Source organism: Molothrus ater, chromosome 1 (genome assembly GCF_012460135.2).
Source record: "Molothrus ater isolate BHLD 08-10-18 breed brown headed cowbird chromosome 1, BPBGC_Mater_1.1, whole genome shotgun sequence".
NCBI classification, from domain to species: domain Eukaryota; kingdom Metazoa; phylum Chordata; class Aves; order Passeriformes; family Icteridae; genus Molothrus; species Molothrus ater.
Genome location: NC_050478.2, coordinates 22,009,202 through 22,297,559, shown reverse-complemented (window position 1 = coordinate 22,297,559; position 288,358 = coordinate 22,009,202). Strand labels below are relative to the sequence as shown.

The 288,358-nt window shown below is 38.7% G+C and overlaps 6 protein-coding genes across 18 annotated transcripts; 3 read left to right on the top strand and 3 right to left on the bottom strand.

Annotated features, from left to right (window-relative positions):
• The first annotated feature begins 32,808 nt into the window (after positions 1-32,808).
• STEAP4 (STEAP4 metalloreductase) lies at positions 32,809-37,240 on the top strand. The gene is made up of 4 exons (XM_036407048.1): positions 32,809-33,260; positions 34,610-35,141; positions 35,700-35,864; positions 36,856-37,240. Exons 1-4 carry the CDS (start codon positions 32,809-32,811, stop codon positions 37,123-37,125), a joined length of 1,419 nt encoding a protein of 472 aa, XP_036262941.1. The 3' UTR covers positions 37,126-37,240.
• Positions 37,241-55,657: 18,417 nt separating this feature from the next.
• SRI (sorcin) lies at positions 55,658-64,050 on the top strand. 5 transcript variants are annotated; one of them, XR_004982115.2, is made up of 9 exons: positions 55,858-55,986; positions 56,645-56,728; positions 59,858-59,927; positions 60,614-60,657; positions 61,693-61,840; positions 61,996-62,109; positions 62,524-62,582; positions 63,274-63,368; positions 63,858-64,050. XR_004982115.2 is itself a non-coding variant. In XM_036403861.2 (8 exons), the coding sequence occupies exons 1-8, from the start codon at positions 55,939-55,941 to the stop codon at positions 63,298-63,300; spliced, it is 567 nt and encodes a 188-aa protein (XP_036259754.1). In that variant the 5' UTR covers positions 55,857-55,938; the 3' UTR covers positions 63,301-64,050. The 5 variants fall into 5 exon arrangements, 4 of the variants coding, with proteins under 4 accessions (XP_054371038.1, XP_036259754.1, XP_036259741.1 ...); XM_036403861.2 differs by having other exon boundaries at positions 55,857-55,959; positions 63,274-64,050; XM_036403848.2 differs by having other exon boundaries at positions 63,274-64,050.
• A 2,254-nt stretch (positions 64,051-66,304) lies between these two features.
• Positions 66,305-197,873, bottom strand: ADAM22 (ADAM metallopeptidase domain 22). Of its 8 annotated transcripts, none has more exons than XM_054515060.1 (32): positions 197,770-197,873; positions 197,428-197,594; positions 181,566-181,642; positions 139,652-139,718; positions 126,329-126,411; positions 122,684-122,747; positions 121,967-122,036; positions 116,756-116,826; positions 116,204-116,278; positions 114,035-114,106; positions 112,870-113,036; positions 110,883-110,967; positions 110,364-110,454; positions 108,490-108,541; positions 106,516-106,615; positions 103,678-103,749; positions 103,143-103,235; positions 100,663-100,743; positions 100,389-100,439; positions 100,050-100,113; positions 99,425-99,530; positions 98,240-98,356; positions 97,401-97,569; positions 96,314-96,422; positions 95,378-95,468; positions 94,241-94,258; positions 91,274-91,381; positions 88,273-88,373; positions 87,635-87,701; positions 84,736-84,846; positions 75,014-75,137; positions 66,305-73,747 (listed from the first exon to the last, which is right to left on the bottom strand). In XM_054515060.1, the coding sequence occupies exons 1-32, from the start codon at positions 197,825-197,827 to the stop codon at positions 73,727-73,729; spliced, it is 2,802 nt and encodes a 933-aa protein (XP_054371035.1). In that variant the 5' UTR covers positions 197,828-197,873; the 3' UTR covers positions 66,305-73,726. The 8 variants fall into 8 exon arrangements, with proteins under 8 accessions (XP_054371035.1, XP_036259686.1, XP_036259702.1 ...); XM_036403793.2 differs by lacking the exon at positions 84,736-84,846 and adding an exon at positions 82,569-82,655; XM_036403809.2 differs by lacking the exons at positions 84,736-84,846; positions 91,274-91,381 and adding an exon at positions 82,569-82,655.
• A 7,127-nt stretch (positions 197,874-205,000) lies between these two features.
• On the bottom strand, positions 205,001-219,095 carry DBF4 (DBF4 zinc finger). 2 transcript variants are annotated; one of them, XM_036378841.2, is made up of 12 exons: positions 218,855-219,095; positions 217,583-217,761; positions 215,969-216,163; positions 214,807-214,857; positions 214,196-214,265; positions 213,977-214,053; positions 212,494-212,524; positions 212,178-212,223; positions 210,377-210,505; positions 207,815-207,929; positions 207,384-207,511; positions 205,001-206,235 (listed from the first exon to the last, which is right to left on the bottom strand). In XM_036378841.2, the coding sequence occupies exons 1-12, from the start codon at positions 218,898-218,900 to the stop codon at positions 205,170-205,172; spliced, it is 2,133 nt and encodes a 710-aa protein (XP_036234734.1). In that variant the 5' UTR covers positions 218,901-219,095; the 3' UTR covers positions 205,001-205,169. The 2 variants fall into 2 exon arrangements, with proteins under 2 accessions (XP_036234734.1, XP_036234736.1); XM_036378843.2 differs by having other exon boundaries at positions 212,178-212,220; positions 218,855-219,094.
• Positions 219,096-219,097: 2 nt separating this feature from the next.
• On the top strand, positions 219,098-234,747 carry SLC25A40 (solute carrier family 25 member 40). Its single transcript, XM_036378845.2, has 11 exons — positions 219,098-219,228; positions 220,171-220,289; positions 221,072-221,131; positions 222,305-222,411; positions 224,179-224,246; positions 225,846-225,970; positions 227,811-227,984; positions 231,227-231,336; positions 231,654-231,735; positions 232,844-232,924; positions 234,485-234,747. Exons 2-11 carry the CDS (start codon positions 220,196-220,198, stop codon positions 234,598-234,600), a joined length of 1,017 nt encoding a protein of 338 aa, XP_036234738.1. The 5' UTR covers positions 219,098-219,228; positions 220,171-220,195; the 3' UTR covers positions 234,601-234,747.
• A 1,338-nt stretch (positions 234,748-236,085) lies between these two features.
• On the bottom strand, positions 236,086-287,775 carry RUNDC3B (RUN domain containing 3B). The gene is made up of 11 exons (XM_036378844.2): positions 287,441-287,775; positions 280,666-280,781; positions 272,479-272,612; positions 270,626-270,711; positions 267,482-267,571; positions 264,284-264,364; positions 262,463-262,631; positions 257,567-257,724; positions 239,945-240,091; positions 239,456-239,571; positions 236,086-238,438 (listed from the first exon to the last, which is right to left on the bottom strand). The coding sequence occupies exons 1-11, from the start codon at positions 287,542-287,544 to the stop codon at positions 238,293-238,295; spliced, it is 1,347 nt and encodes a 448-aa protein (XP_036234737.1). The 5' UTR covers positions 287,545-287,775; the 3' UTR covers positions 236,086-238,292.
• Between the last annotated feature and the right edge of the window lie 583 nt (positions 287,776-288,358).

The window sequence follows — 288,358 nt, the reverse complement described above, 5'->3', positions numbered from 1 at the left end:
GGATCTCTTCAAATTGATACATAATTACAACCATCATAAAAACAAAGATAATGTCATAAAAGACTAATAGTGAGAGGGTGCAGTAATATTTGAAGTAATAAAACTAGTTTTCTGACAAAAGCCTAAATAAAGAATGTACTAACACAGAACAAGGGAAAGAATTAGTGGGACTGGTTTTCCTTCTAAGCAATCCCACCCTTTTTTGCTATAATGATGAGCAATCAGTTGAAGGGAAAAAAACAATTACCCTTGCCCTTATGTGGTGCAGCAAAGGTTTTATAAAGAATACTTTGCATTCACAAAACAAGGAGGCTAGTGAGAAACCCAGACTGCTTCCATATGCACCAACAAACTCTCTTTCCAGCCAACGTGTAAGTCTTTTATTCTTGGTGATTCATCCTCCTGTGCATGTCATTCACATTAACCATCACCAAAGACAGCTGTAAGACAGAGGTCCAATGGAAAAACAGCCCAGAAACTCCCAGGCTTGTGACCTCTGTTCCCTGCTGCTTGTCCTGACCTGAGCTGACCTGCTGCCTTGCACAGGAGAGCCCTGCTGCACCATACTGATTACAGGCAAGCTCCTCTGTGTCTCACCAAGCCAACAGAAAGGTCATTAACAAGGCCATTGGTACCTATGAATTTTGCTGAAGTGGCTGCACTGAAGCTCTGCCCTGCAGCACTGGCACCCCCCCTAGTGCAGGCAGCCCCAAGGGTGTCCAGCCTGCCCCCGCCTGCCCTGCCACGCGTCCGGGCACCACGTCCACAGAGCTCACCTGTGCCTAGAGCTGATCTGAGACCTAGCTCATCACAACGTCACCTGTGGAGACGTCAGCATTTTCTTTGACTCTTTCCTCATCTTCTGCATACCACACTCCTCATCCTCATCCTTATCACAGGCTCCATCCTCCAGCAAAGGGAGAGCTGATAGCGTGTGTGAAGTTAACCACTGGCGGCTCTCTCACCAGTACTCGGGCAGGAATCAATATAATTACAGCCTTTGGCTTCCGCATTTATTGCTGATATGGTAGAATGTTAAAGTCCAACTTGTATTCCTGGGGAGGTCTATTTAAGCTTATCTTTATACTGTCTGTTGCTATATATACAAGAAATAAAACCATCAGTGCAAGTAGAGCAGTCCCTGAAAACATCTTGTACTAACTATGGCATTTTTCTCAAAGCACACCTTACTCCTTTCTCCTGTTTCATCTACACTGTAATCCTTTCATCATTGTCTGCAGAATGCTGTCCATAAGAGTTATAGCCATACACATAACAAAACCTCTTTGCAGAGAGTGATATGAGTGAAACAGTAATACCGGGAAACCGAAACTAGGGGAAACGTGCCTGTGTTCATGCCAGGAGCAGCTCAACTCATTTGCTATTCCACCTGTAATGTCAGGTCTACCACTCTGTAAAACTGACCCATGGCTGAGACCCAGAAGGAGAGAAAAGCTATGGGTTATGAGTGTCAACTATGAGGTCTGCATATTTGCAAACAAAGTCAAAAGACAGAACTTTCAGGAAGATACTCCGTATTTCTACAATGGTTTGGTTTTTCCAGACACTTTTATTTTGTCTATTCTGCCTTGGAAACCCATTCCCTGCAAAGAGCAGAGGCTGCCTCTAGTTAACCAAGCTTTTCCACAAACAGCACACAAAGGGCACTGAGCTTCAGATGTGTCCTCTCTTCCTTGCAGATAGTTACCTCTCTGTAACTGCTCTCTCCTGGATTTCCCTTTCACACTGATCATACTGTTGTGACTTCTTCCTCTTTTGGCCTTTGAGTGTAATTCTGAGCACTGATCAGGAATTTATTAACATCTGAGGTTTTTATTTTCTCCGCAATGGCTTGTGGCTTTTCCCTTAAAAGTCCTGCATCTCTTCAAGAACAATTTTTACCTTTTTTTTTTTCTCTTGCCCTCCCCCCCCCCCGCCTAGAAATGCAAGTGAAGGAATTGGAGGAAACTGTTCATATCTGTGAGCTTAAGACCAGAATTTAAATCTTTTTAGGAATTTAAGATATTTCAATTACAATTTTACACCCTGGCGCCAGTGTTCCTTCCAGCCTTACAGGAAAAAGTACAGGAGGGCAAGCATTTCAAAGGGAGTACATCTATTTGTTTTCTCCACAGGAACCTGGAGAATAGAGATGGGATACCAAGATTCTGAGCAAGGGATGGCCATCACTAAGGATTGTGTACTGCTTCCTTCTAGGAAAACTAGTGAAGGTGATAGCTACATACTATACAGACACAAAATTTGTCTTGGCCACTGTGAAGGTCTTCCAAGATGTATGATCAGTGCTGTTTCTGGCTCATATGCCATTAGTGGAGAGTGAAGGACTTCAGAAAAACAGGGTTTCACTGCCCCATGAATGGAGAAGGGGCATTTGTCTGCAGGGGGAAACCCCACAGGACTGACACTGCACTGACCACATCCACAGTGCTGCAGCCATGCATCTCCTGGCTGGGCCACACAGGCACCAGCTCAGGCCCCACAGAACCACAGGAACCTCTTTGGAACCAGCAGCTTCATCCAGGTCCTCCTTGGGGTTCCTGATTTTTAAGGGCTAATTTCCCAATTTTTATCCACTACAAACATCATGCAAAGAACTACTGTGCAGTCAGAAAAGAGGCAATTCTTAACATGGAAGGATGAAAATCCTACATTTTAGTGTGCTAGACTGCTGAAAGAGATATCACATGAGTAGGTGAATTGGCTGGTTTTTCCTTTGATATCACATAAATAATATTAACAAGTAGATTCTTCGTTCTTTCCAAAGACATCTTTTATTTCAGATTTACTACAGTGTCAGTACGGAGACAAATTTTGTTATGATGTTCTCCAGCACAAGGTTGAATAATTGAATTGTCAGGCAAGCAACTAGTTGAGATCTTTAAAAAATATTTATAGCTGTCAAACACAGAAGCATTGTAGAGTTTTCAGTACTCATTTGTTCCCTCTTTAAGGCTTTCAGAGCATTCAAATTGAGTCATACATAATTATATTAAAGATGTTTCTAATATTTTATTAAATTATCTCTACAGAAATTGAACATTCATCAGTCCAGGGAAGGTTGTCAGCTTTTAGAACTACAGATATTTATGTATTATGCATTGATATCAATCACAGCAGAGGTATCAACATTTTTCCTCTCAAAAGAAAACAGGTACATACATGCCCTTTATTATTCTCTTCTCTTTTGATGCTTCCTCATATACAGGAACTGCTACTTCTGTATCTTAACAACTCATAACTGCTTAAATATTAGAAACCACTCTGGGCTGCCTAGGCTAGAAATAGGAGCCAAATTTCCCTCACATTATAAAATAAGGTACTGTAGCAGCTTCCTTAAATAGAGAATTGCAAACACAAATCCAAAGCCAGGTGGAGATGGAGACTGAGAAGTTTACAAAGGGATTTGGCAAAGTACTGCTGAATGCAACAGCGCAGAGGTGCAGGAGATGCTCTCCACTTGTACAGCCATTACATGTATGGTTAAATATCCTGCTGCAATCTCCTCAGGGCTGCCTGCACCCTCGAGGCTGTGCCTCCCCTGCACACGGCTGCTCTGTGCACAAAGGGTGCCGCTGCGGACGTGCCTCTCTGCGAGCAGGAGTGGGGAGAAAACAAAGGCGCGGGGAGAATCAAAGGCAGCCCCGGCCGGCGGGGCCCGGGCGCGCATCCAGCACCGCCCGCGTCCGTGCGGCCGCTCCCGGGCAGCCCTGCTGGCTCTCCACAAACAGCCCTAATTAGCGACAGCAGCGCTGATAATCGATAATGACAGCTCTGGTAGCATCCCGTCATAACAGCGCAATAAGCAGAAATCAAATCTTTCATATTAGGTCAATTAAGCTGTAGGCAATAAGAGTCTCTTAAGCCAGCAGAGTGGCATTTTGAATAGATTACCAAGGCTTTATTAAGTCTTTATTTGATGTGGGCTTTATCTTCTGACCTGGTATATTCTCAAATCCTTGCACCACTTGTAAAAGCACTGCCAGACCTGCTTCCTATCATCAGCGCTACCTCACCCAGCAGTGAACATAAAGTTCAGTAGCAGCATCGAGTACAGCAGGGTGCGGGACCAGGCAAACAGGGGAATGAGCACTAGCCTTGGAGTAAAGAGTTCCAGGAGGGATAATGGAATAGCATGAAGAAAGAAGAAATCAACTACAATTTAAAAATGGGTGAACAATTGGCCCACCTCCTGAAACAAATTGCCAGACGTTTTCTTCTAATTGAATTCGTCATTAGGCTTTCTATTGTGTTTTTTCATGCCAAATCTCTGGTTACACCTAAACACATTATACAAAAAAATATTTTCTATATTGATCACTATTTTTTCCCTAGAAGAGCAGGTTTTATTTCTCATGAGCAGATAAGAGATGTGGTTTCACCCCTAGACAGTGAAACTTGAATATCAGCATAATCCCTCTTAATGCTTTTTTTCTACTTCAGTTGTGTAATTGTTTCCATAAATAACTGTGAGACTAGGGATCCAAGGGAGCTCAACAATGGCTACAATCGATTTCAGTTGTTCACACAGCTGTATGACTTAAGAATATATCCTTTATCCTTATTTGGATTGCTAACAGACTCCTAGCAAAATCCAGTAGGGCTTTATCTGTTGCTGTGAAACTGACTCCTGATTAATATTAACCTGTCAGTTTAAAGCTGGGATAATACAATTACCTAAAACTAGATCTTACATCCCTACTTACACCCATGAACAGAAAAAAATCCAGAAACCTCCCTACTCACAGGGGAAACAAAAAATCCAACCAGTGTGATTAGTGGATACATGAATTAGTGTTTCCAAATTATACAGCTGAAGTCAATAGGAACTTTTATGGGACCCTCTAGACAACCTGCATCCTTGGTCAAAATTAAAAAATAAGTACTCATCTAGCACATTATTAATGTCAATATATCAGACCCATGTAATTAAAATTAAAGACAATTCTTACACCATAGTTTTTTGAATATTAAAAGGCGCAGATGAAGGGGAAAAGGAATTTTGACTGAGAGATTACTGATTAATATAATTTTAACAATACTAAGGTATACCAAATTTTTAAGTACTAGTGACACTATCACTAACTCATCTGAACTAACACCAGGAGCCAAAAGGTTTAGCTTTCTATTTGTCATTGAAAATGGCAACTTTTTTCATTTAGACTCATTCTTGATACTGAAGTGTACATTTTGTTGGATTGCATATCTCACAAGGCCCCTTTCTAAGAAAATTAGATCTTGCCACCCTGTCATGCCAGTGAGAACCATTAGGCTCCCATAGGAATACAAGGCCAGAGAGAAAGTATCTTGCTAAGTTATACTTAAAAACCGGTGACTAAGCACCTCCTATAATAAATTGTATAAATGATGCAAAGAAAAGGTGGCTATTAGGAATACTTTTCTTCAACTATGAAATAAATAGCTGTAAAATACGTATTTATATTATATTTAGCTGTTGGTTTCGTTGAGGTCAAGTCTTTGTCACACCTGGAGTGTATTGGCACAAGTGGCTCTTGGTTTAGATATTTCTATTGCTCTGAGGGTGTCAGCATTCGTTCCTGGGAAAAGAACAAGCTCTTACAAAAGTGTGCTACACTACTTAGACCATAACAGGCTTCTACATCCCCTTCTTTCAACTGTCTTTTCAGTCTATTCATTCTATGATTTTCAAAGCTCTTCAACCTGTTTTGCCAAGTGATCCAGCATTGATGACTCCTTTTCAAAGAGTTTTCTAGCTGTGTTTGATAGCAGATTTTTCTACAACATGAAACCACATATTAGAAGCACAAAACCTCTGTAAGTGAAGAAAATTCTGCTGTGTGATGCATTTTTTTCTGTTTTTACAGAAAATATCACTTCTGACAATGCTTCGTTTTCCTACTGTAAATCTACAGTAGTGTTACTCACACCTCTGCAAACTCTCTCAGAAAGTTTTTCACTGGGTCTGCAGGACCATGTACCAATTTCATGGACCTTCCACATGGCCTCCTTTGTATTTATATTTGCATTTATGTTATGCTTTCTCTTGAGGACGTTGTTGGTACTTCAGTGGCACTGCCATCTCACACACCTCCAGTTCCACTGCTGGCGTGTATTTCCATATTTGCTTTTTACCTGCTCGCAGTAGAACGTTGCTTCTGAGAGTGAGACAATCAATCTGACAGGTGTTCTCCCAGTTTGCAGTGTAATCTGTATGTGTAGTCCCGCTCCAGTTCAGTATGTTTTTAGGACCAATTTATGTGCAAGATTTTTAGGTAAATTATGAAGATTCTTATTCTGTGATCACTAGCTACATATAGCTAAATTATAAAATCATAAAATAGACTTCAGACATCATCATTATAATAAAATGACCAACATGCTCTTTTATGCACCAATTGCAATTATTCAGATACACACTTCTCAGTTTATAATGGATCATTGCAAAATAATTATTTAATAATACATAACAAGATGGGGTTTTTCATCTTCAGTTCAATCACTGTCACTTAAAAGGAATGTCTCTACCACGTCCTACCTCTGAGCACACTTCAAATGAATATTTTTTTGTGATGATCAATGTTAACAACTTTCTGTGATGAGCACACATTCAACAACCATCTCCCTGCTGAACTTTTGCTCCTGTAACTGGATAATTTCTGCTTAGGTTATTTAACTTTCCACTCTTGTTTTTCCCAATTACTGCTAAAATAGGCAGAAAAAATCTTTAGGATAAAAGATCTTTCAACATTATTTCTTAGTGGTATTTGTGAAACAACTCCACATAAAACAATTTTATATCAACGTGACATTTGTGGGCATCAGTTAAGTGTACACCTGATCATAGGACTAAAATGTAACAATAAATCAGATTTTTCTGAAAGCTATTATAAATTTAATTTCAAACAATCACAGATTTGTCAGTATAGCATAGAAATTACACTCTACCAGACAAAACCAGTAATTTTTTTTGTGGCAATCAGAATGTTACAAGTTAAGAGACCACATGACACATAAAGTATTGGAGTACCAAGCCCTTTGTGGTTTTTTAAAGAAGCACTTAATTTTAAACAATCATTTAATTCCTTTTCCTCTGGTAATTTCAAAGCCTTGGATTTTATTAAAAAAGCTTATTTTAGATGAGAAACAGAATGTAGAAATCTACATGGGAACTGCATATTCTACTATTTAAACCAAAAAAGATATATTGAATATATGCAGTTCTGGCAATTCAAGATGGAATTTAAGAAACCGTTTAAATTTAACCTCTCTTCTTGATGTGAGAAGATTACATTAGCCATCAAGGTAGAAGCAATTGAACATTTAATTATTTTCTTCTGTCTTAGAGAGGCTTTGAGAATTATTCCCAATGCCAAACAGAAATAAATCCCGTAAACTGGCTATAATAAATTAACAGGAGTCTCTGCAATGTTAAGCTGGGACAGTTACTTTCCTTACTGGCAGATGCTTTATGATTCGTGTCATTTATTACAGCAGAGTTTTACTGTTCTATTGCATGGGCAGAGTAGACCACAATATGTATCTGGAGAGAAGAAATCCACATGAGGATTCCCTGACAGTGCTCTTAGCTCACAGCTCTGCAGCAAAGAGCAGGGTTTTCACTCCCATGAGGAAAATTTGGAAGTCTTCTCCCCCATGCAACACACATCCTGGCAACCAGGAGAGGCACAAATGTACATCCATATAACACCTCTGCCACTGTCCTGCCTGTCCCTGCTCTCACCCAAACTCTGGAAAGGAAGCTGAATTTAAGACAGTACAAACCCGGGAAGGAACGTGATTTTTTGGAAATAGTTAAAAAAGCTGCACCAATAAACTTAACTCTGCTTACTTTTGTATTTGATTCAAGCAACACTTCTGGGCAGGAGGCAGTGAAAAGTCAGTTTTGACAGAAAAGAATTGTTTGTGGTCCACCAGAAAGTGTTCCTTCTTCCCCATCTGGAACTTGACCTTCTCCCTCCCAGGGCAGGCACTGAACCAGCCTGAGCCAAACTGGAAAAAAAGCTCCAGCCTGGAGGGCGTGTTGTCCCATAAAGCAGGTGGTTTGAAATCCCCCTTTTGCCCTCCTTTCCATGACATCTGCATTCACTTTCATTCTGCCTCAGTCAGACCAAGCTCCTCAGTTGAGATAAGCTGCAGATATCAGTAGCACTTAGGCAAGAAAATGAAGCTACTTTGAAGGAAATACTTTTTCTTTTCTTTCCACATAGCAGCTTTTACACTGAATGGCGCTTGATTGCCTGCAGTTCGCTTTAATTGAGGAACCACAGCTCTCAGTTCTCAGACAGCGCAAACTAACCTGGAACATCAGAATCCATCTCCTCCAGGGTCTTCTCTTTGGGTCTCACCTCGTAAGGATGATGAGCCCCATGGCCAAGACTTCTTTGCCTGCTTCTACGGGGCAGAGCAGCACAGCCTGAAAAGCAGGGCATTGCCATTGTGAGTGGGAACCCAAAAACTTTGTGCTACATCTCCAAAGCCTAGGAGCTGGGACATGTCAGGATGACTTTATATTATCCTGGATTGCCTTTTCCTTCATTTTACCTAGGTGAGTGCTATCAAAAATTATTTACCTGCTAGGTGAATATTACCTAATTTAAGTTTTAGCTTAGCTTAGTAGGTGTGTGTATTTTAATGCCTATTTTTATGAGACTTTTGCTATTTCTGTATGTAATAGCAGAGGAGCTGCTTTGCATAGAGGCCCTTACAATCTGAAATAAAACTGGGGAAGAGGATTATACGAGTAACGGATTATAGGAGGCATTCTCAAAGTCTGGAGATGTGATGAATCCAGACTCTCCTGGGCTATAAACAAATTGCTACTGATTAATTACTGGTCATTAGGCCATTGGGAGGCTGGTAAAACTGGCTTTAGAGATAACAAAGGGAACAAAGAACAAATATTCAATGCAGGTAATTAAAACTTACTATATATAGTATATATAGATACAAAGAGGAATTGCAGACCAATGAGGAAAGAGTAACGTGGAGTACGTGCTAAGAACCATATAAAAGCAGCCCCACACTGATCCTAGAGTAACATGGAAGAAATCCTCAGCAGCATCATACTTCTCCCAGTGAAGAACCCAGGACACTGAGAACTCACCAGAACCCTCTCCCTTGCTTCTTGAGGACCAACAGAAGGGTGAGCATAATTCTGCAAAAGGGGTGTAGATGAGGAAAATGGTTGGAACCACCATCAATTGCACCATGACCGGGAGTGAGCTAAAATAATTGGAAAATTTGAAGTGCTGGTTTTTACAAAATGGGACTAATAAGAATGCTTTGATTAGACTGCTAATACCTTAATACTTGTATTGATATGTAAGATTTTATTTTTCAGCTCATATAAAATTCGTGGTGTGGGAGATTTTCTTGTATATTTGGTACCTATACTGCTTAGCTGTAATTGTGGATACAACACAAACATAGACTAAGAAACTTGTTCTTCCCCAGATCATAAGGTCTACGTGATGCCAAAAAATACCAAGTACATGAAACAAAAGTTAAAGTTTGAGTTAGTACTAAACCAGGATTATTATCTACAGGAGACAAAGATTTCAGAGAGATAGTTCAATTGTGCCTATTACTTGGAATAATAAATAAAGCCTCCTTGGTTTAGAGAAGGTGAACATTTTTATTCTGACAACTCTGCTTTCCCATTAGTAGCTTCCCATGGCATTACCATCCGATTGTTGACAGATATGTGGTTTTGTAAGCATTAATTTCTAGAGGGGGTGACTCTGTCCCTTAGGCCATAATTTTTGTCACAATAGAAGCAGCTTTTCACATTGCTAAAATTAGTCTTTCAGTTGACTTTGCCAGCAGAAATATGACAAATGTTCTGAAAATTCTTATTAAGCAAATTTCATGGAGATATTTATTCTAACTTCTGACATTCTTTAAAAAATTAAAAATACAGACTACTTGCCTGAGGTATATGCACACATTTAAATAACTTCGTACAGAAATAAAAGTATGTAGATGAGAATGGTCAAGATGAACATAGCTTTACTGCAATACACGCTGGTGTTTCCAGTCCCATTATTAGCATCAAATACAATCTACCTGTACCTTCTGACTGTCGATGTTTTGATTTTTCTAAATAACAAAGTGGACTGGGGGAATGGAGGACAGGAACTTTCCTCTTTTCATGTACAGTCTCTCACATACAAGGCTGCTGTCAGCATATTTTTCTCTCCATATTCACCTGTCTGTGAAATGCTTCTTGTGACACCTGAAAGTCTGCATCCTTACTTGTTCTGGGTGACCTCTCATTCCCACTTATTGAGTTGGGTGTAAACACCACCTTCACAAAAATGAATCTTCATGTGGCTGGGACATTGTCTGACAAAGAAACCAGGGAGATCACTGCTAGTAATAAGTGTACTTTAAAGGGAGTTAAAGGACAGGGAGTGGAAAAGAGGAGCAGTCAGTGCTGAGGGGTCAGGGAGAGGAAACTGTGAAGGGAAGAGACTCTGAGGATAGAACATTTGTTGTGCCATGATCAAAAGCAAGACATTTTGGAAGAATTATTTCATTTAATAACAGCTCACTATCATTTCTGAAGAACTCAAACTCAGTTTCCAGTGAAACTCATCTTACTCAGTGTAACCAGCACCTTGTTTTGTTCAAATAACTTCCTCTTCTGTCTTCTGCTTGGTGGCCAAGCAAGTAATGTCATAAGCCCTCAAAAGCCCCAAATAAAACTAGTGAGGACTCTGAGGGACCTGATAGCACTACAGACACTCAAGTCCTCTATGTCATTGTCAGGCTGGCACCAGAAATAGTTTACTCACTTAAGTAGCCTATTCATCTTCATGTCCCCTCCTTATTGCTTCCTTTCATAATGCAGTACAATTTCTTTTTCTCTGATTAATTATAATACCATAAATGTATCACTGGAAAAGAAGTCCTACCCTTCTAAAGGAAGCATAGCTGTAAAAATATCAAAATTATTTCTCCTTGAATAAGTGTTAACTTTTATTTCTGCCTGTGTCATTTGGTTACTGCTTACATGATAATGAGGTCCCCATTTTAAAAAGGAGATCAAAAAAAAAAGGAGGGAAACAAAAATAGACTCTGTATGTCTAAATAGCCTAGAAGAAAAATACTGTTTTTCAAGCTCTTCCTGTGCTGGATGATACAAAGGAATATATATTAAGAAGTCTGTCTGGAAAATTTATTTTTACAAAGTGTCAGGAAGGATTAAAGCAAGACACAAATACCGTGCACATCCAGTCAGACTTGGTCAGATGGGGGACTTAGGCCTCCAGAGCTCAGGGGAAGACATTTAAACTAGTATGGTAGTGTTTACTGGAGCAAGCCAAGAGCATGGACATGAAAGGTAGTACAGCTAAACCTGATGTGCAGTAATTTGTTCAGCTCCTGTGACTCAGTCATATATTTGAGCATTTTGGCAGTAGGGGTGATTTTGTCAGCTACGGAACTCAGTAAAAAGCCTGGCTATGCCAGTAGTGTGTCTTGCTGCTGGAGTGAGCTGCTCAAAATGGATTTGGGGCTTTTGTATTCTCTTTGAGTCCATGAAATTGAACAGTCGATCTCTCTACATTTCTATGCTGCTTCATTAGGGTTTATATTTCTCCTTGCAGCTCATTTTTTAATTAGCTGTACAGTAGTTATAAAGGCATGGCATAAATAGGATACAATGATCTGCTTTGGTTATGGGCAGAAGTTCTACAGCCTATTTTCTCTCTCACAAGCAGTTCTAAATTTTGGAATATTGTTGCATCCCAGTGGTGGGAAAACCATACAGTTTAGGGGGGGAGTAGTAAAGGGAAATTTAAAAAATAGTTCCAGTTGAAAAATCTACAATATCCAAAAGAGATTCGTCTTTCCAGACTACACCAAACATCCCTTGTTAACCTCCTCTCAATATGACAGTTCAGCTTCATGAAGCAATTTCAGATAGAAGTATGAAGCAGGAAGAATCATCACCCCTAACTTATGGATATTTGTAAATTCTTTTACAAAAAATCACTAGATGTACTAGAATGACTTATTGAACATGCATGGCTCGTAGACCATAAAGATTTATTCAATACAGCCTAGGCAGATTTCAGCTCAAAGGCATTACAGTGTAAATAAAAATTTCTTGAATTCACCTTTTCTTCCTAGCCTCATTTTGAAATAGTATTGGACATTAACACACAGCCTAAAATACAGCAACCATTCCCATGAGCTTCCAGCTATGGTGTTTCCAGTTGTTGAGAACACTCTACAGAACTAAAACACTCTCAGTATGACACCATTACTTTTGTGTAGTGTTCATTCCTCCCCCACAGCCTAAGGAAAAATACACCTTTCTAAGTCCAGAATGGATCAGTCAGATCATAATCTAGGCTTTGCTTTGGGCCACTGACTGAAATATTTCAGTGTGCTCCACTTTATGCTTTTCTTTAACTGTACCCAAATGTCCTTCCCAGAATACTTGTAACAAGTATTTTGCCTTCCATCTCACACAAAATCACAGTATGGTTTATCTGTGAAACAGTAAGAAGTTAAAATCCTGCATATTTCTCTACATCAGAGAGTAAGTAACTTAGGGGATATTTTGGCCTCCTGGTAGGCACTGTCATCAGCAGAGTATGTTCCCAGAAACTAAGTGAACAATAGTGTCACATTCTTTGTTATTTTTTAAGGAAAGACTGTTTAGAAATGAAGCAACAAGCTTGAATGCAGCAGGAATCCAGAGCAGCCTTCACAGATGCATGCACAACAGCTATCTCTGGTCACAGCATAACTTTATCTGCTGAAACAGCAAGGAATGCTGATACTGAATGGTTATTATCATCTCAGAAATGAAAGTGTCACTCTGTGAATAGGTGATAAACACCAGCTGAACAAAATTACCTTTATTTAGCATAAAAAACCTGTGATATTTTAGCTGCATGTGTCTTCAGTGCCTTTAATACGCACTTAAAATCAAATGGCAGGTAGCCAAAAAACAGAGAATAACACTAAGAATGTAAAAGCTTAGAGTTACATTTTCCCATCTCCTACTGACAGTATTATAAGAGGTCCCTCCAGGTTCTTCACTGATCTTCACATGTGTGTTGAAAACTAATGAGACACAATAAAAACCTGAGACATCTCACACATATTTGAGTGTAGTTCCTTTGAAAATATTAACTTTAGAGGTAGGATTCTAAGCTAGGATTTGGCTTCAGCCGAGATGAGAACAACAAATGGAAAGATGCTTTAGCCATTATTGACTTTCAGCCTCCCATGGGCATGGGTCAGTCTCACCTCTGACAAAAAAAAATTATACCCCTTCTCATGTCCTTCACTTCTCAAACACTTTCTTAGAAGATGATCAAAACGAAGCATGGACAGGCTGGATGAGGTTAGTGATTTATATAGAAAGAAAGAAGTTAGAATTTACTGTGTCCTCCAAAAACTCACCCATTCCCTAACTTTGAATATCTGGTCACACAGCAGCTCATCTCTGTACGTTTGGTTTTGGCTCGTGTTTTCACTTGCTGAGTACCTTAAAAAATTCTGTTTATCTTGGTCTGCAACTTCAAGTGACCTGTGTTGCTCACTTAATTGCATACCCCATGCTTCCCTCATAGGCTTCATGGATAAAGTACTGCACAAGAAAGAAATCTTAAGCTGTCAAGAATTCTAGAGCTTATGTTCAGAAACGGTCTGGATGTTCCCACGCTGTCAAAATTGACAGCAAACACTACAGTCAACAGCTTCAGTTTGAGCACAAGGATGCAAGTGAACCATCACATGAAACAGGGTCAAACAAAGTTCAAGAAAGAAAATTTGTAGACTATTTGAAAGGGAAATAGGATCCAATTAATCTCCTAACCACCTTTTTTTTTTAATCAAGTTTCACTGAAATTACTCTGAACAGTTTCCAGTCAGACAATGCCATTGTATGGGAAGTCCATGAGTTTAAAAGTGACACCTCTATCTGTGATTTTGTAAAGGGTGATTTTTTTTTCCTGTTTCTGAAAGCTGATGTCAAGTCAGCTACCTCTAAACACTGAGGAATCAGTACTTCACTCTCAAGAAACTAAGCTTTGTGCAGCTTAAATGCCATGATAGGGACAAAGAAGACATAAAGCTTATGTTTAAACCATGCTACTATGTACCCTGTTTTCAAGGAGAAATCCATTTACTCTGGCATGTCTGAGATTTGGGTTAACTAGTGTGCTTGGTGGTATTTCACCATCTCTAATGCATAAATCCTCAAAGACATGCTGACTTCCACCCTGAATACCTGTGTAATCTTGGACCTCAGAATAAAGCCCCAGATAAATGATGTTCCTCTCTCTGTGAAGGCTGCACATAGCAAAGGCAGGCTTTACAAAGCTGTAGCCAGAATTTTTTTTCACATGCTAAAAATTTAATGTATATTCCCAAGGCTATACCTTCCCTTCCAAGGAAAACATAAAACCAAGTATATTTCAAACAGGGATACAACAGAGGGATACAAATGTTTATCAGAAGCCTAGAGGCTGCATTTATCAATAAATTTCCAGCAGCCTTTGAGGGACCCTGTGGTGTCCCTGTGGGCATGCTGGCTCCCCTAGAGCACCAGCACTGCTTCTCTCAGGGGCACCATCCTAGCTGAGTGTCCTGGGTCTCCCTGGTCCCAGGGTGAGTTTGCTGAGTCTGATGGAGATTCTGCAGCACAAAGTGACAGCCTTTGTGCCTCTTTTTCCCTTCTGGGTTTTTTTAGAAGGTTGTCATCTCTTCTTGCACTGTAACTATGAGCCTGGGGAAACAACCTCCTGCAAACAACATGCAGTTTTGTAACACCATTGCTCTTTTTTTCCTTTTCCCTAAAAAAAAAAGAGCACAAGTGATGACAGGACACAACAAATTTTAAAAAACGTTTAAAAAATTTTTAAAAAAACGAAAAAGGAAGAGTGAAGTATGAGAGACGGACACAGAGCAGAGCACGCCCCTCCCATGTCCCCAGCCTTTTCCGTATGCATTTGAATCTTGAAAATTTTGGCACATGTGCTTTGAAGATGTTCCCCAGTAGTGCTTTCAAGTTTACCACTCCCATGTTTTTAGGCTACATTCAATCTTGCATTCAATGATATGGGCTATTTTCTGACACATCTTAGCCTCAGTAACTATTTGCAATAAGAGTGATGAGCAAATATCTCTCTGGACTTGGTTCTATTGTCAAATGCTCTAGAAATCCAGCTTGCAATTTCAAGAATATATTGAAGCTTCAAGTCACACACCATAACTGAAAAATAATGAAAAATGGCCATTGGCCAGGCATTGTTTGGTAATTCCTTATGATTTATAATCAGTTTCAAATGGCACTGGCCTTCAGTAAATAAAAATGTATAGGTTTGTTTATTTCCATGACTAAGATGAAATCATTTTTTTCCCTTATGAGTATACCAAAGTTTTGTTAACTCATGAGCTACTGCAGTCTCTTTTTTTTTTTCATTTTCCACATTGTTTAAAATTACCTCATCAGCATTTGCCCTGAAATCCTCCATGGAAAATTTACTTTAAACTCTGAAATGTCTAATTAATTCCTGCTATTTCTCATTTTCTTCAATAATTACACACGAGATGATCATGACAGTGCTCTCAAGAAGTTACACTAGGTACATATTTCTCTTTACAATTCAGCACCCAAATACTTTTGGAGAACACAAATTGCTGAATATTTTCTGGTGATTTACTTTGGTTTGTGCCAACTTTTTTCAAGTATGTTATTATTTCTGTTACATGGTATTTACATTGTTGTTTGTCCACCTTCAGCCCAGAAGAAGATAGACTTTCCATGTCTACACTGAGGCAGTATTTTTTCATCAAATCTAAATGTCATCTGTATAAATCTTACTAACCTGAAAGGTTGGCAAAATTCATCATGATTTTCCTCAGATGCTAAATGCAGCCTAAATACATATCTGAGAAAAGAGTGCAGCTCACAAATGTTTCAAAAATTTTTTTTAAACCCTCTTTTATTTTTGCTAATATGAACAGCCACCAGAACCTCTGTCACAGACCTCTTTTGTTTCTTCAGGCCCTTCAATGGATGAACAAGGAGTTTCATTCATCTTTCCTATAATTACAAGAATTATTTTGTCTGTTTTTCCAGTCCTTCCAGAGCAATGAGCATATTCAGCTGCTCTTTAAAGCATTGCTTTACAATGTGAAGGGATCATATAGGTGTGTGAAATGTTGGAAAACTCAATGCTTTCCTGGGTTTTTTTAGTATTCACAAGGTATTTATCCACTGGAAAATAGCCTCAAATTATTTTCAGATTTTTTGATCATGTTATTACACAGGAAATCAATGCTTAGATCAACTTGATGCACTGAATTGCATTGCACTTGCCCTTTTCCCCATCTATTATGAATTTGTACATTTATTTCTCATATAACTTCTGTAGGCATAGCCTTGTGCTTTTAAACTCTGCAAGTCAACTATTTTCCTCTCCATTCCCTTTAATTTAAGCGTAAAACACAATTATTGGCAGCATCTTTGTATAGGGGTCACCTGGAAATGAATACTGCACTGGTTACCCCCAGACACATCCACTGCCTCACTGGACATTCTGAGCCAGGTCAAACACTTTGCACATGCCAGGTGCACCTTGTTGAATCTCCCAAGCTCTTTCAAAGGGATATCCCCTTTTTCACTTCCTGGATCTCTTCCAGTAGTTCAGGCATCAAACTGGCTGATGCTTTTTATCACAGTGTACAAATGACACAGGCTATTCCTGTTCTAAATCTCAAACATGACCTGATCTCTTTTCTAGAACTCAAGCTCTCAAATATACTTTCTTCAGCCCCAGTGCAGTGACAGATTGTTCTGAATGAAACTTCTTATTGTCCTTTCTTTCTGATTTTAGAAATTACCTCTGTGTTTTATATATTCTATGACTCTTTCTTCATAGTGTGCTTTTCTAATTAGTTTCCAGTAAATCTCCCAAAGTCAAGATTATGTAAAAATATTTTTCTTTTACTGTCTTCCTCTTTAATGTCAGAAATTGCTTGCAACTCTAGAGGGCTATATTATTTAAATCCCCTTTCAAGTCATTTTTCAGACTTACCAAATTTCAGTGCTAGTGGGACTTTCTTAGCCCCTTGCTCTTATCTGGATTATGATCTAGTTCAATTATGCTCAAGTCATCTGTTTTGAATTATGTCCCATTTCAAACAGATATGTAACATCACAAAATTCTCATCTACACAGTGGCTTATCCCTTAAAGATTCATTTCTCAACACTTATCCATCACAGACTCTGGCACCTCAGGATAGCTGCACTTACCAAGAATATCCAGAGAATTTCAGAGATCAGCTACTTTCAACCACCCCATGCCAAATTCCTTTCATCCCAATGTGGCAATCTTACCGTCCTTACCTACAAGTGGAATGGCACAGAAAAGCCAAGATACAGAAAAGTAGCTTTTCTTCCAGGCAAATATTTGTTGTTGTGCTTCTACAACATTGCTGGTTTACACAATTCTGGTTAGTCTTACAAGAGTGGGGAAAGGCAGCCAAACCTTAGCTCTGGCCAATAGCCAAGGGGCAAGTCAGTGCCAGCACGATAAAAGCAAGCACAGCTTCACCTCAGCTGTAAATACAAGGGCTGGGACTTTCCCTGAGACTTTGATGGGAAGTTCTTTCATCCCACACAGACAGAAAAGGCTTGCAACATCCCCTCACATATTCCTGCTCTGTACACTCACCCTGGCTTCCTCTAGATAAATACCAGCTGGGCTGTCAGGGTTTCTGTGTCTGCTCCAGGCAGCAGGACCTCTCTGCAGCTCCTGAGGTTTCCCTTGGTCCACATACAGTATCTCACCAGCTGGGAAAGCACTGGCTTGCTTAGGGGGACTGCATCAGGTTGAGTGCACAGGTGAGTTTTACACAGACAACACAGGTTTCTCTCATTCCTGCAGGTGAGAATGGGGAGCAAAATGGCTAAACTGTCAACCTGAGAAGTTTAGCTGGGTTTGAAGTTAAATTTTTAAGTCTCTTGATGAAATTTTCGCCCAGCCTTTCTCTCTGCTAGACAAAAAGACCACAAAGCCAGGCTATGTCTCCTGGGTTTTTATTGACATTATACAATCTACTTGTAGCTAAGAGCTGATGTAAGGAAGCATTGAGAAATAAGAAAGTAATTTTATGTATAAAGTCAGGACCAACCAAAACTTCAGATTTGTCAGTTAATATTCAGAGAGCTTACATAGCAGATAACAGGCTTATTTAATCTTCCAGAGGTGTTTGTTATAGCTATTGGCATACAGTGAAGAAAGCTTCTGCAAATAAGGATTGGTCAGTGAGGTTTAAATAATGAAGCTAGAAAGTGGATTTTCTTTCCTATGCCAGAGCCAAAATATTGGTTTGAATTTCAGCAGCAAGGGCAGGGTGTTGTTTTACCCTGAATTATAAGTTATCACTAATAAATTTGGAACTAATGATTATTTTTACTTATGGATTCATATGTGGATTTCAAGTCCTCTCATTCCACTCAAGCAGCATACCAATTTTAATGCTGTTTAATATTTTATAAGCAAGGGGCTTCAATGCTGTAGAGAGAAATGGATTTTTCTTAAATATTGTCTTATACCAGCTCCACATTATTAATTCAGAGAACATTTGCAGCTGTCAGAACTGTTCTTCAGCTTTGATATAGGAAAATTTCATATCCTCTCTAAATCTGTAATGCAAACTGTCACTCAGACTGTAGGCCAATTTTTTCAAGTCTGTTAAGACTCCATGAAATGATGCAATTAGAGGAAGATGAAAATTCTTTTTTAGATGTGGCCTTTCTGAAGCTCCTAGATTTGTTAATAGCAACGATTTAGACTAGCATGAAGTAGCACTGTAACTACATATCAAAATATTGCAATAATCATTGAGAAATCAAGCATCGCTGTTTTCTTCCTCCCTGTTGGACTTTTCTCACAAAAATATATTAGGCACTTTTCATATTTGCACATTTTTAGGCAGATGGTATGTTTTTTAATTACTTCTCCTAGTTACAGGCAGAAATGATAATCAGATGAAGTTCTACTTTGTGTTGAGAAATTATGAACAAAGCGTGTAGCCTACACTAGCAGTTGGTTCCAGAGCAGGAGCTCACTTGGGAATGAATCTGCTGCTCTCTACCATGTATCATTCTGTGTCTCACATTGCAGAGCAGCTGAGGCCATGCAATCTTGGCTGCTCATGGGGGAAACAAAACTATCTCACAGCTAATTGCAGTTAAGCTCACAGGACCAGACCAGAGCTACTCCAAAGTAAAAACCTCATCAGCGTGAGTGCTGGGTGCTCCCTATAAACCCAGTCTCTCAAAACTACAGACAGAAACTGAGACTTTCAGGCAGGGTAATTAAAATCTACATATTTTAAGGTCTCTTTCACTGGTCCCTAGTCTATTTCTTATTTAAAACACTTTATTTGGTAACTTCAAGATTTGAGCCAACATTTCTTCATTTCTCATCTTGGCTGCTGAACTAGTAGAGTAGAACTGCAAGATTTTCAATATCTTATTTTCTGTGGGACTTTTTAGAGGCATTGTCATTTTGACTTTATTTCTATTCTATTCAGATTTTCATGTATATTGACTTTGGGGTTCAAAAGCCAGGTTTTGGGAAGAAAATGTAGAGACAGGTATTTAAACATAACATTTGAATGCTTCTTGCATTTCAGTTGCGGGGAGCTTTTTGTCCCTGTATGCTCTAAAACAAAATACTGGGGATTTTTTTCCTCTTTTGACATCACTGTTTAGAACAAGATACTGTCTTCTTTTTTAAAAGTTTACCAACATGTACTCCCCTTAGTGAGAGCATTGTCAATAAAATACTCACTTGATTCACATACTAGATGTTTGTAGGCAGGGCTGTGAGAAGTAGGGGCACTCCAAAATGTCCTGGTGAGCCCTTCCTTGGGCTCCCAACAGCTTTGTCCTCCCAGCTGAGGAGGTCTGAGCAGGGTTCTGGGACTGTGCTGGGTGGCAGCTCAGGGGAGCACTGGTTATACTGGTGCCTCTTGGAGACAAGGAATAGCTGCCAGCAAAAGCATCCATTAGAGGACTGATAGAGCTTCCTCCCAACTTCATAGTGACTACTGAGTGCAGCCCTGGATGCACCACTGCCAAGGTGACTTTCAGCTCTTGTTTTTACTTTACAAAACTGTTGAGTGCTGTCTGTGCTGGTGGGGTTACCAGAGAAATGCCCTAACTTTGCTGGGGACAGGCTCAGGCTGCCTGGGTTGGGACTGCTCTTCCAATGCTTGGCTGAGCTGCTTTGTTTGTTGCACTGGCAGAGGCTGGATCAGCAGCACAGATCAGCCTGGCTCAGCAGCAAGGCTGCGTCCAACCTTCCACTGGGACATGCAGTTCTCATGACTGTCTTTGAAAAACATGAGGTTAAGATTAAATCAGGAGTGAGGACAGGTTCTTAGCTAAGGATAATTTCCCTACATGAGTTTTTCCCAAGTGGAGCAGCCTTGCCAGGACAAGTAAAAATGTACAGAAAAACCACCTCCATAAACAGCACTATATCCCTACAAAATTAGAATATTAATAAATTTGATTTGAGTTCCAAAACATGAACTGTTCCAGAGTTCATATAACTTGGCACTTCAAAGGTGCTCAATTATAATAATCTGCTACAAACTGCTTGATCAATGTTGAAAAGGCTCAGCCATCCAATTCAGACAAGTTACAGCACCTGAGGACTTGGATCAAAGTGTTTTACTGCTGCCTACCTGCTTTAGTGATGCCAACTATGTGAGCAAGTTTCTGGAGGCCTCTAGATAAACAAGCCTTAAGAGCTAAGAAATTAAGCGAAGAAGTTGATTGCCAAAGAGCAAAACACTTTCTGGCATCATTAAAGAAGAAGATAGTTTGACAAATGATTTCTCTGGGGTGGTCCCATGCTATGATGACTGTGAGAGCAGGAAATATGTAAAAGACATGAGTACTCACAAAAAGCGGATAATTATGCAATAATCATAACAGCATAAAATGGCAATTCAATAAAGACAGTGAGTTTATTCAGAAAATTCAGTTCCTTATTTTGTATGGCATTTCCTTGCTGGATATCAAGAGAGGGTCACCCTGCAGGAGGGAATTATTTTGTCCAATTAGGCAATTACAGAAGCAGCATGACACTTTGTTTCCTACCTCCTGGCACCCTCTTCTTTGCTCTTCAGCTAAGTTTAGTAAAAAGCTTTTCATTTGTCTCTGTTCCAAATATCCACTTTTTCCTTCACTCCTTTTTTTGCTCATTGCATGGTCTTGACATGCAGACCCAAGAGTGACTTCTGCCTCGACCCCACATATTCCACAGGTAGGAAATGAGAGTAGGTCTCAGACCCTGACTGAGACCCAGGAGCGAGCAGAAGACAGAAATCAGGGTGAGTTCTCTCTGAAGGCCACGGCCCCTGTGTAAGGGGGCACAGGCAGCAGGGATTTGTATGAGATGTTTTGTAAGGGTTCCTGTCCCCCATGCAGTGGCACAGGATAACTCTGGCTCCCCATTGCAGCCTGTAAACAACTTGGTGGCAGTGCTGCACCCCAAGAGCAGTGCCCCAAGGCAGAGAGATGTCATTTGTACCAACGTCTGGGCTGGGAGAGGACATAATAACTCACTGGTGTGCACACCCATCCCAGCTTGCCAGGCAGGAATCACCAGCAGCAGCTCGCCCATCTGCAAACCTGGGCTGAACTCAAAGGATGCTTTGGTTCAAAAAAAAAAACAAAAAAAAACCCATAAACCCTCGATCTTTCCTTTTCTCAGCATAGGATGCTGCCCTGAACACCTCTGTCAATTTTTTACTAATCTTGTTGCTGGGTTTTTTTTTTCTATTTTAAGAGCATGTTTCTAAATTCAGGCTCCTCAGCAATTAATTTTCAAAGCCTGTAACTTAATGTTATTGCTTAAAGAGTTTTGAAATCAGCAGCTCAGTAAGAAGGGGAGCTTCTTCCATCTTGACAAGTATTTAAAACATTGTCTGATAAGAATTTTTCTGTGTTCAAATATGCAACAGCATAATATAATATCTATCTCACTCTTTTTTTTCCTTTTGTTTTTGAGATATTTTGGGTTGGTGTGTTTTGGGGGGGGGAGGGTTTTGAGGAAAAATTTCTTCTGAAAATATCAGTGTTCATTTTGTCCTGGAGACGGGCATGTCTCTGGAGATGCCACTCAGATTCAGTGAAATGAGAGAGGAAAATGTTAAAGTCCACATAAAATAAAGAAAGGAAACAAAAAGGAGCAAGTAAATACAATTAGTACACTTCACATCAAGTGAGTAAGGGAACTGATGAAGTTATCCACAGTCTTGGACTGTCCAATCATATGTCTTTAAACCTGGATTAATGAACTTTCTGTAAAATCTGCTTGGCCCCATTCCCAAAATGTTGCAAATCCACATTTATTTGTTTTGGCAAGAAAGTTTCATACTCATGCTTTGTTTCCTTAAATCTTTCATCATATTCTCACTTCTCAGATTTCTAAGAGTGTAAGACAGCCAGGAACATTGCTGCTGCACCATTGCAGCCACCTTGCCCTTTCTTTCATGGAAGGTGGAACAAAACAACTGAGATTCATTCTCCCACTTGTGCAACCTGTTCCAAAAGTAAGAGAACTGCAAATCAAGAATTCATTAGTGTATATGGGAAGAGAGTCAGGCTTTTCATGCTCTCCTAGAGCTCATAATAAATATGTGGCATGAAAACATTTTTAGTGTTCAGAAGGTCTGGTTTTGGTAGGTTGCTGGTTTAATTTCAGCTAATTCCAGTCTCACTGCAAGGCACTGATGGCTGTCAGTAAGAGCTCCCCAAATAACATCCCCTCCTTGTTTTCCAGTACTGTCAAGAGACCACAATGATGTTGGGTAAAAAAAGCTTCACTCCTTTCTCTTTTGGTGGTACAGACATGCATTTGGGTGTGTGTACTTCACAAATTTTTGGGGTGTCCATTACTTTAGCTTGACTTCTGTAAGAATGAGAAATCCTCTTAGTCGTGCAGAGGTATGTGAGTGTCTCACATTTATGTGTGTTCCTCAATCATCTTTTTACTGATGATTTCAAACAAATATTCCAGGAGGGCAGAGTGCTTGCTTCTTCTCATGTTGCAAGAAAGAGGGGCAGCTGAAGACCCCACAGAAGAGTCTTGAAAAATAAGAGACTATTATGTGGCTATATACATTTGAAATACCTAAAATCCACTAGAAGAAATGTTACAGGAGTCATCTCCTGTGATTAGAAACAGTTTCAATCAGTGCCTGTAATCAGCCAAGAAACACAAACCCCTAGGAAGCCAGGCTTTATTATTTCTAGTGTTATTTCTCTGTGAGACACAGCTACTTGTTACCGTCTCTAAATGGCAGATAAAAGATGCTCAAGAAAATCGCTTCACAGTGAGGGAACGCCTCGGCAGGAATCCAAGAGGCGCCTCCCCATGCCTGGTGGATCCTCAAGCATGGCTTTCATGGCCTCAGAACATCTCCTGGGCCAGCTGGGATAAACCCAGCGCCCCTGCACTGCAGGCAGGGATCTCTCTCTCCCCTCACACTTGCTCACCTGCACGTGTTTTAAGAAATATTTTCATTCTTCTTGCAGTTGAATAGACTGAATTAAAGCTTAATACCTACAAACCTCAAAATAAAACAACAGCCCTGAAGAGACTGAGGAAATGACTCAAGTTATAGCTGTGTATTACATATTTATGGGAGCAGCTGGAGGTGGTGAGATTTCCAGCCCTCTCAGTATTTGCTATGATTTAGACAACATTAAGCACATCTATTTAGGACTATATTTCATCTGTTTGAAGAGCCTCCAGACAGTTTTAGTGTCCTCCTGATAAAAGTGAAGATGTGGGAAATGCAGTGTCCTCCATAGGAGGATTTATTGTCTCAAAAAATTATTTTTTATCAGCTTTGTCAAAACTTGGAGTCCAGGATTTTCTGCTGAGAAGAACAGCAGATATTCATTTGCTTGAAAGAAAATTCATGCATAATTTGTTGTAATAGGTTTGCTGGAGCTATTCTGCTGTTTTCTTGATGTGTTTAAATACTGGATTAATCATGGGACAGTAGTTGAGCCACATGCCTTTTAGTTTTAGGTGTATCAAGAAGCAGAAAATGCAATTTGTATTTTAGGGCAGATTTGGTTCCAGAGATGTCATCTTCTAAGAAACATTTTTTGTTATAGAATGTCTTCCTTCTCTCTCTCTGGAAATAGTAAAATTAAATTTTAAGTAAATGGGACCGACTCAGAGTAGTGTACCTGTCTTTCTGAGAACAATTTCTAAATCTCATTTCACCTTTTTTCCACATTACAACAGAATTACTGTATATTAAGCATGTGTGAAATATTTCATAAAGTATTCCAAAGATGCAGTACTACTTATACAAGAAGTAATCATTTTCCTCTTTTTGTACTATATTTAATGGGATACTATATATGATTTTACTGTATTAGGGCTTTTTTATCTAATATGTACCTTTTGATCATAAATTAAGAGACAAAGCAGGAGTCTTATTTAGGAAAAAACCCTGCAGCTAGGGATGACTTCTGCTTGCCAGTACTTGCAATAAACATTTAAGGCAATAATGAGAATTACCTCTATTTGAGAAAGAAAGTTTAACTTTGAAGAACTTGACAGTATGGGAAACTAAGAATTATCAGAGAAAAAAGTATAAAGCCAAATAAACATATGTACCCATTTACTTATTTGTTTCAAGTTCATCATGCTCACCCATGGGTACATAGAATTTAAAGGAAACAATAAGAAACAAAGGCCTAATATTAAAAAAATAAAAAAAATAATCCTGGCCATGTCCACTGCCTCTGGCACCTTTGGTCATAGGCAGTGCTCTTTATTGCCCCCAGCATAAGTACATGCACTGGGATGGTGTCAAAGCACCCTGGCTACCAGGAGTGCTCAACCACAATTAGGATGTATGTTTAGGGAGGGAGGGAGGGATTAGGGGTACACAGAGGCACTGGGGGAGCAAACCTGACTGAACCTGCTTGGTCTTTTCAAAGAGACATGAGGAAAGTCTGCAGAGCATGAGACAAGGGCTTATTTTCACCATTTCAACATTAAATGCCAAGTCAAGATTAGCTCAAAGTAGCCCAGCAAAATTGAAATGGATAATCGTATCAGGTCCAACAGAGTTCAGGGCTTACTCTCTGTAGTGGTGATGGAAACCTCTTCTCAAAATGTTTTGGAAGAGAATGTTCTGAACCTCTGTTATTTAAATGAGCTGTCATGTGCTCAGCCCTGCCTGAGTGGTTCAAACCATGTAAGCAAGTTCCTGAATCCATCTAAAGAACTGCATGCTTCCAGGTGTTTCCTGACTAGAGAGGTACAGAACTTTGACTGAAAAAAGCCTCTAGCAGAGGCTTGAGGACTTATCTATGTGGATGCTGTGTGAGAAAGCTCAGCTGATCTTTGCTGTAATGAAAACAAGAGATACAGAAGCAAAAAACCAAACCAAAACAAACAAACAAACAAAAAAGCCAACAAAAAACAAACCAGAAACAGCTAAACCCTCCATGTTAAAAGAGCAGTGTGGTTATGGCATGATGTAAGAAATCATATTGGTAGCTTAAAATGAGGGCACAGTCTGAACTCAAACCACTTGTCCAGATGCCCTGGGTTCACTCCTGTACAAGCAGAGTTAAACATCGCAGGTTAGTGAACCCGAGCAAAGAATTAACTTCTCCATGGAGCAAGGTACTATTAGAGCTCATCTGTGCAATGGACTCAATTTAATAAGCTCCTATCTGTCAATTCAAGCATCTCTCCATCATTACAGAAAAATAACCCTTTTGAAATATGGAAAAACGAGGTTTTCCTGGACAGGTGAAGTTAGATTTCATATCTAAATTCTACTACTAAGAACCACTGGAATATGCCCTCAATACTGTTGTCATGACTTCTGTATAACCATATACGAATTTACAAATATGAATCTACACTCAGCATGCTATATAATGAGCAAGATGTATTAAATCAGAACTTTTATTTGCCTCCAGAATACTAGAGCAATGGCAAACTGCTCCTGAAAGGCTATTCCCATCCTACACTTCTATTATTTGCACAGAGTAACAGAATCCTTGCTGTTATTTACATGGAAATAGCAGTAAAAATAATTAGTATACATAAAAAGAAGGCCTTTGACCCATCATTTTTACAGTTAAAATCCCATAATATTTGCTGTATGTATAATCCTTATGTCCATCTTTGGGATTAAGATTCTTACAATGAGCTTAAAAAGAAGAAAAAAATAAAGGAGAAACATAAATGGACCAGTGTTGGAAATCCTGGAACTAGTTCCTGCAGTAGACAACACCATGACCTTCCATAACCTACTTATAAACCTTTCTTTTACATGGCAACAGGTCAAATTTCTTTGGCCTTTTCTCTTCTCATAGTCCTTATATCCTGCTTTGTCTTCTAAAATTTTGCCCTGAATCAAGAGATAAAAGAATATAATCCCAGTAAAAGATTGTGGACAAAGAGGGAAAAATACAGAGGTTCTGTCACAGCTTGGAGCCACCACAGGCAACCAAGAAACATCAAGTGCTCAAAAATGGATTTGTTACCCAAGCAGAATAGCAAGCAGAGTACACTAGATCCTGAAGGTGGGAAGGTGGTGTTACATGGGAAATACAATTTGAGAAGAAAGTTAGGTCAGGAGATTGGCAGCTGCTTAAAGAAAATCTGTTAAAAGCAGAGACATAAAGATTGCAATGCAGAGCAAGGACTCCCATAAGAGAGCCATGTGGCTGGAGCTGTCAGTTCTTCAAAACTTCATATTCAAATAACACACATAAACCAAAAGCTATGGACAAGCACAGAATTGTGCCAATATGTTGATATGATTTGAAAAGCCACAGAACAAAAGAAAATATAATTAGTAAGGTACATATAGAATAACAAAAAGTTTCTTGTAAAAACATAAACTGTTAAAGAAAAATCAAGGAGAGAATTGATCCATCATTCAACTGAGGGAAACTATTGACCAGTGACTCCAAGAAAGCCAACTCTGTAATGGCTATTTTGCTTTTGTTCAATGGAAGGGTCAACCCCAACAGAAGGGCTTACATCAGTAGTGAAGAGCTGGAAATACTTGCTAAATGACAGAAGAAAGAGATTAGGCCATGCTTATGTGAGTTAAATGACCTGAGATCAGCAAGGCTGATGGAATTCATCTCACACCATTTAGGTGATAACTGAAGCATTTCCACAGTTGTAAATACTGTCTTTAAGAATTGTGTGGAGGAGGTAAAGTTTTGAAGACTGGAAAGGTAATAACAGCTATTTTTAAATGTAAGATGAAAGAGGTGCAGAATTATGGTCCTTTTAAATAATCCATTTAAAATGAATTCTCAAGCAAATAGAGGAAGCAAATAGAAAATAAGAAAGAAACAGATGATAGGCACGTGGATTAATCAAGAATAAGACATTCCAAACCAACCCTATTATTTCTTATAAAAGGATAACAGGCCTTGTGAATCACAGAAGTGATACAACTTGACACGAGCAAATTTTTTAGTATGGTAAATGTTAGAAAAAATGTCAAAAGCAAACAAAAAAAAATGCAGTTTAGATTAAACTAAACAAGGTAGGGTTCTGTGGAGCTAGCAAAAGAAACATTTTTCAGTCTTTCCATTAACCATTGTCAAAATAGAAGACTGCATTTACTGCAGATATACAGGGGGTTTCTCCTGGCAAAACTCCTATTCTTTCATTAAATGGCATTGATGACAGAATAGACATTCTACTTATTAAAGCTGACAATCTGACAAAGTTGAAAAGGGCTGCAAGCAAGTTAGAGGACAGCCTGGAAATCAGAATAATCTTGACAAATTGAAGCTACAGTTTGAAAAAATATGGTACTATTCAACGGGAACAAGTGCACGATACAACTCTGTAAACAGTACAGAAATCAAGGATGACGTAAGTGGTATGGGAGAGGTACAATTAAAGGACTGGGTGCAAGAGGATGCATTTGCATTGGTATTTCAGTTCTGCCCAGATGTAGAAGCAGATCATCACTTCCAAGCTTTGCTTTACACTACAGGGTTATCTTGGTGGACCCGAATGCATTCAGCTGCTAGTGGGCATGCAGGCTGCAGGGCTAAAGTTAGTCCAAGGTGGAAATCTGACTTGTGGATGGTGTGCAAATCATGAGCTCAGCACCAGGTGTTGCACTCCACATCTTGGTCCCTGTTGCCACGCGCCCCTTGCTAAAGCACTCATCACCTTCACAAGCTGACTGACTGTTGAATCAGCTGTGCTGTGAATGAGACAAATGCGACAGCAGGATTACATATGGACTGTGAGGCAACTAAAGCAATCCTTTTCTGTCTGGTAAGAGCTCTGTGAGAGTACTGCAGTCAGCACCACGCTTCTAATTAACAGTTGGAGCAGTTTAGCCTAGAAACATCAGAAGAAAGCCATGAGAAAGATCACCACTCTCAGAAATACAAGTTACAGGAAAGATGTGGGACTGTTTTATTTCTAGAAGAAAAGGGTGAAATAGTAACAGCTTTCATGTCCAACAAAGGCTGCTGCAAAGAGAAGGGGGATAAACTGACACCTTTGACAGCTGTGTCTACTATGGGGGAGGCAATACAGATTGCTCATACAAAAATTTGCCTAATAAAATGGCTGAGAAAGCAGTGAGCAAGGAGCATCAGCATCCACAACACAGGAAGGTCTCACACAAACAGGTGAGACAAGCATCTGTCAGACCTGGTTAAACACAGTTCATTCTACTGTTAAAGGACCTCTTAAGATCACAACCAGAGCAATTTTTTTGTTCCTTTTTAAAATGTAAAAAGTAAAATAACTATTTCCTGCTCCTTTCATCTTGTCTTTCTAACTTTTGAATCAGTCCACTGATCTTCCATCTGCACTTCATGTTACATCTTTCTGATATTTCCATTATCCATCCCATCTCCACTTTTCCACTTTTGGCATTGTACTTCATCCGTGGTATTCCTTCTGCTAGGATATTCCTCCTTTTTCCCATGTGCAAAGCTATCTGCCTGTCTTAATTCAATTTCCTACATAGTCAAGAATTTGCACATAACTGCTTAACTAAACATTGTACCTTCCCCTTTGTTCACTTCCCCTTCGTGTTTATACAGTGGGGGAAAATGACAGTGTTGCAGGTGACTTCCTTTTTTTTTCAGCATCTCCTTTCATTTTTACTGACCAAGAAAACTCAGAGATTACCACCATTTTCCTTAAAATAGGATAACTCAGTGTAGAAGAATACAACAACAATGCAGAGGAGAAGGGACACAGCTATCATTGCAGAAGTTTACACAGATTATCTTTCGAATAACAAAAGGCATTACTAGTGCTCTAATGTTATGGGGATGGATATAAGGAAAAATATTATGTATGCATACAAATCTCTATGGCTTTTTCTCAGATAATTTACAGCTACATATATAAAAGAACAGATAATGATTACTGCATGTTCCTTTGCTGGTATTTCTGCTTTCTTCTGGTGCTTTGAAAGCACCCAGCACAACCCATGGGCATGGAGCAGAGCTCCACTGCCACCAGCTGCTGACTGACAGCCCAGCATCAGCCTTTGGGCTGAGCTCAGCTCCCAGGTACCAAAAAACCTTGTGTCCCTTGTGATATATTTCTGCTTCCCATCTGTCACACTGATACACCACAATAAAACACCTCATTCTCTAGAAAATTACTGTCTTCTTCGATTCCAGCTACTGCTGCCATGAATCTGGGAGTCCAGTTTCCTTCTTTTGACTTTAAAACCACACTGTGAGATGCTGCATGCTCTTCAAACACAGGCAGCAGTGCTAGGATGTGCCTGTACACTCCCTATATGCTCGTATCCTACTGCCTGAATTAGCCTCCAGACATTCACTGCCAACCCACTGAACCCTTCTTTTGGTTCAGTTAGAGCCAGCTGACACAAAGACATGTCAAAAACAAGAAAAAGCAGGGTTCAATGGAGAACATTAACTTAATTACTATTTTTTAGAAGGCATGCAGAAGACCTGGAATTTAAAAGTAAACTTGCTTTGTCTTACATGTGATTTTCAGAAATAACAGATGCACTATCAGTTTTACAATATAATCCATTTGTTAAAAATTTCATTGGTGACTAGTTTATTTCTAATATATAATTTGTGCTTTCATAACAGCTATGGGCACCCTTATTATCTCTTACAAAGAAAAGGTGAATTCTGCTCAATTTATTCAAGCAAATTGTCTCTCTTGTTAAAAATGGTATTAAGCTATATTAGACCACAAGAACTAAAGAAAACCTTAGCTCTCTTCAGCTTTCTATGCCTTTTACACTCCCTTTACATCTTAGATAGCACTTCAGGAAACCATATTTTGGGGGAAAAAAACCCATTTCTTCCATTATTTTTTTCTTTTCATCTCCCTATTTTTTTCTTCTCTGGCAAAACAAGTTCAGTGTTCACTAGCAAATGAGGTGTTCGGTATAAGTGAACAATGGAAGTATTTTATAGACTTATTTCTCACTGGTGGATCCATTTCTATGTTAAATATGTTTATAAACCCAAACAAAACATAACTCCACTGATCTACCAAATATAATACCTGATGTCATCCATCTGAGTTTTGGTTTTTTCCATCCTTAGTTCAGAGAGGAGAGTGAATTGCACAGTTCACTCAGCAAAAACTTGAGGATTTCTTGAGGACAAATACAGATGCTTTCAACTGGATGACTGCATGTTACAAATAAGTTTTACTTTTTATTTTAGATAGGAGCCTACTTTGTAAAAACTAAAATTAAGGAAAGAGAGTTGAGTCTTACTAGGTACTGAGTTGGACCATTATTAATATTACATAAGCAACCCTTCTGTTCTTTTTGAAATACAGACTATGCCCAGAAAGGAATTCCATAGCTTTAGTCACATTAGAGCCTCGTGGGACATTAATAAAGCCTTCAGAGAATGATTTTCAAATATGTCAAAGGACCTTGCGACTTTATGCATGTGTCAGAGCACACAAATATGCAAGGCACATTCAGATGGCTCCCTTTGAGGATCTATTTTCATGCTCAGTGTACTACTTGTCAAAGTACATGGAGTCCAGCTGCAGAGAGCCAGGGTTAACTCCCTGCTGCACTGCAAAGCCTCCCATGGGACCTGTCTGAGCCACACAGATCCTGCAGCACACAGGTGCTCAGCCCTCCTCTGCCTGAATCCTCTCCTTTCCCAATGACCAGAAGCATCTGCCTTGGCACCTCTCTAAACCAGGGCTCCCACAGCTCAGTGCAAGAGTGCAGCAGGGCAGGCCAGCCGAGGGCTACATAGCTACATACAGAAGTAGTCCAAGAAAAAAATCTTCACATTTGATTCTCAGAATAAGAATTTATGTGTTTCTCTTGCAAGCAAAGCTTGTGCCCTACAGCATAGGTCATAGCTCTTATCCCTAAGTCATGGCAGGTAGGGAGAAGCTGAGGCCTGATTTTGTTCATTCACCAAACAAATGCAAGTTTTGGGTCAAATAATTTAAAATCATGTCAGATTTTTAAAAAGAAAAAACTGTTCTGGCTAGAGAAAATAGAAAAGAAAGTGAAGAACATCATCTCGGTGTTTTAAAAGGCAGTATGTATAAATTGCAGCATTCTGAATGGTGCTTCACAGAAGAATGTAAGCAAAGGGTCATAAACAACAGGAGCAAAGAAGTTGTTTTGGTTCTAGCTAAACACTTCATGCATGTGTTTACAATTTTTCTTTACAATTTCACCTGCAAACTGTAAAACCTGTTGGTCCCACAGCTCTAATTAGGACAGTTAGCTATGAGGCAGTTTAAGAACTGAATTGGGCCTCCTGCAAATTAAATTGCTGCTCTAAGTACCAAACTGATGCACAGTCCAAGAGACGGTCAGACAGGTCTGTCTGATGGACAGACCCTGAGACCAGGGTCTCCTGTTGGATGTCTTAGGTGTTCTGCTCTGAGTCCACCTTTTGTTAAGGGAGAGCAGCATGTGGACCTGCTGCAAGACCTATGGAACAGACCTTTTTGATTCTGTATTTGTATCATGGGTCTCACTGTGCAAGTACAGAGCGAACACGCTGCCATTGCATGGATAATACATTAAAGACTTTGAAGTTGCCAGGTACAGTGATAAAGGTAGAGAGATAAAACCTCAAAGAGAATTTTACTATGAGTAATATATAAATATCAAAAATCTATTTTCAACATGAAATATTCAAGTCCGCTGTCCAAATGCATCATGGAACATTCTTCAGGAAATTGAAGAACAATAATAAAACAAACTGGCACTGACTATTTGAATTAAGGAAATACTGAGAATACAGATAGGTTTATAGCTACCTTTTATAATAACTCTTCATAAAGTATTTTTAAAAAGACCTTCCAGGTTCTAATCTGATAAGAAACAGACTCCTCCCCCTCAATGCTTTTCTATAGCATAAGTAAGCAGCAATTACTCTGAAAAGTATGCTACCTTTGCTCTCTGTGCTTCTGTGCCTCCTATTTTCTCTTTGAGAGAGGAAAACTGAAACAGTTCAGCTGGATGTTAAAATCCATAAAATGGAAAAGAGAGTGCTATGAGACATGGAGGACTGAATATTCAGAACATTGTTTTAAAAAGTGTATATAAATCTTCTGAGTGTGTATTCAGAAGAGTGTGCAAGAATCATATTAAAGGACAAGAAGAGGCTAAGGTGTCTATTTTGTACACCCAGAGTGAATACAAACCTTTTATTTCCAAGAGATTGATGTTTTGCTTAGTTTGTTCCTTGGTTTTGTTAACAGATGAATAAAAAGTCTTCCAACACGATGGCTTTGGCTCCTAACACTTCTAACAAAAGAGAGACTGTGTGCATATTTGGAACTGGAGATTTTGGACGAGCTCTGGGGCATAAGATGATTCAGTCTGGCTACTCAGTGGTGTACGGAAGCCGAAGCACCCAGATATCCAACCTGATTCCCAAGGATGCAGAGGTGTTGGGGCACGCAGAGGCGGCACAGAAAGCTGCCATCATCATTATAGCAATCCAGAGGCAGCACTACAACTTTCTTACACCACTAGCAGAGGTTCTCCATGGAAAAGTCTTGGTGGACATAAGCAACAACTTGAAATTAAAGCAGTATCCAGAATCGAACGCGGAGCACCTGGCGCAGCTGCTGCCCGGCAGTAAGGTTGTGAAGGCCTTTAACACCGTGTCAGCCTGGGCCCTGCAGTCGGGCACGCTGGATGCAAGCCGGCCAGGTAAGGCTGAGCAACGGGGGCTTCCTCTGCCACAGAGTTACACATTATATGGCTTCTTCTCAGCTGCAAAAACACACCCAAGACAGCAGAACTAGGCAGAGTTGAGATGGTGTTTTCACTATAATCTCTCATTTCAAACAAAATGTGAGCTAAAATTTACTTTGGATTTTTCGTATGGTATGACAGTGAATATAAATACCTCGCCTCTGAACTCAGAAAGGTGTTTAGAGACACTAGAGAAGTAAAAGAAGAAAGATAGCAGAGCTACAAGGGAGACAAGAAATCAGGAGTGTTACATCAATTGGTCATCAGAGTTCTAAAGTTAAACAGAAATGAGATAGGAGGAATTTTCACAGCAATAATAAAATGAAGAAAGCAAGGGAGGCAAGGGATGTGATAGTGCAATGAGTATTGGCAAAAAAGTATGCTGAAAGGTGAATAAATCACTAAAGCTTTTTAAATCATGGCCACCTAAGTTTAACACAACATCAGTGCATGCAAACTGTTTCAACCACCTCCTCAACCACAGGCCAGCAGGCACAGAGCTGGTCATAGGAAGTAGATAAATCATTTATTATAGCCCTGTTTTCAGTCACTTCAAAAGACAGTGCTCTTGTACAACACATGAAATCAACCAGCTACTCAAAGCACTACTAACTTTGCTCTCCACTGCCAGATAAATGGTTTTGGCTAGAGACCCAAGGGCTTCCAAGCCTAGGTTCTATAAACCCTCACCATCTCAACAAAAGCAGAAATTGCCCCCTTTCTCCCAGTTCCAAAAGCACTATATTGTCTTACACACTCACAGAAAAGATGATTTCTTCACTATTTTGCTAGACCTGGAAAGAACTAGTATTTACTTTTGTGACAGGCAAATCAAGTTTTAAAGACCTCTGTCCTCACTCCCTGGAGTATTTATGGACCACTATAGCAGCAACTGATAATTTTGCTCTTACTTACAGCTATTGAAAATTTTGCTTCAATTTTGCCCTACAAAATTGTGTGCTTACAAACTACTTGCAGATCTTCAGAAAAGAATGTCAAGTCTTCTACTAAAAGACATATACTAAGGCTGGTATACATCGTTCTTTCCAGATATAAAATTCTACCACTTGAAACAATCTTCCTCCCTAAAGTAAAGAATCATATTCAAAGTTCTTTTACTTGTTTGACAGAAGTACCTATAGGGTACTTTTTTGCCTATGTTAATTAAGGTCAGCAGTAAGCCAAGTAAGCAAAGAAGCAGCCAAGGAAGCTTGTGCTTACTCTCTGTACCCAGGCAGGATGGCAGTAGAGAAAGTCACAAAAACCTGTAAAAAAATAAACTTCTGTTTGTTTTTGTCTGCAGGTGTTTGTCTGTGGAGATGATGTGGAAGCTAAACAAATGGTCATGAATATTGTTCGTGCACTGGGTCTCACTCCAGTAGATAAGGGATCCCTCTTGGCTGCTCAAGAAGTAGAAAATTACCCTCTGCAACTCTTTCCAATGTGGAAGTTTCCCATCTTTTTGTCCCTTGGCCTAACTGCATTCTTCTTCTTCTACTGTGTGGCTCTTGATATAATTTACACTTACATTTATGAAAACAATAACTTTTCATTTTTTATTGCAATTACCATTCCAAATCGGGTCTGCCCTGTAATGGCACTCATCCTTCTTGCCTTGGTGTATCTGCCTGGTATATTTGCTGCAATTATTCAGTTATACAGAGGTACCAAGTACCGCCGTTTCCCAGACTGGCTGGACAAATGGATGCTGTGTAGGAAACAGCTTGGACTAATAGCCTTGGCATTTGCTTCCCTGCATGTTGTGTTCACCCTTGTTACTCCAATGCGCTCCTTTGCAAGCTGGAGAACTGGCAAAGGAATCATCTCCCAGGTAAGTTTTGCTCCCTGCTCTAAGCCTTCCCTTATTCTGGCCCTGTTAAAATACTACCATCTACCTGGAGCTTCAGAAGTCCATGTGGACAGTCCAATGTTCTTTAAAATAGAGTAATATTCCTAGATTTTGTTTCTTTCAGACATTGATATATCTGTATTTTGTTGATATTATGTTGAGCTGAGGGATTTCTGGCCTCAGGCTTCCTCCTTGATAGTTGACATATTAATAAAATAATCAGGGAAAATGTAAACATTACTTCTTCATATACCTTCAAGAATATATTATATTATGACTTTCTGATCTTACTTAACAAAGGATCACATATCTCCCTTCAACAGGTCTACAGAATAGTAAAATATGCACCTCAAATACAGTTACATGGAACCTATATGTAATATAATTCTTCTGCTTTTTGAACAGGCATTCAAAGTAAATCTCTGATAATCAGAGAGTTAATGTATAACATTTATCTCCTACTTACCTGTAAGGAAACTTTTTCTCCTTATTGGTTCTAAAACTGCTATCACTAAAATACATCTGGTCTTCTTTCTTCAGGTACTGAACAATAAAACAGAACCACTCGACCACACTAATGCCTGGCTCAGTGACTCTTATTTGGCTTTGGGAATTTTAGGATTTTTTTTATTTGTTCTTCTGGGAATAACTTCCTTGCCTTCAGTCAGCAACAATGTCAACTGGCGAGAATTTCGATTTGTTCAGGTAAGAAGACCATCTCTAAAAAACCTTCTTTTAAAACACCTCCTTTCCTTATCAACAGTGGCCATGGGCAGGTTTACTAGAGACTTATGGCTTTCCTCCATTATTATCTCCAAATGTGCATTATCCACCATCACACAGTGAAAAAACATCTACATGGCCATACAGCTGTAAAAACTCACAACTGCTCTGATGGCCGCTTATGGTACAACTGGGATTACTGCATTGACAAGAGAAAGCTAGGAAGATATGAGCTCCTAAATGAAAAACAGAAAGCTGACTTTTACATCAAATTCCACAATTGTACTAAGTTACAAAATAATTTAGCCATTTTATTGAGTTAATTTTTTTGGTTCACAAGATAATTCACTTAAAATGGATCTGAAAATTACTTTATAACTCAAATCTTCTCAATGCTAAGCATCTAAAGAGAATCTGCAATTTCTGCAGGCTGTAAAAACTGCTGTGACTGTAAATAGGCTGCCCTTGGTAACACTATAATCTCAGCTCTCCATTTGGAGGAAGTTTGGTGCAAGCTGCCGTGCCTCTGCAGGAGCTGGGCTGGAGGGGAGGGGAGGCAAGAGAAGGGGAAATTACTATCAATGAATGTTTTATCAAGGCAAAAAAATTGCACGGTATGATACTTCTGGATGGATTAGCACTACAGCACAAAAAATATTTAATCTCTCCACTGAAAGTCAGTGTTTTCTCTGCTTTTTCACATATTTGACAGCCACTAGGCAGAATGTGTGAGTTAGGAAAAATTATAAGGCTTCTGATAGAGAAAAAACCAAACTATTTAATCTCCATTTTAATTTATTTTTTTTAAAATAATAAGAGCCTTTATGTTATATAAAGCAGTTTCATTTCACCAGTCCCCAAGTTGGCATATGCCACAAATCTTACTGTGTCCTTAAATTTGCATTTGTTCTGGTTTAATTTACTGTTTTAACCGCCACTTCTTTCCTTCTTTTTTTCCTTCCTTCTACTTTAGTCCAAACTGGGATATCTGGCACTGATTTTGTGCACAGCACACACGCTGGTTTATGGTGGAAAATGGTTCCTGAGCCCATCAGCATACAAGTGGTATCTTCCAAACATCTATATCCTCTCCCTCATTGTTCCATGTGCTGTACTGGTTGTCAAATTTGTGCTGATATTTCCTTGTATAGACAAACCTCTCACACAAATTCGGCAGGGCTGGGAGAGAAATCCCAAATACTCAAAACAGTCAAATCACATTATCAACAAGTCTGCTGTATAATTAGACTACAATGTATTATTAAAAAAATATTATGAGGGCATATCCAGATGAAGTCTCAAGGCTACTCTATCTGTAAAGGGAGAGAAAAAGTGAAAACTTGGCCAGGCTCTACAAAACAAAGCCACCCTAAAGACAAGCTTTACAAATGAGGCCACTGAGTTTCTGCACCTCAGGCACGCTTTCACACAGGTGCAGAGCCCTCTCTTTCACTTTGTTTATTTCCCCTTGCCTATTCACCCTCTATCCTAAGAAGGGTATGTGAGAAGTAGGTGTTGTTCCCTGTCCCTCTTGTGTTGTCCTGAACTCCTCCAGAGCTGAGCAGAACCACAGAAACCTTTGGTGTTAGACAGCGTTTGCTCCTCTTTCTTATCCTGCCCACCAGGACTCAGCTCTACGTGCACCTACACACATCCACAGAGATCCATATGCACACCTGCATGAGTTTCCACACATTTCCCTGTTTCTAAACCCAGGAGCCACTAGCACCAACAGAACAGGGGCATGAGGGATGCTAGCTAAGGAACAAAGCTTTGCCTCCTAGCATTGTTTATCCTCCATTAATATCTGATCCAAGGAGAAAGCTATATCAATGCCTTAGAGATGGTTGAGTAAGATTTGTTTGGTTTGTGTACAGGAACCTTGATGTTCAAAGTGTGTGAGTCAAGGACTGCTGAATCTTTGCTTGTGCTGCTTTACCAGAAATTCAGGGGCAAGGGGAAGGAGTAGAGATCAAAATGGCAGAGATGTGAGAAGTGCTTACAAGCCTCAGCTTTTCAAGTATAGGCAAAAAATGATCTGTGATTTTTTGTGTAAGCAGTGAGTTGCAAGAAAAGAAACTGAAGGAAAATCCTTTTATTTGAGGGGTTATATGTCAAAGTCATATCTCATTAAGATAATACTGTTGATTTTTCAAAAAATAAATCATTGGATGTGATATTACAGAAGTTCTATGAAAATACACATGTTTTAAAGACAATAAAGATTTTTTTTTACACCATTGAGCTCTGTTATCATTTTGGGAACCTGCTCCGCTAAGATGCAACTGCTGGTATGGTCAGTTGCACAAAGGTGTTGGGAAGCCTTGGAACAAATAATAAAATGGGAACAAATAATAAAAAGTCTTCAGCCAGCTGCCTGGACTTGTCTTCCCCATCTTTGTTTGCTTTTTGGATGCTCACATAAGCAGATCTTTGCTTAGTCATCCAAGTAGGCTGAGGGTGTTGGGGAAAAACAGGTTCCAGCTGGGATGGTGACTTCCTGTTAAACTGCAAACAGAAGATCCAACAGTCTCCTTTGGACTGGAGAATAAAGAAAAGAAAAAAAATGTGCTGATTTTATAGGAAGAAAATTGCTTACTATTTTTACCTCTCTGCTGTTCTCCCTGTCCATACAAAGAACACTCACATACATGAAAGTATAAGCATGCTACCTAGCATAGCAAGATGTGCTTTCAAACTAGCACTATCAAGCAGCTTTAAAAATAAAATAAAATATTTTTAACCCCCCCCCAAAAAAAAAATAAACAACTATCTGAACAATATTTCTGAAAACATTTCTCAACAATGGAATCCTTTTTAATTCTGGGCAATACACCCCCTCTTCATGTCATCTTCTGTCCCAGAATCTTTTCTTTATGCCCAAAAGAATGGTAAAGTAATCTGGGCTATCAGCAATTGATGGAGCCAGATTTCTTAGAAAGAATTCTGGCACCAAGTACTCTTACTAACCAGCACTGGTGCATATGTTATACTTGTCCTAAACTGATACGCACATGTTGATGCAAGTCTTTACAGAAGTTTTTCTTGACCTGTGCCATGATGAAGTAGTACTACACTTCAAGCTTCCTTCAATGATTTTCCACAGAATCATTTCTTGCAGAAGGGATCAGGTATAGGCTCAACAGGCCCAAGTGACAACACTGTTGTGAAGATGCCTGTAACACCTCCTTACAGCTCCCTGGAGGAGAGATGGAAGCAGTAGAGAGAGAGGAGGAAAACAAGGCAGAACAACAAAGAGAGAGATTGTGTTTTCATGAGTACAAAAGGGACAGACAAGAGCAGAAAATAAGTAGCAGCATTCTGAGTGAATATCCTCTAGATTTGCCATTTTGGTGGTAGATTCTAGTCTCAGTGACAGGTACTCCAGATTTATGTTATTACCAGTAGCAACAGTTCCAAAGCACTGACACATACTGAGTTTTGATATTACTTTATAAAGGATTTATTCTCAGAGTTTCTGCCTCTCTCCCAGTACAGACTTAAAACCTGCCCTTCCTCTCTCACAGCTGAGTCTCTGAGTTGGAATTTAAACTCCAGCAGCCATGGCAAGTCCCATTTAAAAGCCATGCTTTATGAAATACAAAGAGTGCAAGTGCTCTGCATCTCTTCCTCAGAGCAAACAGGCTCCTTTGTGTTTTCTGAGGGCCTTGTGTCAAAGAGGCCAAACCAAGTCTCCTTTACCCTCACCGGGAACCAGCACAAAGTTACCATGGCTGGACTGAATGCTGCTTTGTACGCTCACTCACAGCTAATCCATAGTCTCAAACACCCACAGGACTGTCCTTCTGCAGGCAAGACAAAGGAACTTCTTTGGGGATGGATATCACGTTGTTTTGTCAAAGGAAAACAGACCAAGATGTACTGGAAATGCAAAGCAGCTGGGTACGATTTGCAATTTACTGTTTACTTGAAGGATCAAGTGCCAATATTGGCTGTGTACAAACCAAGGAGGCAATAAATGCTGTTTGCTTGCAAGGGGGGTGTGGAGAAGCTCTCAGGAGCAGATCCAGAGTCCTTGCATGTGAACTTGGCAGCAGGTGCTTTGTTGACTTCAGTAGGTAACAGGTCAGATCTTCATCACTCACATCTGAGTAAGGGATTTCATGTCCTCTTCATATCCTCTTGTTCTTTCTTGGGCAGCTGAGGAGGATTTGATTTACAAATTTACTTCCCGAACATGGTAGAGAAAACAAATGCAGTAATCATACTGGTAGTGAAAGTATTCAGTGGAAGTATTTTGAAAACAATAGCCAGTGCCAGGAAACTTGTTGGTAGCTTGAATGCATTACTCATGGCTCATTCTATTTTATTTTTTCTTTTATGTACTGATAAAGCCTGGTAAAAAGGAGATCAGAAGGATCATGAATGGAATTTTGGAAGGGGTGTTTTCCATATGGTTTCCAGAAAGCAAGAAAAGCTTTTATGTGTATATGTACATAATGCCATTCAAAGAACTCCTGCAGGAATAAAGCATTCATTCTTAGATCTACTTCAAATCAGAGTCAACACTTAAAAAATACAAATTGCAGCATTTTAAATAAACGTTCACATGGATATTGTCACAGTCAGAACTAAGTTTGGGATTTATTATAGAAGAAAGTTTTATTCTGATGCACTAGCGCAGAGTGGGATAGACAGCATAGCGTGGGTAGACCTCTACATCCTTCATGATAGGGTTAATTTAACACTTTGCTTTTTTGTTATACCTGGGGAATATTTATTTTAACCAAAAAATATACTTAGTAGTGAAAATAAAGTATTTTATTTATTTTTAATTAATTAGGGTTCCTTGAACCAGAATGGGATTTCAGACACACACTGGCCCCAGGGGATGCAGCTGACACCACAGATACTGCTGGATCCTGAACCATGGAGATCTGAGCAATTCCCTTCAGTTCCACCACATGTGCGCTGAAGTCCTGAGATCTTCAACTTATTTTTGCTCTGCAGCACAGCCTTCTGTCAGGCTTCTCTTCTTTCTCTAACAGTCACCTTTCACTCTAAGACATGACACTTTGTGACCCACTCTAAAAAAGACCCTTTATTCCTGTATGTCAGGCTTTTGCAGCTTCACTCTTAACTCCTACCAGAAACAAGATTTTGCAAGAGCATCTTTTGTTTCAAATGCTCTGAGCATGTTGGATTCACTGGCCCAAATCAAGAGCTAGTGAATGTTGTGAATACTCACAGTCGCTATGTAGCCCACGTTTGCCTGTTCGTCCTTATTATGATTAGCATATTTAATAAGCATTCAGTGTACTAATAATGGCCTAAATATGGTCTCTCTCCCGCACAATTTGGAAGATTTTCTCTCCTACAGAGAGTATTTTTTTCATCTGCGTTATACAGATTTTTGTTGTGGATCTCCATTTGTATCACTAATTCCTGAGTAACATGAATGATTTTCTCCCTTGAGGAAGCTGACATTCCTCAAGATATAATTTTTATCTATCCCCGTGGAAAACGACACATCTCTTATTCTTGCACATTGCCTTAACATTCTTGACTCTGGGTACCCAAACAGACATAAATACTAGATCTGACAAGACTAGACCCCCATATATTCCTTTCTTGTAAGCTACCTCTGTGCTACAAGAAAAATACACTACAGAATCTTTACAGGACATGCACAGACCTCCGAGAACTGCATGAAACTTAGCTAACTTAGCTAGCTTATCTCCAAATGCTGCAAGCCAGAAGTGATAAATTTTGTTCATATGTCTTCATAAACATCCTCTATTTCTGTCTCACTTTTTGCTTCCACATCCAGATTTGCTTATTATCTGAGATACAATCCCTTCACTGTGCTTCTCTTTACATGTGCTCAGATTTAAACTAGGAATATCTTAACTGTAGTCTGTAGACTCAAGATAGTAGCAACAGTAGTAGTAACAATGCAGAGGCCTTTTCTAGTTTCCTAGCTATCCATTAAATTTTTGCTCCAGTTTTATGGAAGATGGGAAAATGTCTTTATAAACCTCTCTTCTTAGAGCCTTCAGAAAATATATAAATGAAAATTGAAAAAAATGTAAGTTATTGTAATATGCTAACCATTACAGGACACAAGTGGTTGAACATCACTAGACCAAACTAGAATATCCCCAAAAAAAACATGTTTAGGGCATATTATCTATGACAGAGTGTTGGCATCAAAGGGGGGGAGGTATTTTTAAAGAAACATACTGGAGAAAAGGATATGGAACAAAATTAAAAAGCTATTAGAATGAATGAGAGAGAGAGAAGGAAAGAAGGAGGAGGAAGAAAAGGCTGGTTTTCTTCTTTCCCACTGGCTCCATGGCAGAAAACATCACACATTTTTGAGTGCAATTATAAATCAAATTACCAATTATTTCCGTACTTTGTAAATAATTAAATGAAGAATTTGAGCTTGGCTGCCCTGGAGTTCAAACTACCCTTTAGGATCCCACCATAGCCTTCTTCCCCAGTCCAAAGAGGTATAAATATGCATCTTTTCTCATCCTTTACAACAATCCTTCAAAAGGTAGCTGCCACTCCACACCACACCACTCATGGCTGAGCAGCAGCAGTAGCAAACCCAGCTGTGCATCAAGCACAGGGCTTGCATGTCTTACTATTAAATGTAGTTGGAAGAACTCTTTCCTTGGGGTAAAAAAAAAACCAGAAAAGATGCCATAGCCCAACAACACAGGCTGAGGACAGATTGCTTAATGGACTGCTCTGTTTCAATGCAAGACACTGACACCTTCATTTTATACTTAAAGAAGCAAAATCAAACACAGAATATGAGTTTTTGATTCACTGAATCAAACACTGAAGAAAGAGTAAATCATTCACACAGCATGAAAACTGGAACTAAAAGAAATCCTACTGTACTTGGTGAAGAAGACAAGAGAGCTGGGCAGGGTGAGCAGGACCTGGGAAGGGCAGTCCTTTCCCCTCCCCACTTATCTAGTGATGAAGCAGAGCTCTGGGAGCAGTGGAACAGGACAGATGCAGTGTTGCTGTCATTTAGAACCAGCCCAGGCAATCAGATGCAATGGGTGCAGAAGTAATTGCAGGGAAAGATGTTAAATACATACAGGATTATAGTATGTTTGTTTTTCTAGCAGCTTCTCTTTTCCAATCCCATAAGTAAAAACTAGAAACCAAATCCCATCTTTAATTGGATTGGTCTAAAGGTTAAACCTCAAGTCACACTTCAGAAACTCCAGTCTGTTCTTACTGGCAAGCCTGCTGAGCGTCGTTGAGATAAATAAACCCAAGAACTTACGATACCAAATCTTGCCTGAGGGATGCCTTCTGTCCAGTTACAGAAGTCTGGGAAGGATAAAGGGCCTAACTTGGAACAACACCAAATACCCAAGTATCACTGAATACTACTGAATAACTTCTAGCATCTCTTCTTCAAACACCCATGTTTCCTGGCAAAGCTGTCTTCCCTGTCTTTTACAAAGAAGCTGACACTTAGATTCACACTTACTGTCTTCACAGACATAGCCCGAGTTTCCTTAATGATCCCTGTGTCAGTGACTCATACAACATCACGCAGGAAGTCAGAGGCAAGGAGAGGAATTGGATTTCCTAAAGCTAAGGATAGTTCTCTAATTACGAGGAGCTTTACAGATTAGAAAGCCAGAAGGCAACCTTTTGATTAGCTATTCTCTCTTCCTGCAGAACACATGCTGTAGACACTGCCTAAATTAATTCCTCTCTGAATTATCAGGAGTTGTCATATTTTTTGGTTCACAGACCTGCTACAAATTTTCCAACAGTAATACAGATTGCTGTAAAGTTTAAGCTTCCTGACAACATGTAGTTTTATCCTAGCTACCATTTGTTATTGCTGGCAGGTAATCCATTAAAACAGGCTGCATTAAAGATATTCTGAAGGAACTGCTGAACTTGATTTAAACATTAGAGAGCTCACCACAACTTCTGGCAAATTATTTTGACAGATGATTACCCTCACTTCAATACATAGCCTGGATTTTTTTTAACTGTAGTATTCAGTAAACATAATTTATGATTTCCAAGATTTATCTGAAGTGTCCAGAATGCTGCCTATATATAGACCACATATATTACTCCAGAGAAGAAGCCCAGACATAAGAAGAAAAGTGTGACTTATATATATATATATGGAGAAATATAAATTCTAGTGCTCCTACTGTATATATGGAAATTCAAACACACACTGAAACTTCATGGTGAGGAAAGTGAAAGATTCAATTAATTTCCAATCTTTTTTTTTGTACCTAGTAAAGTAAAAAATTAAAATATTAACCATCAATGTGGATAATCTTAAACTTAATTTCACAAAAAAAAATCCCAGATCCTAATAAATAGTTGTTAATAATAGTGTGAAAACAGCAAGGATATTACCTGCCGGTTTACAGTCTTTGTACCCTACTCTGTTAAATTTACACATAGAACAACTACCACATAAGCAGGTTCCTAGGGAGGGTATCAGGAATTAGTTGCAGACCCACCATTACACATAAGTCTCACAGACATAAAATCACTGCAGAAGAAATGTGCACACTATAGTACCCTGGAAATCCACAATGAGGACAGAAACAGATGGAAGTGATTCAATGGATGGTGCATTTTCAGCCACAACCCCATTGAACCCAGCTCTCTAGAAGGTGATTGTAGAGGAACAAAGACTTGTCACACTTCCAGCTCAAGGAGATGTAGCCTGGAAAGCACCAGCTGAAAACCATCCACAGAGGGCCTACTCAAAAGGATTATGAACCTTGTTCAAAAATGCTAAGGGCTTAGGAAAAAGAGGGCAGGAGAAAGATCTGACATGGTTTTGTGATTTTCAGATGCACAGAGAAGAGAACTCCACTGCTGCAGAGAGCAGTGGCTGCATACTGTTTCACACTGTGAAAGGAATAATGAAGTCTCTGGAACAATCTCCATTAACACCAAAAATGTTGGAGTAAGAATGTTATTGTAAGAGTGTGGAAAAATCTCTTACATCCACAGATTACAGTAATTTAATTTATTCATTAAAAAAAACAAAGTTAGAGTTGAATGCAATAAAAAGTACCCAAGTCACTATTCTACCGATGAAACATCGTTATCCGGTAACTGGAAAAGTGAGAAAAACCAGTTTGTCTCTTCTATGAGACAGCAGAAAAAAACATAATCTATACAGACATATGCAACCTGGGATTGCTTAACAGAGTACCAGGAGTGAGAGAAGCTTACAGAGAGTATCACATAAGCTTTAGATAAAACCACAAGTGTACTTAGGCAGCTTTGGCTAGGTTTAAAGGTGAAATTCTACTTAAATCACTCTCTACCCAGAGGCTGAGAGTGAAGAAACTTGTTCATTTCTTTCCAAGTTTAGGTATTTGACATCTGGCATTGTTGCACTTATTTTCAAAGAACACACATAAGGAAATATATGACTCAATTACAATTTCTCTTTCTAAAGAAAAGAACATAAAGACTAATAAGCTGTAAATGCTTGGGTTAGGAGAAGTATTAGAACCATTTGAGAGACAAAACACCAATATCAAATATCATTATCCCAACATGAGAAGGAGACAATAAAAAAGCTTAGAGTTAAAATGAGATTAAAAACCTCTGGATGTGCCTCAAAGACAAAACCAGTGGAAACAAAAAATCCTTATTGGTCAGGTGACTACTTTTTAGTATGGGTATTTTTAGTATTCATTCTTGCAAACACCAGGTCAAGCACGGATGATTTAGTAAAACTGAAATCACTGAGTTTAGCATAGGGACACCAGCATTAGATTAAATGTTAATTGCCGATGTAATGCAGAAAGTTATATATACTGCATTGTAAAATCCTTGTTTATTCTTCTAAATAGGGGAAGAAGTGTGTGAATGTTACCACCTGCATGCCTTTTGTTTATTTTCCTGAGATTTTCTAAGAACAGACAATTGAAAAACCAATCATGTTTCATCTTCTCTTTCTTTCTCCAAAGAGTTATGAGAGAAAAAAGTAAGTGAAGACTTTCTTAAGTAGGTCACTCTAGCACAAGCACAGAGTATGTGTAAATAAAGAGCCATGAAATTTCCCCTTAGTTATCTGGAGAGAAATTTCAGTGATCTGCCCAACCATTGTTTTGTCAGAGATGTGCCAGGAAAAACAGAAAAAATAAATTTAGCAGAATACACAATAGTAACAACCTCCTAAGTAGGGTTGTTAAGTTCTTAGAAAACACGTAGTAATAAAATAGACTAATTCTATTCAATCTGTTACACACAACAGAAGGAGCAAGCTAAGAAAGGATGACAGGGCTAGAACTAGGTGCAGTGCTAATGTACTCTGGGAATGTGCCATAAATCCCAACCTTGGACTTAATAAAGGCTTAAATAAGATTACTTCTGCTGAATATTCATGCTGTAACTAGGTAAATTATAGAAGTACTACCTAAAGATTTTACAAATCAAATAAATGGAAAGACTCACAGGAAAAATCCACCAGCCTTGTCTACAAGGAGGTAGAGGTACTGTTCAAAGGCAGACACAACTAGAAGCATCTGACCACTCCTGACACCCTCAGCACTCCTGACACCCTGCAACTACTGCAGCAGAAGAAAATCAAGCACTTCTCTTTGGTGCAAAATACTTATACCTAACGTATATCTACATTGAAGACAACTTTCAGCCAGGATAGTAACACCCCTTAACATGCCTCCACATTATGTTCCAGAGAGGAAAGGGCAGTATTTGCAGATAATTATTTTCTGACTGGTTTTATTAACAGAGTCCATGAGGGAAACAAAATAAAGCACTTAATCCATACTTATTTTCCACCCTCCTCTTCTTGCACTCACAAACCTCCAGAGCAAGCAGACTTATTTACTGCTCAGATAAAACATGCTTGGCCACTTCAACAAGCATGAAGATAGATACCTGTGACCTCTGATCCCACCTAGGTTTTCAGCAGAGACCTTCACAAGTCTGATTCCTGTGCAAAATAGGACTCTACAAGTATAATTCACTGTGCCCACTACCAGTGAATAACTGGGGCCCCTCAAGTCCAAGATAATGGTGGTCATGAGCTCTCATAAAACCATTTTACAAGTCAAAACAACTCTGCCTCTGCCCTGAGCATATCTGTGACTTTTTCAGACCATGTATTTTAGGGCTTTTTCCCAAGTCTTCAATGTTTTGTTAGCCTCCATGCCAAAACATGATAAGAACAGTAGTTCCGACCAATTTTTTAAAGTGCATATTTGAAATACATGTATGGAAGCCTGCAAATGCTTTGAAGTGTTAGATGTGGAGGTATTGTGCTTAAGCTAAACTACTGGAAAGACATTATTAGATATTAGCCAGTACAAAAGGTGATGAAAACCATCACCATGAACAAAGACACAAAACCTGTGGATGAAAGCAGAAAGGGAAGAAGATGGAACATCCTCAGAGTCATATAAAAGCCCTAATCCAGAAGAGTGTGGAGATGACTGTGCTTAAACTGACTGGGTTGCCACATTTGAGAGCAACTCCAAAATTCAGAGCCTTGTCTTCATGTTTACTGCCACCAACCAACTGTTCTAACTTTTGTTTAAATAAACTTCAAATGAAATCAGAAAGCTTTTCTGTTAACCTGCAGAGCGCTCTTAGACAGTTCAAGGCCAATTCATTCCTGGCTGTAACAGGTTAAGCATGCACAACACAAATGGAAACCACCAAGCTGTCACTATAGGACACGAAAGAAGACAAGCGCACACCACTGCTCTCAAGGTGAAGAAAAAAAGGGAAGTTTATTTTCTGACTCCAACATTTATAGTTTTCCAAAAGTGACAGTGGATTGGAGGGTGACAGTGCCACCTCTCCAATGACACTGGACAAACCAACAGTCCATCAAATTTCTCCTCCTCCATAAAAGAATGCAAAACAATGAGTTATTTACAGAAAGTGTGTGAGAAAGTTCCTTACAAGAATGTCAACATCAGAAGACTTAGAAAATCTTAAAAAATCAGGGTGACACCAAGCAATTATTAGCATCTGCAAAGATTCCAGGAATAGGTCAATTATATGTAAATAAGTATCCACTGAAAAGCCCTAAACATTTTGGAGCACAGAGTACAACAACTGAAAGCCTGCCTGGCCTATTTACCCCCTTGTTTTTCCATAAGTCCCATGCATGATTTTATAAACATTTGTGGATGTTCTTACCTAGAGGTGATGTAGAACCTCTCTTTTTCTTCATGAAAATTCTAATCATTTCACTGAAAGAATAAGGAATAATCAGCTATAATGTACATATTAACAATGTATGAAAGAATCCAGCTGCAAAAGGACTGAGCAAGAAAGAAGCATCGATATGGCACCAACAACAAAAAAATCTGTCCCAGACATCCTGCAAACATGAAGTATGAACAAACTACATCATCAGCTCTCCTAACAGCCATGGTACCATGTTCTAAATCAAATATTATTATGTTTTGACACATTATTATGCATAACTGGCTAATGATTTCTGACCTGAGTTCACAAATTATGACCTCATTTGTGCATCATGCTCACTCTTTCTAGGCAGACATGATTGTTATGCTCAACAAAGGGAGAAGAAATGTTCTCTGTGATACACTTCAAATAAAATATGGTGAAGTGGAATATTTTCAGTGGCAGATTTGTGACTAATTTTAGAAATTACACTTCTCAACCAATCTAGTTATTTAGAACTGTCATACTCAAGCATTTAAATATTACCCATAATCTTCAGGATGGATTCCCAAACATATATGCATGAATATGTGTTAAATTTTTTCCAATAGAAAAACCTATATATAAACTCCTAAACCACTGTCAGACAGTTTAAAAGAGACTTTTGGCACAAATAATTTCTTTAGGCTTGGGAATACTATGGCTCCTACTAGAGATGAGTGCTGGGACCCAAGGAGCTGCTTCCACAGCTGGTACCAGAGGCCTGTCTAGGTCTAGATGTTTCTGTCTTTGGTAGAGCTTATATTTGGACATTGTAAAAAACAGGTGTAGGTTAGACAGCCAACAAGGAAGAGCGAATGTGCCTGCATTAGAAGTAGCAGTATGACATCTAGTGGGCTCTTTTCGGGACAGCAATAGGCTTATTGCTTTTTAGCAAGTCATAAAGCTCACAGATCACAGAACATTCTGAGTTGAAAGGGACCCACAAGGACCATCAATTCCAACTCTTAAATGAATGGCCTGTACAGGGACTGAATTCATGACCCTAGCGTTATTAGCACCATGCTCTACCAACCAAGATAATAGGTTTCAAGAAATTGAACAAAAGGAGCAAAGTAGCTAATACAAGGAACAAAGAAAACAGACCATACAGGTGAGGAAAAAATATTTACAAAAGCCAGAGGTGGAGGATGAAGTCTTGTGTTCACTGGTATTGCTTTCAGAGTGTACTCAAGTATGACTGATAGGAACTGAAAATACATCTCATGTTGGCCACTTGGGGATATGTGTTGCAATATTTGAGGCATTTTCAACACGCACCCCATGCTGCAACAGAAACATTAACCAAAACAAGCACTGAGACATCATGATTAGGAAAGTGACTTTTCCCCACAGAGCGTGACACACCTTTCACTTCCAGTATGCTGAAAACTGGGATTCCCCCAAATGCTAAAAACTCCATTGTGTCATAGTTGGTACTGGGGCACTTAAAAACAAGTAAATAAAAACGTAAACTTTATTTCCCTGGAGTTTTTTATTTCCATGTCCCTTCTACTACAGAGTCACATGCAAACCAGCCCAAGACATTTCCCCAGCAATTTGGCCAATCTCATTACATCTGGAAATTACAGATCAGCAAATGGAAATGAATTCTGGTAGCACTGCACTGGTGTCAACTCAGTTCAAGCACTAGACTATGGAGAGAATAAACACTATCTGCCTAGATTCTCAACAGATTTTAGAGCTAAGAATGAGAGCCCTAATGGACATCAGGCATCTAATGGGTGACAATCATAGAATTCAAACACCTGAAACATCATTTCTATGCTCTGTATGCTGTTTTTGTGCCCAGAAGTACTGTCCCTGAACCTCCGCTAACTCACCAGCTATGAGCTCATTTCTCACCTACAGCCAGTGGTGGTGCTGCAGAGCACAATGCCTAAATCGTCAGGAATATCCTTTCGTTGCCGGATACCCATGGCACTGCTTCAGAAGAATAAGGCTTCACAGCAATTCCTTTCCATCTGCACCTGGGAGTTTTACAAGCCTTTCTTTACCATCCAGCTGGTACAGCAGAATCCTAGCCTTTCAGAAGGTAAAGTAGCATAATAAATATTCTGATTTATATGAGACCATATATGCTGACACATAGGATTGGAAAAACTGTTGTGCAGAAAGAATCAGATGCCTTATTGCTGAACTTGTTCTGTGCTTCAATCCTTTATACACAGTTCATTTTCATATCATGTCTTCTGTCCAGTAAAAACAGAGACCTGAATCCTGCCCTCATGCTAATCAACAAAATAATTAAAAGAGCTTGCATGACTTGCTTTGGTTGTCATCAATGTTTTAAATTATCCAAGCTCTTGGTATTGAAGGTTTTGAAATAAGGTATTTGGATGGTAAAGGAATAAAAATCAGTTGAAAAGTGATATGCAAAGTAAGCAGCATTGTAAATGTCTTTTTCAAGCCATAGGCACGTATCACTGTTATCATCAGATATCTTTATATTGTAATTATATCTTTAGTTGAAGACCATCTTGGGAGCCATCTGACTGCAACATACCAGATCTAAGAAATTAATGTCATTACTGGAAAAGTGCATTTCAGCTTTTGTTCTGTAAAGAACTCATGCCTGGGGAACACACAAACTGTTGTATATATAATTAAATGGATGTGGTAGATTGTGTTATTGTACAGCATTGAATAAAAGCTGAGTGTTAGCCTCAAAACATCTCAATATCAAAACCTCACTAGCTGTACCATCCACAATTAAGGTTATCTTGTTTTAGGCCTTCAGTGATACTCTTGCTGATGCCCAGGGAGTGATGAACAATTTCCACCACTCTGAACACAGATGAAACAAAGAAGTTGAGTATGAGTAAAGGAGTTGGTCACCTCTGAACCATCTATTAAAGAAGTTGCAGCTGGGAAAGAAATGGCTGGCAGACAGATTAATCAGAAAGACTGAGGTAGCTCAAACTGGATGACTAAAATCTATAGAAAATTTTGTTCTCCATATTCTCTGTATCTATAAAGCGACAGAAATACCTTCCCCTTGCCCCTTATCCTTTCAAGTACATTATAGGATGAATCCAGCATTAAACTTGGTTACTAAAGGAAATCCTGTACAAAATACTTGGCTGCAGAACTGAGCATAAGTAACATGCAGTAAATAAAAAATGTAAGGGTGGCATCAAAGACAAAAAAAGTAGCAGAACACAGAAGCACCATTCCTTTGGGCACCAAGTCAGGCATTATATTAGAGACATCTGGTCTGTACTACAAGTATTGTTTCACTGTTTAAAATTATGCCTGTTTTCAAGTATTGCAATTAAAAGGGTGAAGAGATTATGAGATTATTTCTTGGCCTTCCCTAAGCAGTATTCTGAAATTTTTATTACCTCAGCTGTGCTAAGTAAACACCTCAAGAAAATTGAACTTTACACTTTAATTCCCTTTCTCCTCCCTAGCTTTATTGTAGTTGTCAGGGAAGTGTGACACCTCAGCACACCAGCACCAAGCTCCCAGCCACTACACCAGATGGGAATGTAACTGGCAGCAGGATCCAGCTCAAGGCTCTCAGTTCAGGGTGACCACATTCCCACATCACTTGCGAACTCATGTCAGGGTTAAATGTACCCAGACTTAGAAGGAACAGAAGTAGAACAGATGGGCAAGCAGAAAGTCTGTGACTTGTCATGGGTTTATGCTAGCTTTGGTTCACTGTGAGGAAGCATGGCACACATAATGAATGTGACTTGTGACCAGAGTTTAAGGCAGTAACACTATTACTGTAGCTCCATTCTGAATTCTTTCTTAAAATCCTACTACAAAGAATCCAGAAACAGCTATGGAATGAAAACTGTGCACATAATTTTCCCTTCCTAAACAAAATTATTTTACCTAGGCCTTTTCTTAGAAAAATAGTGAATTATCTCAAAAAAAAAAAAAAAGGCAATAGTCCTAGCCTCCTGTGTTGCTTGACTTCAATTTTCCCACTAGAGGGATCACACACTCTTTGAGATCTGCAAAATCAGAAACTATTTATTCCACACAGATTTCTTACTGGTGTGTTTGTAACATGATGGACTTATGGAAACTTAAAAGGTTACCACAGCTCAGTAGCCCTTCAGAAGGCAGATGCATACTCATTAATCTCCTCAAACAGCCTTCCTTTGCAGCCTTCATTTCCCTCAGATAAGGAATAAGCAAATGCACCAGTACAAACAAAATGCCTAACCAACAATCCATTTAAAATACATCCCTTGGTTACATGTTCTCCTAGCTCTTTTGCTCGTGTATATTTGAATACAAATAATCTTGCAAATGCTAACTACTGAGTGCAGTGCATTTGGGCCCCTCACTACAAGAAGAACACTGAGGTGGTGGGGCAGGATCAGAGAAGGGCGACAGAGTTGATGAAGGGTCTGGAACACAAGTCTGATGAAGAGCAGCTGAGGGAGCAGGGGTGATTAGCCTGGAGAAAAGGAGGCTGAAAGGGGACAGTATGACTCTCTACAACTGCCTGAAAAAAAAGGTTGTAGTGAGGTGGGGGTCAGTCTCTACTTGTAAGGAACAAAAGAGGAAATGGACACAAGTTATGCCAGGGGAGGTTTTTGGATATTTGGAGAAATGTCTTTATTGAAAGCATTGCTGAGCTTTGGAACAGGCTGCCCAAGGAATGGCTGAATCACCATCCCTGGGGGAATTAAAAGACCTGTAGATGTGCACTGGACATGGATTAGTGGTGGACCTGACAGTGCTGGATTAACAGGTGGTCTCAATGTTCTAAGAGATCTTTTCCAGCCTAAATTCTATTATTTGCTGAATGCCACAAGTGTCAGTAGAAGTACAGAAAATAGAGGATGTCCAGATATTTACACTGATGAAAGACATCTTCCTTTTCTATACAGCTACAGCTGTACAGCTTAGTGTCTTTATCTACCAACTGATATAAATCATATCTGTTTTTTTCTCACTGAAGCAATCGAGAAATTCATTCCTATTAAGTTATTGGCAATACATATATACCATTTGACATTTTGTTTATCAATGCACAACTCTTCAAATCTTATCACTTACATTCTTTACCACTTATTTTCAATCTTTCCAGCCTTTAATATTTTTATCAATGTTCCTCGGTCCTATTTTAATTAGGAGGGCTTTTGGCCTGGACATTAATATATTTACTCTAACAAAGTGCAGCACAGAGCCTGCAATAACTTGCACTGCACGTGATTAAGTCTGGTCAAAACAACTATTTGACCAGTGCACATCTTGATATCAATACACTTAGTTAAGTACCCTTGTGAGAGAAGTATTTCCTAAGCCAAGAAAATGTACAGGGTCACTACTTTGTTTCTCAGCTTAATATATGCTATTCTGTGTTGTTATTCTATTTCTCTAGAGTCCCATAATGATATTATCAGACTTCTAAAGCCCATACCTCTTTGGTGTATTCTGATGGCTGCAGATCTTCACTGACTCCTTCTTCTGCATGCTGTTCTCTCTCAGTTCAGGGCTCCTCCAAGGCTCTCCCTGACTGGCTAACCTGCCCCCTTTTATCCCAGTTATCGTCACTGGTCACAGCTGCAGTCCAGTTAAGGACATCGCAGCTGCAGCCCATCAAGGACAACCGGAACCTCTGGGGCAAAGCCTCTATACAGATATTTAAATACATTTCCTCTACTATATTTCCCCCTTTTCTTTTACTTGAGTAACAGTTGTACAGATGTTCAAGTACAATACATACATCTCTCCATGACTCACAGGCCATACACAACACCCATATTTTCCCATGACTCACAGGCCATGTACAACCCACATATTCTCTCATGACTCACAGGCCATGTGCAACACACATAGCTCCTTGCTCAAAGGCCATACTCTTTCACAGCTCCTTGACCCAAAGGCTATGCTCTGTCGCAGCTCTTGGCTGCCACAGCTCTCAGCTATCTTATCTTCTGTTAACTATCACTGCAGCTCTTGGCTGCCACAGCTCTCAGCTGTCTTATCTTCTGCTAACTATCACGTCGGGGTCACCAATCGTTCTTCTATTATTTCTAGAGCCTCATATTGCTGTTGTGATCAGATTTGTAAAGCCCATACCTCTTTGGTGTATTCTGATGGCTGCAGATCTTCACTGCACAGACTCCTTCTTCTGCATGTCGTTCTCTCTCAGTTCAGGGCTCCTTCAAGGCTCTCCCTGACTGGCTAACCCTGCCCCCTTTTATCCCAGTTATCTTCATTGGTCACAGCTGCAGCCCATCAAGGGCAACTGGGACCTCTGGGGCAAAGCCTCTATACAGATATTTAAATACATTTCCTCTACTATAATTCTGTGTGATGAAGGTATTAAATAGTTTGTCTCATTTGGCAACTCTATTGGTTATTAAATTACACAGAACACCAGTTTTGTTTTCATATCATTGCCAATTGTTAGCAGTTATAAGGTGCAATTAGTGCTGAAATAATAAAATATATGCCACGGAGATAATGTCTGAAAGTCCTGTTTACTGGATGACTTAGAAGCTGAGAAGGGTAACTCACTTTAAATGGAAAGTTTACTATAAATTAGCATACTTTAATTAATTAAGGTCCTACTCAAATTTATAACGTTCTTCAGAAATTATGTCAATAAACAGAAAAATAAAATTTTTATGCTTCCAGATTTCTGACAACAGGCCATTTGCCCTGCAAGGTCTCTATTAGAAGATTTGTTTCAGTCATACAGACTCCAGCAACTGATTTCTCATCGTCTTGCGTCTGAATTAAATAGCTCCCGCTAGGAGAGGGAGGGAGTTCTATGTTTTGTAAAGCCGCAAGATCAGCTCAGACCGCGCCGGCTGATGCTGCTCCCTGGGGTATTGGGTGAACAGCGGGAGAAAACCTCGGGCTGCACCGGGCAGCGCCGCCAGCCGGGAAGAGGCTGCTGGATCAAAGCTCTTCCAGAAAATCCCCAAGCCGGGAGCGGCCCCGACTGAACACAACAGGGCTCCCCCGCTCCAGTGGGACACGGGCATTCCCCCAGCTCCTACTCCAGAATTTGGACCTACAGATCCGAAAGAAATTATACAGCTTATTCTCTCTATTTGGGAACAGGGACGGGTGGTCCAATTCTGAAGAAAAACAACGGTATCAACAGAGAACACGTAAGGACGCGTTTTGGGATACACGATACAGACGCAGGAACTGAGTCTATGACCCCGGCGGTCTTTTGGTAAATCACGAGTCGGTGGTTCTGAAATAATCTGGTATCAACTCAACCGATTCACCGGTGAACATGTCGGGAGCTTTCCTGTCACCTTAGCGGGTCACAGCCGCCACAGAACACCGTTTTCCCGGGAGCGGCAGTCCCGGGATGCGCCAGGGGCCGGCTCCACCTCCGCTGCCCGCGGCCGCTGGCTCCGGGGCGCAGCCTCTTCCTTCTCCTCAGCGGAGCGGTTCCGTTCACGGGCGCTGACTCCCGCTGGTGTCTGACAGCTGCTGGCCGGGAGCCACCGGCAATGTGAGCAGGCAGCCCTTGGCCGAGCCCAGCGCCCTCAGCGCTCCCCGCCCGCCCCCGCACTGACAGCCCCACGTCCCGCCCCGCGATGCGGGCGGGCCCCAGGCAGCTGTGCCGGGAAATGCCGCCGCGGGGCCACCGGCCGCTACCACCGTGCCAGAGGGGGAGCTTGGAGGGGAGAAGATCGGAGGGGGCGGCCCCTCACCTCCCGACGGCACCGCCCGGCACCACCCGCTGCCCTGGTGGCGGAAGGTCGCCGCTTGCCCCGCCTGGGCGGTGGCGGGACGCGGGCTCTGGGAAGGGCCGGGGCTGGAAGTTGCCGCCCTCCCTCCGTATCCGGGTGGTTGCTCCCGGGCGCAGCCGGACCGCCGGAGCCGGTGCCAGGCGAAGATGGCGTATCCCGGACAGCCGGTACCCGGCGGGTTCTACCAGGGCGGGGTGAGCGGGGCCGGGCCCGCGGGGGGATGTGGCCGGCGGGAGCGGCGGGAGCAGGGTCAGGGTCAGGGTCAGGCGGGGTCTGCCCGGCCTGTGCCCGCCGCTCCCGCCAGGAGGGGCCGCAGGCGCCGGCTCGGGGCTGCGCCAGGAAGGGGGAGAAGGGGGGGAGGGAGGAGGCGCCTCCCCCGCCGCTGCTGCCGGGGGAGAAAGTCAGTGCTGAGGGTGTCATTCCATGATTTTCACTTAAGAATCAGTTTAATTTAGGAGTTTTCACACTTAATGCATATTCTTCCATGCATTTGCCATAGACATCTGTTTGCTCAACTTTGCTGAAGTGGAAAAAAAAATATTTGCAGTGCCTTAGTATTTCTTCGGCACGCCGTTTTCTGCTAAGGGTAGAATAAAATGAAACCTTGGTGAGATAGACCACGCTGGATCTAGATCAGTCGATTGCTCCTGTGCAAGGTTTATACTGATCTGCTTACATTACTAGATGAGTACTGAAATTGAGAGTTGGTTTGGGGGATTTTTTTCATGAGGAGTTTCGTTTTTGGTTGGACTTTTTTTCTGGCATGGTGTTTACATGAAAACATAAGTTGATAAGTACAGATCCTTAACTGAATCATTGATTTTAAATTAATTTTCTTTTTTGTTTCCAAAGTATGGAGGAGCTCCAGGAGGACCAGCATTCCCTGGACAAGCTCAGGATCCTTTGTATGGTTATTTTGCTGCAGTAGGAGGGCAGGTAAACTTACAAAATTACTTATTTGACTTACAAAATTTACTAAACTTATAATATTTACTTCTTGGATTTTTTTTTTCTTCCGGGGGAGTACTCTCTACCTTTGGAAAGAGAAATGCCTAGTATTTGCAGTGAGAAAAACTGATGTTTCTAGTTAAAAAAACCAAATCCATAATTGTTTTACTTCGCCTATTTGCCATGTACAGCTGTATTGGTCTATGCTATAGCTGTATACATACAGGAACTATACAATTTGAATAATGCTGCTAGTTTCTATATTGTATGTGTAAATACATACATATATACAGAAACATAGGCATGTGTGCCTCTATTTCCTATACAGGTATATGCAGGGAATGTATAAATGCATGAAGTTTTGTTACTGAATTGTGACAGCTCTGGGTTGGTGAATGCTGCCAGGCTTAGGAGAAAGAAAAAAGAAACAGTGGAAAGCGTGGGCTGAGGAGATGGCCTGGCTAAGAGGAAATGCTAACAGGAAAGAGGTCATTACATGATCTTAATAGACTCACAAATGGAAAAGCAGTCATGGGTTGTGCCAATATCTGGGTTTACTGGTAACACAGAGTGATTATTCTTCTAAAGGAAAGGCTTTCACAAGTCTTTTTTCTCCTGCCCTGTCATTCTGCACTGCATTTTTAATTTCTTTCCTGTAATTTTGTGGCATATACTGTTTTTGTATGATCATGTATGTTGCTAGAAACAAATGCCCTTTGAACTGTATTACAGAGTTTAGGAACAATTAAGTTAGGTTTATTGAGCTGAAGTTCCTTGTTTGTTTGCTGTATTATAGCTATTTATTGCACACCTGTAGGGTGTGTGCATATCTAAAACTCTGCTCTTGGATCTGCTATCCTCAGGTAGCTGCAAACCACAACATGAAAATTTAAATTCAACAATACTAGCTGATGTTCAGATTCCCACCATAACTTGGATTAGTTTTGTTCTCTATGTTACTCTTTTGAATTAATAAAGCATCTTGCAGTCTGTGTCCTACTTCTTCTAACTGCTTATGAAAATATTTAGACCGTGTGTTTTTTGGTAAAGGAGAACACTGAATGACGTCTGTGTAGTTAGGCCTTTCTGAGAAGGTGGAGCTCAGAGCTGAGTTCTGCTGAATGTGCTGACAATTTGTCTGCCAGCTGAGGTGTGTCTGTGCAGGTGCCTCCTGGATGTGTGCCAGGAGTCAGCAGTGGAGCCAGTAACTGATGCTGGGCAAATGAATGAGCTCCTGTTGTAAAGAGAAAGGGAGGGAGCAGCAAACAGGAGACAGCACTGTGGAGAAGAGGTGGCAGGAGCTGGATCTCAGCAAAACATAGACCATGCTCAGCTTTCTCAAGTGAGGCATGGAACCTGGAAGCTGGATACTACCCATACCCACTGGATTGATGGATATGATCAAGTTAGCATTTAAGAATACTTAAGTTAATACTCTGAAATGCTTTCTATCTGTAGAAATCATTCCTTACTAAAATGAACTCAGTAGCTTTCGAAGTTATCCTTGGAATCTGAGGTGTCTGTTTCTGGTACCAGTGGCTGTGCAGAAGTAAAAACCCTGTAAGGAGACAGTTAAATGTAACAGCTAAATTATCAGTTGCTTTTATAGCCATCCATGCAACTCTGTAAAAAGGCCACATCTCAGTTATCCATCTATACTTACTGTAGAATTAGTATGTTTTGGTTATGGTTTATTGCTGTGTTGCTTTTACGCTATATAATATTTGATGTTTTCTCTGAGCTTTCTTTGAAGTAGTTTACAGCAGAGATCTTGTCTTTGATTTGATGAATTAGTTTCCTTCGTTCACAGAAGAAAGTCAAAAATATTGTTTCAAATCTTTATTCAATTGAATCTGTCTTTTTAGGAAGTAATAATTTATTTTTTAGCCTGTTTGCAAAGCTCATATGCATTGTCAAGTTGAACCTGCTTATGTTCTACTTAAAAAAACCAAAAAAGACAAGCATATACTTGGTAATGTTAATCTTGATTACAGTCATGCTTTTGTATCTTCCTCTATTCTAAAGTTATGCAGTTTCTGTCTTTATTTTAGAGGGTACAAAGCCTTTAAAGAGATTAGTTACTTAATATTAATGGCTATTTCAAATTTCTTCCCTTTCCCTACCCCGTGAATTTAAAGTATTAAATACATCTACATAATTATACTGATGGAGTAGATAGGAAGCAAATTTGGGTTTAGCTGCCATTAACTTTACATAGAATCAAAACATTGTTGCCTTTTTTTCAGACCTTGTCAAATATCATTTAACACAGAACTACTATTCGTCTTCTAAACAATGTTTAATTTCTGAAAGTTATCAGGCTGTGCTCTTCCCACCATATCATTCAGTAGAATATCTCTATTCTTGAATAAAAGAGTTTTCAAAACATAAGGAAAATGCTGTAACAAACAGAATCATAGAATATGCTGAGTTGGAAGGGACCCACAAGGATCATTGAGTCCAACTCCTGGCCCTGATAAAGACACCCCAAGAATCAAACCAAGTGCCCAAGTGTGTTGTCCAAATACTTCTTCAACTCTGTCAGGCTTGGTGCTGTGATCACTTCACTGGGAAGCCCATTCCAATGTTCAGCCACTCTCTGGGAAAAAAATCTTTTCCTGATAGCCAACTTGGCTTTTCATCTTCTGATGCTTTGCAGAAGTGTCATCATTTTTTATGTCTACAGACATAATGTTCCATTCCTGAATGAGATTAATTTAAACTCTGTGTGAACCAAACTTCATGTTGGGGATGTGAAGAATAAAGCTTAGAACTCCACCTCCAGTTCTGGCAGCTCATTGCTTTCCATGAATTGGCAGTTGTTTTCTCTATTTGGCCCTGAGAAGGATTTGTTGGAAGTGAGGCTTTTTCCAAGCCATGTGGATAGGTATCTTTTCTGAGTTTGTTTTGTTTTTCTTTCAAAGTTCTTTGCTTTCTATATTTGCTTGTTCTACTAGCAACTTAATATTTTAAAAAGCAGGAATTTTTATATTTGTGAGTTATGAGGATGTCTTGAGAAGCATAACTAATTGAATGCCACTGGAAAGGGAGTGGGTACTGGGAATAAGCAGCCTGGGAGAGGGTATTAATAGCTGATACATCTTCTGTTATCGAAAGGATGGACAAATAGATGCTGATGAGCTACAGAGATGTCTCACCCAGTCAGGGATTGCAGGATCATATAAACGTAAGTTAATGATTTGAATGAACAAGCACATCTAAAGCACACTAATTCTTCTTCCCTAGAAAACGTGTGTAGTTGTGCCTTCTGCAGAGCTGGGTTTTTTCTTTGCATGGCAAATGGGTTTCCTTTCCATATCTTGGTCATGTAAATTCTCTGTATTCAGTTCTGTGTGCCAAGGATTTGCCTTTTCAGCCTCCTTAGTTCCCCTCTCTGCTGGGCTGTGGAGTTGAAGTGGTTTGTTTTGTAATGGACAGACAGTTCTTAAAAAGATGCTTTGCTTTGGTTTGAATTGAGCTTTGATATTGATCAAAATCTGTGTTAGTACTCCTCTGCTGGAATACCTCCTGTTCAGTTTACAGCTTCTGTGAGTGAAACTGGCTTGCTCAAGTGGTGTCTGTTGGGGGGGAATATAAATGACCACTTTGAAACCCAAAACTATTGTGGATTAAGATGAAAGCAAGTTAATTTTAAATATAACTTGAATTGCCTCCAAATTGCCTGCTGTCAGTTTTTCTAACAAGTAATGGCTCTAACTTGGATGAAAAATATGGTATGGCTGTATGCAGGGGAACCAGTTACATAATAGTTTATATAATTTAAATTTATAATAAATCTGAAATTTTATGTTTAGAAAAACTGTAGAATATGCTCTTAACATAATTTATTTTTCCTTTTTCTATTTTTAACAGCTTTCAACTTAGAGACTTGCAGACTCATGATCTCAATGCTGGATGTATCCTTTAGTATGAAATGTAAACATTTTTGCATTATGTAAGCAAAGATGAGAGAGCACCAAAACATTTGGGAAATGCTTTGTAGTTTCCCTTCAGCCTTTACTTAATAAGTCTTGTGATCATTGTGATTGGGAAGGTACAAAACTCCATTCTCACTAATTTTAACAAATTAAGAAATAATAAATAAAGGAGGCTCTTGGTGACCAATCATTTTACAGCAAGTGGTATCCCTCTAAGCCTGGGGAGCTGTTTCTCCATTAAGTGAATGAACAGTCACGTCTGGTGGCCCGGAATAAAGTGTTGTGCAAATCACTTATTGTGCTTTTCAAATAGGACACCTTTACAATTTCTCATCCTTCCTAATGAATTTTAAGCATTTGTTGTGCACAGCCTGAATACAATCTAAGTCCTCCTAAATCCTGTTCCATGAATGAATCAGCTTTGAGTATCTAATGGAATGGTATATGGCATTCAGCAGTAGGACCTGTGGAACACTTAGATATTCTGTGTAAGGTTGGAATCTTTGGAGGTTTGTTAGCCAAAACTTAAATTGAAAGATTTTCTGCTTAAAAAGAAAAAAGCAGAAATTAAACTGGAAGGGCCCTTAGCTCATCTTGAACAAACCACTTAGAATATAAGAGAACTAATATTATAACAATTTATTCTTTGGCATTTATTTTTATTTCAGCTATGTATTTAATTGGATACAATTACATAGCAGCAGGTTAAAGAGAAGTGTGTCAACTAAAGTAGAATTCACAAAGGGAAAATTGCTTTAGCAGGTTTCACTGGGAAGAAGTGGGGAGAGCAGATCTCTGACCTTAGGTTTTGGGTAGTATTACCTCCATCTGTGTTGGGGGATTCTTTAGTGTTCTACAAGAGAAATTAATAATATCAAAATTGTATTAATAGCGGCCTTCAAGTAATTTTTAACTACAGAGAGATGCCTTTTTTGTTTGTTTGTTTTTTTGTTTGTCAAATTTTGTTGGTGGTTTTGTTTAGTTAAGAAATGTTTTTCTTAGCTTTGAAATCAGAGGGATATGTCTGGCACACTGGGATTTAATGAGTTTAAAGAACTCTGGGCTGTGGTCAATGGCTGGAAGCAACACTTTGTAAGTTTTGACAGTGATGGAAGTGGCACAGTGGATCGTCAGGAACTGGAGAAAGCCTTGATGACCATGGGTAAGTTGTGAAATGTTCTTGCTTCTGACACTGACTCACACCATTTCCCAGTTATCATCCTGCAGTAACTAACACATGATATTTCCAATGAAAACTTGTTGGATTCTATTAACTTACCTGGCTTTTCAAAATAGGACTTTATTATTTTCAAATAGGATTTAGACTGAGCCCACAGGCTGTGACTGCCATCACAAAGAGATACAGCACTCAAGGAAAGATTGCATTTGATGATTACATTGCCTGCTGTGTGAAACTCCGAGCTCTCACTGGTATGCTGGATTGTGGCCTTGTTGCTGTCATCCCCATAATATATTTTTATTTAACAACCTCTTTGTTCACTGATCTCAAGTTCAACTTTGGCATACTACAAAAGAGGTTTCTATCAATAATCTACAGACTACGATTTTCTCAATTCCCATGAAATAAAGGACTTTATACTAATGCAGGGTTCATTCCAGAGACTGGAAGAGTAATGTTACAAAATTGGGACACTTTGCTTATTAACAGAACATAAAGGGTTGTATATGATATAAAAATTTAGTCTTGGAATGAATTGCAGTATTCTTGATCATGTTCTCCTTCATGTGACTTGGGAAATTTTAGGAAAGTACTGTACAATTTAAAGAAATGTTTATTTGCAATTCTTCTTACCTGGTTTCTGTTTTCTTAATCAATTTTTGCAGAATGCTTTAGAAGAAGGGATACAACTCAGCAGGGTTTTGTGAACTTCCACTATGATGATGTAAGTAAATTTTAAGGAATCCAGTAACATTCCAGGGTAAAACAAAATTAAAACTTAAGACAATCAATAATGATTTGAGTTTGTGCCTTCCCTACACATGCAGTGAGAACCCAGAAGTTCTAGGGCATGTGGAGTATTGTCTCAAAAAGTTTTGTGTATTTTACAGAGTTCTGTAAAATGTTGTGTACCTTTTTCTGAACTTCTAACCAGTGTGGTTCAAGAAGATCAAAGAAGCTACATCACTTATTAGCATCACTTTCTGTGGTTTTTTGTTTTTTTTTCATTTTCTGTTTTAAAGCTTGGTAGGCATTTTTCCTGGGAAGGGTTGATGGAGGTCTGGTGGATGAATCACACTCAGTCAAGCTTCTGGGTCTTGGCTTCCTAGCCACATCTGTGCAGCAAAAAGGGAACACTAGATTCAAGTCATCCTGGATTTGGGGGATTTCTTGGAGCGGGGGGGAGGACCATGTGTGCTAGTTTTTATTTTTGGTGTTGTTGGTATCATTAAGGAGATGCTTTGCTTTAATTAACTTTTGCTTTTAATTAATTTATTTTCACATGCATTTTAAAGCTTTACTATTCGTGGGCTGAATTTCTTTACAGAAAAGTGTAGTGACAATGAGTATTGTAGGAGAAAAAGTAAAAACTCGTTCTCTGTCATACTTCTAAGAAGTAGTTATTCTCTTTTCAGTTCATACAGTGTGTTATGAGCATCTAAATCAAAAGGAAGCAAGCCGTGGATGATCATGATTTAACATTCCAGTTTTATCAGCATCTTAATCAAAAGTAAGCAAGCTGTGGATGATGATGATTTAACATTCCAGTATGTGTTTTGCTTTGCCAAGTTCTCCAATGACTGTGTATCTCAATATTGGAAATTGCATATTTCATGAAGGCATCCCTTTTCACACATTTTTTAGTCTTGATAATGAATATGAACTACTCATGTACTGTTGTCTTTAACTTCCAATCTGTGATTATTAAAGCTGCTTTTATTTTCATAAACTTGCAATTCACTATGTATAACTCAGATCACACAAATGGTAAGACTTTCAGTCATGTGTCTACTTTTTTCCCATGATTCACTAAAATCAGTTTCTGGAATGCAACTTACCGTTTTCTGACTTAAACAGTAACGTGTTTGACTTATGAGGATACATATTTTCTTGTCTTTGACAACATAGGACAGATGTACAAACTAAAAGGGATTTTGGAATGGTCATTTTGCACTGGTCTGTTAAAACATGAGTAAGTTTTGGTTACTTACTTTGTCAGCTCTCTTGAAGATGAAGCCTGTGACACCATGCACTGACTGTAAGACTACCTGCTAGAACTTCTTTTAAGCAGGAATGCAACAAAACATAGCAGAAAACTCTTCTAGCCTTGTGCCCTGGTACCAGGGGCTTTGTTCTTGTAAGATTCTTGCTTTGTTTGTGTCACTACATAAAACACTTTTAAACATACAAAAGCTGTGCTGTGTCCGTTTTTGTTCAACTCTCCGTTCACAGGCAGACAGACAGACTTCAGTCACATGTAAATAAATGTTTCTATCTCCTCCACTTTAACCCCTAGTTATGCCTCAGTATGCCAGCTAACACACAAGGGCCAAAACTCACTTGGAAAAAATTCTTGCCATGTTACTCTTTCAGATCACAGCAGTAGTTACCAGTGAAAGCAGATACAGACAGGCAAGGCTTACTTGCCTGAGCCTCTTCAGGGGGGAAAAATGGGATTTTTGTTTGGTGGAGGTTTTATTGTTGCTTTTGTTGTTGGGATTTTTGAGAAATGGGGAAGATGGACATTGTATGGAAAGAGGGAGCAGCACAACTGTGCAGAGGTACTACAAACTTTTTTCCAATAAAATAAGTTAATGAAACTTTTGTTAATTTTGGTCACTTCTGCCTACACAGAGGAGTGATATATGTTGTTTTGCTGCTTGTGAATACAATGCCATAAGAATGTTAAAAGAAGTATATTTCTTAAATAAGTAGTTTAGGGCAGTTTTGGGGAGGAATCTTTGCATAAAGTAATGAAAGCAAAACTACACATATGTGCATATATATAGACACATATAAATATACATCATTGGACAAACGAGCTCCTCAGAGCAGGAATCTCACTCAAAGATACTGTATTGTACCCTGCTTTGTGGAGGTGTCTATTAAATCTGGCACTTTAGTTTCTGGGCTGTAAATTCAAAGCAGGCTCGTCTTACCTAAAGAAGTAACTTGTACTTACTGCTTAAATTTAGAATCCTTTGAGTATTGCTTGTAGTTTCATTACAGAAGCTAGTTCTCTTTCTACCCTCACAAAAAATTTCAAAGGCAAAGACAGCATTATAGATCCACGTTCTGACAGCACATTGTCCTGTTGCACATGAAGTTGGGAAACAAATGGAATACTACCGGAAGTATTTCTAATGGAAAGACCAAAATCCACAAAGATTTGTCTGAGTGTGGCAGCCAACATCAGTTGCTGCTGCAGTTCAAACCTCTGACAGCTGATGAGGTTTGTAAGAGTGTGAAAAAAGGCTGTTCTTCCTGTAGGGATTTGAGTATTTTGTATATATACAGTGTTCATCCTTACACTTAATTTTACCCTAAGAGTAGTAAGAGAGCTTTGCCAAAATGTTCATTTCCCACACATCTACTGCTTAGTTGTGTTTCTGGTCTTGTAGTTGCTTTGGTGGGATAGAATTAATTTTCTGTATAGCAGCCCAAAGGTTCAGATTTGTAACTAATCAGCAGCAGTGATACAGCAATGTTTCAGCTGTTGCTGGGCAGTGCTTGCACAGTGTTCGGGTTTTCTCAGTTTCTCACTCTGCAATCACAGTGAGTAGGCTGAATTCAGTGAGGACAGCTGACTCAAGTGGACCAAAGCACTCAAGACCCAAGGACCCAAAACTCAAGTCTTGCTCTGTTTATTTCCCCAGGCTGAATCTCTATTTTGGCACCAGCCAGTTACTGGGCAGTGAAATGCTGCAAGAAAACAGTGTGAACCAATAGGGTTTTCTTCAGTAGTCTTGTAAACATAAACCAGAGAAAACTGGAAAAAAAAATTGTTCCAAAACCAGGAGAAAATTCTGGCTTCCTCCAGAAAAAATAGTTTTTTGTTTTACATCAACATTTCAAAAATCCAGTGTATTCACAGGGACTGATGAGATAAATAATCTTCAAAGTTTAGAGAGAAACTAAGCTAATACATACAGATGCTAAGGAGTTAGTGCAGAGTTTGCTGTCCTAGCTAAAAAAAAAGCCACCTGAAACCTTTTCAAAAATTGCTTCCCCGTTAAGAGTGGATTCAGTGGACAGATTGAATGTGCAAGTTACCTGGTTTAGAGAAACAGTTACTCTCAGAATTGATGGTTTCTCTTTCCTACAAGGCATACTGGGAAGGATACTGACGTGACACCAGGTGGGGTGATTGCTCTCGACCTTTGAGCCAACCACCAGGCATAGTTTCAAATAGGTATTTTTCCTAGGTTGCCCTCAAACAGGCAAACTAAGGAATATAATTTTAGATTTGCTTTGAGAACAGTAGGTCCCTAACACAAAGATTTGAGAAGGTCACTGGATCATTTGCAGCCTTGGAATTTGAAGAATAACATCTATATTCTTCTATTAGCCTTTTCCCTTGCATGCAACATCTTTATTTTATAGAGAGCTATAAAACAGAAAGTGCTAAATACAGCAAATCAGAAGAACAAAATACACACCAGAGCCTTTGTCATTGAAAGTCACTTTACTGATGTTACAATATGTTAGTAACATTGAAAACCACAGGCATTTGTAATAAATACTCTTGTAGAAGTGGATACTGTGACGCTGTTATTATTAAAAGTGAGCAGGAATTTAGAACCCCAAATTACAACGATTTGATTTTATAAAAAGCAACATTTTGTTTAGCTACATGAAAGCCAGATTCATTCAACAGCCTAATGCCTGTAATGTTTATGACAAAAATATCACACTCAAAGCTAGAAAGTTGTAAACTGCAGTGCTTCATTTTGATGTTTGTCAAAATCTTGCATTTTTATTACATCAGGTACGATTTTTAAAGAATTTTTTCTAGCAAAGACAATGATATGATGCAAATCATTGTTTTTGCCAACACTAGCCCAGCCACAGGGGTGAAACATGATTCTCCTTGCCTCTTTCAATAATGGCTAGTATGAGTGAAAAAATAGCTTTTTTTTTTACAGCAATGTCCAAGGTTAAACATCAGCACAAAATGAAGCTGGCAGAGCCAGTTGGTATATACCACCCCAAAAGCTTTGCTGAAAGAACTGGTCATACAGTAAATAGTGTTTTCTCCAGCAGATTAAAAATTCCATAATGCTTTGCTATTCTGAAAAAAATATTTTGCATTTATGCAACAATAAAAATAAGTACTGTATTCTATATAAAATATTACCTATTGTAATATATTTTTATCCTTAAGAAAAGAAAAATCAGGTTATATATTCACAGTTTGAGTATGTTCTGGACTGTATTTCCAAGCGTAAAGTATGCAGAGTCTACACAGGCAGTGAGCAGGAGTTCTTGTACCAATAATCAAACTAAATCAGCATTTGCTGTTCTACAGAGCCTTACAATATTGCATGATTAGCTGCTCGCACCACTCCACTTACAAGGTCAGTCAGGCCTATATACAGAATTTCTAACATGGTTGTAAAAATAGACTTTCCATGCTAAAGTTAGAATATGTAAGGTCTTAAGGCCTCATGTTGATATTTTTTTAAACAAAAGCTTTATTTTTTTTATTCAGAGGAATACAGAGACAAAAAAATAAAAGATTGTTGCTTTGACATTTTATGCTCTAGCGATTAAAAATTGTGTTGACTCCTTTACTCCCACCCTAGATAACATGTTTCTTTTTAACTGCTCTGTGCTTATTTTCCCAAATTTTCCTCATCTCATTCTGAGTTATATGGCAATTAAGGCCCATCTTAAGTAGCAGAAGTTTTTAAACAGTTTAAAGCTGGTTTAGCTGAAGTGATTTTGAGACTGGTCTAGACTGGATTTTAAAGAGCTAGAACTGCCAGACCTGGCTGGGTGAGCCAATTTTGAAGCCAGGTACATTATCTCAAGTGTGAGCAATACCTGTTTTCTGAATTTATTTCTAGTGCTTGTTTTTCTTACTTGGCTGAGATGACCTGGAATGTTGACTGTTGCAGTGCTTTTCTCTAAATACTTGCAGAAAACTGTTGTGGAATGACAAGATACCATGTGCACAGGGTACTGTTTCCAAAGCTGCAGTTTACATCAGCATCCATACTTGAGGCACCAGAAATGGTTTTCATAAGCTGACTTAGAAACTACTTGCATCAGAGGAGATTTTTAGCATAGATGATAGAAATTATTACTTTCTTTCCTGTTTCTGACAAAATCACACTTAAGAGAGTCCTGTTTGTATTGCAGCTATGTTTACACAATTGGTTTCACTGTTTCATTTTTTCTTGCCTCATTAGGATAATAGTTATGTGCACACAGGAATAGTTATGTGCACATACTCCACTGTCCAATCACAACCTGCACATATTTTTGCACTTTACTCAAATTTCTCTTCAGGAATCACAGAATATTCTGGAGAAGGGACCCACGAGGATAATCAAGTCCAACTCTTAAGTGAATGGCCCATAGGGCAATTGAACCCGTGACCCTGGCATTATTAACACTGAGCTCTGACCAATTGAGCACATCAAATGTGATCCAAGTCAAATCCCATATTGCTGATACATAAGATTTGGAAGCCATGCAAATAGTGGGTCATCAGCTCATCCATTATTGGTATTCAGCAGAGATTGAAATGCTCAAGCTCTTTAAAAATGAGGCAAATAGCATCATATTGTGGTTAAAAACAGTGGTCCATACAGTCCACTCTTATCCCATGACACTGAAACTCAATTTAGAGAAAGAAACACATGATTTTCAGACTTGGAGCAAGAGAAATGGGAAACAGCTGAACTGTTGGGTTCACAGACTTGATTTAAGAGGTTTACCCTTCAAAAATGCTAGAAGGTGAGACACAGGATGGCTGAGTCACCAAGTGGTTTTACCAGTAGTATTCTGGTTTAACCACAAATAATTAAGCCCCAAAACAGCTGCTTGCTCAGTCCCCACCCACAGTGGGATGGCAAGAGAATTGAAAAGGTAAAAGTGAGAAAACTCATGGGTTGACATAAGAACAGTCAAATAATTAAAATTAAATAACTGTAGTAATAATTAAAAAAAATAATGAAAAGGGAATTAATGAGAGTGAACTAAAACCCAAAAAAGACAAGTGATGCAAATGAAAACAATTGCTCACTATCAACAGACCAGTGCTCAGCCAGTCCCTGAGCTGTAGTTCTTCACTGCCAGCTTTCCCCCTGGATTGTTGCTGAGCACGGCATCATATGGTTTAGGGTATCCCTTGGGTCTGCTGTCCTGGCTGTGTCCCAACTCCTTGTGCACCCCAAGCCCAATTGCTGGTGGGGCATGTGAAGAGCAGAAAAGGCCTTGGCTCATTGCAAGCACTGCTCAGCAATAACTGAAAAAATCCTTGCATTATCTACAGTGTTTTCAGCACAAATCCAAACCACAGCCTCATACCAGCTACAGTGAAGAAAATTAACGCATCCCAAGCAAAACAAGACATGAGGCATCATCACCTGATTATAGCACAAGCAAAAGATCACAAAATCATTAAATGGTCTGGGTTGGAAGGGACCATAAAGATCATCTCATTCCAACCCCCTGGCGATGGGCAGGACTTTCCACTGACCAGGTTGTTCAGAACCCCATCCAAACTGGCCTTGAACACTTCCAGGATGGGGCATCCACTGCTCCTCTGGGCAACCTGTGCCAGTGTCCCACCACCCTCACAGTAAAGAACTTCTTCCTAATACATAATTTAACCTACTATTATTAACAGCATTGGAAAGACCCTGTCCATACTTTGGAAAGGTGACCAACTTTTAGCAACTTTGATGTCAGCCAACTCACAGAGGCTGTTAGTGAATGTTTCATGCAAATTCTTTTCAGTAGAAGTGAAAAGGGTATGGAAGACAACAGGAGCTCACTGAGTTTTACACTGGAGTGTGATAACTTTGCTTACAACTAGCTACGGGATTCGATGACAGAGCAAGTCCTAAGGGCTAACTGAAGAGTATATCCTTTAGGATTATGGAGTCTCATCCTTCTTTCACATTACATTATATCTATTAATCAATTCACTAATGAAGTTACAGCAAATTTGGTCAGAATTTGTAGTATATGCAAGTCTATAATAATGTATGTACCCATTCTTACCTCTGGTTTTGAAAAAAGTTGTCGCATTAGCATTGACTAGACCAATCAGTCCAAACCAGCAATAGGGATTTGAGTAAGAGGATTTCAGTACACTAACTATTGACACAATTTCTTTCTGATTTTAATTCAGGCTATACCTCAAAGGTTACAATAGCACAATCAAAATTTTTTCATGACCACACGGGCTCAGCCGGTTCAATATCTCATAAATCAGGAACTTTTTAAATCATTTGGAAGAAGCCATCTTCAAACTCAAGTCACACTTCAGGTGACTGGCAAGTTGTGACTTTAGTCACAATTTAAGCAAAGATAGGCTCTATAAAGTTAACAATCTTCTTGAATCTACATAAATAAATATAAAAAAAACTATATGAAAATTATCAGTCACAACTATCTCTGGTATATTGCCTTGGATTACTAAAGTTCTTAAGTCAACAAATCCAGAATTAGTAGGTAAATCTTTACTTGTTAAACTGTGGTAACATTGTGCAGCATTATTTTTAGATACAATCTCCATTTTCCAGTCTCCATTAGTTAGTCACATTATTTTATTATAAATTACACAAGATTCTTCTCCCACATTGAAATACATAAAGGTATTATATTAAGTATATTTCATCCTGCCAGTCCTATGTTCATATAAACAATTACTTCTAGTTGAGAACTGAGGGCTTCCTCACTTCAACAGACATCTACAGCGTAGTTGGCAATCAACTAGCCCATTTATTAAAATAAAACCAAAATAAAAGCATGAGTCTCAATTAGTCAAAATGACTGAGCTATATTAGTGACAAGTACTCTATTTTAGTCTGGATGAGGTATTATGCAGCAGTTTATATTGCTATTGCCAGCGTAACTAACTACAGTGGATAAAAATATTTGCCATCTTCAAGGTTATTAATCTGGCAGCTTTCCAACATACTACATTTTAAAAGTAGGAAATGACAGCTTTGTAAGCAAACAACTCATCTGTCCAACCTCCACTGGCTTGGGAGGCTCACGCAGCTCTGCCAGTTCAGGTCTCCCAGGTTACCAACCTGATGCAAAGTTCTCTGCAGAAGAATTTTGCAAGAACACAAGTCCTGTGATATTCTCACGCTAGACCACCAAAGTGAAAGTCAACATTTATTTAACTTAAACTTAGTGCTCAAAACTAGACTTCCAGTCACTACATATCTCCAAATGTGAGGGTGACTGTTAAAGGTACACTACACACATAAGTGTATCATCATATGCTACAAATGAATTATACCAAAGCAAAAGAAGCTGGAAGTACATACTACATTGAAAATACAGTCAGGAGGGGCATTTGTTTGCAAAACAAGAAGCTATGAACATAGCAGAAAGAGCCTGCATGTTATCTCCAGTTCTGTCTGCCAAATCTTGCTGCTTCTTGGTAAGCCAAAATGGAAATGGAAGAGTAAACACTGAAAAACATAAGATATGCACAGAAATCTAATGGGATCATTCAAAACTACATGCCAGTTTGTATCCAAAAAAATACCATAAAAGGCACATGATGAACAGTCCAGTTACTAAAGACAAGATATGAATATGGGAGGGAAAACCAGCTTCCAGGTGGCAGAGAATACAGCAATGTCCTAATGTGGGTGAACCTCTTGAGGGTCCTGCTCAAAGTCCAGTGAAATCAACAAAAGACATATTGATTTCAAGTTATGGCTCAGACCCTAATTTCATAAGCTACATGCTATCAACTATCGTTAATCCAGATAGCTACACTCAGAGTGAATCTTTGCAAAAAATAATCTTCAGTGCTGATTGATATATTTACCTTTCACAAAAATGCAGAATCTTTCCCTAAAGCAGTTACCACTGACTGTCTCTTTCCAGATGGTCAGTCTCCACCCACTTGTGCTCACTTATATTTGTCTTTTTCCAAATACTTACCAGAACCTGTTGACTGTGAGAAAATCATTTGAATGGCAAGGCCAATATTTTGTCATAATCCAACATACAGCCTAATCATAAAATATAGTGCTTCTAAAAATCTTACATATTTTACAGCTGCCGACATCTTTAAACATTTATTAATTTAATCTTACATATATCTGACTTTATTGAGAGACGTAAAAGTTAAAAAAATACATTAAAAGGCTGCAAGTGTTGGGTTCACTTACTAAAGGAAATACATGAAAGAGGTAGAAGATTCAGAAACACCATAGATGTTCCCATTACAATAATATCTAATTAATCATACAGCTGTTGGGTAGGGTATTCAACTGCACCACAGAGTCAGGTGTTTTATTCTGCAATGGTACTACCTGAAGCTAAGAAATAGTCAGTTCTGGAAAACCAGAGAATTATAAACTGATTTAATATGGTTCAGTTTCTCACTAACTGAAAATTCCCAACCAGAAGGCATTTGCTTTAAAACAACCTTCAGAAGTCTCAGGTGTTAGAAATACAACCATCAACTTACAGACAAGAATAACATGGTAAAGAGTTGTCCCCCCCCCTATTCTTTTTAAGCTAAATTCCTTTGTGCTCAGTTTAATGCCCCAAAAAATTGTCAAGGGGGCTTCAGGGGCAGCAAGCATAGCATTCGAGCGCATGGTAAATGCGATTCCAGGAACGAATAAAAATTGAAAGACAGCAATGAAACTGGCCACTTGCCCAGCACTGTTATTATCTAGTGCAGTGAAATTGTTATGCTTCTCATAAGCCTATGCCTTGCCATCTAAAACAGTGTCTGAAATGCTCTATCAAAAATACACAGCAACTCTCACAGACAGACTTCACATCACCACATCCTGAATTGACCACTTAGAAGTATTCCCAAATGTCCAGTAAGTTTGGGCTGCACATGATTTAAAGACTCTGCTGTCTGCTGAATCATTCTTGATTACACCTGTGAGAGGATACAGTGGTTATCTTACTAAACAAGGGGTTTTGGCTGGTTCCTTTTACAATGATTTAAGACAAAGTGCTCCTGTACTGGTTTCCGCAGTCTACTGTACAATTGAGATTGTCAAGACAGTATAAGATGCTGAAAAAGTTGTATAGATTTTGGTCAAACACCAGTTTCTGAGGGACACAGTTTTACAGTACTGTACTTTCTGTATTTCTGCTCATAATATTAGAAAATCTGAAGTGTGATGATGTTAGTCATGACTGTTTCTTTAGGCATTTGGCAAAATACACATACGTACAACAGCTATTTTTGACATTTTTGAATGTTTACATATATACAATCTGTATACTGAGATTATAAACATGTAAGGTAAAAAAAAAGATATAACCTTTGTTTGTTTGCCGTTTGTGTCAAATAGTTGCCTTTCAAAGCTTGAAATCCTGTCACAAAAAAAAATCCTATATTTCTTACTCCTGCATGCTAATCTCTACTACAGTATGTTGTTTTTCCCTTACATGTGGAAAGTAAAGAACACAAGGTTCATGCATACAGCATACAAGTTTACATCAGCTGGGCTCTCCGTGAGGCACATTCCCAGTTCCACTCTGGTCTGACTCAGGACTGCAGTAAACCAGAGAAAAACCTCTCTTACACAGGACTGGCAAATGGACTGCAGCTGGGATTCTAGGTCACCATGCAGAACAGCCTTGTCACATCTGGGCTAATTATTCTCTGTCAAATGTTATGATATTGGTTGTTCATTAAATCCATAAAATACAAGTCAACAAAAAAGAAAGAAAAAAAAAGACTGTTTTTTTCCTTTCCATATGACAGGAGGTTATCACTGCGATATCACGGGCATCTCTGTTGATCTTTCGAATTGTCTGAAGAGCAGATGAATGTGCAGTGACTCAGTGATTCTGAGTTTCTATAAAATCCAAAGTAAACAGTTCTGATGTGACCCCAGGAAAACACTGCAGCTAGATGGATGTCTCCCATAGCTGGAGAGGGGGAAAATAAACACAAACACACATTGAACACCAAGATAAAACAGGCTGACACCCAGACAGTGCAAGGAGCTTGTTTGGGGAACTGCATCTGCATCACTTGGGTCACCAAATCTCCTCCCTGACTCTGGTGGGTATCTGTTCATCAAGTGAGCAGACAGGCTTCAGCATTTCAGCACAACTTACAGTCAGCATAGTCAGTCCATGGCTGGGAGTTCAGTTTTCTTTTTGAAAGAGAAATGTCAGTGTAGCATCAAACTTGTACTAGACAACTTATACCTTAGAGTTATGCTAATATTAGTGTAGAGATAACTTCCCATTTTCCTCTGCCTAACTCTGCTCAGAGCAACTGTGACTTCCTGCAGTGGGTTTGAGCTGCTGCCAAAGCAGCTCCAGGGCTGAGATACATCAGTACAGCCCAGGCTCCAAGCTGCCTTGGAAGACCCAGTGCTGCACCTCACACAACCTTCTGCCCCAAGCAGTACTGGGGGAGCAGCTTGCAGGTTCCCTCAGCAGCACTCCATTCCTTTTTTCTTGTAAAAAAAAAGGACAGAGAACAGTGATGAGAATCTCAGCAGCATCAACAACATGAACCAAGGGTATTGCAAGTGAAGGCCCTAAAGCAAATTTCAGAGTGTTTTTTTGCTTATTCAAATACCTGCTATGTCTGAATTGACACAAAGAAAATAAAAGCCTTTTGGAGCACCTGGAAATCTCTCCGTATAAGGCGTTACTATCCACCACACATTCCAGCAGCTCCTGGTTACTCTAGGAGGGCCAGGGTGGGCTCAGATTACACAGCAGTGAAGTCCCTCCAGGCCTGCAAGCACTCCATATGCTGCATAACTGGAAATTTTTACATTTCCATAAAGATGGAAAGCAGCTATCCCCACAGCCTGAATGAGAGCTGCTGGGAGAAGGGGTAAGAAAGGAGAGCCAAACACACCACTTACTCCAGGGCTGCCTGTGCTCTGCAGCCCAAAGGCTATCCAGGGCAAATTTTCAGCTTGAAATAAGAAAAGTAGTAAAATCTGGGCTTCAGGACAGCTTTAAGAGCAACCTGAAAAGCTGCCTGTAAACACAGCTGTGGAGGCCTTCATCACTGCCAGAGGCTCAGCAGCTTCAGAACTTCAGGGTGCAAAGGAAATGCCATTCCAGCTCTCCTTGTTGGTCAAAGTGTTAATCTGCCATAGTTTCCTTTTGAAAAACTATCAGTAAATCAAGTCACTGGTGAAATGCAGAGAGAAGAGGGGCACATACCCTGGCACTTTGCCTGTTGACTTTTTTCTCTTCATCAGGAAGCGGTGGCATCGGGTACGGGTATTTTCTGCTGGAAGCAATAGATCCAGTGGATGAAGACGGAGACTTTGCAGGAGACAGTGTCCTGAGATGTTGAAACACATAAAATAAATGTGATGTCTTTGCATTCTAGCACTGCAACAGCAACTGCCATTACTCTGAAGCTTGGTTCAGAGACAAGAATATAGCTTATTATTAGCTCAATATCAGGGGGATAAAATTGATTGATCAGTAGTCTTATAATTTCATTATATGAATAAAGGTATTTAGAGATTTCAGGAACACTGGAAGAAAAAAATTTGCTACTTCTTATTAGAATTGTATAACAAAAATTATTTCTTAAACTGTTTTATATGGTACTGTAATTAATCATTATAAAATTATTAAAAACCAAATCTGCAATTGAATAAATACAGAACTAAAAGCATAAAGCCTAAATAGAAACAGTAATTTATAAATAAAAGCTGAACAAATGTCTTCTCCCAGTGACTAAATGGCAATTATGTGTCTTTATGCACATCTTACACATCTCCTAAATTGATACAAACATAGCAAATAAATCTATTATTTTTGTAACATTAATTTACACAAATGCATGCATTTGGAGGCCAAACTGTTAGTTGTGAAGTAACAAAGGCATATACAAAGTGCTAATAACAAATTGTTATACATGCAAGCATCATACAGTGCATATTGTTCCAGCCAAAGAAAGAGTCTGATGAGAATATACAAAAATGGACTGATTAGTCAATGGCAATCAGCATTTCTGTACAAGGTGAGTAGAGTAAGCAGGAGCAAGTAAATGTTTGTATCACATGAAAGGCATTCTTTTCATGTCAATAAGGCAACAGCACATTATTGACTGAAATTTTATACCCAAGAAAAACTCTTATGCTTCTGTTTCGAGATTCTGCACTTTTCCCACTTGAGAGGTTCCTATTAGGCTCTAAATCTGGGCAGAGTAAAATGAAAAAAAGGCCTCAAAGTAGAAAAATTGAGCTATCCTGGCCCCCTTGTTCTCTTATGCAGACCAAGGGCATTCACCACAGGAGGCCTCTTAATACTGCAGGCACATCACTCAGCCCTCCCTGAGCACTGCTATCTATTCTGAGTTCATGTGTTCCTGAAGATGGAAACTTTCCATAATAATAAGTGAAATTTATTTACCTTTAAATAATTGTTCTTTTATTTTGGACTACTGTATCATTTTGTTGTGACTGTAGCTCCCTCCAATAGCAGATTCTCTTGCCTCCCATACAAACAAAGACTGATGGTAGCCACAAGCAACAAGGTGTCAATGGAAATTATATGATGAGAGCTCTCCACTCTGGCTCATGATCCTCTAATGCCTCATGTGGTAGCCTCTAAGTTCAACAGCACTTAAGAGATTTGCATTGGTACAATTATCCAAACGTGGAAGCCTACATCTTCAGTACCTGCACATTGATCACCCATTAAGATGAACTGGACATACACCAATGTTTTCAGGAAGAAAAACCCTGAAACAGTTACTGCAGTAACAAGGTTTCTGTATGTCCGACATCATGGATCTGGGCACCAAACTGTGCATGCAAGAAAACAGGTTAATTTAAAAACAAAATTCCAGAGATAGGTTGTCAACAGTGCCTTGCTGTTCACTATCCATACAAGTCCTCTCATCTCTGTCCCCACTTGGACTATCACTAATAAACTATTTGTGGATCTAGAATAAAGAATATAAGAAGAGGGAGCGGGGAAAATAAGGAGAGCAGATTTTACACATTATTAGTAATCCAATTATTCACAAATTTTACCCTATTGCTGCAGTAGAATTTTAAATTTTCATTTTAAAATTTGCAACAGTGCACTTGGAGATCAGAAACAAGGAACTGGGCTAGTGGAATCTGACTTGGCAAGCCCTATCAGAAAGCTGTTTATAAGGTAGTACAGCCAGGAGGGTGGCACAGAATGAAGGCATCTCCCATCTCTTTCACCACACCAGGCACGACACCTCCAACACACCACAGGCTCTTCACATTTTAGATACTCTAAGAGAAGGCCACAGTGAGAGGAAAAGCCACATCCAATCTTCCTGTCCATCCATCTGAGCAGGTGATCCTGGAAGGAGTAATAATCCTCCGAAGGATGGGGCATCTTGAATATTTTCCCTGCAGGTCCTCTGACCAGGATCCCTAACTGATCCTTTCAGCCAGGAAGCTTTGCACCATAACTCAAACACAATGCTGCCTTTTCCAAAGATTTTGAAGGCCAAGCCTCCAGTGTAGCTGCCTACATATCCTCCTTCTCAAACCTCCTTTGCACTGCCTGCTCCCCTGCAGTTTGCACATCTAACTGATGTGAGCTTTGCTGCCCAGCTGCATCTCTACAGCCAACACATCAAGAATGCAGTTGCACACTTACAGAAATGACCTTGCCCTCCCCTCACAGGGCCTCACCACTTATTTTTGTTATAGAGTTATGTGCTGGTTTTTGTCATCTTTAGTGCCAGCTACTGAGACTGTGAGCATACACAACTCAGCATATGCTCACATATCTTACAGTGCATCTTCTGTGATAAACAACATTGTTTAAGGTGGTTTTGATCACCTTTCAGGTTCTGCCCTGCAATTGTGTATGTGCTGTGTATCCCAGATTTACATATACTTTAAATGAGAAAGGTCATGTCTGGCTCTTTCTCATTTACAGGATGGAGAGACAGCATTCAGGGACACTTGCAGGTAATGCTGGGGTTAAAGGTAGGAAAACTTGGCAGTTTTGGTCAAGGGTGGAATCCACTTTGTTTTCACTAGGGTTTCAGTTCTCCTGCAATCAAATCCATTAGCTTTCATGCCAAATGTTGCTTCCAGCTGAAACTTACACAAGAAACCAGTACACATCACAACAGAGATTTAGAGTTTTACTGCCAACCCCAAATGAAACCATGCACCTCACCTGCAAAAATTCTAATTTTTGAACAGAAGATAGAGTAGCCACTTTGTGTCTTTCTGTCCTGAAAGCTAAAACTAAGACTGTGTGGAGACCATTCTGTGATTGACAACAAGCACTGTGGCAGCAAGAAGACATCTGGAAGCAGTCCCTGCAGCCTTGGGCCTACCTGCTCCCCTCTTGTCCCTAAACAGCGAATGTTGGCCCACAAGAAACTGTGCAAAATGTGTCACCTGGTTACAACTAAACATTTCACAATTTTGAGTGTCACTTTAACTGAACTCGAGGCAGGTGGCCCTGACAGATCTGAACTGTTCATGAACTGTGGATGATTCTCTTTTGCAGACTGAAATATTGTAATGAAATTCAATTAACATTCAACCAGGTGAAAGCATTGCAAGCCCAAATATAGACCCTATCAGCCTAATCTGACCTTTGCTGCTGTGGATTCAGCTCTTTGTATGACATCATCAGCCTAGATCCTACATTAGGACCTAAAAACACTGGTGTGGCTAAACATTTTAAAGTAAGTTCCTTTTTAAAGCCACAGATGTGAACACATGTCCTCAGAAAGAGCAGCAGCAGAGGGGAGAGGAGGCTCATGGAGGGGCTGTAGAAGAGACAATGGTTAAGGCTTGAGCTGTCACTTGGAGCAGTGAACTATGCCTCAGAAGCAGGCACTCACATGCTTCAATGAACCCTTCTCCCTAACTCTTGAAACAAAACCCTGATCCTATTGACATCAGTAGGCATTTTTCATTATCTGCCAACAATAACAGTATTTTGCTTTGGTAATACAGAAAAGGCTTGTTGGTTTGTTTTTTATTTTAAGCACAGTCCAGAGCTGTCTCAGCAAGAGCAGCTTGCCAAGGGCTGGTCATGGCTCTGGCCTCAGCTGGATGCTCACAAAAGAAGGTAATGGAAATGGTCAACTAAAGAGGAACTGAGAAAAAGTCAAGGACACAAAAGAGCATTAGAAATAGGAGGGAAATGACAGCCTACTGTCTCCTCCTTCCACGCCCCTTCTTGATACCCTTCTGATTTAGGACAGCAATTTTCCTTCTGGTTATGTGTTCTGGGTCTCCATCTAAAAAACCCTTTGCTTGTAAACCACTTTTGTATTTAAGTAACTCATAAAATATAACTTATTGTAAATACTTGCATTAAATCAAATGCAGATAGCTCAACACTTTAAAAGGGGCCTTCTAGTATTTTTTCTTTATCTACAGAAATGCCATGTTTGGGGTTTCTGGCAGTTTGTTTTCTGATTCCATCATGGCTCCATCAAGTATTTTAGATTCAGTGAGAATTCTGAGTAATCCTTAATCATATTTCAGAAGGTCAGCCCATGCAGTGGACATTGTAATTGTCAGTAACAAGAATAAGCAGTAGTAGCACATTCATAAAATAATGTCCCTTACAGTAAAGCTAAATTCAGGGAGAGGCTTCCTGCCTGATTTCATTGCTGAGGTTATGTGGTTATAGCCTGGTACACAAAATTAAAATCTAGACTAGACTTTAAGCAGGAAAATGAGAGTTTCCTTCACAGATCTTATTTTCTTACAGATGGGAATCCCACACTAGGGAGTTTTCTGATGCCAGACACACCAGCTACTATTATTATTATCATTATAAAAAGTAATTATATGAAATACCCATCAGACTTTTAGACTAGAAAAAAAAATTACTAGGAAATCAGGTGTTAGAGAGACAAATTATGATTTATACAGGGTATTTGAAGTAGATGGAGAAAATCTCGGTGATGACTAATATCTCTATTTTCTGAAAATCTGCAACTTTCCTAGAAACCTTTTTTGTCATTTTTCCTTATTCTTTTCAACTCTTCCTACAACGGCACCAGTCATCAACATATTATTCCTAAAACTACAAGGAAACAAGAACAACAGCAGCATTACTTTCAGGACACATTTAAAAGAACAAAGAAATCAAAGATGATTAGCGACATGAATACGACTCAGCTAAATATCTGGTGTAAATGTCTTATCCTGGCACTCTAACTCATTAAACATTGTACCAGCTGGACAATGTGACTTCAGCTTGATGTTCTAGTTTAACAAGTAAGATCTGTTTCGTTCTGTTTGTGAATCACTTCACAGGCCCAGACTCAAAACCCAGCCACAAGATGTTTTGACACACCATTCTTAGGAACAGTCTTTTCCTGCCCATGCTATCATTAAGCAAAATTGCACCTGATTTTTGTGGAGAAACTGTTAGTTCAACCTCTTGTAAACCCACAGCAACTCATCTCAAGAGATCTGATCTTTTGCCTTCCATAATGTGTCTGCAGAATACTTCCCCATGAGTACCTCATTTAATTAGGACAATTCAGATTTCTAAATTTATTCTACTTGCTCTCTGATTTCTAAGGGTAACTGCTGCAGGCAGTGATTAGTAAGCTTCTGTGGTGCAAAAAATTTGATTTATGTTATATCTCTGCTGATATATAGCCTTTAAAACTCACATGGGTCAGCTTAATCCTTATCTACATGCCAAAAATGCTTGGTTTATCTCAAATACAATTAAAAATGTGACTCATTCAGTGTAACAGCTGAATACCCTCAGGGGCAGGGCATACTCCCATCAATTTAATCTAGTTACTAAATAAAAATATACTGATACTAAAAAATGAAAACCAAATTATGAGTATGCAAACAGATTTTTAACCCTGTTTAACTAAACCATTTAAAGTAACCTGTATTAAAATAGTGCTATCTTCATATTCCATCAATGTGTTTGTTTATGGCTACCACAGGGCTTCTGATACAAAAACCCTGAAAGACAACTATGGTGTTATGTTATGGTGGGCAGCTCTTGACCTTGCCTGAACAATAAAGGTCAAGAGGCTATTTTTAGAGAAGGTTTTGATAATAAAACACACCTCACCTCCTGTATGAGTTTTTCTAATTTCAGCTTCCAGTGACCTTTGGTCATTATCAGTCTTAGTTGGCAAATCTAAAGGACCTCCCACACACAGAGATTTTGCTCCATATGCAGTGATGTGGACCTCGTGATCAGGTAAGTGTTCAGCTGCTCCCTTAAACTACACAGCCTGAGGCTCTCTAGAAAGAACTGGGCTTAGATCTCCCCAGTTCTAGAACATGCTTGCTGAACTGCAGACACCAGACCTGGACCCTGTATCCCATCACTGAAACAACCAGACTCACAATACTCCCTGCCAGAATGCCCAGGCACCAAGAGATTTGTCTGATACCGACTGGCACCATCAAAACAACCTCCTGTAAGCCCTGGATTCTTGCATTGGGGATCTCTTCTCCCTTTTCAGGGCTGACAGGCCAAGGTTTACTCATTTTTCCTATTTGTTCACTGGAAACCTATCCTGCAGCTTACTCTGTCTGTGATTTATGAGGTGTCGAAAACAAACAGAAAGGGTTTTAAAAAGTAACCATTTTATGGTGTTTTAGGACTTCAGGACATTTTTAGTTCTAAAAATGACTAAATTCTTACCCTGCCATTTAATGTCTGCCAGTGTTACTATTGGAATAAAAGTGTTTCATTAGTACCCTGTGATACAAGTCCTGTCATATTTTTTTTCCAAATGCACACTGTACACATTTAGCATATGTTTCTGTTCTGTTGCACTTTTATTAGGTCTACTTGTGTAGCAAACCTATTAAGATTCTATTTACTTGTTCTTACCATCCTTCACAGTTTTGGCTGAAAGTTTTGCTTATTATTCTTTTGATTTGTGTTTCTGTAACTATCTTCATTTTTCGTATGTCAGCTTACAGCTTCATGGATTTTGTTCATGCATTTGTCATAAATTGTCTTTGACTCTCTCCTATGCTGTCTCATTTTCTCAGCTGATGCAGAGATCTGTATCAGCTGTGGGGCTGTGTCTTTTGGGAATATACTGCAACATTCTCAGTCTCTTGATTCATGTCCAACAGGGGCCCAGCCTGATGCATGTGTTTTCTCTGTAACTTGGAACGTACCAGATAATGCACACTCTTCCCTTTCAAAAACTATTATATTTTTGGTTGAACCCTACCTCACTTGTAACAGATTAATTAGCAGTTTGACAATTAGAGCACAGAGTATATTCTCATAAATTTAGATTTCCAATTAAAATATATTCATTATTTCATTGCAGGCTGAAGGTAAAATACCACTACTTTTTAGTCTTTTTTAATTTAAATTTTAGTATGCACTATATAAGACATTAGGTAGAGTCAATGTGTTATGAAACTACTTGCTTCAGTAAATTAAAATTCTATTTTAAGTTAATAGTATTTTATTAGTGATAAATATGTCTCATGCCCATAAAACACTATTTGGCATAAAATGATGAGAAAGCTACTACAAGCTATAGATGATGGTGGGAACGCATGCACTACACACACCCTTTTCAATGGCTTCATTAAAACATTCAGAAAAAGAATTGTAAATTGCACATGAAGCCAAAGACAGACATCAAAATGCAGCAAAAGAAGAGGGGCCCTTTGCACCTAAGTAACTTGTATTGATTTATACAAGGTAGGAGTCCCAAGATATTTGTATATGCTGGAACAGCTCTAAAAAATGAGAATTATAGAATTAATTTACAAAATACCTAAAGTATGGTCCTTCTGTGTTTTTATTCACATCTTCTACCCACTTAGCTACATTATATTCTCTTTTGAACCATGGATTTAAATACCTGCAGAAAGCAATGGAAGGAACAGAGAAAGCAGAAGAACAAGAATAGAAAATCTGAGAACACACAGCACAAGCTTAGCAAGGATGTCTTCATCCCCAAAATGCAAGTGAATATGGCAAATAAATCAGTATGGATTTGGGTGAGGACTAGGCAATGTGTACAACTGCATGAGAAAATCTGACCTACTACAAGACTCATATGTTTGCTTAATCTGGAAACTCTTTGGGATACATCATTCATTTAATGTCTTAAGGGTAAAATTCACTCCTATGCAGAGGGCCAGCATTAAGCTCATCGTTTGAACTCCTTCATGATCTCAAAATAACGATGAAGGGGAATTTTGGCTTCAGTCATGATGTTTGCTTGCCAAAGACACACTTTTGCATCCATCTAGATAAATTGCAAGAAAATGGCTAAAAGACCACAGACTCTTGGGCTTGACCCTTTTTACAGGAATGAATTTCAGCCTCATCATGTTAAAAGGTTTGCATTTTTTGCCACTATAGTGACAATTTTTACATTTACAGGCAAACAACCCTCTGATTTTTCAATGTTCATTTAGTTTGGCTTTAATGGAGGTAGGCTGCAGAGTTATCTCACATTTTACAGAAGCAATATTGACAACAAAACCACATTTTTTAGGAAAAAATGTCTGAGTTGTATACTCATATTAGTTACATGAAAAATTATGAAATAAAGATGATGTTTAATTATCTGACAACAAATTACCAAGGAAGAAGAAAACTTTTTTTAACAAATTTTTCCCAATAACAAGATAAGCAAATTCCTCCCCTTCTGTCATGTCAACAAAAAAGGGAGATGCAGAAAATAGGAGTCTGCCTGGACCAATTTAAAGTTTGTTCTTGTTACATATGAATGGCAACAATCAAATGATTATTTGTAATCACCATCTTTACACAACAGAAACTAGAACAATGAAATAGGAAACAAATTTTAATCAAGGAAAATGGGAAAGAAAATTCCTCTTTAAGTTATTTTTGATACTTCTGGTCCAGTTCTTGCCACCCTTATTTATGGAAGTGACTCAAATGACCTCACACATGGGAACAGGCCTTGCAAGTTATTGCTCAGATGAATAAAAGTTGGGCCAAATCATGTCATTCAACCCCCTCCATATTTCAAACAACAATGACAACAAAAGCAGCAGCACTTTTTCAACTTCTTTTGCTCCTTTTTTGCTCTGGAACGTCTCCTCCCCGCCCCGCGCAAGCACAGCCACAGCTCTCAGAAAGGACTCGCCCTCAGCCACAAGTGCTTCTAAGTAGCTTCCTCAGCTCGCTTATCTATCAGGAATCGGGAGTGCTTTATGCTTTCCAGCTTGGGGTCTTAGAGAAAGAAAACATCAAAAGCAGTAGCGCAGCAAAACAGATGAACCACAAGTGAAGCAACAGGCTGATGCCAGCATCACCAGGAACTAATGAACTTCTGCTTTAGCTTTAATTGTACATTTTCTTGTACTTGCTGCAATACTTTAAACTTGCGCTTTTTCACTTGAAAGGGTCTTTTGGTAACCATGAAACACTCCCAATCTGGCTTCCTGTATTAGAAAACAGTGTAAGGTGCTGTCAAAGCATGCAATTGTTGCACAACCATGTTGCAGGGTTTCCTGGGTCTGGGTGTATTACAGACCATCATTCACCACCTCAAGCCATCCGTTACAAAAAGGTTAAACTCAGGTTACTGCAGACCACTACATGATACCATTGGAAAGCCCTCAGGCTGATCTTTCTGGCCACGTGTCCATTAGTAATGGCCAGAATCCACATTTCCTTAGGGTGAGAAATTCTGCTTTGAAACAAGGTGTCCTTACGCATAAGCCCAGAGCTAGACCGACAGCTCGACTCGGCTCGTAGCGCAACATGCAACAAGGCAAAAGACCTGGGCTCAAGAGTACTGGTACTCCTCAGGCTGGCGAGGAGGAAGGGTAGCTAGCGCTGCATCAGCAGGAGCACCTCCAAGCAGTCACGGTGTTTTGCCACAGTGAAACTATCGGATACTAGGAAGGGACTTGTCACGGGACAAACTGGCAGCCCAGAATGCAGGGGCAGGTGAGACTGACCTGTGATCCCGACTCCCTGTTTGGGGGTGGTCGGAACCCCCTGGGCTTATGCCTTGGGCAGGGATTTGGTGGGCGAGAGAAAGCCCAGGCTCAGATGCATGGGTTACCCGGCTGCAAAAAGACAATATATAATAGAAAGTCTAAACCAAAGATGTTCGTATCAGTTATAACAACGAGGAAGACAAATGCTTATAGGAAAAGCAGTGCAAATTAACCGAAGTCTGAATTGCTGGGACCTGTTTTAACACAAGCTCCCAATTATACTGTCAACTTATTCAGAAAACTGTCATCATTCCTGGATAATTCTAATTGATTTTAATAGAGAACTATTTATCAGGCCATTTCATCAGCCACATTTCTGAAAAAGCATTTGGCCTGTTGGCATTCCTTCCACATGTAATGAACCATCTGCCTTTAGTAAAGAATAAATATTTTGTTATCAAACATCCAAAAACAATTTAAAATGTCTCAAAATATCTTTAGCAGTCTCCTCAGAGTTCTATGCTTAGCATAAGCCTTGTTCATGTACACTAGGTCCAAGGGTCACACAAAGGTGTGAGCAGGACATTTTTCAGGAGCTGCCCAAAGTGTTTGCAACTCCTTGTCAGTGCTGCTCGTGAGGGCTGCAGACTTCAAACCTTGCTCAGTCCTTAGGAAATTCTGTTTAAATGATTATTGGCACAATTCTATTTGATTTTTGGCTGTATATAAAAAACAACCTGTGCATAATGTGTGCAGTTACTGCAGACCATGCATACAAGTATCTTTGAAGGCAACCACACGGGTGTGGTTTTTAAAAAATTGAATTCTGCACAAGGCATGGCATTAATAAACACAATTTTATAATGGTTAACTATAGTCTGCTAATTACAGGAGACCAACACTGTTATCCTTCTTCTTCCATATCAACAAGCTTTATTGGACTCCTAAGGGCCACACAAGCTGACTTTTTAAATATTGCTTCAGAACAGATTTCAATACTATTCTGTATTTCCTAGACAAGGTAGAAAAGTAAATTGGTCTGGGAAAAGCTTCCATGTATTCTGCAACATCCTCAAAGCATCTGGTGTTGGTTTTTGGTTTTTTTTCCTAAATGGCTAAATGCTGCTCACAGTTACATCATTCTCAGTCCATTTTCTCTCCTAGCAAAACAAGCTGTCCGTCTAACCAGAGAGCTAATTGCCCTCTAATAGCCCTGGCAGTTCTCTCCATTCCCCACTGAACTGACACAGCCTGTGGATCATTCAGTGGGAGCTCTCTCTCCAGCTGGTGACAGGACTGCCCAGGAGACTCAGACAAGCCCTTCAGGCCTGTGCAGTCCAGGACAGACCCGACCAGGAGAAAGGGTATTTTCCTGCCTGGCAGGCCTCTCCCAGGAACACACACACTGTGCTTCATCCCCAAAAGGTTGCTGCATGGCCCTTGGGAAGTACAAGCCTCCTCCCTGTAGCATTAGGGCTGCTGCTGGGTTGAGACACCACCATAACAAGCAGCAAAAAGGAAAGCAGAGAATTAGGTGGAAATTCAGGGGCACCTTTAAAAGAGAAACAAATATACAGGGAAGAATATTTCCAACTCTCAATATCTCTGTTTGCCTGCTTATTTAATGTTTCAAAGTTCTCAGAGCAAATCTCGTTTGTATTTTTGGCAGTTTGGCCAGACTAATTTTGATTTTATCAAACTATCTCATGCAAGGAGAAAAGAAAATGAGCCAAATAACATTTCAGTAAGAGTTTATCAGCACAAAGAGTACAGAGACTCTTGAGATAAACTCCTCCAAGGGCTAAAATTTCTGATTCCATGATGCCATTTTGACCGTGCAATGTTATAATTGCAATGTGCATCGAAGTATTGGTTTTGTAATTTGTAGCATAGGGTTTTCTCTAGGAACCCTTTCTGAGCCTACTCACCTTAAGACAGTGCACTGTAGGTGAAAGAAAAGTTTCAGAACAAACTCAAAATCCCCAAATCAAAGAAAATGGGGCCCAGAGAGCAGTTAGCATTATTAGCTTCCAGCAGGGTTGCTATCAAGCCTATTTGCCCATCAAGGTGCAAAGTTAGTACTCATGATAATGGGGAAGGACACTGTCACTACCACCATGGCCAAAGAAAGGGCCATTCATGTTGGGTGTAAGTGCTGTAAGAGCAGGCCAGTGCTTTTGACAAGCCCAGAGGTTTCCAGCCACTCACCACTCATTCCCAAGAGGGGCCTGAACCAACAGGCTTAAGTACATAAGAAAGGCTCTTCCTGTGTGGGGAGCATTGCACACGTGGGCTCTTTAGGAAATGCAACCAATAAATCAATAAGCCAGCAACTCTCAGCTGTAGAGGAAAAGTCTGGGGATCAGTCACTTGGTAGAGACTTTAATTACCCTTTTATCACAGGGTTTAGTCAAGACTGGCTGTTTCAGGCTTACAATGGCAAACTTCAAGGTACTCTTAAAGCAGACAGATACCTCTCCTACAACCTCCAGGAAAGTATGCAGAGATACAAATCTCTGACTCTGCAATGGTCCAACCCAAGGTGAAGACAAGGGTAGGAAACAGTCAGGTTATCAGAAACTCAGTACTGAACCAGGATACACTCAGCAATGGCAGTTTACTGTAGACAAAAGCCTGCAGTGATGGTGCAGGCTGCCACCATCATTGGGAATTGCTATGGGAACGACTGTGAGGAAGCCTACATAAAAAAAGAAAATTAATAGTTAATTTTTAAAGAATACATTAAAAGAGGTTGAAATACATTAGCCAAACCATTTACCAGATTATCAGTCAGCAATGAGAATGGGCCACAGAGCAAAAATGCAGCTGTCTACTTTTCAGTACTCTTAATTTCCATCTACAAAACACAAATATGAAAACTCTACTTTTGGCTTTGCTTTTTTAAATTCAGACTTACTCAGTTGAATTAGACCGTGGCCTAAATCTTTTGCCTCTGACTTTCTTTCTGTTTCCTCCTATATTACCTGAAAGAAATCAAAGGACAAAGACAGTAAAACAACTTGAAACTCACCTGCCCCATGCCACACTGCATATTCTTTTTGCATCCATAGCAAAAGAGCTGCTACCTTTAACTTTACGCCATTAACCTTTAACTTTAACCATTTAAATCTCACAGGTCTGTTCCACTTTAATTACCTCAGACACTTAGGTTACCTTCCTCTACTTTTTGCTGCAACTGTACAGAGCAAAGAACTCCTTTATTTCAGCTGTTATTTGACAAAATCCCTACACGTCAAGAAAAACGCCTAACACTGCCTGATAAAATCACAGAAGCTGGCAATAGAGAATAGATTTTTTTCTCTTTTTCATGTTAGCTCACACTGGAGGGAGAAATTAAATGTAATTTCTTTGTGACAAAGTACTGTGCAAAAAAGGCACTTGTAGGGTGCTGCTAAATCCTAATTTCAAGTTAATAACAGTTAGCACAATTTTAAGGAGTCATGCTGCTGTCCTAAGATCACCTAAACTTTCAGCAGAGCAGCAGTGGTCCAGAGGCTGGTTTCCACTGTGGCCAGCACAGTGGTTCACACTTACCTTGCCAAGAATTACTCCTAGGCCTCCCATTTTCACAAATGTCTGAAATATGTTTTGTGTCTGGGATCCTTTCACTCCAGGAATGAGATAATCCATTTGACCTGGAATAGGAGGGCTCAGATGCAGTTATTGTTAAGGGCATTGGCTCACATCAATGTTAGCTCAGTGGTTTGGTCACATTCCCGAGGCCAGTGACAAAACACAGCCTAAGGTCTGTCTGCACTAGCAGAGCATCCAGGATTTCTGGTTAAACTCTGCAGTTACACCTTGCAGCTGTCCCTGCAGTAGCTCCATGTGCCCACATTCAAGAGCCAGACATCAGCACTGCTTTCTCGCTTGTCTGCTGTGGAATGCACAAACACCGGCGCACACCAGATTTCCTTTGGATTTGCAGCTCTGCCTCAGTTCCTAGATCGTAGATGCCCTTACTACTGTGCTCATTTCAAGGCTTTTTCATCTCAGTCAAGCACATCCTGCCTGCAGGCTGCCCACTCCCTCCTTATGCTGCCAGAACAGCTTCCCTCAACCCACTGCTACCAGTCTCAGGGGCTCAGGAGTTTGTGATGAGCATCCTCCCTCCCACCCAGAGCTGGTAGTGCCAGAGGAGAGGTAACTCTGCCTCATTTTTGCTAATTTTGAATGTTATATTTTATCAGCCAATTGCTGCAGTATATACTTCTAATGCTAAATTCAAAGCCAAAGATAGTCTTTTTATCTAGGTGCTTGGTGCAAACTGTTTTTTCCTTCCTCTTGCATTCTTTTTAAGAGCCAGAGATGTATGTGGTGATGTCCAACATGTGGGGTTTTGCCACAGGCTGCCTCTTGTCGAACTAGAGCTGCTGCTCAGCTGTTTGCCATGAGATCTACAATTATTTCCAAAAGAGAAGACGAAGTTGAAAAATCCACAACAGATGGCTTACATATTACAAAGTCTTGCTTAAAGAAACTATTTTTGTAGTTTTTAAGTCTGGATACTTGCGTTTTTCAGTCTCTGATTTCCTTGGGAGCATCTGAGAGATGCTCTTCAATTTTCAGAAGCTCAGGCTAATCACAGCCACACTGAAGTGAGCCCAGGGTTTCATTAATTCAAACTTAATCACATCATGAAAGGTCTGAGAAACAACAGATCCACTGACAGATTTTCAAACACTTCCTCCTCCTCCTCAAGGTCACTTTCAGGCTCAGGAATGTCTTGCTATATAATGGTTTTGATGTTTGCTATTTCATAATAGCAAGAGTTATCATAAAGTTATGTCTTAATCCTTGAACATCCTCTGAATACCAGCTAATATTCCATAGTGCTTTCCAGCATGGAGAAGCCCAGGCAGCTGATGGCCCAGCCACTCTAACATCTCCCAGGAGATGCCATCCATACCAGCACACAGAGCAAACCAAAACCAGCTTGGAAGGTAGGAGGTAGCACTCTGGGAATTCAAATGGAAGGACTACGTCAGCTGTATCACAATGTTAATGGAGTATTTGTCAGACTTACTTTTCCAGACTTGACAGTGGCACAACATACCTGAATTGGTGGTGGGAACAACAAAACTCTCTAGTACAGACAGACCTTAGAAACCATTAGCTTTTTGGAACAAATAATAAAGAGAGACACATGAAATAAATGAAGTATGAAAAGAAACACAGATACTGCATGAAAGAAGAAACACATTAAATTACAGTATTTAAAAATAATTTTTTTTAAACTAGTATTTAAACCTGATAGACAAAGCTATGAAAACTTGCTTTCCCAAGACTTTGTTTCAAAATTTTAACCAAATTCAGAAAGATTCTCTAACACAAACAGTGCATCATTTAAGAATAATGCTTGCTTCCTGAAAAAAAAAAAAAAACCAAAAAAACAACCCACACATCTAAAAAGCTGAATTTAAAAATTAGCGATAATTAAGTAATCACTACTGGAGTTTCCCTAATAACATAATCATTAGAACAAACTGAATTAAGTTGTAAGATTCAGTGATAAGATCAAGCTGCTATACCAAAATAGCAAATGTCACTACATGTGTCCCTTCCATACATTTCTCTTTACTTTAATTGAAATAATAGCAAAGAAAATGGCTTAATCAACTGCACAGTTGTAGGCTGCTAAGTGGGACAAGAATTGAGAATTGCAGTTTTCTTGTGAAGCAGTTCATGACTGTCAATTCCTCTAGGACACAGTGCTTCTCATAAATTTTACAGTACTAGCTAGACATTTTCATATAAAGAATCTTTAACTGGAGAGGAACAGTGAGCATCATGATCTTAGCAAGTACAAATGGCTCTCAATGCTTTTAAATGAATTTTCCCCTTTAAAATGTTGAATTTTTTAGGCAACTGGAACAATAAAGGAATTAGTGAAATCTGATCAAGGGCAAAATCTAATTCTCTCTAATCTAATGACAGCAAGCAGAAAAATGCAGAAAGTCTTTCTAGAATTATTTTCTAAGATAACACTTGATGACCATTTAGTATATTACTCTAGTAAGTGAATAAAATGCAATCACTATCATCTTTAATATGAGACAGCAGAAGTTTAAGTCAACACACTGGATTAATGACACTGACAAATAAAGATATAAAAACAACATTTATATTTAACATTTTATGTTTATAACTATTATTGAAGAAAGACAATGTTCCTTTTCTTTGATTACATGACACTGATTAAAAAAGTTGCTGGTGTTTTATTTAATTTTTTTCAGCCACCAATTACTATTACAGTCTACTTGAAATCAATTTTCAAGCAGGGATAATATGAAAACTTTATTAAACAAAAATTTATTTACAATGCAAATCTTTTTTATTCTGGCCTAATCATACTAATTAGCAACTAGGACACAGGAGAAAAATCAGTAATCAAAGGAAAAAGGATGCTATTTCAAACATTTCACAAAGAAAGAAGAAAGAGTCAAACCTGCTGCAAAACAATGAAATGTTCTGACTAATGGAATAATGGGTGATGGAACAGGTAGAAATCTGAAAATGCGACAGAAAAGCAGACCTCTTCTTAGAACTAGATGCAGAGTTTGTGCTGACTCCAGGAGGCATGTCGCTATAAAAAGAGTCGGCCTCTCCCGGCTTTTTTACATAATCTCCCTGGGGTATTTGTCTGAAGTGTAATAAACATTGTAGAGTCAGAAAACATGACAGGAACTAGAATGCACACAAACATGCATAAACATTAGTTTAAAAGAAAGAGGCAAGGATAGCAATCCTTGAGAAAACCTGTTAACCACACACAATAAAGCCATTAATAACTAATTCAACCATCTGAGAGAAAAGTCCCACACGCTTCTGTTATGTGCAGAAGAGTGGATTATGTGGTTTTGGAAAGAGAAAACAAGGAAAAATGTTAACTCTGATCACAATTTTCAAAGTGAACAGTTAGTGATTCTTGAGACACTGGATAACCAGTCCAGACATTTCAAATAGCTCATCATGCTGGCTGCAAAAAGCACCAGTACTGAGCCTAAGCTGAATACAGGCCTGCATCAAAGAGGAGCTCAGGAATAGTGAATGTTTTTTTCCTTCTGAGGTAGATGCATTTAACTTTTGTGATCACTATAGAATTCAAGAGTAGCAACCTGTTGAGTTGTTTAAATCTCAGGAGGATAAAAACTTCCAGTTTTTAAACTGAATTCTTGTGTAAGGGAACTAACACCAGTGTCAGAGATTCTCAGCTACTCCTGATTTCCACAGTAGTAGACTCAATCTGCCAAGACACACGACAGTAATGTAATAGTTTATCCTTTTCCAGAACTAGAAGCTCAGTTATGGTTAAAAAAAAAAATTAAACTATCTGTGCATTAGAAAGTTCTAATCAAGTTATGCAAATTTTTTCCAGATGGTGAATTCATTGCCAGCAGAGAATACCTGCCATGCAAATATTCCAGTTATAGTTCCACCAGGTTTAAAAAACCTCCCAAGTACAAGTAGTTACTTTGACAGTTGACTATTTCAAAATATCAGCATCAGCATTTATTCAGCCTCACACTTTCCAAGACATTTTTGCTACAGTCTGCTCCTATCAAGATGCACAGTTATCAGGTTGATTATATTCAAATTATGTCCAACTACAGACCTAAACTGGGACCTCTCCATTCTGTATCTGGATTTCTAATGCTTCTGAAGTATGTGAAGTATAAAACTGTATGGCACATAAATCATTGGTGCAATGCAGTACTTCCACTCTCCATCTTCTAAGACCTCTGGAGTTTCAGTTCTTGTCCCATTCCTCAGCTGGCACATGGGTGTGTTCAGAGTTGACTCAGTGTGGGCAGATCTCTCCCCAGGGTTCCTCTAGCAAACTGCTCTCTTGCTACTCCATCAGATATAACTTCTCACTTGTATAGCTGTGCCCTTTAAAGCCACATATTCCAGCTGGCAGAATCCTTGCTAATTGGCTCTACTTATCACTTTCAGTTTATTTGTTTCACTTGCTTATTAGTACCAAGGATAATCCTTATGTGATGTTCAAAAATATTATAAAGGCTTGTTTTCATTGTTATTTAAGGAGCAATCTTTTTTTTCTTTTTTCTTTTTTTTTTTTTTTTTAAGGACTGTCTGGACAACCTGGTGGGTATGTTTTTTTCATTATGGAGCACTCCTTGTACTTATCCAAAAATATTTTATTTAGAAGTCAGCCTACAGAGCTCCATTTTATGCATGAAGGAGATTTAGTTACTAAATATTTTCCTCATCTTTAAAATGATGGAGTCCTCCATTACCTTCAGAAGCCTCAGCTTATGTTGGTTCCACCTCTGCCTGTGCTCTCACACACAGCTGCAGACTGGCTGCACACTCACAGCTCTCTGGCCATAAAGTAATTTCTGGAGATGAAGATATCTGAAGAAGTTACATTCTCTAGTATTCCAATGCAAACATACATGGGGTGGACTCTGTTTCTGTTTCAAGATTTTTTCTGCTCTGTCCTCAGCCAATACTGAAACATCCACAGTAGAATGGCTTGATGGCCATGTTAGTCCCCATTTATAGATACATTAGCTTCCACTAAGCAGCACCAAACCCTTAAATTCCGCCTTCCTTGGCATTCCCTACCCACCAGCCTCTGCATAAGGCTTGACTTCAATAGTGTTGCCTTGTACTTGTTACTGTACCTATGGCCTATCTGACCCTGGAGCACACAACCAGCACTTGACAGTGCTTGTCCACTATTTATAAATATTTTGAGCCTGGCAGAGAAAGCACTACACAAAGGGAAATGGAGAACAAGCACAACGGGTAGCAGCAACAAACAAAGCAGCAGCTTGGACCAGAAGGCAGCGACACAGGCAGAAAACAGGGGAATTTGAGAAATCCTCTTATCTGTTGGGGACTGGGAGAGGAAAGAGCCAACTCCTTCCCACAAGACCCATCTGCCAGGCAGATGCCTGATCAAAGGGAGGTGGTCTTCCAGGAGCCAAACATAAGTCACTAAGAAAATGGTTTATTTTTGGCCACAAGCTTGAAATGCTGAAAGCTCAGCCCTGTGCTGAAGCCAGTACTGTGCTTTAGCTATGAATCAATTGAACAGGGTGACAGGAAAGAATGGGCTCTTTGTCCATACAGCAATTTAATTGCATTGTAGTTTTAACTGCAAAGAAGCTCCAGGAATTAATTTGTCTCAAAAGGCTCCTGAACATCATGTTAGTATTAATTATTCAGTTCTTAGCCTCCCAAGAACACTTTTGTCTCTAATAGCTGATTTTCAGTGTCTCTTATTGGAAATATTCTCCTGTTTTCCTAAATAAAACAGTGTATTGCAGAAGTATAAAAAACATTGGTGTTGCTACTGAGTCCAGTGAAATCAGGATTTCAAGCAATGCATTATAGAATTCTGATTTCATATATCATTTTAAAATATGATAACCCATCTCAATATTTTCTTTGTAGCATGTAAATGAGTGAAAGAGAAGAAAAGCTATTTTCAGAGACTTCTAAGATACATTCCACTTCTTTTATCACATACCTCTGTCTTCTGTAGTTTCTTTCCATATAAACAGAAGAGAAAGGAAGAAGAAGGAATTTTTAGTATGCAGGTACACATGGTCAGTAAGACCAAAAAAAATGTAAAAAGAAAAGCACTGTATACAGAAGGAAGTTTTTGCTCAAAATATTTCTACAAAATCACTTCTGAAATAAGCATACTTACAAATATACTACATCAGAATAAACTGCCAGAAGCTGAGGGTGATATACCAAGACAGCATAGCCTACTTTTCTACTCTCCTCATCTTCATAGTTTTTATTCCAAATGCTTCTTTCCTTACATATTTCTGAGCTGCCCTCAGCCTACCTCAGTCTGGCAAAGCAGCAGGGGCTGTGCCACGTTGTTATGCCAAACCACTGGGGCTGTGCCCCAGCCACAGCACTGCCTGCAGCTCAGCCTGCCCTGCCCTCCAAGCGCAACAAGGACCTAGACACAAATGACTGCAAGAGACATTTTCATCCAAACACAGATGATAAAGTCAGTACCTTGAATCTTTTTTTACTACAAGCAAAAAACATAAATCCCTCTGGTTTTATATGAAATTCACAAAAGAATTAAAACTGAAAAAGACTAATCAGGCTAATATAATCCATTTTGCCTCTCAGTGAGCGCTGACATCTCTACACCAGGAGAGAACTTGAGCCTTATTTGCAAATTGCAGATCTTTCCTACCAAAAACTGTGCTTGAATTAATTTCAGATTAAGCCGACTAAATATAATTATCTATTTAATGAAGGCTATGGTTAAATGCTTTGCTGACTGACTGAGAGCTAATCTTGCTATATTTACTTCATCATGAGGAAACATTTATAATTTAATCAGATCATACTCTTGTATTTCCTTTGTCACATACAGTAAAATCATAATCTGATCATCTAAAAAAAAAAAGAAATTACTAAATGAGAAATAAATTTCAAATTTGGATCAAGCTCTCTAAAACCACATACAAATGTAAGAATTGCTTGAAAAATGTTAACACAATAAACATGTTACTGTATAAATATTGTTGAATTTGGATTTTTTAGATTTTTTAATTGGTCTTTTCATAACATAATCAGCTATCACACGAAATACACATATTTTGAAATTCTATAAAGAAGAACAAAATGTACTTACTTGTAACCCCAACCAGTTATTCCTAAAACGAGAGCCAACACTAAAATGGTGCCAGCAATAGCCCCTATTATTATATTTGTGCTAACCACACCTGGAAACACAAGAAAAATGGAAAATATACATGGTTTTAGGAGAAAAATACACAAAACCAGTAAATGCACCATCTTTCAAAAACCAGCTTGAACAACTTTCACTAGGCTGATTGTGATATGCTCCTGAAGCATAGCATGGACATAAAAAAATCATCTGTAAATCAAGCTTTGACTTCTGTGTCTGTTTCCACTAACTGAATGCTTGTTACATGGGAAACCTGTGTCAGGTATCCCAAAACAGTACTATCAATATTAAACTGCTGTAGATTACATCCTTACAACCTGCCCTAACAAATCCATGGAATAAAAGTGACTACATGTTTGCTTTTCAGATCCCTTCCACAGCTGAATAAATTAATCAAATTAAGGATTCTGGAAGATGTCCCCCCACAAGGATTTCTAATGATCAGCATTTACAAGCTCATTTTTCTACAATATATCTTTCTTTTGTACACAAGACTAAAGCAGAATAAAAACTTCCACTCCAAAAATGTAAGTCAGGCATTACCTGACTACATTCCATCTAGATATGGAATGTCCCAGTAACCTTTTGCTTGTCCTAATCTATCAACATGCCTAATAAGGCCACTCAGATGATTGGGACAAAAATGGTGGAACTGGACCCATTGATACGAGTTCCCAAAGATGCACTGGCTGAGGCTTCATTTACAGACTTCTTTTATACTTTACAGTGCTTTTGCTGTGGGAGGAGAGAGGGGAATGAGGCTCCTGATTCTGCAGCATCTTGTGTACTAGCTGAAAGGGTAGGAGACCTAGTTTTGCTTAATGAACTTTCTTCAAATCCAAGCATTTTCAATAGCTGGTAAAAATTACAACAACATACCTTTATTGATGGCATCCTTATCAAAATATAGATCATCTTTGATATGAGCACTGCAGTCATCTCCTCCCCAAAATCGGTCACAGACGCATTTTATTTCGTTGCTACAAACCTGCAGTCAAAAGTGTAGCTCAGAAAAAAATCAGATTATTCATCCATTCCCGTAATTAATACCTCAAGTATAGGTACAGTGATAAAGCCCTAATTTTACTGCTCACAAAATTTTGCAAAAAAGTTTTTAATATATAGCAATTTTTAATTTATGTTAGGCATAAATGAATTAAATGTGCTACTATGTTTTATATAAATTGATGCAATGTTTATTCAGTACATACTTTAACATAATCTATATTTATAGAAGCATTTATAATTGCATTCGGAGACTGACCTTAATGACTTTTTTTTTTTCAAAATATGATGAAGTGCATGATTTCAGATAAATAAGGAAGTTTCAATGCAGTGTACAAAACAAAAGACATTATGAGAGAACAACTTCCCTGATCTCAGCTCAGTCACAGGGCCCTGGATGTTGTGTCAAACTGTGTGAGGGACAAGGGGGCTCTCCACGGCCACGGCAAAGCCACAGACTGCACACCGAGCAGAGAAACCGCCAAGAGCCAGCTCTCTGCCCTCTTTTCCAGAGTAAAGGAGCTCTCAGCCCACAAAATCCAACATCATCAACAACTTTATGAATCTGATTGGCTATTTATGTAATAAAGAGGGAATTAGAAAGAACAGGTCTCTGGAAGAACAGAGACCCAAGTTTCTCAGTTCGTAAAACCTTTGTATTTATTCTCCAGCAAATTGCCTGAGGAAATATCAATCAAGTTAGCAAAAGTGAGCAAAAACATTGATTGATAAAACTCTGTAAAACTAATACATACTAACCATGACTCATTGTTTAAGATGCCTGGACTGGAATGCATTATATTTAGTTATGTGCCTCCTTTCCTTTTCGTTTTCAAAAACTTCTCCAATTGTATGACATCTAGAGTCACACTGTCCTTCCTGAAAGGTCCAGCTAGTAGACTACACAAGGCCAGGTACTCAGAAAAAGCAGTAAAAAGCAGTGAAGAGTGCAAGAACCTACCCCGTGTCCTGAACAAATCTGGCTGTCGGTGGTGCCTGGGCAGGTGCTGAAGTTGAAGGCCTCGGTGGGGAGGCAGCGATGGTCCAGGCACACCATGTCCGGCCCACACGGCGTCCCGTTCTCCACGTAGCCCAGGTCCGTGTCCTCATCGAGCTTCACGTGGCCACCACTGCAAGACAGTCAAGAGCACCTTGGAGACCTCTGCTGTGGTTAGATGGGGCTGCTTGAGAAACTGGGCCCAGGGCTGCTGCCTGCATTTCTGTGCTGCACAATGCCCAGGAGCAGGTAAGAGTAAGTATTGGATCAGTGACCTCACTGGGCCTGAAACAAACCTAACCAGTGTATCTACATCAAACATGAAATCATAAACACAAGGACCAATTTTCTGTGAAACAGCTTGAGTTAGACAAAACTCAGTTTACTTGTTAGGACGTCATTTCATCTCACAGTTGTGTGAAGCTATCAGAACGTACCACATCTATAATTAGAATTCAGCTACAATGTAGCAATGAATTAGGCTACCAGTTAACTTTGGCAGCGCAGGCATATGCGTAAGTATTCTGGATTAATGAAGTACTTGGCAAATATTAAAGAATGTAAAATCACAGGGCCTGAGAAGAGCATTATGTCTCTAAAGGCAAAATTAACTACTGAGGGGACTACAAAACTGCCCCACAGGCAGTTAATTTTCTGAAGCTTAACAAAGGTTGAACTGCAATAATGGTTATGTGTTAATAGGAAAAAAAAAAGGAAACAGTTTTTCTCCATTTAGGAATGAGAAAGCTGCTTTTCTGTGCAAGATGGATATTGTTTCTTCTGTTTTCAGGATTTCCAATTACCTGCAATTGTAGACTTTTCCATAGTGCAAGACTGATGTTGTGATTTCACCATCAAGTTCTCCAAGTCTGGGCACACTGGATATATTGGAGCACAGAAGGTACCCACAAAGCACATCCCTGCATTGAAAGAATAAACAGATATTCATAAAAAATAAAATTCAATGAAAATGGACAAGCAAAACTATGACCACTTGCTTGGTAACCTATGTGTTATTCCTTGCTTTTCTCCCAATGACAATAATTCCGATAAATGATGCTGTTTCCAAAGAAAATTCTTCCCTTGTAAGATAGATTTGGAAAACTCTGTTTTTATAGCACATTATCAAAAATCCCCTGAGTAATAACAAGCAAGGAGCTGTCAAGAACAAACCACATCAAATTGATTTAATGATCTATTAAGATAAAGTAACTGGTCCATAGAGGAGCAACAGTAGATACTGGTTCTAAATACACCCTCATAGGACACATATGTAGGGGAACTGTAGACACCAAATTTAATTCAACTGCTGAAGGGACTTCACTACTCATGTGTGGAGACTTTTGCACTGACAGAATAGAAGGGTCTGACATCTCCCATATTACTGAATATTTTTTACTTATCAATTTGTAATGGGACAGAAGTAAGGTCACAAAATCTGAGTTTAAAAAGTGGGAAAGAACAATAGTTCACCTGTAGGCAGAACTAGAAATCAAATGTCATGGACAGAATAGAGAAATTTGAAAAAACAGTTTGATAAGGACAGGTGAGAGGTCCAGAAATTGGCAGAAATAATCAACTGCATATATGCAGAATGTGAAATAATGGTTTAGGCAGTGACTTGCAGGAATATACTTGGAAAGTTACCACGAAATTGAGCAAAATATAGCAATGCAATGGCACAGCATAAAAAGTGAACACCACACCAAGATGTGAAACCAAAGGCTGCTCTCCTCTGCAGTGCTAACCCTCACTGAGTACTAGGACCACTTTTAGTCCAAGCTCTCCCAAGCTCAGATGGTGCATTCTTGTCAGGAATCATCTCTTCTTGCCACCCTACTCCCTCCAGGACTTCTTGCACAAAGGTCTGCAGAAGAAGACCAGAATCTGATCTGTAGAGAGGTTTTTTGAGTCTCTTCATGCCAGCTAAAAAACTGGATCAGGGGTAAGAACCTCATTCTAGTAGCTTTCTAAATGAATCAACTTACTGTTTGTTGCACTGTACCCAAGAGTCCTTGTCTCTTCCACAGTTTCCTTTCTCAGTCCCCTCAATATTCAGCTTCTCATAGCAGTACCTGTCAGCAGCCGTCACTTCTAAAAACAGAAACAAATCTCTTCTAAGATATTGACTTTGAAAAGCCATGTCCTGAGAAATGGGGATACACAATCAAAGCAAGCAGAGTTTCCCAGTTTGTGAACTGACACACCATGATCTGCAGGTGGCCCATGAAACTCTGCACGGTGCTCTTCTCAGTTAAAAGCTTTACGATGCCACCACGGGACTTTTGCTAAATTTTGTTCAGATTGATGAGAGTTTATTGGTCAAAATGTCCCCACTAAAATAAACTAATGAACATGAGTACAGGCTTCCTAGATGGTTATTAAGGAGAAATAAAGTTTCAGTTTTCAGTCACCAGTAAGTTAACCAACACTAGAGAAAGAGCTGGAAAGGAGGATGGAAAGACAAAAGGACAGGGGAAAGAAAGGGAGAGACATACTGTTCTAGATGTTTTCAATGGTTCTCAGTATGTCTCTTCCATAATTTTTCTTAGCTAAGATAGTCTTTCACGTCACATGCATGACAACCAACTTAGAAACAGAACATTCACTTACTTTCACCCCAGATATATTTACATTGCCGATCCCTGGTTTTACATCTTCCTCCAAAGCAAATACCCTAGAAAGAAAGAAAAAAAAAGTACAGGAAATATTTCAAATTACTTGATTTTCCAACATATGTATTTCTATAATGCAAAGATTAGTCACATGCTTTATATTTGGGCAAAGAATATGTGGTTCTATCTTCTTTTCATTAAAAACATGACTAGCATCTAAAAGTCATGAATCTTAGCAGAACTGTCCCAGGTGACTTCCAAAGATCCTAAAACAAAATCCATAAAAAGCAATCTACAACAGCAGAAAGAATGTAAAACAAACTGAAGTCCTAATTACCTGTCTGTTATCACACGAATATCCATCCATTTTATGGATATTAGGAGAACACTATAGAAAGAGAAAATAAGTAATAGATCATAGATCAGACAAGCACGAAAGCAAAGTATACAACAAAAGTAATATGTAAAACCATTTCAGTATCATTCTGGTTTTTTAAACATCAACAGATTAAACACAATTTTTATGCACCATACCATACAAAACATTCATAGTGATTTTGAGATTACAGGTGGGGCTTTTTTGTTTCATGAATAGAAGACACAAAAATCACCTGGCTGGAATTTCCTGTGCAGTTCTCTGCAATATCACAATCATTCACTGCTTCTCGACACAAAACTCCTTTAGGTTCAAACTGGGGAAAAAAAGCACAGAAAATTAGTGTCTTGGTTTCTCCATATCTTGCCTTAAATGCAATGCTTCCTTACAGTTTTATCTAAAATAAAAAATGGGAAATATTCACGTGCTGACTGAAGTGGGAAGAGTCTCCTTTCCCTGGTGTGTATGCTGCACCACTCAAGCCATTTACTGGTACAAGTGGGGCCACTCTCTGAGGCACCCCCTCCAAAGGGCACAGATTATGGGGCTCAGCAGGAGAAGTCTCTCCTGGGACAGTGGACCCTTGGGGGTGTCCAAACCAATACTGCAGTGGCTGGCAGCATCACTCATTTTTCCACTTTTCTCCAAGGAAGTATTTTTCCCAAACTGGTTGGGGGAGGGATCGACTGAATCTGCTTTCTAGAGGAACCCCTTTGGAAGTTCTCTCCCAAGTTTGCCCTAAACCAGGTCACTGTGTCTTTTTGTGACTATACTGCTTTTCTTTACAGAACAGAAGAAGTCATCCTGATCTTCTCTCTTGGATGAAGAACACCACATATAAACACTTTGGTTATTTTAATCCCCCATTGTTGTTGCAGAACAGGAACTATTAATAAATGTACTGAATTCTGTACAGTTTGACACTCTTTTCTAAGGGACTGGATATTTAACAATGAAAAGTGTACCAGTGACCTAATATAGACATTTTGGCTAAAGAATTATGTGCTAAGTCTCAGGACCTGGAAAAGAAGGAAGACATTTAGGCAATTGTTAGTGCTTCCGGATATGGACATATTACAGACTCCTTATTTTTCCTCAGAGTTTTCTTAAGACTTTGATACACAGTTCATTTTGCAGGCTCGTGATATTTTTTTTTTTTTTTTTGAGATCTGCATGCACATACATTTTCGGGGGACATCTGCTATCTCCAAGCTGGTGTGAACAGCACAAATGTTGTCAGAGACACTACAGGATTCTGGGATGTATAATCACCATGTATTGCTTGCAACCCCTCCTTCACTCCTGCTTTCAGGCAGGATCTTACAGGGGAATGTAACCCCAAGTTTTGAAGCTATTATATAGTCTTTTGAGTTGTCCTGATAAACACACTAGTAAAATTCTACTTTTCTGTTCATTCACTCACCCTTGCCACTCTGAAAGGAGATAAACCCTTCTGTTATTTGCAAAAAAAAAGGTAGGTATACAAAAGCTTTGTTTTGTTCTGATAGTCTTTAATATGATGTCTATATGACTTGGATTCTTGAGCAAAATTTACCCACACTGGCAATCTGCTGATTATTTTTATTATTATTACATTTAAAAAAGGAATGTGCTTAGGGAAATGTGATCTGCTCCAGCATAATCTGTGCTTTTTCTTTTTTTAACATTAGGATGAGCACAAAGTCAAGAATGTGATCCACAGTTATTATTAATGATCCTCCTAAGGGAATGAAACCCGCAAATGTGCAGAGACAAAGATAAAAATATCACACATAGTACACCACAGTTTTAACTACATTAATACTAATTATCTTTATTACTAAATGAATACAAACAACCATTTGAAGTCACATTTAACAGGGCTCCCTTACAGCCACAATCTGGTTAAACCTCCTTTTACCATTTACTGATGCATCAAGAAGAATAACTTACAGTTTACACAGGGTTTGATTCCCTTTACTCAATGGGATTTCAGTCAGTTCAAACATGAGACACAGGCAGACCAAACTGAAACTGAAGTCAGGTGTCTTTTAGGCAAATCCTTCTGACTAATTCTGCTGGCTGTGCTTTTGTGTTTTTTACTCTATCCTTCCCTCAGACACTCTGCGGTATGATTTTCCCATTCAGTTTCATGGGGCAAACCCAGAGCAACACATATGGCATTGGGAGCATCACCTGGATAAGGATGTGCATGTTCACAGAGTGACAGAATGGTTGGGGTTGTGAGGGACCTTAAAGATCATCTAGCTCCAGCACCACTGCCATGGGCTGGAATACCCTCTACTTGCTCAAAAGACCCATCCAACCTGGCCTTGATCACTCCCAGGGATGGGCATCCACAGCTTCTTTAGGCAACTTGTTCCAGTGCCTCACCATCCTCACAGTGAAAAAATAAGGACATCTAACAAAACCTTTATGGTTAATTTATCCCTTCAGCAAAGATGTCTAATAAGATCTCATAGAACTTCAACCTGATTCAAACTTGTCTGAAACTGGAAGGATTCAATTTACCTCAGCATTTGATGACAGTCCCTGCCCCAAAAAGCCAAGCCTAAAAGACATAGTACAGCCTCAGAAAAATCAGATTTCAGCCAGGTTTAAAAGGTAAGCTTTCAGAAGAGTAATCACAAGGTCTGCAAGGGAAAATCCGTGTGCTGTAGTGCCTGCAGCCAGCAGGATGCATTCCCAGCAGGTTGTGAAGGTCACTGTCCTTACCCGGCACTTCCGACAGCAGAGCCCGTTGCTGCACTGGGAGCCCGCGGTCAGGGTGCAAGTATTGCAGCACTCTCCTCCTTCACTGGCACACTCCTGGGAACACACACACACACAAAACAAAATACATGGGGAAGGACATGAACCCCAAGCTCTTAATGCTTCTCATCTTAGCACGCTATCTGAATGGATTTTTATTCATTCTTTTAGCTACCTAGAGGCAGAAAAAGGCATTTGTGGAGCAAAAGACTTGTGAAGCATGAAACTGCTGCTTCCTGTGCATGATAGAAAATAATGTTTTTAAGTTCATATTGCCATTAAATACTAGCATCTTAGCACTGACAAGTGTTTCCATCTAGGAAAATGCTTTCTTTCATGTCTTTGAAGGTTTGATTTTGCACAGCCAGCTATTACTATGAATCCTTGGGCACGTGACCTTCACCCTGCTTGTCTTCCTCCACTTATCGTTACCAGCAGCAATGTGCAGCACCAACTCTCAGACAAATCTAGCTGCTAATTTAAAGTACATTGCACTTACCGCTATTGTCCCACAGTCACATTCCTCTCCATCTTCCACAAAGCCATTGCCACACTCTGGAGGATCCAGAAGCTGCATGGAAATTCAGAAATCAAAGGGCATGTCTCTTTTATGGGAATCATTGTCATATTTGCTCTGTGCAACATGGTTGTTAAGCTAGCACTCCAAATGGATTAACTGAAAAATAGTTTCCATGAATCAGGGAGACACAGAGTGACACAACACAAGTGAAGCATACAGAGAATGAGCACTCCTGAAAATTAATACAGCAATGCTGCCAACTCACATGGTATCTTCTATGCATAGATATGTCAGCTTTACATGCTGAACACTGCTGTAAATTCAGTTTGAGCAGAAGTTACAATGAAAAATAAAAGGTATGACAATATAGGGGAAAAAACTAAGGATATGACAATTTCATTATCTTCATAGCAGTTGCAATTGCTGTTGTTCTGGAGTTCAATGACAAGGCCTGAAAGGTTAAAGCCTGCACTGCAAATTCAGAAGTATTAGCCATAAGAAGTAGTCCTTTTATGTAGCTCAGAAATGCCTGGGAAGGGGTGATGCTCAGTTTCTTTGTCAGTTTTTGTTGCAGTTGGATTTTTCTTTCCATTTTCCTCTACCACACCTCTATCACAGTTGTGAACTTTTCCCAGTTTTCTGTAAGTATGTATTACACACAGGCAGATGTGCACAAGGAGTATTCCTGATGAGGCTTTCTCCCTTTCCTTTCAGCCTTCCCAGTGGACTGTAACTTAAAAGTTCAAAATCTTTATATTTGTATGCCATAACCTCTTCTAAGGGACACTGATATTCTGTTCGTTCCAGTTTAATTTTTCCTGTCTTCCTATAACTTTTAAAGGTAGTTCTTCTAAAAGCAAATAATTTTTTTCCTTTGGACATAGGAAAACATAATAGTAGCTTTTCTTACATAAATGAGAAGCCATTTAAGTGGGTCCCCAGACTAAAATTTTGCAGCTCAGCCTTCGAGTTCTCCAATTAAACTAGACCATTCCAAAAATCACTCTGCTCCTGAGCCATCTGCACAAGCACAGCATCGTACATGGTGTAGAGCATTTCTCAGCGGCTGCTGCCTTTCTGCCAGGAGCCCACAGGATGGAGCATCACCCCACCAACTTCACTGTGCCACCAACCACAGCCTGGCACAGGCTGATGTGTTATTATTACATCCCCTATTGAAATGGAAATTTGACTGCAGCATTCAGTGCATATGTAGAAGGTAACATAAAATGTATGCAAGCTTTTAGAATTATTAAAGAGTTATTAAAACTGCTTGTTTCCTATGTATTTTTCCAGACAGCTTAACTTCTTCAATATGTCTCGGTGTGCTGCACAACAGAAACAAAGAGACAGCAGTGACAGAGAATTCTGCCTTGAAATATTGGGCCAATTTGCTGCAGTACATAGGGACAGCTAAAAATGAAACTGAAGGAAAAAACCCAAACATTAAAAGCAAATTGGATAACCTTCCCCCAAAGTCATATCATTCATCCATTCATTTGAAAAGAGCATATGTTCAATCTGCTCCAGCAGCCATTGATGTAATTCTTGGGATTATAGCTGATCTAAGAGTGGAGTACTGCCAAACACTGCACCTTGTCACATTAGCTTTCCTTTATCTCATAATGCTTGAAATACAAAAACAAGTTTGTGTCTAACCACCCTTGCTAGGAAACACATCTTTGACAGCATTGTTAATTAGACAGACATCCATTGACAAAACCTTTAAACCAACCCAAACCACGATGCATAAAAGAGACTAAATCACCCTGGCTTCCACATCCAACTCACATTTCTGCATGTCATCCAAAAAAAAAAAAAAAACCCTAAAGTGCTGCCAAACTAAATTGAAAGGAGAGTAATTGGGGTTTTTTCCAACTGACAGATGTGTAAATGAACACAATCACTAAAATAAAACCAAGTAAGACACATCACACTATATAAACAATACACTCAGCAAGTAAATACATCCTCCAGTATTTCTCCACCTTTAATGGTATGGAAAAAAGCAAACTTCTAAAACTCAGGTACATTTTACATCTTATTAAAGAATTACAGTGCTTTCTCTCCACTTTTAATAATATACTCTTTCATCAAAAGAGACCTTTAAGAGATAAGCAGGCTCAGCTTGCCCAGATTTCATGTTTTCTCTTTCCTTCTTTAAGTTTTATTGAAATTCTGTGGTTGTCAGAAGATGCACTTTTTCTCACGTTCACCAGAAGGAACATGCATCACTCCTGAATTGAACTTTCTTATCTTTTACATCTGTGACCACTTCAGTTACCAGATAAGTCTTTTTTCCACATTGGACTGTCTTTCTGCCTTAACCTCTCTTCCTTCGCTTGTTGAAAGACAACCATTAAATACAGGTTAACATTAATTATATATAGAAAAGAGTCAAAATCATTATCCTGCTTGCTTTACATTTTAACACATGCTTCAGTAAATGGAGCATGTGGAGCATACTGGAACACTGCTGCAAATCCTGCATTGCAGACCTGTTGTAAATACAAAATTGTGTTGTATTCACAATATTCAGAACAAATTGTGTGAGGGATAATTCTCGATCAGAGGCTGTTGATTCTCTACTGGACATGAAACCACTTTATTAGAAATCTATTTAAAAGTAATTTCTAAACTACTATGAACTAAAATAATACTTACACCCATATGTTACCAGAATAGTTAGAATTTAGAGAGAACCAGAACTATCAAAACTAAAGGGTTTTTTTCCAACACTATAATTTTCATTCTTCTTGGTTTCATCAAAATTAGCAATAGAATAGAAATAATATTAAACATTAATGTAATGCTTACTTTGGTTGGTTTATTGAAAAGGCAGGCTCCACCTCCATTGTTTAAAAATTCATGATACTCTTCAATATCACACTCGGAGAACTTGCTTGGAAGATAGTACCTAACAAAATAAGTTAGAAGGATTACTTTCTCCAGTGCTTTTTACACTGTATTTTCTTTTTTCAAAACAGAAGAAATATAATGTTATCCTTCAGAAAAAGAATGAAAACAATGCTGTTCAGAATCAGAGTGACTATCTGTTTGTAAGTCTATCTGACTATTCTATTTCTTTCTATTTGAAAATCCTTCCAGTAAATAACAAGGAAATTTCAACAATGACACAAAGCTCATGGAATGTGAGAAGTCTAGAACATTTCACTAAGTTTTTACATGCCAAACAGCACAAATCTTATTACAGTGTGTAGTTAACACAAGCATGACTTGTTCCACTAACAGGCCTGATCTCAGAAATACATTTATTTCCTCCCATACAAACTGCAGGAGAAAAAGACAGCTTATAGCTTATTTCTCTCTAGGAGGAAATGGTTCCCCTGACCCACAGAGTTATGCCATTTTAAACATGCTTCTAGCAAACACCACCTAACATTTCAGCTTCCCTCTGTGTCATGTGTCCCACTCAGTAAACTTCAATTGAGTACAGAGTGCCCCTGAGGCACTGTGCCTCACCTAAAAACAATGTGATGCAGAGAATCTTTGCATGGATCCTTTTCACAAGGAAATAACTTTTCCCAAGGCAACAGCAGTGATCTTTATATTCAGGTCCATAGTCATGAAAGTACTTATGCTTCAAGGAGATTTTGGAGTCTCAAGGGCTTTCCTCTATCAGCTCACCACTGGATATAAAAATATTAGCCAAAGTGCTATCCTGCACTGCTGGGAGAGATAGCTTCCAAAACATAATTGGCTTTTTCCATCTGTAATGCTCATGAATTTGGTCTAAACACTAGAGAGGCTGTGGATTTCACTGAAGTTCAGCAATAAGCTAGGTAAATACAAGGCTTTTTCATGTACCAAATTATGTGAAAGGTTTGAACTTCAGATAAAGAATTTAAAGGCCCTAACATGGGAATTTATAACTTTTATAAGAATCAAAAACACCTCTCAGACTGGATTTTTAACTTGCCAAAAATCAGAAAAATCCTACCAGATGTGTTTTCAGGTATTCTAAGATGAAAAGGGCACACATTCACACTTTTAAAGAGGCTTGAATGAGACATACGTCTTTGCTCAAAATTTTTCTGACCACAAAGCTATTGTGAAAATTTTTGGATCCATTCAAAATTAATTAAAAACTGAGCCCTGTCTATATCTAAAACTAAACTAGACTAAAATGTAATTCATATGCATGATAAAAGACAGGCCTGTAATAAAAAGTGCTAGGGGTCTGAATATATTTCAGAAAGCATCAAATTTCATCCAGCAGCAAAAATTTGCTGATTCACCAGTCATTATGTTAAAATCTCCCCAGTGACACTACACATGGGTATGAACATATTCAGCCTCCAAGGGGGGCAGTTTTTCTAACAATAGCACACAAACTGTGCAATAAAAAATTGTAGAGATAGACAAAAGATTCCAACAAAAACACTGAAAATGAGGCATGCCTCAGAAATTTGATTATAGGATTTCAAGAATTAGGGTGTGTCATTGTTTCTACAACTCCATAGCAATCTTGCCTGAGAAAATAAGCTATGCCTGCTTCTGCTTCTCTGCAATGACCTGACTTGGCTGTTGAGCCTAGTGCTTTCCAAGTTAAATCAGCATTCACCAAAAATTCTCACATGCCCTTCTCATGAACTCACCCATTCCCACATTTCTTTGAAGGTGTTTCTGTATGGTATATACCTAAAACTTTACTTTCTGAAAACTGAGTCATCAAAAATATTCTGCTGAACCACAAAGAGAAAACTTTTCACACCTTTCCTTTATGTCACTGTATGAAAAACATGACTATTCTCTAGTGAAATATCTTACCCCATATCTCCCATTATGCATCCAGACCACATGTCCTCACACTTACATTCACCTGACAAAAAAAAAAAAAAAGATAAAATAAAAAGTTACATCTTGAGTCTTGTGAGTCCAAAATAATACTATTCTTTTCATAAAAAGCTCACTGTACTCAATTCCATTTCATATTTCCAGACAAGTTGGAAAGAATAATTTGCTGGTTTATTGCACACCTTAGTTTAAGTGTATCAGTGCACCTTGCCGAAATTTTTAAAAGCTCTACAGGATTCTGTGCAATCCTGAGCTTTGAAAATATGTCCTGTTTTTCTTTCCTTCTCTTAAAGGAAACTGCAGTGTTAGCCTTCTGCAGTTGCAAATCATGAGTCAGCTTTCTCATCCCCTGTGTGATGATACTCATTTCCCAAACTTTCAGAGTTAATAAAAAAGAATCATTTTACTTTTTTACTTTTTTTATTTTTAGTTCTCTTCTTTGACTGTGATAACATGATTGAAAATCTTCCCTTGGAAAACCCCAAACAATAATTCAGACCAAAAAGAAGCATGGAATGATCAATGAACACAAGGTAGTACAGCAGGATCTATCAGCTTCTTCCTCTGCTCTCCCTCCCTTCCCTGCCTGCCTCCCTTCCCCATGAAACTCCCTTCTGCCCTGCCAGCTGGGATCACTTTGCTCTGGTCTCAATTCTCCTCTCTCAAAGCTGTGTCTTGCTTTAATCTCAGTAGAAATGTTTTCCACTTGCACGTTCCATAATTTCTTTTACTGTACACATGAACATCCGTTTATTGCTTCCACTTTAAAAGTACAATTAGAAAGGAAACAAAGCTCTAAGGACTGCATTCTCCTCTCTCCCTACCAAAACAGTGTCCTGCCCTTCTCAGCCACAAAGAAAGGCAGTCACCACTATTATAATTTTCACTTTTACCCTGCCCTTACCTCCACTCAAAAATATGTGGCTGGAAAATGAATACTGAACACGCCTGTAGGATAAAGCATCAGTCCTACATTTCTGAATATTTTTAAAAATGGTATTGCATAATCTGCACAAAACCCCTTTAAATGCAGCTGTCTCTCTGCATTATATATTGTCTTTACAATGCCTGAAAAAAAAAATCCACTAATCAATAGAGTAATTTATCTTTTAAAATGCAGGCCACATAAGCACACCCAATCCAGTAAGTCCACACTCCAGTTAATTATCTAAATTGTTTCATAACTCTATTTTTATTTTAATCATATCAGGCTAGGACTTCATATAACATGGAAGCAGGAAGGCCAGCTGCTTGTTGTGGGCACAATGGTGGAGATCAAAGCATTGCAAGTAAACAGGGATAACTAAGGAGCTGAATACAAAGGTAACAGCAGAGAAATGGTAGCAGTAGGGTAGCAAGTACTGGATATTTGGGTAATCTACCCGAGAAACAGGGGATTTGGGTAATCTATAAGAGGAAATCAATCGAGGAAAACAGATAATAAATTGTATTGTTTGAACTGTTCTATGTAACAGTACTGAGGAGGCTCCTCATTATACCCTGATCTAATAATGTATATTCCCACCCTTGTGTCATAAGATGGCAGCCATTTGGTCTGTGGGTGGGACACCAGTCTCCCTGAAATGAATGGGAGTGGCAGGCACCTTTATGGTCTCTTTTGGATGAAATGGTGACACCACTGCTATCAGGAATTACAAGCAGGGGAATACTAGAGCATTCAAGTAAAGTTAGTATGTCAGACCCTTCTCATGTTACTGCAAGAAATAAAAATATTTCAATATTGTGAGAAATGGAAGGAAAAAGTATATATCAGAAAGACACTGATAAGATCCTCCACCTTTTAAGATTTTTCTCTTGAGACAAAGTGGAAAAGCAAATAAAATTACCACTTAGAAGTTTTCTTCTGTCTGAGAAAATGCCAATATTTTGGGCCAAGGTCTGTGCCAGGGTAACTGCCATTAAGTCCGGCTTTCCAAACTGAAAGAAACAAGCAAGGTGGGGAAAGTAATCAGTAACACACAGGTATCTCTGATTCAAGTGAAGCTTTTTTCATATCAAGGCAAAAAATGCAAAATCAGATACACAGCCTTAGAATTCTTACTGCAGGGTAGCTAGATGAAAATTAAACACTGGCTTATAGACAAGCTAAGTAAGAGAAAGTCTGTTTCTCTCTTGGCACTGTGGCTAGAAACATGAATGACAGGATATTGCAGAATTTGCTTAAAATTTGAAGTGTATTGACTTTATTCACTCATCACTCCTCATCGAAGTGTCCCTTCTATAGAGCTGCAGTAAGAGTCTACATCAGCAAAAAAGCAAAATATTTTGAGGAACATGTCTGCACTAATAAATTCCCTGCAGATAAATTTTCACCACTTTTTGTTCATACCAGTATGCCCACCTACCTCATTCACACCTCCGCCTTTAAGCAAGGAGCAGATTCCCCCAGTGTGGGCTACACCACTTCGACTGCTCTGAAATCGACTCCCCCTTTGACAAAAACAAAAACAAAAAGAAGTTTACCCTGCTCAGCCCATGAGTTTTGCACCTGCCTATTCCAGTATCTCCCTTGTGATTTCCAAATGGCATTTGCAAATGCTGGATGCCACCACTACACTGCAAATTATGCAAAAACAAATGGGAAAAACAGATAACCACTCAGAAACCTCACATGACAGGTTATCTCCAGAAAACTTATACCATCTTCCCTCCTCCTTTTCAGAATACCTAATATAGGAAGAAGGGGACTATTTTGCCAAACCATCTGGATCTGCCCAGCCTCTTGTTTCTTGACATTCTACTGCAGTGAGTGCTTTCTGCTGGCACATGCTTCAGGCAGAGTTCAGGAGAGGCCACCATGCCCCCAATGCACGGGACTAGTGAAACAACACGTGTCTAATTGGGCAGTGCTGATGTGGTAAAACTCAAGGGGAGAGGCACTAGCAGAAGATGCAGAGGTAGCTGAAAACTCCCTGGAATTACTGCCAATCTCATCCAAGGAGCAGATGTACTCTGAGCCCAAATCTAATAATCTCTTTGACCATATCAGCATGAATGACTGCCAGTTACTGGAGACAAAATATACTCTGCACCACCTGAGAGTACTGATCATCCGGCAAATTGTTTTTCTCAGGTGAGAGGAGAAAAATATCAAGAAGGGTCACAGTGGGCTAACTGTGGAAGCTCATTTGTAACCACTCTACCATCACACAGCTACCCCCCCCCTCCCAGCTTAGCTGTGTTTCACTCACAGACACAATTTCAGAAACTGCTGTTTCTAAACAATCTATGAATGCAATACCACAATAACCACTGGTGGTGGTGCTATGGATAGCACTGGAATTAGCATTGCAGTGGTATCCAGAGTCCCAAGCACAGGCCAAATCAGATTTTCTTTTGTCCTAGTCAATACACACACATTCACAAGAACCAGACTTCCCCCTCAAAGAATTTACAATGTCACCAGAGAAATTACAAAAAGGATATGAGAAAACCTGATTCCCATTTAAGAGATGAGGATCTGAGACACAGAGAAACCAACATCTGCAAGCATCACTCTGCAGATCTAACTAGCTTTCTTAAAGGCAGAAATCAGTGGTAGTAATTAGGTACATGCAAAAATTCTGAGGGTGGATACCGGGCTTGTGTATCCTGGAACCCTACTGAAGTCATGTGAAGTGAGGTGTTTAGGTTAAGTTTATTCTTACAGTCTCCTAAAACAGTCAGCAGAGAGAAAAAAGGACTCCAACAGAGATATTCATCTGGCATGTTGAGTATGGATCGAAAATCTCAGCCACATATCTCTCCTCTATTTTTGTACATATATTTTATTATATCAATCTTATTTTCAAAACAATTAAGGTACTTAGAGAAAATAACATTCTTCTCAGTTTAGTATTCTTGTAGCTCAAATGTCTTGGGAGAACAAACTGTTTTGAGGATCTGAATCACTTCAGTAATCCTGCAGCATGCAGGTCATTCAACAAAGTAAAACAGGCCATAGTGCACTTCAGCAGAAAACCTCATTGGTTTCAAAACCAATGTTCTGCCTTTAAATAATCCATGCTCTACTGCTGAAGAAGTCAACCTCTGAGGTGGAACCATTCAGATAGCTGCACTTGTGGAGTAGGTGGTTGCACAGAATAACAAAGGATTACAGCACATGTAGCTCAGGCTTAGTATGTTAAAACTAAAATAAGAGTCAAACCTCTAGTTGCACTGGCAGGCAGTTTGTGAATTAATTTTTTTCCCACCTCCCCATCTGAAACTTTATTTTCTGAATTATTGTGGATTACACACACAACAGAAAGGAGATGCATCAGCCACTTGTGAGAAGCAACCCCCAAGGAAAGAAAAAACCCCAGTAATATAACATCACACAAGGTTACGTACGAAAAAAGGTGAACTGCGTCACTTTTCTCTCTGATAAAATCCCTCCTATATTTCATAAACTCACGTAGAGTCACCAAGGGGTTTTCAGATATGGTGAACTTGTTATCAGTAGCCCAGGTTTCCATGGCAACCAATACTATCCTGGTGTTAAGTTGTTCTTTATATATCTAGTACATTAACAGAATGAACAAATATATTATGTCAAATAGAACAAAGATGACGTTTACCCCTTTTTTTAATAGCTTGCATTTTTACATAACTAAATATTTAGCTTATTCTAGCACATTTTGCATTCTTGTAGGTGATTTTATCTCCCTTAAAACATAACATAAAAACCAGGTAAAAGCAAAATTTTAGGCTTAATTTTTCAATAAGTTCTCTTAGCCTACACAGATAGAGGTACATAGAAGAAAAATGTGATTTTTGAAAAATTACTACATTCAAAATAGTTCAAAGATTTGAATTTGATGGGTCTTTTATAACAGCCAGCTCATCCAATGACACACAAGGGCCCTTTTATGAGGAATAATGATCTATAAAGCCATAATTTTTCTCTGTTATATATGTCTACAGGAGTATTTCAACTCCTGCTGGCTGAATCACAAAAAAAGAGACATCCTTTCAACGCTGTGTTAACACTCTACACCAAATACTTTCAAGCATTTTCTTCTTCTAGGAATACTTTTCTTTTTCTAATACTTTGCTGTGGGGAGGTGCAAGAGCCAGCAGCTCGTCTGATTTATCATATAAATACAATCCACATAGTTCACCTGTATGTCCCTATTCTAATTTATTTATTCAAGTGCACTTTTTTTGGAGAAATTTTAATGCATTAGAATTTCAGATTGTCTTTTGGGTTTAAAGTTGTCAAAACAGGGATCCTGTGCTAGAAATCGTCATATCTAAGGTGCTCTTTAAAACTCAGACTCAAGGGACCAATCTAGCAGGATACTTAAATGTTTAAAGCCACAAAATAAAATCCCTCTGACGCTTTATGTTAGACAAAGCCTCTAGAGGTGAATGATTGTGGTTCTAGATGAAAATTTGCAATCTTCACATACATCATTATTGTTACACCATCAATTGACAACTCCTACATCTATCATCAGGAGAATCTTATGGCTCATCTCACATGTAAAAGAACATATAGCTGATTGATACTTACCAAATCAGCCATGTTCACAACTGATTTAGCATAGCTGTTGGTATGGCCGACTGACAAGCGGTGCTTTTTACACTGTGAAAAAAGCACAGACAGTAACGGGTTCAGATTCAGAAAAACAAAGTCCATTGCCAAAACACCATGAAGTACAAAGCAATTATATCAACAATAAAGCCCCTGCACAAGATTTTATCTCTTGTGTTGAGTGTAATGTTCATAACCAATAGTAGAAAATTGCTCAGAAATGCATATTACTGATATACTTTACAACAGCTGTTGTGAGGATGTATGAATTCTTCTTTAGAAAATACCCTAGAATATTTACTGGAAAATTATATAAGAACAGTAACATTCTGTTACTCTCTTCATTATCATTATTGTTGCCAATTTTAAAATTAATCACAAATGCCATTGAAGAAATTAGCAACAAAAATTTCCATAGCTGAGACTCCTTAAGATGTACTATCCCAAAAGTGCCTGCATCTGTGTTCTAATCTATCAGACTCCCTTTTGTTGCAATTTTCTCTCTTAAGCTGTTTTCTGGTTTTCCTCTTGTATAGTTGCACACTCTATAAAGCCACAGTAACTGGTTCAAACCACTTCAGTGATCAGACTCCAATGGCACCTTTACTGAAATTTGTAATGCAGTGTTATAAAAATGGCACTAGAAATAGCTGTCCAGGTACTCCTATTTGCAGAAAAAAAACCAGTTATGAATGAGCATCATGGGCATGAAAGTCACAGTATCTCAGAACAATTTAAGAGAAAGTGTACAAGATTTTCAGAAATGTTTTGCCCTCTTGTGCCCCATGATGCTTGATTTGGAATGAAAATTGTCCATATTTTCTGGAAGTTAGGATCTTTTAGTGGGCAAAAAGTTTTCCACAGCTAGAGCATAGGACAGGCATCCTTTCAAGCAGAAATGGGGGGGGGGGGGGGGGGAACCACCAAAACCAAGGAAGTTAAGCCCACAGCAAATTATATTTCCTTCTCACAGGAGGAAATTATTTGGCTTCTTTGATCACTGGCACTCACCTCAGAGAATAAACTCCTAATTGGACTGACTCTTGCTGTGATTAGACAAAATTAGGAAACATTGTCCTTGAAGAAAATATGCCTGAACAGATAGGAGGATCCCAAAGGAAATGTTGTAGCTTCAGGTCTTTAGGATCAAGCACAGTTGCACTGATTTAAGGAATTTTCATCCAAAATTATTAATTTTAATCCAAGAATTTATTCCTGTGTTCCCCAAACTGAGCTGGTGGAGGAGTACACTGTCTAAGGGCAGAGGCACACTTTTTGTACACTTGTATGCTCTCATGTCTATTTTTGCTAATTCGGGTAATGCATGAGAGAATTGCTGCACATTACAGAAGAAGTAGACAAGATTTATAGAAATATTTTGATTTTAAGGCCATAAGGGACCATAAAAACATCTAATGTCACCAGTTGTATGAGCAGTGCCAGGCTGAACTTTATCCAGTTACATCAAGAGGAAATCCATTGTGTTTGAAGCTACCTTTGAAAACTGCAAGTGATGAAGAATTTGCCATTTCCTTTGATATTTCCTTCATTAAATGCTTAATAAATCATCTTCACTGACATAAATCTGTGTTTTTTCCCACTTGAATGAGTCTGGCTTTTCTTCAATACACTGTTATTCTGTGTCTTCCACCATGTTAAAAACCCCATTGTATTCTCCCAGAGAAAGTATAAAAGTTTAACAAAATCATTTTCTCTACATTGATTGGGACATATAAAAAAAAAATCTGGTCACTGTTAATCTCCCCATTCTCACCAGCTGCTGCACAATTGAAATAACTGCACTATGGATTGCTGAGTGCCTGTAGCTAAGAGAAATGCTCAGGAAAGACAGAAAGAAAATCATGAGCTTAAGTCACACTGACATTTTTTTAATTTCTGACCCTTCTTTCTGATCCTCAGGTCTAGTTGCATTCTTGGTGAAATTAACTTGCAAAAATTCAAAACCAATTTCATCAATGGTTAATGAAACCATAATTTCTTCTATTAAGGACATAATGAATTTATTCCAGCCTTTATTTCTTAATTGTTATGTTATGTATTTCTTTATTGTTCTTTATTGTTATGCTCTCTAGATAAATTAAGACAATTTGATGCCAATTGTAAGATGTTGAAATGTGTCAGTCTTACCATTAGATGATCATTTACAATCATCAACTCAATGTATTTTGTTTCCTCTTCAACTTTACGTGGGATCTGACGAACCTATGGAGAGAATGTAACTTAGAGTCTAACAATACAGAGTGTAACTGGTAATAAACATCTGCACTTAGTGGCTTCCCTACTTTAATAAAGAGAATGAAGTCTCTGTTTAGAATATTTATTTTGAAATAAAATAAAGTGAGATAAAATAGTTACTTGTCACTAGTACAACATAAAAAAATCTATAGGTGTTATTATGGGAGTTTCTGATAAAACTATACTCAAATTTATTTTATCTACTTTTTCATTTGCCATATAGCAGTATTTAAAAATTTCCTTATTCTTCAGGGAGGCAGTGTCCAAGAGAACTCATCAATGTTTACCTTACATTAGATACCCCTTTTTGTATTAGCTGTATTGATATAGAGATCTCATGCCAAATCAGCAGGAGCAGCAGGACTCCATCTGGACAAATTAACTCAGCAGACATGAAACAAACTTGATGGCATGTTCCTTATAAACAAGCATATTGGCACATACCTGCCTTTTCCTTCTTTTGTGTCTTGGCCTTACAACAAAATTCTGCGATGTAGTATTCGTCTGCCAGAATTCTAAGCAGAAAACACAGACAAATACATGGAATATTTACAAAAATATAGCCCAGCAATTAGTGACCCTGATGCAACATGACAGTAGTATGGCATTCTTCAGCACTTCAGATGCAGCAACAACTCATTTTTTCAAGTTTCCAGCTAGAAGGGAGGCAAGACTACAGATGCTTCCCAGTAACAGGGCTCTTATTAAAAACTCTACTAGTGATAATCTGGGTCTGTTGAAACAGATGATCTGTGGGTGTCACGCTTCAGAAAGCACAGCAGATGTTCTATGCCAAAACTTCACCAATACTGGGCATGAAATATTATTAGCATAGTGCTTCCATGGAGTGAATCACATTTTCAGGAATTCAGCAGACATTCACAGAGCTCTTGCAATAGCTACCTAAATTAATAAGAAGAGCATGGAAGGCAGAATTAATGCTTTAAGACGATTACATTCACAAAGTAAAATACGTCAGAGTTGGGAGAAACCTTACAGGATTTTGGCAATGCTCACTTACCAATACAATGTTCCTCCTTGCTAATCCCTCTATGTCTTTAACTTCTTAAATCTCTAATCATAAGCATCAAGTAGTTTATTCTTTTGCCAAAGCCTTTTCACCAAATCTATTACTAGCCCCTTGTGGAAAAGGACACATCATAAACTAAGCAGAAGATAACACTTGCTCTCACCCTTTTAAATGTCCAAGAACTAATTTTCCATCTTTAATTTTAGATTCATAGTGTCTGCCTCTCTTTTCTCTATACAAAATAAACCTCTTTCCATATCTTGTATAAATGTGTTTGCTATTCACATAACCCCAAGAAGATCTTTTTGATTCATGCAAACTAAATGTTTTCAGTTTCTTAGTTTGTAATAATGTCTTTCTCCTTTCACTGCTTTCCCTCTTTTGTGCTTTCTCCAGCTTTGGACATCCTTTCAGTTTCAAGGAGCTGAAAACTTCTTTCAGTGTTTCAGTGATTTTGCCAGTCCTGCAAAGAAGTAAATAGTCCTATAGTGTTTATAGGACATCCCTATAGTGCTATAGGATTGATGGAGCTGTGTAAATTAAGGGACTTAATTTAGTTCACAAATTAATTTTGTACACAAGTTGTGTACAAAGTTCACATACCTTTGTACACAACTTCCGCTTGTTTTACAAATTCCTGGCCAGTTCAGTTTTGCTGGTGAGACAGGTATGTTTCTCACAGCTTCATTTCCTGCTGTACATTAATTGTACAATTTCTGCATGAGGTTCAAAAATAGGATTAAAAAACCATGCTGATAGGAATTTGACCGGGCTGCCATATCAGCAAAATCTTAAAACACAAAGCTGAGTTGCCCGTCTGACAAGACAATGCCAGACCTAAGTGATAATCTTAACAAAAAGTGGCAAATTACTAATAAGGCAAAGCAGGAAAACAAAGCATGACTAACTGGTATTGTCTTGGGTAAATGAGGGACTATGGTGTCATTTTGGTATGTGAGGTTTGCAGATACCTTTTCACAGAGCAACCTAGACAATCACAGGCTCTCTGCTTAAAAATGTTTTCATGGTTACACCAATGCACTTGAGGACTTCCTTTAGAAAAATGACCAAGGGTAAATTAAATCACACCCAAGCTCCTTATATATTGCTTAAAGACCTGCAGACTCTTGAGCTTTCAATGATGAGAAACTAGATCTTGGAAACCTTTTAAAATGTTTTTGATTATGCTTTATGTATGTTAATTAGTTTAGACTCTGTTCTAGTGCCACATAACTGGATCTCAACCTGTCATTTTTGATTTTATAACATGTTTAATGAAACTGGTAAAATAACACTTTTCAATCAATAAAATAATAATTTACAGTATGGATATAGAGTCCCAGATAGCTTTACCAGCAAATGTGCTTATTTCCCTCACAATCAGAAGTCAGTCATCTCTAAGGGAAATGATGCAGCCATTACCATTAACACACATTAACAGTGCCTTATAACTCACAAGATGGATAAATGCACACAGGTTGCATTTCCAGCCAAAGACCCTCAGGCAAAAGAACACAACCAGCAAAACCACAGGGAATGTTGATAGTTGAGAGAGCCTAGCAGATATTTTGATGGGAATATATTACCACAAAAAATGTAATGAAGACTCACAAAATCATAGGATCATTTTGATTGGAAAAAAGTTGCTAAAATCAAGTCCAACCATAAATCTAATACTGCCAAGTCCCACTAAATCATCTTCCTAAGTGCTCTATCTACATATTTTTCATGTGATCCCCAAAGAAAAGGACATCTGTTATGTATTATTTGAAAAACAGCACCTTTGATAACATATTGTTATCTAAAACCGTGCCAGGGCACTGTAGATCTCAACAGAGATTGTGAGAAAAAACAGTCTGGTAAATACAAGGTCAAATGCTCTAAGTGTGCCAAGTCATCTGCCCAAGCTTCCTTATTTAAAATCCTCATTATTCCTCAGACCATTGCAAAGTACAGTAAAATAAATTCTTTTCTGCAACAGCTTGTGGGTTTTCTTTATAATACCCAGCAAAAGAATGTGTAAAGTACATTGCTATTTAACTGGGATAGAATAGTGTGTGCTTTTACTATCGCTGATACTGAGTAATCCCCACCACTTGAACTTTTTCCCTTTCTAACACCAGTATTGAAACTGGTGTTCTATCCAGCTCATTCCTAATGCAGTGGAAATGCTGAGTGGAAATCTTACCTTATATACACAGTCTTCTAAAGATAAGAGGAGAAAAATCTTGACTTCAGGAAAAATCTCCTTAGGCCAGTCAAATTGATAAATTGTGAGAGTAGCATGATGATATATGCCAGCACAGTGCTTGCTACTGCTAATAATAATTTTGTTGTAGTACTTTCAAAAAATCAATCACAACAATACTGGTAGCAATTAACTGTAAATGTTAATTAAAGAAAAAAAAGTCAAGTCAAGACAGCAGTCTGACCTCTCCAGACTGGCAGGGAAGAAACAGAGATACTGGTGGAGCTCTCATCCTCTGAAGCTGTGACTGTCATCTGGAGAATGACTTACAGGCAGAGATAAATTGAATAATCACAGACAAAGAAAAATTGTGGGTTTCCTAATGAGGATATAATAGTATACATGTACTGTAATTTTCACTACAAACATCAGAAGCACCTTTTCAAACAATTTTACAAAAACAAGTATGAGTATGTGGGAGAGTAGACTATGTATTAGAGTCTATTTCTCCATACATGGGACCCTAAACATGAAGTGATGGAAGATTAGCACCCTGTACCTCTCATCCACATTACAAATACTTGCACACCTGAGAAGACTAGCACTCTGCAAGTGAATTTCCTTTTTAACCTTTTCTACAGTCCTGTGATTCTAATTCAATCTAGATGGCAACATGTTCCATTATGTCATGTGCTGGGCTTTGTACAGCAAAGCCAGCAACTATTTATTTGTTATCTGTAGTAAAATCAAAACTGTACAAGCATGTCTGGATTTTTGTGGGAAAACAAACAAAACAAGACCATGAAGCCCTAGTTTGACATTTTTTTGAAAATCAAGAAGCTTTGGTGGAGGTGAAACTGGAGCATTTACTTGCAATTAATCTCTTTCCATAATTTTAAAAGCAGAAAACAATTTTATTCCATAATCTTGAAAACATAAAATTCACTATTAGGAAATCTTATAAAACAGCTTATAGATAGTAAGTACCAACACTAGCAGTGTCTTAGTTTAACAGCCTGAGATAGAAGATTTGTTTTAAACTCAGCATTGGTTACATTATTTCCCATCTTTTTAGTTATATGTCCTCAAGAAAATGTGATAAATGATGCACTCTATTATTTGGCCTTATGTTCAATAAATTGCTCTCATTACACTATCATCTCTGCAAGCACAGCTAGTAAGCATGCTATGGTGTGTAAGGTGCAGGTACACAGGGAGTTTTGTGGCACAGAAGTCAATGCCTTGCACAAAAGTCATGAGCCTTTTGTGCTCATCTCCCTCCATCCCAACATTGCCTGTACCTTGCCTGGGCAACCATCATCCCAGGACAGGTGGCACCAAGCTGGGACACTGCTTTTCTTTGGATTCAGATTCCTTCTTCAGAACTGAAATTAAGGCAACCAGATTGTAGCAAGTTCCTTTTTTTTCTTCTTTTCTCATTACCTCCCTGAATGATTCTACTTTGCTTAACAACTGGCAAACCTGCACAGACTGCGCTCCAGGGATGGACCCATCTGCGTGCAGTACTTAGAACTTCAGGATCTCAGATCCAAATGCTACCATAGGACAAATAGTTTGCAACAAGAGAACCAAACATCTGTAACTCTCCTGAAGAAATCAGACTGGAGGTGGTTTCCACCAAAATGTCAGTGTCTACAAAGGACAGTTATGTTTATCTAGGATATGCATTGTAGGGCAGGAAAACACTTCTGTAACAAATCCTTGATAGAATGGGGATATGTCACAAATACTGCAATTTTAGCTTCAATTAACAAGCCAACCTCTCAGATGAAAACACATTTAAAAAAAAAAAACAACTTTCTCCCTCCACACACAATATGGGCATTCATCACTACAAGCACTTGAAACCACTTCTGCCTCCAAATTCATCTGCACTGAAACTCATGGCCCTCATCATAGCCAGCACTGTGAAAGATGCTGATGGGACTGGAGATCACAGTCACTGAGCAGAAGAGACATTGGGCAATTTCTTGTCTCCCAGGCTTATGCTCACTCCATGGTACTCACCCTGTACCTCAAAACCAGAAAAACCCATGAAGAGTTATCAACCACCATCAAGGTGGTGTTAATTTTCATCACCTCTAGGCTACCTCAGTCCTTTCCTCTCTACAGCTACCAGCACATAATTCAGCCCACAGACCACATGACCTGTTAAGAAAAACACATATCACAATGTGAAGGTCTAGGAGAGATTTCATTCATTAGATTCAGAATTTTTTCATCACTTCAGATTCTTTTCCTGTGCTTTCACTGTTTCAAAATGGGGTTTTTTCAATGGGTTTTTTTTTTATTTGGCTAAAAAAAATATATATATACCAAAACAATATACTCTCAGAAGATGATCTATCAAATATAGTCAACAAATTTGGCCTTAGAATAAAACACTCAATAAGTCATGAATACTAAAAAATCATACCAGATGGCAGGTCGACTGAAGGAAATTCAAACAACTTGGATTTGTAAACAGAGTGGAAATGGAAGTCATCCTGAAATAGTAAATAATTGCCCATATTACATCAGGAAAAATTAATCCATCTCATGAGCATTAAACAGACAATTCCAAAGGTTCTTGTTACCCAACACATACCCCAGAGAACATGCAAGTTGCAAAGCACCATTGCTCTACATTCTTCTTTTCCCAACTGCAATGTGATTGCTAATGCCACATTTAATCACCTTTCACATCTGAGTACCTCAAACACAGAGGCAGAGCACACAGAGCTAGGCCTAAATTGGGCTCCCAGAGCTGCTCAGGGAGAGGCAATGAAAAGTCCCAGGAGCTGCTGAACTGGAGTCAAGGAAGAACCAGGAGGAGAGTGACATAATAAACCCAGAGCAGGAAGTGCCAGGGAAGGGCACTGGGCACTCACAGGCTCCAAGGGAGCCTCCTCTAGTGCTGCAGTGCTCTACTGCCAAGAGCTACAGAGCACACACATATAGACACATCACTGTCTAATGACAGTGCAGGTCTTTTTGCAGGTCTGCTTTTGTCTGTGAAGATGGAGTTTCACATTCAAGGTAAATAAATTGGGAATGAGGGGATGACCCTTTGCTCCCACAGCCTTATGCCTATCCGGTACCCATGGATGACTACTCAAGAAAACACAGCTGGACTACTGTAAATTCTACTTACATCTGAAGTGTAGTTTTCATCTGGTTCAATAAGGTAAGTATGATTTCCATCATAGAACATCCCACTGTCAAGGGCAGGAAATGTAAATACAGATTTAATAAAGAAACACTAGTGCAACATGGAAGTAACTTCTTAAAGTTAATATATTTTAAAAATTTAAATATTTGGGAAAGGAAGTTTAAAATAGTTTCAGGAACTGAATGCAATTCTGGATCAATCTTTTTGTTTCTTCACTTTTCTTCTTCACAGGAGAAAGATTTTCTCCTGTGGTGAAGCAGACTTCTTTCTTCCACAAACCTTCTCTACAACACACACAAACACAAATGGACTAATTTAACCAACTGAAAATCCAGTTCAAAGCCCCCACTCCAATGCAGGAGATATTTATCTGCAACAGATAATAAGGGACCTGTCTTTAGGAACACATATTTGGAACATATGCATAGCTTTCCCCAAATAAAAGTGGTATTGAATGGAATTTAATTATGCTTAGGTTTTAATGAGTCTTTATTAACTCTTTCCTCAGCATTTCATTTAAAGAAAGTGTTGATACAAATATTACTCCATAAGAGGAGAAAAACAAATGTTATTTCTTAAATCAATACATCTGATCTTCAACCAAACTAGAATATTTTTAAGTAACTTTTCCTTTACTGCAGTGGCATACACACATGGCTGGGATTAGGCTGTATTAGCATGTCCCTTTCAAAGGGCCACTACTAAGGTGTTTAAGCTTGGCCCTAAATATGAGCTGTAAATTCAAATTTGGCACATAGCACACAACAACAACAGCATGAAAGTGAGATTACTTATTTACTTACGTTGCTGTTAAAAACCCCCAAAGCAAACAGGAATTACAAGCAACAAAAGCAGATCCTTTTCTTTTTTCTTATGCAGCATTTTTTTATCGGCAAAATTGACATTCACAGAAGTAATCTGGGTTACTGACTGCATAACATATATGAAGTATGAGCATAACTACAATGTAAAGCTGCTTCACCTTTCAAATTACACATGCCTATTCTTTAGATATAAATACTGTCTATACAGTTTAAGCAAAATATTCTAGCATCTGCTGGAGCTTCTTGGCTTGGAAATAAGACAAGATTGGGGAAGATCCTGTAGCTCTTTACCAGTCTCAATTTCCTTCCCTCTAATTGCAACTTTAGTTGAGCAGGGTCTGCAAGTTGAAGCACTGTCAGCAAAGAGCTTCTTGTGAGACTGCTGCTCCCAGCAGCACTGGCCTCTGATCAAGTCACTCACCAGTGACAAGAACAATAGTCACAGCTGACCTACAGACCTGACCTGCCCACTCAAAGCATCCATGGCTCTTCTCCCACCAGCTACCATAGACCTAGTGTGCTCTGAATAAGCCACACGCTCATGGGTGTGTTAAAGAGAAAGCAAAACATTCCAAAGCCTGCATTTTGATGATGTGTATTCTTCAGACAATCCCCTTTGCAGCCGTGACAGCGGAATTCCCAGCAGCGCCGGCAGTGTTGGCATTCGCCACCAGCCGGCAGCAAGATCCCGGCCGTGCCCGCTGCCGCGAGCCGTGCTCAGCGCAGCTCACTGGCCTCTGCACTCACAGCCTCTCCTGGGCTGGCTCATAGGAAACCGTGGGTACTGCACACCTCCAGAAAACAAACAAAACACAAATCCAAGCAAAATGGCTTGCTGGAAGTTAAGGTGGCAGAGATACATTTGTCATTAGCCAAGTCATTAAGAAGACATCTATAATTTCAGGTATTCTGTCAGGCAGATGTGATTGATTTAATTCATAAATGGAAGGATGCAAAGCAGACATTACTAAAAGAAGAACTCGTAACTTATGATTAAAAAACCCCAACATTTTTTCACCTATATGAATAATTCTGCTGTTACTGGCTGAGATCTAGAGGTACTAACATGCAAAAGAGGAGACTGGAATGACCTTTAGAAATATGAAGCTTGTTATTCTCTTAAAGGCATCTGTTTTGTCTTGTGTGCTTCCTAAAATTCATGAAAGCAAAGCTCCTGCCCAGACCTTGCAGAAGACAACTGCCCAGCTACCCTTATTCCAGCAAGATATTCCAAAGCGTGGCTGAAGCTAAGGAGCTCTGATTGCCAGTGTGAGTTTCTAGTAATTACTTATAATTTAAAATCAGCTGTGTAGGAGCTAGTTGCAATGATGGAAATGCAGTGGCAGAGAATGTGAGTTTAATACAGCTCAGGAAACATTAGTTTCTCATACTGGATGTTTGAAATACCAGCCTGATTAGAGTAAGCTTGTGTCAAAGAACTCAGCTCAAACTTTATTATATCAAGGGGGAAAATGGAGGTGGGGTGGAGAGAGGAGACAGGGTGATATCTTTCAAGAGAGAGCTGAATTATACAATGAAAAAAATGCATCATCTATCATGCAACTTAGAAGGGACCAATTTGGATATCAGGCCATTGAAGAATACAGAGCAGCAGAACAGCCAGTTTTAAGCATAAACTCACAGAAAGAGGAGAGGGAAAGACATATGCAGGCTCTCCTTTGTTCCTGCTTTTTCTCCTAGGAGTTAGCAGGGGCCAAGACCTAATGGATCCCTGCTAATGGAAGCCATGCAGGGCCTCAGGATGCATTAGGAAGCTACTATTTTTAGGCTCACTGTCCATGCTTCAAACTGGGCTCAAGTTTCTTGAGCTGCACAGCTGTAAATCAGACAAGTGCAAGGATGGCAAGTCTTCTGCAGGCATTCTCCCCTTCATAACAAAGAATATACAACTATAAAAGAAAGACACTACTCAAATAAAAGTACTTATATGACTGACACCAGAACTACAGAATAATTGCAGATAGACAATAGGCTGAAGAAGATTTCCATCAGCTAAACCCTGCTTCCACAGAAAAAGGTGAAGCTCAGGTGAGCTCCACACAGGCTCACTTGGTGCCATGCCTTTTCAAGCTGATGTCAGTATTAGTAGTGCTGAGATCCTGTAATTCCCAGATGTGACAGGCACTTGGTTGATCTGAAAACCTGACTAGCATCATTCAATAGTGCCAAAAGTAGACAGGTCCAAAATCTGTACAATCCATACACAGCTTCATGTAACCTTCACTTGACAGAGGATTTATTTATAAGTAAAATTATGTACTTCAAAGAAAAATTATTGCACCCTCATACCTTTTCTTCTAGATTTTTCAAGATTTTACTATATGCAAGGTATTACCCCATACACACACAGAGCTTAAGGCCAGAAATTCTGTTAACAAAAATGGATAATGCAAGATAAATCCTAAAGTGACATTTTTGTTGTAAAGATACTAGAAAAGAAATAAAGTATACATCATAATAGCAACAAGAAAAGAACACAATTTCCAAATAATTCATTGGCATTGTTTTTATTTTTGTAGAATAGGATGCTTCCAGCTACTTCTACTCTGCCATCTCTATAATAAGTTATCTTAAAACAATACCTGGCCACAGCCATTAGTCCTGAATTTAGAAAAAAAAGTAAATTCTGACGATTTTTGATTACTTAATATTGGTGACAAAGTAGTAGAAAAATAGACAGCACTTATTTTACTATATTCATGTATTATTTTACTATAAATAACTTGATTTGGCTTAAAAGAGTGATAAACAAAAGTCAGTAAAAACAAAACAGCAGACTTACTGTAATCCATGGCATGTTGACAAGGCAACAAATGATACAGAATTTCCTCGAATTTTTCCCTGATAATAGCAATGTTCTCCTCCCTGAAATTGGAAATTGAGACTGTAAATCCATGGGACATTCCACAGCATCACACTTCATCCTGTCAAACACTGCTTTTTCATAAACACTTTCCCAAGCCATTGACATGGCACCAAGAACTGACTATCACTCATGTAGGAGTTCATCCCATCTTCTTTGAGCTTTGGTTTGCTACTTAGACAAACACCATCATCTTGACCCTGTACACCAAATGGTGTATTTCACAATTTCAGTGTGAAATCCCTGACATCCTGAGGTGGATTTCAGAGAAAAACTACTCCAGAAGTGCTCATCTTTCTTCACTGACTAGAAAAAGAGTTGGAAGTAGGGGGCTTAGACTCCACATCTGCTCTGCACATGACTACATCAGACAGGATGAACTCTGCTCTGAGGGTAAGGCAATTTCCTTCTTCTAAGCAGAAAGGTATGCTAACAAAATAATAATAATTCTTCATTGAAAAAAAGACCAAAGCAGAAGTAGTCACTAGTGCTCCAAAGCGAATGGAACCTCCAAGTATAACTAAGTAGTAAAGGAATACAATGAAAATTAATGTTTGCCTCTTCTCTCTGCAAATAAATTGTATATCTTTCTGATAAAATCCAGCTGACTCTACTCAAAAAAAATCTCCCCTGGTTTCCCTGTAGGAGGGCTTTTACCAATAAACCCTACAACACATGCAATAAATTCATTCAGTATTGCACAATATCAATATTTGTATGCAAAATTAGAAAAACAATTCAAACATCCCTTAAATTCTCACTGACACATGTACTCTTCAGAATACCTTACCTATCAGTGTCTCACCAAATTCAGCTATGCTGTAATGCACTGACGTTGGTTAAAGGACTATGAAGGAGATTTTCAGTCCTTTTCTTTTTTAATACCATTTATTTGAAAATACTTCTTCCAGCAAATGAATGAATAATCTACCTAGCATAATGTACCCAGCCCTGTGAATATTTATGTCCATTTACCAGAGGGAGGGAAAGGCATTACAATTACAGCTGTTTCAGAAGCCAGTAGTCACTTACGTGATGCGTAGCACAGTCATTTTACACATCTGATATTAAATGCTTTTGGATTTTATTTTTCAAATACTAAAAAAAATTAATCAAGATCAGGCTAAAGGTGAGAAAACATGTAGGCTATGTTGGTAGTTCTGATCAGGCCACCCTGTTCTGTTTTCTACAAGATGTGGAAACTATTGTTGAAAGCACCTACAGTGCATGGGTGCCTCTGGTTTGAGGTGCACTCCTAAAGAGAGTACAGGAGCCTGTTTGTTAGAGCACAGCTGCTCACAGGGAAACAGCCTTGATCTCAGCCTGGTCAAAGGAGTCCTTCACCACACTGACCTGCAGAGTGACCACCATGCTGCCCACCATGGGCACCCCTCTGCTCAGATGTCTGAGGAGAAACTGGTGCCACACAGGTGGTGTTTGACTCCTTGTCTCACATTGGTAAGAAGCTCTGGGGCTGACTCGTGCCAGGCTACACCAGGGAGTGTCTGACAGCAGGTGTAGGACCTATCACCCCTGGGACAGCATTTCTTATGACTATCCAGAACTGGGACACAGATCAAGTATTAGTGAAAAGGAGATTGTTTCAATTTCTGCTTTGCACTCATGTACATTTTAGCCACCAATATCCTAAGTTAATTTGATTTCAGAGAGACTATATCCTTCTTTCTCTTTCCTGAAATCTTGGCTCATTTTCTCCATTTTATCCTCTTTTTCTACACCTATTTACTTCCTATATCTTAGCTACTTTAAGCTCTCTTGACTTGAGATTTTCTTTCTTTCAGTCAGTAGGGTGTCCCCCACTACAGGATCATGGAACTGCTCAAGGCTTTCAGGTCCTTTTGGAATATATGAATAAGAAGTAAACAAAGAGAGACTCCAGTTAGCAAATAACAAAGCTAAAAATCAAACTATATGGATGATCTAAAACCTTATGAGAAATAAAATACTCTCTAAAGAGAATTCTTGAAGTAGTATTCCTGTAAAAGACATAACTGGAATAAGTGCATGGATATGGAAATAATACTGAAAAGACTATCAGTAGGGAGTTGTACAGGCTTCTGGCTGTGGAAGGAATTTAGAGTAATTACACAAATTGGTTTGTTCTCAGAAAATGTAGTTAATATGTACCAGAAATAGAATCTCAGGCTCCATTAGTTTGCAAAACCATGTCTTTTCAACCAGGAGGAACATTTTTTCATACTAAGAATCCAGACTGTGGCTCAAAAGTGTGTTTTGATCTTTCAAATGAGAATCAAATAAATGTCCCATGACAGTACCTCCAAATTAATTTATTCTGTAATAAATCCATGGGAAAAATTATGCATACAGAGCTAGAAAAAAAAAGTATAACAAAAACAGCTCTAAATTCTTGTCCAGGAAAAATACAATTGAGATACACAAATTCTACTCTATTTAGTCAAATCAGTTAAACTCAGTGATCTACTAGAGCTCATGGTAATTCTGGTGGAGATAGAAACACAACTCTGATCTCAGTCTCAGGGATCAGTTCTTATCACTACAAAACATTCCTTTCTATATGCTAACATCCAGGAGATATTTTTTATTTATGAATTTATGTTCCTATCATTATAATATAAGTCACTGCAAGCTAGTTAATAAAATTAAGCTAAAAATTATTTTCACTTCTTTAAATGAAGATAGTTTTTTTCCAAGTACTTGGTGCATGCAATTATAGTTTTTTTCCAAGTACTTGGTGCATGCAATTATCTGAGGTGGTTAGAGCATGGTGCTAATAACACCAAGGTTCTGGGTTTGACCCCTGTATGGGTATTTAAAGCCACAAATTCTGAGAATTTAAGTGTTCAGGAAACCACTGGATGTGGCACTCAGTGTCATGGTTTAGTTGGACTTAAAGAACTTGGAAGTAATTTCCAACCTTAATGAGTCTATGATTCTGTGGTTCTGTACTGAGAGTCAGGACACATGAAGGCACTCTACAGGGCAGGTTTTTTCAAGCACGTGTAATTTTGGGCAAGAAGTTTACTGTTGCTGCTTCACTATAGTGCTGAGGCTGAAACTGTGCTGGGTTTGACATCTACTTAACCTGTCTGATAGCAGGTAGTGACATAAAATGCCCTGTGTTAGAGGATAGTATGTGAGAGACCTAAGACCACCAAACACTAAATATGATCATCATATCTATCTTCTTGTATTCTGCTCTTGGAAATACTCCCTGAAGGACTGGGGTTGTCTCTCTTATCTACTGGTATCTTCAGCAAAGAGACAAAAGTTGAAAAAAAAAAAACTTCATTTTTTTTCCTAAAAATATTCTGGTCCCATATGATTAAGACTTCCCTTAAGAGTTGAAATTAGCACCAACTACAGTTCAGTCCAGAATATCAAGGGTCTTTTGTGAAGAGCTATTGGCTTCCTGTAGCTAACAGAGCCTCTCTCTGTTCTCTCAAAAGCAATAATTGCCCATCTCAGCAAATCAAATCTCCACACTGGCCTTTGCCAGCTACTGGGGAATGGTTCAGTGTAAGATGAGAGGAAATCAGACCACTCTTCAACATATGCCAGCCATAAGTCTGAGCAGCACATTTACCCACTTCTGCTCTAAAATTGAACCTGGTCACTCTAGAGTCTGGGAGAAAATTAAGCTAAATGTCATCTCCTATGAGACAAGGTCAGCCTGGTGACAACAGCTGTGACACAAACCTGCAGCACACATTTGCCTGCAAGGCAAATTTTCTGCCAATGCCCATAGCACTCTGTTGTCCATTTCCTTGGATCAGTAAGTTATCCTTCCTGCATGAACCTTCTCAACGTGAGGGACAACCTACTGGTGATGTCCAAGGGCAGTACAGAAAACAGAGATTTTTAACAAGAAGTTCATTAATTTGGAGAGCTAAAAATGTAATAACATCCTACAAAAAAAAATAAAAACCAGAATGACCCCAGGGTCAATTAAAACAAGTTAATCATTATTATAGTTTATATAATAATCATTATTATAGTTTATATAGTTTATATTATAGGCAATTCATAAGATAGCCTTCATCTTGATGCTTAAGTTGGATAATTCTGGCAAAATCCTAATTTAGGGCTATTTACCCTGTGAACTGCTACAGTTCATCTCTAACCAGATGCAACCCTTTTGCCAATGTCAGTACAAGTCTTCTTGCAACCTGTTGGGTACATAGCGTGGCAAAGATACTAAAAAATGGTAAGACACAGATGTCAGCAATGCAAATAAAATCTGCTCCCATTTTTATCCCTTAAGATAGTTTGTCCCTTCTTTGAGAGGCATCAGCTGCTGAGCAGACACAAAAGAGATGAAAAACACATTAACCTATACTCATAATAATAAAGGGTGAAATAAGTAAAGCGAAAGAACAGCCCTGACAGTCATTAATGGCAGCAGTTCACTCTTCTCTGCAGTCACAGTGCAGAAAGCATCTGCTGACCATACACTGGCAGGGTTTGTTATTCGCCTCAGAGACACTGTGACCTTCCCAGGGGAGGAAAATAAGGATGCACATCCATCTGCTTTCTACATTGGATATCCAAGTAATCCATTTTCTGCAATTAAGAAAGGTGCTGGCCAGTAACATGCATGCAACAGTCAGGCACTGACCTTAAAATTAATACCTTCCTTCTCCTACATATTCCTATTTTAACACTCTTTAATCCACAGGAAAGGAGATTGCTGGTTTAATTCAAATCCTAGTAACATATCTCCTTCTTTCGTTGCAGCAGAAAGTTCCCAGAAGGCCAGCTAAGGCTCAAGCCACCATTCTGTGAATGCTAGATAATGATGAGCTGCCAGATAATGATAAGCTGTTTAAAGGGCTACCCATTGTGGGGCCACCAGTTACAAAAATACATAACTAAGGCTGCACGATCAACAGCAAAAGGAAAAGAAAATGCACCCTTGCCCACTGACTTCTATGGCAGAAAGCAGCTTGTTATGAATGGGTTTCTATTAGTAAATAGAAGAGTCAAAATGGCACTTTGACCTGTGTAACTGCACTGAGAGAAAACATCTTCTAATTGACACGTACTTCAGCAATTGGCAGGGCCCTGCTGTGCTGAGCCCTGAGTTCAGCTCTTACTCAGCTCAGTAACAACGCCAGGGACCTGGCACCACCTCTTTGCAGAGTAGTTTCTGGCCTGCAGTCTCCTTAAAGCCAAATGTTCTGAAATTGTGAACAGTGCCCTCCCTTTGTAGGAGGATGGCTATCACATGTGCTCACATAGCTCAGAGCTGACATGCTGTGGTGACATTACATTATAACGCTGTTTCAGTTTCTGAAATCAGAGATTCCAAAATTAGGATAAGGCACAGCCGCTTCTAAGCCTTCTCCACAAAATGCCCATGTTTAAAGACCGTTGGCAGCACTCTTAACAAACAGAGACACACGTGTATGTGACAGGATCCTGCACGCAGGCGACTCGCTCCAACTGCCATCAGTGACTCACAGCAGGAGCCTTCAGCAGATGGCACAAGATATCAGCCCAGCTTCCCAGTTCAGAGGCCAAATGAGGGTTGTGTTTACTGCCCAGTAGCTATGAGAGAAGATGCCCCACAAAACACTGCAGGGTGTGGACAGAGAGCTCATGCCAACGCAACACCATCTGCTCTGGAAGCTGCCTTGGCATCTGCTTGGAAAACAGACTCTTGCCTTGACTTACCTTGGTGTTAGGGGAAATTATTTTTTATCAGCTGCCAGGCAAAGATGAGGCAGAGGAGAAAAGGTTACCTCTTCCTGCCCACTCTGTTGCTGTCTTTAAGACAGGTCTTGTAGCAGTGGCTAGTGTCTCTCAGTTGGGGCATACAAGTCATTTAAATGATAGTCATTTTGCCCCACTCCTGTGTTTCTGTTCCAGGGAAATGGAAGGAAACATTTTAAGGGACAATATGAAAATTCCTTGTAATCTACACACTCTAATCTGCCACATCAGCTCATCAGCTTACCCTGAGTCTGAAGCTAAGGCGTAAGAATGTGATTTACAAGATTACTATAAACACAACACCTACATGGATACCAATCAGTCAGCAGGACATAAAGTTCTAAGGAAAATAGAAAACAATACAACCCTGATATCCTTATTGGCTCATTATTTTTGAATGACAGAACTTTCTCTGTAAGTGAAATTCACAGAGCTTGAGGCTGTGTCTAGAAACATTAACCTACTGTTTATAATACAGTGCCAGTTTGGTATCCATAGGGAACAACAGACATGTCTAGGCAAAGCTGCTTACAGAAGTCAAGATGAAGAAAGTAAAGATGTCAAGCTAAAGCCCACTGCATGGAAGCACTCCTTCAGAAGTACAGCAGCTTCTGTTTGCTTAGCTTAATTCCCCCTCAAAGGGATTTAGTTAAATCCAAAAATATACTTTTATTTTTTTAATAAGAGCGTCTACAAAGTGATTTGATGTTCTTTAATGTCATAGCAGTAATTAATTTCTCTTAGCCATACTCAGTCCTCGTACAGTCTGAGATTACAGAACACTTGGTTGCTACCAACCACTCTCTGGCTATGGATGCTGTATATTGTTGCAGCTCGTGGAAAATAACTCATGAGGTGCCCAAAGTCAGACAAAACTTTTCTGCAAGTCCAAGGTATCCTCCTTCTGGAACAAGGCAAAACTGCAGCAGAGCACTCAAGAGGTGACTCCTGATGGTCAACAGTTGCTTGACTTGCCACTTCAGCAGAACCACCCACCATCTCAGGGGTCCACATCCAGCGGAAATGTACTTTTTCATGTACAGTGAAATGTACTTTTTAGGCTCTGGAAGACTTCCACTTTCTGACATTTTTTCCCTGCAGGACTAGTTAAACCCACAGGATTTTTTATTTTTTTTTACGTCACAAAGAAAAGGGAGACAAGATAATTAAACCTGCAAAATCCTACATGAATCATGCTCTGGGATTCATTCTACTGTAGTATATTCAAAACCATGACCTAGGAATGACTCCTAATATGGAAAACTGTTACTTTTCATTTTCTTCTCCTTGGTAGCAGAATGTATGTAAAAAGTAAGCTAGTAATAACTAGTAATAACATACTTAAAAAATCTACTGTAAATGTACATTAAAAGTGCCAGCCTGCAGGATCATTAGGTCAGGCAAATGCACTATGTATGAGGCTGATTATCTTGCCCTGGTATCCTATAGAGGACACTGCATTTTCTAAACCCCAAAGGGCTTGCTTCCAAAATTCAAATAATGCTACAACAGGAAAGTGAGATATTTCTCAATGCCTATTGACTTAGTGTGACAGCATGACATACTGGAAAAAAAAAAGATGTCCAGAGTAACTGAAAACACATAGAAATTAAAAAGTTTCATCAATTCTTCATCAAGACACATTAATTCCAGTCAAAACCTAAAGGAAGCAATTTGACCAGTATACTCTGGGATCAGTTTGCTTCCATCCTGCCATTCTGTTCAACTACTACACTCTAATCTTCCCCTTCTTGTGGAAATTTCAGTTTATGACCTTTCATTGTACAGTGCAAGCACCTATAATTAGTCCCTAAGTGTAAGAAGTTGCCATTTGCTCTATTTGTTTTTTTATTTACTCCACTGGTCAAAAGATAGTCAGTTTTCCAGCTGATTCTTCTCTGCACTGTAAGGCTTCTCAGTTTTGCACTGTTGGCAAATTTCATTAATATACACATACTTTTTTTTTACATTAGTCATTAATGAAAACATTTGATGAGAGCACTCAGAAGATCAACCTTGCAGGAACCCCCTGCTAAACTGTGTCAGACTCACAGACTCCTCGTCAGCTCTTCTTCAGTTAGTTTACTGCTATCACTAAAAAGTAGATTATGGCCTAGATTTGTTAGTAATTTGCCATGAGGCCAAGAGAGCTCTGTTGAGGGTGCAAGAGAGAGGAGATGTGACAACATTACAGGAACCCTTATTCAAAGTCTTCTCTCAAACAAGACTGGAATGATTTTTCTGATAACAACAGCTTCTCTAGTCTCTGGACGCAGGCAAAAAAGCTCTGCCAGAAACAGACATATATAATTCCTGCATTATTTATGATGTGCTCCTCTTCAGTTTTCATCAGCAGGTTGTGCAAGTTTCAGGTAGATGCACGCAGAGCTCCCCACCACCCCAGGCTCCAGCCTCCCAGGGCTGAGTCTTCCTGCACTCCCATCCCATCCCATCCTCTGCCAGCCCAGCTGGCACTCCACTATTCAGGAGAAAATGTAATCCCAAACAGGAAAGCCTCTTTAGCATACATGCTTCCCTGGCAACTGAAACACCTTCCCCTTTGGCTACAAAGAGGTGAGTTACCAAAACCTGAAGAATAATAGGAAATTCTTTTCAGACAGTGAGTGCCCTAACTGGAAGATGATGGTTAGAAGCACCTTGCTATAAGACTGGAAACATAGGAGTCAATTATTGAAATGACCTGCTCACTGGTGAAGTGTTTAATCTGGCTGCACCACAAATTATTGTAGACTTGTGATCAGTTTGTACCTGTGGAGATAACAATGAAATGTTGGAATGCTACTTGGATAAGGTCTCATCAAACACAGGCACAAGTGTGCACAGACACACACTGCCCTTGGTCATGGGGCTGCACCTTAACAACTGCTCCAGCAGACCAGACTTGAAGGAGAAACTTTAACAGAAAAAGCAATCAAGGGTACTCAGACTCCTCTGATTTTTCAAGATATTAATATTTTTCTCCCCTATGGATCATTTTTCCTTAAAAAGGGCATTTAAAGAGCCCTTCAAATACACATCATGGCACACACTAGCCAAGGCTTTAAGCACAGCAAGGCAATGAAGAACAGTAATTTTCCTCCTTGTGCAGAAGCATTAAAATAGCTGTAAGCTACAATAACAGTCATCTTGCACACACTACTAGTCAATGCACACAACATAATGACTATTTTTGCAAGCTAACAGCTCTGCTTTGCTGTGCAGCATTAAAATGCATTTGCCCCAAACCCTCCATTGGCCAAACCACAATGGTGGCCCCTCTGCTGGGACCCCCAGAGAGCAGGAGGCCGTGCTGGGGCGCCCAGCTGGACAGGATGGCTGTGGGTGCTTTGAAGAAAGCCCAGTGGGCATGGTCTGAGCTCTGCAGGGCCCAGCGGAAGGGCTCGGCACAGCTTGGGACACACAGCCACATGGCAGCCCTAACCCACAGGACAAGGCTGGCCAAAGCTCCTCTGTTAATGCCACAACAGAGTAAAAACAGCACCTAGCATTTGATATTCATGTCTCCATTCATGTTGTTCAATGCTATCATAGGAAAATGCTGCGAGGCTGAAGCAAAAAGCAGCAGTTTATGCTGTAAGCACTCTCACTGTAATTTTGTGCCCATAATGCACATTACACCACCACACTCAAGAATTTTAGACTTTAAGGACTGCCTATGAAATATAGTTCCTTCTATACTCATATTTAAACATGCCATCAAAATTTTCTGGTATTTATCTACCACACCTCTACCTGTGCAAGTTTTCTGACTGAATTATTTTTATGGCTTAATCTTTTTCAGAAAGCAATTTCCTAAGAACTTGTAGAAGTGTACATTGTTTTGGGGAAATACAAGCAGAAACATTTATTTCTACACACTCTGAAGAAGAAAACTGAAACATTCTATTGAGAAAATATCACTGAATAGATATCAGTTGTTTCTTCAGAGGGTGAAAAATCCAGCAATGTGAATTACTCAGCACTATAGCTGTTTTTTGCCTTTCATCTCACTGACAGCATCAGTGACAGAATGACAACCAAAAAAGGGGGAGAAAGAGAGATAAAAGGACACATAGATATATTGCAACAACATTAGGTACACACAGGTTGAGTATTGATGTGCTATGAGCATTGGATGGTCTGGAATGACACAATCAGGAAAAGGCAATGCCAAGAAGGGTTTTTCTCTTCCTTATTAATTGATTATTCTCTTTGCTACCAGAAGGAATTTAGGCCAACACTCCTGCTTTCCTAGTAGAGATGAGATGTACAGTAAAGGAGGGTGTGGGGGGAAACACTGAAATAATTTGAGCATCTAGCTCCTTCTGTTTTTCTTAGGCATTGCACACTGCTGCTGGTTTAATAAGAATGTGTTAGGTGCTGCCTAACTGTGCCAAATTAACAAGAAGCCTCTCCTCTGCAGCAGCTAAATGCTGGCACCCTGCAAAAACATTTTTAATATCTTTCACCTTCACAATGGTCTAATGTATTAATAATTATGCAGAAATAAAACATAATGTAATGTCTTCTTATGATAAAAAGGTATGTTAAACTGAAGTAAAAATCCCTTTGCTATTAAAAATCCCTTTGCTATTAAAAAGTGCTATTTTTTATGGTATAAACATTACCACATTACTCCCTTCCCCTGCCCCCCTCTCCTCTTTGAAGCATCCCAGTAATGGCAGAAGATCCATACGTGTTTTACAGCACAGGAAGTTTTACTGGGAGGGAAGGAGAGGGGGAGGAATGGCAAAAGTAGTTATCAACTCCACATTGCATATGAGCCAAGGCAGGATCTGCTTTCCAGACGCATTCCCAAACTGCTGCATGTACAGCTGCCTTCACACCGTGCCTCAAAGCTCCTGCTTCTCCCATTCTGCTGGTGGCACAACAGCAGCACCGATGATTTGTGTGTCGGGGCAGTCTTCTTGCCCAGAGAAATGCAAGGGGGAATGTGGATGAATTTTAAGATACACCTCTCTGGTAAGAAGGCCATGAGCAGAGGAGGCCATTTGCTCTATGAGCAGCTTTGCTCAAAGCCTGCAGCTGGCAGTGGATGGCAGATGGACATTTTCTTTCTGTCACTGTTTCTCCCACCAAAGCAGCAAGAGAGATGTTGCCAGGCCGCCTCTGTCTCTGCCTACAGCCCAAGATAAACTGCACAGAGATGGGTGAAGAGCAGCATGTTGAAGCAACTGATAGAAACCTGTCTCCTTTCTGAAATACCTCTTCAGCTTCTGCTTTGGAATATGCTGCATAGTGGAGTGCATATTTTGTGGTTTATCCATAAGTTGCACCCTTTCACTAGCTGTTTTTAAGTAAGTATCTAAGCAATCTGCACAATCCCTAAAATCCAGTATAATAATTATGTTACCAGTTATGGTAAAGAATTCCAACAGTAATCAAAGGTAATAAATCACCATCATGGAAATTTCTTATAGTTGCAATAAGATTTTCAAAACATTTGATGTAAAACCAAAGCAAACAAATACTGCCAGTCTTTTCAGAAATCGTTCAACAGACAAACAAAGCTCTCAAAAGAACTTACAGGTGCTCTGAAAAATACTGACTGGTCAGAGGGAACCAGATTAATTTTTAAACAGCTATTGAGCACTGAAATCAGCCTCACGCAGTGTCTGGTATTGAAGTGTACTCAGTAGCCTGCATTTTTCCAAAAATCTTTTGGTATCTGAACTTTTATGAAAATGTTCCCATGACTGTGGCCACCAGGCTCTTCTGACATTTTTCACAGCAGCTGCTTCCCTCCCTGCCAATCCCACACACTCAGGTGCAACAAAACAAGCAAAGACCTTACATCCCCTATGCTAGCATGCTTCCATAGGACTGCTGCCTCCAGAACCCCTGGAGCAGTGGAATAGAAGGGGCAGAGGAGCCCACCTGTACAGCCCAGCCACCCCTGGCCCCCTGCTCATGGTACAGGGCAGCCTGGGAGGGAAACCCACCACTTGAACAGCAAGCCCTCTCCCTTGTAGTGCAGTCTTTGCAGCCCCTTTCACTCCCAATTCAGCTCATCTCAAGTATCAAGCTCAATGCAGCAATGATAGTTTTCTACTTCAGGCAGATTTGAGAATTCTGAGCAAGGCAGTGATAGCCATCCCTGAAGGTATACCCTGACCCTGGCTCAGTATCTAAATCAAGGGGAAATAATCTCTGGGACCCTTGAGGCTCACAGCTGTTTTACCCAGAACATTTTCTGACCCTTCCTCTGAAAGGCCTGATCCTCCCATCACTTTCCCTTCAATTAAACATTACTTAGATATGAAGAGCTGCTGATTTCAAACATTTCCTTGCTTGATTAAGGCTTGCTCATCAGGAACAATTCAGTGACAGTGATGGATTAACTTAACTAACTTGCATATATATATCTTAATGCAGACAAATGGGTTGTTTTTTCTCTTATTAATATCAGCTATTATCTTTATTTCTGCTTTGACTCATATTCTGAACCTCAGTCAAGCAAGACTTCTTGACTGCAGAGCAGAGCTGACTGAGAAATTAGTCTTTACAGTTTAATGGGACACGTATGTGTTTGCCTCAGTCTGATAATGTATGCAGACTATTATCTAGATAATAGTGGGAGAGCAGACTTCCTATTTGCAAATGACAGAAGGGAATAAACCAAAGGAAACTTGCATCTTCAGCTGTCCAGTGGATAAAGGACTGCTTTGCCCATTGCCATTTCCACTTTCACACTGCAGAGATTAACACATTTGTTTTGAAGTATTTCGATTATCTCAGATTTAGTAAAACAATTTGGGGGATTTCTTTTAATAAAATGTAAACTTTGAATAAAATTTTACCTAATATTTACCTGATAGGCAAATTTAGAGTTTCCATTTTGTACCATATATAATACATTTCTGAACACTCTAAGTAATCTATAGTAATTGATACAAAAATTATAGCTGACATCTACAAAATAAGTCCTAACAAATACAGAGTCCACAAGAAAAATCTCCCATGTTGCATGCAAAGAATAAAACACTTCTGCAAAGGCTGTGGGACATTTCACACAAGACAACAGCAACAAATTGCATCTTGTAGTCACTATGCCAACAAACACACAGAGAAAGAAACACACAACTTATGACTAGATATTTGGAAATATTATACAATAAATATTGCTATTCTCAAATTTACAAAGAAGCTCATAACATACCAAACTTGAGGTTTGGTACAATGAGAAAATGCTACCTACCAAAACAAAAATATTTTCTTCATTAAGTATCAAAAGTGAAGTATTCTTACTAGCAAAAAGAACTACTATGAATATATTTTTCATGGATACCATTTTGGTATAAACATTAAAGTACTAAATTTGGCTAAGGAGTGTATTTGCCTTGTTGAAAGCTGAAAGTTAGAAAACAAGAAACATGCTTGCCTCAGAATAGTAAAACAAATCACTTGAAAAATCAGTTATCCCTCCTTTCACAAAAATATGTGAGTTTTCATGAACATCAAAAGCCAAGCAAATTAAAAAAGAGAAACATAAAAAGAAATTCTTACTTTAACTTCCACTGTCTTCCCACCTTGCTCGATATGCCTCTCAAGATATTCAGAAGACAGCAGGTCACTGCAAGAAGACAAAAAGAAAGAACTGTAAGCCTCGTGCATGTGTTCTTGTACTACCTCTCAGCAAGCACTGATTAAACATTTACATTTGAAAAGGGCAAAACCTGCAAGATACTTTCCCTAAAATGTTCATAAAAATAATTGAAACAACTATGTCCAGTGGAGTTACACAGTGCATGGGATATACTGATTTCCATAGCAGAAGGTGAGACAAGGAAAACTGAGGGGAGTTTCTTCATGGAAGGTCCAAAACCAACCACTGACACTGACTGTAATTCAAGAGACTCCTCTATTTGCTGCTAAAAGGAAACAGCACAGAAGTTAGGTGAACTTCAAAAAAAGCAAAAAAGCAGAAGGATGGGACATCAGTTTGAGTCTGAGGGAAAACAGCAGCTGTGTTGGCAGGTTTCAAAGGACAAATGGCACGACAATGACATCACCTTGCAAGACCAAGATGGTGGGCTCAGGTGAACACTGCATCGGCAGGCAAAGCCATGGGCCCCAGGAGCTGCAGCCCAGGCAGGCTCACAGTGCAGATGAACACATTCCCTGGAGCCCTGCAGCTTCAGCAATGCCAGAGGAAAAGGCTCTGGGCAATAGCAATCCCAGCCTCCAAGTACACAAGGACTTGGAACAAATACCAAGGAGAAAAAACAATCAGACCTGAGGCAAACATATATAAATTAAATGCAGGCTGTATTTACTAAGCCATTCAAATGCTAAACCAGTCAAATTATCTTCCTCATAGTTATTTTCTAGTCAGGCAAACCACAGAATCACAGAATTGGTAAGATTGGAAGAGACCACATTATCTACATCGTAAATTTCACTAAGCAGGTTCAAAGACTACAAAATTTTACTGAGATTAAATCAGTATAAAGTCTTGTTATTGTTCCACCTCAGTGACAATTAAGCTGGAAGAGATGACGAATTGGTAAAGAAAACCTGGCAAGAGGCAGGTTGGCCACTGGGGCAGGAGGCAGTGAGCACAAACCTGCTCAGCAGAAGAGGCAAAAATTTATTATTTCTCCTTCAAATAGCAAAACACCTGAGCATAGACAAGAGCTGACCTGATGAGGGAGGGCAGGAGCAGCAGAGCAGCCCCAGGGCAATGGCGACTCAGCTTTCCAGACCTTCATCCTGGCCAAGCAGGCAGCAGGACCATGGACATTTTTGCTCACAGAGACATTGGTGGCTACCCTGAGTGAGCCCCAGCAAGGACAAAGTTGGAAGTATGGATCCTCCAATATCATCCCTAAAAACTGCCAGCTTGATATTTGCATTAATTACCTAGGCACAAAACTCAGGAGCATTCCAATGAAATATGCTGATAACATTAAATTGGAAAGCATGGAAAAGAAAAAAGATTGAAAAAACTCCCATAGGAAAGACCTGGATGATCTTCAAGACTGGTTATTAGAAATAGGATCAAATTCAATTGTACAAACAGCAAATTTATGCACTTAAGGGCTGGAGGGAATTTCTATTAAATTTTTGGAAGGCCTGGTTTATAAGGAAGAGAGATATGACCACACTTGTTTCTGGCAAAATGATTTGGCAGATCAATAGAATTTCTTCCTGGAAAACACAGCTGTCATCCCAGAATACGTCAAAGATGTATTTCCAGTCAAACTGAGGTATGAGTAATATCACTGCCCAAAGGAGACCTCTTTTTAAATACTGCAGACAGGTACTGGACAGCTTTGCTTACAAAGTTCCAGTACTTGGAAATGCAGAGGGGCTCCTGAAGTCTATCAAAAAATGGAGTGTGAACAGACCTCAATTTACACACCACGATACAGGAGTAACTAATTGGACTATAGAAGATACTGGCAAAATCTCAAAGGCATAAGGACTGTCAATGAGCCAATGGAAATTGGATGTTAAAAAAAATATTTTCTGTCTAAGGGTAAGGGACAGAGGCAACAAAATGAGGGATGCTAACAAATTTCTGAATGGGAGCATCCATGGGACAATTGAGGTGGGCTCTCCTCTGACTCAGTGAGTTCACAGCTGGTCACTGCTGAAAGCAGGAAGTCTCAGTGCCCCCTCAGGAGCAAGCCCTGAACCAGCCTTGTGTCAGCACAAACACTCATCAAAACACCCTCGGTGCCAGAGCTAACACTCATCAAAATACTCTTGGTGTCAGCACTGGCGCTCGTCAAGATACACTTGGGAGGGTTCCACAAAACCATGGTTTCACTGCATTAAGTAACTGAAATCCCTTGACAAGAGGTACAATCAGCCTTAGAGCAAAGGACGGAATGAGCAGCTCTCAATAAGGGTGAAAGAAAGAGTGAGTGACTCCCTTGGCTGCTGCAGAACCAGCGTGAACCCCTTTAATTCTGGCCAGCCCCAATATCTGTATGGATGCCTGGCACAGCCTGCAGATGACCCATTACTGAGGAGCACCTAAAAGAGATGCTGTTGGGTTACTGATTGCAATACTCTGACTCCTCTTAGAAGTGAATATTAAATATTTAGGATAGTCATGCCCTGAGGGAAGCTCAAAGACTTCTATAAGGTCTTGTATGCATTTTCCAGATTCAGTAATTTAGACAGATGTTCTCTTAAAATGTATTTAGTTTAGCTTGCTGAAGTTAGTGATATAGCTTCCCAGCCTTGACTACATTCTTTCAGCAGAAGTTTATGCTTCCATAACTTTAATAAAGATTCCTTTATAGCTTAGGGCTCTACCTTTACTCTTTGTTATTTCAGGGGGACTCAGTTAAACAGATGTCATCCTCCCTATTGGATGGACACAAAGGTTTTCATGCCAAGAAAGATGCAAGAGATTATAAAATGTAAGATAGTAAAGTAAGAATATAAGATCAAAGAGAATGGCTTAACTCTGACCTTAGAGTTGTATTTGGGGGGATGACAAGGAGAAACACAGGTTCTTCTCATGTGGGTCTAACAAAATTATTACTTTTTAAAAGACACTGCTGTTAATATTTTAATGTTCTGGAAGATCATATGTTATGTTCTCAAAAATCTGGAAATTGTGTCTGGCATGAGAAAACAAAGACATTGATCATTCTCTGCCTTGTACAACACAAGAATTAGAAGGTAAAAAAATAAGTCAGTGACCTCAAAACTAATCAAAAAGAACCATTACAATGTTCAAGAAAGTGCAGGAAAGCATGAATGCTGGAGGTTTGTACAGGTTCAAGCTGGGAATGGACAAGCTAGTGTATGTAACTGGGAGCTGCTAAACACACAGACACTGTACCTGACACAAAGTGTTGGAGTTCTGGAAAAGAGCTCTGGAGAAGCCTCATACATGCTTGCTCAGCTTTTCCACTTTTCCCTCACTATTGGCCCTGGGCTTCTGGGACGGGGCAGTTGGCCAAGCATCCCTCTGACCTGGCCTGGGCTGCTCTGCCTGCACCTTGGAAGGTCCTGCTTCTCCTCAGGGCTACACAGTGTCCCGTGGCATCCAGCTCCAGGGCTGCTGATGGTCACTCAGCTGCTCTTCTCCCACCCAACACCCCACTGATGGACATTCCCAGGCTGTTCAAGTTGTATTTACTTTCAAAGTAAGCCAAAAGAACAATTTCTAAACAGGCCCATCCATTTTTTCCTCCTGTTCAGTCCTTACTTTGAGGACAAAAAAGCTGGAAACATTTGGGGAGCTGCTGGCATTCCCACTCCTTTCAAGGTATGTCACAAATGCCTTGATTCCTGAAATGAGCCTGTCTGGAAGGGAAACACCACAAGGTCACCTGCCTGCCCAGCTCCTGGGGACTGAGAACACAGCTTGCAAGCAGACCACAGATCTGAAATGTAGAGATATTTTTAAAGCCTATCCTCAGTAACATGGCAGGTATGTCTGAGAATATTTTATCAGTAGAAAAACCCATAAATGAAGCCATCATATGCTTTATTACTATGATTCACAGCACTGAAAATATCATAAAAACCACAACACTCTTGCAGATCCAGTAATGCAACCAATGCTATTAAAAACTAAGCTACAAACTAACCATTATACACAATCTTAAAAACTCAGGCCCGAAGTCACCTCCTGGGTGGAGTCATGTTTTGTCTCCAGTAACAGTACAGGCACAGAACTGCATCATTTTAATAGAAGGCCTTCCTTTACAACAAACAAAAATCTAGATTAAAATACTTGTGAAACATGATTAAAATTATTCAAGCAAGATAAGGCAATAAGCATTAAAATAATATGCATTTCAACATAAATAAATGCACACTTTCCTATGCTATAATTTAGCTTGCCTGCTGATCTATCCTAGAAACCATCTTTGTCAGCTTAAGTGGTAGTTTTAGTATTAATTACAAATAAAACTGGCATGTTAAAAAAACAAAAAACAGATTGTGAAAAAAAAATCTTAGAAACACAAGGGATGAAAAAATTACAGAGAAAAACCACCATCACTATCATTGACAATATTGCAGAATGAGATTTTCAGAAATATTTGTTGAGGCATTGGTACAAAATTTTTGAAAAGGCATGGGAAAAAACTGCATATGTTAACACCTAAAAATAAAACATTTCACAGGAAAAAAAAGCACATGTGATCTGTTGCTTTTACAAGGAAAAACACTGCTACACTAATAATGGCAATTCTGTTCTCAGAGGTTTGTTATTTCAGTGTACACAAATTAAGTAGTGTCATCTTGTTCACAGCAGCAGCATTTTTGAAGCATTATCTAAAGTCCATATGAGCCCATCCCATAAAGACTCAATTGCATAACGGCCAGAACAACAACAACAACAAAAAAAGAGCAAAATCCTCTTTGCTCTTTCAACCTTCCCAGTTACAACAGTACACAAGAGGCATAAGCTGGGTGAATTTTATTACAGAATAGGCCCCCAACTCAGGAAATTTTCCTTATCCAAGATGATGCATATATACAGGCACCTAAATTCTACCTTGAATCAACAGCTTACCAAAACGAATCCCATGGGATTGGGAACCCATGAAAACAGATTAGCTTTGGATATAGATGGGTTCCCCAGCAGAAAGAGGCTGCTCCAGGAAGAAACAAAGGTTAAAAAAACATGGTGGCAAGACAAAAGAGGACAGAGCAGGTCAAGTGTTTTAAGAAACAGAAAGAAAAAACAAGAGATTACAAAGCACTTCAAGTCAAAAGAAGGGGGGAAAAAAGGTGATTAAAGATGTTTTTAAAAGGAAGAGGTTTGCATTTGAATAAGAAATGGAGAAAAACCTGGGAATTATCCCTGTAAATTTAATATAAACTTTCAAATAGAGATGGAAAATGCCTATCACCAGCTTCTGAATAAAAATTAGCTCTCCAGATTTAAGAGACTGAAAAGCCTAGCAGTTACAGAAGAAAAAGAGCAGAAATTATAGGGTTCTCTTTAGAGGTCATAGGAAGAATTAAAAAGTTAAGAAAGGTAGAAATAAAGGGAGTTCATAAACATAGTACTATGATGTACCTTTGTCAGCATCAGTGTTACAAATAAAAGAAATTACTGGCTTCATGATAATCTGATATCATTGCTGTGTCTCCTCAAACACTGTAGAAATTCTTTATCATTTATTCACCCTCACTTGTCTCCACAACTCTCCATTATGTACACCTGAAATTTCAGTTTAATATGATGCCGGACAAGAACATCAAGTGAGAGATCTGAGGGAAGATGCACTACTGAAAAGGAAGACAAGGTTTTAGCTGAAATCAGCAGAAAGGTCTGGATGGGTCGAATGCCAGCAGGAAATTATCAGCAGACATATGGAGACCTTCAAGAGAAAAGAACAGGTTCGAGGAAATGATGGAGACACTGATAAGAGATAGATGCCATATCAACTGCACAATTAATGCTAGCCCTGGGGCAGAGCCAGCTGTGAGAAGGAAGCCTCCTGCAACATCATGCTCAAGAGAGCTGCAGTAAGAGGAATGGGCACTGTCAGGGTGCCAGGCACATGAAGATGAGGAAGCTTCCCACAAAATGAAATATTCTCCCCCAGTGGTGTACATCCTCTAACAATTATTAACAGAAATATTAGCTATGGAAGGAGTGGCTATCAGAGGACATTTTTAGTACAGCCCATCTTGTACACCAAGAAAGATAAGGCAGGTTGATTGTCGTAAAACAAAGAGCAAGAAAGTGGAAAACTGGATGAGAGGGAACAGAATGGATGTTTCTATCTGGCAGTCAGTAAGAGTAAAAAGGACAATTTGTATTATCTTGCATTACACTCTAGTCCTGGAACATTTTCAGTATCAGCCATGAGCTAACTAAAACATACAGCAAGATAAACTCAAAAAAGCCACTTAGCTGGCAGATTTCTGTATCTCACTACACGGGACACTTTAATTCTCCTTTATCCTCATGACTACCCAGAAACCTCTCTGCTCATACATGATCTTTCTTTTCACTTCAGGGGGGATTAGCTATCTCCATACTCTATGCTTTAATAGCCACAACTCTAAAACTTTCATCTGCTCCTTCCCATCAAAAGAATTGCTGAATTTCTTTTTATGTGGATGGCTAATTTAATTAATGACTGTATCTGTTAAGTTAGCCAAATGGACTAATCAATCAGAATTAGATAGCTTCTCGTAGATACAGCAGCAATTTTCAGAGTGTCTACTCAGAGGAAGGAAAAAACTCCTGAGAAAAGCAGCCACTTCTTTTCTACACAAATTGAAGTTTCACCCCTTTTTAAAATATTCTTACCGTATTTTTCTGTCCTTGTTGCAGCTAATATGAAAGGGAGAACGGACAAAGAAATTTCTTAGTTTTTCTACTCCTACTATTTAAGGCTTTCTTCAAAAAGAAATTAGGGACTTAAGAATGGGTTAAATTCTCAAAGGATTATACACAAGTGCTGAATAGTACCCACTCTGAGTCCTTTCCTGGAGCTTAATTTCACATTTCACAAAATTACACAACTTGAATCTCTGATGATGTTTCTTCCAAATACTAACATTTGCTCACTTTTTTTTCCTCTCCAGGGCTTCTCACTTAGATCCCTAATGCCATCTGACTTGAAAATACACTTAGTCCTTTATCCCTTAATAGCTACTGTGCCTGCAGGACGGGATAGTAACTGCCCTGCAGCCTAGCACAGACAGCAAACTGCAGAGCAGCTCTGCAGCCCTGAGCAGGGCCTCCACCTCTGGCTTTAGAGAAGAAGTCTCACAGTTCTGGCTTCCAAACAGCATGTGTTTCATTTCTGAACTGGCTTCATCTCTTGAAGGGAAAAGGTTTAAGCAGGTTGAAAGCATTCTTCCTTAGTTTCACCAGATTTCTATTACACACATGGCCCCTATTACTACCACAGAAAAGGAGAGAGCACACAACAATAGCTGCAAGGAAAAGGAAAACCTGTGGAGCAGCAGCAGTGCTGGAAGGCTCAGGCTGGTATGAGCATGTCCTGCTGGGCATGCCTTGTGCACGGGAACTGCACCTGAAGTACATCCAGTGCCATTCTACAGAGCCATTCCCCATCTGCAGTTACCACAGCATGGACTTTTTGGCCTGTCCTTTACAATGTTTGCAATTCAGTTTGAACTTCTCTATCTCAATGACTGTGTGGGCAATTTTGTGAGAATGTAAAGATGAATAGATACTGCTTGCATTTTCCAGGGGAAAAGACTTAAAAGCTTGTATTTAACATCTGCAGCTAGGAAGAGACATGCTTAAAAACTAACCATTTACTCACATCACCACAAGTTTCTTACCAGTATGTTTTAAGGAAATCTGAATAAAGCTCCCTACCACACCAAACTAAGAGCAAAACATAACTAAAGTAGCTCCAAAATCATAATTTCAGGTTCTGTTTTTTATGGAAACTTAAATATTAACAATATTTTAATTCTATTTCTTGCATTATTATTAGAATATAGAAATTGGCAAATAGCATCTGATATGATATATAACAATAGGGGTTTTTTAAGTAAGGCATAATGAAATATTATGAGGCACAAGCACTGCAAAGGTCACAAATTCAACATGGCAGTTAGTTCATGCTGCTGGTGATGAGGGATGGTGACTACTGTCTTCTCTTTCAGACAACAGAGAGATTTAATCTAGTGTACTAACAAGGAATCTGCACACACACACACAGAGCTTTCCCAGTATCCATGGGAAGACACTGCTACTCAAGATACCCTAGCACTAAATGAGAGACTTTAACAAGCAGAAAGAGCAGACAGCTGGTGCTTGCAAGATTCTTGTCAGGCAGAAAGGTGAAATGGGATTTTTCTAGCTCTAAACTTCTGTTTTCACAGGCAGAGCTAAAAGCAGTCTGGGCAAGCTTCACTTTGCTACTTATCCAGGAGCTTTCCTGACAGTAATGATGGCAATGCAAGTGTCAATAAAACCTCACTCTTTTTTTGTTGATGAGTAATTTACACCAGTAATTATTTAAGCAATTACTTCTTTTTTTCTTACAGAAATTTCAGAAATCCTATTAAAATGAGCAGGTATTTTTAGACCCTTACTACAAAGCAGTTTCCTCAATGCCTTTCTGCTCATGCACTTGCTACTTAAAAGTCAGGATAAAACAGTTAATTTTAGTACCTGAGAGGATGGTAAATCACTGAGAAAGGGAAGAGGAATGCACATGAGAAGCACAGGCTATACATTTCCCTGCACAAAGGTACTAGTGAGGTCTAATCCTGGTTTTTAATATGCCTCTTCATATAGTCAAGCTGTTTTATACTACATGGAAAACCATTTCCCAAGTAAACTCACTTGTGATTTCAACCATATTTCAATCCAACTCTCTGTGTATTGTCCATAAATGCTATCTTGAAAGAGAAAAACTGAGAAATTGAATGTGTAAGTATTATACATGGCCCTGGCATGACTTCATGCTATTAAAAACAAGCGCACACATTTTGTACAGGACACCTGTTATCATTTAGTGAAAGGACTTTATTAAATATTTTTATTTGGTAGCTTACTTCAAGATTTGCCCTCACATTCTAGATACTGTATACTTGATCTTCCCCTGGAGCAAATTTACAAATTATTCTTGCACTCATGAACTTATCCATTATGCTCTCTCAAAGTATTTGCACAACACAAATACTGAGTCCTCCATGTACTGCTCCTCAGGACAGTCAGCACTTCCCTCACTACTAAAATGCTGTAAACTATCTGTTTGGTTTGGGTGCCCACTTGACAGCACATATATTGCAGAAATACAGTGTCTTTTTCATCTGAACACATTTCAGATGTGTCCTGCTCTGTGTTGCAGCCTGGACAACTCTGGAGCTCTTGAAGCTCTTCAGAGCTGATCCCAAGTGTCCTCCTGGTGGTACCTGAAGAACAAGGAACTGTCACTACAGAAAAGGGTGAAGGCTTCAGTGTGGGGGATGTTTGTCCAGAGTCATGCAGAAAACCCCTGTCAAAGTGACCAGGCATCACCACTTGCTTTGCATGTGCACAGTTTCCAACCCAGCAACGGAAACTGGGGCTGTCCAGCAAACCTCATTGCCAGCACAGCCTTGCTTCACCTTCAGGCTGCCTTACATTGACAACAAACAGTGCATAATTGCAGAAATAAAATTTTAAAAATTAAGATGCAGAAAATAAGAATACAAAGGGGCCAAATTATGCTCTGCCTCAGCTTCTGCCTTTCATCACCTTCTTCCAAACTCCGCCTCACCATAACTACCTCCCTCTCCCTGGTCACATTCCTATACCTCCTTTACTCCCCAGCCCATCCTTGCCACTGCTGCCTACGTCTGCATGATGCCAAGAAAGACCAGAAAAGGAGTCAGTATCTCTTCAAGAGAGATACAGTTTGGCACCAACATTGAACATACCCATCTTAAAATGTGCACCCTTAATGACAGCAAAGCTTTCCCCCTCTGTGCCATCATTGATTTTATAAGCACTTAGGACAATCACCCCCCTAACACTCATGGTTACCTGCTGCTTGAACTTTGCATTTTGTCCTGAATATTTGAAAGGTTGCATGCCCCAATAATCTTTTATGCAGTAGTCACCAAGAATCATTTATTTTAAACAGTGTGGTTTTTATATATGGAGTATTCACATAAATAGATTGAAAAATTATAGAGAAGTTTGGGGTTTTTGTTAATCTAGTGATTGCATCAACCATTGAAGTACCTGAGATATATCAGTGAAAAAAAGACCAGGAATAAAGGTTGCCCCTACTTTTATGTTTGCTCACAAAGGATGTTAACTGTAGAAAAAAGTATACTTAAAAATAGTTTCAATTTAAAACGTTACAAACCTTAAATCTGGGAACTAGATTAGTTTCCAGAAACTATTCTGAAGAAAAAAATGTGATAGAATCTCAAAAAGATAGAAATAGGCTTGAAACTCTAAGACATTGAAAAAGCCTCTTCTTGGTAGAGGGGCTAAGAAAAAATGAGTCATGACATGAAGAACATCTTCAGTGACAGTCAATTTAAAGAGCAAGAAGCTGAAACTAACTCCTGTAGCACTATAATGTCTCTATTTTGATAAAGAAGGTCAATTTTAATAGCATGGGTCATTGTATGGATCAGAAGTCAAAGGTCTCATGCTTCAGTTGTGGATGAACCAGGATTTTAGCCTGAAACTAAGCAAAAAAATCCAATTGCAGAGTTAAGAGAGACAAGGAAAGAAGTTTCTTGAAGAAACAGGCTGCATTACTGGGAAAATATCTCAAAATATCCACACATGACAAGTGACACAAAAGCTTGTGAAATAAAATTAATGGCACATCTTAAAAATGAATGAAGAGTGGGAAGACAAGAGTCCCTTAACCACTGAATCCTCAGGAGCCAGATTCTGAGACAACACTAATCACTTAACTCCAGTCCAAGAAATTATCACAGCTCCCTCAAACTTACAATCATCAATCTTCATTTAGGATACACAACTACAAGAGTACAGCTAGCTTCAGAGAAGCAAAAAAATCCATTTCCTAATGCTGTTCCAAGTCAAATTTGCCTGGCTTGCCAGATGGCTCTGGCATTGCTGATGACCCAGCAGGTTACTTTGCCTCCCTGTGTGTTACCTACCAGTAAATCATCCTCTCTAAGCTCAAAAGGCTCTTCAATTTGAAGAGAGGATGGGGTGAGAATGGGGGGAATATGACAGGTTTACAATATCATGTGAGCCATAAATTAATGCAAAGCTGTTATTCTCTTAATTCCACATTAGTAAAATAGGGAAGTACTTGAAGAAATTAGAAGACCAATTTAAAACAGATCAAAGAAAGCACTATGTCACACAACAAGTTGTGAATCTCTGCACCACATTGCCACAGGAGGCTGCACAGGCTAGCAGTGTCAGAAGGTATCTCTGAATGGGACTGAAGTAATGGACACTGAGTCCATAAACAGGTGCTTTATAAAAGGCACACACAGGGATGTGCCTACTGGCATCTCCAATCAAACAGTCATGGATGCTATGGGGGTGAGTGGAATGGAACCTGAAAGTGGCCCAGCACATGTGCTCTTTCACAGCATTCCCTATTTCCAGTGCCAGGACAGATGGACCATTGGTATGATGCAGTTTTATTCCTTTTGTGTTTAATCACTGTCACTGTTTCTTAGGGTGAAATAAACACAGTAATTTGCTATTTTAAATTTACTTTTCTATCCAAAGTCATTTTATGAAACTGAGAGAAAATACATTTGTGCTTACAGGATGCAAATTATTTTTCCACCTATTAGCACAGGATTGCTTTTAAATATAAGGTTCATATGGACATCATGTAACCTACAATAGGTATACAGAGCAACAGTGGCCAGCATCACCCTGCTGGCTGCATCCATTGCAGAGACTGCTCCACATCTGTAACTGGAGATCCATTTCTGTAAATGCAGCTATGACAGTTCTCCATCTTCTGCTTCATTGATGGGACTACAGTTCAATTCCTACTGACAATCCTACAGCAAAACTCCTGCAGGTTCAAATATCTCTCCCTTTTCTTATCATAGGTCTCACATCCTTCATACCCTAAGACAAGCTTTTTTTCCTCTATATACAAAACTCCCCATATTCACACCCCTCAACACAACAAAACTGTATTAAGACCAGTTATACTGCTAGGTGGCATAACCTGGCTGGTTTCTAAGCAGTAAGGGAACAGGATTAAAAACCTTGCTATTACTAGTGGTGATCATATATCCACTTAAATGGGTGTATTGATTGGTAAAAGAAGTTAAAAAAATTCTAGAGTTTGTAGCTAGTTCAGTCACACAGCATTGGTACAAGTTCTCATTTGACTGATGCTTTGCTACCATCAATCTCTTCTACACACACATGCATTTGTGTGCATAGATAGATAGATAGATAGATAGATAGATAGATATACATATACATATATCCTATATATATCTATACACACACAGAGCTCCTCTATATGCTATATATCCATAAAAAAATTATATAGGATAGAGTTTACATCCCTAGGAGGCATCTATCAACAATACACTATGCATGAGACATCCCATCTGCTTATTTGTTTTCTCTAGCTCCTTCACCACACCTTTTTCCTATCCCTTTATTCTCATCTTTCATGTCATCTTCTCTTAAATCAGGACTAGTCCATAGTCCTGCAGAACTGTCTGTTGGGAGAATTCTAGCTCAAATTTCTAATGATTAGAAAACAGTAAACCACATGTTCTCTTTCCTGACTCAAACACAAACCAAATTTGTTTATCCTGCATACCTACCACTGTGTCTAATATGCTAACAGACATTTTCAGCACTTGACATGATTTATTCAGTCATGCTCAAAAACAAAACACCTCTATCTTCTCATGCTGCCACCTAAACCATGGTTTAAATCCCAGAATACATATCCCAGGATGGAAAAACTGGCAGGTCAGAGCAGATCCAAGTATATTGAATACTTCCCACTGAGTTTTAAATTTGAATCACCACCTCCTTACATCTCCAGAATGCTTGCCACAATGAAGCAGGCTTATGATTCCAGCAGAGACTCAACTTTTTCTTTTTTGTGATAATGCAATTCCTTATGACTATTTTGTCTTTTCCTGTACCCTCTCATGTCCCAGCTATGGTATGACTATAGACAGAAACATTATATGCCCATTTATAATGAGAATAGATTTCTAAGAAATATCTTATTTATTATTATCTATTAATCTTATCTATTTTTCTATCGTGAAGTATTCCCTTCAGGATGAAAAGGGATCTTCATACTTGAGTGTGCCAGTTCCAATCACTACTTTTCAAAGAAATAATCTCTTCATTTAGAGGTTACTTATGTATTCCTGTTTCTGTTCCAGGACTGTCATATTTTCTGTAGTTCAGGCTGTGCACCTGACTTTTCAGATCTGGGCATTCTTTGCAAGCTGGCAACTATCTGGCATCAAACAGTTACATTTTGGAGGTGGCACAGCAAAGCACTACAGTGATGGTGTAAAGTGCATCCTACAGGAGCAGATGAAGTGTGCGATCAATTCCAGCAGATGCAGAAGCAAGAAGGAACATATTCTGCCATTCTGGCATATGTCTTTTTTTCCTTCAAAGGGCTCCAAGTTAATGTCTTTCCAAACAGCTGAATAAAACCCAGATGAAAAGTCTGTCTAGAAAGAGTTAATTTTCACAAAGCATATCCAGCTTGTGCAGTAAAAATAAAATCTAAAGGTGCAGAACAGCTGCAGACCCTTTTAAATGCTACATAGCAGCGTTTTACAAAGTCTTGAAAGAACACAGAACTGCCCTGAAGAACCCAGAAGAATTTATTGCCCTCAGATCCTTGACTCTAATCCTGAATGACTCCTTCCATGCAGCACCTCATCACAAGGCCTCTAACAGCCTCCTCAGCAAAGAGACAGGGGACAGAGACCTCAGTGTCACTTCTGAAAGCCACCATTCCTCTTTGCAGTCCTGTCCTTTTGCTCACCCAAGGGTCCACTGGCAAATCCAGCTGTGGGATGTGAAGCACAGCTGGGCAATGGGGTCTGGCTGGGAGCACACCTGGCTCTGCAGAGCCATCCCCTCAGCCAGGACATGGTCACGTGCAGGTGGCTCTAGCTGTCACCTGCCTCTGAACGTAGAGCTGCCTCTAATTAAAATTTTAATTCAGCGAATGACGAGTCTGAATTTGACCAAGCATTTTTACAATAAACCTACTTTCAAATCTCCTGTCATCTTTGCTTGGCAATCTCAGTGATGTGCTCACACTGTTCTAACAAAAGAACTGCTCCAGCTCCTCACTTGTCCTCATCCTGAGGTAACCCAGTGTCCTAAAGGAACCTCTGCAGCAGAACAAAGATACAGAAGGACTTTTCTAAAAAGACAAGGAAGCCATCCTCCCCTTTTTTCACTTAGCTGAGCCATGGGGAAACAGGGCAACCAGCTGGGAGATCGGTCCCTCTGGGATGCCCTACTCCACAATCAGCAGAGAGAGAGAGAGAGAGAGAGAAGTTGTTCACAAAGGCAAGACATTACCCTCCCACCAGCCTCCTGCCCTGACCACCCTCTGCAGGAGCCCATGCTCTCCCTGCTGGCTACAAATATCCTGGGAGACTCAGCTTCCTAATTTAGGCACCTCTGAAAATCAGGCGAGGGAATACTCTGGGAATACAATCCAGCACCTCAGCGAGAGCTCAAGAGTCTCTCACAACAGTGCTCATCACTTCTTAGGGAACATCACATGTGGTTTTGACAGCAAGAATTTAAATAAAGGGCACCACAGGTTATACCTACAGGTCACACTGACAAGCACATGTTCAAGACTGTATTCCCCTTTTCAGTACAAAAATGTATAAGGATATCCTTATTATCATCCTTACTGTGTATTTATAGAATCTTGCTCAGTACTTTAAATTATTTATGTTTCTAAAAATAATTCTCCTAACATGTCATGTATTGCTTATAATAAAAGCTAGATTTAAGACTCAAGTTCTAGAGTGCAATGAATTTATTAAGCAATCATCAGGGACAATAATGTGGCTTGCAGAGCAAGAAAAAACCTTCCAAAAGCTCCACATAATACTGTAGAATTTAATTCTGAGTTAAAATATAAATTCGACCTAACCAACCTCCACAAATTCTAATGGTTTTTAAGTTAGAAAACATACAGGGTTATACATATTTTTATACACCCAGACTTCTTTTTCCCCCCCTCAAAAAAACCAGAGCCAGATATATTTACAATTCTACTACCAATTAATAATTTCTGTATGCTTTTTCATGGGACTATTTTCAGTACATCTGGTAACACTGCTAGTACAACTGAAATCTGAGCAATCTATCTTAATATTTGGAAATGAGCATTAAAGTGCAATTCATAAAAATATAGCTGGTTTTTAAATCACAAAGACTCAGGCATGGATGAATATTTTCTTCCAAGCTTATTGACTCTGCACATAGCTATCAGTGTTTGGGGAGCGATGATGTAATCTCAAACACTGATTGCCATAATCAGAAACTTACAAAAAAGAGAATTCAGAAGTAAAGTGGCAATGCTTTTAGAGGAATAAATGCATTTTCCCTTTACATTTGTTTTCCTTATGGACCAGCAATTTGTGAAGGTGGAATTAGCTATGCTGTGTAGCAGGTAGAGAATTAGAGTGTAAGGACATATAGCAAGAAGTCTGAGACACCTCAGATGCCCTGAAAACATATCTTTTAAAAAGTGCTGGCCAGGAATTTCCAACAAATGGTTTTACACCAGAAAAGTTCCTCCAACTTTTCCAATGTGAAACCTTAATCCCAAATGTAACAGTTAAAATGATTTTTTTCCCCCTCCCGAAAGTACCTCCATATAGCCAAAGAACCAACTCTGTACACTCACAGTCAAAGCCCTGATTTGCTTGATTCAGACCAAGGAGTATAACTGGAGTATCTCTAAAAAGAAGCGTTTCCTAATCATTGCTTTTCAGACTACACTTGGAATGTAATCAACTCCATCATTTCTGCTCTGTGCCACACAAGTGATCATTGGACCAAAGGAAACAAAAACATGACTAACTGGAAAATGTTGGAATGTCTGAGATACAACAGGCTTTGCTTTAAGTCTCCTGGACTTACTGTCAGCCCTCTTCCCTCTTTGTTCCCAAACTGACATTTTCTCTCAAGAACTTACACATGAGATATTTTGAGCTGCTAAGCATTCATTATATTCATTAACAAAGCACTTTTGAAAACACAGCACTTTTGAAAATCAGTTCATTATCCAGAACCAGCATTCTGCATTTCAGATTGATATTTTTGGCCAAGAATATGTCAGCGTTAAAACACTCAAAACGAGAATATGGATGTGTAGGGGAACTATAAAGATGCACCCAAGTTTAAAGGAAAGTTATTTTGTGGGAAAACATGGTTACACCAGTGGCAGATGGGAGATGCACGGCAGAACAGGCAGATTCCAGCTCTTCCAACATCTGTATCATCACCTCACTGACTTCAGACTTTACACAACAGTTTGTATTTTGGTTAGAGTGCAGAGCAAAGACCCTCTACACCTTCTGCACTACAAGAAGTGCCTGTCATCCCTGAAATCTACTGACATTACACTTTCATATGTAATATTTTTAAGGGACAAAAATCTTAATAGAGCAGAACCATTTTCTAAATACAAAAGGCTTTCCCTTCATTGAGGCTCACTGTCACTGGGATATAGACAAATTTCTCATTGAGAATTCCACCATTTCCACAGCTTATTTCATTTTGGTACAATAAACCCTACAGCTTTTCATTGTAGAAGACATGTACAAAAATAACACAGAATCTATCCAAATATATATGAGCTGGTTTTTTGTATTGAAATTGAGTTTAAAATCTCCTCAAACAAAACTCAATTTAACACCAATAACACAAGCAAACTCCTGAAATGTAATGTTATATTATCTACTAAGTCTTATGCCATATGTACAAATAGTATGAAATTAACACTATTTAAACAAATTAAAAGAAAAGTAGATGTGTTCTCCCTTAACTCAAACATCCATTTAACTTTTTAACAGTTTGCAGCCTAAAATGCTCTTTGAAGTTCAATAATGCATTTGCAGAATTAATATATAATATTAATATATAATATCAGCAGGAAGCACACACTAAGGGCAAGGGGGAGAGAGAAAACATTTTCATCTTAGAATGCGGTAACTGAGAAGCAGGAAATGAAGTAGTGCCATTCAAGGTATTGTAAGCTGTTTGAGAAATTTTCTGAATACACAGGATCATGATATTGTTCTGAGACATGAAGTTCATATTCCAGTCCATTTAATCTGAGCATGCACAAGGTGAAGCTGCCCAATTCCCACTTAAATGAGTGGGAGTCAAGGGCACTCAGGCCCTGAAAGACCTAAGCCCTCTGAAATGAGACAAAACTCATGCCACCTTAACTTCAGATCACAGTGATTGGCTCTATGCCAAGCATGCTTGGCTATGCCTGCCTGAATCCATGTACGAAGCTTTAGCTTCATTCACATAAAATGAAATAGAAGGTGACACTTATTCAGAAACTGTAGAATTAGACTTGCTCCTCAAAAGCACTGGTGTGCAGTAGAGCACAGTTGTTCCTTCCAGCAAGGCAGAACCCCAGCCTCACACTCAACAGAAATGACAGTGAAAGAATGATTATTTACACTGTACGGCTATTCTCCATATTTATTCATGTTTATATATTCATTATTATATTACTAATACTCCAGCTGTACTATAATAAGTAGTATTATTTATACTAATACACCATCACCTCAGAAAGGTGATGAAACATGTAGAACTGCAAATAAACTAAAATGCAAAAGACAGGAGCAGAGAACAAACCCCTTCAGTGTCCCACTTCCTGAAGCCTAAGGAAGACCCCTAAGAGAACAAACCCTCTCCATTCCTGAAGCCTAAGGAAGCCCCCTAAGCTATCTGACCAGCTTTCTCCTCCCCACTATCTAAAGCCAGCCCAAGTATTTAAAGGCCTTTGCCCACTGCATGTTGATATAGTTCTGTGCATGTCATAATTTTGTATCCAAAATCCTTTTATTCCATTTTCCAGCGTATCTTAAAAGACAGAAAGTACCATACAGTAAAAGTTCACAAAGCACCACTTTGTTACCATCTTTGCCATGTCCTAAATGGACCATAAATGGCACACAAGCTTTACACTTTTATCAGTTTAATCAAGAGTTTCCATTCTCTAGTGGTAATTCAACATACAAATAGCAGACTCCTTTGTCTAATGAGAAAGAGAGTATGAACATTTTCTTCCAAATCAGTTTCCCCCCCCCCAAGCAATTCCTTTTTCAATCTTCAAAGATACTTAAATAAGAGAAAAACACCAAAATAGAATCTTATTCATCTTTCCTAAATGAGCAACTTGTTATAATGACTTGGAAAACAATTCAAAATAAGCAATTATTCTTTGCTACTTGGCCACTTGAGCCCCAGTAATTTATTCAGGATACAAATACATATTTTAGCAGTACCATTGATATGGGTTTATAAAAGGACATGGAAAAAAATCATGAGCTACTATCCCAGACTTGCACAATATCATTTCCAAAAGCACAATAACACTCTTGTCTTAAACTCAATTTTTTTCCGAGTTGTACAGCATAGAACCATACACTACAACTGAAGAGAAGTCAAAGACTGGGTAACAACAACATAACTAATCAGTGAATGAAACACAGAATGCAGTATTTCTTCCAGGAAGAAAAAAAGAAAGCTTGCAGAAATAGAATACAACCAAAAGAATAATAAGCATGATAGTAAACTAGTTTGTTAAGTCAAAGTTGGTGAAATATTGTATTTTTTTATGTAAGTTAAGTCTTGCAAAGCTTTTGCAATATTTTTAAAGAATGTTTTTGTTTGCCTTTCCTCCCACTGTTGCTCACCCATCAAGAAGAAAGAGAAACTATTGCCCAAAAAAAGCCCAAGTTCCATTATTGTTGTTTTGCTGAAAAAACTGATAAATGGCATGGTATTTTAGCAAACGTGTACATTGTTTTTCTAATACAAAATAATCTTCTCTTTACAGCAATTATTTATTTAGGTTTTGATAAGAAAACAGGTTAACACTGGCAAGCCTACTGTAGAATTTCACAACAGATTTCTCACAACTCCAAAAACTAATTGGAAAGACTTTCCATTGAAATTGCTGAGACTTTTAAACATTTGTCTTACAGATGGAAGATTTCTACCATGACAAGTTCAGAGCTGTCCAGAACTACGAGGTGGATTTGTACCTCCCAGATCTTCAAGGACCAGAAGGCTTTCCATTTAACAAAACCAAACACATTAACAGTAGGTTTTATTTTAGTCTAAGTAATAATAATAGGCTTTTCAATCCATCTGTCACAAAAAAGAAATGGCGATGTGTGACCATCTATGTTTATATAGAAAGGGTGTGTGAGAGAAATCCCCCAGCTCCCAGAGTCATTGCAGGGCAGCAGCACTGAAGATGCCAGAAGCACAAGGTGTGAGGTGCCACACGAAGCCTTTTCTAGGAGCATAACTGGAGCTGGGGCGCGGGCTCAGGCACAGGCATTGGATCATCCACCATTGGATCATCCACCACATTACCTGTGGTGGCGTTCCACGTATCACACCCCGAGAGAGAAGCTTCCTGAAAACAGACTCCACTGCCTTGAGACTGCAAAGTTTTAAGCCTAGGAAGTGAGAAGAGGGTGAAGATAACCTTCCCAAGGATGCTGCAGATAGTTTTCTTTCTTGGGAACATCTTCAGTGACAAAGACCTCTCCAAGCATGAAAGCATTCATGTTCCTCTAGACTGCAAAGTTTTAAGCCTAGGAAGTGAGAACAGAGTGAAGATAACCTTCCCAAGGATGCTGCAGATAGTTTTCTTTCTTGGGAACATCTTCAGTTACAAAGACCTTTACAAGCATGAAGGCATTCATGTTCCTCTAGCTTTTGTTCTCAGTCCCAGGATGAGAGACTGAGGACAATGAATTCTTCTCAATGTAAACTTGGACTTTGGTCTAAAGGATCTTTCTAGGGCTGAAAATTATTAAAATACTACAAACAACATACAATATGGAGACACAGTTCACCTGAACAATTTTTAGTGCTCCACTTGAATCCAGGCAACCTGGAAAAGGCAAAGAGGAGTGCCAATTCTTTATACAGGCCACAGGGCAGAGGCCACAAGGCTGTTATGTGTCACTTCACCTGTATCAAGAGAGAGGAAACAGTAGTGCAACTCTCTGAAAGAATCCAACATGAGACAAAAAGGGGCAGGAAAAGGGGGAGGAAAATTAGAGGTTCTGGGAACAGCTGCAGACCAGCTGGGCATCCTAAAATACAGCCAAAGCTGGATGGGAGGCACAGTGGGGAACACTCACCAGCTTCTGGGTCCTAGGCCTTCAGTGTGAGGAAAGACAAGGAGCACATGCAGCCTGTGAGACTGTAAAAGGCAAAACCCACCTATGCCAGCTGTTTGAAGCACCCAGTTGTATTTCTGGGTAAATACTCAGAGAGATTCATATGTGCCATGCTACAAAAAACCTACAACATATTTTGCAAGATAGAGTCAAATTGATCCTTTCTTTACAACCTGTAAAAAATGCTTTGTACACAATTGACACATGGATTTTTAACCAGAACTGTCATTCCTTACTGTTGCTACGTAAATCAAAGAATATGTTCTCCAACTCCCCACTGAGATTCATCCTGAAACACTTAAGAGTTCTCCCCTTGACAGTAAACCATGAGCAATAGCCTGAAACTCCACATGTACTACACCCACCACTTTATGCTGGTGGGTGTAGTACATGTAATTTTTCTAAATTAAACAGATATCACAAATTGTCACCCCTGTCAGTGACACAAAAAGGAATTACAAATATTCTTAAAAGAATTTGCTGTGCTGGTATAAGGTTGATGATTATTTTTATCTTTTACATCAATTACTGGACTATAACTAACATACTGGTACAACTTTTATTTCTTTAATATTAATTCCTTAGTGTCTTAAGAACAGACATTTTTAGTAAGCCTTCTCTACCAAACACAATCAATAGTAAAATCTTCTATATACAGATTCTTAAAAATTAAGGAAGGAGATTAAAAAAAATTCTTACAGTGAAAGAGTTGCAAATCACTAAGCATTTCACCCAAAATATCTCACAAAGCATTAAAATAATATATTTGAAAACCAGCACAGAACTGTAATTTTTCAGACAACCAGAGTGCAAATTATTTCCAAATGTACTTGGGGGAAAAAAAAGAAGTGCTATCTTTCCACCCACATGAATATTTATTACTGTCTACAAGATAATATAAAAGCATTTGACAAAAGTGAAAGGGAATGAAATTACATGATTGATACTGGATCCCTAAATACTCTACTTCTCCCTCTTTTCCCCTTAAGATCATTAGAGTTCACTTTTTAGTAAAAAAAGGCAAACAAGGATTACTGGAAACTGACATTATCCCTTTCTTTCAGTTAGAGGTCTCATTAGCAAAACAAGATCTGGATGACATAAAAAATGCAGCAGATCCAAATCCCCTGGAAATACTCTTAATTTCACAGTCCTGCTCCATCTCTAACTTCACTGCTTGAGCCCCTGCTGGGCAGAGCAGAGCAGCTGCACCCCTCCAGCTCAGCGCAGCAGCTCCTGGGGCTGCAGGCAGGAGGGAGCAGAACCAGGAGCGCAGCCTGTGCCGCTGGCAGGGCTCGCAGGCTCCGCGGCTTCCGCTGCGCTCCTGGCCGCAGAGGTCACAAACCCCCGAGCTGCCGCGATAATTCATCTGCCCAGCAGCTCGGGCCCTGCAGCCCCTTTTCTCTCAGAGCCATCAGGGCCAGATGAATTGGTCTGGTGGTGACAATGTTCCCAGCCACCACTTTCCCTTGATCCTTCTCGATGGATGCGTGCCAGCTACAGAAACCAAAGTGTGACCACTGGAAACAGGCTGCAAAAGCCATGTGGATGTAACCAGCCCTGCTGGCCACCTTTCCTAGGCTTTCCTTTTCCACAGGCAGCCATTTAGTGCTTCAGGTTCATGGATCTACCAGCTCTGCTGGTTTGGCTGCCTGTGCATGGGATAGCCATGGAGCACATGGACCACAGATCTGGTACTACTTGAAAAAACAAGAGTAGCTGCAGTTGCACAGCTCAGCTGAACCATCCAAGCATACTATTCCCAGAGGAAAAGGTTTTTCGCTGCACTCCCCCTGACATACCAAGGTGCCAAGGTACTTACACAGTCAGACTGGGGTATGCTATGCCAAAATATAAGGCCCACAAAGTGATGTACCTCTCTCAGCAGAGGGTTTATTCAGTTGTTTTGACTGGGAAGGCACTTTGCAAATGAAAAATCTCAGTTCAAAGACAGGAGATTTGCTCTAAAAAAGGAATTTTGCAAAAGACGTCTGGAAATCGAAGAGACAAGTGTGCTCTGTTCCTCCCAGAGACCCTTCTGGAAGCAGTCTGGGAAGGATTTTCTGGGGTTTTTTAAGCTCACTGGTGTGGTTTTTTCCAGTACTATAAGTCTCTATTGTTAACTTATGCATTATTTAAAAGATACTGAGTTTAAAAATAGCTCTAACCCACCAAGGGAAAATGGGAAAAGCAGTGAGCTGAAAGCCACAGTGTTTCTCTCACCGATTGTTTCAGCATGCAAGACATCACAGCTTTCTCCCATTTTCATTTCAATTTAGTGGCTATCTTTGACATATTCCCACCCATTTTCACCATCTAAGTATCAGAGGATAGCTCATTCCTGAGGGTGCATATTACAAGCCTCTATGCACCACTCAGACAGCAAATTACTACCATACTTGGTCCTGGGATATATAGAGAGATATACATATAGAGATATACATATAGAGATAGATAGATAGATAGATAGATAGATAGATAGATAGATAGATAGATAGATAGATAGATAGATAGATAGATGGATGATAGATAGATGATAAATAGATAGATAGATAGATAGATAGATAGATAGATAGATAGATAGATAATAGATGATAGATAGATAGATAGATAGATAGATAGATAGATAGATAGATAGATAGATAGATAGATAGATGATAAATAGATAGATGATAGATAGATAGATAGATAGATAGATAGATAGATAGATAGATAGATAGATGATAAATAGATAGATGATAGATAGATAGATAGATAGATAGATAGATAGATAGATAGATAGATAGATAGATAATTTCGCTTAAAGCCTTTGTGTTTGGAAGTTCTGTATTCAACCCCCATGTTTTGAGCCCACCTATTAGGTGAGCAGCTCACACTCTTTAACATGTTCATGCCCACAGCACCCTCTCAAGTTACAGATTGTCTACTACCCTGCTGGACAGACATGGGCCGAGTTACATAGAGTGATTTCCCAAGATTGTGGGTGAAGCAAGAGCAGATCTGGGGACTGCCCACCCCCAGGGGTGTTTCTGGCTACTGGATCACCCTTGCTCTCCCTGCAACTGCACACAACCAAGACACACAGGATGGGGGGGCTACCAAGGCAGCTTAAACACAGAAGCTCTTGCACACACTTGCACACTATGCAAACACCTACCTGGGGCAAGCACCAATCCTTCTTCACACACTTGAGACAAAAAACATAAGTGGGACAAGAATATGAACATTCTGGGGCATGAAGAAGCAATTAGAAGTATCTGAGACCAATCTAAAATCAACAATGATCCTGAGTCTCTATTTCACTTGTAAATTGAAATCCAGAATAATACAGGCCTGGAAGTACTTAATAATCCTCTGTTTATAAAAGTAGCAGCACTGAGCTCCACAACAGGAAAAGAGCAACCCTCATAAAAACTATGCACATGTCAGAACTAGAAGACTGTTCCACACTGCAAGAGAAACATACATATGTTGATTTTAGTCCAAAACATTTCTCTGGAGTTTAGCTGTATACTGATCTTATACACCACATTAAATGGTGTTTATGAATGTTTACTCCCAAAGAAAGGAGAAAAAGAAGAAAAGGAGAGAGGGGCACAGGCAGGATAGGCTATGTTGTTTAAAACATAGCAGGTTGTCCACATACTTCAAATTTCATCATGTGATAGGTATTCCTTCTGTTAAGTATAAGTAATAGTTGGAAACCTGTATGGGCAATAACTTACATGACAAAGGTACAAGAAAACAAAGCTATCACTGTATAAAAAAGCCCATGGATAACAAGAGTGTTCTAACAGTTTAAAACCATATAAAAACAACCCCAAATGAACCCAAGATTTCAGAGGAAAAAAGCCCCACCACATCATCAAGCTCCTGACACATATCTTGGGACAATTCCAGAGAGGTGGTGAGGATTAGAGCACTGGGGCTGCTGCTAAGAAAATGACTTGATATTTATGCACTGAGGACAGTCTTAGAGAGTCCTTTCCTTACACAAGTTTGCAAGCATGGAGACTGTTGACTTGAAATAATAGGTGATTTATTTCATAAATCACCCCTTGTTATAGAGGCAACCCCCTAAATTATGAGGGATAGAAGAAGTACAGAGCATGCAGTGAAAACACCATGAGGCTTCTAAGCATAACAGTAGCTAAGGATAAAACAGAACAGAAAAAACAATGCTTTTGTATAAATATGCCTGTATTGTCACCTTGAAATCTCCCCTTTTTGGACCCAGAAATATGCTCTGCAGTATTTTGGCAGAATTGGTACGGGACTAAGATCCATACAGAGCGCAGGAGCCCCATAGTTCAGCAGATACCACATGGTACCTGAAAATTTAAAAATTAAGAGAATAACATTAAAACTTTAAGCAAACATTGAGGGCAAGATGAAAAACTCCTTTGATTACTTAGATCCTTATGTCTCCAGCATGGAGACAGTTCATTCTTTCCAAGTGCAAACGCAATTTGAAATTAATGTGGAATAAAGTTAAAGGACACAAATGTCCTGGACCTGATGTCCTTAGCAAAAATAACCATATGTGAGAAGAGACAATCCAGCATGCAAGCTAAGAGAGTCAGTCCCAAGGGAAGGAGGAGGAGAGGGACTGCTGTAATAAGTCACTTGTGGGACTGCAACAGCAATGTCATGCTGCTCTTGATATCAAGCCAAGTAACTGCAGCACTCACACTGGAAGAGTTCAAAGGGGCACTTGATAAAGGGTGCACTTTCCTGCATCAAGTATTCTCACAACAGTTGGAAAGTGTCTGACTCCACAGACCCTTCACATTCAGTATCATGGAGTAGAAGAAAAATTTATCACAAAGAATGCACCGGTGTGACACTGAAAATTAATGCTTTTCCAGCTGTACAGTTCAAAGTGTCACAAAGTGTTGACTGTTAACAAGCAGAAAACAGTGCCTGGGTTAACAAAAAAACAGCCAGACTCGGTGTGGTACCAGGAGAGCAATATGCATGCATTGTCTCTCTCTAAAAAAAATAAATAAAATCATACCAAATTACTAATTCAATCAATGGGAGCAACACAGGTATAGAAAGGATGAAATGGAAAATGCAATAGTGCTAACAAGTTATTGCTCACACCTTGCAAGTTACAATAAGGACAGAAAGAGCAATCAGCCATTTTCTAAACTTTTTGAGATCTAGCAATACCAGAGTGAGAAGGCAGATGACAGTATCAACAAGGCAGCACCAGCTGCCTTCTCTGTAGCACAGGTGCACTGATGCTGGAAGAGATCAAAAACTGTGATATTTTGGCACATTTTCCAAAAGTTGTTACACCTCTCCCAATTTCTTATCAGACATTCAACTTGAGACTTTGGAGGTGTTGGTATTATTTTAATGCTGTTTTTTCATATCTGTATTTTGTGTTTAACATGTTTTTTTCAATTAAAAAAATTGTAAAAAAATCTTTCATAAAATGCATTGCAGTTAAAAACCCCAATAACCCCAAAGACATTAAGTTTGTTCTAAGGTAGAAAACTACCTTTATACAAAGGGGACTAGACGGGACTACTCAATCTTGAACTTCATGCACACCACTAAAGCCAGCCCTGGAATTATATTAACATAATCTCATTACTCATTTATTATACAAACTGGGAATATGACTGTTTATTTGCAAGTTACTAAACAGGGTCACAGTTTGAATAAAAACAATCCTTTCAAGGCATAGGTGCTGTATCAGTAAGGAAAAGCATGCAAGAAAAACAAACAGGAGTTGATCTATTCACACCCTCTGTTAGTCACTAAAGCAGCAAATTCTTGTTGTTCTTCAGACTGCTGCTAACATCAGCTTAATCATTAAACAGCTACCAAAGATTCCTGAAGCATTTCTCTGTCTTAGTTCAGCATCTATCCAGTGTCAAATCTCACAAAGTAACAGACACCTAAGGAAGCAAGACAGCTAGCAGACCTGTTTTAAAAATCCCTACTTGGGCTGATTTGCTGAAAAAAACCTCAAATCAGGTTTTCCACATCCCAGACACTCTAAAGACTGGGTAGTTGAAAAGCTTTTGATTTCTATACATGCTTAAAAGCCTTGGTGCCTGAAAGGCAAATTCTGCAGCCAACAACTCTGGTCCCCCAGTCAGGATGACAAACTCGGTCCAAGTTCCACATCAGGCACTGGGAATTCTCCTTTGCGTTAATGAACAAACGTGTAGAAACACAGAAATGTTTCCTACTCCAGCTTCAGTTTACTGACAGCTGTGTCCCCAGTTTACAAGAAAGCAGGCAATCCTGCTTTACCCATTTAAAAAGCATAAAAATACCATCAGAATCTGCTGCAAAATACCCAACACAGCTTCAGCCTTTTAACTTCTCCAGGTGGTTTCTCTGTATATTGATTATTCCTAGCTCTGGCTTAGTCTTTCACTGGCAATTTAAATTCCTTTATCTTACTGCTCCCTTGTAATGAACTGGAAGATTTTGGTTGCCATATGGTCTAAGTGGAGGGGAAAGGGTTCTTGATTTCTAAAAGGCTCCTCTGCCAACTTCACTGCTGACAGTGGTGAGGTGCCTCCCACAGATTGGTCTTCTGCCTCTTCCCTTCAGTAACAACAATAAGCCACAGCACAGGTTGTCAGCTACATTCAGATACCCCAGGGAAAACCTGACTGCAGTTACAGTACAATAGCAATAAAAATACAGTTTAAAAACATTCAAACACTTAAAGTGTCCCAGTAAGCATAGCTATAGCAGTTTCTACAGACAGCTGGTGTTTAAGATCACTGTGCTCTGGTTAGGGTGTTAATTGTCCACATAGACTTACAAAATCCTAAATGCTTTGGTAAGGTGGCAGTGGATTTCAGGGCCTGGGATCTCAAAGGTGCTCAAACACTGACCTCTTATTCCCACACAGTATTTAGCTCCTCCTGTTTGGCTTTCCAAGGTCAAGTGAAAGAGACTTGTTAATAATTCCTGTAACTTCTGTACTTTGAAAGCAGGGAGATGCACATTCCTGGAATATGCAATGCATCAAAAGATGATTTAGGTCTAAAGCAAAGTTGTTTTATTAGGATGTTTGCTTGCAGCTCCTGCTGAAGTCAACCAGAACTATTAATGTTCACCCAAGGGCAAAATTTGACATATAACATTATTTTATGTTATACACGAGTCTGAATAGAGATAATATGAAATTCATAACTGAAAACCAGGAACTAGATTTGGATAAAGCAAAACTGAAATGCAGCAATTGTTCAAATGCAGGAGCATGACAGTTTGCCATAGTCCTTGTGCAATTCCACTGGCATTCTCTTTTTCTGCTGGGTGACACAGCTGAAACAAGAGTATTAAAACATCTTTTGGTGTATTTTTGTTTGAATAGCACACAGATTAGAAATATTGAAGGCGAGTACAGAGAACAACTCATGATTTTTTCATTCCCCAGCCATTCCCCCAAGACCTACCCTGTCAATTTGACAGCACCCTGGTGGTCTTCCTTCTCCCTGTGTGTGTAGGAAGGAGCTTATGCTATCAGCAACATGGGGTGAAGGGATTATGTCCTCAGTGATTTACACTCACCTGCAAACAATTCTGAAAGCAGTTTAAAGCTGCTTTCCATACGACAAAAATATTGAAAATGTCCACATCTTTTCCTTGCTGAATTTCAGCTTGAAGATTTTCCTTATTCTTGGTGACATAGTAAAGCATCAGCATGTTGCTGCTGTCATTTGTCCATAATGGAAAGAGGTGCAGAAAGAATTAAAATTAATTTCAATCATATTGTGCTGAACTATTGTACTTAAAGGCAAGGGCAAGCCCTTTTTTGTGACAGACTTTGCAAGGACCAAGCAATAATCACCTTGTTTTTTTCCTGTTCATTTAGCAAAAAAGTAGTTTCTCTCAGGAATTGTCTGCATGATTATCAAGGTGCAAAAATTGAAACCAAAATAAAAGCAGACTATTTAATTTTAAAAATTCCCTTTAGAATTTATCTGCAGAAGCAACAAAAGTCGTAAAGATCTTACTCCTCCAAAGTGCCAAAGTGCCTCGTGTTCAATCTGATGGGGAGTGGGACAGAAATGGAAAGCAGAAAATTTGAAAGAATCCCACTAGGAGGTAGGTGTTCAAGTTCATCTCCCATATGAGAAGCCAAGTCCAGAATTTGCATTACCTACCTTGCTTTACTGTCTGCACACTCAGACAATGTCTAGACAATTCTATTGTAAGTATCAGCCTTTCTATGCTGCTATTAGGAACAGGAGCCATGCATGAATTACTTAAAGTCTGAAATGCATTCCTACCTGGGGGGAGAGGGAGGGAGGGCAGAAATACCCATCTGTGTTTCTGTGTGTGTGTATATATACCCGTGTATATGTGTGTGTGATCGAAGATAATCTTCTGTACAAAGTCCAAAAAGTCAACAGAAGCAGCAAGTGCTCTGTATCCCTGAAATGTAACTTAGACAGCAGCTTAAGGGGACATTCAGTGACGTTTTCTCCCTTGTTAGTACTTACATGAAAACCATGTTTAAGTGAATATTTATATAAGATTTTACAGAAGGAGGAAAAGAAAATAAACTTTTCAAACATTTACTATCAAACACATTACTATATTTCAACAATGAGTTCATCCAGGAATAAGAGTAAGTTTGCAAAAAAAAGAAAATTAAATTAAACAGGCTATATGGGAAGAACTGCAACAGAATGTCAGTGAAATCTGGATTAAAGAGCAGAAGTGGCATCAGACAGGAAACCTGTATGCTTGGGCCTAAAATGCTGCATTTCAGCTCTCCAGACCGAGCAGGACGAGGATTGAGGTGAACTCAGATTTTGAACTTCACAGCTCAAAAGCCCTAAAAACACAAGCAAGAACCTGGTCCCCAGGGGAAAGGTAGAAATTCAGAATGTCAGCTCCTAGTCTTTGAGATTCCCAGCTGCAAAATTGTATCACTCATACCATGAAATGTGGAAAACAAACGCATTCCATAAGTGATGAATTGCATCTCTTGAATTCCTGTAGTCTAGCTAAGAGACAGGCAAAGGGGAAAGCAAATTATGATTACAGCATAGCTGCCTAATTCAAGTGCCAGTACATTATGTATTTACAGGCCATTGGAATATAATTCTATCTGGCTATTGCAAAAATTCTAGCACACCAGAAATCCATTAGCAGTGATGTTCTGGCAAACCACCAAAGAGAAATACATCCTCTTATAGTAAAAAAGAAATTAAGATCAAAGAATGATTATGGATAAGTAGAGGCTAAAGATCAGCAAGCAAGCTCAGAAAATACATTGTAATGCAAGATTTAACTACTCTTCCAAAAAGAAAAAGACAAAAGGAACCATCTAAGTCTGTACCAAAGCAAAGGCTATGCACATATAAATTAAAAGTTCCAGCCATCATTTTTCATTAACACTGGGAATGTATTTATATTAATCTCTTTAGCTGGACTTGGCAGCTTCGTTACAGTATCATATTCAGCTTGATCTCACTGTTTCTCTACAGCTTCACATTTCCTTATTGCCACTTAGTGATGAGCAGCTTTCTGGAGTGAAGTAAAATATACAAAATTTATTCCTTGGTTAAATTCTAGGAAGTTTCCTCTGTAATCAAATTGGCCAACTGACATAGGCAGAAATGTATTGACAATCTGATGCCTTTGGGTGGATTACTGTCTCTCAAGTCATTGGGAGAATTCTCCCACTTTTATAATTAAGCAAAAACAGAGGTGATGATAAAACATATGGCTACAAAACAAAAAGCTTTTTGTCCCTTCAATGATATGTAGAAATAGATGTCCCTTTAGGAAGCAGAGCTACATCAGAATTTCCTTACTTTTTTGCTCTGAAAACATGCATCATTCTATTATAGAAATCTTACATCAAGCTCATTTCTTCTCCTTTCCCTCATCAAAACTTCATTGAATACTATCTAAATTTGACAGGCCAAATGGAAAGTGTGATTCATTGCAAGAGCAATAATAAGCAGTGAGGGAATTGTAATTTTACTGTCGCCACCATGGCTGTCCCTGTGAAAGGAAGGCTGAATGGCTGCCACATGGAATTACCACATTTACAGTCAGACAGAGCACAGTTTTGCTCTAACTGACCTGCTTTGTAGAGAGAAAACCTTTAAGAAGGGGTATTTAGTTATCTCTACCATGATTTAGTCTCAGAATTCTCACTATGGTATATCTGATAACATGCAACCAAGAGCTGAAAATCTGTCATGCCCTTTGGACAGGAGTGCTTTAATGTTGTTCTTTTGAAGCAAATTTCATACCTTTGATATTTAGGCCAACCTTCAGTATGTCATCAGGAGGGGTTTTACTTTGGGAGATGGGCACAGCCCACATGTTTGAATTCTTCCTGTATTTTTATACCCTCCCCAATAGATTCTTCAGCAAGAACAAGGAGATTTGATATGAGGTAAACAACACTGGGTAAAAATAAACTCAGCTATTATAAAAGCTAGATTTTACATGGGTCTGTTTCTCTGGAGAAAGAAGTGAAGATCAAGAGAAAAAAAAGATTTTTCTTTTCAAATGACCTTTTACATCTCAAAAAAGGGCAGAAGCCCAATTTAGAAGAAATATGTCTTTGTAGGTCATCTTTAATAAAAATACAAGATGATTCTTCTTCATCATCTCACTGTATATCACACTGGATGACAGCATTTTATTTCCTTTGGGAGGCTAGAAATAAAGTAAATGGAACAGAAAAGGACAAAAGATAAATACTCTTTTAACATTGTTTTGTCATTTATTTTTTTTTAAAGAAATAGAGTTATTATTATATAACCAGTACTTCAGCCAATTGATAAAAGGATTGTTTTTGGCTTACACAAATCCATTTTTATTTCATAGTAATACAAGCAGATTCCATAATCCTTCATTAAAACACTTGAAAAGAAAGAGAAAAGCTAAAATGCGGTTCTTTTGATAAGGTGTACAATAAGGTATCTCTCACTGCTTTATTCATCTACTGCTTTATTTCATCATACAACTTGGGCAATAAAGAACTAAAAACAAACAGTAAGCAATTCGATATTTGAAGAATTTTAGAGACATAGTGAATTTTGTTCAAATCAGAAAATTATTTAAAAGGAAAATTTGAGTTTAATATAATTGAAAAAACAGAGAAATAGATGGGCCCTTACGGAATAACACGATAACAATAACACAATAACACAATAACAATGAATCACAAACGCCTAAGTTCAAAGGCCTACAAAGGATCCAAACTCCAGGGGTTTGAGTTGTGAGAGTATCAGGTGATCAAGCAAACCCTCATCTACAGTATGTAAACAGAGCAGCTTTTGGCATGATGAAGAAATAAGAGGTTTACCAATGGAATATTTGTCTACCACAAGCCAGTCTGCAATGCCAATGCATCCTCCAGGTGAAAACTCTGTGACAAAAGGCCGTGGCCCTGACTCAGCCCAGCGAGCTGCTGGGAGCACAGCACCAGTGGGGCAGGACACAGCCCCAGTGGGTGAGGGCAGCTTCTGGCTTCCTTGGCCACAGCACCCCTGGGAAACAGGGCAATGAGCAGGATCAGTACTTCCTGCCAGATTTGCATTCGATAATTGGTGCTTTGGGGTTTGAAAACCTGATTTTTGTGCATGTTTTGGAAGAGGAAAGAAGTCTACCCATGTAGAGGGGTTATTACCTGCTGCATCTCATGCTAATACAGCCAGGGAGAAAACTGCAGCACTGTGTGCAAAGCCTTTCAAACCAAACTGAAGAATTTGATTTGTTTGTGGTTTGCTTCAAGGAAACTCTTTCTGCACTAAGGTGACACAATTGTCTGCAAATGCAGTTTTACCCACTAGCAGGTCCCAGCCAAATGCAAACAATTACATTAAAGACCACTCCATACAGATTGTCTGGCAGAAGAAGCCTGTTCCAGCCACTGAGTGAGGAAACATGGGCACACCCATCTCACACTTATTAGCAAAACACACTAAAAAATGCTACATAAATTTCACACAACCACAGAAAGAAATAGCTGTGGGCTTCAAAGATGCACCTTTCATCAGATATTGCAAAGAAAGCAAACAAGTCCAATGCTTAGGTACAGCAGGGTTTGTGTGTGCATGCTGAGCACTGTTATTTGCTACCTAAGATATTCCATATGTTAACAATACATTGTTTTAATAACACCTGTTGATTCAGTTTCTGGATTAAAAACACATCTAAGAAGAGCCACCATCCTGAATAGAAAATGGCTGAATAACCTATTTCTCATATAATCTTACAAAATTAAAGACCAAGAGTTCATATGCTGATGATTTTTCCAGACATCCATTAGGTCCTCAATTCCCCAGCAGAAAGTGTAATCATTTTGACAATTTTCATTCTTCATATCTTCATTCCTAGCTCTATGCATCCCTTGACTCCTTGTCTAGAAAAGTAAATTTCAATTCATTTCACTGCTTAGCTGAGGATAGTATTTAAGCCCCAAGCTAAAAGTCCTTCAGCACTTCCTCTGCTTCTGTAAGTGTTATTTTTACAGAAGATCATGATGCCAAAGGAGTTCTCAAGGAGAAAGTAAAAACAGGGCCGAGTGGCTGGACAACACCAGAAGAGGCATATGAAGGAAACTCTATCAGCAGGAAGGCTGCTGACTCAGGGAAGAGATGCCCTATAAATGATAGTAGAGAAAATACCTGCTATTCATATTCTACTTCATGCATTTTCCTCTTTACTACCCTCCTCCTGTGTTTTACTCTGCCCACTATTTATAAGTACGAATTCACAGGGCCATAGGAGTGGTGTAGCCATGGTGGTCTGAGAATCTAAGTGGCAGGAAGCAAGAAAAAATAATGCTCCTATTAGACCAACTCGGCTATGGCTGCCACTTGCTTTTGTAAACATGAATTGTATTCTAGCTGTTAAATCATAACCAAATAAAGAACTAGTTGATAAGGTCAAGGGTTTGTTTTGTAGTATTTATGGATTTGGCAGTAATCTAAATACAAATCAAACATTCAAGTAAAAACTCTGGTGCTTACACTGATATTAGCATATAAAGACACAATTCCATTTCAGAGGAACAGTAAATCCAGAAATTACACTTTAACTATCATAGTCCCTTTTACAGGCTAAATAAAAAACCACAATTTTTCTTGTAAAATCTTGTAAAAAAAAAAAAAGCTTGTAAAATCTCTCACAATGGCTAAAGGATATTTGACTGTTAAAGTTACAGTCACTTGGAGATAGTTGACACTTAGAAGATAAATTCATAGGTGCTGAAACATTATTTGATTCTTTCCCTAGTTTGAACCATTTTACTTAAAACACACTAAATATAGCACTAATATATGACTGATCTGTAGCTATGAGGTATCTCTGTATATGTGTGTGTGAAATATATTTCTCCTAAATGACCTGGTAATCTAAGGTATATCATCAAGAATGAAAAACATTATGCTAATAGAATGATAATATCTCTTCAGGATAATTAATCTCTTTTTGCCCTACACAAACACACACTCACAAATATACACTAATATAGTCTCTATGATTATTTTTGTGTCAGAAAAATTCAGACTGTGGAAAGGCAATTTACTTAGTGCTGATAATTCCATATATTTTAATCACTCTAAACCAACAAACATTGCTTCCAGTAAATGCAATTGCCTAAACACAGTAAAATACTCTTTATCACATCCTTTGAGGGGAAAACAAAGGAATGGCCTTTCATAAAATTTTTAAAGGGTTAGGGAAGTATCTATGAAGGGATGCACAGTGACACACTTGGAAATAACAGGTAAATTAAACAAATTACCTTTTGTCCTCACTTTAACCAGGATGCCAATAAAGCACTCACTGGAATTTCACAGACATCACTTTAACTTTTCATATCCAGCTGAAGTCAGCAGCAAACCTGTGCTGATTTCAACAGTGTTTACCAGCAACTTGTACTGAATCAACAAATCTATTGACAATAATACAGAAATAATGGGAAGCAGAAATTTGTTAACCTAAAACTAAATTATAATATAAAAAATGTAATTGAGTTATCAAAAGCAATTCATCCTTTCAAGAGATGTTTTAAGCATAATAGAACTGTGTACAAAACAAACTGAAGGAAGATAATAAACTTATAGATAATTGACATAGGTTTATCGAAAATTCTTCTTGTCCAACTTAGTCAGGGATTTTTTTGCATGGGATTATAAATTCAAAAGTAATAGTGATTATACAATAAGACTAAAGAACATTGTTCATATTTACTAAATAGTCAACTCTACAGTGAGAAAAAGGAAGTTTAAAAAAATAAAAAATTTAAGTCCTGGGCAAATTTTGGGAACAATGGAAAGAAGGATTTCAATAAGAAATGCAAAAGCTATGCTACCCTTTATACATGACACAGACAAAAGACAGTAGTGAATGTATGATTCAGCAAAGAATACTGGGTACGTCATCAAAACACTGGGTACGTCATCAAAAGGTAAAGAAATTATTAAAGGTCTTAAAAGGTGCCATTTTGTCAGAGATCCAGGAGGTCAAACTTTGAATATAACAAAAAGAACTAATACACTGTACACACTGAGGTGGGAGGAGAACTCCATGCTACAGAGCTTTTTCAGACTGAAACTATGGTTCAAATGTTTATCAATTAGGTTAATTAGCAATCAAAAAACTTATATTTTTACAAATTCCTAAGTCTCACACTTAAACACAAAAATGAAAAACAAACAAACGAGCAAACAAACACAAAAGGCAGGAGCCCTGAGTGATGATGCTACAAGTCTGACTGCATAACCCCAAGCAACTTCCCCAGTCTCAGGATGTTTAGTGTTACACTAGTAAAACCCTGGATTTTTTCCTTACCCTTCTTTGTCTCTCAGCCCAAACAAAATCAGTTGTTAGAAATCTCTGCGTAATCAACGTTTTTCATTAAGCGTAAAAAAAGTAAGTTATTCAAAACAGTTTGTACAAAATATGTGTTAGCAACAAACAAAATAATTGCCTCCCAGACAACAAAATCAACACTTGAAATTAAGCAACAGCATCAGTGAGAAAGTGTTTCTCAAGCCCACATAACTTTGCACTTATGACCACAGTAGCTTTTCCATCACAGAGTGTGATGGGAGATGGCCTCAAAAGAGGGCTGAGAAAGAACAGTCCTGTTGGGTCAGCTGTTGGTCACAGAGCACACAATAAACATTACTTAACAAATAATTCAAAGATAGTGCAGAACATGATTCAGTACCTCATTCAGAAGACCTGAGCCCAGTCTATATTGTTCTACACATAAATTGATAATAAATAATAAAGTTTCAGAGCACTCTCATATGGTGAAAAGGCTATTATTTTAAGTAAGAATCAATTTCTAAAATGTCATCATATCCAAGTGGGGCTCCATAGCCTGAACACAGCATGAACAAGAAAAGTGAACTTAGCTTGAATTCCTTTGACCCCAGTAAATTGCAGCCACTAGTGAGAAAAACCAGGACTGTGTGCAGCCAAGACATTCACTAAAGTAACTAATAAGGGATTGAGTTGGACCATAGGGAGCCCAAAAGGGCTCAGAGGAAGAGCTGATCCTCCTCAGGTTTGATCTGACCACCACTCACCACACACAGCTACCCAAACAGCTACCAGGCATCGCTACAAGAGTGACAGAGACCAGAAAGCACAGAAGCACAGAGCATTTTGGAGGAGCAAAGGCAGACGGGTTCGCTCGCTCCCCTCCTGCGGGTGACCAGGAGAAGCGCAAGACTCACAGGGGCAGCACAGGAGAACAACTCACCAAAAACCACAGAAGTTACGAACAGTGCAACTGCATTTTTTAAACCACTTGGGGAAATTAATCCATTTGAATTCCACAGAGCCAAATGTTTACAATTTAGAGCAAATTTAGGAATATGTTTTTCATTTACAGCTTACATGACACATTGATATTAGTGTTGGAGACCATTTGCCAAGAGAAATTACAGGCAAAGTTTCAGCAGTTTATCTCATGAAAAAGCTGACACTTGTCTGTCAAGATGACTTTTATTTTGCTTCTCTTTTCAGAATTTTTTGATGAAGTTTACAGTCTGATCCTGTAAGGTTTGCAAAACCCTAGTTAAAAGACATTCCTAATAAACATTCCCCACAAGGCATGAGGAATGTCTGTATCCTTCTCAGCAGTAGCTGCAAAACACATTCTGTGGTACAGCAAAACAATCCAATTTCTGGGGTGCCAGGAACATTGCAGTATCACTAACCAGAAATAATTTAAATTAAGATTGACATATACAAAAAATCTATCAATATTTTCTGAATAAGCTTTTTCGGTTTTGCCTACCTTTTAATAAACTAAGAGAAAAGGGTGTTTATTTTCCACATAGAAAAAAAATTATTGAAGAGTTTTTAAAAATTGCCTCATATGTAATCTTTCAGCCTTCTGAAAGTAGTTGATCATGACAACCATCAATTTATAATGTGCTGGTCCTCCTTCAGGACATGGGCAGGTGCTCAGTTGGAACAGATGACGTGTGAGCTTCCTGAAGTGGCAGAGTTTCTGATCATATCTCACCCAGCCTACTACTTCTGTGTAGATTAAACTTCCACTAAAACATGGACCAAAGGAATTAAAATTGTATTGCAGGAAGAGAAAGCAGCTGATGGTTCTGCTCCATCCTAGTGACTGACTGTCACCAGGAAGGACAGCGCAGTCCTGAAGCACTAAATATAAGGCTGAAATCCTTATTTATGCTTGTGACCATAAATAGAGCACTTCAGAGCACTTCCCCATCACCACAAACCTGAAGATCCCAGGCTACCAACGTGTTCACTCTCACAAAGAAAAGGACAGGATCAGGGATCAGAGAGGGCTCTTCCTGTTATAACATGAGAAGCCAAGTCACACACAGGTGGTCAGATGCTTCAGGGAGCTTTCTGAAGGCCAAGAAACTCTTTGGTGTCCACACTGCACCTCAGAAGTGACCACGTTTCAAACTCACACTCAAGAAACACTCTCTGCTTGTCTCCATGATGGAGACACCACAGCCTTTATACAAAGGGTGATGCTGCAGCATCATCTTTCTTGCCCATCATGGTTTCCACTAAGTGAACCTGGGGTGATCCCCCCATGTCAGAGCCCATCCAGCACAAAAACTACAGTTTTTCCAACTGCCCATCCAGCAGCACTCTCCTTCCTTCCAGCCCACAACCACAGCTTGCTTTGGGCCATCATGACATCAGGTCTCAGCTGCTTCACCCATGAACAAACATGCCCTGCCTCAGGTGCTCTAAGACAGATACATGTGAGCAAAAGGGATTCAAAGAGACTTTCAGAAACTCGTCCTGATGAGCTCTGCTGCTTAATCACATAGTTACAACACAAGAGGAGAGTGTAAATGGTTGTGTGACTACATTTAAGAAGAAATATTCTATATTAAAAAATAAACAGCCATTTGCTGAGCCACAGATGTCACCACAGCATTAAAAACTTTGAGAGGAAGGAATTAAAATAAGGAAATGAGGAAGCACACTTCATTGCTGTGGGACCCCTGCACAGGTCTGGGTCAGTGGCTGGACACCTGTGGAGGGTGGGAAGGCTGGAGCAGCACCTGCCTGTGCTGCTGGCCAGCCCTGGCTCTGCCATTGCTGGAGGCAGCACTAATGAGGATAGCCAGAGAAAACAGCTCCATTGGATGCAGCCCTGAACGCGTACGGATACCAAGGCAACGGACTCATAAACACACCAAAGCCACGAATGCATCCCTAACCTCTGCCTAAGGGATTGAACCTCCTAAAAATACAGCTGATTTGATCTGAAAGCTCCTTTGTAAATGCTGCAGCCAGCTGAACAGGCAAGGAAGTTAGAAAGAAACACTGTATCTTAGAAAAAAGCTCATTGTAGAAACACTATGGCAACTCAGGAAAAAAGGAGGGAGAAAGAATGGCGATGTATATGGAGAAAACACCACCATCACTAAGGAAAACTGAAAAAGGGAAACTACACTGTAATTTTAACAGCTTATTACTTTCCATTATCATTACAGGTTATACTTCAGGATATTTTACATCTGCATTTAATGTGAACAAATCTGCATTCACAAGTGGTTGAGATCCAAAATAAGCAAGAACACAGATTTCAATGTTAAACTGCCATACTTTAATGCCAGTTGGAAATTTTTTCATTTTTTTCCTCTCACTTGCATCCAGGACTTGCCCAATACTCCTGTCCTGGGCCTCAGTTTTCCTGATGTGTGAAATGTTCATGTAATGTCCACTTCTTTATTTTCCTGCCCAGCTCCTGTATCTTCGCTGCTTGTTTCGCAGCAGAAATCAGTGAGCCTTTGGTTGCAGGCCACCGCTCTGGGAGGTGGCAGAAGAAGGGAAAGGTGCTTCAACTAACACCCCAAAACAATAGCAACAAGGGAAGACAAGAGGTAAAATCAGGCAATGGGGGAAGAGAGAAAAGCAGGACACCATCAACATTTCTGCCAGACTCACTGCGAGTGTACAGAAAGTTAACAAGGAAACAGTTAAAGAAATATAAGAAATTTTTGCAATACCTATGGTGGTGGCTAAGTGGACAACTATTCCTGATGAGTAAAGATGACAAAGAAATGTGTGACCCTAGAGAACCGAATAAGAACAGAGATGGAAAATACACAAACACAACAGAATCTAAAATAAAATAGGGTACACAACAGGAGTATGTATAGAACAGCACAGGCAAATGCAGCAGAGGGAACAGAGAATCTGACAGATAAAAATATGGATTTGAAAAGAATAGAGAAAATAACACCCACACAGAAAGCAGCAAAAGATGAAAAAATATTTGCGGAAAAACATCTGGGGTCAGAAGCATATTTTAACTTCTGATTTATTTTTTTTAAGCTCCCAGTTTGCTACTCTCATTTTAATTTTGAACTTTTTTCCCTCCATAAATTGGTGAACTATATGGGAGAATGAACACTTTCACTGTGACTGATTTCCACTGATACTGTAACTACAGATGATGCTCAGGTATATTCAGGTACACTAAGCTGTAAACAACATGAAGACTGGCAAGGAAGGAGACTGGCATAGGCAAGGAGTGGCCCTCCTTTCTGACAACCTATCTATTTTAAATTATTTCTCTCCTTGTGTCCCCCATACCATCTTTAACATTTCTCAAATGTGTATTATACATAGGAGCTAATTTTACAAGAAGAGCCTCTTTCAGCTTGCTTTAGATATTAGCAGAGGTTCAGTTATGAATACTAAACTGATAGTTTTTGCAGAGGATAAGTAAAATCTTTAATCTTACTGCTTACAGGAATTTAGCTACTTTTCAACTATAGAGCTACTGTGGTCTAAATATACACACAGAATATAATATGGAGAGTAAGAAAAGAAAAAAATATTTACAACCTTCTGAATGAAAGATTTTTTCACAGGAATGATAATTAAAAATGCATTTTAAATGTTGCTCTGGTATACCTGGCCCCCTTTTTATTTGATGATCTGCAAATAATATTGCAGAGGTAGTTTAAAAGTTGATTTAGATATCAGGACAGCAGCCAAAAATCCTGATTTCTTTGCAGCCTTCTTCTTTTCATTTTGCACAATTTTTGATAGAATTTCTTTCATATTATAAAAAGTGAATCTTTTTAATATTGAGTTGGATTCCGGCACTCTCAAGAACAATAAGAATGCATTTTCACAGTCTTACCATACACATACTTGTGCAATACCATCCAAGACAATAAAGGAATCACACGAAAATGGCACTCAGCTCAAAACAGTTTAAATGTTAAACATATGTTTGCGTGTCTATGTGCATAAACAAAAATTCTACCTAGACGTTTTCTAACACGTACAAAGCCGCAGCTCATAAAATCAAAGCCTTAACTTCTCTTTTCATAGACCGTTAGTAAATGTGTTTACTTTTTTTAAGATGACCTGAAGTTTATACTGTAAGGACAATACTGATGTTTTAGAAACTAACTGTGACCACACCATTAACCTGCTAAATTAAAACAGGTTTGTGCAGCCTACTCTCAGTAAGGTATAAATACTTTACAAAATTTCTACTTCCAAGAAACATTTTGGTATCAAGGATTTGGTGCTTTTCAGCAAGAAATTCTTCCTCTATAACTGTTTTAAAATACAGTTGTTGTAAAATCATACTTCTAAAGCAGCCTCTTGCCTTCTCCTTCCAGCAGCACAGTGTCTCCACTGTCTGTAACCAGCAGGGATTCACATGTGCTTCTTAACTAATGTCAGTGCACATAAAGAAATTGCCACTGTTTCAAGTTTATTTACAAGTGAAAAAACAAACCTGATATTTGAGTGGGTGTCATTGCAACCCGAAGTTCATCTTTACAGCAGAAAAACTTGCAGCAATTGCATGCAAACTCTTACACCAAACCACAAAACATTATGTTCAATTATTAGGAGCTGAATTACTTAACAAAACACTTCTATTTACTCTATTATTTATTCTCTTTTCACTTCAGGACAGAAAAGCAAAGCAACTCCTATGTTAAAATAGCTGTGCTAAAAGACTACTGCAAAAACTCATTAGTGAAAGCCACACACCAGATTTCACTGTAAGTTTAATATTATTCAATCTTTTCTCGTGGACTGAAGTTCACAGTGCTACTGCTTTACAATGCTTCTCTGTTCCCAAAGGCTGTAAACACATCTGGAGAAACTTAATTCCCAAGTATTCATTGTTTTTTGAGGATTAGCTGTTGTGCAATTGATGTATCTTCAGTACTTTATGCTTGGTTATTAAAATTCTCAGAGCTACCAGTTATTGGGAGATCCCCCCTTTAATATCCTGGGGTGTTCTGTATGAAGTTTGTAATTTGCCTTTATGGTAAACTGGCAGAAGCAAGGCCATACCTGGAGGGCTGTGTCCAGTTCTGCCTGCTGAGAACAAGAGAGACACAGAGCTCCTGATGCAAGTCCAGCAGAAGGCAACAAAGATGATTCAAGGACAGGGGCATTTCTCTTAGGAGGAAAGGCTGAGAGAGCTGGGCCAGTTCAGCCTTGAGAAGAGACAACTGAGAGGAGACCTCACCAATATCTTCAAGTATCTGAGGGGAGGGTGCCCAGAGGATGGACCAGGCTCTTCTTGGTGCTGCCAAGCAATAGGACAAGAGGCAGCAGGCAGAAACTGATGCACAGGAAGTGCCACCCAAATATGAGGATTCTTTACTGTGCAGGTGATGGAGCACTGGAACACATTGTCCAGAGAGGGTGTGGAGTCCCTCACTGGAGATATTCAAGAATCATCTGGACACAATCCTGTGCCATGCGCTCTAGGATAACCCTGCATGGATAAGTGGTTAGACCAGATGACCCACTGGTCCCTTTCAACCTGAACCATTCTGTGATTCTGTGAAGTGAAATTATGCTACTAAAATGATAATCATACTGGAATAGGTACCAAGTAGTAACAATGGGAATATCAAAGCCTACAATGCTACTCAAGAAAGTAACAAAAGAACCTAAAATATACCATTACAAATTAATTCAATACCTAAAATCATATTTTTGCTATAATACATCCTCCAAAAACTCCACTGGAAAATTCCATTTCACAGGCACCAGGTCTTGGACAAATGTAGTGTAAGATACAGTCATTACTTACTGGTTTAGTGTCACATCTAAGATGAAAGATGATCCAAAAGCATCAACTTGGAAGCTGGCTCGAGCAATGTGGGTAGACTGCAATATAGAAAAGACTAGAATTATTATTAAGTCATGGCAAAACCTTTTGTACTGGTTTGAAAATGCAGAAACAAGATATATACAGTAAGTAAAAATATGTCATTACCCAAATAAAATTGCATTGAAACAGACAAAGCAGTCTATGATAATGAATAAAAGATCAGTTTTCTGAATCTATGAGACTTATTCAAGAATTCCCAACAACACAATCTGTGACTCAGAGCAGCCCCCATCTTGACCCATCTACGGTAGGAACAGCTCTTCAAATTCCCATCCTGGGCAAAACTTCCCAACAAAGGGAAGTGAGACCTCCCCTGGCTCACGTGTTCCTTACAGTGACTCTGGACACAGACCAGAGAGAACAGCTGAGACATGACTGGCTTGGTCAGACAACTATACTCTCAAAAATCTCACCAACACTGCCTGGAAGAAACTGTTCATTCACACAGACTCTCATACAGCGAGGGGATAGCAATGGGCTAAAATATAATCAGCTGCATTTTCTGTAAAGCTCTGACTCACAACCCTCTAAAAGGTTCCCAAAACTCCAAACCCTTGAGCAGCTACTAAAACCAAAGAAAAACGGATGGTAGAGAAACAGCTTGCTTGCTTGCTTCCTTTCTTTTCTTCTTTTCTTTACCATATATTCTCCCCAAATGGTTCCTTTAATTCAGTCCTATAGCAGACAAACATGGGAACACTTTGTAAGTCCCAACTGACAGGAACAAGAGGGTTTTTTTTAGTAGTAGTGGAAGAAAATACTCAGCTATCCAATAGAAATGCAACACTTGTTTCTAGACCTGAAAACACCCAAGAAAGGGAACAGCCATGTTATTTAACTAATTAATTAGAAAGCTACTTGGAGACATTTTGGAACAGTATCAACTTTGTTCCTATTTTGATTCCATTGAAAAGTGCACATTAAGATTTGAAGCATGTAGACAGAGGACCTAAAAGGAAACGCTGAAGAGCCACTTACAACGCTAAACTACACTTCTCCAAATAAACATAATACAGGATAGTACAACTGTAACAAATGATTTATTGAAAATTCTGGGAAACACGGGACAGGATGGGATAATGTGAATCATCAAATTAACTCTTTCTAAAACTACTGGCAGGCTTTCAATAGACATTAAATCCAGAAGAGCTGAGAATACCAGCTTCCTTGGAAAAGAACAGCAGCAACGAAAAGGAAAGTTGAGGGAATCATGACATTTTTGTTTATTACATCTTTTAGTTGCCCTACAGCAAAATTTTCTTGTTATGTCTACATATATAAGCAGGAGCATTAATAAATAAAAAAGACAACGACCATGAATACATATATATATAAACAGATGAATCCTTTAAAAACCCAGAAGTTAAGACAGTTTCTCTTACTAGAGGATGCTCAGGCTGAGGGCCCTCTACAAAAATGACTGGCTGTGTCTCTACTGTGAAGTTGCACAAAAAATTGCATAACAAGAAATTCTACACATTTACATTACACTTCAGAAGGATGCAGTAAAACTGGAAAGCTCCTTAGAAGGCACCTCAATAGATATAACTCAGTGTCAGATATCCTTTTGTCTCTCTCCACTACATCTAACCTGCTTTGTAACACACGCCACCAGGTCTTTGCTAAGTGGTTCTTTATGGATAATTTATCATCTTTTTTTGAACAAATGTATCCTTTTTCACCAAATGAATATATGTATTACATATAGTTCACCTTATCTGGGTAAATAATAGGTGGTTAATTACCATCAATATTAAAAGCATATTTTCTATCAAAAAGAAAGCATGAAGAAATTAAAAATAAAATAAACAAACAAAAAAATCTACATCCAGCTGGCATCTGCAATGACACCCACAGAATGTACAGACACCCACAGCACATATGGCACCCACATGCAGGACCATCACTTAGCTGCTTCTGGCCTGCAGCAGCTAGTGCAACCATAAATACAGCAAAAACAACCATCAACAAATTATCACGTTACCATTTTTGTTTCTTTTCCACCTCTCAGGCAGCAGAGTCTGCTTTGAATTATTTTAAAATTTCATCTTCTCTTGCTAGATGTGAATTTTCAGACTGCTGTTCACAAACAGGAGGTGACAGGCCAAGAATCTAGTAAGGTACAAAGGACCAATGGCAGTTCTGTCATTCCCTTGTTCCACTGCAGCCCATTTGCTGACCTTAGCTAACCTTCATTCAGCCACCTGCACTGCAGCAACTGCTTTCTGATCAAAGGAGAAAGGACAGCCCAGTCCTTTGATTCTCATCATTACATTATTAAATGCAAAGAAGATTCTACAGCATTTTAGTATTCCCACTTGTTAACAACACAGCTACATATGCCATCATTTAGATCTCTACACAGAGCACAACCAAGTCTTCTATATGACCATATGTTGGTACCAGAAGAGAATTAGTGAGTAAGAAAGAATAGAAAAAGCCTATTGGATTTCTAAATGCACATATATTAAATGTAACATTTGTCATTAAAATATATCCACTTCAGAGCCCATCAGAGCAAAAATTATTGTTTCAGTTTGGTTTGGCTTTTAACTGCTAGGTATATTGCACCCTATCGATTTGGTCTGGGAGATTTCCTCTCCTGAACACATCTCTAAGATAAACAACTACAAGCTAATGTATTTCTAAGGTGACCCTGGACCACAGTTGTTCCCTGACAGAAACTGTTAATTTGGAATTAAGGGAGAAAATATGTATGAATAAATTAATATGATAAACATTACACAGATGTAACCACTCCCCAAGATACATGATGCCAACCCAGAAACTTACCATTTATTTTAAGCTCAAGTGCAATCAAGTGTATCTCAAGGGTATTTCAAGCCTACCAAGATACCAAGACATTCTGGATAGCCTGACAAACTCATTCCTTTCCAGAAACTGCATCCCTTCCTGACACGTGTGTGTAAAGCACGGTCACACTGCACACTGTGGGCTGCTGCCAAAAATGAACAGTTCTGCCCCATCCTGGCAATGTGCTCCCACCAACTCTCCCTTGTCAGCTCATGTGGCTAGCCAGCAAGTCAGATCAGGAGCACAAAATTAATCACCACTTGGAGATTTGTCTGGTTTTTGTCAGACAAATAAACTGATCTAAATAAACCACAATGTAGATGCAATAGAAAGAAGTCAAAGGAGACACCCAAGAGAGAATGAAGAGGAAGACAGATTCTCCCTTTCAGGTAAAAATCTCATCCACCGTAACAAAAAAACTGCACCTTAAGAATTCCAGACAATGCATTTTTTAGGTTAACAGTTCTTCTAAATATCTGGTTAAGAACCACAAAATAAAAAAATGGATTTTAAAAAGTCTTGGGTCTACATTACCTTTAAGCACCTCTACCTGCCTGCTCAGTGAATAGGTAAAATGGCCAGCTGCAAAGGAGCTTACATTCATGGACATACATCAATGAAAGAACCCAAAGAGAGGAAATGAGTACTTTTCCATCTACACCACCTCAGTCAAGCAGAAGTAACAATAAAAACACCTGCAAAGCCTTCTTTAAACCACCAAAGCAAGACAATAAACTATGTCATTCAGTTCTGAAACCCAGGAACTCTCTCAGAAAATGTGAGGCTTTTGCAACTACCACCAGCTTGACACATTAGTGGCTGACAACTGAGTCATGAAAGGGGAGTTCCTGGTGACCAGAAGATGCACTCAGTGCAGGACATGAACAAGAGCCAGGAAAGAAGCATTGAACAACTTAATGGAAGAGTGCAATGCAATGCCTCCAACACAATCAAAAGGTTCTGAAATTTTTATGTCATGCAACTGAAGAAGAAAAATACCAATAACAGCTCTGAAATTAGCTGCTTCAGGTGCAGTACTTAGTGGTGCATAAATTGCACTGACCTGCAAAGCCCACTACAGAAAATACTGAACACCCCATGCACCTCATGCAACAATGCAGAGCTAACTTCGGTTAAAGACTGTGAAGTTTAAGCATGTCAGTGAAGGTCTGAAAGGAATCAAGAGTAAATGGAGTGGAAAAGATTATTTCAAATCACTAAGCACAAAAATATTTTATCTAAAGCAAAGATTAAAAGCTTGAATTCTACAAAACCAAAAGTGGTATGCAAACCCTCCTGCCAAACCAAGAGCAATGTGATTCCAATTATTTTAAATCACCTGCTCCATGCCTCAGGGATCACTGCAGAAATAGAGGAGATGGACAATCAGTACCAAATATGACTATTTATCACTACAAAGAAGCAACATAATAATGATGTCCCTTCAGTACTGCTGCTGGGGATCAGATTTCTCCAGACCCTGGCCCCAAAGAATGAGCATCTGCAAAGGGAACAAAGACATCAACTACAACCAACACACATCACTGCAGATCAACATCAGGGCACTGCTCTGGAGGTAACCTTCAATGTATCTCAAAGATTTTCATTCCAAATAGGGCAAATATCCTAACCACCAGTGAAACATTTACAAGCTATGCACTTTCTGGAATAATCAAACTCACAAGAATTTTAAAGGGAAAAATGTAGACATTTTCCTCACATTGTGTATAATTAGCTGAGTATTGAAAGCAGCACAGTAATATGATGACTAATATTTTTCCTCAAAAAATAAGGAAAGATAATTAAAAACTTGTTGTGATGCGATGTGCAATTCCTTATAACATGTTTTTTCCTTGAGAAGCATCCTTAATAAAGCACTTAGATGTTTTTAAATAAGTTTTGCTGGAAGAGATTACAAAAATTTCTGCCAAAAATGAACAAATCTTGTAAAAAATTGAGGAGAAAATCCTATTTATATGTTTGCCCTTTGATGTAAAAAATTTCTATTTACTACTATATATAGCATTGTAGTTTCTAATTAAAATATTCTGATCAATTTTGTCAACTTGAAAGAAAAGCATCAAGAGAATCAAGAGATAAAATAATACAGGATGTTGCAGGAAGAAAAAACTTTAAAAGTGTGCTTCAGAGGTTGTAAGAACAATGAGATTTTACAGCAGACATTTTATGAGTCAGTCTCATTTACAAAGTAATAGATTCCTTAGATATTAATTTAATTTCCCCTCCCCCATTTCATAGAATAGAAACCTGAGCTTGTTGACAGTCCCTTAAGTGTATATGAAATAATGTAAGTTAAATTCAGTAAGGACACAGATAAGCCAGTGGGAAATCAAAATAAATATATTCATGAAATTAAATGAAAAATACACTAAAAACCTTATGTAGATTTACCTACATTTGCTGTTTTGAAAATAATCATTACAAATAAATTTATGTTAAAGTAGAGAAATACAGTACCAATTAGCACTCTATAATAGGATACATAAAATGTACACACTCCAAAAAGAAAATTTTCAGCCTCAGTTTTGTTGTAATAAATCCAGAGCTATGCAGTATATTGTTGCTTTGTGTAAAATAAGAAATCTCTTCAAAAAATTACTTTTTCACATGTACTGGGAAGAAAAAAAAAAAAAACTTTTCTAAGAGACAAAATTCAAAAATAAGCCTAGGTCTAATATTAAAAATATGTATTCCAAGTCAAAGAATCTTCTTTCAAAAATACACAACAAAATATAACTGCAAAATTATTTCCTCAGGTCTTCCCTATTGCCATTTGAAAATACCAAACTTTAATCAAAAGTTCAGTATCATTGAACTGGATCCACATATCATAGTATATTAAACAACTGCAAAATTTCTTTTTTTATTTTCCCTAGCATTTTCATAATATTTATAGGCACTCATTTACTGCATTAATCATCAATATTTGACATTCTTCATGCAAGCTCTCTCTTTTTATCCAATGCATAAATCTAAATATCTTTGGGGCATTCGGCGGGGCAGAGTTTATTTCATGAAGAAACTGCAGAATAGGATCATGGTTTGATAAAAACATTTTTACAACTACCTCTTTGGGGCACATTTAGTAAATCAGTTATTTATTCTGAAGCAAAGCTAGAAATAAGAATATATTTTAATAGATGCATGTTCATTTTTAAGTCCTGGATCACACATCTGTTCTCCATGCCAAGTGAGGGTGGAGCACAGTGAGAGCTAAACACCATCAGCTAGAGTGGAGTGCCAAGGCCCAGTTCCTTGTGGTCGTAAACATGACCTAAAATAGCTTTTCTCCATATAAACATCATTGTATCAATGAACTCAAACTCAGAAGCAAGAACCACTTGTACCTCTAAAATGCCTGTAATTAGTCTTCCCAGTAGGAAAAAAATCACCCTACAAAGAAACCCCCCTATTTTGTATATTTGTGTGTTTGAACACAGACACTGTTTGAATTTACTCAATATATATAAGGGGGAAGAGCACAAGGGAAAAAAGCCCCGAGCACAACCTGATGCAAGATGTTACACAGGTGTCACTGCTGCAGAGTCAGTGCCTGGGCAGCAGCATGGATCCTTCTGAAAGCTTCTCTTCCTGCTCTCCTTCCTCACCTCCACTTCATCTTTCTCGAAAATTCACCCAAGGTTAAATGTTAAGTGGAACAATGAAGAGAGAAAAACTATTGGGCTGTCACTGCCAGCAAATTTAGCACAAGCTACCATTTGATCTCACATCTAATAGGACAAATTTGGGCAACTGAATGGGCACAAAGCTGCTTCCCAAGAGTCAATTCTAACACTTGCTTCCAACACCAGTAAAGGCCTCTGGCACCAGATCTCACACTCGTTGTGCTTTTAAGCGTAGAGGATGATGTTAATTTGATTCTGAAATTTTGTTTATAAGTTTTGATTTCCTATGAGACTAATTACTGCAAGTCTTCAAATCACTATGAAAGGAAGAACTGCAAGAGCTTTTGGGAAGTCAATTTTTTTTCCCTTTTTCTGAAACGGAAGCAGCAAGAATTCATGTATAAAAGGTTACATCGAACTAGAGTGCCGGGGGTCTTAAATGCATCACTACTGGGGCAAAACCAGACAACGGGTTACTGCAAAATCTCATGTTTTAAAAATGCACTCAAAAAAAATTCTTCATCAAATGGCCAGGGGAAATATGATCAGATAGGTTGTTATAAGTGTGATTAATCAAGTACAAGGTTACATACAGAAAAGAAAGAAAAGTCATGAATGAATATTTGAAAAGTTCAGAATCTTTTCTTGCCATAATGCATACAAAACTTTGACGACCATTGAAGATCACACTCCTTAAAATAAGACAGGGAGCAGAGCAACCAAAGACTCACCCTGTGACCCAGAAACACCAGTTTCCATTGCTCCCCACAGTGACTGTAGTTTTCAGAACACCAGATCTAACAGGAAAAGCAACGTACTGGCGTGCCTAGGAGTCAGAAAAAATACTACAGCAGCAGTAGTGCAATGTATTCCATCTGTATCACTCAGCAGCCCAGGACCTGGCTGCAATCAGAGGGGGAAACTACTTTGTGAAGAAAAATGAGACCAGAGGGAAAGGACTCCAACAAGGACAATCCATCCTCAGTAAAATACCCCTCTGCCTGGCAGTTTCAAGTGGGCAGACCCCAAACGAGACGCTGCCCGTGCACAGCTGCAGTGCGAGAGGCAAACAAGCAGCACATCACCCATCTGCAGGGGACAGGACAAAACAAGGGCAGCAAGGCACGTGCTGTGGGCAGCCCTTGAGCATGAACCCATCTGCATCTCTGTGTCATCTCTCTGGAGAAAGGACTATTGTCCAAGAACACCATTTAGGCAAGAAGGAAAACTCAATGGATCCAACAGTCAGGAGGAGTGAAGGCATTTCCTTTGCTGAAGCAGATGGTGCCTTGAGGTCATTTTTAGCTACATGTTTTCCAAGCTCTGAAAGGAATCAATAACATTTAAAGGCCCCCTTTTCAGCATCTCTTGTAGTCTTCAGAAATGAAGGAACAGAATTCCACTGTGAGAGAAATCTACAAGTAAGTTACAATCTACATTAAGCTGCCTTTACATTACAAATAAAGCATTCAAATGTAGTAAAAGGAGTCCACACTAATTTTGCTCCTTTATACCAGTATCAGTGACCAAACCTTCTTTCAGCAACACAGTGACATATTCCAAACAATTTCAATTGGTTTTCCATTTAGTTTACATACAAATGAAAGCTTACCAGCAAAAGATTAGCTCTGCCCATTAGAAGTAACAAACACTCTTTGACACCTAAAGCCTACCAACAAGGTTAACTTCTCCCAGAAATGGACTCTGGGCACCAGCAGAAAGTTTACCAACATCCTGCCAGTATTGGAGGCTAACAAAAAGTTTGACAAAACTTGCAGACTCTTAGGCATGCCAATACATTGCTCAGTCAATTCCACAGATAATACTTTTTAAATATGACTCACCCTCTACATTCAAGTATCAAAATCCTGCTTCAAGTTGAAAAGTGCAAGAAAAGCAAATTTCAAAACTGCTTTTTCCCTTGATACAGCCTAGGAGACCAAAATGAAACAACATTCTCACTGTATATGTTTTCTGAAACAACTGATGGATAGATTTTTTTCATTCCCACAGAATTGCAGGAATTGAAATACTCTAAGGAGACATTTCTGGAACAGAGTGTATTCCCACATACTGCTATCCTTCTGGGCAATTTTTGAGTTGTAAGTCAGGGCTCTAGCCTCCACATTCCTCCACATCCCTCCACATCACACTTTCATTAGAAGGCATTTACCCACACAAATTTTTCTAAACTTTGTATTAATACCACATTCTGGAGCACGCTTTTTATAAAGCATGTCCTTTGATACAGTTCTCTGGTCTGGTAACACCCATTTCACTTAAAAACAAGGAAGAAAGAGAGACTTAAGAGTGAATTTAGCCTAGGTAGAGAAACCGGAGCTGGTCAAATTACCAGATGAATCACCAAATTTCATTGTCTGGGGGCAAATGTACAGCAACAATGCCATGCTTTTAACTTACTTTCACTGAATCAAATTTTCAAGCTGGACTCCTCATGACTCAACAGTTAAAACAGCTCTATGTCATTGGCCACTTTCTGTAATTTCTTCATAATTCTTCAATTTCAGGTGACACTGGCTTTCCACTTCTTCCACTTGGACTTACCCAACCAGCCAAGCTCCATCATGGCAGTGCATGCCACATCCTGGCAGAACACAGCCTGACCGTGTGTACATGCACTTCAGCCACCTTTCTGTTCAGCTTAACAATAAAGTTTCTCGGAAAAAAACATAAGCCTTCCTTCACACAGTCCTCCCACTAAAGTATTAAAAGCTTGCACAGATGTAATGTTCAGTGTCCAAAGCTCTCATCTGCACTGAACATGCTTCCATCTGAGGAGAGTGATGTTGGCTGTGGCTCAGCACAGCTGCCGCTGCACAATTCACCCCTGCAGCAATGTTTTCTCCTCTGCAGATTAATGCAACTATTGCAATGGCTCCAGAAGAGCACTTTCAGGGAGCATCTGCAGCTATGAAGAGCTAAATTTCATGGGACAGATCTCTGCAATCCTGTATGTGCTCCAAAAGACATCTCCACAGAACAGCGTATCCATGCACTATCTAGGAGACCACTGGCAATGCAAAGGAAAGAAGGGAATTGAAGGCTCTCTTGTCTGAAAGTTTTCCACAGACAATTAGGGCAAATTTGGCATTGTTTAAAATCAATTAAATAAGACAAAACTAGAGAAATGGAAGACAAGATGGGAGTCATGGTAATTTTTGGAGACACTGAATACAGCGGTTTTGGTTAACATGCAAGAAACAATTACACTATTTCTAGAAAAAACAATACTGAAAAAATATTATCTAGTGATGAAAACACTGAACCATATCATTAGATGAAGAGAAAGATAGATTGCATAGGAAGACACCAAAATCCTGTGTCCAGTCTTGATCCTCTGACAGTATTGGATTCACCTTCTACATCCACAGTTATCCAGACTGAGAGAATACACATGGGCCTGGGCTGGCAACTAAATCATTTGACATGTGAGCTACTTCCCATGAAGCAGAACAGTCTGCTTGGGAGAGGCAGCCTTGGCTCAAACCCATGGGAGCAGAAGACAAGGATCCTCATCTTCCATCCTCTCCAGGGAGGAAACCCGGAGGAAGGCAGGAATAAGTGGAAGGACCACAAACCTCAGCAGAACTAATTGGAGAGGGAAAAGCACTGAGCCAGTGCTATCTAGAAGGACCCACAATTTACAGACCTGAACCTTATCAGGATTTTGAAGATTTTATGCAGTTTGATTGACCTTTAAGCAGTGTTTGACAGGCTAACTGTGATAATGTTTTCACAAGCAGAGCCCTAAAAAAGTTGTTCGTTTTGAGTCACTTAATGACTGGCATGATTATTGGGAAAACTACAACAGGGACCTGGACTACCAGAAGGATAATATATCTACCATGACCTTTTAACATAAAAGTCCATAATGCTCTTGTGGCAAACATTTCAGAGTGAATCTTAACTTCACATGTAGTTCCTCCAGAATATGGATAAATCTCATCAAAGTTTATCAAGACACTGCTCAGGATGCAACACACTTCTACACCATGCATATGTTATAGCTGATTAGCCACTGTAGGAGTCCCAAAACAGGTACACAGTGAAAGTGTGGCAGAAAGAATACTCAGTGTGATCCTGCACTCAGGGGCACCAACACAGACCAGGATACAGATATATTCATCACCAGAGCTGGAAAGCACTCCTCTGTCAGACTTTGCAGTCTACACTAATCATGCAATGAGCAAATGTTAGGAAAATATTTTCTATACAAATTGTTACATCTGAGCCTTTATGATCCTTTTTGGCTGTATATAAGCCTGTTTTATGAGGCTAAGCCATACCTTTAGGAATATCTCCCTTTTCCAGTCTGCTATGGCACAAGCATGAGAAGATGACACAAAACAACATGAACTCTGAAGCAGCAGCTACCAGAGATTTTTTGCTGGATGATTTTTTGGACTTATACATTTACTGTCATAACAAATCTCATTACCAAGCAGGAAAAGACTTTTCCTGATATGAGCTTGCAAAGAAGGATAAATTAGGAATTTGAAATATTCTTTGCCTATAAAATACTAAAACACACTGTGAGCTCTTTATAAAAAGGTGTATCTCAGAAATCAAAAGACACTCTCAATGTCCTTACATCATTCAATACACAATCTATAGCAAAGTTTAGCTTTCAGCAGTTTTTTTCTTCTTCAGGAAGGTAAGACCTGCATTTAGAGTATGAATATTTTAACCATCATTCACATATTCATAAAAAATTGCCATGTTGGTGAAGTATCTTATTGCAGAACTGCAACATACTGAACATACAGTAAAGTATCACACACATTTTTCCTAATGCCTTACAAATCTTAAAAGGCAACAAGGCAGGAAGAAAACCAAATTCAGCAATAAACCAAATGCATGTTATTACTCACTATAGCCCCTTTCCCAGTTTAGCCTCCTTCCCTTTGGTTTTCTGTTAGGATGATCAAAAATTGGGCCTAAGTATCTTCAAGTCATTTGATTAAGTGGGCAGAAAATAATTTTTTAAATCAAGCAATTTCTGATGACACTTCTCTTTTTCAGCAGTCACCATCCATCAGTCCCAAACTCTAGAGATATTTTATAAGCCACTCAACAGTCAGAGCTGTTTTTTTTAAGAAAAAAAAAATTACTATTCATTGGAGCTACCCACCACAGTAACTTACAATACCAACAGACATCGACAGCATCAGAACAGAAAGCAAGAGTCAGCAATTTCAGAAGCACCTGCAAAGAAGTGGGGTATCCTGTTTGAAGACTAGAGTGAGATGACAATAAATCAGAGAATCCAATAGCAAAGACTAGACAACACTCAAATAACTAATGAAGATTTCAAATCCAAGAGCAAGCAGAGCTATGCAAACTCAGCATGACAGAGCAAAGCTTCTCTGAAACTCATTATTAGCAATAAGAAATCATTTAAGAAATCTGCAAGCCATAATTCCAAATAGATGTGTGCAATTGTATCATTTGGTCACAAACAATGCAGGCTGTGGAAGACAAGTAAGTTCTTTACTGAAAACCACTGACTCACTCTGGAATACAAAAAACATACACTTCTATCTCCAGATGCAGCTCAGTCCTGGAGCCCCTCCAAGCTCTCCCTACAACCAGGCCATCCCTTTTACTCTCTTTGAAGGAATTCAATGTATCTTAATGACAACGAGCAATGAGCAAGTGAAAAACAGCTTGAAAAACAGAAATTGCTATATCATGGATGTCCTGCACAACCAGCAGAGAGGAGTGAATCTCTGTCCATAGCAGGTCAGAACCTTGTTCCCACTGAAAATCATAGAAAATCTCACAAACTTCCATGTAACACTTAGATGTATTAAAAATGGATAATGGCAATACAGGCAGTGGGGAGGGACGCTTACACATTCCCATATTTTAACAAAGAACATGCCTGCACAGTATTGACTAAAGGAAAACACTACAAAACTTGTGGTTTCTCATGTGCTTCTTACAATACCAAAATATGGCTTAAGGCACAAAGTTAAAAGGTTCCTTAAAAATGTCAAAGGTGGGAACTTTCCTTCTTTTAAACACAAAAATATTAGATTAGCCTTCACTAAATGTCCCTGACATAGAGGACTCTCATCTTCTAATACACTTATTTATGCACCAGTAAATTAGGTGTCCATTGCTAAGATCCTGGATTGCATTGATGACAATATAATATTAGTGCATTTTTATCTATATCTTATCTTGATTATTCTATACATTAAGTGCTGTGCAGCTGCCAACAGGCACCCTTTGAGGAACAGAGAAATTGAAATACAGGAGTGTCACAGATACCAGTAATGACTCCATTCTGCAATGGAATTAAAAGCAGAAACCCAAAGTCACGTGAATTCTCCTATGTCCACTATATATTGTACATTAGAACATTAATGACATGAAGATGTAATAGCCTACAACATTTGCCTTGTGCTGTGTTCTGAGGTTCAGCAATCCTGGACAACCACAACTGTGAGCACACTGATTATGTTTTTAAGCAATTACATTCTGGGTTTCTAAGATGAGTATATAGACTATTTCCTTTACTATTTAACAGTAAAGCATGCAGGTAAAGAAGTTACTCAACTCTGATGGCAGTGGCCCAAAAGCTCCAAAACAAACAAAACAGAGGAAGTTGCTAGAGAAAAACCTCAGTAAATACTGAAAACAAACCATTACTTTTTAGAAATCCACCATCCGTCATATCCCAGTCGCTTCTGCCTTCAATTATCTCCTCTCATCCCCTTTTCTCATATTATCCTCTGGCTCAATTCCATCATGATCCTGTTCTAAAACTCCTGATCTGCAATGGCCACGCTTTTCTTCTGCATTCCTCTGCATGATCATCTTCATTTGCCTTTGTGCATTTCTGAACTCGGGCTTGCATCCTTCTTGTTCAACTTCTGCCCTTTCTGCAGCTAAAGCTTTCATCCAGGAATTAAAGGAATCCAATCCGATTTAATGCGACTTCCTTCTCTCCAGCTTATCTCTCTCTCCCCTCCTTCACCCCTTTTATCTTTATCCGATTCAAATCCAACTACATTGTTTTACATTAATTCAACTACAGCCTTGTTGGCTAGTCTGAATGCACCTTCCCATTCAGGAATCTTTGTTTTTCCTGACATGGTTGCTAGTCCTTTACTCACCAGGATTGTTCTCAAATGCTTTTACCTCCTCAAAGAAGCATGCTCCCTTAACTAACCCAGAAGGCAGATAGCTTTGGTTTGAAATCTCTGTTCAAGACCAGCTTTCTAAACTCTCAAACACAGCTATTCAAAGACTATTAGCAATGGATAGAACATGGAGACAGTAAGAGTGTATTTAACCATAAAACAATCAAATACATATGGAAATGTTATTGATCTGTTCCCTACTCTTTATATGCCACTGACTGTTAACTCTTCAGGGCAGGCATGGGGTGTCTCTTTATGAGGGAGAATCCAGCATCTTTATACTTCATGTGCCATTCACCAGACACCCAAAAGCACCATAAAAGTTCACTCTGTGAAGTTAGTCCATAACTTTGACGAGCACCTTCCTGAATGCAGCTCCTACACAACTTGAGCTAAGCAAAGTCAGCCACGCTGCTGCTGGTCCATTACTGGCGAGCTGACTCAGATCCCTGGGCAGGGGATGCAATATCCTGCAATTAGGATGTAACCATGCTCTGTGCCAGAATCATAGAAAGTCTGCACTGCTTCACTCGGTTCGGCCTGCTTGGCAATTTTTTTTGTCCAAAGCACTGTCAGCTACTGTATCCTTCCATGAGTAACAACCATCAGATACCATGGAAGAGGCTGGGAATATTTTAAGCAGCGGTGGGGAAACTTCTTGATCAAGAAGAAAAGTTGTAGTGGCTTTTACATTTACATCAGAGCTTTTAGACATTAACATTAGTTTACTGTGGAGGCTGTTGCAAAATAAACATATTTAACCCTTTCAAAACCATCCATGTTACTACTTTTTTTCTGCTCAGACTAATATTCATACTAACAACTTAACTAGATCAGGATAACTTGAAAATTTTATGAGCTTAAGATTTGGTGAATAAAAGCTGAGACATTCAGAAAAATTAAATCCATTAATTAGCAGTTTGTTCTGTAAGACCAGTGTTTTAAGCCTAATACTAAAGTTAAATGCAACCATTACTAAGTTTAAAACAGACATGTCACAAAGTGTTTGAACTTGTGACTTTTTGGGGGTCTTCAAAGAATCCTGAAATGCCTAAAGGAGTTTTTTTCTTCTTTGAACAAAGCATTATGAACTTTGAGAAGAGTATTTTATTGTACTGTAAATATGGTCATCATATCTGAAAAACCTTTACATAGAGTAAGTTACATTCAGAGGCAAATACATATGCTATGAAGAGCTTGTTTATTATTTAACAAAACAAAGAGAATGCAAGTTGTCGGTTCTTAAACTTCATGGATTATAAAAAAAGAAATATGAGACAATTTTCCACCTATTTTGTTTATTAAACACACAGTAGTCAATTAGAAAAGGAGGAAACGGAGGCCTGCAACTCATCTTGTAGGTCAGCAGTTACTTCAAATGCTCAGATTTTATATTCTACATCAATAACAAGATGGACTTAATGTTTTTTTCCTTCAGATGTAACAGCCATGTACCACCTCAAACAAAAGGGGTCAAGATGAAAACCACAGTGTTTTAATACAAAATGAGGTTGTTAAAAGTTATAGGGATTGGGCTTCATATAATCAAAATATGTTTTTTAACACAAATAGAGCCAGATTAATGGTTGGACTCGATGGTCTTAGAGGTCTCTCCCAACCTCAAGGAGTCTATGATTCTATGGAATTTGAAAATATACCCCGGGTTGGGTAGCAGGCAATATGTACGTTAAATCCTGTGCTTAGCTCACATGTTACATTTCAAGCAATTCCCTTCCGATGTACAATTTCTATTTTTAAAAACACATCCGAGTCCACAGAACACAAACCCACCCTGCCCACGCTTCAGCCACAAGCCGAAATGAAGCCGCAGCGCTTCAAGCCCCGCTGTCGCAAAGGCACCGCAACTTTCATTTCGGGTGCCCCGGCCGCCGCAGGCAGCGGGCAGTGCCCGCCCGGGCCGCGCTGCCGGCCGGGGGAGGGCATTGACAGGCACGGGGACCATCGGGACCAATTCGAGCGCCCTTGCCCAGGACTGGCATTCCCCGCGCTCCTGCGGGAAGCCGAGCCGAGCATCCCTTCGCCCCGAGCGTTATCCTCCGGCGGTGCAAGCACCCGCGGCGGAGGCTGCGGGCAGCTCGGCACGGCCGGCCCTGCTGCGCGGCCCCTCTGCCCCCGCCCGGCGCTTACCTGTGCCCGCGCCGCCTCGCTCCGCACCCGCGTGCTCAGCGCCGGCCACCGCGCCCCGCCGCCGCCCTCGCCGGAGACCAGCCGCAGGGGCCTGATGCTCTCTCGCTCCGCGAAGGGGCTCTCGCCCCGCTGCCGCCCCGCTGCCGCCGTGGCCGGCCCGGCGCCTCCTGCGCAGGGGAGAGGCACGGTCACCCGGCTGCGCCCTCGCCCCCGGCGCGCAGGCTGGAGCGGGGGCTCCGTTTCCACGGGGCTCCGCAGCAGCCTCGGCGCAGCGTCCCCCCCTCCCCGCCGCCCCCGCCCCAAGCGCGGCGGCGCTGCCCCGCCACCGCCACCGCCACTCACCTGCGGCCGCTGTCAGGGCGCCGAGCGCCAGGCAGAGGAGGCAGGCGGCAGCCCGCATGGCGCTGCCCGCCGCCCCGCTCGCCGCCGAGCGCCGCCGGCTCCGCGCCTGCACGGGCGGGGGGGCTGCGGGGCCGCGGCTGCCGCGGGGCCGGGGCTGCCGAGCTCCGCCCCGCCGCCGCGCCGAGCCCCCTGCCAGCGAAGGAGATGGCGAGAGCCGGCGAGGCTCCCCGCAGAGCCCGCTTGGAAGAGGGAAGTGCTGGGAAATGTAGTCGTTTGCCAGGGCGTGAGGGAGCGGGGCGAGACCGGAGGGGAAGCCCCGGAGCCCGGGCAGCGCCGCAGGGATTCCGCAGTCGCCCCCGCCCCGTAGGGCCGCCCCGGTACCGCACCGCTCCGGGGCTGGGAGAGAGAACCCCCGCCGAAAAGTTGCCTTCACTGACAGCTGCGGGTGAGGGCGGGGGCTCTCCGGGGAGGCAGCCGGGGCGTTTTCCCGCCCTCCCTGCCCATACCGCCGTCAGCCCCTCTCTCCTCCTTTACGTGCTCATTTTCTGAGCAATCCTTAATTTCATTCTCTACGACATTTTTTGTTCCCTTCTTAAATTTCTACTGTCTCCTCGCTCTTTTAACAACGAGAGGATTACAACGCAGAATCTTTCCTTTCGCGTTACAACATGCTCTCCTGGACGAAGCAAGAGGCCGAGGTGCCAAGGAGCCCCCACGATGTCCGTTCCCTGAAACGCGAGAATAATTCTCCCTCAGCGGAGGGATTGGCTGCGTCTGCAACCCAATTCTACACTCCCACCTACCGGGAAGCCGAGAGCAGCAGTGCTGCCTCTCAGCACGGCGTATCTCACCTTCCTTAACTACATTTCTTTATGAAAATGGGACAAAAGTGGCGGTCGCCTGAGGCACCTCTCTGCCCGCCGCTTTCGGAAGGGGCGATAGCAGGACGGCCATGGCACGCAGCTGAGCTGAGCGCAGAGAGGAGGAGGGGTGTCAGGGCAGCGGCAGATGCAGCTCGCTGCCCATCCAGGCAAGAGAATACGAAGTCTAACTACCCTCTGCAAGGCTTGTACCAGTTGTAAACACATAATAAAGGAGGAGGTGGCATCACAGAAAATGCCACTGAAAGCTGCTGCTCACTGTAGTCTCAAAGATTAAAAGAGCAAAGGAACAAGCAAAATATCTTAAAACCATTATGCTGATCAATTTTAATTGCACTGCTTGCACCGACAGCAGCCCGCACACCTGGCACCTCCATTTCTGCTCTCTGGAGCGTTCCCACCCGCCCGGCTGCCTTCTGCCTTCCACGGCTCCCCGCGGCAAGGAGCGCGCTCCGGGCACAGCGGCTCGGCAGCGGCTCCCCGGAGCCACCCGACAGGGAATGCCGGTGCTCCTGGCCCGACTTCTCTGTAGGGCTTATCTTACTTACATATATAATCTTCTTAAAGGAACCAATTAGAGGATAGATGGAGGAAATTCAGTTTCTCAGAGTTTGTTTCTCTGATATGAAGACAGCCAAACTGACAGTCCAAGAAGGTGACGATAACAGAAGAGCACTGCATGTGAAAATATACAGTAACTTTGAGGAGGAAGTGGCAAGTAAGTTTTGTGCTGTCCTGCTTATACTGCTGTCAGGTACTACAAGCAAGATGCAATACTACCTCAGAGTATCCATTAAGTCCTGAAGCAGCTGCTGAAACAATGCAATTAGCTTATAAAAAACTCTTACGTGGGGTGTAAAGAAGACCATGGGTGAGTTGGGTAAAGAAAATGAGAAAGGGCTATTTATAGCAAAGTAAAAAATTAGTATTATAATATGATGCTTCAATCTTCTTACAAAAGTCATAAATCCTTGCATTTCAGGCTGCAGCCAAGCCCTACAGTTATTTCAGTTAGACCAAACTTTCCCCACTGGCACACTATTTCACAGCTGCTTCTGTCAGTATTTCTGTGAGAATTCATGACATTGGGTATACATTACACCATTCAGCAGCAGATACACAGTACAGTTATACACTCATTTCCTGGATCAGTACATCACAGAATTCTTTTTTCTCTTGCTCACCAGTGTTCAGATTTAGTGTAGGTGTTACACATGGAAGGTTCATCAACCCAGCGCCAGCCAAAACTTGGCTGCTTTGAGCTAACTTTCATAAATGCAGTACTTTTTTTATTATGCCAACTCTGTATTGGTCAAACCCTTCACTTATTTTAAGAATAATTTTTTTTTTTTTTTTTAGAAATACAGCCAACTAATACAAAGATTAAGGCATTTAAAGTGTGTGTGCTAGAAGCAATTAGCCAAAACACAGCTGAAAAAGGTTTTACATTCCTCTCCTTGCAAACCTCTCTCATTTATATCTTCTACTCTTTGGCTTATTTATTTATCATTTCTGTGGTAAACACTAAAGATTAATTCTAAAAAGGAAACTTAAATAAATTGCAAAAAATTTCTATATTATGTTGAAGGATCTAAATCACTATCTAGATCACTATTATGTTGAAGAATCTAATCAATGTTGAAGGAAGTAAATCCTGATCTGTATGTCTGAAGTCCCTTCTAATTGTACATACTTATTAGAAATGAATGATTTGACAGGCTTAATTCTTCAGAGAAATATTTAAATTTCACTGATGGTGATTTCACATTCCTCTATGTGTCGAGTTCCTCCACATTGCTGAGGACTGTGGCAGACTATCCACCCCTGAGCAATGAGCTCTTTCACATCAGGGGACAGATTTTTTCTTCTTCTAGCAACTCATGGAATATCTCATGTTGGAAGAAATCTGTAAGATTCAGAAAGTCCACCTCCATTCTCTTCATGGAACTACCTAAAAATAGACCACAAAATGATGTCATCCAATCCTTTAACTCTTGACTTGGGGACTGCTTCCCTGAGGAGCATGTTCTGGTGACTGATGAAGAACCTTGTCCTGATGTCCAATCTGAGCATTACCAGTTGCAGCTTCCTCCCATTTCCTTGTGTCCTATCTCTTGCTCCCAGAGAGAGGAGACCAGCACCACTCTCTCCACTGCCTGTAGTACTGAAGGTCACAGTGAAAGTCTGGGGTTTGTGCCCAGCTATCCACATACTCAAGATTCAGTATTAAGTATTTGTTGAAGTGAGATCTCCATTCAACAAAAAAAAAATCTAAAAACCAACACAAAACAAAACAAAAAAACCAAAAACCCCCACCAAAACCAAGACAAACCCTAAACAAATAAAAATATTATACAGCCACCTGAATCTACTTCTTATCTTTAACTTCTTTATCCCAAATTAAATTGGACTACACCCAAACACCTGCTTTCCATACCAAATCTTCTTTGGGTGCTCTGCATTTATTTTTGATAACTGCACTATCTAAATCAAAGAACTAAAAAGCAACATTTGCAGAATTCAGTAAAAAAACCCAAGTTGTTCATCTTCTGTCACCTTTAGAGATGGTAAACTGGTTAATGGACATAACTCACATTTATCTTCACCTGCTTCAGATTATGAGTGGTGATTCTGTGTTATTACCAACAGGATTTACTTTTGTTTTTGCTATTAAGAGCAAGCATTAATAATCTCCTCACAGGGTCCAGAGGACTAGCTATGCTAAGAAATAAATTTTGGTATTCATTTTCTAGTTCACCTACATATATTCTGTGTAAGTAAGTTGTACAATTGCTCTGGATCAATTGGTTGCTAAATTTTCCCCTCATTTGTCTTCAAGAGTGGTGATTAGATGCATATAGAGGTTACAGCTAAATCTGAGTAAGCACTTGAAAGAAAATAGCTTATTTTCCAGAAGAATATTTACATGAGATGAAGCATAATGGAAAAAATGAGAGGGATAAAGAAAGGGGAGACCATTTCCTGCTGTGATGCAAGTAACATCCAAACTAGTCATGCAAGAAGGCTATGAATGCTTGATCATATTTAATTGTAGTTTTATCTTACACTTCACTATTTCAGGAATTTCCCATTCTATACACAATCTAATTGCATGTCTTAAAGTTCTCAGATTCTAAGCATCTAGAGAATGAAATTGGGGCAAGGAAGTGCTTTCCACCTTTGAGTACTCAGTGTAAGACCAAGGTAGACTGTGATTTGATGCTTCTGTGGAATCAACGGTCAACATGACCAAAAAGCCCAGTGTGATCAGTCTTTATCAGCCCCTGGTGCTTATTATCAGCCAATGGCCCAGAGGCCACATGGACAAAGATTCTGCAGCTGGAGAACATGGAGGGATTAATATTTTTGTCCTGTGTCTACATACCCCACTGTAATTACACTAGTTAGAGCAGCTACCATTTTTTCAACATTCCTTCACTCAGAGGCTGCCACAAGAGCTTCACAGACACCATCACCAGCTACATTAGCTGAGTGTGTCAGAGCTGAGCCTCTTCAGGTGTGGGATGAAGGTGCACACACCCTCACAGGTGCATCTAAGGAGCCAAAACCTCAGGCTGTAACTAACCTCCGTGCAATGCTGAAGGGGAAAGCCAGCCCTACAGTCACCTCCTGCTTTGTGTCAAGTGTTCTGCAGCTGGAGGTTGGGCAATAGGTGCCCACAGGGATGCTGCTGCAGAGCACAGGGCTTACCTGAATGCATCAACCTCAGAAGTCCCTGCAGAATTTCCCCATGTGTGAGTGGTGTTGGCATTGCTAATCCCCACAGGAGCATCTGAACGTACATTCCCGTGCACACAAACACAGATGGGGAACTGCTCCCTCTCCTCCTTATAAGCCACACTATAACTTACCTGAATGGACACAACATTTCTGCTCCTCAGTCACAGAAAGCAAGACAATTAAAAATTAAGTGCATTAGAAGAAATCCTTATGAAGAAAGTTCAAACTGTAATTATATAATACCCAAGTATAATACATGCAGATAAATAAAGGTTTGCCATTAGAAGCGCAGTTTTAGTGACCAAAGAGGCAGTCTTTGTCTGAGCTGTTCGACATTTCTCACAATCACTGCCACATATTTTGAAAATACTCAATTCTCTTCTCTATGAGGAAATCTGAGAGAGACAGATGTTCTAGTAACTACCCTTCCACATTTATTTTTTCAAATTGTAAGAGAAACACATTCAAACTTTCGTAAAAACTGCAGGAGCTTTTTTTAAACAAGCTTAAAAGATAATACATTAAAATAATTAAATATGCCGAGCAAGTCTGTTCTGGAAATAGTTAATAGGCTTACTGTGGCTTGTGATACCAAGTGAACATACAACAAAGGGGACTCTAACACACACTAAAGTGACCAGTAAACAAAGTCTGCATCATGACTAGAACTGCTTTTTGCAACCAGTAGCAGTGACTCTCCTAATCTTGTTCTGGGTTACAGAATAGTCTTTGTATTTTAATGACAAACCTCAATTTACTTTTTTTCCCTTCAAGATTCTAAAGGCAGATTCCACTGTGCTCAAAACTTGTCTTAGCAGTGCCTGTTGAGCTAACATGTTCTAGGACTGCATTTAATCATATGCAAAACACACACACTGTTTATCTGATGAGTAGATTTACTAAGGGTGACATTCACCCTTATCATTGCAGGGATCCTTATGTGTATCAATAGCCATGCACAAGTGGAGGCCACCAGGGCAGCTAAGGAATGTGTGCTCCAGGGATGGAAGCAGAGAGGCAGGAGAAAGAGATACTTACTGAAAGATTGCTGCAATGCTTTAGGGGAAATGCAAATTTTTCTAACTTTTACTTTTAAGACTGAACCAAAAGCTAGGAAGAACCCACACCCAGAGAAACTCCAACCAACCAAAAGAAAAAAAAAACAACCAAAAACCACCAAAAAAAAAACCAAACAAAACAACCAAAAAACCCCCCCTCCAAATGAACAAAATTATCTCAATAGAAGAAAAACAGTGAAAACACTTGTTCCTAAAACATATTGAACTCACTGAACCAGAAAGCAATCACTAAAGTGTCATTCAAAATGAAGAACAAAGTAATTGCTTCAATCTTCTACTTTCCAGTCCCAGTCCTAGAGTACTATATACTGGTAATTTGCAGGCAAAAAATAAATACAGATACGCACATTCAAGATCAACTCCTCTTTAAAATGGTAATTTTGCTCATTTCTGTAATGGCTTTCTATATTTTCTGGATGTGAATCCAGATCAGAATTAACTATAAATCAAGCCAGAAGTGACCAGTAAGTTGGAGAAGCCAAAAGCAGTCCTCACCAGACTGTACATGCAATTACATTAACAGAGGAATAAGGGATGTCACCTTTAAAGGTGACAGTAACACCCTAAGCAGCTACTGTCATTAAGCTTTCAATTCATATTCCTTGTAAAGGAAATATAATTTTTTATAATTGTCCTCAACCTATTCCTGCACTCCAGGCAGCTTCACTTACCCCTCACAGAAAACAGCCTATAAAGGACATACAATAGCCTGCAACATTATAGCACTTTAACTGTAAAAGCACTGAATTTGAGAATATTAAATGGGCAAGAGATGAAAATGCAAACAAGTAATTTATGCAAAAATTAATGAAAGTAATTTCTGTGGTTGAGATCTCTTATATGACCTTAAGGCACTCTACATTTATTAATAAAGCTTTGTCTCTTGTAATTTTCTACTTGTGCCCTCTCATGATTTACAGATATGGGAATTCTGAAGGAAATCAGCTCTGGTAAAGATCTGCATTATTAAAAAAAAAAAGTCTTCCCAACTCTCACTTGTGTCTTTTCCTCAGCTTCTGAGTAAAGCCAATCCCACAGGTCGGCTACTCTGAAAGAAAAATCAAACAAATGACCAAAGTCGACCAGAAACCTACCTGTCCTGTTGGTTTCTTGTTTGTCTGTTTTCCCCCAATGAAAATACATACATCTAACTGCTTTCTTATTAGCTGAAACACACAATAGAGGTAGTTTTAATTTGATAATAATACATCAGAGTAGCCAAAGAATGTAATACATCTTTGTTACCGTGTTCTCTATTAAAGCAGCAGAAGAAACAGAAAAGGGAAGCAACCAAATGCCGGCAAAACATCAGTAATCCGTGAGTAATGGACTACTTACAGTGGAACATCCAGTTATTTTTAATGTGGTTGCTTGGAATGTATCACAGTCAATGATTTTAGGAAATTACTCCATCTAAATGCAACAGCATCATGCTTTGCCTAGCAATTCATTTAATCCAAATGTGGAGTCAGAGGCTTTTACCAGACACAATAAAGCAGCACCTTTAAAAAAAAACCCTAAACACATGACCAAAGCCAAACTTAGTTTTATTTTTCTTATTTACATATACAGAAGCTTTTGCATTAAAAAACTTGAAAACCAAATAATCTGTACATATAATACAGCAATTTAAGGCTTCGTGAATAAAATCTTAAATTTTCAAGTCAATTTAAAAATCATTATATTAAATAAATCAGTATTAAAATCCAAAAAATGGGGATGAGGATGAAGAGGAAAATAATGACCACAAAACATTTGTATTCTGCCCTTCACATGTATCATTTATGCTCATTGAACATTTGTTCTCAGTGTAACTTGAAAAACCTCCAAATTCTGAGTTTCTTTCACTTGTCTGAAATAACTCCAATAGGGTCTGCAGTGATGAGCTACAAGTGCTTCTCTTCTCTTCAGGAACAGACAGTCCATCTGAATTCTTTACGCGTAACTCCATATTCTGTTTCGGGGTTTCTCTTTTATTCTTTCTCAAATTAAGCTTCACTTTTCTGTGCAGCTTTCCAGACGGTGAACTGTGGGCAGTGCTGGCAGCTGATGCATTAAGTTCTTTGTTCACAGCAGGATCAGATACCTCAGCCTCCAGAACGACATTGTGCTGCATTTGTTGATGATTATCACAGAAATCGTGATGTTTCTTGACAAATGTAGGATTGGCATCTGCTTTTTTCAAACACTTTGCTGGTAGAACTACTGAATTATTTAATTTTCGTTTTTGCTGCAGTAAGTTTTTGTCTTTTTCACTAAAATCTGTAACTTGGGTATGAGAATATAAAGTATCCATTCCTTCCTGAAAACACCATACATTCTTTTTACTTTCATCGAGTTCCAGTATTTCCTGGCTGAACAGCTCAGAAGCTTGAGACAAGTTCTCTGTGTATACTTTGTCAGTTTTCTGAAGGGGTGGCTGTATGGAATTTGATGATACAACACTCTCTCGTAACTTCACAGCACAGGAGCAATCAGTCTTACTATTTTCATTATTAATTCTGAATTTACTTTTTAGTTCTGAAGGTTGTGATGGGTGAGAATAAAGAACTGAACAGACAGATGCAGAAACAGGGGTAGGTATTGGCACAGAATTTGGTTGTACTTCTGCAGGCTGGCGATCCAGTTTGAGAGCCTGCATTGCAGTATCCTTCCAGGAGTAAGTTTTCAAAGCAATGCGTTGCTTTTTCAGTCGCTCTTTCAGCTCATCTGGTCTGGCTATCTTTCCAATAATAGGAGAAAAACATCCTGTGCTACATTTTGTCCTACAACGAAATTGTTTAAAAATATTAGCAAACAAAAAACCCCATGCAACAAAACTCGATATACAACTGAAAAGCAACTGAACTGACAAAGGGGCTTTTGTTTTTTGAGTCCCTCAAGGAAAGATATATTTAGGGTAGCAACACACTATTTCTACAGGAGCCGAGTGCCTTATAGTTTTGATGTTTTCTTACTGATTTCTACAGCTCATGACATTGCTTTAAAAACACTCAGTGTAGTCTTAGTATTTCAGAAAATCTCAATTTACAGTGGCATTAAGAACAAAAGAAATTAATTAATGTAATGCAATGACTATAAATACAAATGTTCTATGACGTTTACACACAAAATTAGTATGATTTTCTTGACAGGATTTCAAGCCTAACAACTCTGAATATTTTGAAACCACAAAAGAAATAAAAGCTTGCTTTCATTAGTCTATCAGTTGTTTGATTCTATTTGCATTTCCTTTGATTTCACTAAGAGTATATTTATTTAAAAAAAGCAAGTAATGAAGAAACAAATGAGAAAGTTATTCCTTATCTCCTGACTAATTTCCAAAAAATCAGAGCAACTTTGAACAGTGTTACTGCTTCACATAACAAAGACCCTGGTGCCTACAGCCCAAGACACCAAACAAGCCTCTCTCACCCATTCAAGCTCTTGAGCACAAAGAAGGGACTATTTGCTTTCTCTGTCTCGCACAGGCAGCACAAAAGCAAAGAGGTTTAGAGTACAGGTAGGAAGTTTTTCCACAGGTAAGGAGATCAGATTGACCAATTTGCTGTCCTCAGACTACTAAGTATGACAAATCATTCAGAACAAGATGTCCAGACACTGCTGTCTTTCTGTTAGCAGCATTTCAGTACAGTAGATTTTGTGTTACAGGAGCTAAACATAAGTAGAACAACTTCTGTCAACTTTCAGTCTCAACTTTCTCTGATGTCATCTGCACTTTTCATTTTTTTTCCTAAGTTCTGCTTTACAGAACTGATTTGCCACATACAACCCTACAGAAAATTTCCACTATTTATTTCAGCCTTGAAAACATGAATTTATCCTGTTCTATTCAGATCAAGAATTTCGAAACTATCATTCTGTTCAGTGTCCTGAATCAGAGAGTCTTTAGAATTTACAATATGTAACTCACCTTTTTATTTTTCCTGTATCATCATCTTTGTATGCAACAAACTCATAAACTAACTTTGAGATTATATCATCAACAACTTTATACTGTGTGCTTTGTGCAAAATTTTGGTGCCGCTCACTTTCAAGATGCTGCAATAAAGAAAAAACATGAAATAAATCCAACATTACAGATATCAATATACAAGTCAACAGCACAACAAGGAATCAAGTAAACATCATTAATTTACCACCAGCATCTCTAAGATATGAATTACTAGTGCCTACTAGTAATCAGAGGTAGGTTTTAATTCTTAATTGCTTCTTCTAACATGGGGAAAATACTAATTTGCTGGTAATTCAGAAAAATGTTTTAAAATAAAAAATTACAGGGAAACCTCTGGTGATACCACATTATATGATGGTATCAAAGCATATACTTGACATTTCACATACTGTTTGCAGATCTTCATATTTCTTCCCACAACATTCACAATATCCTCTCTTTTTCTTGTCCTTCTGAGGAAACTGAGCAGGCATTCCACAATCCTTGTCACTGTTTATTTTGTTTCTGTTAGAGAATATTAATGAGTCTTAAACATGGAACTGAGTGCTCAACTTGCCCCTCATAGTACACTCATTCTTACTCACTTAAAAACACTCCCAAACCAAACCTTTATTTCCCCTTAAGCTATTTACATTATTTTAGTCAATGCTTAAAAAACCTGAAGAGTTATAGTTAGATTTAAAATCAAACAAACAAAACCCAGAAACATTTACTGTAAGAAGGCAGGCAGACTCAGTGGAATTATATGTAAGCATAGAACATACAGGTTAGTATAGACATACTACTATCATTGACTCAGAATAAATGATACAAAATTGCTAAACAAATAAAACCAAAGGACATTTAGAAGTCTCTGTGCACAACTGATAAAACCCAAACTAGAAACAACAAAAAAAAAATTTAAGATTTTAACACCTACTGTTGGTTGTACATAATTTGAATATGCTGACCAAATGCCATTTTGTCCTATTTTTCTAGGTAAAGACAAAGTGGGAATGCAAAAAAATGAACCTAAAGTTCTTCCTGGACATTAATATGAAGAGATTTTCAACAGCTGCTCCATGATCTTCAGAATCCCCCTCTGGGAAGAGCTACTGCTTGCTGCAATCCACTATTAAACCACCTGCAGTTGATATGCCAGCAGTAAAGCAAAGTCATCAAACTCTACTTCCCTTGACTTTGAAGGAATAGTTCCATCTCCCTGTTTAGCCAAAAATCACTGACAGATTTTACCAAGTATCTGCAAAGATGTAAGCTCAGGACTTTACATCTAAAAATCTGTCGTGAAAAATCTCTAGTTTACAAAGCACAGCAATGTATTGTTAACATCCTGCCCCAGCATTTCTTGGGTTCCCCAGGCCAGGGAACTCTAATGTGTGCTTTAGCTGTTACACCAGCCTTTCACACTTTCCTTCTTTACACACTTTCCTTCTAGAAAACAGTAAAACTCAGAGAGAACCAGTAAAACAGGATAGAAGCAATAGAATGGATCACCTGAAGACTGAGTAAGTTTGCAGGTCTTGCCCAATGCAGAAGCAAGGAGAGCTAACTTGTTGAAGCAAAGTTGTTTTCTCCCAGGTAGAGACAAAACAATTGAATATTCCCCTCTCTCTCTCTCTCTCTCAAAACTGACATTGTTTCATATTCAGCAAGTCAATGTGACCATTCTCCCACTTAAATATCTCTTTGGCATGTGCCCACGTGAAGTATTCACTAGGAATATTTATTCAAACATAAATCCTGAAATTTTAATATATCATATTCCTTAATCCATCCAAACAAAACCTGCCTTTTTGGTTTTTTACTGCTTTAAAAAGAATAGGCTTTGTCAACATCCTCTGAAAAGACACAATCAGAAATTGCCTTATTAACACAGCAGTAACCCCTACAATATATGTTTTTTGCCTTTTCATACTGCTATCTTCCTTGCAATTAAAAAGAAAAAAAAACATAGAAAAAAAAGCATCATGGCAATATCAGCTGAAACCTCCAGCACTGCATTATGGTCAAGACTGGTCAGAACTGTGGAGAAGTCACTTCATAAAGAAACTGGGTATCACAGCTAAGTAAGTCTCCAGCCCCAAGGACAGAAAAGCAGCAACCTACTAAATACACTAAGTTCCACATATAGCAAAGCTAACCTCCACCAAAATATAGTTAGTCTCTCACATGAATCAATTTTAGAAGTCAATGAAAAAAGCAGGTAGGAAAAAATTTTTAAAACCCCACTGATTCACAAAAAACAGTTAATTAAGACTCTTAAATAGTTTCAAATCATAAAATTGATTTGCTGAAGTTCTAACTGCATCTGTAGTGCTCAAATCGAGCCTGAATTGTATGCCAAAATGTATTATATAAACACTTGCTGTAAAGCCAGCTGCAATTCCACTGGGAAGCTGGCATCCACTTTTCATCTTTGAAGAGCTGAAGCAGTATTAGCAGTCTATCTAATTTCTATAAATCATCAACAATATACACTCTTTATCAATAATGGGAGGGCACTGTGATTCAATATCACTGCTTTAAGAAGTTCAACCACTTATTTCAGCACTATATGGACAAATACAAAAGAAGTCTTAAGAAAGCCACTTCCTGTGAAATACTTACTGAATAGCATCCAAGATGAGGACAAAGAAGAAACCAGGGGGAGAAAGGAAAGAAATATCTTATGTTGACCCACAGTGAAAGGAGAAGGCCACATTTTTGGATGTACGCATCTGTGTGCCCAAAAAAAGGACTCAAGACAGGATAAAGAGGGTACAGATAGAAAGACACCAACAGTGCAGCAGATACATTGATGAGACATGGCAAATAGTCTAATAGTACTACATAGCACAGAAAATTAGAAGTTGAGAGATTATTTTAGAACACAAATTTTTTAGTCATGGAATAATTCAGAGAACAAATCTCTTCTCTACCCACACCTCAATAAAATAAAATTTTCAACAAACCTTTCCTTAGACTGAGTTTGCTTTTGACCAGGATACTTCTTATCCACCTCAAATGGACTATATGGCTTTGGAACACAATAGTTCAGAAATGGAAAACTCAGTAACTGCAGGTAAAACGGTCGGTACTGGCTGTATTAACACAAAACAAGTGCATGAGAACCATCAAAAATGGAAAGAGGGCTTAATTGCATACATCACTCCAGGTTCAAAATACAGAACAAGTGTTTCTCTTTTACATATGACATATACAGAATACTAAACAGATAAATATCTTAGAATAAGTCATTAATTTCTTCCTTGATACTTTCCTTCAGTTTCCATAGCTGTCTTACACATTCCTTGGGATACGACTTGTGTGCCTATTAGTTGTTTTGAGTTGGGTAACCAATAAACCCAAGAACAATTTGGACAACACTGCATTTTTGCTCCTGAGAAGTAGCTACAGCAGTTCCCAACATCCAATGTTTTTAAAATTTATTTTGGCATTTTCTTAAAAAAAAAAAAATCAATTCACCATTCAGAATATTAAAACAGACCTTTTACAGAAAAACAATATTCCTCTACACCACTCTGTACATTCAGAGATACCAGAACTAGCAACCACACCAGTGCTCTGAACAGATTAAAAACTTCCAAAATAGGACATGTCAAAAGTTCACATACTGAATAATCAGTTGACTGAAATGCTGATGGCAGAGTTCAGTCTGATTTTTGTCCCCACATTACAATTATAAGCTACCCAGGCAAAACTACAAGAGCAAGTCTGGAAAACATAATACACCAGTGAAGCATCACCTTCTGCTTCTGAACTGTTATTAATGTTGCACAAACATTAAAAAACATTATGTTACATAAATATTTAGAAGTGTTTCAAGTGTTTTCACTACATTATGAAATACACATATATTTATATACGAATTTCTTATCCTTATAATTCTGTTGGTCCAGTTCTCCCCACTATCCGCACATCCCTCACACCTATTGCCAACTCACAGTGTACAACCAGGTTTAGATGATTTTTTTTAAAACAGGAAAGTGTCAGAGAAATCAGGTCTAAGAATTTAGTGCTTATAAACAACACCATAACTCAGAAGTTACTTAGGAATTTAAAGGTGCAAATTATGCTGTGCAGAACCAAACTTTTTTTACAATTCATTGTTCTCTCAAGTTCTGGCTAACTGGCATTTTCTTACACAACAAAGACTGACTGATTACAGGACCAGAAAGATGTGAAACTTTTCAAGGCTGAAAGTATCAGACCTCATATGAGTGGATATTGAAATCAGATTAATAACCTTTAATTTTTCCTTTTAAAAAGAAATGATTGAACAGGAAATTAAACCTAGTTTCAATTTATTATTTTAACTAACAACTGCACTTTCCTTACATCTAAAGAGTCTCAGCAGGAGATGAATGTAATTGAGCTGGAACTACAGGAGTGGAATTCAGTATGCAAAGTTTTGTATTACAAGATTTGGACCTAAGGAAAGATGTAAAGTTTCATGATTCCCTTTCATTCCTTGGTAGGAAGTAACCCAAAGAATCCATTCTCATGATCTACAAACTGGAGTTACGTGTTAACTTGCCACTTCCTTCACCTTTTTGCAAATATTCCCTACTATACTACTACTTGCTCATTTTCATTTGGCAGCTAAAGACATTTGTTTGTCATTTTCAGTACACTTGACATCTGATGTCAGGAAGTTGAAAGGAATTGAGATTTAAGGACACACTTCCTCAAGTAATCCTGAATTACTCAGTTTGAGAACCACATTACTAAATGCATGAAGAGAACACTTACCGACTCCTATCTTCCACCCTGATAAATGGACTTTTCAGTCTACCTGCTCAAAGGGGAAGAAAATCAATAGAGAAATACTTTTCATCATGTATCAAGTTGCTCCAGTAGCTTAATAAATAAGCCGACTTTATTTTAGGACTCATTATGTACAGGTTTTGACAAACTCTTGATTTCCATAAAGCTTCTCTACATGCTTTTCTTGGACATACAAACTGGAGTACAGCACCACATTTGACCACAGAAGAACTGTAGCACATTTCTAAGCATTCAGAAAATAAATCAGGCCAGAAACCTCTGTAATTATTGCAGTACTTACTTTTTGACTTTGGAGCAGTAACGTGTTTTCCCTATTGAAAAAAGAGAGATGGTGTAAAATCCCTGTGAGTATTATTCTGCACTGTACTTGAAGATTTAGCTGTAGATAATTTAAGTTATGAGAGTCTCCCTGTGTTAATCATGACTTCATACACTCAAGATGAATTTTTAAGGAAACTAAGCTCATTAATACTTTGAAAGAAGACACATGTTTCCTAAGGAAATATTTCTTGCTACACTGAAAAGAAAGTGCTCTCCTTCAGATGCCTCAATTTATTTTTTCTAAAATCAAATCAAAACAAAGAAACACAGGTAAATTTATACATTTACTCCCTCCACCCTGAAAATACCTTGCCATTGCTGAAAGTTCAGTCTTTCATACAGATAACATTTTTACAACACTTTGTAAATCCTAATTAACTGCAAGCTGCAAAATGCCACCAAAACCTGTAGAACAGCAAGTATTTCCAATTAAAACAATTTTGATTTGAATGGGTTTACACAGGTTGCATCTTTTATTATTTTTAGCAATGAAGACTAAAATTTAGAAGAATAATTTTGTCTTCAGAAAAAGGGGAAGTTACATTCAAGCATCAGCTGTTAAATGTAATTGATTCTGGTAGAAGTACAAACTCATTTTATACTATTTGCAAAAAATCCTCACCTGCTATCCATGTACACAGTGATGATTTGGCAGAGGATTTTATGTGGCCTCAAGAACTAGCCAATATTACATTCCAAAGCAACATAACACATGCTGGGTAGTTTGGTTCTGTTTATTTATCAGGCCCCATGGCTAAACCAGACAATTGTGTAAATTACAGAGCAACTGCAGATGGAGCACACAAGAGCTACAAGCTTTAATGTCTCACTACATCATAGACGAAAAACCTGAGAAAAGGGGATTTCCCCTTTTTCCCAACTCCACATACTTGGCAAATTACCTTCAAGATGCTTTATGCTCCTTCTCTATGAAGGAAGAGTTGCAGATTCCTTATAGAGACAGCTTCTCCAGGAAACATAACTATGATTTTTCAAAATGGGCCATCAAAATGAAAGAATTTCTAACCACTGTGTCACAGGGAAAATTATACAAGGCAACTTAGCTGCCATCTACATCATACTAAAACAACAATACATTTTATTTATTACTTCTAAGGTGCACAGAATGGAAATTTCAGACACTTCAGCACTTCTGACTCCTAGATACCCTTTGCAAGAGCACAGCTCTACACACTATGGAATCAATGCTACTATTAAAGTTAGTTTTAAATAATGTTGAAATATACAGCATATACTTTGTATTATCCAAGATGGTTTTTAAATCGATTCACAAGACATAGTAGTCTGTGAAAAACTGGAAATGAGCAATACCTTCATTAAAATAAAATCCACAAGCGTCACAGTAGGCAGTCCTCAGTACTTTGTGTTTTCTTGGCTAACGAAACAAATGGCATTTTTATAAATGGCAGAGAGGTACTTACCACATCTTTAGAAGAAGTGCCTGCTCTTTTGATTAGATAGAGCTCCCTTTTCTTTTGTTCAATGCAATTCTTAACATCTGGCAAAAAGTGGGAGAATTATAGTCAGTTGGCTCAATTTTTGTATGTCTGACATAACTTATAATATTTTGAATTCAACAAAAGAGCCATTAAATGAATGTCACACGTTGAAATCAGGTTTCATCTAACAAAAATACTTACCATCAATATGAAGTATCTTCACTCCCCAACTCAAAGCATTAGATAGTATACTACCAGAGGGGATTAAGTCCTGCAAGCAATAAATTACATTAATAATCTTAACAATGCATAGTAATTACTTACAATAATTAAAAATATAACATATGATATGAAAGTTGAAATTGAAATGAAGATGCTTTGCTTCTAGCCAAAAGAATACCACTCTCCTAGACTCCTCTGCTGTCTCTCTCTGTATTACAGCACCTCACCATCAAAAGAATACACTTAACCTTCAGAAAACCAAAACTGTTCTTTATGGTCACATTTTACAGCAAGATCTGAAGACTGTGAATATATACATTAAATTCATGAGCAACCCTCAAATGCTAGTTACATTAGCAATCCTAACAAATGTTACTACTTTTCCTAAAACTCCACATATTTTCAATTCTTCAGAAGTAGCCCGAAAACATACCTGACACTTCACTTAGGACAAACCCTCAACTTCTGTCTGAGTATTCCACGACTGACTTCTCTCTAGAACCACTACGGCCACTTATGCAACTGCTTGTTTTCTAGAAAAACAAACTACCAAAGTTCTGAAGCACAAGTTTGCTGATTATTTGGCTTACCTGTTCTTTGATTGCTTTTTCAACCAAGGACTTTCCTCTGCTCATACGTACCTACATTGAAACAGAAACACGTTTGTAGTGAGGAGAGATAATTCACGTTGCTCTTAACAAATACACATTAGCTACAAGGGTCTCCTTTTGTTCACTCTACTGCCAATTTTTCAGTAATGTGCATCTTTCTCACAGGATTACGGTTGATACAGTGAAAAGGAAAAAACACAAAACCAAGAAAACCTCAACAAGTAATCATTTTTAGCCAAAGAAGGCCTGCTGCAATGTTAGTGCTGGACAAAGCACATGATGGGAATAAGCAGCCAGTGACACACACACTAAAAGATGAGGTTTCATCAGCTGGGCTTGCGAAAATTATATTCATGAATATAATCACAGCCTCTGTCTTATCCCGTGCTTTTCAATCACCACTGCACTTCCTTTTTCCACTTTTTACTGTTCATTCATAATGAGCTGCCTTCACCTACCCAGGTTGTTTACAAAATGAGGTGACCTCACCCATGCAACACAAAGACCAGCCTGCAGCCTGGTCATGTTTCTAAATAAGCACCATATACATAGTACAGCTAATGATTTTCAACTGTATTTTGAAAGGACACAAGACTTGCCCATGTAAGAAACTCCACATAAACCTGCATAAATTCAGATACTAACTGTTGCAATTAATGTGATTCCCTAAGAAAGAGGTAAGAAAAACTTAATATTCATAACGCTCAATTTTATTGCTACTACTATCTGAGAGTGTTTCTGCAGATATCAGCATTGACAACATCAAATCAGCCAAATTTTAATAGGCTGTGTTGCTAAAGAGACAGGAATCACTGGATGTCATCATGTGCCCGATCCAGCTGTCAAACACGACATCAGTGCTGTAAGTCAGACATAGTAAATTAGAACATATTTGAGTATACTCTTCTTATTTGCAAAAATGGATCCTTTTTAAAATAAGTTCCAACAAATTTGCGGAATTATTTTGAGTTAGCTAAGTTTAACAAGTTAGCCCGAATAAATTTAAAAGAATGTTTCGAAGAAAAATCCCTATTCACCCAAGGAACTGCTGCCATCTTTAGGAAACAAAATCAGAGAACAACTGTAGGAGCATATCCCATGGACTGCACCTGATTTGCAGTATTATTACGAAGAAACTTACTGTATCTGCTATCTTAAATGAACTGCCATCATGTCGATCTTTTCGGCTGCTAGGATGAGGTGAGCCATTTCCTCCATTAGGTGCAGATTCTGGACTAGGAACGGGAGAAATCTGGCCAAGAGTTGGTGCAAATTTTGCCTCCTTTTTATTAGTCACCAGATAGTTGATATCTTTACTAAGAAAACTCTCCACTCTCTAAATATAAAGATATAAAACAAGTATTTTTTTCGGGACAATAGATCAGTAACTCAACTTTACATTGAATATTTTAAAGGAAAGTGATAAAACTGCTAAAACAATTACGTTCAAAACCACTGAGTTAACAAGAAAATATTTTCTACATATCTAGATGACAATGACAATTAACTTGTACTAGCATCTTACCAGTCACAAATTCTAATTTAAATTTCTTAATTTTGTAATAACTATTAAAAGAGCTTTGCTTTGTTATAATTATTACAATTTTATACTACCTACCTGTAATACTTTACAATTACAAGAATGGAAACACTGCATTAAGGAATAACATATTAATTTAAGGAAAACAACTCTCTAATTTTATGTTACAGAAATTACACAGAGGTGTTCAGCGAAACTTAAAGACAGGTGTTTGCAAATGGGATTTACAGTCTTCAAGAAGCTATAAATTTACTGAGTTTAGGACCAGCAGAAAAACTAAAATTTCAGGATAGCTATCATGTTTCACACCTACAGTTTCCATAACATTTCTCAAAAAAGTAAAGTCTCAAGTAGATTCATATTCTCATACTCAGCAATATAAAAATGTCATCATTCTGAGTTTACTCCTCCATTTTGCTCTTTCAGTCTCTTTCATTGCCAACTACAGTGTGATCAACAGCCAAGTGCCTCACTATTTCATGTCAGATTGTATAGGTTGAGGTATTTTCCTCTTTTCCACTAATCACTGTGGAAAGCACAAATCACACAGCTTGAAACTGTGCGTTTCAATTCTGCTCTATGGATCTTTTACAGAAACAGGATATACAGAGAGAGGCACCTCTAAGTGCCCTCCACACAAGTATTCTGTACTTGCTTGCATCAAAGAGCTCCTTCCATACAAAAAGAAGAATTAGGAAAAAATTATTAAGATGCTTATAAAATTTATTGTTTAAGAATATTCAAAAACAGTCACTAAGATACCCTGTGCAAAACATTGTTAGTGAAGCTGCTGACCTACAGAAAACAGATACAAAACTCTTCCTTTAGTCTCTTTCAGGTTCAGCTGAACACTGTGAGTTGTAACATGTAAAAATGTCAATACAGTCAGAAGCAGCAGAAGAAAAATCACCTCGAACAATGAAACCTTGTGAATTTGGATAAAATTTTAAGCCAGGTGAATAATCAACTGAAAACAAAACCTCCTAATAAGAACTTTTGTTCCAATCAGGAAAGCAGCTTCTCTTGAAAACCCACAGAATAATTTGTTGATAAGCTCCTTATTTGGATTAAAGCTTAAGACAAAGATAGAAAAATAAGACACCATCTCAGGTAACTAGAAGTAACATTAAAATGCAGTTACAAAGAACACAAAAAAGGCATTCCACATGTGCACATTTCCTTCTAGGTTCACATAAGTCTCTATTATTAACTTACCCCTCCCAGCTCTTTGAGGTCCTTTCCTAACTTTTCAGAGATCACATTTGATGGGATATCGAGGTAAAACACTTTCCCAGTGAGCGGCTTAAATTTGAGTTTCTCCAGTTTTCCTGTGTCTTTCTTCACATTCTTCAGGGAAGATCTTATCTTTTCTGGTTTTGCTTGTACTGCATCTTCTGGGGAAAGAAAAAAAAACCCAGGCAATTTAAACAGAACTGGACTTTGGTTTTATTTTGAAAGGGAAAATTCCTAAATTATGGAAATCGATGGAGCAAGCTTCCATAGAAAGGCTTGGGCTGGAAGGACCTTATAGATTATCTAATTTCAACCTCCCTGCCATAAACAGGGACACCTTTCACTAGACCATGCTGCTCAAAGCACAACTCCACATACTGGTTTTACACTGGTTTTTCTTCCTCACTGACGTACTCCTAGTTGTTTCTCTTTTGGAGAAGCTCAAGACAACGAGAGCTGCCACAGGAAGTGAGCAGGCCTCTTCTGGAGACAAAAAGGCAACATGCAAAACAGTCCCTCCGTTAAGGATTCCTTCCCTCCCTGAAGGAGTCCTAGATAGGAAAGGGAGCAGATGCTGCAAATACTGCAAAATCCTCTAAGGCTTATGAGCACACTAAATAACAGAGGAACAGCACTCAGTTTTGTAGCGTCTGGAAGACAAAAACCTAAAAAAATAAGAAAATTAGGAGACATAGATTGGTGTAACTGATCCAGAATCTAAACAGAAAAGATGGATGATAAGCAAGTGTGCAAGGAAAATTCCGTAATGATTACCGACCAAATACAGCGTCATACTCACCACACACATGCCAGGACCGTTTAAAAATTAGCACTCTACACACTGGAATTAATATTGGAGCACGCAGATTAAACCTCTCAGGGATAATCAAAAGTTTGGAGCGCATTAACAGGACTGCAATAGCAATGAAGAGTCTCTCTCGCAAAGGGGGTGCGTTCTCACACCCTGGGCCTAAGGAACCCTCCATACAGATACCAGAGAAGCCCAGGGGAGCAGCTCGCCCAGGGGCGGCCCGGCCATTTCCCACACATCAGGGACACGCTTGTACGAGTAACTCCGGTTACACACAAGGGCCCTTCCAGCCGCTCCAGCGCCAGCCCGAGGGCGGCCGGGGCCCAAGCCCGGCACGAGGCGGGCGGCGGCACCTCACAGCCCCAGCCGGGATGGCGGCACCGGCTGAGAAAGGCCCGAACGGCGGCAGCTCCCCCGCGCTGCCCGCAGCTCCCGCCACTTACGGGGACGCGCTCCTTTGTCGGCGGCCTCGGCAGCGCTCGGCTTCATCTTCCCGCGGAGTCACATCGTGCTGTGCTCTGCTCTGCTCCGCCGGCAGCCTCGATCAGCACAGCCACTCCACACCACCTTCCCGCCTCCGCCACAGCGGCTGCGGCGCCCTCACCAACTGCCCGCGCGGGCCGGGCCCCTCCCGCCGAGGGGCGGGCGGAAGGCCGGGGAAGGAGGGAAGGAGGGAAGGTGGCTGTGGGGACGGAGCTCGGCTGCTTTGGCCCTGGAGGGGGCGTAGGAGTGGCTGCGTTCTTCTCTCCTCGCCACAGCCCGGACTGTCCTTGAGTCGCGGAGACCTTTGCCCCCGGCGGGCGCCGCCAGTAAACGGGTACGTACGCAATTCTGGGCAGCGGTCCTTTTCTGAGTTAAAGATACGTGAAAAATAAACAATCTCCCCATCCACCGTTGCAGTTGTTAGCACCTGAGAGGCCAGAGGTGGTTTGTGCACCTTAATCTTTTCTATCTAACTTGAAGCGTAGTGAAAATAACAAAACATTCTTGTGAAGTCAATGAAAAGCTCAGATCAATGTTTCTAACAAAGTTAGGGCTGCACTTAAGCATAGTGGTGGATTTTTAAAGACACACCTCTATTTAGAGATTTTATTTTCTGAAGTGTTTTTATTATCTTCTCCTGTCCTGTCTAGTTGCAGATATTGTGACTGCATTCCTAAATTGCTGTGACCATGCCTATGCAGCCGTAGAGCAGGATTCGTTCAAGGAATCAGCATTTGCTGGTAGCATTATTGGTGGCTAGTCCTTGCCTATTAAAGGAGGAGCTTGCCAGGGCACAGAGTCATCACTAGCAGGCTGCGGCTGTTGGGTCAGCCAGGAGACCTTTCTGGGCTCTCTCAGGAGAGGTGGGAGCAAGAGAAGGGCTGGGTCACTTATTCTGCAGTGCTTCAGTTTATGGGCTACAGGCTGGGAGTTTATCTTTGTAAGGATTATTTGCATTAAAGATTATTTGTAAATACTTTGTTGCAGTTAAAGGCAATAAAACGAAATGTTAAACATTTAACGTGGTTTGCAAGAACATGTAAGTGTTGTAATTCATTTAGGAAGGATTTTGAAGATTTATTGTTTTTAGAAAACTTACTTGCAAAACATGGCTCAAATAATCTCAAAAATTACTGAGATGCTTATATATGATTAGAAAAGTAATATTGCTGCTTCTACGTAACTTAGTAATGAAAATCAAAAATATTTATCCCTTGACTTTTTTTCTGCAAATTTTGAGTGTAGTCTTACAATATGTTTTTCTGTTCCTTAACAGGTTTTTCTTGTCTGGGGATGAAGCCATGGCTGAAATGAGTGATATCAATGTACAAAAGCTAACCATTGTTCAGCAAGCAATAGCCTCTTGTTGTGGAGCCATAATTACATCATTATTTGGTAAGGCAATCTATGGAGCTGGCCACAGAGAGAATCTTACAAAGTGATTACTCTTCAGTTGGACTCAGCATGATGTCTGCTCTCGTATGTTTCCACTAATGTGTGGAATCGAGCCCTCAGCCGATACATTCGGAGGAAGATGGTTCAGCTGCCCAGGCACTGCAGTGTTCAGCATGTCTCAGCCTGTGATAGTTGTAAGGGCTGCAGTGGAAGCAGTGAAGTGTTCACTAAACCTTCACTTACTTTTCAAGAAGCCCAATGTTTCACATATTGGCTACATGCAGCAAAAAAGAAAAGTACATAATGAATTTAACTTTTTTTTAAAGTTGTATTATGGTCAGTTAATTGAAAAAGAACAAACATGTGAAGAAAATGCTGTGCTATTTTATATGCTGGAGGCCAAAATTTGATCTTGTATGCCTTGTGGTATTGTACTTATAAAAGCAATTTTAGACAACATGATACAGTGGTTTTTGAATGAGCTTGGTGTATTTCTAATATTTCATGCCTATGCAACTGTTAAGTAAATTAGAAAAGACAGATATGATATCTTGCAAACCACATAGGGTGTGTAGTTCTCCTTTGTCTCTGATAGCATTGTCTCTGTCTGCTGACATCCCTTTTCTCTCTGCTTGATAACATTGTAAAATCTGTTAGGTGTTTCCCTCCCTCCCCCACTTTGGAAAAAAAAAAGGTTCTAGAAGTTCATAATAAGGCATCTGTAAACTTCCACATTTTCAGGGCATCCAGGGTGTTTCTAAATGCCTTCTGTTTCATTTTAGTAACTCCTCTTGATGTTATCAAAACTCGACTGCAAGCCCAAAGGAATCCATTCCATGACGGTAAACAAATAATTGTGTAGTGTAATGGGGGACACAGTTTGCTTTTTGCTCTTGTACTTAGCTGATAGTTGTCATAATGCTGTGACAACTGCATAGCATTCTGCACAAGAGGTGCAGAATGTTTGAGTTTGTTTCTCCAATATAACTGTTGGGGTGGGGGGAAGGCACACACCAGTATGTACTAAACAGACACAGTAGAAAAAAATCCCATACATCCATATCATTTTAAACAGGCTTTTTTTCCCTGTCTTAATATTTTCATTATAGCAGAACATACAGCTAATACTGAGTTGAGTTGAACAATAAAAACCTTGTACTAAATGAATAAATATTTCATCAGAGGACTTGTGTGGTCAGGATGTTATATCAAAGTTCATCTCCTCCAGAATCCAGAGATTTTTGAAATGGAGAAGTCTTAACAAGTCACTTGCCACTTGGGTTCTAAATAGATGAAGATATTGTGCTGTCAAAGATGAGCTAATGGTTCCTACTATTTACTTGTACTTAGTATATGAGATTTAAAAGGAAAGAAGATGACTGGTTTTTCATGTTGAATGTGGAGGTGAGTATTTGCAGTCACACTTGCAAATTAAATTAGGAAAAATACTTGTGCCTTCTATCCTGTTCTTGAGTAAGTTATAAAGCCTTCAGAAATCTGCAAATGTGAAGCTTGAAGTATGTTTTTGTAATGGCAATAATATTTTATCCAACAGGTTCAAAGTACATAATGTAGGAGAAATAAAAAACAAATGGAGGGGATGATCTAGTATAAATACAGACCAAGATAAGATACAACAATAATAATACAGATAAGATCCAATAACTCCACTTGAAGTGGATGGTGAGGCTACTTAATAAAAGATTTAAAAGTCTGAAAGATGTTCACAGTTGCATACAATAGTGACGTTCAGTTCTTGTGTTAGTTTTACCTTTCAGTGGATGGTAATATAACCTAAACATGTCTCTTGGAGCCTTTAGTTGGGCAGTCTGAGTAGTACATTTGTACCTTCTCTCCTTTGACCTAATTTGTCATTACTGTCTTACCAAAATTATTTTGCCCCTCTGTGTCTAACTAGAGATAAATCTGTGTTGCCATTATATCCAATTTGAAATTGCAGCTGCATAAAAACAATCTTATAAGCATTAACTATATTCTTATATACCACTTTTTAGGAAAATGTTTTGTAAACTCCAACGGCCGTATGGATCATGTATATGTTTGTAAAAATGGGGACAGCAAAGCCTGGTATAAAAAACCTGGGCATTTCAAAGGGACATTGGTAAGAACATTTTACATTTATATAAAACTGCATTTTTAAGTAGCATACTCTAAAGTTTTCAGATTTTTTCGGGCTCTGCTGGAATCTGTTATCATTTGAGAGGGCCTTCATGTGGTGACACTGATGATTGATGAGACCTTCTACTGTCTGAAAAAAATACCTATTCCTTACTTAAGATGAACAAGGAGGCAGCTGCACAGCTCTCCTCCCAGGTTACTGGCTTTATGATTTCATTTTCCCCACTTCAGCTATATTGGCAGTAGTTGCTGATTGCAGGTAATAATTTTCTCTTTCCTGCTTATGTCCCTTGTGCCCATATATCTCCCAATATGCTTCTGAGCTGAACTAATGGTGCAGATAGTGTTTAAAGTTAAGTTCATGTGTCAAGTTCTCTATCCAGAGAAGTCTCTATCCTGTGAAGTATCTAGACTTGTAGGAGTAGCATTCTCCTGAACACTTGAACCAGACTTGCTGGCAGATACTGTCATGCTGGTTCATGAGTCAATTTTTGTTTTGACTCTGCCCTGAAATTAAACCTATGCAAGGATTTTTCAGAATTAAAATCTTGAGAATGGGATGTTAATGCAAGAGGTGTCTTCAGTAGTTTAAAAGTTTTTTTTAAATTAATAGCTTTACAAGTGTGATTTTTTTTCAATTACCTTTACTATGTAATTTTAGAAAGTTACTTATTTTCTATTAGACATGAATTTATGCCTAGTTTTGCCATAACAAGGTGATTCTTAACGAAGAATGATTATCATATAACTTCATCTTCTTTCTTAAAAAAAATGAATCTTATCTTTTATCTATACCTTCCTGTTTTGTCAGCTTGTTGAAGCTGGGTTATTAACATATTATCCAGCTAGTATAAAAGTGTCTTTTTGTTAAACCGTGTTAGGACCTCTAGGGATTCTGGGCTTCCTTTCAAAGCTAATCAGGTTTGTTGTAATAAACCATTTCTTTGTTTTTTCCATTCAACTTTTTACCTCACAGGGTTAGTCCATCAAGGCTGTCTCCTCTAAAGCCATTTGCTTTTTTCTTCCTCTAAGTCCTTTCTGTGGTCTGCCAGACTCTGTCTTTTGAGGCTCTGTAATAATGTCTGGTCTTAGGCATATTCTAATCCATTGAATCCCAACCTCTTTCCCCAGATGTTTTAGGAAGATTAGTATCCTGACAAAGTTTTTGGTTTTGCTTGTGATTTCAGCTGAACGATCTTCAAGGTTTTGTGTTGTTGTGCTGTCAGTCTCCTGGGAATATACAGGACAGCTGTAATAATAATTGATATCTTGTATATGGTATAGTGTATACACATTGCATGTATGGGGTCATGTTGTCAGAGGAAGTATTGAAGAATCTTTGAGAATTAGTTGCTATTTCATGCCTAGAAACTCTGCTACATATTGAAAAAAAAAATAGTGGATTTTTTTGGGAAGTTTCCACAAATTGCTGCAATACCATACTAGTACTGAAAATAGTTATTCACAGGGCAGTCAGTCACTGATAAACACTTAGTGCTTTAGCTTTTTTATGATGGAAGGAAATTCTTAATTTCAGTCACATAAATTATTCTGTTCAGCTTAGTGGAACTGTTTGCATGGTTAAGTGTGATAGCTTGTGTAAACAGTTTTAAAATTGGGGTCTTACAATGATAAGCCATTTTAAAAACATACTTTTAAAGACATTAGTTTTGTGTTCTGACAGCTAAAATATATTCCTAACTACAAAGTTTGTAGCTAACTATTGCTCTTTGCCTGGTTATATTTTTAGGATGCATTTGTGAAAATTATTCGAATAGAGGGAATTAAGTCACTGTGGAGTGGGCTTCCCCCAACACTGTAAGTTGAATGAGTTATTTTGGTAACATGCTGTAAGCTATGGTTTAAAAAATTAATTAATTATTTTGGAGAAATTAATATGCTTATTTCTAAGTTATTTTAAAAATTTGGTCAATTCTGAAGTTTCAGACTAATCAGTTCAATCAGAAATGCCTATGGACAGTATAATTTTTACCAGATTTTAGAATTTCCTGATACATTCTCAGTAGTTAAGCAGGATCAATAGACTTCTCATTCTGCTTTTTTCTGATAGCATCATCGAATCACAAGGATGGGAACTGATCACTTGAGAGGGTCAGTCTTCAACACATTCTTGTTGTATCTTGTTACTTAATGACTTGCTATCAGCAGCACAGCTGTTTCCAGACACTCTGGTGTTCCACCTCATTACCCTCACTTAATTTTTATAATCATCTTCTTTATTTCAAAGAACTTTGGGGTTTTATTCTATCTGGATAAACAGATAATTCATTTTCTCTCTACAAGAGCAATTTACATATTTAAACATGGCAATCAGATCTCCTCCTGGTCTTCTTTTTAGATTTAACAGCCCCAAACTGTTTTATCTTTTTATTCATATTGACCTAGTAAAGATAGAAATTAAGACCTCTATAATTATGTTCTCCTTCATAAAACAAAAACGTTTTCAAATCTAAGATGTGTATTAAACTTGTATCTTGTAAGGCACAAAGTGTGAAGTGCCCAGTGGGAAGCACTGGTACGCTTTTGATTTGCAGACAGTGCTCAGTGTATAGGCACAAAAAAAGCAAAGCATGGTGCAGTTCAGCCTTGTTAACCCTCCAGTATGTGGCAATTTCAAAATACAAACCTTAGGACCTGACTGAACTGTTCAGTCACTACAGTTTTTTTACAAAGCACATGTTCTGTTCTCTGGCAGAGAACTAACTTCTTTACTGGAGAGAGTCACACAAGTAGGAGAGAAGATATAAACTAAGCCATGTTGGTTTTCCAAGCATGATGGTCCTCAGTGGTTTTTGGTAATGGTGGTACATGCTGAATTGGCACAGACATAACACAGAAGTGTAATTGCCAGATTAAATGAGGTGTGGTGCTTTTCCCCTGCACTGAATGATTATTGAATCTACCTGTTGCTACTACAGTCTCTACTATGCTGGTATGGAAAAAGCTTATATTTGTGCATACTACATTGTCTCTCAAGTACTGAGTATCATGGCTGTTGATCAAGAGCATAATATCCAATTGTTACATAAATTAAAGTTAAGTTTAGTAGTACTTCTGTAATATTTTGTTTGGGTTCTTCATTTTCAGATCTTTCACTTCTCATTCTTTATCAAAATAGTTCTGGAGCTGGTATGGAATAGATTTTGACTGAGATAATCTACCATCATTTTACTTACAGTTTTCCCTAATGAAATGAAAACCTGGGAAATGTGTAGGTTTGAAACTCTGAACTAGAGGCAGTGAATCAAAGCTATGGGATTAATGTTGGTTTTTTTATTAATGCATTACACACAGCTGGAGATTTTTTTAAATATAAGTAAAATATCAATACAAGATAGTTGACTTTATTCTCCTGCTTTCCTGGTATTAATTTAAATTTCTTCTCTTATATTTTAGAATAATGGCAGTTCCTACCACAGCAATCTATTTTACCTGCTATGATCAGCTGTGTGAAGCTTTGAAAAATAGACCAGGAAAGCATGATGAGCACATTCCAGTTATTGCAGGTTCCTTAAGCAGATGTAAGTTGTCTTCTGTTTAAAGAGAAAACTGGAACATAATACCTCTATGCTGTTTTCTTGACTTTTATTTAAAGTAAATATGCTGTGGGTTTAAATGAGGGATAGGAAGGAATACTGTTATTACCAGTATTTCTTGGGCAACAAAACCCTCTAACCTGGAATAATGAGATTTGGTTTTGCTGAAACACTTTCAATATATTTTTATTTTTTTCAGAATTTTATATTTCTAGATTTCTACCAAGGACAGTTTAATTTAAGTCTGTTCTGCCATCAATCTAATAATAAAAATTGTAATTTGCTATCATGGAAAGTACATAGGTAATTATAACAAAGATGAAAATTGGACTTGTAGTGGTTTTACTGCTGTATGATGTGGATGGAATTTTTATATTTTCTTACTTTTGTTTATCCTTTTCTTCATCTATTTTTGTAGAATTAACTGAGAGAATATATTTTAGGTCTTCCTTAGAAGGGTCTGATGATGCAGTTCCATGTTCTACCTGTGACAACCATGGGAGCACTTGCAGAGTAGTGGAAAAAGGATTGCTATTTTGTGGTGTTGTAGCACATTATTCTTAGGCTGTTCCAGATTTTAAGTTCATGTGTAAAACCTTATTCCAGCAACAGAAGAAAAATTCTTGGATCTAGTAAAATTTTTAATGTCTGTAGATGTGCGATGGTAGCTTGTTACTGAATGATGACTCACTGACCATTGTGCAAGATGCAAGAGTTACTTTATCAGATACAGATTGCCTGCTAATCATTCTTTATAGTTTAAAATAAGAGTGGCAAAGATGCTTAGAAATCAATAAAAGCTTAAATCTGTAACCACAATTCTGTCCTTAACATAAAAAGACGCCTTAAACATCAAGATTGCTTTCTTCAAGTTACAGTTTAAAATGGTAATGAAAATAATTGACTTTAAGTACTCAAAATTCTCAGCCTATTTATGTTAGGCTGAAAAATGAGGATTCTCAGCATGTTACATTCTTTACAATATGCAAGCATTGAAAAAAAACCCCTAAATTGGAAATGTAGGTACTGTGAATAGGCATGTTTTTCTTATCTGGAAAGGAAACTTATTTTGAGAATTAGTTCAAGGAAAAATGGATGTGAAAAATGCATGTATTTTATGATTGGCTTTTCGCAAATATTAAAATGAATATTATATGTGTTGTGTTAGAAAGTAATGCTGTATTAGTTTTCTTAAGTACTGTGTTAAATATAGTTTTAGGTTATAAAAATTGTTAAAATAGAAAGGATGCTATGTAGGATACTTTTTTTAAAAGAAAGGACTCGCAGCGAGATAGCAGCCACAGGACACCTAAATCTTTCAGAGAAGAAGAATTTATTGCCCTCTTATCAGAACAAACGAACTTCTTCCCACCTCGAAGGCTCTGTTAGGATTTGGAGGATGAAGCTGATGATGACCAGACAGAATCCTGTATTTGAATGGAATTTATCATCATGTATGAGGTGTATGAATATGCAACAGGCTATTGCTTTTAAGGGTTAATCCTTTGTTAACAGGTGCCCTTTTTCGGGCTCGTGCTGCCCAGAAAAAGGTACCCGGACGTCCGTAACTCTTTGGTTCTATTGTCTCATATTGTCCTAATTCAAATTGTCCAAATTATTATTACTCTAATTGTATTACTATTTTTATAACCATTTTATTACTATTAAACTTTTAAAAATTTTAAAAACAAGTGATTGGCGTTTTTAGCAATGGAAGAGTTGAAAAGAATCAAATATATAAAGTAAGGTGAGGCATGACTTGAATGCTCAGGAAATGGAACTATTAAATACTGATTTTTCTAAAAAAGCCATGTTTCCTTTGCAGTTGGTTCTGCCACTGTGGTGAGTCCCCTGGAGCTGATCAAAACCCAAATGCAGTATCGCAGGTCATCCTACAAGCAGCTGTACCTGCGTGTCAGCACCAAAGTGACTGTAGATGGGTGGCTCTCCCTGTGGCAGGGCTGGGCTTCAACTATTCTGAGAGATGTGCCTTTCTCAGGTAAGGTTTATTTCCCATGCAGGTTTTTGTTTATGTTTTTATATTATTTTTCTGTGCTTTTAAGTAGTTTTAATAGTTGGCTTTAGGAATGACCTGAGATTTGTCTTTTTTGAGTGTTTTTATTTATAAATTCTCTGAAGATGTGATTTTTCCCCCCCATTTTGTTTGTGGATACCAGATAGGATTCATTGTTACATTCCCTTTCTCTGTACTTAGACTTTCTTCTCATCTTTAGCTTATACAATGACTGCTTTTGAAGAGTTTCAGCTGGAAATTTTCTCTGTGATAGAAATAGTGGCTATTTTCTGATAAACATGCTGTATCTAAGTGTTCTGTTACATAATTTTGGAAACATGTACAGAGAGTGACACAGTAGTGTCTTCAAGATTTTATTTTTTTTAAATCAAGATGAATTTGTTTGTATAACTGCTCCAAAAAACTCTTTAGCAAGACTCGAAAGCTGAAAGCCTAGAAGAAGAAAAGTCTGATTCAAAGCACGACTAGTCTTAGGGCTATTCCTTAAGGTAACTGGGACAGGTGTTACGATCCTAAAGCACCAGCAAGCCCCTGTCCCTTTAAGACCTGTTTTTGTCAGAATACTTTTGGATCATCAGGCATCAGTTGTCATTGAAGCCGTTTCTGTCATTGGGGTAGTACCAGGAATCTTTAAACACTTTACGTTGGCCCAGAACAATTCTTCAAACCTATTTTTGGAAAGATTCTTAATCAAAGCTGGTTTTGGAGTCAGAGAACCCTTGAACTATTTGACCTGCTATCTCTGTTGTCTTACTTCACTCTTAAGATGATCTGGTATCTAATTTAATTTGTGTTTCCAATCAACCTGGGGGCCAGTCATTGGTTTGGGCTGTTATAGGATATGTGTACCCCGAGTAAATTTTAAATTGGCTGTGAACCAAACTGTGACATAAGTGGGGTGTGATGAGGATATTTACTTTAAAATTGCTGTTGGTAGTTAAGTGAGTAAACTGAACCAAATTATTTCAGCTGTCTTCTTTTCAGAATTTATAGTGCTCTGTTCTCTTTCACTTAGCTACTGGAAGGTGTTTGAAGATTGTGTTTGGAATGTATTTCCTGCCTAAAGATGCAGTTCCCTGATGGGACTTAATTTAGTCTTCTGTGATAGGGAAGGCTTCTCACCCTATGAAAACATGGTTTCACTAAGGCTAAAGACAACTGCCAGAATTCATCTGAATCTTTTCTCTGAAGTGTTTCCTCTTCAATTTTTATTTTTAATTTACTTATTTTTCTTCTCTGCCAAATGCAATTTTCTCTTAGGCTCTTCTCTAAGGTTTGTAAGGGAACTCTAAAATTCTTCATCTGATCCCTGCTGTCTGACTTCAAGTAGAAACTCTTATTCTTTTATTGATTTTTGTCTGTAGCAGTGTGGCTGGAACTAGTGAGCTTCCTTCCCCCTGCTGCTTTTAACAGAGTGGGAAGATCAGAGGGAGTGCACAAGGAAGAGGGCACTAAGGTGATGTGCATTCTTCTTAGCACTTTTCAGGTTCTTGTGTCCACACCTGCTGTTTCTCCACTGCTCCAAGCCAGGCTTGTTGATTTTTAGTCAGTTTCCACACTGCTCTGGCATTCCCTGGACAGCCAGTGGCCACTCACTCATCTGTACCCAGTACTTTGTGGGCATGATGGTAGAGACACAAATTAACCTACAAGGCAGTAGCTGCATGTTGAGAACTACTCAACCAATAGTGAACAGGCAAGTGGAAACATGAGTAAAGGAAAATGTATTTAAAAAAAACCCAAATGCCACAAAATTCTGTTTATTTAAAGCTAAGGGTGTTTAATACTGCTTAATGCCTTTTCCAACTGTGTTTCCTGATAATTTTTTCCTCATAACTGCTCTCTGTCTGCTATGGTGTCCTCCCTTTGTACCTTCAGTCCAAGCTCTTCAGTTTGAATAATGCCCCAACAGCAGCTGCATCTCTGGTGTTCTCATTTTGCTCCTTTGCTGCAGGGAGTTCAAGTCAGCTATCTCAAGAGTTAAAATCACTGTAACATGGAGTTGAGAAAGCAGGTCCTCCTGAAAACAGGCAAACAGCACAGCATGACTCAAGGAGCACAGGATAATTAGAATTCTGCTCTATTCCTAGCCCAAGTGTTCATGACATGTTTCAAGCATGTTCCTTGGGACGCTAGCTAGGCTGAACAAAACTTAAGTTATGAATGCCTAAAACCACAAAAATTGGTTTAATAATAATATTTGAGTCCTCCTTTAAGCAGTGTCACAGACAATATAAATGTAAGTGGCGTTCAGGGAAATGTGTCCTGTAGGTTCTTAAGAAAATTCTGGCTTTAGATAATTTATATTAAATTAGAGTTTTGTACATTTCAATAGTACATTCTCCTCAAATCCTCAGAATGCCCTCTGAGATACTGCCTACCTTTAGTTTTGTAAAATGTTGGGGGCCAGGCACATCTGCTGGTAGTCTTCATGGCAAGGAAATGCTGTGCAATTTTTCTGCTGGCACAAACTCCAGAACTCAGTTCTGAACGTTGTTACCTTTCAGGATATGGAGCTGTCATTTGCAGTATTTGGTCAACCAACTGCCATGAGGAATTACTCTCTAATTCAGCCTAGCAGTATATCACTTGAAGTTTTAGTTAGAAAGCAGAAAAAGTGCTGTTTAGTTCAGCAGATGGTCACAGAAACAGATGTTACTCCTAAAAATTGTTTGCTGGACCTTCCTTTGACAGTCCCCAGAGAGGCATTTCCCTATTATAATTCCAGGGATCAAAATCATATTTTTTTGGTTCTCTCAGAAATAAAATTTATACTCTGCCTCAAAAAAGTATGAGGCAGTCCTGAGCAACATTTCATTTTGTATTAAATGTGTTTTTGTAGAATTACTGAGATATGTGAAATATGCCTGAAAACACAGCAAGTAATTAGACTACCTTTTGATTTATTTTAAATTGAATGTTTTATGGTGCTTGGTTTAGATTGTATGAAGGTAGGGGTTACCTAAGGGAAAGACAAAATGATTAGGCTAATTTGTATCACATGAAGAAATTTGGGGTATGGAGAACAAGGAGAACACAGCATCTGTCCATGGGTTATCACATAGGACACTTATTATGCTTTCAGCTCTTGTTTCTGTTTGCTTCTATTGCCACAGTAGAATTCTAACATCTGGACTTGATATAAGAATTGTTGTACTTGAGATACAAATCTGTTGTAATGAAAGTTTATGTTTTTGTAATCATAGCAATGTATTGGTATAATTATGAACGTTTCAAGAAGATGATGTGCAAGGAAGTTGGTGCACATGAACCCACATTTTTTGTTTCTTTTACTTCAGGAGCAGCATCTGGCTCTGTAAGTATATAATTTCATTTCTAGTACTATTCTTTATTATTAGCACTAATAAACTATTTTTAAAATGTATGGTTTTAGGTTATTCTCTTAGAAATGTTGTATATTTTGGGGTGCTTGTACTTTAAACACATGTGGTGTGGCATTCAACCTGACTAAAAAAATCTGAATAAACTACAGTGGTCTGACATAAAAGACTTAAAAATATAATGTGCTTGGAATATCAAATTTAATTTTAAATTGTGTGTGCACTTTAATTTAAAAATTTAGGGTTAATTTTAATTTTTTGTGTACTAACATTAAAACTGATTTCCTGATAGATTGCAGCTGTTGTAACTCAGCCATTTGATGTAGTGAAAACACATAGGCAGACCCAGCTTTGGGAGAATGAGACTTTAAAAAGTAAGTTGCTGGTAAGCATAAAAAACCCTATAGTGTTTCAAAATAAAAAAAACCTATAGTGTTTCAAAAAATAAAACATAGTGTTTGGGTATGCCTTGTGGTACAAATTGTAAATATTTGCCACTTTTAAAGCATATGCAAACATTTTATCCCTCAGGCATTTTAAAGGATGAAAGAGGAAGTTTCTGTTTTGCTCTTGTCAGTAGAGCACTGCTCTGTTTTATAAAATTGAAGTTGTATATAATACCTTTCTTTTCTATTGCTTGGGATATGGACCAGTGAAGGACTTACATTAACCTAAATAAATATTATATCATGGCTTTAAGATTACAGACCATTAAAAAGGCTGAGTATCCAAATAGTTTCTGCTTAGAAAATAAGTGTTCACTTTTTGGCATGAGGTTTCATTCTCTCAGTTAAATTTTTTTTTCCTAGAGTAATTCTTGAAAGAAATTATTATTATTTGATTGCAGAACAAGTATTAAAAAAGTTTTAAATATAAATAGTTACTGTTTTTAATTCTTTTCCTGTGTTGATGAATGTAAGAATTCCTTCCTAACACCACTTTGAAACATGTGTCTGCCATATATTTATTAGGTTAATATTAATAAGATTAATTTCTATTTTTAAAATTCAGTTATGGTAATCTTTAATTTGTGCCAGTTTAATTCTTTCCAAATCCAGTTACTGTTAGAGTTGGACACTGACTATGCATTTACATTTTGTCTCTCAAAATATTTGACAATATTCTTGTCTATGCAAAAATATTTTTTGGCTTCCAAGGGCTGTGGGATATTCCTGATGAATGTATTCTATGAAACTACTTTGGCTTTTTTCACCTGTATCATCAATCCTGTAAAGACTATAGTAGCTGTTCATATATCTTATTCTAGGTTTTACTACAGGTCTTTTCCATGTCTTGCTGTTTCAACTTTTGTATTTGCATACTGTATTAATTTAACATAATATATAAATAAGATGGATAAAATTAACAAAAAAAGAAGTTAAACCTAACAATTCTATCTGTTACTGTCTCTGATTTCTAAAAATACCATTCTGTGGCATTGCATGGATTGCCTAATTCACTGTTGTCTTGTACTGTATTGAGTTCCACAGAGGGACAGTAAATCAACCTTGGCAGTTATGAGGAAAATTGCTGCCAGAAATGGGGTTACTGGATTATTTGCAGGTAAAATTTTTCTTATCTCTTAAAAAATTCAGACTAGAGAGTTCTTAATTGTAGATTTTAAAATGCATAAGTTTTATATTTCCATTTCTGTGAACACTGTCAGTTATGCAATAGTTTGCATAAAGCAACAGACATGCAGACATTGGCCTCTCCTGGGATCTTCTTGGTAGAGTACCATGGGATAAAGTCCTGGAGGGAGGAGAGGCCCAAGAAAGCTGGTTAATATTCAGGAATCATCTCCTCCAGGCTCAGGAACAATGTATCCCAGCAAAGAGAAAGTTAGGTGAAAACTCCGAGGCCTGTATGGAGGAAGAAGGTGCTCCTGGACAAGCTCAAACACAATAAGGAAGCCAGGACAGGTCACCTGTCACAGAGAAATGGTCCAAGTCGACAGAGATCAGGTTTGGAAATGAATCTGGCCAGGGATGTCAAGGGCAACAAGAAAGGCTTCTATAGATATGTTGGTGACCAGAGGAGGACAGGGGAAAACATTGGCCCTCTGCTGCATGACTCTGGCAGCCTGAGGTGGAAATGACAAGATACTGAGATTAAAATAATATTGAGATAAAATCCTATTGTAGCTCATACTGAAATGATCATCAGCAAGAGACAAATCCAGGATACTTACCAGACTTCACCACACTGCACTGGCTCCCTAGGGCCCCTGGTGTAAATGGCTGCACAGGTGGTTAAGCCTTGCAGGACTTGTGTTTGCTGAAAGAGATTAAACTGCTTTATCTGCTGTACAGTGCTGGCATAGCTGGGTAACAGGATTTGCATATTTTAGAGCACTGGATGCTAACAGAATGCAAGACACCACAGAGTATCAATAACATTGATATTGAATTCAGTTAATAGATTAAGACACTTACATTTCAGTCCTGACACATGGGTAGCAGAGTTTAGAGATACTCTTGATCAGCCCCCAGTTCAGTTCAGCTGGCCACATGTAGCTGAGATGACTGGGGTTGGCCTGCCTGGCTCCTTGCTGCTGTTCCAAATGCACACAAGTTCTCCATAGGTTGTGTGTCGTCTGTGCTGGCTCTTGGCAGGCATCTTTGCATTTCAAGTGGAAGTAGAGGGCTGGATGTGTGTGGACAAGGGGATCAGCCTTATTCCCCTTTCTCTAGACTGAATCACTTTCTAACCTCCACTGGCAAGATCACAGTTGACTATAATGGGAGACATTTAACACTTACATTCCATCATTTATTCATGTGACCAGGGTTCTTCAATTTAGTAGAGGCCACCTCTTGTGTGCTGGAGCACAGGAGCCCTGCAGGTCCAGGTGCTCCATTTGCATGGAGTCAGAAGGGGCAGAGACACAATGGACTTGAGGCAGGCAGACCACACAAGACAGCAGAGGTGAGGGCATAAGGTTATTACACTGGTAATACCTACAGTCAGTAAATTGAGTATTGTGAGGTGTGTGAGCAGGTAGAATCCCAGCTCTAAACTGATTATACTATGGTATCAATATATTGTGATCAACACATTGTACTGCAGCACTTGGGTCTGAAAACAAGTAATAGTGAATACTTCCTTCTCTCTTCTGGGCAGGTATTACTCCACGGCTGTTTAAAGTTGCTCCTGCTTGTGCCATAATGATCAGCACGTACGAATATGGAAAGTCTTTCTTTTCTCATTTAAATGAAAAAAAGAATCAACATCCATAATTCTTCTTTGTCCAATTGTATGAAGACAAAGTATAAGATGGAAGTCGTGCCAAATTTAAATCTGTGAAGATGTTTTCTAGAATTCCCAGTGAATTTCTACCATTACATTTGGTAACTAAATAAAGCTTAATTTTTAACTTTCACAAAGCATTAATTCAGTTTTTTTACATCACCCTTAAACTGTCATTGAGGATTTTATGACTTCTCTTGCAGCTGGAGGGAAAAAAGAAAGGAAGGAAGAACAAAAGAAAAAAGAAAGGAGGAAGAGAAGAAAAATTGAGGCTGGACATAGCAATGAAGAATAATGACTTCCACTGTGCAAAATTTTAGTCATGAAAATGACTAAATTAACCTAAAATTTTAGTTGGGTTTTAAAATTATGTTTAAAAATGTTTTGGGTTTCTAATTATATTTATTTCTCAGTAAGGAGGTTGGTACAGAGTGAATTCAATAAATACTTATTTATTCTTGCTGCTTGTTCTGTGTTTCATTCTGTACACGTTTCTTATTTGCAGCTCTGTATTTTGTGTAAGTGCATATTTTAAAAGCTTCTCAGGTTTATTTTAACTGAAAAATTCTGTAAAACTGGAAAAATACTGATATTCATTAGACACTGAGAGAGCATGGTGCATACACTGATGGGGCAGCACGGGCTTTTTTGTTTAAGGTAATACTTGAAATTAAAGCACATCCATGCACTGAAGCCAAAGGCCTCTACAGGTGCTCTGCAGGAACACTCCTGCACCTGTTTCTGGGCGGTGCCAGTTGTCACTGTCACACTGTTCCAAGGCAGGGCTGGCCCATGCACACTTTGTGTGGGGCCCCCTGTCTTGGAAGGCCGAGGTTGCTGGCATAAGGAGAGGTGATTCTGTGCCAGCCTGACTCAGCCCTGCGCCCCTCTGCCCAGTGTGCTGCACTCCTGGTAGGAACAGCTGCAGCACTGCACTTGCCTGTAGGCACTCGAATTACTAAATCAGAGCTGCCTCTGTGTGGTTTAAGTCATTATTTAACTACCCTCACTACACCTCCCTCTTTTCATGCATTTTCAATGCAGTTGTTGAATTCTATTTTTTTGTGTATTTTCATGAGGGGGGTGCTGATACAAAAGTAACTCAGTAGTCAGATCATTAAGACACTGTCATTTGGGTGTGCTTTACCCAAGAAATGGAGTTCATGGTGAAAATTCCTCACACACTGAAATGCTCTACTTGTAAAGACATTAGGTACCACATTAGGCAAGGGGTGCTGCCAGAGGCGATGCTTAATGTTGATCTTCCACTGTGACTTTTGAATGTAAATTTACAAAATAAAGCCTAAGAGCACATAGTAGCAGCAGATATTGGATGACACTGAATGATACAGAGCAAGAAAACTAGTCTCCCCCTTGTGCAAGAAAAGTATTTGCTATAAACTCAGTAATGCTGTAATTTACAGAATGGTTTTACCTTATCCTGTGTGATTAAAACAGAGACAACACCTTGTAACTAGTGATGATACAAAATTTTTAATTTACATGCAACATTCATGGAACGTCAAGGCAACAAAACATACAGTTTTGGCAGTTTAAAATTTTTAAAAAATGGTTAATGTTTAGAACTGAGAAAGATGCACATAACTGATTGCCCATGCACAAAATGACACCCAGAAACACGTGTCAGACTACATAAAAGACTTCAGCTAAACAACACATTTAGCTCTAAGAAAAGAGCCATCAGTGAACATGACTGAAGATCATGATTACTGCCACCTCCAAAACACTGATGTGGCATGGGAAGTGTTTAACAGCAAACAAGACTGATTAAATCACTGTACATTGATGCAGAATGTTAACATGTGGAATCTGGATTCCCTCATTTTATTTGTAGTAAAAATGCATCTCTAATTTACAAATTTATATTTAATAATGTTACTCGAGAAACAGGTGCTTAATGTGATAACAAAAAAAAGTTCCATGAAGTAATGGACATTCTGAAGGCGTATGAAAGGATTTAATGGTCAGAGTTTATTACAGTGAAATTACCTGTGTGGGTACACAAGGGCTTGAAAGACCTGGTGGTTTTGTTCAACTGCTTTAAAATTCTGCATTAAAGTAGCATCAGTGGTTGTGTACCCTGCCATGGATGTAGTGTCTTCCAGCAGCATGGACTAGAGAGTTGAGGAGATGGATTCTTATCCTCTAGCTAAATCCAACAGTGCCTTGAGTTCCAGAAATGCATAGCCTCCTACTTAAAAAGACTAAATATTTCAGTTAAAGCAAGAATGAATCTTCTTTCTTTCAAGCCCACCCTATGATGCCCAGCTTAAAGTAGTAGTGCCAAGGTACCATCCCAAGAGGCAAATCAACTAAACATGTGCAGAGTGTAGTGACATACTGTAAACACCTAGGAGTAAGCAATAATTAAAAATCTGTCTTGTATTGCAGCTACTCATGTAAACAATTAATGAAACTTCTTTGGCACAAAAAAGCATTTTCCCTAGCACTTATAAATACAACATACTTACATGCATTTCACTTTTGTTTAAAAAGTTACTAATCATACTGATAAGCATTACCTTGATTAGCAAAATTCATAGATAAAGGATCCATTGTATCTTACAAAGAATTAAGAATAGTTTGCAATTCAAAAATTATTTTGCAAACTTTGAAACTGTAGGGTAATCTGGAAAGTTAGTTACATTTTAAAAAATGTCTCCCTTTTTTTCCTTCTATCAGTAATTTAAATCAATGGCAAATACTTTGAGAAAACTGACTTATGAGAATTTCTGCTGTATTACCTAAGCAAGAAAAATACCTACTGCACTACAACAGGGATGAGAAAAGTCTTTTAACACACAAATACAGTCATTACATTGTTTCCCCTTTTTCACTCTCCTTGGGATCTTGCCAATAAACACAGAATCCAAACTTTGCAAGACGCTTACCCCCATCATCCATAGCCCCCATCCTTCCAGCAAGAAACTTTTTGCATAATGTTAGTTTATCTGTAACCCAGGCCACTTAAAAGCATTTTTAGAGACTTTGCTCATCATTTACAAATCTCTGTGTATGCTTGATTTATATGATCAAGTTACATTTGTTATTCACATGCAGTTTCAAGTGTTTGTGTTTCAGTGTGACTGGGACATCTCCTAAGTGCCATATTAACAGGAATGCAAAACCTAACACTGAGTCAACTTGAGAGAAGCTGTTGATAGGTTAAATATGCTATTTGAGGTCCTACACAACATACACAGATGAAAAGCTGGATTTTTAGGTATTTATTTTCCTGCAGAAACTGGTGTTCAGGATTCCCTGTCTCTTCTGCAGGAGTTGATAAATATTTAAAGCACTGCAGAGTACAGTGGCTAGAGCCAGTCCAGGCTAGTGCAAGGAGAAACAAAGCTGATGGCATTTAAGTATGGGTCTGATTTTCAACTGTTTCATTTTAAAAACCAGTCATAAACATCAGATTATACATTCCGTACCTGAACAAGAGATTTAAATGATTCCAGACTAAAATAGAATATCTGAAAAGTCCTCTGGGGGAAAGAAGAAGCAAATGAAAACTGACCAGATTTATGAATTATAAAGGTATCCATGACAAGAAAAAATAAAGCAGCTTATTTTGTAACTCAGCTAGCAGTCTTCACTGCAAGTCATCTTATGGAACATAAATGTATACAACATAAAGCTCTTCCTTCTTGTGTGCATCTCAGGATGGTGTTAAGCCTGGACTTGTCATCTCTGTCGTGGGACTTGCAAGGTATTCACTTGATTTCAGGCTTGTGAGAGACTTGTAGCTTGCTACTGACGTAAGAGAGCCACAAAGACCAAGCAATGATGGAGTGTCTTCCTTTCCTGCGAAGAAAAATAAGAATTAAGCTAATAGTTTTTGCAGCACAAGATTAGTTCACCATAAAAAAATGAGAGGACATAAAAAGCTGTTTAATCTACATGACTGTGAATTCCATGGTATGCTTCAGCGCAGGCAAGTTTCATAAATGTGACTGGGAAGACAACTTACACCACACCTCCTTCCCTATCCAGGTGGTACAGAGATCCCCACCCATGCCTTACAGGCTGGGCTGAAATTAGTCTTGGATTAAATTAGATTTTAATACTGCTCACAATTAAAAAGAAAAAAAAAAATATCCTTGATATTTTAAAAAAAGAAAGTTTAGCAGTTATGTAACACTAAGGTTTTATATTGGCAAATCTATTTAAAGCTTAAAATTTATGAGATACAAAAAGGATTCTTTTATAACAATTTATATTCTACACCCAAAATACTCCTATTTCACAATTCTTCCAACATTTTCCTGCTTTTACAGAATTGCCCACAAGATGGAGCAGTTAAGCTTTGATAAGCATCCAGGCTTGAAAGGGGTGGGTGCATATATCACATTTATATAGCCAGTTCATATCATGTTCCTCTATTTTAATGGAAACACTGTCAGGCTGCATCTCCAGATAAATGTTAAGTACAAGATGTAAGAATGACAGTGGTAGTTGCAAACCAAGTGCATTTAATCATTATTTTAAAACCAAAACAAGGAAACATTAAAAGTTTGTTATAGCAGAAAGATGTCAGCAGATCTCCTTGTAGTGAAGCTGACCTGATTCTGTGATGGATAAGGAAGAGATGTGCAAGACATTTGAAGTTTAGCTTTAAATACAGAGGAGTGGGGTGTGTATCTTCATAAGTCCAAACTTATTTGAAGCAGAGTTCTTAGGGAATTTGAAACACTTCGCATAACAATGAAAAACATGTTTTTCAAGGTGTATTTTCTTCACACTGAAAATTTGTCTCACAGGGACTGAAGTTCAGAACTATGAAGAACAAAATTAAAGGAGGACATTAGACTGGCTCTGTACCTTCATTTAACAAGTTAATTCCATCTTGCTTCCCATCCTGTGAGTGACCTGGATCCAGAGAGGATTGAGAAAGACTAACTTCTGCTGAAAGTTGGTCCAGACTTTGAAAACTTTTCCTGCAAAGCAAGTAATATTTGATAGCAACACATTTAAAGATCTAACTAGGTATCTTCAACTCTCTGTAAACAAAGTTTTCTAAAATAACACTATGCAGTTAATCTTTCTTATCTTAAACACTATTCTTATTTATTTCCAAAGCCAGTTCTTTCCTAAAGCAGTGATTTATTTTTCTGCCTTTAAAAAAAAATTAATGCAAAGGAAGAAATTTTTTTATGGAAAACAAGATAAACTTATTTTAGTTACCAGTAATCCTTGTACATTGTAACAAGTGACTCCAATAGGATATGTTCCAAAGTATGCTGAGGGAAATACATAATTTTCAGTTTCCCTGTTCCTCTAAGGGGGAATAAAAATAAATAGGAAACTTACTCATCCCATTGTTGATTGTGCTTTCTATACAGTAGAGTGTCCAAGGCAACAGCATTGACATCCAGAGCTCCTGGGGAAGGCCACTGATTGGTGAGGTGAGTAGTTAATTCTTGTCTTGATCTCAAGTCATTATTCTTTAGCACAGTTCTGTAAATACAAAAAAAAAAAAGAGTCTATTAAATGCAATTCCTTAAGATAAAGGAAAAACAGGACATAGATGATCATAGAATCATCATGGTTGGAAGAGATCTTCAAGACCATCCAGTCCAACCATCACCCAGCACTGCCCTGTAACTCCTAAACCACATCACCCAGTGCCAGACCCAGATGTCTCTTAAACACCTCCAGGAATGGTGACTCCACCATCTCTCTGAGCAACCTATTTCAGCCTGACCACCTGAACAGCAAAAAAAATTTTCTAATACCTAATATATGAATCTCCCCTCTTAAGTCTCATCTTAAAGCCATTCCTTTGGGTCCTGGTGCTGTAGCCACAGCAGAAGAGACCAACCCCCCTCACTACAAAGTCCTTTCTGTAGAGAGCAATGAGGTCCCTGCTGAGCTTCCACCAGACTAAACACCCACAGCTCCCCTAGATGTTCCTCACAGGATTTTGTTTCTAGACCCTTCACAAGCCTTGTTGCCCTTCTCTGGACACGCTCCAGCATTTCAATGTCCTTTTTGGAAGGAGGGGCCCAAAACTGAATGCAGTACTTGAGGTGCAGCTTCACCAGTGCTGAGTAGAGAGCAATCAACATTATTCTTGATACAGGCCAAGATGCCACTGGCCACCTGGGCACACTGTTGGCTCATGTTCAGCCACCTGCCACCCAGCACCCCCAAGCCCCTTTCTGCCAAACAGCCCTCAAGCCTCTCCTTCCCCAGCCTGCAGCACTGCAGGGGGTTGTTGTCGCCTAAGGGCAGGACCTGGCACTTCACCTTCCTGAACCTCATGCAGTTGTCTTCAGCCCATTGATCAAGGCTGTCCATATCTCTCTGCAGAGCCTTCCCACCCTCCAGCAGATCAACACTCCCACCCAACTTAGTGTCATCTGCAAATTGACTGAGGGTGATCTCAATTTCCACATCCAGATCATCAATAAAGATGTTAAACAGGACCAAACCCAAGCCTAGGGGAACACAACTAGTGACCATCCAGATGTTCTATTTCAAGTGACCAACAGACTGCAATTTTCACAAAGCATCTTAAACTGTTCACTTTTGCTAAGGGAAACAGCTTAGAAACATACTGAGACATATTTAGGAACAAACAAAAAAAAAGTTGACATTTGAATTCTTCTACAAAAGCAATAAGGAAAGGCAACTGCATTTAAAAGGTTCTTTCTGCCAGCATAATGGTAATTAACAGGTCAGCTATTTTGCAAGCCCACTATGGGAATATGATGTGCTTCCCTCAACACCAATTTTTTTTTGCAGTTTGAACACCCTTGCATCCCCCCTTCAATACTTTTCAGAATGAACTAAAAACCAGACATGTTCATTCCACTGTATGCTTTCAGGCAAAATATAGCACTTAGTTATTCTATCACCTTACAATTTCTAGTAACTATGTCTATAACTGATATTAAAAAGTGTAAACTGAAGACCTAAAATGCTCAAATTAGTTTTGCCTCATATTCCCAATGAAGCAAATCAGTTTTCTAAAATTCTAGAAATGAAGAAGCTAATATGCCAGGATTGGAAATCACCTGCCAAAAGCCATACTGAAATAAGGGAAGTGCATAGTTTTTCAGGCTCCAAGACAAGACCAGGCTTTTTCCAACAGCACAAGGCAACCTTTGATCTGCCCTTATACTGCTGTAGAATAACTAGAACTAAAAGCAAGAGCATTGTGTAATTGGATTTTGTAAGTTCTCTAATCCACAAAATACTAGACAATAGTAAAATGTTGTTCTGCAAGGAGTTTGACTATCTCTGGCCTGAAGCAAAAAGCTAATTTACTCATCTCCATACCAAATGTACTCAGAAGTTCAAAGCCAAATGCCATGTTGCTATCCAAAATGCCAAACTGCACAGCAAATTAAATAACTATTCATGGCACACATACATTTACTTGAATTTTCCAATAACATTGTCAACAGGTCTATTTTTACAATACAGTTTTTATTCTGGTGGTATTTGAACTGTTTAGACAGGAGCTTCTGTAAGGGCAAGTAACAGTGTCCAAAGAGCCCAAATTTCCCACAAAACAGTAAAGTAAGACAGTAGTAAGCTCAGTAAGGACCTTTTAGGAGCTGATTTTCACAGAGGAGACAGATTCAGAGTTTTATTGCACAAAAAGAGATGAAGCACAGCCATAATTAAAACTAGTTTCAAGAAACTTCTCACAAGATGACTAATTCCCTCAGCATTCATACAGGTAAACAATCAACCTTTCTACCCAGGGATCCACACCCTCACCCTCCTAAGAGGTCTATAGGAATAACCACTTTGCTGACCCAAAGCTCTCAATAATTTCAAGTATCTTGCATGGTATTCACTTCCCCATGTAAAAACCCCAATCCCCTGGGGAACATCAAGCATTACACAGAGCTGCCACAGGTTTGTTGATTTGAGGAAACTGAAACACAGAGATAGCAAGTTTTTATGAGGTTTGCCAGGTACATTACATCACCTCCTTATTCAGAAGGGCATCTTGAATGTTTTCACAGGAGTTTTAAAACAGGACACAGTTTATATGAGCAACTATGCCCACAGTGCCTAAATACAAATTCACACATCTAACATGGACACGCAAATTTCCATTTGGACAACCCCTGTAAGCTATCACAGACACATTATCACAGACACACAAATACAGACAAGTTCCTAATAATAGTGGAATTTTTGCATTTGACATAGGTTTCGATATTGAATTTATCTAATATTTCTATATTCTATATTCCACAAATTTTGACATCCTACTGTGTGAACAAAGAAATTCTGAAGCAAAGAGTCATCAAAATTTTCCAGGAATTTTAACATAACATTTGAAGATCGTTTCAGTTAATCACTTCTTAAACCACTCTACCATGCTCAGGAAGAAAACCAGACAGCAAGATAGATAAACTTGAGGAGAACTAAATATTCTCCTCTTAAATATTTGAGAAGTAAACATTGTCCTCTTAAAGCTTTTATTTTGAATCTTTAAAAATATGTAAAAATAGATTTGAAATTATGAAATCAGTCCAAGCACAGTATCAAATATATATAGAATAGTAGAATCGACAATAAAAGTTAGACAAAATATTCACATCAGATGCCATTAGTTACTATCTATTTTATCAGCTTTTTAAATTATTTAGCTCTTAGCTCTTTTGCAGACATTTTTCATAAGTTTCCACTGCAGCAGAGAGCCATTCTAGAGGCATTGCCTGCAGACAGCAATTCTCTTGATATGCAAAAACTGGCACTGCTTTTGTTTAACCAAACTTATTTGTAGAGTGAAAGTATTAAAGTGGACAGAAACACAGAACCATTTATTCTGGAAAAAAAGACTATTGAGTCCAACCATAAGCCCATCACTGCCAAGTCCAGCACTAAACCATGTCCCTAAGTGCCATGTCAACACTTGCATACAGAATCTTCACACTCCTAATCACCACGAGGAAAAATGATCCTGCTACAAGTATTCAGAAACAGGAAAAGAGGTGGATACAAAAGCATTTGCTATAGAAAAAGTTAAAAAGGAAGAAAATATGATCAAGTTTAAATGATCATGAGGAAAAATGATCCTGCTACAAGTATTCAGAAACAGGAAAAGAGGTGGATACAAAAGCATTTGCTATAGAAAAAGTTAAAAAGGAAGAAAATATGATCAAGTTTTAATGAAAAAAGCAAATACAAATTTCAAAACTCAATGTGAAAAGAAGCTGTGCAAGACTATCTAGTGCTGTCCTGCTCTTGTTCAGACAAGATAAACACTTTCTAGAGGTTAAGAGCTCTCCAAGGACAACTTATTTTATCCAAGGCATATTGAATTTCTACAGTAGTGCTCTTGTTCCCCAGAATGCAAACACTGTAACCAGGCTGGCCAGTTCTGGGCAGATGTACTGCAGGGTTTCAGGCAGGACTTTTCCTTGCACCAGGACTGCAGTGAGTATGCAGTTATATTTTTCAACAAAGTTCAATAAAATATGGTTGTATTGGTTTTGTAGCTGTGAGTATTTAAGGATGATGCAAGATAAGGTTTGTAGACAGTAAGTTAAGCCATTTAATATAGGAGTAAAAGCAAGGACACTCCAAAATGAAAAGAGGGTAAGAGAGATAATAGGATTTACTAAAGGAGGAAGTTAAAAACCAAGGAAATACAATTAAACCTGAGTGAAAACAAGCATATACACCAAGCTGTTAACTCCTTCTTCAGTCTGGAAAAGAAGATAAAAACAGTGGCTAAAAGCAGTACTCTCAGGAAGGCATTTGGTACATGGAGAATACAGTGGATAAGAGATTGTATGGCTGTGTTTTGGATGAAAGACAGGCAGTGTGTGAGATATGGCTGGACAGGGTATCCTGGACTGGCACAGTGGGACTGCAGAGTGCGGAGGTTTTGTGCACTGTAGGAGGATTATCTAAGAACTTATAATGAGAGCAGGGGGGTTAAATCCATTTATGGTACGTTCTCTAATCTAGCCATGAAAAAATTTTTGATTGCCTGAGAGCCTGTGAGCTTCCCCTCTCTCATCCAACTAAGTGGTATCCTCTATGATTACAATTATTTCCATCTCTTTACAATCATGTTGGTAAGAAAGTAGCAGTAGCTGTTCCATAATCTGAAAGTTAACAGATGTACCCTTAGCAATCCTCACCCCAAACAACACTTTTGTAAGATAACTTCATATAGGGTTTCAAGTTCTGCAAACATTATAAAATAAAGAAATTGCTAAGAGATAGGTAGAAAAAGAACATTCAACAACAATCAAAACATCAGTCTATTACCAACATTAATCTCAAACTGAATCCAAAAAGCAGCACTGTATCAGCTACTAGGAAGAAAATTAACTCTATTCCAGCTGAAAGCAGGGCATTTCTTTTAAAATGACCAAATACGCTTTGTACTACTTCACAGCATAGATTTTTCCATAATGCATATATATATATACACATATATATGTATAAGGGAACTATAACAGACAAAGTCTCGCCATGTTGTCCCAGGATAACATTTAGGCCACCTGAATTGTGGTAGGATTTTTTAATATCTGAAAAAAAGAAAAAACTCCACACAAATTGAAAATACTACTGCAAGTAATAATTTCCTTGGCAAAACAACCAGCAAAAGAGATGAGAACATCTTAGTACTAAAGTACATTATTAAAAACTAACCAATATTTGCCTTACATTTGTAATTTTTTTTCTCGATACCAAGAACTACCATTAAAATTAGACTCCTGTTCAAAAACAAAAAAAACCTGTTCAGTAAAAACATCCTGTTAAAGAATTCCTGCCTATTACAAAAGAGAATTCCTGCCTATTACTGATGAGACTAATCAATACTAACATACTCCCCGGGCGGAAGTAAGTGTCTGCAGATACATATGCTCCCTCCAGGCCTGTAAATTTACTTACATTTATTCAAGAATAACAGAAGCAGCCAAAGCATTCATCAGGTTTACACAGCTATTCCCAGAAATATCTCTGTATGCTCTTGACTTTCAATTCTTTAATTGTGTATTTAAGAAGTTAGGAAATGTAAGATTGGTGAAGTCTTCCAATAAACATCGTTCTCCTCTACTGTCCACTTGCCCTGTGTTTGTCAGGTACTCTCCAGAATATTTACTTGCAGATTTCCTCAACTTTTATTATTTCGAAATGGTTATTTAATGATTTAACATTTTGAGAGTATTGCTCAGGATATATGCAGTATTGCTCAGGATAGATGCAGGATATATTTTTGTACAGTACACACAAAAAAATAAAATGCAATTGACAAATTACTGCCTATTTCCATCTGTGCTGCCTTTAAGTTCTGGCACAATCATGTTAGGGGCCACTGTGTAAATGAAGCATCAAAAATAGCTTTTTTTTTGACTAGACTTTTTTTGTGGTTCTGTTTGTTTGTGTTTATGTTTTTAAAATTTAATTCTTAAGATAAACCCAGAAACACTTCTGTTTGCACTAGCATTGCTTTTGGCAGCTCAGCTGCCTCTCAAGAGATTAAGAAATTACTGCTTTGAATTAACACATTTAAGACTTCTGTATCTTGAAAGTGTGACCTGACTTAATAGCAAGACAGAGGGACAAAAGACAACCTGTATGTTGGGTTCCTGCACGCACAACAGAAATTATATAAGTGATTAGAGCTGGTCACTTACTATACTCTAATTATATTACCTATGGGAACTTAAAAATAAATAAGTAAATAAAATTCAATCCAAGTTTAGCCCAAGATAATATAGAAAAGCCTTTCCATAACCACATAGAATTTCTGGAGTAATTTCAGGAATACCAGATTTCCAATTTCCCTTGCAATCAAATACAGACTCATTGGAAGCCTATTCCTAAAGTTCCATTTACAGAGGTTTTTTTTCGTTCAACAAAACAAAAGTCAGTTCTGTTTCCAATTATACCTATGAAAAACCAGTAATTTCTTACCTGCAAGTTTAATTTCTCCAAATCCAGAAAATGCCAGTCCAGTTGGCAATTTGCCCTCCTACCAGCAGATGAAGACAGGAAATAAACCAAACAGACTAATTCCCTAAGAAAGGGAATTACATCAGATGAGTGTTCCAGTTCAAGAACTACCTGAGTAGTGAAAAGTAAAAGTGAAAATAAAAGCTTAAAAAAAATAAAAAACATTTGCATAAGAACAAGCTTTAAAAACTTTATTTAGGACAGGGAATATGGAATGCAAACTCAAATTGATAGCATACATGAGTATAACTAAAATCTGTAAAAGCAACTCCAAAATAAAAAGGGAACTCCCAAGCTGTCAGTAGTCTAGCAGAGCAGTGAGCTGTCTGGACTGGTATGTCATTGGACTTTGAGAAATTAGATCAGCAGGTATGAAAACCAGTTACTTACCAGTAGATTTTGATGCTGCAATATAGCATCTCTCTCAGATTTGTGCCCTGTACACTGACACACTATTCCCCAAACTAGATGCCAGAGCAGTTAGATGCCAGCAGACTTCCAAAAGGCAGTTGCTGCAGTGAAAAAAAAAGCAGGAATGTCCTATTGCAACACATTTTCTTATTCTGACTGACCAACAGATCTTCATGTGTTGCAGCCATTGAACTACTTGGGCCACAGAACAGATGCCCTTGGAGCTTCTTCAGCATTTTTTAATCCTCCCTTATTGTCTCTTGGAGAGATCTTGAACTATATCCTAACAAAATTAGTTATCAATTTAATAGAGGCTTCGATTTTCTTGACCTTTGGATAACTTGAGGAAGTTTAAACTGTCTGAAATTTAAACTGAAATTTAAACTGAAATACCAGCAGCTGGACTCCTGAGTGCTAGGCTAACTGCAGTGGAGACTTTGCTTCTGAACACAGACATCCAGAATGGATCAAAACATACCATAATATGTTAACTTTGCATATGCTCACTAAAAGGGCACTGCAGCACGTGACTGACACTCTTCATGTCCATGGACAAATAACCAGGCCTGATTCTCTGGAGGAGGACAGCAGGCACAACACAACCAGTTTTCCCAGACAGTAGGTCTTGACAGAAAACAAGAATGATGAACTTGATCAGCAACCAAACTACTGAAAAAGTAAAGAGCAGATTTCAGTTCTTCAACCATCATCTCATCTCTGCTGGGAAATGAAGGACTCTTAGCAAACAAGCTTTTCTTTTGACAGATTGTCTAATTTGCTTTCTGTAAATATCATTTCAAGCTCAGTTTGTCGTTTAAGGATTCTTTTCCTCTTATGTCAGTGATGTAAATACAACACATCTGTTTATAGCTGAAATCCTTTTAAAAAAACATTTCTACAAGGGTGTGGGAAAAAAATAAATCAAGAACTTTCTTCTTAACAGATCAGGAAAACTGGTATTCTCAAAAAGTTTTTTATCATTTTAACTTGATTCCTTTGAATTAAGTAAAAACAGGAGAAACAACTGCAAAATGGTTAAGTAACTTCAGGTTGACTGAATGACCACTTTTTCTTTAAAATTCTACTATCATATTAAGACAGCAAGAGTTTCATGAGAGATATCCAACAGGGTAATTGGAAGATTAATCTTCTACATACATAGGCAAGTATTTGCCAAAACTAGCATATATAATCTCTTTCAAAATGCAAAGGTTTTAATTACAAACAAAAAAATTAAATTATTAGCAGCAAGCCTTAAGTAATATAAGTCCTTCTTGGCAGTTGAATGTGAATTAATAAAGCTGCCAAACTATGCAAACAGTAAGGCAGAGCTTCAAAATCTTAGAAATTGCAGAATAAAAAAAAGAGGAGGGCAAAAATCTGTTTAAAAGGCAAAGAAATGAAAAAAAAACCCCAAGCAAAAATCCACAATCAGATATCAACACTAGAAACAGAATCCATGCAACATAATTTGAGTTATAATTTGGATAACAACATAATGAAAAATTACAATGTTAAGTGGTTGCATAAGAACATCTCAATGGCCAACAGAAAAAACACCTGTCTGTATCTCAACCACTTGCTAGCCAAAAGAGGACAGCAGCCAACACAAGCTTCTTGCTTAGGAATCAGGGAGCACAATGATTGTATTTTCTTGGTTATAACTCCAGGCATTTCCCTGCATCTATTTAAAGCCTTTCTGGAACTCATTTAGGCTGTGCTTTATTTTAACAAAATATTGAAGAAACACAAGACACAAAGTTTAAACTGGAAAAACAAGTTGTAACCTAAATTTACAAATACCACTCATAATTTTAAAAACCTCCAACATTTTTGCAATCATGTGTATGCACAGTGATCTGTAACTCACCTTTCTTTTGAACAAACTATTTGTATTTTAGAGAAACTTATAGTTTTGTTTTGAAAGTATAAAAGGAATTTGCAATCTTTTCCTACTGGATGAAACTTAATTCCTGGTCTGATTTATTTAAACCAATAAATCTAATAAGATAAATCTGAAGGTAGGATAATTTAAACATCAATTTCTTTTGTCTGATGAATTGCAGAGATACTCCTTCAGTATATCAATAATAAAATAATGTCTGCAAATACAGAACTAGCCTCTACTCCCCATTCTAACCTGTTGGTGTTCTTCCAACCTTAAAAAATTATCATTTTTTCACTATTTGTCATTTAAAGCCCATTTAGTTTGATATTGAATTCATGTAACTAGCATTAAAAATATTAGAAAAGATTAAATTCTGCTCAACTTTTCTCATTTATGTATAAGCAATATGAAATACTTGCTTTTCCCATCAGTATTTTTTGGAACACAGAAGGAAATGTACAGCAGATGAATATGAAGGTTAAGAAATTAAGCACAAAACCCTGTGACTCTCAGAAGCAAATGGTAATGGCAAGGTTATTTATCTAAACAGATAAAGCACAAAGAAATCAAATTCAGGCTCTGTGACTGAAATCCAGCAGTTAATGATTATGCACCATGATTAATTTACCATAATTTTTATCTGTTTCTTTCTAATCCCTCCATTTGCAGCATCAAGTTACTCAAACTCTTTTATGACAAGAAAACCTCAAGTTCACCAGAGGTTCCACACACAAGATAATTCTCTTGTGAAATTAGAAGAGGAAGACACTGATGTGTGCTGTGTTGCTATGCCAAAGCAAGTACTCTTCTTCTGCCACAGTTCAGGTATATTGACAGAGGAAGGAACTCCTAATCCACACAATCTGCTTTCCTATCATGAATGCACACCATTTGCATCGTACTGAGGCCTTCAGAGGCTCAATACTTGTCATTATTATTATTATTTTGAAAGGCCTTACTTTTCCCTGTTCCCAATCTTTTAATTCTACATTGGACAAATGTTCTGGAGTTTGGAATGCATAAGGTGCTAATGTCCAAGTAACTTATTTAAAGCTTTCTTGCTTGGTACTTCTATGCAATGCCTTTATCCATAGAAGTGAAACTATGGGAGAAGAGAGAAAAGATAAAAACAGATTTTAGTATTACACATTAGACTTCTAGAAGGGGACACACTGCCATGCTAATGTCATTAAGTATGCAAAATGGGGAAAGAAAAGTCCCTGTGGGTCTCTAACCCACCAAGGGGGACTGCAGGGCAGAAGGGAGCAGAAGGCAGATTCCTTACAAAAGTATTTTTCATTCTGGAGTCAGAAAACATTTTCCTGTAAATATTCCAACACATCCTCGAAGGCACCAATAGCCTCAAAAGCTTTAAACTTTTTTTAGAATGTTAAGGTTTATTTTAAAACAAACCTTTTAACACCCCCTTTTAATAGTTAGGAATAAGAGAGTAAAATATGAGGGGTTAAAAATAAATGTCTCTCTATCTACTGCATCCTGTAGAGTAAGCCCTTTCCTTCAGGCTGCTATCAGCCCAGAAACTTTTGGTTTCCTTTTGCACAATAAACCCATGTGGATTCTAAGAACACAATAATCATGTTGGAGGCTTCACTGCAAATTGTTTAACTGTGCATAGTTCTGCACCTTGCCCTGTATGTTTCTCTCTGAATTGCAGGAATCTCTCTATGTCCTACGCCCAGCTGAACTTTTCCTAGTTATATTTGCAAAAAAGGAAACACCCAGGACTTCTTGGATTTCCACCTCACAAAAAACAGAACTTCCCTTCTTGCTGTCAACTCACACCCTTGTAAAACAGAATGGGATTATGATATTGCAGCAACCTTGAAAAGAAAAAGTTACACCAAAAAAAAATTCAAAACACTGCCTAAACAAAAGTTTTATCATCTCTCAGAATATGTAATATTTTTTCTATGATGTAAAGAAAAAAAAAACCCAAAAAAATCCCAAAACCCACACACAGACAAGTTGAAAAAGAAAGACTTGAAAATCAAGCAAACTGCAATATTAAGGATTTCAAACTGCTGCTCAAACTTGAGGGAGAAGCAGAGGACAGACAGGAAGCATTACAAATAAAAGCATGGCTAATGTGAATTAGGGTTTGATAGCAGGATCCATTAAAGCTTTAAAAGGAAAGGATTTGCATTCTCAGTTTTCACATTCTAGGAAAGAAACTTACCAAGATCAAAGATTAAAATTTAATCTTCAACTTCCTTTCAGTGAGGAAGTAAAGCAGCTGCAACAAATTGGATTTACTGTACTTAAGCAGTGGAAGAATTCAGTTTCTTTGAAAAAAGCCTTAAAAGAGGGACTATCTGAAATGAAGGCAAGAGGGCTAAAAAAAATTGATCCACCTTCCCTACTTCTCCTGATGATTTAGGTTTTGAGCTAGGATTACAAAGCCAGGCAACCCACATTAAAGTTTTACTCACAAGGAGACACAAAACACAGCTAAATTTCAAAGCCTTTGCTCAAAACCTTCTGCTTCCATTTCCTTGGAGAAGCTTTTCTCTGCTTGGTCCCTGACAGCCCAGCTACAGCCTGCATCCTCCACAGCCCAGCTACAGCCTGCATCCTCCACAGCCCTGTCCCTGACAGCCCAGCTACAGCCTGCATCCTCTACAGCCCAGCTACAGCCTGCATCCTCTAGAGCCCTGACAGCCCAGCTACAGCCTGCATCCTCTACAGCCCTGACAGCCCAGCTACAGCCTGCATCCTCTACAGCCCTGACAGCTCAGCTACAGCCTGCATCCTCTACAGCCCTGACAGCCCAGCTACAGCCTGCATCCTCCACAGCCCAGCTACAGCCTGCATCCTCTAGAGCCCTGACATCCCAGCTACAGCCTGCATCCTCCACAGCCCTGACAGCCCAGCTACAGCCTGCATCCTCCACAGCCCTGTCCCTGACAGCCCAGCTACAGCCTGCATCCTCCACAGCCCTGACAGCCCAGCTACAGCCTGCATCCTCCACAGCCCTGTCCCTGACAGCCCAGCTACAGCCTGCATCCTCCACAGCCCAGCTACAGCCTGCATCTTCTACAGCCCAGCTACAGCCTGCATCCTCCACAGCCCTGTCAGCCCAGCTACAGCCTGCATCCTCCACAGCCCAGCTACAGCCTGCATCCTCCACAGCCCTGTCCCTGTCAGCCCAGCTACAGCCTGCATCCTCCACAGCCCAGCTACAGCCTGCATCCTCCACAGCCCAGCTACAGCCTGCATCCTCCACAGCCCTGTCCCTGTCAGCCCAGCTACAGCCTGCATCCTCTAGAGCCCTGACAGCCCAGCTACAGCCTGCATCCTCCACAGCCCCGTCCCTGACAGCCCAGCTACAGCCTGCATCCTCCACAGCCCTGTCAGCCCAGCTACAGCCTGCATCCTCCACAGCCCTGAGAGCCCAGCTACAGCCTGCATCCTCTACAGCCCTGTCCCTGACAGCCCAGCTACAGCCTGCATCCTCTAGAGCCCTGACAGCCCAGCTACAGCCTGCATCCTCCACAGCCCTGTGCCTTCCCCTCTGACCCTGCCCTGCCTGCTCACAGCAGCACACCACAGACTCCAGAGAGTTTACAAACAGCATCTTGACAAAGTGAAGACAAGCAGAGATACCATTTTCATAAGCAAGTTTTTTAACCAAATGGGGCATGACCATCCACTGAAAAGAAATCATCTTTGCTAAAAGAGAATATAGTGTATCTTCCTTCATGTAGTCCTTAACAGACCTGGTAGGTCATGGTGTGTTTGAAACAGAGAAGCTAATTTTGCCTGGAGTTAATCTCATCCGAATTTACTCTCTTTACAAATACAGCTGTATTATTCAGATAGAAAATTCAGTATTGCTGGATATTAAAATATTAAGTATTATTAATATAATCAAATATTATGTTATATTAAGACATTAAGAATGGAGGAATAGCATAGTTTGGACCTTGAAAAAGCTAATTCTGAAGGAACAGCCAGACAAATTAAACCTATCTTTAAGATATGACAACACATTAAAAAAATTCTTAATTCCACAGTCAAGCTTAATTCAGTATAAGATGTGAGTGTCCCTTCAATTTAATTTGATGCTTATCTATGCCTTAACCAGTAACAGAATTCCAAACATGGAAGACTGACTTTTTTCCCCCCTAACTTTTCTTCCCTCCACAGAACACCATAACAAGATGGGGATCTACAAAGAAACAGTAGAGGGAGATAAAAAAGAGTGGTATAAAATATAGCACAGTCATATGTACATAAAACATATATTATTTTGAATGTACAAAATAACTTTCCCATAAATATGATAAATTGATTAAAAAATTACACCAATGGGGACAAAGTGGCCATACCATCTTACACCAGGCACACCAACCTGAAAACCTGAAAAAATTCTTTAGGAGGAAACCTGTGGTGGTAAACATTACACAAATTACTGTTCTCATTTCAGCAAAAATCAAAGCAGAAGAAAAAACTTCTAAAGCATTTTGAGAGTTTTTCTGCTTTGCATACAATGCTTTCCTTTTTCCTTTCACTTTTTTTAAAAAGATGTTGCAGGTTAAAATGATCAACTTTTATAACATCAGTGAGATCAATTTTTATAGCATCAGCGAGTCAATATGCAGGAAATGAGCCAATCAGGAAATTAATGAATCTCTCTTGTAATCATACATCAATATTTAACATATATAAATATCAATTTCAGATGCAGAATCTGAACTTGAAAGTAACAAAAGCAGATTTTGTCCTAACACAGGTTGTGTGTTAGTCAAAAGAAAGACTAAGAATCACCTTAAGGGGGAAAAAAGCCTGTTTAAGCTGAGCTAAAGAGTTTTAATGCAAGGATATTGTGGGCCAATGTTTTTGCCCAGTCACATCTTTGACTGACCTAACTAGTCCTTCAAGGCAGTGGTCTCAAAGTGGGATGAAGAAGATAATCGTTTGGGGTACTGGAAAATATCCTTCTTGTACTGCTAACAAATTTTTTAAAATGTAACATATTTACATAACAAAGTAAATTTTTTATTTCATCTTTATCTTAAACTCTTCAATTTCTATTTTTGTATGTTTAAGAATGCAAATAATATATTAGCACAACAGTATATTTATATAATTTATAAATAATTATATCTATATTGTGGAGGTTCTTAGAATTTTTTTTACTGATGGTGTGATCAAATGTCCCTGTGCTTCAAGAGACATTCACCATTTCTTTCCAGAAACACAGAGGAGGCAGGAATGTCTGCCTCTGTACATTTCAAATACTCCAGGATCCAGTTCCTTGATGCTTTGGGATCCCTATCCCATCAAATGACAATTCTGTAATTTGAATGTTACAGACTTTGAACTATTTTTTCATCTAGACATGCCATGGATCACAGGCTTCTCCTGGCTGTCCTCCTGTGAGCTGCTATTTTCAAGCACTTCAGAGCAGTTAATTTTACATACTTTAGGGCCTTTAGAACTGCCTCACCCTCACTGTAAAAATACACAATTCTTAGAGAAAAGTGGAGCCAAAAGCACTGCTCTGTAGTGTTCAATTCAAGTTCTAGGAAAAAAAACACATGACAGTGATGACATCTGAAGAAAAAAAATGAAGGGCCTGAGTGGCTCATCATTATTACAATTCACAAAATTGAAATGCCTCATGAACACTGATGGACTGGGGGCATCAACCACCTGTCCAGGAGCCTATTGCAGTGTTTGACCTCCCTCTGGGTAAAGGGATGTTTGCCAATGTCCAGTCTGAACCTTCTTCCTGATCAGCTGTTTATTAGCTTAAGGGTGCTGAACTGATAATCAGGTTGTCTATTGCAGATTCACTTTTCCAACTTAATTTGCCATCAGATACCTGCCAGCAATGTAAGAGGTCCAATCCCCAGATGGGTGGGCATATTGCTAAGGAATGCAATTAAGCTGAGAGACACAAAAAAAAAGTTACTCTTGTGAATAACTAAATGATAAATTTTCAGCTTCACCATTTTCCAGATAATGGTATTCATGAGATCTGTAAAATGGATGAGCTCTTTTAACTAAATTGGAAACTATGTTGTTTGTTCATTGTAGTTTGAATATTCAAGTGCGTGAGACAAAGTTAAGAGTACTGAAAATTGCATAACATGAAGCATAGCAGCTGTAAAAGAAAAATTCCTTCCAAATTTTTCTGATGTCCTATCCCCATATTTATTACATGCTTTGCAGCAACCCCCTTAGTGAACGTGCATACAGAAAAGCTTCTCTGTAGGAAATCTAATGTTTAACCTGAAGGCCTTGTTGATCTGTTGATCCTGGGTTAACTGGTTTCCAAGTCAGCAACAGCAACAGCCTATATGGTCAACAAAGTCAGACCTCTATTCCTCACCTTACTTTTTTTTTTTTTGGTGGGGGAAGGCAGAAATAGATATAGACTCAGATTCTGTCAAGTCCACTGACAAGATACATAAACATTTTGCTTTTCATGCCTGTGAAATATAATTTTGGAAACCTCAAGAAAACCTTACTCAACAAAAGTTTGAAGTCATAGACCTCGCTACCTTAAGAACAACAGCCAGTAGAATAGAAGAGCATCATCAAAAAGGAAGTATAGAATGTTTATTTATAATAGTTTCAATTACACAGCAAACAATCCTAAACCAGATCTCAAAGTGTTTTACAAACAGCAATGCAGTATGCCTTGGGCAGAATTACAGTCCCAGACTTGCTCTTATCTGCTGATGAAGAATTCAGATTACAGCTTACATTCACTGCTTCAAAATGCCAGTAATGGTAGGGGAGCAAAACACTAAGTTTTGGTATTACTTTAACATCATTCTAAAATGACTGGACCATAAAAAGCAATTGGCCAAAACTCATGCCTCATTACAGACATATTACTGATAAAACACATTCTGCTGCCAGATTACCTTTGGTTGGAATAAAAAACCCAACATAAATACCAAATATGATTAAAATAAGTTAATTATGATGTTCACCATTATAAACCTGCTAGGAATATTTCTTACTCTCCCTCACCTGACAGGCACACTACACTCACAGCCATAAAAATGTAAAATTATACTCCAAATATCTAGAGTAGTTCAGACTCCTGACTGCAGTGTCTCACAAACAGATATACAAGAACACTGTCAAGATACAAGAGGTTATTCCACAATTTGAGCCTTTACACAATAAAGCCATCAAACAAAATCAAACCTGAAAGGCTGAGATCTTCAGAACAGTCTGACTGCATACATCTCAGCTAAAATTTAACAGCAGGTATGAACATTCAAAATTTCCAGTATCAGTGTAGGTTTAAATAAGTTTACACCTTCCCCCACGTCCCCCAAATAACCAGGGATGCCAAAGCAGTATAACATGAATCATTAGGCACATCAGCAAGTTCAGAGAAAAGTTCAAGAACAGGTATATCTCAAAATCTTACAGTCAATCAGAGGGAAAAAAAAGAAATTTGGAAAAACATCTTTTTTTCTTAATCAACTCTGCATTTGGCCTAAATAAAATACCAATTCCATATTCCTGAACATTTTCATAAAATCCATTTCAAGCACTGGCAATAAAATGATCTATCATGAGAGAGAGAGCAGCAGGAAAAAACCTCAAAGCTTTGCTTACAAGCTTGAAATATTTTACTTTGCAGTAAAGACCCTTTTGGATGGTGTCTCCATATATTCTCTCTATGATGGATTGTTTCAAAGATCTCAGATGGCTGCCGTGTTACTCCATGGCTCAGACATTAACAAATGAATCCATATTTAAGGCAAAACAACTTGTTTTATATTTGTTATGAAGAGAACATTCAACTGCTGCAGTTGAATGGCAGTTTCATGGCAACCTATCACTTAGTGTTCCATCTGCCTGGGTCTTCAAACACAGAATTACAGAATGCCTTGGGCTGGGAGGGACCTTACAGATCATCTTGCTCCAACACCCTGCCATGGGCAGGGACACCTTTCACTGCACCAGGCTGCTCAGAGACCCATCCAATGTGGCAATGTCTCTGCAAAAGGAGAGTACCTCCCCACCCAACAGACATGAAATGCCTCATGAACAGACAGGGCTGAGAGGATAAACTGTATAATGATCATAAGATACTCCAATATTTATCATGCTAGAAATCACATATGCTATAAAAATAAAAAATAAGCCTTCTACTGTTTTAGCATTTTGCCTTGCATTGAAGAAAAGGTGATAGTGAAATGTTTTGCCAGTTTGAATAGTTTTAGGACTATCGGAACTCACTTCTACCGTGTCCGAGCCATCACAAATAAATTAAAATCTAGCCAAAGAAAATAAATATTTTTTACTCCTCTTGCCTAACTTTTAAAAAATGGTCTTCAAAAGGTAGCTGGTTTCGATATTTTTAGGGGTAGCCTTAAAACCAGGAGTAATGAAATATAAAGAACATTTTATAAAAATGTGTATAAAATTTAAGCAAGTTACTGTAAGCTATGTCAGATTTAAAAAATTTAAATATTTAATCTCAGAATTATTCTGTTTTACACTACTATGGTTTCCAGGGAGCCATTCCCAAATCCAAGACTTGTCAGATAAAAAAAAAAGCTAAAATACATCAATTTCTTTAAGAAGTTGACTCATTTCCACAGGATTAGAAACTCCACATATTGTATAGTTATATAACTTAAATAATTTAAGTAATGCTGCTGTAGCAATGCTTCTCCATTATGCTAACTTACAACTGGTCTTGCAGTTCCACAATGATATATTCCAGCTGCTCCTTCTCCATTTTATGGGCTAGATCCATATCTTCAATTCTTTGTAACAGCAGTTTATTCTGTGAGACAGATTCAGACAGCTGGTTTTCTCTGAGTCGTACCAATTCTTCAAGATAACCCTGAAAATGTAAGTTATTAGAAAACTTTGAAGAACACACAATCAAAACCACTTTTGATTATGCATGCTCATACTTGTTGGTTTATGATGTATACAATTTTATTTTGGGTTTGTTGTAGGTTTTTAAATTATTTATCTTTAAACAGATTAGTTTGAGATTTCCTAGTAGGCAACAGGAAAATCATATATTTATTTATACTCTTACAGAAGAGTAGAAAAATGATGAAAAAATGAGAGACAGGAAAACCACCAGCAAGAAACACTAATTCATCTTTCAAAAACAACTGTCACGAGAAAAAAAAATCCAAATTCTACAACTGAACAGGTGCAAGATGTTAGATAATACACAAGGGTAAGAGTAGATTATATCTACATGGATCTTTGTAGTTAATGAAAGGGATGCAGAATTACTATTAATAAAATATCCAATGTTATTTTAAAGTTTCTTTGAAATTTTGAATCACATATTAAAATGACAAAGAAGGTTCCAGCCTGTCAGATGTTAGTAACTTATTAAAAATTGCCAATTAAAACCAAATACAGTAAGTCTATACTACATAAAATTGTGCACATTCCTTGAAACCTGTGGAAAAATGTTTTATATGTGCCCATGTTTTAAAAAAGGTATTAAAAACAAGGTAGTTTTCAGAGACACAGAATGGATGTCTCTGTTCTGAACTCCTGCTGAGTTAAGAAAACAGGTTCACATTAGCTGGTAACAAAGTGCTACTAGTGTAATTCATCACCACAAAGACTGTTAAGGGTTTGAAGCATCTCTGGTATGAGAAGAAACAGAAGGAGCTGGGATTGCTCAGTTCAGGGCTGAAGAGAAGAGGGAAAAGAACTGTAGCAATGTGCATCAGTGTTTAATGGGAGGGTGTATGCATGATGGAATCAGACTCTTCTTTGTGATAGTCAGTGAAAAGAGGCAATGGACAAAACCAGAAATATATGCACACAGGAAACTATTTAAAGAAAACTTTTCTTTCCTCTTTCTTTTTTTCCCCATTAAATAAGCCTGTCCAAGCAGGCTAGAGAATGTGTATCCCCAAGATATTCACAGCCTGACTGCAAAAGGCCTTGAGAAACCTGCTCTAGTCTACTTTTTTTCTGAGCAGGGGAGATGGACAAGACAATCTCCAGAGGTGCCATCTGACTACAACTGTTCTGTGATCCTATAGTTAAATATAGTTCTATCCATTGGGTATATTTATCTTTGACAGGGACTTTTTAGTCTCAGTACAAGTTCCAAGGAATCTTGAGAGCTTTTCAGTATGCCTAGTTCTGCCTCATCAAATATTACTGTTGACTCCTACAATATTCCTTGAAGTTCTAAGTTAGTATTTTGAAAGTACTAAATGCTGCATTACAACATAACAAATTTCCTGCCTCTCACAAACATAATCCCTACCAAAAAAACAACAACAAAAAATTTTACAAACATTTTAGACCAGAAGCACCAGTATCAGAAACATAATCCTCTGGACAGTAAATATGTCTATCTATAATGACATGGAGATGCACATCCCACCAGTACAAGCATATAAACTTCCAGTAAAAACAGTACACAAATAATTCAGGAGTTTACTATTCAAAAGTGAACAGCTTAAACCATTCCAGAACAGGGAAGGGATAACTTGCACATAAATAACAAATGTGTAAAGTATGACTCATTGATCTGGACAGGAGACAACTTGGAAAAGACAAAGTCGTCGTATTTCCAGAGTGGCCTGGGCAGGGCAGAAAGGAAGAGACAGTTCCTAACCTTTTAAGAAGCAAGAGCTAGGCACCATGAAATCAAGCTCTTAGGAGCCAGATTTCAAGAGACAGAATAGGAGGTAGTTTTTCACACAACAGATGGCAGATTCACAGAATGCGTTGCCAAAATAAAAAATGTTTGGATGGTGAAATTTTACATGGAATTGAGGGGATATTTGACAAGTATTTGGCAGAGACATCTATCTGAGGTTACTACACAGACAAACCTTTTAGCTTCAGGCAGCCCCTCAGGTGACATACATTGGCTAAGGCTGCAGTAGAAGGAAAGTGGGGCATAATCATGTGCTTTGTGTTTAATCTTTCCTCCACATCTGCTTTGGTCAAGTACACCAGATGGGACAGTAGCCTAACCAAGGAGTCTAGGTCTAAACCTGCAGAGTGTAGCTGATCCAATAAAGCAATGCTAGGATTTAGCTTGCTGAAGTAACACCGGACCCTATCCCTACCACTCAAATGGCTCAGAAGAGAGACCTGTATCTTAGCTGCAATCAAATTGCATGTCACATTGTGACCTGGTGCTATTAATGGTGCAGCACACAGAGTTACTTGGGAGGCACAAAAGGAATTTATCACTGTTTGGGCAAAATGAATGGCAATAGAGCAAAAGAAGGATCCATCAGACCTACTGTATCAGCTACTAAAGACATTATTTTTAACTTGGTCTTCTTGTCACGAACACCCAGTTTTCCAACACACAGAATGTCAGAAACCCCTTTTGTTCAAATAAAAAGTCTCTGATTAACTGGTACCTACTAAACTGAGTGCAACAGTCATTGGTGCAACTCATTGGCATGAAAAAAGGGAAGGGAGAGAAACGCTTGGGAAAGGAGCTCTATTACACAGTCCATCTTAATGGTCATTTGTTCAAGCTGTAATAGAACAGATGCAGTATAGTTGAAGGGAATCATATAAAAATTGGGCAGGCATATCCCAAAATGAAAATTAGAGAATAGAAAATTTTCTGACTGTAGGAAAAATAAGTTATTTTGCTGCTGCAATTGTAAGTAGGCATTCCAAAGGAGGACAACTAGGAAAGTGTCAACAGCTGTCAGAGTAGCTACCATTTTGAAAAGTGTTTAAATGCACAAAAATTTCCAAAGATTTATCCTGCAACTGAATTAAATTCACCCCTGTATTAGTTGCATATAGAAGTTAGCAATTCATTAAAAGAATGAGAAATAACTTCCATGGAATGAGAATGGTTCTAGATCTTGGACTCATGAATAAACCAAAATCACCATTTGCTGTTACAGCCATTGACAATCTTTGTGCTTATGCAGACAAAGGTTCCTAGAGATTCTGACTGTGGATGTGGGTTACGTGTTTCTACACATGCATGTCACAACTTTGATGGAGTATCTTTGGAAATGAACCACCTGGATATATCAAGAAAAATAAACATCCACCTATTTTGTTCTCTTCAATGCTTCTCCAGACTGACAGGACTCTCCTCATACTGGGGAAAAGTGTACACTCAAACTGACCCTATGTTTTTGTCTGGCAAGGATGGGAATTCCTTCTGGAGGTTCAAGAGAAAGGTTTTCATTTATGTATTTGAAGAGATTCTTTTTGAACAGCATGCTTTGCTTTATATAAGCAGGGAAAATGCCCTCTGTTACCAGAGAGGACCCCAAGAACACAAGTTCTTCCCATATGGAAAGTGATACCATACCAGCTGAGAAGATTGGACCAGAAACTTGGATGCAACAGGGTTATATTTCAAAAACAAAGTCTAAGAGACCCAAAACACAAAAGCAGTAATTGTATGCATAATTTAAAAAATAACATAAATAAATATTAAATATCCATCATCCCATAGTAAATCTGACTCTTTCACTGTTACTTAGAAAAACTCTAGCTTCTTTCAAGTGCATTAAAATACACCAATTTTGATTCTACCTATTCCATATTCAAGGAATTAATTACACCTCTAAGCACCCTTGTGTGGTTCCAGCCCTTCATATGGTTGACTTTGATATTCAGAGTTTCACAAAAATCGAATTCTTGCACTAGGAAAACAGAACAATAAAAATACTAATAGGAGTAATTTTTAAAAATTTAGCCAGGTGTATTTCATTTTTTTCCTGTAATTTTTCCTGATCCCTCCTTTCTTTCTTTGTGCACTACTTCTTTGGGGTGTATGAAGAGTCTGCCCTCTTCTCTCTCTACTAGCTAATATGCATTGTAATTACTGTGGATGTAAAAATGTTGTTATGAAAAACTGACAAGTACTTTGCTTTGAAAATGCTAAATGACTAAAAGGTTTGGACATATATTTCATTTCATCTTTAACTTAAGGTATGTTGGGTGCTAGATGGAAAACTCACCTTTGGCTTCTGTAGTTACATTCAATATGCCACCTAAATTAAAATCCAACACAAACACATCTTTTCATGTTTTCCTTTCCCATTCTGCTTCAATCAAGTTGTAAAACTACCTGTTTTCTAAAAACCCATCCCAGTATCACTGAGAAGATAGTTTTACCTTTCATCTAAATAGATTACTTTGCTGATCCTTTTTGTTTAGTTCAAGATATAGTCTTAAAGTTTAACATCACTATCATCATAAAAGCCTTCAACTGTCAGTCTACCTACAATAAAAATCTGTGACTTCTAAGGAAGAGAAAATTCATGTGAACTTCAAGCTCACAACCTAACATTAGAGATACAGTGTCTGTAACTCCGAGATTGAATAAAGAAGCCGAAGCTTCGACATTAGATTGTGAAATCTGATCTCTGAATTATTGCTGTTCTCTTCCCCAACTCATCAAGCCTCTTTTCCCTTAAATCAGTGAGCAAAGATGCTTGGATACTCTGAGGATCATAAAATTTAGGACCACTTACATGAAGCTAAACAACATCTAATAATATATTTTCCTGCCTTTACTTAGATGGATATGTCACCAGTTGGCTGGTGACGAGCTTTGGTTCCATAGCCCCCACACAAAACGAATCTTTTACCTTCTGTTCCAATGCAAGCCGGTACTTCTGTTCTACCCTTTTGCATTTGTTGTACCAACTGCTTTCATCTGTGATGAAAGGAGGACCAATGTTCTCTGGAGTACTGCCTTCACTGCCACTGCTGCCCAGCGTTCTTAGCTCCTCTTCATCACTGCTGATACTGTCAGAACTGAAGAATCGTATTTATTAGCCAAGTCAAAAGCTGTGCTTATAAAAACACAAATTCTGGCTGAAATTGAAACATTGTATTTCTTTAAAAGCTCTGCCAACAAAAAAAATTGAAACATTGGAATTTGATGGATTACTAAACACAACTTGTATTTCAAGATTTTGTTTCTGCAGCCACCTAAAAAGTGGACAAAAATCTGCTTGTGATCTTTGCCAAGTCAGACAACTGTAGGGTGGGCTGCCTTTCTTATACAAAGGGTAAATGCATTACAATATAGATTTTGTTTCTTAAAAAAATAAAAAGCAGAAACTAAAAAAAGGTGGTTGTCATTATATCTTAAAACAAGATAAATCAGAATGTATATCTATGTTTATAGCAAAGATCCTGGGCCTGTTACTTCACAGAATGTATCTCCCTACATAGTAAGTAGACTCATTGTTAAAATATCTTCATATCTTCCATAATTAATGCATGCTAGAGAATGCAGACATCTGTCTCAAAGACAAGAATTTATTTTAGTCTAGAGAAGACAGAGGGGATGTCACCAATGCATATAAATATCTCAAAGGCAGGTGTCAAGAGGATGCTGCCAAGCTCTTTTCAGTGATGCCCACTGACAGAAAGAAGAGCAATGGCAATAAACTAAAACACAAGAAGTTCCACCTCAACATGAAGCAGAATTTCTTTACATGAAGGGTGGCAGAGCACTGGCACAGGCAGCCCAGGGAAGTTGTGGAGTGTCCCTCTCTGCTCCAGGTTTCACCTGCTATAGGTGACCCTGTCTTGGCACCTGGGCTTGGACCAGATGATTTCCAAAGGTGCCTTGCAACACGAATAATTCTGTGATTCTGATTTATACCAGTACCCACTTGAAAATCTTCCCTTACAACTATATTTCCCCCCAACTAACAGAATTTGCTATGTTTTTTTAAGTAGTGATTTCCATAACCCTGTGATCCTCCCATGATACAAACTGAATCACAATTTGTCACTAACATGTAAGCTAGTAAGAACTTCAAGAGAGTAACTAGGATGTTTCATGTTCAGTTGTACATCTTCAAGACTATTCCTAACTGCTTCTCTCCTTTTGGTAAACCTAATAACAGAAAACATATCATTATTTTCCATGCTTCTTGGTGATGTCAAATTGCTCCTTGATTTATCAGACAGTAAGAATTCTTTTTATTATTAATCATAAGGCTGATCAGAGGAGCAAAATGCAGCTAAAAAATCAGTTTACATAGCCTGGTCACGACTTTCTGTGATGTGCTAATGGCTTATATTGCCTATGTCATATCTTATATTTATTAGTGTATATATTATTTTTATGCACAAAATATCTATTTAGTTTTATGGCTACACAGAAAAGGCCTAAGAGAAAAGACAGCTTGGTCTGGTGATCATCAGAGAAGATGCACTCATTTTCCACTGACCTGTTATTCTGATCAAGGAAACACAATTAGCATGACTCACATTTCATGAATCATGTAACAATTCCAACAGTCTGAAAGAGTGAGGTAGCTGAGTGTACAGGTTTGTACTGAGAAATAAATATCATTTTGCATATGAAATGAAAAATAAGAGGCTCAATAAAAAGTAAAATCTTGCCAATTAAATAAAATTTTAAAAAGTAGAGTAAAGCTAAGAAGTACCTTTGGGTGAACTTCAAGTACGGTGTATAATCTATGACAGCTGGATAGCTTCCATCCAATCCCTCACCCTTCAGACAAAAACTGATAAAACAGAGCAACAACAATAAGTTTATTACAAGAAAATTAAATTACAGTGACAGTTGAATGTTACCAACCTGCAACTTCATTTTTTTGTAATTTTTTGGTGCTATAAACCCTAATTTTTAAACATTCACTTTTATTCTTAATAATACAGGGAGATCGCAAGAGAATAACCAGAGCTAATTGAAGCAGCAGAAACAGAAGAATTATGGACAAGCCCGGAATTTTCAACATTTAACATAATTTAAAGGGTTTGCAGAGTGGTTACATAACCATTCTACTAAGTAAAAAGTAATTTTCTCAAAAATATTTCAGGGTCTTTCTCCCTTCAGACACTTACAGATGCTGAGGTGCATGAAGTTGACGAATATAAGTGAACCTAAGTTTTGGAAAATGTTCTTAAATGGCTGTAGCTTTATAAAGCTTTCATTTACACTGTATTTTTTTTTTTTATTGGAAATAAATTATTGCATTTCAACTATGTTTGTTTATCACAGAAGTGGCAAAACTCCTTCCACAAGGCTCATATTCCTCATTCCTCCTATCTCTGTTATTGATAAACAGATTCTAGTAGGTCACAGCTATTGCTAACTGAATTGCAAAGTGCCATTTTTGACAATGAGGCAATTTAAGTGCTATTTAGGAAGTACATCTAAGGGTTGTTGGGTTTTTTTTCCCAAAATAAAAAGAAAAACAAGAAAGTGAAAAAGCAGTCCTCCAAGAGCACAATTACCTAATTCCATATTGCTGTGAGGGGAGAAAAAAAAATCAGATTATGTTCTCAGGCAAGCTCGCTCATCTCCAGCCCAAACTCATATTTACAGCTCCCCATAGATAAGCTAGTCAACATTTATAAGAGATACTGAACTGAAAAAAATCTCATATATACCATGCAAAGAATGGATACAGCTTCTCAGCCATTCAAATCACAATACTATGAAAGCTCTGCTCAGTGGTTCCAAGCAATAGGACAAGAGTCAAGGGGCAGAAACTGATGCACAGAAAATTACACCTGAATATGAGGAAGAACTTTTTTACTGTGCAGCTGACCCACACTGGAACAGATTGTCCAGAGAGGCTGTAGAGTCCCTCACTGGAGACATTCAAGAACCATGTGGACACAATCCTGTGCCATGTGCTCTAGGATACTCCTGCCTGAGCAGAGAGGTTGGATCAGACTGTGGTCCCTCCCAGCCTGAAACATTCTAGGATATGTGGCACAATAAAAACGCTCCTGTAGTACTAAGCTCCCATTTTGCACAGAAAATTCGTAGACTCTTAAAAGATGCATTGACAAAATGTAAATGTCTTCAAGAGCCAATCAGCAGTCTGAATACCATTAACAGGTTTCTTTATATTAGAAATCAGAGGACAAAGAAAGAACAAGCAGTCATACAACTAAGCCCTCATACCCTAGTATGTACCACCGAGGCTTTTGAGAGACGAGCACAGTCAATTGATGATTATTTATGAGAGGATTTACATAATGCAGACCTAATCTTGCAATGCTTATTCACGTATAGCTGTAGTCCTTCCAAGTACAGGGTTTATACAGAAGCAGTTTAATTTCTGATTATGTAAAGCTTAAACTAATAAAATCTGGTAAGATTTGAATTTTGCTGTTCACAAGGCTAGCACTCTTATCATCCTGCAGCACACTTCTGTTCTTCCAGAACATATGTTGAGGATGTAGTTAAGCCAATCTAATGACACAATGCTGGAAAAAGAAGCTATCCTGTGTTTTCAACCTCTCCCTCCCTATTTTTTCCATTTTTTTCTTTAATGTAAACATGACATTCCCCTCCTTACACTGGTACTTATCTGACTCCATGATGGTTCAGCAGCCATCAAGACCTGCATTTTTAGGTTGTTTCCTTTTTTTTCCCCTTTCTCCACCCAGGTGCAGTTCCATAGCCAGCGGAACTAAATGCTCTTTACCACCAGAAAGGGAAAACACTGCTCATTCCTTATTTGTTCCTTTTCTTCTCTAAGCAATATTCTCCCATAATCTCTGCCACTAATAGGAGGCTTCTGTGAACCAAAATAGCTAACAAAAAAAAGAACTACCCAGTCCTCTTACTGGGGATGGTTTTCATTCTTCAACAATTTAGCTGGCTCAAAGAAGGGTCCAACAAGCCTGGCACAGAAGTACATAAACAACAGTAAATCTCTGAAGGGCCTTTTAGCAATGGTCAATCACTCAATGCATCCATTCTGTTTTCTGGCAGTTTCCCTCCTATATTGGTTTGTGACAAGCATTAGTGCTACTGCAAGGTAAATACTAACAGTGAACTGACAGAACAATGAAGAACAGCATTATCAGTCTCCTTTTCCTTGTGCTGGGTTATGAAACTCTGCCAGTGGCTCTGCCTGAGGCTAAATTGGCCCAACCAGGCATATTAACAAGGTCTTGCACCAGCCAGGTTCTATCTTTTTAGAGGCACTGTAATCTTTATATATTGCTGATGTTTTTTTTAAATATATCTACATATATAGACATGCTGTGTTGGTTTGTTTATTATCTAGGGTGTGCTTGCACCTTTGTTACCTCAAAATCACAGAACTAATCATATAGGAAAACCCACAAAAGCCTGGCTAGAAATTGCAAAGGTCAATTAATGTAAGCTGTTCAGCTGCAGGTAATTTTAACACCAATTGCTATTAAATGGTCATTTGTAAGTTACATTTTTCAAATTTAGAAGTGATAAAGTTTAAGATTACCTTCTACATATGCAGTTACAGTGCTAACCTCGAGTACCAGGACATAACCAAGTACTTAATCACACACTTTTCCTTACAGTTTAAAAATAACTTTAAAAGATGTCATGTCTATAAGCTTCATTTAATAGGTCTGAAATATCTTCTGCAATTATAGTTCTTTCCTTTTAAGATTTTGATACCTGAAAAAAACTACCCCATAATCATGCAGTTACCTAAAGGCATAACTTGGTTCTTATCTAGAAGAACCATTCAAGATCTCTCTCTTGCCCTCATCTTTGCCTCAACCTAAGTTTTGCCTCTCAAACTACCACGGGAATTTAAGAATGTTTTCCATAATACATTGATTTATAAGTACTTTCCCTGAGCATTTTGTTGTGAAGCACACAAATACAGTACCTGAAATCAATTGCATTGAGTCCCAACAGCATACCAGCAAGCATATTTGCTTCTTCACCAAGAACAATTGCTCCATCTTCATAAAACCTCCTTCAACAAAAAAGAAATTAATTCAGCTATTTTTCATATTTAGCAGAAAACTGAAGAAATCCAGTTTAAATTAAAACAATTAATGAACCCCAGAGACATTCACATTTCATTTCAAATAAAGTAAACTAATAGACTACATAGCACAAAACACCACCATCTTAAAACACAGAAGAATTTAGACATAAGCAAAAAGGAATTTCAACATTAGTCCTATGAACCAGAGGAACAGGATGGACAAAATGCAAAAATAATTATGAAAGCATGTTATACTTTACCTCTAAAAGGAAGAATTTGTGTCACGTACATAAAGAAATAATGATTCCATCACATATAATAAATTCTCTCTCACAATTGTACTTGCAGGTTCTTTTAAAGTTCAACATTCAATTTTCATTCTTAGTAGCTGATCTTTTTTAAAAAAGTATTTTCACCAATCAGCTATTTTTCAGTTAGTTTACCTTTTCTTAAAATATTGCATGCTAGGAAGATGCATGCTGGAAGGTCATCAGAATTCACCTGAGAATTGCATGTGGTAGGAGGGAAACCAAGAGGTGCTCAGTACCAGAGCCAAGGTTGAAATGCCACTTAGTAAGAACAGAGATGCACAGTTCACCTTTGCATTCTAGCAGTGGATGAGTGCAGGAAGGTGCCATATTACTGACTACAACCAGACAAATACCAGCAACACTGCCCTACCAAAACTCCATCTGTTTTAAGAATTGCATGAAAGCTTCTGGATAGTTCAGAGAGAGCTCCAGTTGGCTGCATGGTGAACATCCGGAAAATACATGTTTTGAGGCACAGCTCCAGAAACTGAACTGTGCTATAATGCATGCTGTGAGAAACCCCACTTTTGCAGCTTTGTAACAGACACCCATTCACTAAACAGAGATGAGTTGTCCAAAATCTCAGATGTTCCCAGTAGAAGGAATAAATCTGTAAGACTTCCTCTCAGAAGACAGAGATTATAGTCCTGATAGTGAGGCTAGGAAGTACAAACTCAGTGGGCTCTGACTTCAGGAAGGGCACTAGGAGGCTAGGATGGCTGAGCCAGAGCACTGAGTTAGAGGGACTCCAGTCTGATTCAGCACAGTGACTCTTATTTGTGAACAAACAGCAGTGTCCCAGTACATGCAGATTGCCAGCCATTTCACTGCCACTTGTAAAATCACTGCCAGGCACCAATCTGCACTGAGTTCTTGTAAAATAGTGCCTTGGGAGAAATCACACAAAAAGGACAAGGCACACCTTCAATGGTGAGATGAAGAAGTTAGCCTGGCAGTGCCAGGGTTAAAGACAGCTGCAGCAGGCCAGCCAAACCAACAGTCCCCTTGGAAAACCCACAAACCTTCATTCAGTGATACACACTTGACATCTCACAACACAACAGTCTGCTATAATTTAAGAGGCTGACCAATTAGTTAAAAAAATAATTCTATGCCCATGCTTAATCCAACCTCTCTTCCAAATGTAATATGCACATCCAGCACTAAGAATGTGCTGCTTCATTCAAGTACTAACTCCAGGCAGCTAAACACAACAGTGAAGTTTAAAAAGAGCTATCAGCATGATAGATAATCTTGTATTCTATATACACGCAACACAAGAAATTTATAGTTTATACTAATAATTATTAAATATGCATATAGTAAAGTATATGTTTTAAAATGCTAAACAAATGATGCAAAGCATCACCCAAAATTCAGGTCAGTTATTAGGTATCTGAAATCTCACATGGGAAAATAAAATTTGTCCATTGTTGCTAGAGGCTTTGAAATCCATACAACCAAAACCTGAAAATGTAATTTTTATTTCCATTAGATGTATTTTAAAATATTACTTCAAAAGAAACTTTGCACTTACTATGTTTGGAATGCAAGAGAAGTTGTTTCGAAAAGATATACCACTGAAAGAACATTCAAATATATTAAACATTAACATGTTCAAATAAATGAATTTGAAACTGCTAATCAAATAAGACCATTGCTAGCCACTAACAAACTACACTTAACTACAAATTTGTGACCCTACTCTTCCTCATCTCTGCCTCAGAAACCCATGTGACTTTTCAGTTTGAAACAGCATTAGTAAACCTCTTCCAGATTTTCTTTGTTTTATGTGCTTCTTGTCTACTGTAAATGCAAGCAAATTTGGGAAAAATAAGACAACAGGTTTTGAAACTGCAATGAAATGGGATGTTTACCCAGTTGTGTTTCAAAGTCAGCTTAACATTGGCAAACTATATGGAAATCTCTGGACAAATAGTATTAAACAAATAATATGCTAAATGAACAGAAGTCCTTAGAGAGAAAATTCTTCTTGTTTTAATAGCCCATTCATTATGTGTAAACTTTTAGAGTTCAACACAAAGTACATGTTACAGATCCACTTGTACTCAGATGACTTCATCAAAAATCTCTAAGACATACTTGTTATGAGATAAAATAGCATCTAATAATCACATTATCTAACACAAATTAAAAACTGCCAGAGTATTCTCTATCAGAAAGAATATTCTCATCCCTGATTTTACCATTAGAAGCTAAAAAAAAATCTGTTACACATTTTTTTTATTATATCAAGAATCCTAGCCATGCCTGATCACTAATTCTGCTGCTCTACAGTTCTCAAGACGTTCCTGGAATTCTCTTCCTTTTTTCTTCAAAAGAAGTTCTATAAAAATTATTTTTCACTGAGTCCTTAGTCTTTCTATCAATTTTGAAAGGAATACTACATCTATCCTTACTACACCAAAATTTCAGCTTTAGTTCCTACTTCAGATAGGTTTTCTTTGCTTCTGACTTTTCAAGAATTCCAGGCTTCCTTCCACATTTTTTAAATCACGAGAAGATTTTCAATTTTCCAGTTTTACCCATGCTAAAAACCAAATCCATACCAGCTCTAGATACCTTTCACTAGGTTACAGATCTTTCATTAATGACATACTTTACTATACAAATCAAGTGCACCATTCACTTCCAAACATAAGTCCCTCACTTAAACAGTATTTACTAAAATATTGCAAAAATAAAATTCAATAAAATTCTTGTAGACCTGGTTGTTTTGAAGTCTCTCAGAGCTGTGGAAATGTATTCAGACAAATGTTTTTCCATAAGTGCTACTCTTATCCATGCTCGACCCTGCAAGACAAAAGAGGTATCAAATATTTAAGCATTACAGAAAGAAACAGTTTCACACTCTGAAGACTAATACCATTGATTGACCTGAATAAATGACTGATAAACAAAACTAACATTAAACAGAAACAGTTGCTAGGATGTACTTCATTACAGCAATAACAAAAATAAAAAATGCATTCTTACAAGGACACAAAGTTTATTGTGAAATAAAGTTATCCAAAGTTTTAAGGAGAGGGTGGAGAGTTTTTTCTTTAATTATGTGCTCCAGCCTTTTGAAAAGCTCATGTATGTGAGAGGCAGCAGATCAGGGCAGAAAGCTTTACATTTTAAAATCAATGGTATTGGAAGCATCCAGCTGTTTCCACAGTAAAGTGGCCACAACTTGTCCTCAAAGTGATTCTCTGTATTCATTCAAATATTTGAGAGATTTACATAAAAAAATCCATTGTACAATATTTTTTCCCCTCACTAACAACATGTACATAAAATACAGACATGAAATCACATCCAAGAGGCTTAAGTCTTTCAGAGTCCAAAAGCAAAACTTCACTGGAACAGTTCCAAAAACAACAGCAATACCTTTAAAAAATAACCCTTAGGAAAGCATGCTGTGTTTGTAGGTCTGCTGCATAGGATTGTGCCTTACAAGAGGGAGACATTTCAATGGCTGCCACAGTGATGACTGTGCTTCTGAGAACACCAGGAACATTTCTTGTAAACCACATAAACTTACAAACACTTATTTAAGTAGTAAGATGTCTTTATGCTTAATATATTTGGTGCTTACTGACATCTAGCTGAATATCGCTACAGACATTCTACCAGAACCAGCAGTAGATTATAATCCTACTTCAGGGTGACCTAACTGTGGCCTTCTAGGGAGCCTACAAGAAAGATGGAGAGAGACTTTTTACAAGAGCATGTACTGACAGGACAGGGGAGAGTAGCTTCAAGCTAAAAGAGAGTAGGAAGATGTCTCTGCCCACAGCAGGGGGATTGGAACTAGATAGTGTTCCAGATCTCTTCCAACCCAAACCATTCCAAGATTCTATGAAAGGCTAAATAAAATTGCTTTCATAAATACCATCAGCACAACAAAAAAATTAACATAGAAACTAAATTAAATCCCACTGAAATTAGGATATTTACCTGGATAGCTGTCTTCATGTTGCATTTATTAAAACGTGACTGAAACCATGAAACTGATGATGCTGCTTAGCTAAGAACTAAAGCCTATGCACCTCCAGTGAAAGCAGAGCCAACTAGCACAGGAAAACCCTTGCTCACAGCTTCCAGGCTGAGGAGGACACTTATTTGGACCACCAGTTAAACTGATGCACATGATGGGTATTTGTGTCAACATGCTCACCATCTTTTCATATCCAGACATTCAAAATACCCCCCTAAAAAACTGAACATCATTCTCCACACTCACTGCTCAAATTAGGTTCTCTGTCTACTGTAATAGAAAGCTTTTATTTATTTATAAGAATATTTCAGAAAATAGCCTTGCATATTATTATCTACTGAATTTAGATATTCATATCTATCAAAATCTCAGAATTCAGAAAGACCTATAAAATAAATCTTAAGAGCTGATCACACCTATTCCATCAGTGCATAAATTCTACACGAAGTAAAATTACTAGAAGGGAAAAGAAAATGTGTAGAGCAAGCTAAGTACTATGTTTTTTTTACAGGCACAGAAATGTCACAAAAATTACAGATATGTAATAAAAGAGTCACTTTAGCCTTTCTCTTGCCTACCTTAGCTCTAGAAGAGCCGACATTCTCCATGTTCTCAATGCTGCAGATGCAGTTGTGGGAGACTTTTCGGCAAGCTACACGAATGTAGTCCCAGAAACTGCGAGGGCTTTCATAGCCAAACCAGGAGATCTGACCTTCAATCAAAACACAAGACACAGAAGGATTTACGGACCTCCCTCTCTATTTATTGGAGATAAATGGAATTAAATGCTCCCTGATACGCTGCCTTTACTGAAAGGATTTTATACAAACAATGTATAAATGAATTCCTACTGAAAACTGACCCACAGATGTAAAAAAAGTTGCATTATGCAGTTCATCCTGGTTTGAAAGTGATGCACAAAGGGAAGTTTAGGGTGGGCTTTGTGTATATATGTGTATTTTCTTGGGCTTTTTCTTGTTATTATGCTAAAATAATACTCAAGAGTCCTTCACGGAACTCTTCAATCACAACAGAGCACAAACTTGTGACTTAAAAATATGAGGCAAGAAGTATTTATTTATGCTTTTTCTACAGGCAGCATATACATATCACTAATACAGTCAAGTAAATAAAATTCTGTTGTTAAAATTATATAAATAAAAAATATAAAACACCTCTTTGCTGTGGTAGTGTTATCTTTATTTTAGGAACAGATTGTATTTTTTCAAAAGGTGCTTTCACTTGAAGAGAAGATGATGCATAAGCAAAAAAGTTTTGCAATCACAATTTCTTTTGAGCATACACAGAACATTCCCTCAGAAGCTGAGAGAAAATAATTGAGCAGATCATTACCCCTTCTGGAACTACAACCAAAATCCTTCACATTTTTTCCAGTTTGCAATGTATTGCACTTAGAAAATGAAAGGCAAAACTACATAGCCCTTGCAACATCTCCACAAAAATTTCATCAGCAGCACAACAAACAGCTCAACCCCATTTTTCAGAGTGAACAGCACACTGCTCTCACTTTGGACATACCTGCAAACAGTATGGAACAAGTAAGGTTAATATTGCCCTCTGGTGACTTCCAGCATTGCTATGCACAAAACCTCATCTCCATATAAAATGCATTCCTTTTAAGCTGATTTTATCTTATTTCAAGCCTTGAATTGCACTTACGAAGCTTTACTAATGTATGGGAAAGACTTCTTACTCATTTTCTGTAGGAAGCTCAGATTTCAAGAAAGAATATATTAGAGTGATACTGCAAATCATACATACTGAAAATAAAATTCAAAATATGCACTTTTATCTGACATGACTAGACTTAGCTTCAAGCATAGCCAAAGTAGTGTCAAAGGTCTGTCCCCTATGAGCTGAAGAAATTCAAGTGGCAGGTTCTTCTTCCCCTAGAGGGTGCCTGTCACTTGACTTGGTGGTCCATCTGCTTCCTTCACCAAAGATACATTTATTAAATTCAAAGTAGGATAAAAGACTTTAAAAAAAACACAAAAAAGGTACAAGCAGGAAGAATTCATATATAATATCCAATATGACAAAGAAAAAATAGAATTCCAAGGTGCCACAGTTACTGTAGTTTTAGATCTGCTCACTCTGAGGACTAAAATAAAAGAAATTCCACAAGGTAAGTGCTTTTACAAACTTACTATTTTTGTTGAAATGCCAAGTTTAGTGGACAGCAACAAAAACTCAACAGCATTTTAATAGCAGAAAAAGCTATAGATATTTTTCATATTCTTCATCAAATCAAAACATTTCTGCCCTAGGAATTGTACCTACAAAATTAAATGCAGCTATGGTATAAAGATGACTTCACATCATCAGTTGCAGTTCTAAGTAATAATGGTAATCATATGATACATTAACTTTTGTGGGTTTTTTTCAAACTATCTTAAGAGCAGAATATATTTATCAAAAAACAGTTTCACTCCAGTTTTTTGAAGCTCCTAATTCATGGCAATTCCTTTTACAATTGAACACCTGAAAAAGACATGGTCATTTAAAACAAGAAATAACTTTACAACAGAAATCCATACCAGCACTTACTTGGCTTACACTGATCAAGAAAGCCATCTGGACATAATTCAACAGACTCTGACATTACAGTGGGCTCCCATCTCATTCCAGCTGTGTGAGAGGGTGCAATGGGTTTCAGACTTCAGCAGGAATTTTCTTCACTTGAAACTCACAGCCAGCTCAGCCCCTTTTGTGAACCAAGGTCTCCTATATTTCACTATTCTGTTCCTACAACTTTAAACCTTGCCCACATTCTCATAATTAGTATAATCTGAAAAAACCTTTCTCTATCTATACACAGAAAAATGCTGGAAAAGACTGACTGAAAATAGTGAGAATGTATTTTAAGAAATACCAAAAAAGATTCTAAACTATAGATTTACTAAAATTTTAAAAGCTTTCAGCATGTGAAATTTATTTGGCCCTTAAAGCACTCAATGCACACAGCCACGAGAAGTCTCAAGAATGAGAAATGAAATAGCTCCCACTACTCTGCACCTGCCAGGCTTTGCTTGCAGTACTGAGTCCAGTTCTGGTCTCTACAATTCAAGGGCAGGATCAGATTGGAGAGGGTCCAAAGGAAGGTCACAAAGATGTTCAAAGGGCTGTTAAATCTGTCCCCTGAGGAAATACTGAAGGCATTAGGTTTTTTCTCTCTAGGGAAGAGAAGGCTTAATGGGGGAACTCATCACAGTTTTCCAGTACTTAAAGAGGGTGAAGGCTCCCTCTTCAGAAGGAGCCACACAGAAGACAAAAAGCAACACATACAAGTTGCACTGGGAGAGGTTGCATACCAAGAAAGAAATTTTTTAACAAGAGACAAAAGTCACTGTGACAATATCCCCAGTGATGTGGTAGAGTTTCTATCACTGGACATTTTCAAGATATGATTGGACAGGGTGCCAGATATTCTCATCTAGACTCCCATCCCCAAATGATTGGGCCAGATGATTCTTCAAGGATCCTTCCAACTTGGGCTGTTCTGTGATTTCAAAATCATATCTAAATTTTTAATGATTGTAATAAAATTGAAAGCTAGTTTTAGTATAGAGCTTACATTCTGTCAAAGTACATCATAAGGAAAGAGGAAGTTTCTCAGCAGGTGCACAGGACAATGAGCATGTGGTCTTTGCTGTGAAGTTCATATGTCATCTGAAGATGGAGAAGCTTACAGCTATTCCAACAGAAATTATGTTAGTTTTTTCAGCCAAACAAAATGCTTAGGTAAACACGGAAACTGCATGTGTAATATTAAACATTGTTCAAATAAATTCCATTCCTGTCTACAGAACTGCAAAGCAAATAGAAACAAATTGTGATTTTTTTGCTTGCTTTCACCACATTTTTGCAAACTGCTGCACACCTACTTGTATCAACCCATTTCTGTTTCGACAACTAGATACAAACATCCACAGTTACCACAGATCCTTTTCATGCCAAATAAATTCTTCACAAATAAGATTAAACAGTCTGATCTCTATCCAATTACAGTCCAATTTAATTTACAAGTTCCACAGTTGCAGAGAAGTAATGACTAGGATGTTCCAAGGCACAGACAGGTTTTCTCCAGATTTCCCCATGTTATTTAGCTAGCAGCAATTTTTTATATCCAATAAAAAGTAAGTTTTAGTACAACTTCTTGCTAACAAACTGGCGTGATCTTTGAGGAATTTCTGAGATACCTACCTTTATTTTGAGCCTACAGAATTGATCATTAAATACTTAGAGCAGTTCATAAACTCAGTCCTCCAAGACAATTATAAGTTCATTTACAATTTTTCTCCATGCAAGAATGAACTAAATCACAAATTACACAAGAGCTTTCCTGTTTCTTCTTCGTCAAAAAGAATAACTCAGTATGTGTGTATAGATACTAAATCTAATAATAAAAGCTATTCTGCTAACAACATTATTGCACCAAATAAAGGGCTACCACAGCTGTATGTTTATTTTGTCTTTTTCATTGTAGTAGTGTCTTTAGTTCTTATACCCTTAACCTACCTTTTTCACTGCCATTATATCACCATTACCTTAATTATTTAATCCAGCAGACCTGTTTCTCTCAGAACAAAGAGCATTACAAGCTGCATTTTACTGACTCAAAGAACTCCTGAAATTTAGGAGTTACACAGATTGGATAGATAAAATCAGCTTCCATGGACAATCCTAGCAGAAGTTTTTGACATGTTTATAGTGCCTCCCAAACGTACAGGAAAATAGGCACACAAAGTTGTGAACATGTCAAAATAGCACAGTACAGTGTATTTTCTGTGTCTTCATGGCAAATGCAAGTAAGTGTACAGATGACAAGTCTGCTTACAGTAACCATGATATGCAAAAGTCACAAGCAAAATGCACTAGATACATTTACACACGGACACCTGACACTATTTCTAAACACACATACTGGCTAGCAGTTTGGATATCAAACATTTTTGCTGCACAAAGGATATTACTGAAAACATAATAAGGCAGCAAATACATCCAGGAGACTAGTTTTCAGAGATATGTTTGAGATTATGGCCATAGAAATCTACAATCTATTCATGCTTTTCAGTAATAACTCACTTAAAACTAACTTAAAGTGATAAGACAAGGCAGAAAATAATACAACCTAGTTATATAGTAAAGACAAAATACACATCATTTTGAAATTACTTCAGGTTTTAAATCAGCTTGGATATATCTGAGATCAAATCCCAAGTACTGTTGTTGAACACCTTTGATGTCCTACCATTTCTGCACTACCTGTATATACTTAGCTGATCTGATAAAAAAGACACTTACAGGAAATATACCTGAAAAATCTGTGGCCAGAAATGAAAACAAGGAACCACACAGATCACTACAAGATACTGCTTCATGCCCACAGTACAGAATGGTCAGGAATGGAAAAAATTGCACACAACTGTATGAGAAAAAAATGGCTCCTGAAATGATTTACCTTGCTTTAAAGGCTATCAAACACATGTACATGAATTTGTAAAACCCCTTTCAGGACTATAGGTCTTATTTGGACCTTCAAATACATTGTCCCTGTATCCCCCCAGAGTAACACTTAACCTCTGCTGTATTGTAAAACCATGCAAAAGCTTATTCCTAAGAAGAAATAAAAGAGAAATTAGTCACTCATCTTTTCTTCTGTTACTTCTTCTCTCCTCCCTTTTCAAGATTTTCAGCTGCCTTGTCCAGTAATATCACATCTTGCCAGGAGGGATGCTGCACAGTTTACTCCAATGACAAGAAGAACACATGCCTTATAACCTCCTCATTACAATCTTTGGTCAACTCCATGTCTCCAATACTCCAGCACTTGTAGGAAGCAGCAGGTACACTGCACACGTAGTGTTACACAGCACAGGGAAACAGCTCTCCCCTTCCTAGAGCCTAAGGCAGTCCCTTAAAAACAGTTAATACAGCTTGCTCAAACTCTCATCCTTAGGGCAATTCAGATTGCTTTTACTGTCAACAGTGGCCTATTTCTGACTGATACTTATTGGCAGTACATGTAGCTGTAAGGTAGTGCCATAGCTTATTACGTTACCTTTTTTGGAACCATTTTGGTGCCATATGTGCCAAGTCTTCTGTGTCACATAAACAGATACATATATTTAAGCAGCATTTACAGACCTCTGTTGTGTGAGATGATTTGCTTCTGCCAATCTTATTTTACTACTAAGCAAATACCCATATGTAAAATATTCTTAAGAATATGAGTAGCTGGGCTAAAAAGTGCATTCATGGGGAAAGTCATCAGTTTTCTGCCTCTTTGACTTCCTGGTCTGGCTCACTACAAGACCCCATGAAGACCACAGCCAAGAAAGGTAAGTGCAAAGTAAAGTTGGGCAGTAAGGGGGAAAATAAAAATCTGTAGCAAACTGCACTGAGTTTAAGAAATGTTTTCATTTTCACTACAACTGGACAATGTCATGAGTAATCTCTGACAGCCCTACTTTGAGCAAGAGGTTGGACTGGATGACATTCTAAAAACTTTCCAGAACTTAATTATTCAATTAGAGTGAATTAAAAAAAAAAACAAAAAACAAATCAACAAAACCAATCATGGTGGTTAAATAAAAAATGCTATTTCATTACCCTCTTGCTACCAGGAGCATCAGATCAGGTACCTACCAAAAATCCATTTTACATGGTCCTTGTTTGTCTACAACGACCATTTTTTTCCAGAACTAGGCAGATAAGGCTTCAACAACTACTATTACAGAATTTTTAAATGCAATGGTTTTAGGAAAAGCATAAAATGAACTCTTTTCCCTTTAAAATAACCATCCTTCTTCCTGCCATTTTGGGTTTGGATTTTTTTGTCTGGATCCTAATTAAACATGAAACCAATAAACAGAAATCATCAGTATATTCCATCAAGACTACACTTTGCTCCTTAAAAGTACATTAAATTTAACGTCAGAAGAGTTACCAGTACAAGTTTTCTAATAAAGCAAACTTAAAGTTTTGCAGTTTTTTTATTCTTCCTTCCTCACCCAGTACTGCCACAGGAAGCTAAATATTAAGAACTGTTGTTTGCCACGGCCTTAAAGTAATATACTTAAACTCTCAAATCTGGATCATCCATTTGACTACACTGCCATGAGATTATCCTGCCAACTTTGATACAAATAAGCTATTTATTTTACCACAGACAAACAGATCAAGTATGTTCTGCCAGTTTCAAAACACTTTATACAACTCACCGCAATCACCAGTTTGCATTTAGTCCCTTTTTACTGACACTAAGTATGCCTTCAGAATATATTAGTCAATTCCATCAATAAAATACAATTTCTTTCAAGCCCTGAGTTGTAAAATACATACCCTCTTAAAATTTGAAGTGTCATAGTACATTTCTTATCTCAATTTCTTCTTATTATTTTAAAATCTTTAAAAATTACAAGCAGTCAACTAGCTTATCACCAAAACATTCTCCGTTTGCAACACAATCCACAAGTTCCCACCTTTTTCTGTAATTTTAACTCTGCAAACATAGAAAACTATACTAGCAATTACAAGGGGAAGACTGAAACAAAATTTAGCTATTTGAATTTCTCTATTTCTTACTTGAAATGATTTTTTACTTGCAAATTCCATTTGCCTACTTGTCAAGGTTTCTTCTCTGTACTGCCTGTCCTGAATAAAAGACTGTGAAGCAAAAGAATGTTGATTAAAAAAAAAGAATTTACAATTACTTTTGTACAAATACTGCTGAAGCTGGTGGAGGAGGAGAAGGAGAAAAGAGAGCAATTTCCTTGCAGAGTCAAGCTGCTAAGTACCCAAAATCACTCCAAAAATCTTTGTCACAATGTGACAAACCCTATGTATGTTTCTACCATACTGTGCACCATTTTTTTCCTCCTCTGACAGAACCACAGCAGGTAGTAATTGTGCTATTCAAATGTCAGCCTACACACAGTATTGTTCACAAAGCTTAGTTATGAATATTAAAAAGTATGAAAACGAGTCGATTGTCATATTACACATCTATATTTAGATGATTATGATGTTCTTCATAATCCTCAAATCATTTCAGAAACTGTACACAGAACTGAGGAAAGAGAAGACTCATCCAAGGTCCATTTGTAGTGACTGCTACGACTAAAGCACACACTGTTCTCTGAGCAAAGCAGCTTCCTCTAGAACAATTGGAAAATGCAAACAGACATTATCTGGAACTAGAACTTGATACAAGAAGAAAATCAACAACTGACCTTTCTAAAAAGCAATCTCTTTCAGGACATTCCAGAAGAAAAAACAGCTTCACTAAGGGGGTGGGGCAATAGAATGAAAGGACCTAAAAACAGCCTCTGGAAAAGAAGGCAACAAAAGCAAGGAAGGGAGGAAGAAATGGGAGCAGCACCAGATACACTCTGTAGCTCCTATTGAACAGATAATATAATTGTCTTTTAGACTCTTACGACACAGCCTTATCATAAAGCAGAAAAGCAGACAGAGCTCAGCACCATGGCAACATTCACTTGCTTAATCACCAGCCCAGAAGGCTTCCAACAAGATCATTGGAAATATGTTTCACAGAAATAGTTGCTTTCACTTTTCCATAGTAATGCAGAAAATCAGGAAGGTAACAGCAATAGGACAGACCCACAACGAAAGCCAATGCTTTCATTCAGCATCAAGGAGTTTGCACAGATACACATTGGTTTTGTATAAACAAATTCTCATGGCAAAATCATCATCAATAAGAAAGTTAATTAACATACCTTTCAGTCGATGACTTAGAATCTGTTCCAGAATGGCTGCAAAATTATTAAATTCAGGGGAAGTGTCATCAATAGTTTCAAAACAGGAACGGTCAATCAGAGTCTTGACTGAAAACCTACAGCAAAAAATATGGGACAATCATAAATTATATGAATAATTAGTGGTCCTCTAGAGCAGGGCAGTAGTTTGTGTAAACCAAAAGAGCCATGAACCAGAACCCACCTTGATGTATCAAGTTCAGTCACAGCAACAGGAACACACAAAATGTTCAGCTATAGCATGTAAGTGCAATTGGCATTGTTGGTCTTAGGCATAAAGCCTTAAAAACAGAAAGAAAACAAAAATCCCACCCTTTCCACACAGAAATGAGTTAATTATTTTTCTCTTCTCTAAACTATTTTAATGAAGTTGTAGAAAAACAAGCACTCAAAAGCATCCAACATCAGTGTCTCTTTGTAATCCTAAACACAAACACTTTCGCTTGACATTTTGTCAGTACTCCTTTTATTTCCAAAATTCACGTTCAATAATCAGAAATACAAACTTTATCCTATTATGAGAACACTCTAATTTCATCCTAATGCAAAAATAATCTAGACATATTATAAAACAATGAATTTTTATGCAGTGTTAACTCTGCATTCACTTAGGCTGATTTCCCTGTGAATGGGGGTAATCCTTATTCAGCACTGTATTACCTCATTATTATGCTAGAAAAGCTTTCAATTTCAATGATCCAACACCTAAAATTGGAAAGGCTGAATCAAGTCACTGTAAAATGCAGACAAAATGTAATTAGTCAACTGGCCAGCCTGCTGTGTTTAGTTATTCCTACATTTATACAAACTTTTATTCTTATTCAGAGGATAGTTCAAACCTCAACAAATGTGACAAAAATTATTTTTCGTTCGCCTTTGTAATTTTTATCATTATCCATTTTTATTTTCCTTTCTTCACCTTGTTCTTCCAGTTTTCAGTTTCAAGACAAATTTCTCAAACTTCAAGGTATTAAATCTGAAGCATTTACTATGTTTTTTTGCAAGAAAATTATTTGTATTAATAGAGCCATACTGCAGCCTAAGGAGATAGTTTGTTTTCACAACACCCAAATGTCAATAGTATCAACTCAGGATGTTCTCACTCTGCCTCCTGCTCCCAGATCCTACACCTGAGCGAGCGCCAACTTCCTTAAGAAGTTTTGCCACTTCTACTTTTTATGGTACTCACTATGAACTGTTCTAGATTTTCAGTCTGGAAAGGAGGGGAGAAGTGACTCTTAAATATGGATACATTCACCAAAAATATGCTTCACAACATCTCAACACAAGCACTTCTATGGCACAGCTGCAGAAGCAGCACAGCATTATAGGCATGGGCTGGAAAGAAGCTCCTTACACCTGTACTACTTTGAAATGCTCTGCACTACAGCAGTAACTGCCTCCTTAGTGGAGTCAGCACAGCCTCCTGATGCACAAAACTAATGTGCTCAAACTGAACTGGCACACAGCTCAAGAGTTTCCACTCAATTATGTTTTACTCAGTAAACTTCTGAATAAATACTCCCTATTTTACCTTTCCTGCAGGCTTCTATTGTTGTAGAGTTTTTTGCAGAACAGGAATTAGGAGTGAATTAGGGTGGAGGAGGAAGCTTCTCCTGCAGTGCCAAATTATTACTCAGTTTTGAACTCCTCCATATTTTTAACCAATTTTGAGTAAGTGAGAGACATGCATGCCCACCAGTTAACTGCTATTGACTCTTCTAATGGCAGAACTTATTGCTTCCTCAAAGCTATATCAGAGCTGAGCAATTTTTGATTAAAAAAAAAGCCTTCATTTTGAAAAACAAAAGCCTAGAGCAATGCCATGACTAAGCTAATATTAACTGTAACAAGATGAGTCCTCCCACAACATGCAGGTCTGAAAAAGACACAGTGCAGCACAGCACTCACAGATCCATGCACAAGATAGACAGTGAGTTACCAGAGTGATGTACTGCCCTGTATACAGGAATATCATCATAAAACTCAGAGACAGGATCATCCATAAACTGCAAAATCAAGTAGAGTACAATATAAAGCTATGTCTACTTTTCCTGTATTCAATGTCATACTTGAAAGTTCACTAATTAATATTGTATGGAGTACCTATTCAGAAATGGAGATATATTCAAGAAGAAACACTTAAGAGCAATTTCACAAACACTTTAAAAATCATAGATAAGCTTTATTTTTTTTTTCATTTTAAAGCATTCTGCTACTCAACTGAAGAAAAAATATTTAGTATTTAAAGAAACAAAAAATTTTTATATACCTAGGGTCTGATTATAAAAGACAGTCTAAGAGCTCATCATCAAATAGTGTTCTTTTTAAGTGCTCATATCACTCCCATAACATCAGAAATGTTAATTTTCATCTGTCTCCTCTGCCCTTTCACAAAAACCCTAAACCTTTATAGTCAACTTGGGTTAGATTGGCTTTTAGGAGAACTTAAAGGGAGTGCAAGTATGTACTTACTTCTACAAACCAGGAAGATAACAGCACTACCAAGCAAAATTTGACTCACTAGAAACATTTTTTTGAGATTTTAAAAAAAGCCTTTTAGGCAAATACTGGTATGTTATCTTTTTTTCTCTAAATACTACAAAGAGTCAAACATATATTTAAGTGCAAATTAAAAGTCATGAACATGTTTTGCACATGAGATATTCACATTTCACCATGTTTACCATGTATACTGGAAAAAGGATTAAGGGTATACAGAAGTTATGCCTTTGAAAAAAGGTTACACTGTAAGCACTAAGTAAGCAATTCTCCTCAGTCACTGAAGTTGTTTCCAGTGTATGGGGCCCCAGACCAGAAATTCCATGCTCTTGCACAGTTATGTGGAGCCACATGGAGACTGAAAGTCAAGAAACAAAAGGTCAGGTCTAAAGTACACAAGAGCTATGAAGAAAAAAGGTCCAAATAGGTAGAGCTGTTTCCTTGGCTCCCTGTATTGCTCCCATCTTCACAGAACTTCTATGGTTGGAAAAGACCTTTATGGTCGTGGAGTCCAACTGTTAACAGAACCAAGTCCACTGCTAGACCATGTCCCCAAGTGCCACATGCACACTTTTCTGCCACACCGTTCCACGCTTCCAGGAACGGTGATCCTACCACCTCCCTGGGCATTCTGTTCCAATGGCTGACCACCCCTTCCATGAGAAATTTCTCTGGATACACAATTTAAACCTCCCTCATGCAACTTGAGGCTTTTTCCTCTCATCCTGTCACTTGCTACCTGGGAAAAGAGCCCAAGCACCACCTCACTCCATGTTTTCTCCACTGGGCTGCCACAGCAGCAGTCTGCTAACACATCAGAGATTAACTTCTAAGGGGACTGTAAGAGCAGATGAGTAATGTAGCTTCTCTTGCTATAACACCTGTTGCTTCGAGATTTTTTTAAAGTATTTTATCCAACATTTCTCATTGTGTTACTGCAACAACTTTTATTCCCCAACTTTTATTATTTTTTTTAATACAGTAACTGCAATTAGAGATTCCAATATCAGTGTTTCTAAATGATCTTCATGAACTCTGATGTTTTTGGATTATTACACATTTTCTCTGTCACAAATCTACACTTGCTTGAGTCAAAAAGAAGATGTAGAAACAGTAACATTCTCCCAACCTTAAAAAGACCTTATGAACTATGTAAGATGGAGACATTCTTGAATAAGAAAGATTTAAACCAATCTTTTTAGGGTACGTTGTTCCACTACAACTTTGCAAGATGCTGTTCCACGACATCTTTGCAAGATGAACAAGAAGTCTCCCAAGTTTCTTGAATAACTCCAAACCAAAGCCAAACATTTTGTGGATACATCCCACATCTATAGGCTTATTTCCAAAACAGCAGATTTTGTCATGATTATTTAGCTTGCAATTTGGGAAGTGTCATTAAAATACTATTTTAAAGAATTCAAACTATTACTATAGAATAATCCCTAAGATTATGAAACAATATGCCTTATGCTAAACACAGCAATCATGAAACCAGACAGTTCAGCTAAGGGTCAACGTCACTGCACCAGGTCTGATGTGTATTAGCAAAATCCCTGTTTTAAAGGCATATTTCCTAATAGTTGTTCAATTCTGTGTTAACACTCTGTATTTAAGCTATGAATGTCACTTCTGAGGCCCGTCTCAGTTGTTCTGTATCTAAATGGATCTTTGATCTAGGAATCCTATGGAAGACTAGATTAAAGCAAGTTGAACAATCTATAACTAGTAAAAAACCTCAGTGCCACTTACTGGAACATGAAAGGGATCAGACTTAAGGGAAAACAGGTAAGGGGAGAGAAAAAGCTTAGGACATGCATTACGTGCTCAAAAAAAGTCCTGAGAATTATTCCAATTTAAATCATGGCTGTGCAGTTACAAAACTACAGCCATGCATTTTCACATGCAATCGGTTTATGGAACTTAAGTATCTATGTCACTTTCCATGGCTACAGTGACACTCAAGATTTCAGTGGAAATAAACTGTTCCTTCCAAAACTGTAAATATAAGAAACTATCCACATCTGCAGGAGGGGTTATCTGCAGATATCATCACTGAAAGAAAATATGAAAACCTTAAAGTCTGGTATAACTATTAAGTAAAAATATGCTAAATTGAAACTTTGACAAAAATAATTCATTAAATTATCAGAGACTGTTAACAGATGGCAACTCAGAAGAGTATCTTCCTTGTGATCTTTCCCCTTCACTGGGGAACAGTCCATACCATCCAAATTTGATTGAATCAATTGACTGGAGCTATTTTTTACCAGAACAATTTCTTATTTTCATAGAATTCTGATTGGAAAGGGCTATTATTTTACACTTTTCAATACTAACTTGGTTATTCCTAACAGGCAACACTTTTCTATAATAGAAAATGTGTAATAACTACAGTAAAGCACAGAGATATTTTAAACACTCTTACACTGGCAAAATAAAAATATAAATAAATGCACATACATCATAATAATGCAAATCCTTCCTCCTCAACATTTTTTCCAAATTTTTATGTGTATTCGCAAACTGAGAATTTCAGATTTTGTAAAGAACAGCAAAATTAAGTCAGTTCACTGAAAATAACAAAAATACACCAATCTCAAGCAGTTTCTGCAGTAGCTCTTTGTTTTATATGTGTTTAAGTGAATTCCCTCAGATTTCTAAGCATTTTTAAATATATTACACCATCACTTCAACTTCAGGACAAGGACATCAAATAAACCAAAAAAACCCAATGTAACAGCACAGAGTACAGAAGGGTTCTTCTCAAGCAGGAGGCAGGAAAAAAACCCCAAGTTCTGCAGAATACAATATATTCCTTTAAAAAGAACTGTTTATATCCTGTACAATTGTGTGATTACTTGATAAAACTGGTGTTTTCCTGAGAAGACAGATTGGCAATATCTGCATCTCTGTAACAACAGTGAAACTGAAAACTTCTATTTCTATTACTTAAGCTGCTTCAGCAGGTTTGATAAAAAACTTTGTTTGAATTTTTTTTGTTGTGTATCTTTTTCACAGGTAGGAGCAGAGATAAACATACAAGCCCAGGAAAAGACAGAATAGTACTGATGCTACTCAAACACAGATACTGGAAGGACTAACACTTTGTGAAGACTGGAAGGAATAACACTTTGTAAAACCTGCTAACAGTATACCATAAGAGGAAAAAAAAAAAAAGAGATGAAAAAATGAGGTTGTATGGGTTGTTAAAAATCCTCCTGCAGCATTAAGTGATGCAGGTACAAAATTATCTAATAGTTGTCCTGTCACTTTCGTAAGATTTGTGAGAATTAAAATTATGTCATAACGCTGATTAATCTGTTGAAAACCTTTCCCAGATAATATTCAAATTACTTTAATAACGCCAAAATTGAGCAAATGAAACAAACGCCCGAACGGAGCCATTGCTACCAGCATATCCAGGTATTTAAAAGTTTGCCATGACGTTACAGGTCACTGCTGCACACCTGGAAATGCTGCATGAATTCCACAGTGACAGCAGTGGAAACGCTTAAATAGAGCGTCACAGAACTGCTATAAAGCTTGCATAAGCTCTATCACTAAGATGCTTAAAAAAAAAAAAAAAGAACGAAGAAAGAAAGAAATTTGAATACAGTAGCTCTAGTACTGCAGATTTCCTGATCTAGATTTCGTAGATAAAAATATCCCGGAGCGCAGCCTCTCCGGGATGGTCCTGCGGCACCGGCGCGCTCGCAGGAGCGCACGGCCAGCGGCCCGAACCTCTTCCCTTGGACACATCCCATTAACTGCGAACCTCGCCGCACTGCCTCCGAGCCGGACCCGCGGCCGGACCGTCAATTGAAGGGCAGCTACAGCGCAGCCGAGCGCTCATCCTGCCCTGCCTTGCTCCGCACCGCCTTTCGCCCGACAACGCAAGCATGGTGCCGACAACAAACCCGTCAGTCCCCCGCTTCAGAAGGGGCCATTCCACGCCCCGCAGCAGAGGCACTGCCCGGTGAGCCCCTGCCCTCCCCGCCGCCCGGACACGCTCCCAGGAGCTGAGTCAGGATGGATGGAGGAGGCTGCTCTACCCCCGCGGGGGCCGGCACCGGCCTCCCTGCCCGGACAGGGCTGCGGCGGGGCCGCCCCCCGCGCTCCTGCCCCCGACCCCACGGTGCGGAGCGGGGGCGGGACGGGCCCCGCGGGCTGCGGCAGGAGTGAGGGGGGCACGGTCCCCTCGGGCGGGGCAGGGCCCCGGCCCGGGGCTCACCTGCACACCGTGATCAAGTTCCGCCTCTCCACCGCGGCGTTGCGGGACGGGACGCTCTTCCTCCGGGCGGAGACGTTGAGCCCCCCTAAGCCGAGGGACGCCATCTCCGCTGGGCAGGGCAGGTGGAGCCGCCGGTGCTGGCGCGGAGCCTTTGTTCCCGGCCTCCCGCTCTCCAGGATGCTGCGCCTGCCGCCGCCGCACGCGGACGAGAAGGAAGCGGATGAGGAGGCCCCCGTGCTTTCCCCGCTCCTCCTCCCGCCGCCCGGTCCCGGCGCGCCCGAGGCAGCGGCGGGTCGGGCGGGGATGCGCGGGGTCCCCCGGCGGGGGCGGCTCGGCCCCCCCGCTCCCGGCAGCCGGGCCGCCACAGCGCCGCAGAGCGCCGGCGCCGCCAGCCAATCAGCGCGCGGGGGGCGCGGCGCCGGCGCCGCCTGGCGGCGCTCCCGGGGGCGGCGGGCTCTCCTCAGGGGAGAGGCGCGCCTGAGGGGGCTCCACCGAGGGAGCCCTGCAGCTCTCCAAGCGCCTGTAAAACTGTGCTCTTCCTTTAATTGTTATCTCCCTTCTTAGCCCGTTGGCGTCTAGAATGTGAGAACTTCCCTGGTTGTAGCTTTTAGAAATGCTGTCAGTCGTTAATTAGGATCGTAGAATCACAGGGTTGGAAAAAACCTCTGAGATCGTCGAGTCCGACCTTTGAACACCGCCATGTCAACTAGATGCCACTAAGTGCCACATCGGTTCTGAAACTCCTCCAGGACGTGGCTCCATCACCTCGCTGGGCAGTCTGCTGCAGTGCTGGACAATGTTTTATGAAATATATCAGCTTTACAGGCCATGCTTGTTGGAATACGGGAATGAAGTGGGAATACACTTTGCCACCAAACTACAGTTGGCCCAGCTCTGAACTAAGATGTGCTTGGAAGA

Bases quoted from the DNA above. Each gene is read 5' to 3' on its own strand.
- STEAP4 (XM_036407048.1), top strand. From the start codon at position 32,809: ATGAATAAAAAGTCTTCCAACACGATGGCTTTGGCTCCTAACACTTCT. The intron at 33,261-34,609 runs GCCAGGTAAGGC...TTGTTTTTGTCT, and splicing joins GGCACGCTGGATGCAAGCCG to GCAGGTGTTTGTCTGTGGAG. The intron at 35,142-35,699 runs GTAAGTTTTGCT...TTCTTTCTTCAG, and splicing joins GCAAAGGAATCATCTCCCAG to GTACTGAACAATAAAACAGA.
- DBF4 (XM_036378841.2), bottom strand. From the start codon at position 218,900: ATGAAGCCGAGCGCTGCCGAGGCCGCCGACAAAGGAGCGCGTCCCC. The intron at 212,224-212,493 runs GTAAGTACTGCA...TTCCCCTTTGAG, and splicing joins TACTGCTCCAAAGTCAAAAA to CAGGTAGACTGAAAAGTCCA. The intron at 207,930-210,376 runs GTTTGTTGAAAA...ATTCTCTAACAG, and splicing joins CAAACTCAGTCTAAGGAAAG to AAACAAAATAAACAGTGACA.
- RUNDC3B (XM_036378844.2), bottom strand. From the start codon at position 287,544: ATGGCGTCCCTCGGCTTAGGGGGGCTCAACGTCTCCGCCCGGAGGAAG. The intron at 239,572-239,944 runs GTAAGTTTCCTA...CTTGCTTTGCAG, and splicing joins CACAATCAACAATGGGATGA to GAAAAGTTTTCAAAGTCTGG. The intron at 238,439-239,455 runs GTACAGAGCCAG...TTTTCTTCGCAG, and splicing joins AATTAACTTGTTAAATGAAG to GAAAGGAAGACACTCCATCA.
- SRI (XM_036403848.2), top strand. From the start codon at position 55,939: ATGGCGTATCCCGGACAGCCGGTACCCGGCGGGTTCTACCAGGGCGGG. The intron at 60,658-61,692 runs GTATCCTTTAGT...CTTTGAAATCAG, and splicing joins TCATGATCTCAATGCTGGAT to AGGGATATGTCTGGCACACT. The intron at 62,110-62,523 runs GTATGCTGGATT...CAATTTTTGCAG, and splicing joins GAAACTCCGAGCTCTCACTG to AATGCTTTAGAAGAAGGGAT.
- SLC25A40 (XM_036378845.2), top strand. From the start codon at position 220,196: ATGGCTGAAATGAGTGATATCAATGTACAAAAGCTAACCATTGTTCAG. The intron at 221,132-222,304 runs GTAAACAAATAA...ACCACTTTTTAG, and splicing joins AAGGAATCCATTCCATGACG to GAAAATGTTTTGTAAACTCC. The intron at 224,247-225,845 runs GTAAGTTGAATG...CTTATATTTTAG, and splicing joins AGTGGGCTTCCCCCAACACT to AATAATGGCAGTTCCTACCA.
- ADAM22 (XM_054515060.1), bottom strand. From the start codon at position 197,827: ATGCGGGCTGCCGCCTGCCTCCTCTGCCTGGCGCTCGGCGCCCTGACA. The intron at 110,455-110,882 runs GTAGGTGGGCAT...TGTTTCTTTCAG, and splicing joins AAGGCGGAGGTGTGAATGAG to TTTGGAAAGCCGGACTTAAT. The intron at 106,616-108,489 runs GTAAGATATTTC...TTATTTTGTTAG, and splicing joins TGCATAATGGGAGATATGGG to GTACTATCTTCCAAGCAAGT.